Here is a 288358-nt window from a genome sequence, read left to right as displayed (position 1 = left end):
TTTTTACCGCGAGCCATTTTTTCATATTATGGAACAAGAAAAAGTCGCAGGGAGCCAGATCGGGTGAATACGGGGGGTGCGGCAGCGATTCATAATACAATTCATGCAATTTGGCGGCGACAACTCCGGATGAATGTTCTGGTGCGTTATCTTGGTGAAGCAGCACCTTCTTTTTCGCCAAATGCGGTCGTGTCTCCTTCAATTTTTTGTGAAAGCGGTCCAATAACTCACTGTAGTATTGCCCAGTGATCCTTCTTCGAATAGCTGCCAAATCCAATTTAACCTATGAATCAGTCATAAATTGGTTTTACGATGCTAACACCAACTTCCCTCAAGAACGCTCTCTGTCATCAAACATGGGTACTTATTGAATCGCCCTCGTATTGTACTTCTACAAAGTTTTGAGCTAAGAGTGGCATTTGACCTTATTTTCCAACGATCTCAGGAATGGTTAACTTTAGCCACTATAATTTCCCAAACATTTTTATCACCACTTTGATATTCAAGAATTATTTAATAATACATATAAGGACACCCTTTAACTCAAACGCATACACTTTCCTTTCAAAGCATTGAAATCTTAAAAGAGTTTACTACTTCACATTTCCTTTATTAAATTTTTTAATATCCACACAGAATCTGCCTAAAATATTACGTTCAACCCATCACCACGCACGCATACACACACACATTTAAATTCTTTGCAATTTCCGCTCATAACATTCAAGGAAAACTCCTAGCAAATCCATAATAATACCAATTTGAGTGCCATTCGGCGCAATGTGTGAAATCGTCTCACTGTAGCGATCTTCTGCTTTCTACGACCACACTTTGCACTCAAGACGGGTTGGTCGCACTTTAGTTTACTACTTACGACGAGTATCCATTATGTCATTTATGGGTTTTTTATAAATGCTGCACACCTCCCCTAAGCAAGCCAAAACAGTGTTTCCCTATTTCACAGTATCTGTTGGCATTTTAAAATTTCTACACACACTTACATACTAACGAATGCAACGCATGCTTAGATGCACCCATGCATACCGTACATATATGTACTTGTGAATTTCATGCGTCTGTGCTATGCCCTATAATCACGATGGAGGCACTCACGTGTGCGCCAATATCCGAGCTAAATAGCATTAAACTGTTAGTAAAGAGCGGGCAACCTGAGTGCTAATGCTACCAGAAACTACACAGATCGGGTGCTAATAGTGCAAAGAGACACACGTGCAAGCACTTGGATGCAGACAAATATTTACATAAATGTACACGAGTACATGTGGATATATAATATACTTGTATGTATATATGTTTGTATTTTTAGATGGCCACAGTGAGACATAAGAAAAAGATACATTTGAATTATTCGCCGTAATTTCGACATCTATTATTATTATATTTACACACTAACATTATAAAATTGGAAACTTAGCTTATCTACAAAAATTTCCAGCCCTCTCTATTGCAAGCCATATACAGGGTCTGGCACTCGAAGTGTAATCAATACAAAAGGCCATAAATTTAGTTTGGAAAATTACTTTTATTCAGTTCAAAGTAAAAAATGTGTGAAAATAATATAAAATTAAGAATCAATTGTCTTTTGCTCGATATGACCATCTTTTGCCTTGACTATGGCCTTGAGGCGGCCCAGACACGAATCGCAAGCTGTCCGAATGGGACTTGCAGGTATTTTTGCCCACTCACGGACAATGGCTTTTTCAGCGCCCCGAGACTGGTGAATCTATTAGTTCAGACTATGCTCTCCAAAATGGCCTAAAGAGAATAATCCATCGGATTCGCGTCTGGTAAATTTGAGAGCCATTGTGTGGACGTTATGAAGTTCGGAACGTTGTTTTAGTCATTCTCCAACTTTAAGAGCGGGCAGAAAGAAGAAAAGAAGTGTTAGATGAGCGAGTTTTAGCGAGTATCTGATAATTACTATCATGCAAGGATCCTTCACATACCGAGCATATGAACTTACAGTTGTGCTAGTAAATGTTTCCACGCAGCGGAATTTTTTAAATTTTCCCTACCAAGAGCTGCTACCGCAGCGAACTAAGTCGGTCAGTGGCGTTAATGACACGTAGCAGTAGACTCAAGAAATGAGCTGTTGTGACATCGCCTTCAAGTTAAGTTTGCTGATACCTCTCCACACTGTAATGGTTCGGGATTTCCCCGGTATTCGATGTTGTACTGTATGGGTGCGAATCACGTGATGTAGTTCCAAAAATCAGGCTGAGATTAAGTAGAAGAATCGATTATAATTTTTTTCGTTATTATTGAGATTGGTAGTCCACAAAGCCGTGACTACTTTGTATTACTTTAAAGGTTTGGAAAGCCACTAGTAATCCCACCACTTAACACACCATAGGAAAAATAGTTTTTGGAATTCTTTCATGGTATGAGTCCTGATAAGAATTGTAGAGGGCAAACGACTAGTTTACTATTCATTTAATTGAGCAATAGCTATTTCTCGAAGACTCTAGCGACTGTGAAGCTGGAGCTTGCCACGAAGTTATCAAGGAAAGAGCTATGGCTTAATAAGAGTTTGGGTTTAGTCTCATTTGTGCATACATAAGGTTCCACTTCCAATTTCTTTTCATGATCTCTTTGGTGTTACAATAGGGATAACTCTGACAGATATTTAGTGATTACCATGGAACGGCGAATGCCCTCCAGAACTTCCCTAAACATCCTTTGAACTGTTTTATTCAGTAAGACATAACCTACCAGGAAACCCCAAATTCCATAGGATAGGGTTTTACTTCGAAGCAGCTTACAAGCAAGCAGGAAAAGTCATGGAACTTTTATCTAAAACCGGCAAAGGAAAATACCTAGACATCTGCTAAAAAAAGACATCTGCTTGACCCTGAGCCACCTCCTAGGCACGTCCGGAGGTATTTCCTCAATGACGCGGACGAGATCCAAGTGGATCGGACAGTGCATAGACAGACCATAAGCGACATTCATCGGGAGACCATTACCACTTTCCTAAACTCGCGACCCCCGTATGCCGTTATCGGAGTCCAACCACCACCAATCGCAGACGAGGAGCTCCAACTTTCCCGAAAGTCCCGCGTAACCTTGGCACTACTACGTTCTGGATACTGCAGCAGGTTAAACTCCGACTTATCCAGAATCGACCCCGACATACTAAGCATATATCCGGCACGTGAATTCACCACGCAGGACACTAACCACCTTTTCACATGCCCCATCAAACCCACTCATCTAACACCCCTCACCCTCTGGGACCAACCTGTCGATACAGCTAGTTTCCTGGGCCTACCGTGAGACGACCGATGATTACACTACACTGACAAGGCAAAGTTACTGTTGCTGTTACAACAACAACAACAACCTAAAGGCAAAATAGTTCCCAAAACACTCGGTTCCGCGTTACCGGAACGACCCAGATTTATACCCGGCTAAAAACTGGAAATATTCTGTTCCTCTGGTCTATTTTATAGCAAAACCAATTGAAAATTATGTAAATGGCATTTTAAGAATGGAAAGTGAATATTGAAATTGGTTTTTGTTGATTTCATTTTTTAGTTATTTCCTTATATTCAAAGTACATATATTTTTTCATAGTCAATTGATGTGTCCAACCATTTCAACTGAGAGTTTCCAAATGTTGTTGCTGTTGAGACAGTTCATCAAGCCCTGCCATTACGATGTCTAGATGACTAGGTCGTCATCGTCTATCTCATCTAACCGTGCGGACTGGAAGCATGCTGTTTCAATGGTTTGGGTCCAAAGATGGAGAGGTGTCCAGTGCGTGGGTTTAAGAGGGCATGTGAATAGGTGGTTAGTATTGTTCGGGGTACCTTCACATGGCAGCCGGTTCTAAGTACCAGAGTGACTCGGGTTTTTCCCCGACTAAAGGCTGCCGCCCCAGTAAACTAGCTCTTTATAGTGCGCTAAGAGATGGCAAATCGCAAGAGTAAGTTGCATGTTATTGGCACGAACCGAATTTTCATCCGTCCAAGGATTGTCATTTCATTAGCAAACCCCAAGAATATGTAGAGAATTTTTCGCTGTTACAAAATCAACAACAATAATACTCATTACGCTTAGTCGACTCCTTCGACAAGTCCCTCAGATCTTCTCATGCATCACGCGGTTATTGCATGGGTATCGAGACTAGTTTAACGAAGTATTATTTTAATGAAGAGTATTTTTTTATTAGATTTTTTTTTTAAGTATGAACTTCCTCTTGCTAGAATTCATATCCAGTTTCCAGCTTGAACATTTAAAGTGTATCAATTTCGTTCGCTCACACTGTATTTATCGATGAAAACCTACTTACCAATGCCATGACGGCATTGACGATGATTTATTGTATCTCACTTCCGTGAAAGTCTTAGCAACTTTACACGGACATATGTAACTTTAAGTAGTTGTACATCAATATAATTTCGTGCGTAGCCATAATACAACTCATGTCGCTTTAAACAGCATTTCCAATACCTCCATACTTGCGCAAAGGCTGCAAAGACTGAGTGGGCGCATGTGGTTCGCTGGCTGAGTGGTTGTGTGGCTGCCTTGTTAGCAGATTAGTGCCAGCGCATCGCTGTAATCCGATGCCTGTGGAAGTGTTGGTTTTTTCTATATTTATTTATTTTTTCTGTACATACATACATACAGGATGTGTACGGTATTTGAGGGCAACCCGAGAGAAAAACTAATTAGCTTTTATTTTGGACAAAATTTAAAAAACTTTACAAATTTTTTACACAACAATAACTTATTTTACATCTATAAAATCATTCAATAAAATGTCCATCAGCTGGAACAACATCCAGCTGCTCATTAAGGTCTGGGGAGTTAGGCGGCCATAAGTTCGGTGTTATGAAAGAGTGTTTTAGGTCATTGACCGGAAAGTCCTTCAGGATGTCGGTATAAGCCTTTTGGGTGGCCTCTACGGACACAAAACGTTTTCCTTTCATGGCCAAATACAATTTTCCGAATAGGTAGAAGTCACAGGGAGCCATATGAGGTAAATACGGGGAGTAATTGATGGTTAAAATGCGATTTCTAGTCAAAAAATCAGTCACAAGAGTGGATCGATGAGATGGTGCATTATCATGCAATAAGCGCCAGTTTCCTCCTTCGCGGTATTCAGGGCGAATTCGACGAAACAACAAACGCTTGAAAACGCCAAGATAGAAAATTGCATTGACGGTTTGGCCCATCGGCACGAACTCCTTGTGAACAATTACTTTGGAATCGTAAAAATAAATGAGCATCGACTTGATTTTTGACTTCTCCAAACGCGATTTTTTGGATGGTGGCTCGTCTGGGGCCCTGCATTCGGCACTTTGACGCTTACTTTCAGGTTCGTGTTGAAAGTACCATGTTTCATCACCAGTTACAATGTTGTAAAGGAAGTTTTCGTCTTTTCTCGTCCCTTTAATGAGGTCTTTCGAATGTTGAATTCTGAGCAATTTTTGGTCCTCAGTTAACTTGTGCGAAATGAAACGTGCACAGAACTTTCGTAAGGCCAAATGATCAGTTAAAATGCGATAAATCAATGTTTTGGAGATATTCAATTCGGATTCCATGAATTTCAACTATGATTTCGGTTCATTCTTGATAAATTTTCAAACAATTTCGATGGATTTTTCGGTGAATATTTCTTTTTTGAGCGGCCCGATTGTTCATTGCCATTTACCTATGTCCTCACAACCATCTCTGAAACGTGTAAACCACTCATGAACTCTGGCACGAGATAGACAAACACTGTTTTTATCAATTCAAATGTTTCGATAAACATTTTACTGATTTTAATAGAAAAACTGATGTTATCTCTTTGTTCGAAACTCATTTTTGTTTCGATGACACTTTAGATGCAATAACTTCGCTTCCACTGAACCGAATATCACCAAGCTTTCACTGGAAGTCAGCTAGGGGTGTAACCTCACACGCACTAACTCATTAAAAAGATGGCGCCATCAAAAACATTTTTATGACGCCAGTCATGTTTATTCTGGACTTCATCTTGTCTAGCAACGATAATTGCAAGTCTATTCATTTCTTGAGTTAAGTTGTAATCCTCCATGTTTTATTGAAAAAAAGAGCAAAAATAAAAATAATCATTTAATATGGATTTCCTCAATTACTTACTGTATGCACCCTGTATATTTATTGTTCAGCGTCAAGACATGCTTGCAATAGTATACATTTTTTCTTTTGTCATTTAAATGGTTTTGTTTCCTTCCGCTGCCAACTATTCCTCGACGTAAATTTCGTAGATTGATTGAATAGCGCCGCTGAGAAGTGATTGCGCAACTTAATGGTATGGCAAGATGTTGTGGAATTGAATCCTGGCACTCAATTCACACATACATATATGCAATGGAGAAATGTGTGTAAATAATGTCTGGCAGAAGATAGAAAAGAGTAAAATTAGGTGTATCCTTTAATAAAGTGAATGATTCCTTCCATTTCTCACTTGTTTCTGCTTCTCTTCTCACAAATGCTTTGTTGTTGGCTGGCAAACGGCATTGAACTTTTTGTCTGTAATAAGAAAAATTGGAAACTTAAGTGTCGACAAATAAAAGAATGAAAGGTATAGAGAAGAGAAATTCACGTTCACGCATTTATGAACATATATTACACTATGTGCATATGTACGTATGTATTACTCAAGTAGTTTACGAAAAACATAAAAATAATGATACCAATTGAGTAGCCTCGTTTGCTAGCAGTTGAGTAGGGCGGCAAAAGCAGATTTTGTTGATGCACTAATAAGTAATCCGAAGTTGGGGGATTTTGAAATATTTGAATTCAATTGAAAGTAAAAGTACTGTTTAAAATTGGTTATTTTTATAGTTTTCGATTTCTGAAGTAGGAAACACTAAGGAAAAATCGTGAATTCAAAACTTTGCCCAGCATCCATTTTTGTTAAAATTGTACATATTCACTATTTTGAAGTGCTAATCAAGTTGCTACAATAAGAACAACCGCTGAGAACAAAAATAAAAAATTAATATAAAAAATTATTTAAAAAAATTAATTAAAATTTTTTTTTTTAAATAAAATTACAAATTAAAAACTAAAAATTAAAATAAAAAATAAATAAAATAAAGACAAGATAAAAAAGAAAAAAATTAATAAATTAAATTAAATTAATTAATTAAATTAATTAAAATTATATGTTAAAATTAATTAATTTAATAATAAAGTAAAGTAGAAACAAATTAAAAAAAATAAATACAACCGCAGAAAGAATTTTAAGAAATTTAAGAACTAAAATTACAAATTATAAGCTAATAACAAATTAAAAATAAAAAGAAGATAAAAGAATAAAAATTAATTAATTAAATTAAATTAAGTGAAAACAAATTAAAATATTAAATGAAACAGAAGAAGACAAAGTAAAAACTAAATACAAAAAATAAAAATAAATAAAACGACCTTACTAAAAAAATTAATTGAAAGAATTTTAAAAAATTAAATTACAAATTAAAAAGTAGAAAAAATTTAAATAAAAAGAGGAAAAAAATTTGTTTATTTAAAAAATAAAATAACAAATTAAAAACTAAAAATAAAAAATAAAAACAAACATAAAAAAGAAAAAATATAATAATATAATATAATAATATAATAAATAAAATATAAAATTAAATATAATTAAATTAAATAAATAAAGTGAAAACAAATTTAAAAAATAAATGCAACACAAGAAAAACAAGGTAAAACAATATAAAAAACTAAAGAAAAATTTAATGAAAAAATGATTAAATTAAATTTAAAAAAAAAAAAACTAATATAAAATTAGATAAAACAAAAAATAACAAAAAAATGTCTATTCCAGAAAATTCCATAACATAAATATAAAAAAAAATTTAAATAAATAATAAACCTTAAATTTAAATAAAAAAAAATTAAATAAAATAAAACAAAACCAACTAGTATAAACCAAACCAAAAATACAATAAAAGAAATGTAATTACTTAAAATAGCATAACATTGGTTAGGTTAGCCAGGAGCCTTACAGCCCACTGTCACACCTTCATTTGATTTCCATCCACTAACATGAGACATTTTGCAAATTTCCCATGTCAAAATATTTGGCACGACCTCTTTGAAGTGCAGGACATTAACAGAGAAGGTATTGTACCGACACAATTTCTTCTTCATCTCCACAACTCCTGCAGAAGTCATTGTGATGTACACCTATAGGGCGACCTATAACCAGAGTTCGTAAATACTTATCATTGATGAGTAGAATATCCCTCATTCAGCTGATAAAAACTCAACTCAATGCATTTTGTTTGGAGTTTTTCATTTCTGCTTAAAACCAAACAATAGAGCATCAGTTATTTTTTGAAAGAGCGAAAAAATCATTTATTAACATTCCTCTTTCGACATTCTTTTAACATGCGCTCTTTGAAAGCATCAACCGAATTGAGTGTTCACTTGCTTATTCTCTCCTCTCAGATTATTTAAAAATGATAAACTCTCTTCAACAGTAGCAATCATTTAGTATGCTCAGTGAGTTTTCTTTGAAAGCATCATTTTTTATCACTCTTTTATATTGACACATTTGCCTACTTGAATTTCTATGGCCGTTTGTTTTTATTAAATCGTTTTTGTGGCTAGTTTGCGTTTGCAAGTTTTCGCGTGTGTAAAAAGTGTAAAAAATGGGCAGATTTTCTAGCTGTTTATCAAATTGAATGAAAGTTTATTCAAAAGTACAGATTTTCACGAACCGAACGACGATCAGTCTTAAATAATACAATATATTTAATCGACTTACATTAAATTCAATGAACCTCAACTTTAATAAATTTTCTTTTACTTTATTTCTTTGAAATTCTTTGAAATTTTTATTTTCATATAAGTTTTATTTATTATTTATATTTAAAAAAAATAAGTGAAAAAACTTCACTATTCTCGCAAAGTATTACTTTCTTTAAATAAAGCAGAAATTGGTTAGGGTATGCTCGAAATGCATATTTATAATTGAGCAATGCAAAAAGGGACAATATTGAATATCAAATTACTTATCATTGATAAATTCATATAAACTTGAGCTCAAATAAAGAGCGCATCATTTACAAAACTCAGGGGATGAAAACAAAGCGAGTGCTCACAGAACGACCAGCGCTCTTTGTATACAAACAAATGAGTAATAAAAGTGTTTGAGGAGTTTACGCAAAATAGATCCTCTCAATGATTTACTCAGAGAATATTTTGTATGAGTTTTATTGCTTTTGGTGATAGCTTGAAAGAGTAGGAGCGAATTTTGAGCGCTCTACGCACTCTGCCTATAACACCTTCTGGGACGACCTGTTGAATACAAGCACTTTGTCCTTTTAAGGTTCAGTTTTGACCAGAGCGCTTTGAAGACCCTAGAGTTAGTAGTCAGGGACTATCTTCTATTGGTTCCCGCGATTAAGCTCAAGTCAATCGCAGTATACACTTCGTTTAGAGGAATGCTTATGTCCTCTACCAGTCGCTGAAGTTCAAATTCAGAGCCTTTCCTTGCACGCTCATCCGCTCTTTCATTTCCCTCTACTCCAAAATGGGCATGGACCCAACAAAGTGTGGTCTTTACTGTTGGATAAGCGAGAGCGACTCTTAAACACATCTTGAATTGATGTGCGCCGAGGCCAGCGCATTGATCGCTGCTTGATTATCAACAAAAATGATAAGGTTTTCTGGAGGTTAGACCATCAGTCTTATGTTGTTGTTGTTTTAACAGCATAGGTATATGCAGTATACTAGCCCTGTCTAGTGTATCGCATATCACCATCAGTCTTATCGTTTTTGCTGCTTGGTCTATAGCGTAGATCTCAACTTGGAAGACACTACACAGTCCGGGAGTCTAAAGGAGTATTTTAAAGATAATTACGCCGAGTACACTCCCGATCCAGTGCCATTGTCCATCTTTGAGCCGTCAGTATAAATATTGTGACCACTATCAACTTGACTTGACTCTGGTCTGCCAATCCTTTCTGTCGGGTATTTGTATTTTGTAGTCTTTGTTCATATCCATTTTGGGAACCAGATAGTCTGCTTTCGATGCGTCTTGATTGTTCTTTTTATGAGGAGCTTTTCCATGGTAGAAATATACTCGGAGGTTTGCCACTGCCTGCCGAGTGGCGGCCGCTGTTGGAAAAAAAACTTTTTTTAATTTTGGTGTACCAGAGATCCGAACCTAAGTTCTCACGCACCAACGCTTTCGGCTAGTGGCATTAAATTTTTTCAAAATCCTATACGACATCACCGCTACCGCCCCTTATACGCCTCGAAAGCAAAATAGATGTTTTCCACTTCTTTGTATTTTTCCATTCACCAAAACGAGTATTCCCTTAGAAATTTCGTTGAACCCATCAACTGCAGGCTGCAGCCAATATCCATTTATCAAAAGCATCAAAAGCGCAACCTTTCCTGGCATTTAAGCCATACATATATACTCTACAACAATTTTTCGCCATCCACAAGTTCAAGGATCATGCGAATGTAAGTTATCTGCCGCTTACATAGTATATGATGAATTATGGAATTATATGTACGAATGAAGCTTTGTATTGAAATATTTGGGGCCCTACAAGTATTTATCTGCATTTACTGCATATGCCCGCAATGCTGAGGCACCATTAGTACACTTCAATGGTTTAATTCATAAATACAATAATTTTCATATATTTTACTCCCAAAACACTTAAAGGCAGAACATTTTTCGGACATATACTCGTGAGAGAAAAGAACATTAAAATTACCTTTAGTATATAACAAGTATGTGTGTATGTGGACACGTATAAAAAATTAAGTATTGGCTAACAATTGTTACTTAAGTAGATTGATATGCATTTGGGTGTCTGAAAAATACTATCATTTTCAACTTGAACGTAACAAGTAACCTGCCAAACCAGGCTGACGTTATCTGCAACCGACTAGGTGCTACACACTTTACAGTCACGTTTGTTGGACACCTAGAAGAGAAAGTATTATCATCTAATGCATTCATTTGTACACTTACGTGCATACATACGAGGTATAGGTATAGGTACATATGCAGCACGCACCTGCATCATAACCACTTCGAGTAGCGTTGGGTTCAGTGGTGAAATGCACATCTTGCGCTACACACACGAAAGCCCCTTATGTGTATGATTGCATAATGCTTCCAAAACCTCAAATCAGATGAATTTGCATCAAACATGGATTCTAGAGTATCATGACTTATGCGTGCTGTAACCAATGGTTATATGTATGTAGTCCAGCCAGGATACATTGTAATTACTTTGTTCAGTGGCCAGAAGGTTATGCACAGAATCAATACACTGACAAACCATACGCACATTAATCTTCTTATTCCCAGCTACGACTGCTGGCAAACGAGGTTTGTGAGAATTCTATTATTAGGATAACTGGTGCCCAAAACGGATACAGAAACATGTCCACGTTTAAAAAATTGCTATAAGGCATTCATTACTCAGTAAATTAATGTTCATAGTGGCATTTCATGTGTGCATTTATTTTTTAAATTAAATTAAAATTAGAAGATTTCAGTTAATTTACTACAACTAAATAGTAATAACAAAAGGTTTATAAAATCAAATCGAACGCAGTTGTTTATGTTAAATAATTATCTCATATTCACTAACCGCTAGCATGATGAGTATGTACATACATATGTATAAACAAATTATATCTTGAAATATCGTTCATATTCCATATTAACAACATGAAGGTGTTCAGCCTGTCCATAGCAATAGGGGCAGCACGAGAAATCCATCAAGTAAGTAACCTATGAGGATAAAGAAAATGATTTCCTTACAAAATGCCAATTATCTTATCAAGAATTTTGTACACAAATATTGTAGCAGAGACAGATGTTGATGCTGACTTTTATGTATTCTCTATGCAGTATACCAAGTGGCACATTTGGCTTGACTTACATTTGGGTGAATAGGACAAGACTCAGAGATACGCCCGAAACTGAACATTTTGCAACAGATGCACACAAATGTTTTGGCATCTCGTTGACAAATGCATTCTTCGGGAATTGGCTGCATTTCATTTGAAATCGACTTATTGGTACTTTTATCCGCGGCATCATTATCACTAATCGTTCCAGTTATATCAGCTGAAACGTTGTTTTTCCGTATGATGTCTAAACGATCACTAAGTGAACTTTTTTTTCTATTTCTGCGAGGCATTTTGTTTGTCACGAATAAAACAATGCAAATATTAACAAAATTTAAATGAAAAAGCGAAGTCTTAGTATTTTACTTTTTATTCGAATAATGGTGAGCATAACGGTAGTTTGTGGAAAAGGAAGAAATAACAGCCCATCAGGCCGAATTGATAGAATATCGTTTGCAGTTACGGCGAATTGAGTGCCATAGGTGGCGCCTTGCCGAACTGTTATTTTATTTTTCGTGATTTTGACAAAACTGATACAGCTCACTTTCCAATACAAAACAAAAAACAAAAAAAAAGTAAGAGACATTACGTGTTTGTGAAAATTTAGTGAATAGCGTGGTAATATGGTGATTTATGAGGTTTAAACTAAACAAACTAATGAGAACGAAGTGCCGTGTGTTAAACTGTGAAAGTACAATTTAATATAAAGCCTCCAAATCCATTTTTTGCGGTTTTTATGCGCAAGACGCCGTCGTAAGAATGTGAGTGTGTGTGTATATAATTTCTTGTGTTTGGTTGTTTTCATTGTTTACACCTAATCTTCTTCTTCACAAATAAGTAATTCCCCTTCCTTTTGCTTGTTTATCCATGGGATCTTATAATACGTCGAATACGGAAGGCTGTTCTCTATCTTTCTTGTGTCTCCTCGTCCATACTATATGTAAACAATTTTTATAGTTTTTATAATCCGATAATTCAAGACGATTTATTTTTTTTTTTATTTTGCCAGTCAATTGCTTTATTTAACAAAAATAAAAACATAATACATGATGTTTCGACTTGACTTTAGCAAAATTTACAAAAAAAAAAGTTAATAAATGTAAAAGTTATCGCTGTTTGTGCGGATCCCTTGCGGTAATCATCACAAGTCCTTGGAGATTCAACTAAAATCAATCGGACAAGAGAAATTAGTTTTATTAATAGGTAATTTTGTGCCTGATCGAAGCTTTTTTTTCAAAATTAACAATATGGTGGCCGCATATTTTTCAGATTTTCAAGAAAAAAACCGACAATTGTTAAAAAAAATTGAAATTAAAAAAAAAAAATCCTCTAATATGGCACGAGTTTTATTGTGTTTTTCAAAAGCAGTATACATTTAATTGAAATCTACCAAGCGGTTTTTAAGCTATAGTGATCAGCAGTTCAAAAAGCATAATTTTGAGAAAAACGCATTTAAAGTTCCAGCACCCGAGCGCCCTTTGTGAATTGTTAAATAACTCGAAAAGTATTTGTCGGATTCACTTTAAAATCCCACACAATATTTTTAAGACATTATCCTTTAAGAAAATGCAAAACAAAATCCAAATTTTTTGAAAATTCTGAGTACCCCTAACCCCTTAACAGATTTACACTTTACATGGCATCTTTCTTCTTCTATTTGTCAATAATTCACCCATATTTTTCAACGTTTTGCTTTCTTTTTAAACATACTTAAATAACAAACAGCAATCTCATCATCCGGGTTTTTGCTATCCATCTTTATGCTATGAGCACGAAATCACATATGAGCCAGTCGCCGTCTGAGGCAAACGATAGCAGACATGTTTGTCGTCTGTACCCTTCCTTACACCTCACACACTTGAACTAACTTTTTTTTTGTTTCTTGCTGCACCGTCCGTTACTATGTGGCAGAGTTTGAAATATTTTTCATTTTAAAAAGCTTTATTACTCCATAAATAATAAAAATGGAATCGATTTATTAAATATTTGGTCAATATCTACATATAACTTATCTCCATTAGGCAAGCTCTGTATATTTTTTCTTTCAGATTAAGTTGCTCTTTGTGTTTTTTGTTCGTAAACAATTTTTAAAGTAATTACCTAAACACGCAAAATAAGTTGATTTCAAAATGTCCGCATTCATAATGGGACTATTCAAAATGTCCCAATTTACTTTCTTAAAAAGAAATATCAGTTCCAGAAAAAAACGAAATATTAATTCCTTCCAGGAAAAAAGAAATATCAATTCCACTTTAGATGACTATAATAAAGTTGGTAAAATAATTTCAGTTGCAAAAAAAAAATAAAAAATACTACGCCTGAATTTGTTGCCCCTCTCTGTACAAATACAATGAACGGTAAGGTATTCCAACTGAATCATTAAAAACTCTGCTGATAAGGGAACGCTGAAACATGTACACATACTTACTATCGTCCTTGAAATTTATAATAAACAAATATTTAATAACGTTATGTACTTATAACTGCGTTCATGTGCATTTGTAAAATCATTTATTAAAACAATTTACTACAATTCAGTTGATCAAAATGCATTATACATTTTTTGGAACTAATTTTAGTCGTACACAAAAATACAGCACTGCGCATTTGAAAGTCACCATACTCACTACACGATTAACCACCCATCATGGTGAATAGAGAAAAAACAACCACGAACACATTGCACTCTTATTACTTATTAGCGCAAAACGATAACATGGCTCGTTGGTCTAGAGGTATGATTCTCGCTTCGGGTGCGAGAGGTCCCGGGTTCAATTCCCGGACGAGCCCGTGTTAGCTTGTGCGCTGGAATATAAGAATGCGCGCAAGCGTGTTAAATTTTTTTTTTTAATTTCCTTTTTTTCTTTTTGTTTAATTTCATTTGAAGAATTTTATAAATATTTTCTCTTTCACATGGTTGCCTGTTGCTTAGAGGAAAAATAATCATTAATTTCAATTTACACATTTGTGAATGTTACAAATACTACGAATTGTTAATATACATACATATGTATGTACGCATAGATAAACATAAAGGAAAAATAAAGGCAAAACAAAATATAAAACATATTAACAAACAAAAACAAAAGTGAAGTAGAATGTTGGTGACTAAGCTCGGCAGCAATTGGCATCACTAACTGAAACTTATTTGAACTGCACTTTTTTGTTGTTGTATAAATGTGTGCAGCATGACGGCTATTTTTAAGTAGCGATATGAAATTGTTTACTAATGGAAGCACATAATATATACGAACACGTATATGTGGAATTCCGACAAAACAACTTATTTGACTTTATCAGCTTTTGCATTTGGATGAATATATAGAAATATTTTATATTTTGTTACATCCACGTTCCAACAACAGTTCAATTATTGCATTAGAAACGCATAATTTAATGCAGAAGGTGAAGAGCGATCGATTAAATTGTTTTGTTATTAGTCAATACGAATTTAAAACCTGACGATGATTTTTATTAAAAATTTTGCAAATACTTTTTTTCCAATTGCAAAATTAGGATTAACATTAAAAAGTTTCATCATATCCGATGTAGTGCCACTCGCACGCATCTAATGCCAGCGGCCGTTGCCCACTGACGCGTCCAGTCAATTTACCCGAGCGCTGCCAACTATGCGATAAACGTCGGCCGTGAAAGACCGGCGTAGAGTGCGCAGTAATAAAGGGCGAAGATAGCATAATTAGCAGATTGTGCACACCAGACAAAATACGCGAAAAAGAGTGGAAAACGTTGGCCAGCACAACGAAAAAAAGAAGAAAACTAATGGGAAATGAAATAAGAAAACTAAAAGCAATAGAGATTTGTTAATTCAGAAACGCGTTAAGAAAAAATGCTGCATGAAGCTAATATTAAAAGAGAAATAAAACCATCGACAAACAGTTACGGAAGAAAGAAAGTAAATAAAATCGCCATAAAAGCGGCTAACGAGTACTTTTTTGTTTTTCGTTTCTGTTTTCTTTCATTTTTTTTTTTAGAATAAATAAAAATTATTTAGATATATTTTATATACTATTTTTGTTTTCTTTTGTTAAACCATATTTAGCATTAGAGGTGTATTTACTGCTGCTTTCATTACTGCTATTAGCACGGCTGCTACTGCGGGAAATTGTAAGTGCTTTAGGCTGTTAAGCGGTGGCGTTTTCACTTGCGCCACCACCGAGTCATACATCCCACCAACGCTTCACAGTGCGAACACATGATCCGTAATCAGCTAGAGTTGCAAAAATTCTTTTGCTTCTATCTCTTCTCCTCGGACTTTTGTTAGTGGTGTCTGCTTTGCTAGGTATGTATAGATCGCATTGCCTTAGCAATGCTTACTGTTTGCTGCTCTGCTTCTTCGTTGGCCACCTTCAGCTGTTTGTTTACGGCATTTATTAATAATAGCTTAATTATTTGTTTGTATTTGTAAATGTAGTTGTTTGATGTGGTACGCTTTTGTATTTGTATTCTTCTTGTTGTCGTATGTAGTACTAAGAGTAGTAGTTTGTTGTTGTATTTTATAATTAATATTATTATTATGTTTAACCAGTCTATTCATATTCCAAAATGTTCTTGTGGTAAAATAGTAAATAGCTGAAAAAAAATGGAAAAAGAAAAACAGATTAAAAGTTGAAAACGAAAAGAAAGAAAAATTAACATTTGAGGTTGTTTACGATATGAGTTTTAACCAACACAAATATCTGTTGAACATTTGAATATTAAGTTGAAAAAACTGTAGTTACAAATTACAAACACACATCTGCACATTGGCATTTAACACGAATTGTCTTTTATATTATTCATGTAGGTTTCACTTATGTATGTACATACCCTTCACTGTCCAGCACCTGTTTCAACGTCGCCGTGGTGATAATGTGATCATCACACTTAACCCATGTATCCTTGTGGTGTCGCACATAGGCAATATAGTGGCCCGCATCGATGGTGCCCACGTGATTGACTACAGCATACAGTGAATAACGAAAATCTCCATAAGCATTATTTTTCTCAGACATGAATGGTGTCATATCAAATTCAACGGGGAATGAGATGAACGTGGAGACTTTCTTGCCGATCAATGTGGAATGCTCGAAACGCTTCAAATGGAAGCTCGCTACGCTGGGCAGTGTGCGCAGGCTAAATTGTTTCGTTGATTCCTGGTATGATTTGCAGGTGGAACATTTGATTTTCCCCGATTCGCCGAGGTGTTCAGCGCGTGTATAACGCTCCAAACAATCGATTAGCGTCTTTGGCGTGGCGCCACCATGAGCCGTCTCGCCCAAATCTAATGATATATCCCAAAACGGATCAATTGTGGTTGAAACACCTTTACACGCTTGACACACCACATCACTCTGCAGCATACCAGTAAATATTTGATCTATTATGCAGTTACACTGCGTCGGGCAGTTGCTATTCAAGTTTGCATTACTATTCACATGCTGATTTCCGCCACCTGCACCACCCGTACCACTACCACCAGACGATGTGGCATTGTTCTGCTTATTGGCACTTTCACACTCTGTTTTTGCTTTAATGCAGTGGCGATGTAACACGTCCAGCGTGGCAATGAAAAATTCGTGCGCGTCTTGTTGTTCATAGCCGGCCAAATGTTTTGCATGATTCCAGATCAAATGCAATAGGCGATGCAAAGATAATGGTGAGCGAGAGCCACTGTAGAATTCCTGATCAAAAGCAATATGCAAAGTAAAGAATGAAAGACAAAATATTTGTATATAACAAACCTGAAATAACCGAGAAACCTCACAAACGAGACACTTCAATGATGACTTGGCGTTGCACTCGTGTCGCTCCGATAAGAAATAATCAGAGAGTAGTGGTGTGTGTATTAATGCCTATAAAAGAATGCGATAAAAAAATTGCAATCATGAATCATGCACACTCTCATTCCTTACCTGCACTATGCAATTCATGAAACACGTGGAACCGAGATTAATTAAGCCGCGTAATCCAATCGTCTCGTTAGCGCGCACATGTCGACGTCGCGGGTTAGCCAACAGTAAATTTGTCTCCTTTGGCGTCGGTATCCAGGGCTGCCAACTAAGACTCTTACTTAGGTCTTTTGCTTCCAAACGTCGATTGACAATCGCTATCTCTCGGCAACGGCTATCATAGATGAAATCACGACAAGAATTGCAATACAATGTGCCATGTGACAGCTCCAACGCGATTGCATGCTTTTTCGCACGTAAATGTGTAGCGATGTGTGCGCCACGGCATCCAAAGTAGATGCAGTGAAGGCAGGCATAAACTTGCAGCCCATAGCTGCCACACTCGAAGCAACAGCAGGAAAGCGCCTGCAAAAATACACAAATGATGTTTACAACAGGATAAGGTTGGCATGCTTATCATAATAGTAGGTGGCCCATACGATCGTTAACTATTTACTTAATAAACTTACTGCACACAATGAATGAAAAAAATGAAAATTTTCCTTATCATATACATTTCTTTTGTTTGTTTTTTTTCACACCTTTTTCTCTCGGGCATCCTTATTCACACACGCCGAAAAGTATGCATCAATAATGCGAAATGTATCCAAGCTTTGCTCCTTCACGTACGCCTGGAAATGCTTGCAGCCCGTCTCCGCCATGGTTGTCGTCAACTCACAGCCCTGGCCAACAGCGCCCGCTGCTGCTGGAGCAGCTTCCGTGCGTCGAACACCGCTGCTACCTGCGCCACCAGTTCTACCGGTCACCTCGTCCTGCCCTTTCGCGTATTCTTTTTGCAGCTGTTGTTGGCTGCGTGTCCTGCGTAGTGGTGGCGTTGCGGTCAGCTGCTTTTCTTCTAGGTCTGCGCCTGCGCCGGCGCTGGCTCTGATACTACTACTATTACTACTGTTGCCGCTACCACTGCTGCGACCACATATACTACCGGCTCCTGTTTCAGCTGATGCTGTTACCGTTCTACCCGCACCACCTGATTTACACCCAGTGACTGCTCCTCCAGTATGCCTCGTTGTCGAAGCCGCGGCAGCACCTTCTGGTGCACTTTTACTGTCACTACGACTACCCCTTTCTGTCTTTCTACAATATTCGTGTTCGGTGCACTGTACGTCAACGCCAACGACACCAGCACTATTATCACCACTACAAATGCACACACTAACACCAACACCGGCACCTTCAGCTCTCGAATCAACAGCACACCGGCCGTCCCTGCTACTATTTCCACTCTTTACTCTACTGCTGCCACCAGCTCCTTCTCCTGCTCGTGCTCCAACCGCTTCTGTTTCGTTCTTCCTCGATGCGAACGCAGCTTTTTTACTTTTACGCTGTTTTCGCAGAATTTTGTTGCCTTTTCTTCCAGGAGCTATTCCCCTAGTCAATCGATAATTATGCTGATACGACCTTTTGCACAGTGCACAGATTTTTACCGAGTTTATCCAACTTCTCTTTAATGCCCTCTGGCGACGCACCGATTCTTCGTCTTGCCGTTTCACTGCCTTTTGCCTTTCGCCTTTGCGACCGATTCGTTATTCGATTTTTCGCCGTCCCGTCCGTCCGCAACCGCACGGAGCAGCTAGCTTTTCGTTTTCGTTGCCCGTTGGCTGGCTTCTCTGCTACTGCCACTGCTGCTACCTCAACTATTTTGTTGTTGTTTGCAGATTTCGCTTTTGTGGTTGTTTTTTATCGGCCGCTGCCCTATGTATTGCGTCGTTCCAGTGAAGCGTTCGATTCTGACAGCGAACTCAGCTGAGAAAATGCGAGCAAGAAGAAGACAAATCGATTCAGTGTTCGACCAGAAAGAGAAAACTGACTGGTACAAATTGGCAGGTAAGCGAAAAGGAAAGACCGGCAAAATATTTCCGAATTGGGAAGCACTGTTAGGAGGGAATTTTTTAAATGGTGCCTTAATGTGCAAGAAAAGGGAAATATCAGAATTCTCTCATGAAACTTCCAAAATTAATATTTATGGGTTTTGTAAATTTACATATAGGTATGAAATTCTTTATTTTAATTGTCTTTTCTTTTTCTGTTAAATTAACGCATGTACAATTCTTTTTGTTGAGTAAAATAAATGGATAAAGATTTTATAAGTAAATAAACTTGGAACCGATTTTCAAGAGATTTAAGGCTTAAGAGCAGGAGATGAGTGGGATTTAAAGGTGGGATATTATAGAGCAAAGAGCGAATTTAAGAAACAAATTTTGAACACGTTCAATTCTATTGCCGGGATCGGTCGACTTATAAAACAGCATATTTCAGATATAACCTAGCAAAGCGATATAAAGAGCAGCTTAAATGTATGCGGATCAGAGAATTGAATGGCGTTGCGCCTAACAAAACCGGATAAGGAACTTCGATATTATATAATTGTTTTGCTTATTAAAAGAGTTTTCTTTTATACGTCTTGATATTTGCTTAAGTCCACAGAAGGGTTCAAACTCAGAAACCTCACTTCAAAATTGTTTGCATCAATCGGAAGGTTAATACTATCTAATGGACCTTCAATTGCAAAACATACCTTTAAACTATCACCGCAAGTAAGAATTTAGCGAAAGAGAAAAAACACTCATCACTTGGCGGAAGCAGGCTAAAATTTGAGGTTTGACTAGTCAAGTTTCTGGTGTTTATTGGGAAATCAAAGGAAGTAGATTTAACAGGCTGCTTGCGTATAATATTTCTCGTTTAAGTAATGAAATTTGTATACTTCTATTTTCGACAGTATTTATTATTTTGTTTTACTTTACCTACTACCACTTCCTTAATAGGTAATCATTTGAATATTTTTTGAACTAATTAAAAGTCGTGATAAGGGAGAAATCCTTGTAGGGGCAAAAACTGCGCAATAAAATTTGTTTCTAAAATTTTATTTACTTTCGATAATTTAAGCATTATTTGATTTTGCAAACAAAATATTTGCATATTTTATAAATTTGTAAACTTCTTAGCTTGCCACTTTTATTATATTATTAGTCACTTCTATTATCTTTTACTTCCAACACACTTAAAATTTTGTGAACTATGCCTGTGTTTGAGTTGGTATTTTATTAATTTAGTTTTCTAATTTAATAAATATTTTCTCGTAACTTCAAATGCATGTAAATCTATTCTATTATCGGTATCTATTATTATTATTATTACTGAACATTGCAACACTGTGCTAAATATCCCAGCTGCAATCACGGCCAACGGTTGTTAGGGAAATTCTATTTTGTCAGCCAGTTTTTCGAATTTTTGACCGGCGACGAACTCATGTAGTTCCGCGGTAAGATAGATTTTATTAAGTAATAGCACATATAAATATGGAATATGAGAAGACTGGGACACCACTCAAATTGTATTCAACAATGCAGATGAGTGGAAAAGTGGTCCACAAAGTAAACAACGAAATAATGGAAATTATTACAACACCCGGAGGAGGTAGATGCCAGAAAAAGTTGCTGCATCCTCGAACGCCCAGCAAATCGATTAATTGTAGCATGTCAACGACGAATAGCAGTGCCGCGAGCAGTTCTTCAAAATATATATCCTGTTCTACGCCTCCTGCGAAACGGTTGCACCGCATACGAAATCCCTTTGAGCCCGGTTTGGCGGAACGTCTGCACTTGCCATTAATTGGAAGGTTAGTATAATCAGTATTATATTTCTTCACTTGGTTTCAGTTTTTGTATATGCTCTTAGTCCATCATTGTTTCAACGTCCCACGACGCCACAACTATCGTCTACACAATTTGAATGGAACATTGATGAGGTGTCTTCGTTGAAGCCAGCAAATGTCGAACCGCATGAAACTCAATTTCATGACTCTCCCGATCCTGATTATGAAGCCAAAGCACAATCAGCGATAAGCTCATATTTCAAGGAACACCAAATTGTGCCAAGCCCGGTAGATTGCCCTCTTCGTAGTCACCGCATCGTACTTTCCGAACTAAATATTAATACACCAATTACAAAATCAGGACTTTGTATACGTGATTGTGGCACACAAACGGAATTATCGTTACCTATGATATTGCCACCAGAACTAGAAGAAGCTTTAATGCCATATTTTCAACCGCACTTGGCTGTTGCCGATCGCTACACCTGTGACATAGATTCCCATATACGATTTAGTAGCGATTCAAATATGTCAAGTTTGAATGATGCTAAAGATATGTCATTGCGTCGCAAGCTATTCGATATGAATAACATTGTAGTGCTGGACGAGGGTACATCGGAAACAAAATCTAAAACGAACCATTCAAATTCCAGCCCATCTACTTGTGGCAGTTTGCGTGACGGTCAATTTGCCATCGTCGGCAAACTCTCCGACTCTTTGGAAAAGAGCTCATTCGGTTCACTTTCGCCAATTTCAGCTTCGGATGGATTTTCCAACTCGCCGCAATCGCCACACGAACACTCCAGCGCAATGAAGTCAAGTATACATACTTTTATGCAAGAACTTGCAGACGCGGAACAGCTATCGCCAATACATCTGCCAGTGCGGCAAACAAGTAGACGATGCCGCGAGAAGCCGCAACAAAAGAACAAATTGCCGCAATCTGCAAAGGATAGCTATCGATGTAATGCATTGAATCAAAGCGAAGCAACTACCATTGACGACCACTCACTGGCTTACATGGATGGCCATAACGAAAGCGAAAAATTTACGCCCGATCGCAGTTCCTCGCCTTTGCGGCCAATTTATAAGACTGCTGACCTCAAAGCGGCAAACGGTCAGCAATCGATTGACAGTAGTTTCAATATGAAAGTTAGTCGCTTGGCGGTAAATAGTTCCAAATGCATGAAGCATACACAACCACGCAATGTAAAAGCACAGGAGTATGATATGTTTGCGCACGACGATACACAAGATTTAATTGAGGACGATGATATGCAAGTTTCCCAGCTGTCTGCACAAAATTTCAATTGCAGCTCTTCCAGCTCAACGGATACGCCACGCAGTAAGAGACGTTCGGCAAGTCGTAAAAATCTATCACAATCTTTTTCGCTTAATTGGCTAGATGACGAAGACCTAGAAGAAGATGAGAGGCAACAACATGCGAAACCAAGCAAACTAAAATTGCCCATAGATGTGCCACGTATCGATATAACCGTTGTGGATGAGTTGATTGGCAAAGAGCATGAACTTCAGCAGCAACAGCAGCAGCTGCAGGAGCAGTTGCAAAAGGAGACACCGTGTGTGCTTGAGAAGTGTGGCAATGATGACAAGTGTCCAGACACCGCCGGTGAGACTACGCGTGCATTGTTCTATCGTACTGACAGTGGCTTCAATGAAATGCCGACCAGTGGATCTTGTTCCACGTACTCGATGGACGCCAACCAACAATGTGACAGCGCGCTTTCGCCCACTAAGCAACTTGATGTGAGCATGGTTTGCTGTTCCACACCTTCAAAATGCGCTGCCACCGCTAGCGTTGTCTCTTGACGGCGCAGAATTGTAACACAGTCGCTGCCTCCAATATCCACACAAATAGCATTTTATTTTTTACTGCAAATTGCCTTTTTAGTTTAGCTAAAATTGTACGAAAAACCTTCAAACCTTGGTATTTGCCACTATTTGTAAGGTTCGACATTTTATAAACGCGCAATTATTGTTTCAAAATGCAATATTCAAAGCCACTGTCGCTTTTATAGTAGGATGTAAGTAAATTAATCAAGTTCAGACTGCAATTAGAATATACAATTTAAACACGAGACTGCCATGCATCTATATGCACTCACCTGGTGGCGCATCTGCTGCGAAATGGTTTGAAAACCTTGTGAGTTGCCGCCAAACGAGATTAAATTAGCTGCATATGTAGATTTTAATTAGCCCATTTCATTTAAAAATAAACCCATTTGCTGTCTCAACGTTAACGACATACATTTCTATTTTTTTTATACCTATTTGTATAACCACTTTTCCAATTTTCCGTTCAAATGGTCCGTACTCTTCGTGCCTGTCATGTCAAGTGTTGTCATTCATGGTTTTATTTTATAAGTGATTTTTCTGTTAATGCTTACGTTAATTTATGTTTAATTTTTATTAATATAATTTTTTAACTTTTCATTATTTTATATTATTTTATGCCTGATAAACGAGTTTTTCGTGTAATTGTTTCAACCGTTGTTAGGTTTTATCACTCTCGTATGTAATTTCATAATTTTCATTCACAACCTTACATTTTAGCAAATTTTAATGCATTGCATTTGTTACCGAGGCATAATTGATGTTATATTTTATAAATTTAGCTTTAACTCGATAAAGGATATTTTGGATATTGTGACATTCTTGGCGCGTGTAATATTAGTTAATTAATAAATGCCAAAATATTTAGAAAAGTGTTTATTGTAAAGCGATGCTTGAAGAGAAGAAATATTGGAATTGAGTTTGGGCAGGGGATTCCTCAAATTAGATTTACGGAGATGCGCTGCAAATTGCTGAAATTTCGTCTAAAGCAGACAGTAGTTGTTGTTGTTGTAGCAGCGTGAAAATTGCTGCTGAAGTCACAGTCCTTGGCCGGATGTAAGTCTGGATCGTTCCGGTTACGTAGAACCGACTGTCTTGGGAGGGACTGTCTAAAATCTTTTGCTAGATACGCTGCCTTTTGACTACAGGGTGGGCCATATAGCGTTTGCTTTTTGAACCACCTATTTTTTTGAGAATAGTAACTAAAATGACATGTCAAATGTATTTATAATTTACTTAAAGGTTTGACATTTACGAAATGGGACGCTATACGCTTGAACAAAATTGGGAAATATTGAAAACCTATTTCCAAAGTGGTGAGTCTTCTTCTTCTTCTCTGATTTTCACATCGGTGGCTACGTCAATAAGCAAAATTGTCGGATTTGGGGCTCAGAAAATCCACACGCTACTGTAGAGAAGCAAATGCATCCACAACGAGTCACTGTTTGGTGCGGTTTTTGGTCTGGCGGCATCATCGGGCCATTTTTTTCGAAAATGAGCGAGGAGCCGCGGGTACAGTAAATGGCGAGCGTTACCGTGACATGCTCAACGAGTTGTTTCCAAAAATTGAAGAGGATGACATGGACGACATTTGGTTTCAACAGGATGGTGCAACTTGTCACACTGCCAAAGTTACACTCGAACTTTTGGCTACCGTTTTTGAAAACCGAATAATCAGCCGAAATTCCGATATCAATTGGCCGCCTCGGAGCTGTGATTTAAGCCCATTGGACTATTTTTTGTGGGGAGCCGTTAAGGACAAATGCTATGCGAACCATCCAGAGACGATTGATGCTTTAAAACACGAAATCGAAGTTGTCATTCATGAAATTGGAGCCCAAACAATCGAAAATGTGCTTAAAAATTGGGTTGATCGAATGGCCTACTGTAAAGCTAGTCGTGGCAGTCATTTGAACGATATTATTTTTCATTTATAAATGACAATGTTCAATCTTCAAAATAAAAAAAAAGGTTTGAAAAAATATTGATTAGTTTTTTTTTATAGCCGATTCAAAAAGCAAATTTTACATGGCCCACCTTATTACAAGGTTTGTGTCTGCAGCTATTTTTTTGTTGTGTTTTGTGGGTGGTTTACACTCTCCATATGCCGATTATAGGGGAAGCTTTCTCACACTTGTAAAAGGCGTTGACATTTTTTTAAGTTATGTTTTTTCACACGACAACTAAATGAAAGACTCAAACAGCGAACACGGTTTTTCGAAGTTTTGAATGGGATATTTTACTATGCATATTTTATTAAATTAAAACTTTTGGTTTATTATTTTATTTATTAACTCGCTGTACCCGGCGCGTGTTGCTACGCCTACAACTAAAATAAATTTTAGAAAAATAACTTTAAAGAAAAATCAGTGCACAAATATTCAATTCATTCTAAACCATTTTATTGACCGTGTTTATTTCGAAAAAAATGTGACATTACAAAGTTTAGTTTCGATTCGATGTTTATTGAAGTGCTGTGGGATATACAATATTTCTTGTTTTTCCATCTGTTGCGAACGAATAAATCAGAAAGTTTTCCGACACGTGAGCAAGCCACATAGGGCCGTCCATGTGAGAAGCATGGATTCTCCAACTTTAATCTACACACTTGTAACGATTATCCTTGTGCTTTATTAATAATCCGCTTTCGCAATGATGTCTCACCGGAAACTGTAAATGTTTGAATTCGAATGGCATATCTGTTCATCTGTTCGGGATCAATGGGATACGTGGTAACAGTACGTTTTCACCTTTGAATTTTCCAGTCAAAATCGTTACCTCGATAATATTGTTCATCATTTTCTTGACTAAGAGTCTGGTTCCGTTGCAAAGTCGTGGTCGATTTGTTTCGAAGAAGAATGATGAGTACGCCAATTTTCAATGTAAGAACGTGCGGCGGCATACCTGGCAAATCAAGCGAATTTAAGAATTCAATTGGACAGTTGACAACCTCTTCTAGATTCTCCACAGTATCGATGAACTTATGTGTTGTCGTATCACTGGGTATTCCATGCTGAATGGTGAAGATGATGCTATTGACATCGCTGTTTTTGGCTGCTAATATAGCACGCGTACTGAGCCACTGATGGTTTTTGTAGTTTTGTGCAATATTTGGGAAAACTTTTTGCACCAATTCGTCGATGCTTTCTGTGATCTTACAGAAGTTTGCTGGCAGAGTGATACATTGTGTAGATTCATCAATTTCCATTCGCCGATTTCCAATATCCAATAATTGTTTTGCAAAATTTCCAGCCGATGCATCCCGTGGTAGTTGCACAAGCATGCTAGTTTTCAAAGTCAATTTCTGTAAATGACGCCATAGAACTGATGATTTAAGACATGCATTAAGTTCATCAGCGAGTCTTGAACGTGTCATATTCGTTTCCTCTGTGTAAAAATACATGGTCATATTAATTTTTATGACGATCGGTTGAACGGGGCAGAAGTTGCTACTCTGCAGCGCCACTTGGTGGCGAGTGGCAGCAATGAGCATATTCTACAAACCTTCTCCGTGGAAAAATTCATATACATATATATTTTTTTAGGTTTTGAATAGATAAGATGCAAGTAACGCAGATAAGTTTGTCTAGATCTTATATCGGGTGTTTTTTTGAGAGCTTGATAATTTAAAATGATAATAAAAAACAGAAATCGAGTCAAATCTCATCTAATCTTACGTTGGAGAGAGGGGGGTCTCGGCAAATATCACGCAATTTTTTTCTGATTGAAACAAAAAAATTGTACATGCTTAAGATTTAATCTCAAGCGTAATCGTAGTATGATTAAGATCATTCACTAATTCGTTCAAAAGAAAATAATTTCATTCATACTTCGACGTTATACATTACTACTGTCAAACCACTATATTTGTTTTATACCAAATAGCTCAATTTAATCTGAATTTGCGGTACAGTGTAGCCCGTCGGTTGTTTTCGCGCCACTATGAGCCGAACGCCCTATCACTCTGGTTGACGTTTGACAATTCCGGACTTTAAAGAACATGACGGAAAATCATTTGCTTCATTTCTAATACGCGTACCGATTGAACCGCTGAATGCCTTCATCAGCACGTCTATTGATCTCTATTGCCCAAGTATACGTGATGATTTAGAGAAAATATGCTACAGTACATGCGGTATTTACTTCGCATCTATCACAAGAGCTGCAGAGCACAGGCGAGCAGCTCACATTGCACCAGCTAAGCAAGCGCGTATGTTCCGCAAAGTGCGACCCTCACGGATTGTCACAAGACGAGCTAATGAGTTTACTGTGCGCAAGCGTCAACGGCTTAGAGTGGCTAGGTTAGAACGAAGTTGAAGGAGCACATGATTTTACTGAAAATCATATGGACATGTTGGTCCCAATAGTCTCTCTTGAAACCGCGCATGATTCTCCATGGACTGAATTAGAGTAGATATTCTTTTTTTAATCGCAGTAGTTACGATTTAAGTCCTCTATTGTTAAATTTTTATTACACTTATAACTCTCAGCAATATTGATTACTAGTCTTAACTAGTCGTAAATAAAAGCACGAAGCAACTTTTTTCTCTTTTTACAATAACAATCCAACGCGTTTACATAAGAAACCCACATTTTGAAAAATCTCACGTGAGATTGGGGGATGGGGGAGGGGGTTGAATAAAATCTCACGATATCAGAAAATTGAAAAAAACACCTCACGTAATTTATGGGCGCCCTCTAAGTGTCTCCCGATGAATGTAAAATATAGTCTTTAAAGTTTTCCTCATAAAAAGTGCAAGAATTGGGTAGGCTCCTCTGCGGAACATTAAAAGTTATTCGCTCGAGTAACATTGAATAATCAAGGATGCCTTTAATCACAAGAGTGTAAAAGGTCCATTATTCTCTTCTCCAAAGAGTCCAGATTAGTTAGCATAAGTCGAGAATCGTAAGATGGAACAGGCGTTTTAAGCCGTAAGAAGCTTAAAGCATGTCTAAAACATATTTTGAGTACATTTGATTCTGCTTGATCATAAGGTCTCCAAACAATAACTGCATACTCTACATGAGAACAAAAAAGAGCCGTATAAAGCAGTTTATACGTACATACATATGTACATCGATCGGAGAATGCAAATCCATTGCGACTGAAAGAAAACTTATAATATGTTCACATATAAGTAGATGATCTACTTTTTCGTGCTTAACTCCCAGTCCGTAATTAAAAGCGAGATTTCAAATATAAAATTTCCCACCCAAAGTCTGAGATTATAAAATAATCCTAGATAATAAACATATTTTTTGACATACAATGTAAGGACATCAAAATAAAAACTAAATGAAATAGACGCCGGTAAAGAAAACAGGTATGTTCGGTATTATTAATTATGCATTCAAATAACAGAAAAAAATGTGTGCCCATAAACGCTTTGCCCTCTTATTACTTATTAAAAAATGTACATCGATGCCATACTTTTGAAACCTCAATAAACGTCGTTTACGGATTTTCGCCAACTGTTATTAGTAGCCAATTGCGCAATTAAATTAGCTATTCGTTCTCCTTGTCTTTTTTTTCATATCGTTAATAATAATTAAACAAACCAAAAATACCGAAATATTCCACCAAAATAATTTCTATGAAGAAAAACTTTTCAAAACAGTATCAACGGGTTGGCTTTTCATAGCTACGACGATAAATTTGCTTATAATGTCTAAGTGCGTGGATCGAATTTAAAAAGTGTAACACACAAAGGTAGTCACTATATCAGCTTTTTGATTCATATTACTTTTTATAAATTATCATTAAGAATTAATAGCAAAATTTAACGATAAAAATGCTTAATTTTTGCATAAGCTTGAAAAAATGCGTGAGTTTTTATTCAAAATTTTCGCCTATGGCGCTTTTTTGTTTGCACATATATGTACATACATATATACATAATGCAAAAAAAAAAACTAAAACAAATATCTAAAATAAAATTTTCATAAAAAATTTTTAGCCAGGGTCACTTATAAATTTCACAATAATACAACATTTTCATAAAATAGTATGAATAATAAAACCTAAGTTAAATGCTTGCTGGGTTAACAATTGCTTTATACATTTCTCTTCCACGATATTCCAGTACAAGATGCAAATACGGTCGTAAAAAACCGGAATTCTAAGCCTTTCCTGGGGGGACCTTAGGAGGTTGGAACTTTCATGCCCCATTTTGTTCTCAATAATTTGGCTGCCTTTGTAAGAACTTTAATCGGCTAGAATTTAGTATAATGCCGATCGCTTTGGAAAAAACGGTAAAAAGGGGGTGATAGAGGGGTGTATCCCCATCTTAAAACTGAAAACAGAACCTGCCGGAGGCTTATAGTTTTTAAGTAATTTAATGTTAAAGTTCTATAATTTAGCGAAAAGTTGGTGTTGCCATACACCTGAAATGAAAACGAAGTTCGCACGCAGGGATGTTCAGTGGAAGGTTCATTGTAAAACTGCAGTATTTTTTGCTGTAATTTAAAGTTGAGAAATGAATTTGAAAATAAAAACATACAACTCATTTAAACTTAAAAACAATGATATTAAGCGTATCACAAAAAATAATAAAGTAATTAAAATTAAATTAAATTAATTAACACAGTATTTTTGCGTGGAACTCTTTATCGCGTAGGCGGCCTTCGGCCGCGCTTTATAAAAATAACCCTCATCAGTCCTACTCCGGCTACGCAATCCACAGTATTTTTGCGTAGAACTCCTTTTCGCGTGGGCGGCCTTCGGCCGCACTTCAAAAAAATAACCCTCATCAGTCCAACTCCGGCTACGCAATGCACAGTATTTTTGCGTAAAACTCCTTTCCGTGTTAAAACCATTGAACCCAAAATTAAAACGTCATATGCGTGTATGTAGTAAGCAGGCACAATAACCCCCATTCCCATCATTAACACTAAACTCAAGTACTTAATTTTTGTTTTCATTTGCAGGCATCCGGCAACACCATACTGTTGTAATTCCAATCTTCTTCTTGTTCGCGCTTAAAATTGGAATGTGATTGCATAGGCAAATGAATTTGCATTTAATTTTAATAGATATAATTAGAATATTAGCATAAAAATCGGTACAAACACGCGTGTGAGTGTATATTTGGTGATTTATAGTGAAATGTTAAAAAATATAGAGTGTAATGTGGCAAATTATACTGATGTTCCCAAGGGCATTTTGAATGTAAATAATTAAAAAATTATTATTTCCCGATTAATTTAAAGTTATAAAGAGTGTTTCTTAACACCTCACTAACATCTCCACCAAGTTTCATTAAAAAAAACATTATAGTTTGCCAGAAATTCCAAGATCGGCATTGTTCTAAATTCCAGCCCTTTAATCGCAAAGTACTTTATCATAGGGTGAACTTTTTTTATTTGACTTTAAATTAACATACACATTTTTTACTGTATATAGAAAGTATTTTTTGCCGCCATCTACCACACGTTGTGAATACCTCCCGTTTTCAAAAACAACATTCAAATACAACTCTGCTACAACCGGCAAACAGCTGATTCCCATAACGATCATAACGGCGAATTCATCTCACATTCTGCGTCGACGCCGTCGCTGCTGCTGCGAGTATCTTTTTCAACAAATTCACAAATTGTATTTATTCACTTGTCTCGTTCGTTTCGCTTTCGTCACATTGCCCCTTTACATGCTGCATTGTGCCCGTTCGGCGGTGTTATTTGTTAAACTAATTAATAATTTAAAATGCTAATCGAGTTTTTCGTGTGTTAAACAATCTTTAAATTACATTAGGTTTGTTGAAGAATGCACTCAGTTGGAATGATTCGTTTGTGAATAAGTGTAAAGTGAATGCGTTTGCCAAAAAGAAAGTTAATAAAGTGGAAAAGCCAAGTAGCTTCATAGATGAAGAAAGAAAACGGACGCAGCAGCAAAGTTAGTAGTGAGTGAGAAAGCCATGTCGGTCTATTAGTTATTCGCTCGCAGTTCCGTTGCTTTTTCGGCTCGGTTTGAACGAGGCGAAGAAGATCAGTGCATTTGTGGCTAAAATGTGTGTGTGCATTGATTGCATGTGAAAATAAAATTCATCGTAAATAGTAAATGCAAAGTGTAAACAATAAAATTGAATCAAATTAAAATAGAAAAAAAAACTGACAATATTAACGCAAAAGTAAGAGAAGTTGTGTGCGAAACGTACGTGAAACAGTTCTTTAAGTAAACAGGTAATAGAGCTGCGCGCTGCTTTGCAGCCGACAGCGCAACACCACTGCCGAACACCGCAGCGACAAATAATCTACCATAAGCAACTGCGTTTGCAGCAGCAAAAAAGTAACAAAGAGCCCACTTTTTGTTTGCAGCTTCACCGCTGTCACTGTATGCATTTTTTCCGCTTATATTGTTTATTGATTGTTGTTGCCCTACCAATGTTTGCCTTACGTCGCTGCAATCATGAAGTTGGCCAGCGCCGTTGTGCATTGAAGCGCGTAGCAACCAAGCGTCCAGTGGCCACTTAAAAGCAGTAGTTAGTCTGCACACAATCCATATAGCGCGGCGGCCAGCTGTGCAAGCACGAACAACAGCACTAACAACAAGCAACGGCTACTGCCTTTATATTTCTCGCTCATCTTCCTATATGCGCATAGTATGTACATGAAGGCGCAGGCGCAACAGGCGAAAGTTTCATGCCAGTACCAATTGCTAGAGCCACCATCATCGCTATTGACTGTTTCTTCTGACTGGCTGGCTGTTTGATCGGTGCACAGGTGTTTCACACAATTCTTTGTATACATATGTATGTATGTAGATAAGTACGTACAGTGAATTGGAGGGGCGTTCTTTGTTGTTGCTTTGGTGTTCATGTTATTTGTGGTGTTTAATTTGTTGTTTAGATTTCTGATTTTTTTTGTTGATTTGTTTTTGTGTTGATAATGTGCGCTGTTCCATGTTCGCGCTTAGTTGTGTGCGTGCATGTTAATTAAAACAGAAAAAAAAGAATATTTATGTATAATAGTAATAAAAAATATGTATACACTGTGTGCGTCAAAAGAAAGTGCACACCTTATATTGATAAGTTTTGACTATTTATTTACTTATTTTGCAATTTCAATTATTTGTTCTTATAAAATTATAATTCATACTACAATAAAAACCATGTAAAACAAAGTTTCGAGATTTTTATAAAATTTGTAAAAACTCGGCAAATTTTCATCAAGGCGCATTCAGTGAAGGAGGTGACACTAGACCAACAACAATGTTTTGTACGATTTGTATGATTTGTCAAACAAACAGCTGATTTACCGATACCACCTTTAATAGATTCGCCTTGATTTTCACCAAATTTTGAAACTTTTTCAAGTGGTACAAAAACTGCGTTGATTTTTGACAATTCTTTCTGCTGACGGTGTTGGGTATTTTTTCCATACAAAAAAAAATGTGGAGTGGGCGTTAAATGGAGAAAATGCACAAGAGCGTGAACAAAAAAAATCTCAAAAATGGGTGTGATATTTGATTTACTAGAAACTTGCACTTAATTATTTAGTATCTGATATATAAAACTGCATACCCAGTTTTTCTTTTCAATTCGGAGTAAAAAGTTTAAGTTTGAAATTTGATGAAAACTTGCCGAATTTTCACTAATTTTATTCAAAGTTCCCAACTTTGCTTTACATGGTTTTTATTGTAGTATGAGTAGTATGAACTATATTTTTATACACAAACAACGGAAATTACAAAATATATAAATAAATATAACTGTAATTTTAATTTTAATTTTGATTTTATTGTTAATCCTTTTATCTACGATTTAATTATGTAAACTATTCTTAAGGTCAATCACTGTAAAAATGACACATGGTTGCTTGTTTGACTTTAATACTAAAATACTAAATAAAATAAATAAATAAAAAAATAGTCGGGGCTTGTCAATATATGGTGTACACTTACTTTTGACGTTGACTGTAAGTATTTATAACATAAATATCGTTACAACAAGGAAACACATACCACTGGGTGTGTGTGTGAATGGAACCATAAGAATAATAAATTTATTACCTAAAAATGTGTTTTTTTTGCGTATTCACTCAAAATCAGGAAATACCAGTGTAAACAAGTGAACAACAAAGCGAAGCAAACTCGAAATGAAATAATGAAAATTAGTAGGGCTGATTACGAGTATTAACTGTTGGAAAAAAAACAAAAGCTGTGTTGCAAGGGTAAGTTTTTTACATTTTGTTTCACTAAATTTATTGAAATTTATGAATATTGGAAAAGGTTGCACTTTGTAATGGTGAAAAATAACAAGGCAAGCCACAGAGGCAAAACTTTCCATTACTACCGCGATATATTTGGATGGGAGGAGGCGTGGCACCGCCCACTACGCTCAATAGGAAGAGTAAGGTCACACCATTATAACGATGAAAGTCCCAATCTCCTGGGGTCCCTATAGAACCCCTAGAAAAAGCTTAAAAATTACGTTTTTTACCGCCGTATTTGCATCTTGTACTGAAATATCGTTGAAGAGAAGCAATTGTTGACAGAGCAAGCATTTACCTTAGGCTTAATAATTCATAATATTTATGAAAATGTTGTATTATCGAAAAATTTATAAGTGACCCTGATGAGAAATTTATTATTTTAGTTTTTTTTTTAACACGAATATATACATGTATGTATATTTGAAAAAAAGCGCTGCAGGCTAAAATTAGGCAATTTTTTTTTAATATTGTTTCTTTTTTTGTAACAAAAAGCACCGCAGGTAAAAATTTAGACTAAAAAATCGCCCAATTTTTTATTCCAAATTTTCACTTTTTTGGAAATATTATTTTATCGCGATTTTTAGTCCAAATTTTCACTATTTTTTTAAATGAAGATTTATCGAAGGCCAAAGGTAAATTTAACTCTTTTAAAAACTACAAAGTTCTATCGAACCTCATTGTTGGTTGACTGGGTTTTTTTGGTTTCGCTCTATTCTTTTCTCACTATCGCTCCTTTGACAGTTCGTCCCGCACATTTATTTTGCACGGTATTACAAACATTGAGAAGAACATTTGTAATAATAGAATTTTAATAAAATTCGTAGTATTATTGAGTAAAAATAGCTTTAACTCAAATTTTGAACTAATAAAGAGTGTTTATAAGTGAATATTTGTTATTTTACTGTCTGTAATAGGGAATTTTTTCAAGCTTATGCAAAAAATAAGCTTTTTAACGTTAAATATTGCTATTAATTCTTAATGATAATTTATAAAAAGTACTGTGAATCAAAAGGCTGATATAGTGACTACATTTGTGTGTTATACATTTTAAATTCGATCCACGCACTTAGATACTAAAAGCAAATTTTTGGTGGGAGCCATGGAAAGCCAACCCGCCACAGATCCCATGGAGCAATAAAAACCTGTAAGCTTGAAATTTAAAATATGCTTAAAAAAATTGGGCTTACAGCAGCAGCGTAGCAGAGTAGTTTGGAAGAGAGAGGGGAAAGAAATACCAGAAAATATTAAACAAAGGTTTTTCTAATGTCGTTCGCCCTTCGGGAGGCAATGGCAAGCTTCTGCGTGCATTTCTGCCTTCAAAAAGTTTCTTTAATTTAGCGAAAATTTACGAAAATCGCTTCAAACAACTTTACTGGCTGTTCGGCAGACAGTAAGACTATACTAATGCTAATATGGAAGCGCACTATGCATAGGAGTTTGATTGATTGATTATTGAAGATCCTGAGTTATGAGGTTGCTGCTCTTACAGCAAAACCAAAAACAACGAAGCCTGAATCGCAAAGTTCTATCGCAATGAATAAATATTTAGATTTTTTTTTTTTGGTTGCTTTACGACTGAACCTATCTTCGTAATTATATTAAGTTGTTTGATTTGAAATTATTAAAAATTATATATTATTTTCAAAAAAATGAGTTTATCACTTATTTCACATCCGCATTATCTTAAACTATATGTATTTATTGTAATTTTCACGATATCGTCAAAAATGAACTTTTAGAAGGTGGCTGGTATACACAAAAAACAGGCTGCGCATCCTTCAGGCCAAGAGCAAGATTCCTCAAAGCAATCGACAATCTGACGCCAGTTACTTACTTACTTATGTACTTGTGTGGCTTCATAGCTGGCTGTCGCTTTTGGCTGAATCGTAAATAACGCGCCAGTTGTTTATGTCCAGCTCTCGCTGGTGCCCGTTAGAAATCCGGAGCGTCTTTGTTCAGACGGTTGGCATGACCAAACCAGCGTAGCCACTGTATTTTTACACGCTAAGCTATGCGTGTCTATGCCCCTATTTGCATAGCTCATACAGCTCACTGTTCCACCGTACACTATACTCTTCACCAACGCGGAGCGGACCAAAGATCTTACGGAGAATTTTTCTCTCGAAGGCTTCCAAAAGTTTCTCATCTGCTGTTGACATCGTCCATGCTTCTTTGTCATTTAGCGGTACCGGAACTGTGAGCGTTTTGTAGTTTGGTCAGTTTGGTTCTTCGAGAAAGAGCTCTACTTCACAATTGCCTACTGAGTCCAAAGTAATAGCTTGTTATTTTTCGTTTGATCTCCAGGCTGAAGTCATTTTTGTTGTTGTTGCTGGGTCTAACGCCAATATATATGTATGTAATATATATAATTGACGCTTGTAGCCTTTTTGGGTGCTTGGCTAAGCTTCTCCTCCTATTTGTGGTGTGCGTATTGACGCTGTATCACAAAAGGGGGGAACCTACAGTTTTAAGTCGACTCGGAACGGCAGAGAGGATCTTTTTCATGGCAGAAATACACTCGGAGATTTGCCATTACCTGCCGATGGGCGAACGCTATTTCAAAAAACTTTTTCCTCATTTGGTGTTTCACGGAGGTTCGAACCTACGTTCTCCGAATTCCAAATGGTAGTCACGCACCAACCCATTCGGCTACGGCGATCGCAATAGATAATACAAAAGAGCTCAAAACTGCAAACTTCAACTCTGGTGTCGACCATCTATCAGATATCATTTTCGAGAAATGGAAAACTGAAGGCTATGTCTTTAAGAAAATATATTATTTTAGATTTACAGCAAAAGATAACTGAATGCTACTTTGTGCACGCCTTTGTGCCTGATTTGATTTCTACTCTCTAACCAGCGCTACTTGGAAGTAGCCTGATTTCACTTTGCTACAAGAACATAACTAACAACTGGCTAAATCTTCAACTTTCTGAAATTTCCTTTTCTACCTAGCCGAGTTTTGCACACAGTTGCAAGCTGCGAGGCAATGTGAGCTCACAAGTGTCATTCAATGGAAAAAAAAAAAATCGGATTTACTTTAGACAGTGGCAATTCGAGTGTCCGGTTGGCTGGACTGTCGCTGTGTGTTTCTTGGCTGATCGAACAGGATGGTTGCCCGCTTAGTTGCTTGTTTACTCGATGATTAGGGGCAACATATGCTTTTGCTTAACTGGTGCTGCGTTAGTTGGTTTCTCTTTTCCTATGCATGCCACGCAGTTTAACCAGTTTCGCCAGTTAGAGTTGACTATTTGATGCCGTCATTCCAATGAAATTCCTGCTATAATCCGAAGCATTTGGACTGCGATTCAAAAATTCCTGTTCTCTGTTGCTGCATATGTGGATATGCATATTTATGTGTGGTTTGTTGTTTGTATGAGCTTGGCGCAACTGTAATTGCATTTTTGTTTTTTTTTTGCTGCAGTCACTTAAACTGTTAGATTCCTTGACACACTGACATGCATTCAAGGCACCGCTGATTACTGGCCACTGACCACTGGTCAAGTGGAGATGTTCCGTTTGGTCAATAGCCACACACTGCTTGGTCGGTCGCATATTGAGTAAGACACATATGCAAATATATATATGAAAAGTTGCATGCAAACTGTATACAGGGTGTCTTAAAGCGGCCAACTAGGATATGCGTGCTCTTGTGTGTGAGCATTCATCGGGTTTCAACAAGTTGAAGCCGCCTCGCTTACCATCAGTTACTCTCAAGAAACACGAGTTGCTGCCCGAAAAGCCGATTTCGTGAAGAGGAGGTGTGGTGATTCATATTAGTCGATTAGTGCCGACATAAGAATGCTCTTAGATTGTCTTACTGATTATAATCGACAGGATTCACATTTTGACCGGATGAATTCAACTACTGAAGGAGAATGCCGACTTTTAGTCTGTTCGACCAGCTGTTTAAATTTTCAGGTTCTCGCGTGTGCAAGAAACTTGCAACGTAGGGGAAATTGAGAACCCAAAGTGACAGTTAACTTGAAGGGAAAGTTGCTAATTCCGGCTGAACTAATTTTTAATGTCGATAAATTGCAAAACAGCTGATGAAGGACAGTTGTAATTTAGACACTCAAATGTCGTTTTGATTTTAAAATAGCTAATAAAAAATAGGAAATTCAATAGGGAGTACGTTCAGTACGTTGAAATTTGAATAGGTCGAGCCGAGGAGCACAAAGAGATTTGGAGGCTCCTCAAACACTCAGGCTAAAAAGCCCATTGTATTTAGAGCTCTGGAAAGAGGGTAGATAGTCAAGGAAGAAAGGAGAAATGTATCAGAGAAAGAGATAGGAAAGAATAGAGACAGAGACAGAGGTAGTTAGTTCTGTGAAAAATTTCCAGATTCTTTGGCAAATCCGTAAATATCCTCCAATTTTAGAGAACGAGTATTACTCATTCTCACGACATCGGAACCCAAAACTCGTAGCCGTGCTCTAGCAAAAGCACGACAGTCACAGAGAAAGTGCTTAATGCTATTCGTGTCCTCCAAGCACGACAGGCCCATCGGCTCCTCAATGATTCCCATGGTGGTCATATGCTGACCCCATGGATTGTGTCCTGTAATAATACCGACCATCAACCGAACGTTTTTCCTTGCATTCGGTGTACTTTTTTAGATATTTTTCTGCTGAGAAGAGAGAGAGTGAGAGAGAGAATTGTGCGCTACTCTCTTGAAAGTTGCTGCTTGATATTTATCACTGGAGATTTATTCGAGCGAACCATACGTTTTAAAAAATTCTATGTGGATATCTTATTAGGTTGATATAAGTGTTTTTTAAACATGATACAGTAGAACAGGCGGATTCACCTAGCGGAAAAACTTAATTTAATTTAGCTATAAATGAAAGACGCATAAAAATTCAGCACTGAGATTTTTATTGTATTGGAAAGTGTAAAACTTGTCATTAAATATGGCACGAAAACTCATGTAAACAACTTCCGGGGGTGGTTTTATAGTAGCTCACTCTGTCAATCCAAATTTTCAGTGCATTGGCGCCAGTTGTAACACTTGCTCAGCAATGGCAACTGCAAATTCAGGTTTGAACTCATGAATCGCCTTTTGTTAGTTGGTTTAACATCTATTCTTTGTGGCGCTTCACAAAAAATTGTCGATTGAAGTGAAATTGCAGCACCCAGACAGCCTATTGACATCACCGTTTCGGTAGATTACTCGATTTTAATATTTCCCCACTTTTTAGTGGCTTATTTTTTAAATGTATAAACATAAACTAAATTTCTGTCACACTACGAATGTTATTTTAGCTGTAGAAGTCAAATAAATTTTTAATTGAATTTTTAAAATTAATCAACCAACCACCCTGTATGCACCTTGCAAGGACCGCTTTTTTTTTCTCACTAGGAAGTGTGAAGGTGGTTAAGCATATGAAATCGGAATAAGTGGCATATAAAAGCTCTTCCAGGCCACTCTGTTGTTGTAATACCTAAAATAATGTCTTATTGTTTATATAATTTTAGTAAAAATTTTCGAATTGTACATGAAAATTATATGGCAATACATGTTTTCTTATAATTTTACTGTTATCGATAAGCAATATGTGAAATTTTTCAAACCTAGCTAAAGTTGGCTCATTCTGCGGCACCCTGTAATTGTTTGTGTGTCCGAATTTTGTTTATGCATTCACACACTTGGCCAATTTATTTTTACTCCATTCGTTACATTTCACTCTTCAGCCTCGACTTCATCTCCGCCGCCTCTCTCGCTTTATTGCCTTATTATTATTAATGCGTTGTTGTTGGTGTTGTACTCGTATACTGAAATTTTGCATTTGGTCATCGGTTTTGTTTGCAAATTGCAGAGCTTCTCGATTTGCCTTCTACGCACTAGTAATGTTTGCGTCTTTTCTGCTAATGGCAAGTATTATTATTGTTGTTGTTTTTCTTCTATCTCAGCTCAACCAGCTGTTGAGTTTTCCATCAGCGATTTGTTTGTTTTAGATAGGAATTTGTTTTTGAGTTTTGGATTTGGCTTATCTGTGATTTTAATTATAATAAGTTTTCTATGAATTTCTCTGCACTTTATCTTATTTGAGAAAATTTAATATATAATATATATTTGAGTATGTAAATATGTGTGTATGTGTACATCATTGCTAACTACATACATATGTGTAGACTTTCTTATTCATTTTGTGTGGTCTCTCGTGATGTTCTATTATTGATGGAGGGCTCTACCCCCCATTTAAACTTTCTGCTAAAGGTGACTTAAAATCTGTCAAAATTCTGTTCTTTTCCCGTTTCCTCGCGTTTCATTTTCAAAATGGCATCAAGCCAATCGGATCCCTGCCTTCGCGCATGCAAATGGCGCGAAAAATGAAAATTCAATTGTCAAACTACGAAATGGCAACTGATGTTAAAACAGTGACGGCACGAAATTCGGTAATAGCCTAAACAGATTTTGCACCTGAATCGGGCAAAAGGAAGGGGAATTGCTTATTTGTAAAGAAGAAGAGTAGGCGAAAGGCAATAGACCACCCTAATAAACATACCCAGAATACAAAGCAAAGCTGTAAAATAATACATACCATCAATGGAGGTTTAATTCAGTCGTAATTCATTTCAAAAATGTTATTGCTTGCCTATAAATAAGTATAACAGCCACTTTTGTGAGTGAGAGAAAAAAGCATTCGACAGAGAATGTGCGTGCAACAGAACTATTTCCAATCACAGTTGGATGCAAATTTGGGCGAATGCAATCACTTATGTATGTATACGAGTATAACTCAGCGCTACCCCATGAAATACAAGGTGTCGCAAAATTAGTCATTAAATTTTGTTTTTGAAAAATTTTTTAACTAAAAAAAGAATTATTTTTAGTGATGGAAATCTTTACTTTGATGTACGACGTCAGTTGCAAAAAATATAAATCTTCCGTTAGGGTGATTAATTTTGGATACAATTTGCACTATAATTAAGGGGTTGGAGTAGTCAGAGTTTTTAAAAAATTGGATGTTTTTTTGCATTTTCTTAAAGTATAATACTTTAAATATAAGAAATCGATAGCTGGTGCTCTTTTTTTTTTGTTCTTTTTTTTTTGCAGCACTCAGACATGAATTAAGTCCATTGTACTGCACTTGTATTCCCTTTTAATTTTCTCGAAATCTACCCGATCTCCGAAGAAGTCTGAATAGATCTTGTGGTGCCAAGGAGCCAAGATGGTCGCTTCTTAACACATCAGTGCCAAGACCTCACACCTGATTCGAGCGAAGGCGGGGCAGACGCACAGGAAGTGGTCCGCCGTCTCATCCTCCTCTTCACAAGCTGGGCAGAGTACACTGTCTGAGATGCCCAACCTTTCCATGTCCTTCGCCCACAGAAAGTGGCCTGTCATCTGTCCAACCAGCCGTCTGCACTCCCCTCTGCTTAATGGCAGAAGGGTTTGGGACAGTCGATCGGACATGACACGTAACATCAGTTTAGTTCATCGGCAGCCTCTCTCAGCCTGTCAAGCTCGCTTGTGGGTGGTAGTTACCCATTTGCTAAACGTGGCTGTGATGGCCGCAGAAGGGAGTGGCAAAACGGGCTCTGGGCCAAAGAAGTTGGCTTTAGAGCCCATCTTAGCTTTTAATATAAATTAAAAAAAATTGCAGCACAAAGGAAGCCCTGTTTGAAGCGGTTAAAGAAGCCTGGTACAACATTTCTCCGGAAATTATTAGTAACCTAATATCTTCTATGCCAAAAAGATGTTTTGCAGTTATCAAAAATAATGGGTTTAGTACAAAATACTGCAGAATAAAAACAATTATTTTCGCCTTTAATGGGGGGTGCTTTAGTTTTGTAATTTTGCATTAATTTGATTTAAATTATTGTTATTTTAAGTTAATTTAATCAAATTTTTGATTTTGGTTTTTTATTGTTACTTAAAATTATTTAATTTGCAGTTTTGCTTAATATAATTAATTATTTTTTTTTTATTATCATTTGATACTAATCTTTTATCTTGCTTATTTTTTAATTTAATGATACTCATCTGTATTTTTGTTTCATTTTATTTTATTAATTATTTATTTTACTTCACTTTGTTTTTAACATTTTTATTTATTTTATTTTATTTTACATTAATTTATTTTCATTATTTCCATTTTGATTTTATTTTATTTGATTCTATTCTATATTATTTTATTATAGTTTGTATAACTTTACTTACATATTTCTAATTTTTTATAGTTGTTTTATTTAATTGCTCCTAAATTTTTCTCACTTTCGCCTTTCCTTTCATGCCTTGCCAACCTCATGCACAGTTACATACCTACCCACTTGACTCCACCCCACCATAGCCCATCCAGTTGAATTGTGGATCTTCAACACGAGTTATCAGATTTCTACTTCTTCAATTTTATGTTTGTTAATTATTTAGTGCTCTTATTATTATTGCGAATTTAATGTTTCCTTTACGACTAATTTATTTAATAAAAGTTTCGTGTTTGTTGATGGTTGCCGCACTGCCTGTAGCAGTTACTTTCCTTTACCCTCATAAGCAAAAGGTAAATGTATATATGTGTGTGTATGTAGATAGCGTGATTTTTCTACTCATTTAATTTTCTTTTCCTTTTCTATTAATTCAATTAGTTACGTGTGAATTAATATTTGACGCGACTGCATCAACTGGTCTTGATGATGTTTAGTTGTGAATTTCGCTCATGTGTACGGCTGCCGTCCGTGTCTGTCTCTCATATTTAAGGCAGACAAATAACTAATCGCATAACGGTGAAGAAACATTCAATGGAATTCTATGCATTCGCAACGTGTTTTTCTGCGAGAGTGGTTGAGTAGTAAGATAGACGGAGAGAGGGAGAGAAGGAGGTAGGGGAATTGTGTTGCTTGAGTATGCCAGTACATTAATAAAAACATTTAGTGTGATTAATTTGTGTTTTTTTTTGTTTTAATATACTTATTTTGTTTGTGTATGCTTACTAAGCAGAGTAACTACAACTGTTTTGTTTTTATTTTTTGCTTTAAAAAAATCTGTGTTAATTGGCAAATAGCAATCCTTTTTCAAACATTTGCAACCATTTTTGGCATGACTGCCGTCTTCACAGCTGAAAGATAAAAACATGCCAGCAAAGTTTGTTGAATTTTTCCGCTTTGTCATGGAAAAGAAAAATTAGTAGGAGTCACGCATTTTTTCTATGTAGCTTTCTCGTAATTTTCTTTTAGTTTAAAATTTTTCTGTAGAGTTTGTAAATTAATACTTTTTTCACTCATTTGAAAAATGACTATTTATAAGTTGAAACCGAGGCTGCGTAATCCGCTTTAGCTCAAAGTAGGTATTTAATTCAATTACGAAAGCACATATGCGATCTTCAAGTGGTACTTCTAGGAAGTTTTGATGGAACTCTCTTATGCTCTCCCTCCTCTTTGAATGTGGATATTTTGCAATTTTTTGCATTTTTTTGTGTATTCAAAATCAAAATCAAAAATTTTTGTATTCAAAATCAACGCAGAAGCAACTGAGTTCAAGGGAGTTCTTCGTTTTTAAACAGCTGATTTTAACAGTTTTTCTTGTTATGCTCTGTGCTGCTGCCATGCCAGAATGCTGGAGAAAGCGAAAAAAAAATTAATGTGTCTGTTTCGTATCGCCGACATTAATGGGAAGGTAGTAGGACAAACCAAGTTAGGACGTTTCTTGAAAAGGAAAAAAATTATTTAAATTTATTGAAAAATTGAAGGGGTTAAAGGTAGTCAGAGGCCCGAAAAAATTATGATTTTCAATAAATTAATAATTAATTGTTAAAAAAAAATCGAAATTTTTGGGAAAAAAATCCTCGATCAGGCACGCGTTTTTTATGTTTTTCCAAAGCAGTATACATTTTATTGAAATCTATCAAGCAGTTTTTTAGTTACAGTGATCACCAGTTCAAAAAACATAGTTTTGAGAAAAATGCATTTAAAGTTTTACTATCGATTCCGGAGCGCCCGAGCGCCCTTTGTTAATTGTTGAATAACTCGAAAAGTATTTGTCGGATTCACTTCAAATTTTCACACAATATTTTTAAGATATTATAGGTATGATACTTTAAGAAAATAAAAAAAAAATCAAATTTTTTGAAAATTCTGACTATCCCTAACCCCTTAAATTATGTTTTATCAATCTTCGCCATAGAATTTCATGAATTCTGTACAATCGCAAGTCACAATTTCCATTTGTAAGCAACAATTTTTTACATTGCATACATATGTATGTACGAGGGCTGTTATTTATATTACTGGCCTTGGGCATTTCTAGTGTTTTGAGGCCCTGTCTGACATTTCCAGTGAAGAGTTTGACACATTTCACAATAAACGCGCTCGGAAAGTTTTGTTGTGTGAGCCATATTAATGTTGTTTACAGTGGCTTTAAAAATTTATCTCGACAAAAAAAAAATGGAATTAAACCATAAATATTTTCGTGCGTTTATTTTCTAAAATTTTTGTCATAGAAAAACAAGACAAGAATGCTTTGATGAACCCAAATCATTATACGGTGAGCAAGCACCATACTTTAGCACCATAAAATACTGGTACAATGAATTTTCTCAGTTGAATTATCTCAAAATCAGTTGTTATGCCAGAAAATATCGATGCTGTGCGTGAATAGAGGTATCTTTGGGCACTAGTACGACAAGCATCAATGTGACTTTGCATGATCATCTTGTGGGGAAAAATGTGTGCTCGGTTGGACCCGACATAATTTCAAAAACCTAAACCCTTTTTAGGTGCTTGGCCGAGCTCCTCCTCCTATTTGTGGTGTGCGACTTGATGTTGTTCCCCAAATGAAAGGACCCCTACAGTTTTAAGCCTACTCCCAACGGCAGATGTTTGTTATGAGGAGTTTTTTCATGGCAGAAATACACTCGGAGGTTTGCCATTGTCTGTCGAGGAACGACCGCTATTAGACAAAACTTTTTCTTCATTTTGGTGTTTCACCGAAAAACTACGTTTTCTCTGAACTCCGACTGGTAGTCGCACCAATTTCATCATGGAGAATATTTTGAAAATTTTTTAGAATTTTTTATAAAACCGTTTTCGATCACCAATGTTAATTTTTCCATTGTCGGGCCAGAAATATAAATAGCAACCCTTGTATTTACACATTTCGTAATCAGCTGAGCTAACTTTTGGATTTTGGTCCTATGCTTTTTTTTAGTTTTTTTGTTTTTTGATATTTTTCCTTCTTTCGGACGTGCCCAGTTTTATGTGGCCACCGAGCCACAAATGGCATTTTTCAAAACGAAATTCGTCTCGAAAATGTACTCGGAAGTTCGTTATTGCGTCGCATGTGAATAATTCAATTCACTTACAATTTGCTACGCAAAAAATACTCGCCTATGGCTATAGTATCCACGGCATTCCTATTTCATAACTAGAAAGTAAATGTCATAACTCAATATTATTATTTATGAAAACAATTAGCTCATCACCTGGGGATCTGTTGTTTTCAACAAATTGAAATGGTTACCCATAAACACATGATTGTTTATTAACAATAAATACTAATTAATGCAATTTGAATGCCGGCTATAACCTCAAATGGACCGCTGCGCGGACGGCTGAATTCAATTGAGCTTATCCAGGCGAATTGGCAGGGACCTACGCTGCTAATTGATTACATCACGATTGCTTTAATAATTAACGTGTTTGTTTTGTTTTTGTTTAGTTGCACTAGAAAAGCGTGAAAACAATGCAGTTATACTTACTCACTCACATACACACATACATACATACAATAAGTGTGTAGGTAGTTAATATTTTAAAAAGAAAATACAAGAACAAAATCGTATGCCGAGAGAGCACTGATACTGAGACTGAGTGGCTTACTGCAGCTGCGGAAAAGTATTAGTACTTAGCTGGACGGACGGCTGCGGTCCGACAAATTGACTTCTCTACATTTTTGTTTTCCAGTTATTAAGTTGAGAATTTTCTGCGCTTAAGCTTAATGTGCGCGCGCCAGTTGCCAGTAACCTTTGAACAAAAGTGGCCAAGTGGCAAACAAGAAGCAAGAAGCAAAGCAAAGCATAATCAATAAAAATATTAGCCACATACCAAATTGTAAGACCTGTGCGCAATACACTCGCAACAAGTATACGAGGGCGACTAATATGATTGCGTGCGAAGGGAGTAACTGAAACTAAGCTAAAAAAAAATACTACTGTATTTTGTTGATATTTAAAATCGCTGACGCAAATTTAAAAAAAAAAACTGGAATTATTGTAAAAAAATTTAAAATTTGAAAAACTAAATGTTTTATAAAAAAAGTGTAAAAAGTGTAGTACACATAACAGAAGTGAAACTTTCAAGGCAGACAAAGAAAGAGGGAGAGACCCGAGAGAGAATGAGAGAGAGAGAGAGAGAAAATATATATATCTAAATAAATTCACAACATTTGCAGAAAATACAAATAGACAAAATTTACTAAAAACGCCGAAGGGTCGACCGGTGTAGGTAAACACCGGACGCAAACCGTGTCAACAACGCGCATTACTCCGAGCGTTTATCAGCCGCACAAACGCCAAAAGTAGACACCAAAAATATTTTTCCTACAGGTTTGCACCAACAAACAAGCGCCAAAAAGTAGGCAGTGCTATTTCTCACTAGAAATTAGTAACCACAAGGAAAAACTCAGGAAAAATAGCCTAAAGTGTATCTAAGATATATATAGGGTATAGCTCTCTCTCTCCTTTTCCTCTACGATATATCGTTTTTCTCTCTCGCTGAACGAAAATGCCCAAAACATTGCATGACCTTGAAATATTACTCTCTATTCTCGCTCGTCCATCGACGCCGAAGAAGTTTCACTTAAAAAAAAATTTGAAAAACTAAATTTTTTATTTTTTAATAAAAAAATGTATATACATTTATATTTATAATAATAAGCATGACTTTGTACAAATTTTGATGGGTTAAGAGCGATAATCCTGAGATTTAGACAGCAGTCAGCAATCATTTTAGTGCAGCGCCTTTTCTTATAAATAAATCGGGATTTTCGTAACTCTTCTTCTGTTTTTCAAACCAAGAAAAAATTAAATGCGGTGAGAAATCATGATCCTATATGCCCTCTTTGGATAGTAAAAAATCAACAAAAAACGTGCGGAATCCCAAAGACAAATCGGTATAGCTTTCGCAGACAACTTTCTCACATTTCCATTATGATTATTGAATCCATTGCATACACGGTGAAGAAAATATAGAAAATTAGGCATATCATGGTACTGCTCCTCGGCTGCCAGTAGATTTGGCAAAATCAGCTGGTAAGCTGACGTAATTCAAGAGTTTTGTATACATTTTCTAATAACAAAAAATATTTTCCGTTCTATTCTCTTTTCTATTAACTGTTTTGTTTAAATTAAACTAAATTTACATTTCATTTTTATTTAGAAAATTTCGTTCTTTTCCTAGTTCACTCACACACCTTATCTACAATTACCTCTCGGCAAAGCTAGGCTCATTTTTCCACTTTAATATGCGCCAATTATGTATTATATCAGTCTATTGGCGGCCGCTGTAGCCGAATAAGTTGGCGCATCACTACCATACGGAAGCGCATAGGTTCGAATCTCCGTGCATGAATCAGCGAAATTTTTTTCTAATAGCGGTCAGCCCTCAGCCCCAGTAAATGGTAAAGTGTATTTCTGCCATGAAAAAGTTCCTTATAAAAATCGATTTGCTATTCGGAGTCGGCTTCAAGCTGTCCATTTGTGGAATAACATCAAGACGCACGTCACGTACAGGAGGCGGAGCTTGGCCAAAAACACCTAACGGAAGTGTACGCACCAGTTACTTGTTACAGGTCACTAATGTCATAGTTGGCCAGGAAAATGTATTTTTATCTAACCCTTAGCCACCTAACGTGTATTCCAGTAACACATCCACCCAACGTCGGTCATGGTGACCGCTTGGGTTTAAGTACTATTAACAAGGTTAAAAAGTTATAAATTGGCAAAAAATTAAACCACATTAAGTTCTTTAGTTGTTTTTATTTCAAATTGTTTTAATAAATTCTTAAAATTAACATGTTTTTCTTTTTATTATTATTAATCAAAGTTCACTTACAAATATTTCAAGAAATTATAGGTTCTTTATTAAACTGAGAGCTAAGCAATAACAATCAATGAGATCAATATTTTTTTAATTATTTTAGTAACTTAAGTATATAACCTCTTATATAAAACTATCATTGGCACAATCAAATCACAATCATTACAAAATTACAGCCCCCTAACATTTACAATTTGTCGCGGCAGCTTATACACATTTTTTGAGAACATTCAACGCAAATTGGATTTTTGCACTGAAAACACAAATGGAATGTTTTACGTTTTTTTTTTGGGTCACACGTTGAGCAAGTTTTGCGTGTTTCTAATTTATCAGAGCTGCCTGCCGAAAATGATCTTGGTTCTTCATCTATTTTGAGAACCCGGCGAATAGCATTCTGAAGATCCCTCTGCAATCCAAACTGGTTCACTCGACGTCTCAAATGAGGTTCGATAAGTTCTTTAGCCAGTTGTTTCATGAAATTCAGTCTGGGCACCTTTCTCTGAGCTTGGTTCATGTTGCTGATGATGTATGAATTTGCCGCAGATACATCCAGCATTCTGTAGAACACTGCCATTGGCCAGCGCTGTGTGCGTCGAGAAGTTGAATAAATGGCACATTTCTGATCTAATGTATCGACACCTCCTTTGGTGCTATTATAGAAAGTGATCATTTCTGGCTTTTGTTTTTGTGGATCAATGGTTGGCATGTGATGCATGACACCAATGTTGCATCTGACGTAAATCCAAAAATCGAAGAGTCAACGTCTCGGTGACGGCTAGGTAGAAATTGGGGAGGTACTTCCCTTTTATTTTTTTTAAGGGTCCCTACAAGTGTCAGCTGTTTTTGCTTCAGGATTTTCATTAGCTCTACTGAAGTAAACCAGTTATCAGTCGTAACATTTCTGTGGGTTCCTTCAATCGATGCAATCAGTCGCAAAACTGATTGCGTGGGTTTGTTCAGTCGTTGGTATTCATCGGGCAAGCCTTGGCTATCTGAGTCTTTTCCCAAGTATATGTAGCCATCAACAAGATATCCAAGGTTTTTTCGGCATGTACATTTTGAAGCCGCATCTCCCACGGAAAGCCACCAACATCTCGTCAATACAAGCGTCACTGCCAATTGAACAAACTTCTTTGCAGTTTTGTATCAGCTTACCAAACAGCTGAGATATAGGTGCAGCTTTGTCAGTGCTACGGCGTTCATCTCTGGTGCTCGCATCATCAAATCGAAGGCAATTCAGCAGTATTTCAAACCTGTTCTTGCTCATTATACAACGATAAATCTCTCTTCCTGTGCCATCTGTGCTGTACCAACATATGTAATGTGTGTGGTTTTCTTTGAAAATTGCGGTATAGTACAACATACCGATCAAAGCTTTTAGCTCCATTACGTCGAGGTCATGAACACATGTCTGATTTTGATAGTTTGGTCTTATCTTGATAATTTTTTCGTTTGTATACTTAACAATTTCTTCTAACATATCATCAATGAAAAATAACTGCCAAATATCGGATGGTTTTGTATTTCTGTTCAAAACATCTCTGAAGTTCCTTTTCAATCCTGGAGGTTGATGAATGATGTTGTGTTGCAAAGTCCTCGATCGCGAAACTGGAGGTTGGCTCGACCAACGGAACCGATTTTTTCCGAAATAGTTCCGGTATCTTGCCAATGGAACATCGTCATCTGAAGATTGATCATCAACTGGCACATCACCATCATCATTATTTTCACATAACTCGTCAACATCAATTTCAGAGTCTGATTGACACTCACTTTCAATCACGTGGTCTAAAGGTACATCTTCTACGTCACTGCAGTCTTCATTTGGCAATTCCGGCTCGTCCCTTTGATCCTCAGCATCTGAGTCACTCTCTTCTAACCATCTACAGATATTTCGATCACGTTGAGACATGCTGAACCTAAAAAACGATAAGAAAATGTTAACACTAAAAGAAACGTAACAACCTAACGTCGGTCACCAGGACCGCATACGATATATATTTACCTGATTCTTTTCACTGCGCGCACGTGTTGCTTGGCCGAGCGCAGAGCGCAAACTGAAGAGGGAGGAGAAAAGGTACACAGAGTCACAGGCGTGGGGCCCGCGTAGTAACGGAAATATTTGAAAAAATAGATCGCTCAGAGTCACCGTGACCGACGCTAGGTGGTTAAGGGCACCTAGTGCTAGTGATATAATTGTTGTCCCCTTGTTGGAAACGCAATTATATTTATTATGCAATATTATCAGTGGCTCTCCCCAGGCCATTACCTAAAATTCACAAAATTACACTTGACAGGCCGTCATTGCATAGCAAGAGACGACCGTTTTAAAAAAAAACACATAGTTTTGATGTTTTACATACGTCGCGTGGGTCGAACCTGGGACCTTTTGAGCACAAACTATTGGATAATTCTATAAGTGAGATATCTGTGAGTTGATTGCCAAAATTTTTTATAGCTGAGATCACTGAGAGCCGGTTTCAATACTCAACAACATCTTTGAAATACATCTGGTGATAAAAATCCTAAAAAAGCAACAAACGCAAAAAAAAGTAAAAAATTATGTAAAAATTGTTCAGCAACTTAAATTCCGAGAATTCTCTCTCAAAGCGAGAAATATCAAAAAATGTATGTGAACGCAAAACCAGGAACTTGTAAATACTTACAAGTAAAAATTTATCCAGTAAAAACTTGCAACTTCCCCTCAAAATGAATTGTCATATCGCTCTCTCATCTTCCCCTACTTTACAAGTTTTTCGGGTACATGAACAGCAAAACGTGATAATTTGTTACAAACTATTTGATTCATGAACAGACATAATAATAAATTACAAAAGAATTACTTTGAAACAAAAATGCATAATAATTGTTAAATAATTATTTTTTTCAATCTTATGGCCGTTTTTTCGTATTGTTTTGTTCTCTCCACCCGACAAGTGATCCGCCAATATGCTGCTCGTTCGTTGCTATTTTCGAAAATAATTGAGGCGAACAATGTGATAATTCACTTATTTTGTTTATTAATAGCTGATTTGTGACAGGGCACCATATTAGTATGTGTTTGTTTGTTTGCCTAGTAATGTAACAATACAAGTTTAATCAGTAATTACAAAGTTCTTCAGTTCATATACTTTTCAGTTCCCCTCGTATTAACATTTGTTTGTATGAAAGAAAAAATTGAAATGAGTAATAATGGACATAAAAGTATAAAAGTGGTAAAACCATACAAGAAAGATAAAGAAATGTACAAATGAACAACAAAAAACAAATACAATTCTCTGCAAAAAAATAAATGCAACAATCAACGAATACTTCGCAAAAACGAAGATTAGAAATACAAAACAATTTAATAATTAACTGTAGAGGAAACCGGCTGCGTTAGGCATTAGCGCGCATACAAAACAAAAAAAAAAAATAAAAATAAAAAAGAAGAGAAAAACAACAAAACAAAAACACTACAAGTATTATTGGTTGAAATAAAAACCGTGCAAGTCACCTGCTATGCCAGTTAATAACTCAAATACATTAGTTGTTGTGTCACAGTGAACTCCGATGACATGAGCGAAGAGAAGCTTAGATAATTTAGGCAGTACCCGCCACTCATTACAAAAAAAAAGAATAAAATATAATAGTATGTGGGCACCAAAGAATACAGGCAACAACAACTCTTCTATGGTTTAACTACATGCCCACCTGCTTCTCATGACAGCTGCAACACACATACTATAGTCAACACAGGCACTGAGCCATCTAATAGGATTAAATATTACTTATACTTGTACATATACATATATACGAAATGAAGAAACGGAGAACATATTTAAGACGCGTACTACTGTATATACTCGTTAAATGTGTGATTATTTACGAACAAAACTAAATGGGTGAAAAATTGCTTGTATGTGTATGTGTATGTATATAGATGTAACTCTTATACGAGTATAAATAACGTTTACTGGAAGTACTTAAGCAGCAACAATTACTATACACGTATTATACTTAACAAGTAAATAAGTGGCACTGTCAATAGGAGAAAAGAAAAAAAAAAATTTATCAAAACTGATAGCAATGCTGTAAGTTGCAAGTGCGATATACAAAAAAGAAAAAAAGAAAGAAATTATCACCTTTTTCAAGCATCTAAATTAAGTTTTCTGAATAAAATTGCGAGCTGAGATATTTTGATGAAATGCTTGACATCATTTTTGGACTATTGTATGATACGCTTGCGTTTAACTTTCATAGGTAGTTTTTTGTGAAGTACATATATGACACAAAAATCTGTTTTTTGTGCGCATTGGTCCAGAATTGGGTGCTCACAATGGGCTTTTTATGGACGCGTGAATGGGATTTAGTGAGTGCTTTAGTTTTTTTTTTACTAGAAATGGATAAAATGTTTCTTATGTGATTACCCACTTGCTTGTTTTGTAAAGAGTGTAAACTCTATTTAGCCATTGTACAGAGTTTCGCATAGGGTCACTTGGTAGGGAATCAAAGCTTTAAGATTTGGTAATTATGGTAACCTCAATTACTTCATTTCTAATATTAGTAGGCTTTGTTTACGTTTTGTGCTTTTATCAACCATTAAGAAAAGTTGTATTCCTTTATTCGGACGTGTTTTGCGGCTTATGTTTGAACTGGCAGCTGGTCAAATCAAAAGCTGTGTTCCATTGTTCCATCAAGACAATGCCTAGTCTTACAAATCTCCAGCGATGCGTCAGAAGTTCCTAAGAGCTTAAATGGGATGTTCTATCACACCCGCCACATAGTTCAGCTTTGACACCTAGGGATTTTCATCTTATCAAGCACTTGAAAGATTTTTTTTGATGGTACAAAACGGGTTACAAGAAAGGCTTGTGGGACGAGGATTTATGTAATTGTAGACTTATGAGTTCACTTCAAAATACATAAAAGTTTTCGAACCAACCGGCGCATAATTGATATAAATCAGGCAATGCTAACTATTTTCATTTTAACTGTGAAAAATTAGTCAGACATTTTTTTTTCCTAAAATTAAAGAACTACCAAAGAATGCAATTCTCGCGGAAGTGGTAAGAAAAGTTCACAGGTCGTGATAACCCAAGACATCGCAAGTAAATCGTGATGAGGAAGAAGAAATAAAGAATATTTATTGCTTTAATTCATTCGAATTCTGCCCTTCCCGCCCATTGTCCATTGTGATTAGCAAATGAATGCCCTCTACACCGAATGTTAACTAGACTTGTCGAATTTGAGAGACAGTAAATTCATTACGGAAATAAATTGGAAAAAAAAATTCTTAACTAATTTTTCCCCAATAATTTTCTAAAGACTTGTTGAGGACCGTCGCTTGTGTATTTATTTGCCGAATTATTTTTTTTTTTTAATGAAATTCTAAAAACCTTTTGAATGACCCTCGTATATGCATTTATTCGCTGAATAATTTGTTTTCCTATCATTTTCTTTTGCGGCCGCCATAGCCGAATGGTTTGGTGCATGCCTACCATTCGGGAGTGCTTAGGTTGGAATCCCCGTGCATGAAACAGCAAAATGATAGAAAAAGTTTTTTTCTAATAACGGTCGCTCCTCGGCAGGAAATGGCGAACCTCCGAGGGTATTTCTGCCATGAAAAAGCTCCTCCTAAAAATATCTGCCTTTCGGAGTCGGTTTAAAACTGTACGTCCCTTCATTTATGGAACAACATCAAGATGTGCCACAAATAGGAGGATTCGTTCAGCCAAACACCTAACAAAAGTTTACACGCCATTTATTTATTTCTTTTTTATCATTTTCTTCTTCTTCTGAATGATCATCTTATCTACTTTTATTTGATGAGTATTATTTCCCTAACCATACCTGCTGAATAGTGGGTAGAAAATATTTTTGGAAATGTGCTCAATCTCGCAGCACTCTCTCTCTAAATGTGTTTGTTTAGAAGCTAATTTATATTAGGGACATTTTTTCTGTGACAGTTTTCGATTTTATTGAGGCTAGTTTCGCTTGGCAATTTGCCATAAATTAACCCCACCGAAGCTTAACAAAAAGCGCGGTTCACAAGCCATTATTGAAATACTATTATATCCAGAAAAAATTACCGTTTGGTGCACTTTATGGGCTGCTAGAATTACTGGCTACCTCGTTCGTATGTGTCTCCTTTAGATTACTTGCTTTGGCACTTTGACAAAAAATCCGTTGAACACTTGAAAGCCGAATTGCAGCCTGATTTAATGGCCGAAATCATAATCAAACTGAATGCCGTTAAATAGCTACCAAATAAAATCAGTTTCATAGATATGAGAAACATTTTCCTGTGATTTAATTGCATTCAACAATCCCCACGTTAAAAAAAACACCATCTACCATATGTGACTCCATAGCGCACATGAGAGCATGCCAAGTGATCTTGCGGTAAAAAGTCGCCACAAGTAGCTTGCGGGCCTTCTCTTTCCTACTTGTATTCACATGACGGTGGGTTACATGTTCGTAGTTTTTGTTTTTGTGAACAGAATCGGAACAGATTGTACTGAGAACTTTTTTACTGTATTCGCTCACTGCTAATAACAAGACCACACAAACGCACGGCAAAAGAACGTAAAAACTATTGTTCTCTCTTCGTTAAGTGCTTGCTTATATTACATACATGTGTGTGTACTTGTGTGTATGTGTATTGCAATACGTATTTGCAGTGTGCACGAACTAACTGTGTTGGCACTGCTGCGCTTGGAATGGATTGGAGACTATTTGTAAATTCGGTTAATAACGCTAAAAATGTATATATGTATTGTATTTCTTAAAAAAAAGTAAGAATATGTGTAAGATCAAGTTGCGTTTTATTAAAATTAAAGCAAGCTGATTGATTTTATTTTTATAAATAATTTCTGTATTTGATTTCATATTTTTGGCCGAAGTAATCGATTTAAACGTTTTCTTAACAGCTAGTAAAATTATAAATGTGCATACAGACGGATTTGGTCTTTACAAAAAAGAAAGTACTAAGTATCGGGTGTTTTTTAAGAGCTTGGTAGCTTAAATTGATAATACAAAACAGATAATATTGTTGAAATGATTTTTTTAATTATACTCTAGTAAATAATTTCATGGCGTTTACTTTTTGAACATATCCGGGTTACATGGTCCATTCGATTTTGATTACTTTTTCCCATAAATCTGATTAGTAAATCTAAATGAGCACAATCAGCAAAAATACAACACAAACGATGTCCATTTGGCTTCAGTTCTTGCACGCGTTGTATTTTATAGGCACGTTAGCCAAGTTCCTTTTATAAAACTTTCCAGGTAGTCGAAGGACAAAGGCCAACAAGTCCAGAACGACGACGAATCGACATTTCGGCGTCTTCTTCAACACTTTATAGAACAGATTACTTATTTTTGAAGAAAATTTCTACCATTTGGAAGCGTTGTGCTGGCGTTAAGCGATTCATGAGGGTTTGCCAAACCTCACTGGAAAGAAATGTCTGCACAGTTTGCCCTTCTGAGTTGTCAAACCATGGTTATCGGTATCGATAGCTCTCATGCAGCTAAAAAAAAGCATCCAAACATATTTATGGCTCGCAGAATCAGTTGAGGAACATTTTTAGTTTTCATAATTGAACGTACCATTCACTTTAACTCTCAATATATGATCTACATTCGAAGCAGTTAACCTGTTATGCTTTTCAGATAGAATATATTGCAAAGCCGTAGACAAACATTCCATACTAACTTCTGTGCATTGTATTGCTAATATTATGTATGCCATATCCGATAAAGAATTGTGCTGATAATACCAAAAGTCGATTACGCTCGAATTTAGGGGCAACCTTGGCTGCCGTTCATACATTGAGATATCCGTCTCTAAATAAGAAAATGTCGGTGCAGTAGTATCAGTATCTAAATTTTGTAAAAATTCGCAGAATGATTTCGGTGTAGTTGCATCGCTGCTGGTCGTTGGTTGTTCGCCGGTAGTTTTTTCTACAAGTAAACTTTCATTGACTTCGGTGCCAAACGATTCGCTGCCTTTCAGCGAACTAAGACGATTATGCAGTGCGATTATATATTGTTTTGCTCTAGATTTTTGTTCGGCATCCAGACAAACCCGAATACGAGGATCTAAAAATATAGCCGCATTGAAAAGTTCAATGTCAAGTAATTTGAGTTTTTGATTATTTAAAGCATCAATAAGCGACTTCACAATTCTATTGGCGGGCAATTTTTCTAGCTCAAACAATATGTCCATTATAATGATATATAAGTCGCTGTAACATAGCTGCTCCGTTTGCAATCTTTCGGTTGCCTTGTAAACGGGCTTATACACTTCTACGCATTCCTTAACACAATTCCATTCGTCATCGTTTAGGTGTAAATTATTGTTTGTTGCACTCAATGGGATTATCATATCTTTGAGTTCGTACAACCTTTCGAGCATTTCATAAGTAGATACCCAGTTTGGCACACAATCGACTGTCAGACGTTTTTCATACGCGTAAGTGAATAAGGAAGTTTGGCTTCTGAGCTCTTTTAAAATAGCCGTGTATTTTTTTAATTTTAATTTAACTTCGGAGTTTTGAAAAATTTCTTCCATACAAAGTTGTAGGATATGGGTACCGCTTAGGATGCTGTTTATTTTGTATGCTATAAACTCTGTTTCACTGCACTCTAGCCAGCCCTCTAAGCTATTGTTGTAGTCATTTTCGCTTTTTATTGACTTATTTCTAAAAGTAGTTTCTATGCCTAAAGAACTTTTCAGTTCTTCATTTAACTCGTTTACTGCAACCGCAACTTGTTTATCATTACCCGTAGAAACCGCTAAAATTTGGTTCAAGTCAACCGCATATTCGTTTAGAACTTCTGATATTACGGTTTTTATATTATCACCTGTATAATTGGGTTGAAGGTCTTTTATGGCCAACGATTTAGTGTGCAGGCTTCTGTTTTTAATACACTGCAAATTGATGCCCATTAGTGTTATGTCTTGCTTTGTGGCTATATCGATTTTCAATGAAAACAAGTTACCACTCAAGTCATCGATTATTTCTGCTTTCAACTTTTGCGAGCATCCATTTATTAGCTCCAACACACTATTTCTATTGACGCCAATGCCCAACGTCTGGAATGCTGGTTGCACTAGTATTTTGAATGCCCGATCTTCCAGTAGACTCAGCTGTTGTTCACTTTTCGTAAAAAAATCTATAGTTGCAAGCTCAATATTGGGTTTTTTGGGTTCACATTTTTGTATGTTTGCTTTCACGATATTTGATGTGGTGGGGGTGGTGGTAATGTTTTTCTTTTGCGCCGCAATCTTTTTTTCTATGTAAGAAGTGTACAACTCCGGATGCAGCAATTTCAAGTGCCTCTCTATATTGCCCGTATGTGGACTTAATGCTTTTCCGCTACATTTTCCGTTATTACAAATAACTTGATTAAATTCATTTCTTGCCAGTAATGCAAGCAAAATTGTATTCTTCGGGCGCGGCATCTTAGCTACTGTATTTGCCAAGTCTCTCACTCTCTAAAGTCAAAGGAACACTAAATGTACCCTATTCGCGGGATATGTATTGTTGTTACGTTTCAAGTGCATTCTCAAACGAAATTCTTAACGAGCAAGTGTTGTGCACGTACATGTGCGTGTGTGTGTATTACTACGAACGTTATAACATTCCGTTTGTACACGAACAAAACACTTAAATAGGTATAGTCCACGCTCATTTACTCCTGTATGCATAGTTGCCAACTTCGTGCTTTAAGCACTGGACTTAGTGCTTTTTGAACATTAAAACGCCAAAAAAGGCTTAGTGCTTCGTGCCCTTTTATAAGTGATTTTTACCTTAACTAAATTGCAATCGACATGCATTTTTCATAGATAGTTAAAACAAGAAAGAATTTGAAATACACGCAGCCCATAAAAAAAAGGCAATATGCATTTATAGTTGAAAATATATTTTATTATTAATTTATTTTCTAGTTACAAAACAGAAAAGAAAAAACTATATTCTTCACCTCAGTAAATATAAGCAACGAAAAAGCTTGCGTTCAATTTTATATATGTATGTAAGTATATCACTTGCTATGCTCGCTTTTGTTAGACGTCACTCATCGCACTTCACTGACCCATAGTCTTAAGATATTATACTCTGCGTTTGTTCGGTCCAAATTAGATTATGCTACTTTTATTTGGAGACCTTATCATGCAGTCTATATAGATCGAGTGGAGAGGGTCCAAAAAATGTGTGTGCGTTTCGCACTACATTCATTCAATTTCTCAGATCCGAAACCATCATACGAATCTCTCTTCCCATTAAGCGACAGAGGTACTTTTCAGGCAGTATCATTTATCTTTCATCTCGATAATGGTGGCCCGGTCCTTCTAGAAAGAATACAGTTTAATGTTCCTTGCAGAAAATTTCGCCGTTGCAAGATTTTTCGCATTGGCTTTAGTAGGACATTATATAGTTGTATAGGGCGCCGCAAATTGAATCTTGCAAAACTCAAAAATCCAGAAAGTCTTAAAGAATACCGAAGGTATTTGAGCACCAATCTCGAGAACATTGAAGCTGAATATACATGGAATGATGTGGCAACAGCATGTACTTCAGCGGCTAAGTCGTCATTGGGCTTTGTAAAGCAACAAAATAAGCCGTGGTTACGTGAAAACACTTGGCAAATTGTTCAAAAAAACAAAATGCGCCACTCGTTAGAACGTTGTCTGACCATAATTATCTCTCAACTCTTTAGGATTTGGACCTTTCTAGGGTCAAACAATTATTTCAAATGCAATTAAAAATTACTTTCTATGTAAGAAATCCAAATAATACCTAGTATATATTTTTTATTTTAGTTTCATAATTATTAATTTCCTTAAAATTCAATTGTAACTTGTATATATTTTTAGCAATTTAACCATTTCTTCTGTTGATAATCTAATTTTACTACACTTTTTAATATTAAATATTGTAAATTTGTATTTTAGTTCTGAATTTATATCTTAAATGTCTGTTCTGAATTTTGTTAGACATTAATGAATAAATAAATAAAACAATACATACGTACATATATTATATTTATATAATAGACGCCTACACCCTTTTTGGGTTTTTGGCCGAGCTCCTCCTCGAGCGTCTTGATGTTGTTCCACAAATGGAGGGATCTACAGTTTTAAGCCGACTCCGAATGGCAGAAATTTTTTATGAGGAGCTTTTTCATGACAGAAATACCCTCAGAGGCTTGCCATTGCCTGCCCAGAGGCGACCGCTATGAGAAAAAACTTTTATAATTTGGTGTTTTTCATGTAAGGAGATTTAAACCTACGAATGGTAGTCACGCACCCACCTATTCGGCTACGGCGGCCGTCGTTTCATAAATAATATACAAAACCGAAAATTAATATTTTGTTGAATAGCCAAGATGTTTTAGCACCTCACTAAGTTATACGAACTCAACGTTTCAACAGTTGTAATCTTCGTCCATTCAGTTGTAAAAGTTGTAATTTTCGCCGCACAACACTTCGCGAAGCCACTTTACTTGTTAGATGTTGTTAGATGCTCAATAGCATTGAGATCAGGTGACTGTGGGTGCGTTTTGACCTATTTTGGAGCGTTCTACAAGACTCACAGCTTAATGACCGCGGCCAAGAGTTCCAATCCAAGATTTTTACACTCTGTTTTAAATTTCTTTTTAAAATGTTCATATACCTCCATTCCAACTGACCTACACCATTTGCCGCCATTCCACTATACCATCAAGATTTTGTTTCTCAAGACCAGTTTCTGATTTGCGTCAAACAATTTGATGACCCAAAAATATTAAATTTGCTTTCATTTGAAAAAATTTCTTATTTCCAAACTTCTGAAGACGTATTTATATAATTATTAGCAAATTCAATGCGCTTCCGCCTGTTCGCTTTGTGAAATAAACGACTTTCTCCGAGCGACTCTACCATGGTACCCCGCTTGATGTAAAACTTTTCTAGCAGTTTCTGACAAATACTTTTTTTTAAGTGTTTGGTTTACGTTTTCAACAATTTCTGATTAAGAATTTCGAGAGTTAATCTTTACCATATTGATAATACTGCGTGCTTCTCGGACGGGATGTGCAACAAAGTGAGCAAAATGGAGCAAGGTTCCTAATAAAGCAACGGCGACCGCCGTAGCCGAACGGGTTGGTGCGTTCCATTCGGAATTCACAGAGAGAACGTCGAATCTCGGTGAAACACCAAAATTAAGAAAAAGTTTTTTCTAATAGCGGTCGCCCCTCGGCAGGCAATGGCACACCTCCGAGTGTATTTGTGCCATGAAAAAGCTACTCATAAAAAAATATCTGCCGTTCGGAGTCGGCTTGAAACTGTAGGTCCCTCCATTTGTGGAACAACATCAAGACGCACACCACAAATAGGAGGAGGAGTTCGGCCAAACACCCAAAAAGGGTGTACGCATATATGCACATATATATTATTAAAAGAAACAAAGTGAGGGCAATTGTTTTTGGCTCCGATTGCTGCAATTACTTACCCTTATGTTGCCTTAGGTGACTCTTTTTTCAAGTTTTAGTGCTTTTTGATATTCAAAAGTTGGCAACACTGCCGAAATGGATTCGATGCTGCTCCCAATCAAGTACACCGTGGTGTCCAATCGTGTCCAATCCAATATATATATCTCCCTCACGTTTTCACATCGCTCGATTACTCTTTGTGTCTCATTTCCATAGTACTCGGTTTTGTTATTATTATTTCCACGCGCTCTCCAACAAAATACTCCACGAAGGGAGTTGTTGGGTTTGTGTGTCATTTCGAACACTATAGTGTTCGGTTTGTCCCCGAACGATGTGTACAACAATTGTGCACCTATAGTTAGGTATTATATGCATGTCTGTATGTATATCCGTACTCGTATATGGATATTTGCGGCTCACAGCTGTTGTAATGTTTGTTGTTACATTTGATAACAGAGTAGTATGAAACATGAAATACCTACGATGCAGCTCCAGAACGTATCAACACAGTTCATGTACTGTTCAAAGCAGCAGCGCAGATATGGGGAGCAAGTCGTTGTTGGAGTTCAAGAGGCATTTTTAAACTGAGGAAAATGTATACATATGTAAGTACTTTGGAAATTTAAGCGCGTTCACACCTACATATGTACATATATTTTTTAAGTCGGCCGAACTCCTAACTCGAACATTTCTTGACCGATTGACTAGACATTTTTTGCATACATATTTTATTTTGAAAGATACGATCTAATTTCAGTTCTGTTGTTTTTTTTTGTTGGGTTGTCACATCTGTAATTAACAAAACTTTATCGCCATTGCTTGACATTTGTTTTACTCTGCCTTGAGTAAATTTATGTATGTAGCTCCGTACGTGCTTGTGATTTTTTACAGTTTTAAACATGGATTTGCATTTGCAACGAGTTTGTATTAAATTTTACGTTAAAGATGGATTCAATGTTGGGAAACTGTTTCGGTAATGATACTCTAAAGAAAAGCCGTTTTCGAGTTGCACTGAGCTGCCGAAAATATTCTGAATCCGTCGAGCATGACGAACGTAGTGTCAGGCCGTCGACATTGAAAACTGATGAAAACATCAATAAAGGGAAAGAAAAGTTGATCAATAATCGCAAATTAGTAATCAGAAAGCTTGCAGAGGACTGGAATATTGCTTATAGATTCGTTCAGGACATTATAATGAACCCTAATCCCATGTCGATGGGTCGTTCGTGTCCGGTCAATTGGAGAAATAATGATTTCATTTGTTCATGGTAAAATATTACCATATTAAAATAAAAAAATTTGAAAAAAAATTTTCGGATATGTTTAGTTAAAGCTTATTTTTTAAAATTCTCTGTTGGCGTTATATATGTAGTAGAAATAAGCGCCGGACGCGAACGATCCATCGACATGGGATTAAGTAGCCAAATGGAACGACATGGGATTAGGGTTAATGATTTGCGTTTGCGCAGTGTTGCTGCCAAGTCGTTCCCAGAGAGCTTCAATTTCATGCACGTCAAAGATATGCATTCCAAAGCTAAATCCGACCCAACTTTCATCAAACGCATCACTACTGAAGACGAGACGTGGGTTTATGAGTATGCCACCCAATCCAGACATCGGGCGAGTGAGTGGAGAGCTTCGAATAAACCAAGACCAAGAAATCATGTCGTTTTGAGTCAAAAAAGCAAGCGATGCTCACGGTTTTATGGATTACAACGGTATTGTACATCACCAATTTTTGCAAGAAGTTCAGTAAGTTAATAAAGACTATTATTTTGGCATTAAGAGACAAAAAAGAAAGAATTTGTAGAAAAACAACTCGTGGGTTTTGAACCATGGTAACACCGGTATCCGGGAATTTTTGACTAAGAACGAAACAAATACCCTCCCACAGCCGTCGAATTCAGCTGATATGGCTCACTGCATTTTTTTCTGTTTGATCGAGTCAAAAAACCACTATAAGGTACGTTTTTTAACAGCAAAAAAGGAAGTAATGGATAAATTGAAGATGCCCCTGACGGCTGTACGGAAAATAGAATTTCAGAAATGTTTCGAGGACTTAATCAAACGCTGGTGTAAGTGCGTTGCAGTTGAAGTGGAGTTATTCGAAGGCAATACTATCACTTTTGAGGAATAAACTTGTATTTTGAATTTTCTGAATATATTCCGGGAAACTTTTTGATGAAAGACATTTTGTTTTGAAAATTTTGAAAAATCGTTGCATCAAAAAACTTTTATACTTCTAAGTTAACTCGACAAACGAGTTTGTTCACCATAAATAAAAATTGCAGGTGCAGTTTTTGCACATACTACGATAAAGAACTTTGCGCCAGAATTTTAATTCATTTAATTGTGCGGTTGAAGAAGATTCTCTAAATAGGTTTAGTTTTTGCGCTTCTGTAATGTCCAACTCTTTAAGAAAACCATCCTCTTCTATTGCAAATAGTTTGTACGAAGTAAAATAAGTTAAAAAAAAACTCTGCCATGAAATTTTTCTAACAAAATAACAACAACCACTTAGGTATTTCACACACAAGTCGCCATACCCAGCTGATTTACCACAACCGCTAACTAACTTTTTGCTAACTTCATGCTGAGTCTGCCGGTGAAGTGGCTACACAATACAATACATCCAGCGCGCCACGAGGGTCGAATTAGATTTTAAGTTGGTCATAGAGTTTGCTCTCAACTTGTTTACTTCCTGCCAAGTTGTTGGTAGATACATACATACATATGTCGAACAATTTGAAAGCTGCTGTTCGCAGAACTTTTGACTTGGCGTGAATTTAATACTGCATAATAATATTACTAAGTTAGTTGGACACTACTCGTGTTTTCCGCAATGGAGGATAAAATTAAAAGTTGAGTTTAAAAAGAAGATTTTTACAGAGAACAAGCATGAAAAGTGTCATTTTAGTGACATGCATTACAACATATGTGCAGACAGGTGTTGTTGTACATATAAAGGAATCTACAATTTTATTTATGCCGCCTACGATGGTTTTTTTACGATGAGCTTTTTCAAGGCAAAACTAAACTCGGAGGTTTGTCATTGCCTGCCGAGGGCTGATTCATGCTTACACTTGATTTCGAACCCGGGCCCTACCCTACGCATCGACCTACTCGACTAAGGCGGCCGCTATACTTGTCGTAGACGGAGATAAATGAGTTATTGAAATTTTATGGAGGTTACGCGCTTTTATTCCAAAATCGTTCGCGTTAAAAAGCAAGTCACGATGTGCCACAGGTTTTACCCATGTCACCCATGAGGATAGCTTGTGTTAATAGAAGCGATCATTTTGGCTATTCACATATCCTCATGGAAGGAAATGGCCTTTGTCGCTCATAATGATTTTTTGATGAAAAGTTGTCTTCCTCGTAGTCGAGAATCGGGTTGGCTGGAATGTAGGTTTCACGCGTTTGACGGTCAACAGCTATCAGTTAATGCACAGCCTGTACTTATAAGTCTTTTACAAAAATTATCTCAATTGCGAGGCACATCAACTCATCGATACTTCGGGGTTCTCTGCGACATTTTCGGCCTTAGCTGCGATATTCTCAGCTGAACGGCTGCTACGATGACAGTCAGATCTGACAGCATCTCGCGTTGTTCCATACTCTTCAAGCGGGGCAGCAAAACGCTGTAGTGTTTGTTCAGTTTGCATCAGCGAGCGAGAAATCAGCGTCGAAATTCGTGCGTTGCCAACATAACTGACAAATTATTCCGCAAAAAAACCAAACGATTTTTGCGCGTTCCTGAGTAGTGTAGCGAATCCCCTGCATCGACTTTTCATTTTGTTCATAATGGTGGGTAGGTAGGTAAGTGAAATGGTTAAGTACCAGACTGGCACTCCCAAAGCAGCGGTAAAGCACCGTTTTGATACCATTATGAGATATCTAACATGCAGATATCTCCAGTCAACTGGAGCCGTTGATGTAACGGAGAAGGTTGATGGGATTTAGGTTGAAACACTGTTCCAGGCTGTCGAAGAAAGGAACATCGTCTGGCAGCCAAACCCGCATATTTACAAAGAAATACTAATTAGTTTCTTACTCCGAAAAATTCCCACAGCTTCTGCGATGGGGATTAGATAGTAAACCCAGCTTTTCTGTGTGAGTGCCGAACGTCCAACGACCGGTAAGTTCGAGAATTGAATGCGTTGAGTCCCCAGGACTATTAGTATCCTGCGTCTATTGTCCTCGAGCCATACAATTTTCGAAATACCACACGAAGAAATGGAGCTCCATCTGATCTGTGCTTTCCTGAGAAATAAGTTGTGCAATTCCCGGTTAACAACAGTCATCAGGGGGATGCCGATGACCGGGTGAGGAAATCTCTAAAACCAATAGACTTGACCGCTTCCTGGCAAGCTCATCAGCCATTTGATTTCCCTCTATGTTCCTATGTTCAGGAACACGGATCAAGAAGCTGCGAAGAAAGCAAAGGTTCACCAAGGACTGTGACGCTAAGAAGAAGAAGAAAAAGATCAAAGCAATGTTACCTGCACACCCAAGAGAATTGATCTCCTCCTTACAAGAGTTGACTAATTTGGATCTGCACCGTGGCATCGTCCGAGCCTTGATCGCAGCTGGACTATCGGAAAAAATGTTGATAACTCCCGCGCTTTCGCTTCCCTTAAGCATTTTGCTTGCCTGCAGGATCGCAAAGATGTTTGCCTGACAAACCTTAGCAGCTCGGTAGTTTTAAGGAAATAGATAAACTGAATCGTCAGTGGAGACGGAGGTAACAGCCTTCGTTCCAATCCTGCCTACTTGAAAAGATTGCGCTGTAATGGCTCTCAAACTCCATTTTGTGGATAGAGAGATCTGTCCGTAGTTCTGAGAAATACGGTGTTAACTGCCCAAAACTGGAACTATGTCCCTTAAGAGATTACCGTTCGCCTTTTTTTGGCGCTGTAGTTGGGCTAAAAATGCCTTCGCATCATATAGTATGTGTTTGGGGATTCCACTGAAAATATCCCTCCTCTTCTCTTGGATTTTTCCCTCCACGCCGGGACTGCTTCCGCTTACTTATTTACCTTGCGTCCAGTGTCGCCTGTTTTGATAAGCTTATGCTCAATACTCTTCAGCATAAGTTTCCATTTCACGCTTATTTTTTTGGATCCTCCATGAAATTTGCGACGGCATTCCATTTTTCTTCGTCTATCATCATTTTCTCGATTATTTCTTCCGGTGTAAATACTCCAATAGCTCGTTGCAGAGTTATTCTCTCTATGTCCCACCTCTCGCATTTAAAGAAGTTGTTCTCCGCATCATCGAACTCAGTATCTCCATATATGCAGTTTGGTAGTCTCACTTTTCCCATTCGCCATAAATACTTGCGGAAGGATTTATGTCCGGACTGTGTGAGGTAATAGTTAACCTCACCTCTTGCCATTCACAGTTTTAGATCGGGTATTAGTCTCGCTGTCCATCTACCGTACTATTCAGGGATTCCTGTGGTCTTTGCCTCCTATCTCCGTTTGCGCTATTGTGCTACAATATCTGTAGAGATGGTTTCGCTGATAACTAAAACCGTTGCTTCAGATACTGTTCTGTAAGAAAAAGCCACTATGAGAGCGCATGTGCTTTGCACAGATTGCAGAGTTTTTCGCCGTCATTGCACCCTTAGCGAATAAAAAATCGAGTTCGTCGTGTCCATTAAAAATTTCCCTTGTTCTGCGTTGGACTTCCATGTGTGAACTCGGATCATCACCTGATTTACCTTCCTTTTGGCTTCGTCTGTGTTTCGAGCGGTTATTACAGCTGCAATGTCATCTGCGTATCCCACTAAATGCATATCCTCAGCCATCTCTATTCGAAGGATTTCAACGCAGCTTATATTTCAAAGTTCAGGTCCGAGTCAATACTCTTTGGGTCGCGCTTGCTGTTATTTGTTTAGTCTTGCATCCTTCTCGGGTTTCGTGTAAGAGCACGCGATTGCTTATATAGCTACGAATAATCTTCAATAGATTATTCGGGATCTTGAGTTTTAAGGATTCAATTACGTCGCTCCAACTTAAACTGTTTAAAGCATTTCTCAAACCCAGTGTGGCTAGTAATACTAAGCGTTTGGAGTATCGATTATTTGCCTGAGCATGTTATATGCTAGCTATTACATCTTGGATGGCTCCTAAGGGTGCACCCTCGGAGGCAATGCTCCTACCACAGTTCCATGAGGCCTGACCTACGCTTTACCGATTCCGGAAAACAGGTACGGACCAGCGCTCGCCGGGAGCAACGAAAGTTAATACTCTTCCGCCCAATGCTTACTTCCTGACCATTGTCCAAGGCGGCTGGTTACTGATATACACTAGAACTAACACATCGGGAGAGCGAACTCACATCACCCCTTTAAGGCCGCTGGTGGAAAGCCATAGCGACCTATCCAGGGACTCCCAGTGCGCGCCGTTGCATACCGGCCATGCTTTTTACATCAACAGTCGCACTTAACATGGTGAACAGACACTGATTAACACATCGCCCAATATGGGAACAGACGTATGCTAGATACTGTCACCTAACTTTCTAGCTAACTCTTACAATGTCGCTGAAGCGAGGGATATCTTGACTAGGGTCTGCGGGGTCGTCGTATCTGTCAAATCCTTGAGGGAGATCCCCTTTAGGGCATCGTCATGTGGTTAGGAGCCTACGTTGTGTTCATGTGATACTGAAAAATGTAATGAACTAGCATCACCCAGTGGGCTTCGCACCAAAATACATAAAATGTTTTTTTTATATCGCAAGAAATTTTTCATATTAAGTTTTCTTTATAGAACTCGTAAAATGTTTAAATAGTTGAATTAGTTAGATTTTTTTCATTCAACATACTTTCTAAAGATGTCACAATAGCCTTTTCTGTACTTTTTTAAAATTTGATTGTGGTGGTCACCTATATACAGGTAAGGTGAAAGAGCCGATAAAAACTTGTAATTAAACTTTGATTCTTTAATTTCCATTTCAATTTTTTACGCTAAATAAATTATGCTAAAATAAATAAAGTTAAAAATGTTTTTCCAGTTCCTTGAATGCTCCAGTTTTTATTATATTTTCGCCCAAAATTAATATTAACATAATACACTTACAACCACAACAGTACAACAGAAACGCTCATAAGCGGCTGTGTATTTGTTTTTGTTTTTCCCATACAGGCATTTGGTATGAGAGGAAACCATTACTCACATAAAATATCATAACTCAGGAACGGCTGCACCGATTTCAATCAAACTTCACACAAACCACCTCCTTAAAGATAGAAAAGAACTCTAAAATTTTTGTGTCAATCGGTTCGGCGGTTCTTGAGTTATAAGATTACCAAAGAAATGTAATATATAACGACAACTTGAAATAACCCAAGATCAGCAGTGTGGTTAGGAATTTCAGCTGATATAAGGCTATCGATTTGATCCGGAGTTATTTTATGTACCAGCCAAATAAGTATATGTGCGTGCGGCAATCCCCTTTTCTGCCATTCGATGGAGTTCATATGGCAACGCACCTCCCCAAATACATATAATTTCACAATTAAATCCATAATTGCTTTACATTTTTGCCGAAATGGATACTCATGTGGTTCAAACATATCCTAGGGTTACCCGGGTCCACGTTTTGGATTATATCTCGAGACCCTAGTCACGGAACGGTATGAAAAATACTCTATACTATAGAAATCATCAACAGCTCCCATTTGCTACCCATATTGTACAAACACATCCTAGGGTTACCCGGGTTCACGTTTTGGCCTATTTCTCGAGACCCTGGTATCCGATTCTTAAAATTTTAAAACACAAACCATCTACTGAATAGTCCAAACAAAGCCTAAAAATTTGGTTTGGATAGGTGAGCCCGTTCTTGAGTTATAAGATTACCAAGGAAATGTAACTTCTTTTTATATACAGGTATCCCTCGTATAACGCGATAGTTACGTTCCAGAAGAATTGCGCGTTATGTAATTCCGCGTTATCTAAAACATAGTTTTCATATAAATTTGGGGGTTATGTTCCAATAGGTTTTTTTTTTAAATAAAATACATACAAAATAACAGATGCACATCTATTTCAACTCAATACTAAAGTTCAGACTTTATAATACAATTAAAAACACAAAACAAAAAATTTAAAATCAAACTAAAACAAATTAAAGGTTTATTAAAAACTTTATTGTTATTCTTCAAACTTCATATGGTAATTAATCTGTTTCACTGTCTTCAAAGATCTTTGCACGTGGGCGTTTTGGGGGAGCAATAGCTTCATCAGAAGATATTTCTTCAACATAGTTTTCGCTATTGGATAAGAAACTAGTTGTGGGACCTTGTGGTTCTTCTACTGGTTTTATAATTGCAAAATCTGTTATCAGTTTTTGGTGGGTGGTTTTTTTAAGCTCCTTTTCAATTTCGTAATAAGGTGCTAGATTAATATCTATTCTATCTATCTAAGGCAAAAAAGGGTAATTCTCGGTTTACATTAAAAATACATTACATATTATAAATATGTGGTACGCAAATTAGTGTTACCAGATTTTATAATTATGTATTTTCCCCTTCGCATTATATAAGCCTAAATTTCGCGTTGTACTGAAACCTAATTTTCCCAAATCGCGTTATATTCGATATAAGACCGCGTTATACAAGGGATACCTGTATATAGATTTTCCTAGTTTTTTTACTCTTATTTTGTAATATCCCATTGGCTTTACCGAACCTAAAACTATTAAAGAACTTTTTTCGAAGTGTAATATCACCTTTCAACGGCCGCATAGTATGAACCGATGCATGAACTCAACTTTTTACTACACCTAATATTTTTCAATAATAATCTCTATTTTATAGCATTCATTAATGTATGCACTAAATTCGCTATAAGAATATTTGTTACTATTCTTTTCAGATAACACTTCAAAACACGCCGAATAACATTTACAAACTCACCATTCAAGCTAAGATGTGATAATAAATACTCAACACAACCAGCCCCTCCATATCGAACTTCGATACTATTCGCTCACTCACAAGGTATGTTATCACTGCTAAATAAATTATTATGTAAGCTTTTGGGGTTAAATAATGTCGTGGTGTTATCTTAAGTGTAAATAAATGCGATTAATTTTTTTTTGATTCGCTTCAATAGCTTTAAGGCATTTCAACTGTCATAGCTACAAGTGGCGCAACCCTCTACAGCGCAGGCAAACGAAGGCGAAGGCTTAAAAGAGCTAAGCTTTGCCTTTATAAACAACTTTTGCGAACTTTAAATGAATTACTACTACATACATACATATGTACATACATATATTTAAATTTAAATTCTAAGTAAATCATGAGTACAAATAGGATTTCTATGGTCAAAAGTATTGCAAAAAAGTAACTAATCTCCTGCTGCGGTGTTTTGTGTTTGCAGCAGCATCCATTCAGTGACCGTAACAAAAAGGCATAAAAAATAAGCTAAAATAAAATGAAAAAATATATTTGCGACGTGACTTTGTTAGCAAAGGCCACCAGCGACGCTTTAGAATTCCCCTGCACGGCGCTTGCGCTCACTGAATCTGGCTTACAGTCATCCAGTTGCTGCCGCTTCGCAAGCAGTAGGTGAGTTTGTTCAAAAAACAAACAAAAACAAAAAAAAAAAAATGGCGTGAGAAAACCCTCGATTGTATAGAATAAATTATTAAAGTTAGCCTTTGAGCAGCGGCAAAATAGAATCGTTGAAATAGCCATGCCAGTCATGCCCCAGGAAAGGTTACATTAAAGAGCTGACTGCTTATGGTTGAATTATGCAAGGGGAGTTCAAGAAGTAGGCGGCCCATTTTTGTTTGTTTTGTACTGTTAAACTTCAAAATTTGTACAAGTATAACTATGGGTATGTGGTCCATGTGGTTTGCAAAATACATTTTTTTGGGTATCAAATTGCTTGAATGCGTAAAGCCTTCATGCGCTATACTTCACCCTGTATATGAAGTGTTACCAACTTCACACTGCTTGTATCTGTAAAACAGCTAATGACATCAACGTCAAAATTGTTCTAATGACAGTTCAATATATTGTTTATAGGCCATCAAAAGCATTTGCGTCTCAGTTTTGTTGATTTTTTTTTCTGTGATGGAATTCAAACTTAATAGTGTGATTGCGTTATATATATTTGGGTGGAAAATCACAACCAGCCATTGTTCGTCAGCTCACTCACCTCAAAGTGAATAAAATGTTTGTGTATCGCACTATAAAACGTTACAATGATACTGGTAGCATTGCAAAACGCTATGGAGGTGGACCGAAAAAAACCGTAACAACGCCAGAAATGGTTCGGAAAGTGAAGGCTCGACTTGAACGAGTGGAAGAAGTGGAAGAAAAATGGCCAAAGAACTGAAAATATCACAAGATAGCATTCGGCGAATATTGAGAAATGAGCTCAAGGTCAAGGCTTACAAGTTCCAAAAAGCACACGATCTTTCACCCCAGCAAAAAAAAATTCCGTGCGAAACAGCAAAGGAGTTGTTGCGCTTGCACGAACGTGGCGAGTTTCCTAACATTGTGTTTTCTGATGAAAAAAATGTCCCAATTGAGCAGTTCATAAACACACAAAACGATCGTGTTTACTTGGCCGAACGCTCATACGAGAATTTGAGTCTACGCTTTCCAATCGTTTTAATCGAGCCTGGTGTCAAAGTGAATGCGACTTACCTATTATCCGGAAAATGTTTTAGAAGCTGCCTTAGAGCCGTGGTCAGGCAAACATTTCGGTCGTAGACCATGGACGTTCCAACAGGACTCGGCACCATCTCATGAAGCTCGTGTGAACCAAGAATGGTTAAAAAATCATGTTCCACACATCATTTCGTCCACACAATGGCTTTCGAATTCGCCAGACGCAAATCTGATGGACTATTCCATCTGGTCCATTTTGGAGAGCAAGGTGAGGACTAAAAAATATGCCAGTATGGAGGCACTGAAAAAAGCGATTATACGAGAATGGGCCAAAAAACCTCAAGATCACATTCGTGCAGCATGCAACTAATTTTTTAACCGTTTCAAGGCTATAATCAAGGCAAAAGGTGGTCATATTGAGCTAAAGTGAATATATGCTAAAATTGTAATCATTTTTGAACAATTTTGTCTTTGAAATCAATAAAAACTAATTTCACACAAAACAGTTATGGTGTTGTGAATAGGTAACACCCTGTATATGCCATTACTTTTATTTAAGGGGTTGGGGGTAGTCAGAATTTTGGAAAATTTTGATGTTTTTGCATTTTCTTGAAGTATAATATCTTAAAAATATTGTGTGAAAATTTGAAGTGAATCCGACAAATACTTTTTGAGTTATTCAGCAATTAACAGAGGGCGATCGGGCGCTCCGGAATCGATTCCAAAACTTTAAATGTGTTTTCCTAAAAACTATGTTTTTTGAACTGGTGATCACTGTAACTTAAAAACCGCTTAGTAGATTTCAGTAAGTTTTATACTGCTTTTGAAAAACATAACTCGTGTCTGTTCGAAGGATTTTTTTTTTCAAAAATTTCGATTTTTTTAAACAATTAAGGGGGAACGCCACTGTTGGGGGTCAAAAAATAGTCGATTTTTGGGAATTTTTTTTTTGTAAGTAGGAATGATTAATCAATATTTGTGCTGGATTTACCATATTATGTAATATGGAATTTGATCAATACTGCGAAACTTTAAAATACTGTAGAAAAAATTGTTACCCGGTAGACTAAAACCCAGTCGGGGTTTTACTATTCTTTATGCGTACTTTCATTTGCAATTGGTTTGGTTTGGGCATGAGCCGATGAGACCTGAAAATTGTCGCACTGTGTAATTTGTGTGAAATAAAAAAAAAATGTTTAAAGCGTCAATTTCGTTATTTATTAACCACCCTGTTTACACATGTTGTTTGTTTTTTTGTTCCGTTTTTTATATCTCATGTAAAAATAAAGCATTTCTGAGTGGCGAACACAAAACTCGAACTTTCGAGATAAGCACTCATTCATATCGTCTTTTATTTCGAGCATAAGACCCAAATCACGCCACTCACATCAGAATGACTACCAAATAACTGTATTTATTATCTCATACAATATTAATTAATTAATTGTCAATAGCATTCGTCGTCGAGTGCGGTAATAGCACAATGACAAGTGTCGTTATTCTACATATTTGTGTCTGGCAGCAGGAATTCTAGACTGCCTTGAGTATTTTCCTTTTAACTAAAAATTCCAAAAACAAAGCAAACTAATTTCCTATGCTACGTTGCCCTTAAGGTTTTTTGCACACACCTCGTGCCACTCGCCATGACTAGCCAACTGCGCTTGTTGGAAATGTGACTGCAATACAGGGGTTGCGACTTGATGTGCGCCTTTTATTGGCCAACAAATGTTTAACTAACTGACATTTTGACTGTTGCCTTCGCCGCCTAACAGGGCAAATAGACAATATAATTTTATGGCTATTTACGTAATATGTATGTATAGGCATGTAGGCATTAAATATTATGACACATGACTTAATAACTCACATGCCAATTATGGGCTGACAAATTAAATAATGATATGAAATTAATTATTTCAATATGGACAGCAAATAAAAACACTATAATGACCACATCAAACACAAATACCTTCTCGTATTGCAGCATAATTAACACCCAAAGAATAGCGAACACTAACGAAGAAAAAAAAAATAAAAAAACAATAATAAAAGGCAATAACAAAATTTAAAGAGAATATAAAACGATTAAATGTACAAACAAACTCGCACAAACACACATACTTATGTATGCATGTAAATATTGTCAGTAATAATTGACGTCCATTGAACTGAAAGGAATTCAAAAGCGGCAAATGTGCGAATTCTATGAAATTAGCGTGACCATGGGGAAAAAGGCAAAAACAAAAACTGGAACGAAAATATATACCATACATATAGAATATGGCGTATGTACAGATAAAAATTGAAAGGTGAAATACCAATCAAGGTAAACTTGGTTACCCAAAGCAAAAACTGAGTTCAACAAGAAAAAAAGTAACAGTGATAGATATACTCGTGCATACATATTCGTACCTAACTAGCGATACGTAGAAGGTGCAAGAGGCGATGCTTGTCTACACACTTACATATGCAGATAGAATTGAGAGTATGAGTATACAAGTAGTCAGGAGAGTATTTAATACAGTTCCCCAACCACTTGCCGTTGACCTCTTGATTGCTTTTGTTAAATGTAGTAGGACTGAGATAAATGTAGGCATGTAGATCTACACACACATACATATGTACACAGAAACGGATTTGAGATTTTGTTTATTAATCGACACGCGCTTGCGAAAATGCGAAATTTTATAACTGGTTTAAAATACAAAAAATATAATAAAAGAAAAAAACCGAAAAAAATTATAAAAACAAAAAAAAAAAAATAAAAAAAATTGCAATCACTTTATTTTTGCAGCGTTAAATATGCAAATGAGTTGCTCAATGAACTGTTGACTCCGGTAGGTTATAAAAATTATGGAAATTGTAAGAAAAATTCCAAAATACAAAGCAGTCGTATTAAATTTGTGCATTTGAAATTTTTTTATGTGTTTTTTTAGCATCTTTATTTTTTTTTATATATTTTATTATTTTTTTGTTTAAAATTTTAGCTTTTTTTTATATTTTTCAGCATTTTTCCTTTCCTTAAACTTAAATTTTTTTTTTGCATCCCGCTCGCCCCCTGGTTGGTCGAGTTTGAGTTTGAACTCATTTGTTTTTAACTTTTTTTCAAGCTTTCTGAATTTTAAATTGAAAAATCGCTGCTACAGTAAATTATTTATTATACTGATGATAAAAATGAATATGTGTTTACATATACAGGTGCATATTTATATAAATTCTCCTTAAATATCGGTGTTTTTTTTAAGAGCTTAAGGACTTAAAATTATAATTCAGAACAGAAAATTGTTAGAATACATTTTTTTTATAATCTGGTAGCTATTTTTTAAATTCTGATGGATATTTTTTAGAATCTGGTAGATATTTTTTCAATATGATATCCAGCATATGATGCTGCGTCTACGAGTTATTTGGTCTATTCGATCAATCCAAGTTTTGACTGCGTTTTCGAATAGATCTGGTTAATAAATCCGAATGAGCAAAAATGCGACGTAAACGTTACTTATTTGGCTTCAATTCTTGCACGAGCTGCATTTTAGAAGCACTAAGATCTTGGTACTTACATAAAGGTTTCCACGTAGTCGAAGGGCAGAGGCCCTTGAGAAATTCACGAACCCACATTTTGGCGTCTTCTTCAACACTTCGCTCTATGAAATTCGCGAACAGATTTTTTTCTTTTATAAATTTCCACAATTTGGAAGCGTTGTTTTGGCGTTAAATGATTCTTGATGACTTGCCAAACCTCATTGAACAACACAGTTCGCCATTCTCAGCTGTCAAGCCATAGTTATCGATATCGATAGTTGTCATGCAGTTAAAAAAATACCCGATACAAATATACTTAAAGCTGTATCTTCCAAAAGTAATTTAAATTACAATTAAAAAGCACGAAATTTCAAAATCCAGCCTAATTGCATGCGGTTGTTTTGAAAGTTTAATAACCTTTGTCAATTTCACACTGCAACCCTGTCAATGGGTATGTTGAAAGCGGAAAGTTGAGTGGTAGCTGTCAAGTGGTGCAGATGCAGACATTCTGGGCTTGACTTTCATAGTCGAATATATTCCTAATCCTAAATGAATTCAGTTAACTAAAGGTATTAACTTCAGGCGGTTCAAAATTCGAGGGAAAGGTTTTGATTATGTTTTGCGTAAGCTAATGCGCTTTGGTGGGTTAGACTTGAAGAGGGCCATATGCTGAGCTGTATAGTCGATTAGATATTTGATGCCCTGCTTGCTGGTGGAGGACGGTGAAAGAAGATCGTTTTGAATTAGAAAAATCAAGTGACGTAGTCCGGGCTTCGCCAAATTCAAGCGCAAGCTTTAGTTAGTCAGAAGTAAAATTCTTCTTTCAACCAAAATGTCTTTAAACATGAACTTGTTAGTGAAAAGTTATTATATTACCAAAAACGTTCATTTGTACAGAACACAAAACATTTATAATCGGAAAATTAGCGCACAATGTGTCATGGCATATCATTTCTAATTAAATGCAAATAACTCGAGTAACTTTAGTAAAAGTTTGTGCTCAACTTTTATTTTCACAGCTCACTAAATGTGTTTCTAACACGTTCCAAGCATAATAAATTCGCCTGCGGTGACTCTGCAATATGTTTAACCTTCGGCGACTAGCTTTATTTAACTATACGTCTTTATTAACCAAGAGTTAAGTGACTCACTTGCGCTTCTCTTTTTAATAAAATAATAATTTCTCATGTCTGAATATAAATTTTATTGCAATCAAATGAAAAGATGGTTTTTCGGGGAGAGAAGTTCAATAATCTAATATAAAAAATAAGTAATAATGGGCGTCTTCGATTCGTCACTTCTCTGGTCGCTATTTCTGGACTCTGCTCGTGTGACGGAAAATTTTCATGTGAAAGCAATAACAAAGTTATCGAGTGAAATTCGCCGCTAGTGAGCATAATTGCACCTCGCAAAATTGGTATAACTGACTGTTTTCAATGCTGCCAACTCGCGATTATACGGGAGATTTTTGTTGCTTCAACATTACGAATTCTCTTTTGCTGCTGCCCGTCTTTCCCACACACCTTGCAATTGTTAGTTTTTAGCATAAAGTCAATCTTTTGTTTTTAAAGCTTGCATCAAACGACAGCGAAACATTTTCTGAGTATTTTTTTTTTTAATTCAGTCCAATCGGTTCATTTTTTCTTGAGCTATTTGGGAGATCGCATTCAAATATGCTCATATTTCGTTTAGAGAGTGAGGATCTCGGACAACCATACTAATACGTATTCCGTTTGAATTTGAAAGAATCAACTGATTGGCTGACGTTGCAGGGGTTATGAATTGGTTTGTTTACGAGAAAACTAAGATGGCTTAGTAATATATGAAAAAATTAACACAGTCACACTTCGTTGCCGTCTCAAAAACGACTGATTGTACGAGTGTGTGAACGAATGTTTGGATGAGTGTGGAGTGGAGTGTTCAGATGATTGTCTGACGTAGCAAGGGTTATGAATTGGAAGAGTGTGCGAAATTATCGTGTAGATTTCGGCTGGCGTTATTGGGTTATGAAAAACATCAACATAACCGTTGTTTTTTTTGCCGCCTGGACAACAACTGATTGGACGAGTGTGTGAATACGTGTAAAATGAGCGTGCAGAATGCTGCTGCAGAGTTCCCGATGGCGTGGCAGCCGAAGTTTCGCGCTCGATTTCGTTTTTCACCATAGCTGAAGGTCAGATTTGTTATCAAGGATGATAGATATTAGGTTTGCTCGTTAGGTATGGTGAAAAAAAATGTTGAGGGGAATTCTGGATTCTAAGTAATTCGTTTTGAATTTCACACTCTAAAACTCGGGTTTTTTCAGTTTTTTAATAAAAAAAAAAACGAAATAATTGAAATAATATTGTAATATAATTTTAGTACGGGCGATAGCCATTGATGTTGTGAACAACATATTAAAATTTCAGACGTTTCGGTAGAATAGTTTTTTTATTTGGCAATACCAGGCCGAAAAAGTAGTTTTGAGATGTTAATGGTTGTATGGGTTAGGCCAAGGCTTTTATGCACTGCGAGCAAATTAATCTATTGTGCGCCCCTAATTCCTTAATTATAATTATTTAGTATACCGAGGAATCGAACCAGCTCCTTAGGAGGGAGCATTTGTAGATCTTCCTTTTCTAGTAGGTACGAGCCCCTGATTCTGTGTCTCCTCTGGCCTAATGCCTCACATTTGATGATTAAGTGTGCCATAGACTCCTCTTCATCACAGCAAAACCTGCATAATCTTGTACTAGGTAATCCTATTGTGTTAAAGTGTTTATTATGGGCAAAGTGATCTGTAAGTGCTCCCCAGAGTAATCTGAAGCCCTTTTTGTCTAGAGTTAGTGCAGATTTTGCTCTTTTGGCATTGAAGTTCAAATTTTTTTTGGATGATTAATGCCGCTTGTGCCGTTCCAGTGTTCCCTGATTTTAGTTTGGATCCATTTTTTGGTTTCCTGTTTTATATTATTTTTGAGTCGAAAAATTGGCGACCATTGATGCCATTGATATTACCATATTAAAATAAAAAAATTTGAAAAAAAATTTTCGGATATGTTTAGTTAAAGCTTATTTTTTAAAATTCTCTGTTGGCGTTATATATGTAGTAGAAATAAGCGCCGGACGCGAACGATCCATCGACATGGGATTAAGTAGCCAAATGGAACGACATGGGATTAGGGTTAATGATTTGCGTTTGCGCAGTGTTGCTGCCAAGTCGTTCCCAGAGAGCTTCAATTTCATGCACGTCAAAGATATGCATTCCAAAGCTAAATCCGACCCAACTTTCATCAAACGCATCACTACTGAAGACGAGACGTGGGTTTATGAGTATGCCACCCAATCCAGACATCGGGCGAGTGAGTGGAGAGCTTCGAATAAACCAAGACCAAGAAATCATGTCGTTTTGAGTCAAAAAAGCAAGCGATGCTCACGGTTTTATGGATTACAACGGTATTGTACATCACCAATTTTTGCAAGAAGTTCAGTAAGTTAATAAAGACTATTATTTTGGCATTAAGAGACAAAAAAGAAAGAATTTGTAGAAAAACAACTCGTGGGTTTTGAACCATGGTAACACCGGTATCCGGGAATTTTTGACTAAGAACGAAACAAATACCCTCCCACAGCCGTCGAATTCAGCTGATATGGCTCACTGCATTTTTTTCTGTTTGATCGAGTCAAAAAACCACTATAAGGTACGTTTTTTAACAGCAAAAAAGGAAGTAATGGATAAATTGAAGATGCCCCTGACGGCTGTACGGAAAATAGAATTTCAGAAATGTTTCGAGGACTTAATCAAACGCTGGTGTAAGTGCGTTGCAGTTGAAGTGGAGTTATTCGAAGGCAATACTATCACTTTTGAGGAATAAACTTGTATTTTGAATTTTCTGAATATATTCCGGGAAACTTTTTGATGAAAGACATTTTGTTTTGAAAATTTTGAAAAATCGTTGCATCAAAAAACTTTTATACTTCTAAGTTAACTCGACAAACGAGTTTGTTCACCATAAATAAAAATTGCAGGTGCAGTTTTTGCACATACTACGATAAAGAACTTTGCGCCAGAATTTTAATTCATTTAATTGTGCGGTTGAAGAAGATTCTCTAAATAGGTTTAGTTTTTGCGCTTCTGTAATGTCCAACTCTTTAAGAAAACCATCCTCTTCTATTGCAAATAGTTTGTACGAAGTAAAATAAGTTAAAAAAAAACTCTGCCATGAAATTTTTCTAACAAAATAACAACAACCACTTAGGTATTTCACACACAAGTCGCCATACCCAGCTGATTTACCACAACCGCTAACTAACTTTTTGCTAACTTCATGCTGAGTCTGCCGGTGAAGTGGCTACACAATACAATACATCCAGCGCGCCACGAGGGTCGAATTAGATTTTAAGTTGGTCATAGAGTTTGCTCTCAACTTGTTTACTTCCTGCCAAGTTGTTGGTAGATACATACATACATATGTCGAACAATTTGAAAGCTGCTGTTCGCAGAACTTTTGACTTGGCGTGAATTTAATACTGCATAATAATATTACTAAGTTAGTTGGACACTACTCGTGTTTTCCGCAATGGAGGATAAAATTAAAAGTTGAGTTTAAAAAGAAGATTTTTACAGAGAACAAGCATGAAAAGTGTCATTTTAGTGACATGCATTACAACATATGTGCAGACAGGTGTTGTTGTACATATAAAGGAATCTACAATTTTATTTATGCCGCCTACGATGGTTTTTTTACGATGAGCTTTTTCAAGGCAAAACTAAACTCGGAGGTTTGTCATTGCCTGCCGAGGGCTGATTCATGCTTACACTTGATTTCGAACCCGGGCCCTACCCTACGCATCGACCTACTCGACTAAGGCGGCCGCTATACTTGTCGTAGACGGAGATAAATGAGTTATTGAAATTTTATGGAGGTTACGCGCTTTTATTCCAAAATCGTTCGCGTTAAAAAGCAAGTCACGATGTGCCACAGGTTTTACCCATGTCACCCATGAGGATAGCTTGTGTTAATAGAAGCGATCATTTTGGCTATTCACATATCCTCATGGAAGGAAATGGCCTTTGTCGCTCATAATGATTTTTTGATGAAAAGTTGTCTTCCTCGTAGTCGAGAATCGGGTTGGCTGGAATGTAGGTTTCACGCGTTTGACGGTCAACAGCTATCAGTTAATGCACAGCCTGTACTTATAAGTCTTTTACAAAAATTATCTCAATTGCGAGGCACATCAACTCATCGATACTTCGGGGTTCTCTGCGACATTTTCGGCCTTAGCTGCGATATTCTCAGCTGAACGGCTGCTACGATGACAGTCAGATCTGACAGCATCTCGCGTTGTTCCATACTCTTCAAGCGGGGCAGCAAAACGCTGTAGTGTTTGTTCAGTTTGCATCAGCGAGCGAGAAATCAGCGTCGAAATTCGTGCGTTGCCAACATAACTGACAAATTATTCCGCAAAAAAACCAAACGATTTTTGCGCGTTCCTGAGTAGTGTAGCGAATCCCCTGCATCGACTTTTCATTTTGTTCATAATGGTGGGTAGGTAGGTAAGTGAAATGGTTAAGTACCAGACTGGCACTCCCAAAGCAGCGGTAAAGCACCGTTTTGATACCATTATGAGATATCTAACATGCAGATATCTCCAGTCAACTGGAGCCGTTGATGTAACGGAGAAGGTTGATGGGATTTAGGTTGAAACACTGTTCCAGGCTGTCGAAGAAAGGAACATCGTCTGGCAGCCAAACCCGCATATTTACAAAGAAATACTAATTAGTTTCTTACTCCGAAAAATTCCCACAGCTTCTGCGATGGGGATTAGATAGTAAACCCAGCTTTTCTGTGTGAGTGCCGAACGTCCAACGACCGGTAAGTTCGAGAATTGAATGCGTTGAGTCCCCAGGACTATTAGTATCCTGCGTCTATTGTCCTCGAGCCATACAATTTTCGAAATACCACACGAAGAAATGGAGCTCCATCTGATCTGTGCTTTCCTGAGAAATAAGTTGTGCAATTCCCGGTTAACAACAGTCATCAGGGGGATGCCGATGACCGGGTGAGGAAATCTCTAAAACCAATAGACTTGACCGCTTCCTGGCAAGCTCATCAGCCATTTGATTTCCCTCTATGTTCCTATGTTCAGGAACACGGATCAAGAAGCTGCGAAGAAAGCAAAGGTTCACCAAGGACTGTGACGCTAAGAAGAAGAAGAAAAAGATCAAAGCAATGTTACCTGCACACCCAAGAGAATTGATCTCCTCCTTACAAGAGTTGACTAATTTGGATCTGCACCGTGGCATCGTCCGAGCCTTGATCGCAGCTGGACTATCGGAAAAAATGTTGATAACTCCCGCGCTTTCGCTTCCCTTAAGCATTTTGCTTGCCTGCAGGATCGCAAAGATGTTTGCCTGACAAACCTTAGCAGCTCGGTAGTTTTAAGGAAATAGATAAACTGAATCGTCAGTGGAGACGGAGGTAACAGCCTTCGTTCCAATCCTGCCTACTTGAAAAGATTGCGCTGTAATGGCTCTCAAACTCCATTTTGTGGATAGAGAGATCTGTCCGTAGTTCTGAGAAATACGGTGTTAACTGCCCAAAACTGGAACTATGTCCCTTAAGAGATTACCGTTCGCCTTTTTTTGGCGCTGTAGTTGGGCTAAAAATGCCTTCGCATCATATAGTATGTGTTTGGGGATTCCACTGAAAATATCCCTCCTCTTCTCTTGGATTTTTCCCTCCACGCCGGGACTGCTTCCGCTTACTTATTTACCTTGCGTCCAGTGTCGCCTGTTTTGATAAGCTTATGCTCAATACTCTTCAGCATAAGTTTCCATTTCACGCTTATTTTTTTGGATCCTCCATGAAATTTGCGACGGCATTCCATTTTTCTTCGTCTATCATCATTTTCTCGATTATTTCTTCCGGTGTAAATACTCCAATAGCTCGTTGCAGAGTTATTCTCTCTATGTCCCACCTCTCGCATTTAAAGAAGTTGTTCTCCGCATCATCGAACTCAGTATCTCCATATATGCAGTTTGGTAGTCTCACTTTTCCCATTCGCCATAAATACTTGCGGAAGGATTTATGTCCGGACTGTGTGAGGTAATAGTTAACCTCACCTCTTGCCATTCACAGTTTTAGATCGGGTATTAGTCTCGCTGTCCATCTACCGTACTATTCAGGGATTCCTGTGGTCTTTGCCTCCTATCTCCGTTTGCGCTATTGTGCTACAATATCTGTAGAGATGGTTTCGCTGATAACTAAAACCGTTGCTTCAGATACTGTTCTGTAAGAAAAAGCCACTATGAGAGCGCATGTGCTTTGCACAGATTGCAGAGTTTTTCGCCGTCATTGCACCCTTAGCGAATAAAAAATCGAGTTCGTCGTGTCCATTAAAAATTTCCCTTGTTCTGCGTTGGACTTCCATGTGTGAACTCGGATCATCACCTGATTTACCTTCCTTTTGGCTTCGTCTGTGTTTCGAGCGGTTATTACAGCTGCAATGTCATCTGCGTATCCCACTAAATGCATATCCTCAGCCATCTCTATTCGAAGGATTTCAACGCAGCTTATATTTCAAAGTTCAGGTCCGAGTCAATACTCTTTGGGTCGCGCTTGCTGTTATTTGTTTAGTCTTGCATCCTTCTCGGGTTTCGTGTAAGAGCACGCGATTGCTTATATAGCTACGAATAATCTTCAATAGATTATTCGGGATCTTGAGTTTTAAGGATTCAATTACGTCGCTCCAACTTAAACTGTTTAAAGCATTTCTCAAACCCAGTGTGGCTAGTAATACTAAGCGTTTGGAGTATCGATTATTTGCCTGAGCATGTTATATGCTAGCTATTACATCTTGGATGGCTCCTAAGGGTGCACCCTCGGAGGCAATGCTCCTACCACAGTTCCATGAGGCCTGACCTACGCTTTACCGATTCCGGAAAACAGGTACGGACCAGCGCTCGCCGGGAGCAACGAAAGTTAATACTCTTCCGCCCAATGCTTACTTCCTGACCATTGTCCAAGGCGGCTGGTTACTGATATACACTAGAACTAACACATCGGGAGAGCGAACTCACATCACCCCTTTAAGGCCGCTGGTGGAAAGCCATAGCGACCTATCCAGGGACTCCCAGTGCGCGCCGTTGCATACCGGCCATGCTTTTTACATCAACAGTCGCACTTAACATGGTGAACAGACACTGATTAACACATCGCCCAATATGGGAACAGACGTATGCTAGATACTGTCACCTAACTTTCTAGCTAACTCTTACAATGTCGCTGAAGCGAGGGATATCTTGACTAGGGTCTGCGGGGTCGTCGTATCTGTCAAATCCTTGAGGGAGATCCCCTTTAGGGCATCGTCATGTGGTTAGGAGCCTACGTTGTGTTCATGTGATACTGAAAAATGTAATGAACTAGCATCACCCAGTGGGCTTCGCACCAAAATACATAAAATGTTTTTTTTATATCGCAAGAAATTTTTCATATTAAGTTTTCTTTATAGAACTCGTAAAATGTTTAAATAGTTGAATTAGTTAGATTTTTTTCATTCAACATACTTTCTAAAGATGTCACAATAGCCTTTTCTGTACTTTTTTAAAATTTGATTGTGGTGGTCACCTATATACAGGTAAGGTGAAAGAGCCGATAAAAACTTGTAATTAAACTTTGATTCTTTAATTTCCATTTCAATTTTTTACGCTAAATAAATTATGCTAAAATAAATAAAGTTAAAAATGTTTTTCCAGTTCCTTGAATGCTCCAGTTTTTATTATATTTTCGCCCAAAATTAATATTAACATAATACACTTACAACCACAACAGTACAACAGAAACGCTCATAAGCGGCTGTGTATTTGTTTTTGTTTTTCCCATACAGGCATTTGGTATGAGAGGAAACCATTACTCACATAAAATATCATAACTCAGGAACGGCTGCACCGATTTCAATCAAACTTCACACAAACCACCTCCTTAAAGATAGAAAAGAACTCTAAAATTTTTGTGTCAATCGGTTCGGCGGTTCTTGAGTTATAAGATTACCAAAGAAATGTAATATATAACGACAACTTGAAATAACCCAAGATCAGCAGTGTGGTTAGGAATTTCAGCTGATATAAGGCTATCGATTTGATCCGGAGTTATTTTATGTACCAGCCAAATAAGTATATGTGCGTGCGGCAATCCCCTTTTCTGCCATTCGATGGAGTTCATATGGCAACGCACCTCCCCAAATACATATAATTTCACAATTAAATCCATAATTGCTTTACATTTTTGCCGAAATGGATACTCATGTGGTTCAAACATATCCTAGGGTTACCCGGGTCCACGTTTTGGATTATATCTCGAGACCCTAGTCACGGAACGGTATGAAAAATACTCTATACTATAGAAATCATCAACAGCTCCCATTTGCTACCCATATTGTACAAACACATCCTAGGGTTACCCGGGTTCACGTTTTGGCCTATTTCTCGAGACCCTGGTATCCGATTCTTAAAATTTTAAAACACAAACCATCTACTGAATAGTCCAAACAAAGCCTAAAAATTTGGTTTGGATAGGTGAGCCCGTTCTTGAGTTATAAGATTACCAAGGAAATGTAACTTCTTTTTATATACAGGTATCCCTCGTATAACGCGATAGTTACGTTCCAGAAGAATTGCGCGTTATGTAATTCCGCGTTATCTAAAACATAGTTTTCATATAAATTTGGGGGTTATGTTCCAATAGGTTTTTTTTTTAAATAAAATACATACAAAATAACAGATGCACATCTATTTCAACTCAATACTAAAGTTCAGACTTTATAATACAATTAAAAACACAAAACAAAAAATTTAAAATCAAACTAAAACAAATTAAAGGTTTATTAAAAACTTTATTGTTATTCTTCAAACTTCATATGGTAATTAATCTGTTTCACTGTCTTCAAAGATCTTTGCACGTGGGCGTTTTGGGGGAGCAATAGCTTCATCAGAAGATATTTCTTCAACATAGTTTTCGCTATTGGATAAGAAACTAGTTGTGGGACCTTGTGGTTCTTCTACTGGTTTTATAATTGCAAAATCTGTTATCAGTTTTTGGTGGGTGGTTTTTTTAAGCTCCTTTTCAATTTCGTAATAAGGTGCTAGATTAATATCTATTCTATCTATCTAAGGCAAAAAAGGGTAATTCTCGGTTTACATTAAAAATACATTACATATTATAAATATGTGGTACGCAAATTAGTGTTACCAGATTTTATAATTATGTATTTTCCCCTTCGCATTATATAAGCCTAAATTTCGCGTTGTACTGAAACCTAATTTTCCCAAATCGCGTTATATTCGATATAAGACCGCGTTATACAAGGGATACCTGTATATAGATTTTCCTAGTTTTTTTACTCTTATTTTGTAATATCCCATTGGCTTTACCGAACCTAAAACTATTAAAGAACTTTTTTCGAAGTGTAATATCACCTTTCAACGGCCGCATAGTATGAACCGATGCATGAACTCAACTTTTTACTACACCTAATATTTTTCAATAATAATCTCTATTTTATAGCATTCATTAATGTATGCACTAAATTCGCTATAAGAATATTTGTTACTATTCTTTTCAGATAACACTTCAAAACACGCCGAATAACATTTACAAACTCACCATTCAAGCTAAGATGTGATAATAAATACTCAACACAACCAGCCCCTCCATATCGAACTTCGATACTATTCGCTCACTCACAAGGTATGTTATCACTGCTAAATAAATTATTATGTAAGCTTTTGGGGTTAAATAATGTCGTGGTGTTATCTTAAGTGTAAATAAATGCGATTAATTTTTTTTTGATTCGCTTCAATAGCTTTAAGGCATTTCAACTGTCATAGCTACAAGTGGCGCAACCCTCTACAGCGCAGGCAAACGAAGGCGAAGGCTTAAAAGAGCTAAGCTTTGCCTTTATAAACAACTTTTGCGAACTTTAAATGAATTACTACTACATACATACATATGTACATACATATATTTAAATTTAAATTCTAAGTAAATCATGAGTACAAATAGGATTTCTATGGTCAAAAGTATTGCAAAAAAGTAACTAATCTCCTGCTGCGGTGTTTTGTGTTTGCAGCAGCATCCATTCAGTGACCGTAACAAAAAGGCATAAAAAATAAGCTAAAATAAAATGAAAAAATATATTTGCGACGTGACTTTGTTAGCAAAGGCCACCAGCGACGCTTTAGAATTCCCCTGCACGGCGCTTGCGCTCACTGAATCTGGCTTACAGTCATCCAGTTGCTGCCGCTTCGCAAGCAGTAGGTGAGTTTGTTCAAAAAACAAACAAAAACAAAAAAAAAAAAATGGCGTGAGAAAACCCTCGATTGTATAGAATAAATTATTAAAGTTAGCCTTTGAGCAGCGGCAAAATAGAATCGTTGAAATAGCCATGCCAGTCATGCCCCAGGAAAGGTTACATTAAAGAGCTGACTGCTTATGGTTGAATTATGCAAGGGGAGTTCAAGAAGTAGGCGGCCCATTTTTGTTTGTTTTGTACTGTTAAACTTCAAAATTTGTACAAGTATAACTATGGGTATGTGGTCCATGTGGTTTGCAAAATACATTTTTTTGGGTATCAAATTGCTTGAATGCGTAAAGCCTTCATGCGCTATACTTCACCCTGTATATGAAGTGTTACCAACTTCACACTGCTTGTATCTGTAAAACAGCTAATGACATCAACGTCAAAATTGTTCTAATGACAGTTCAATATATTGTTTATAGGCCATCAAAAGCATTTGCGTCTCAGTTTTGTTGATTTTTTTTTCTGTGATGGAATTCAAACTTAATAGTGTGATTGCGTTATATATATTTGGGTGGAAAATCACAACCAGCCATTGTTCGTCAGCTCACTCACCTCAAAGTGAATAAAATGTTTGTGTATCGCACTATAAAACGTTACAATGATACTGGTAGCATTGCAAAACGCTATGGAGGTGGACCGAAAAAAACCGTAACAACGCCAGAAATGGTTCGGAAAGTGAAGGCTCGACTTGAACGAGTGGAAGAAGTGGAAGAAAAATGGCCAAAGAACTGAAAATATCACAAGATAGCATTCGGCGAATATTGAGAAATGAGCTCAAGGTCAAGGCTTACAAGTTCCAAAAAGCACACGATCTTTCACCCCAGCAAAAAAAAATTCCGTGCGAAACAGCAAAGGAGTTGTTGCGCTTGCACGAACGTGGCGAGTTTCCTAACATTGTGTTTTCTGATGAAAAAAATGTCCCAATTGAGCAGTTCATAAACACACAAAACGATCGTGTTTACTTGGCCGAACGCTCATACGAGAATTTGAGTCTACGCTTTCCAATCGTTTTAATCGAGCCTGGTGTCAAAGTGAATGCGACTTACCTATTATCCGGAAAATGTTTTAGAAGCTGCCTTAGAGCCGTGGTCAGGCAAACATTTCGGTCGTAGACCATGGACGTTCCAACAGGACTCGGCACCATCTCATGAAGCTCGTGTGAACCAAGAATGGTTAAAAAATCATGTTCCACACATCATTTCGTCCACACAATGGCTTTCGAATTCGCCAGACGCAAATCTGATGGACTATTCCATCTGGTCCATTTTGGAGAGCAAGGTGAGGACTAAAAAATATGCCAGTATGGAGGCACTGAAAAAAGCGATTATACGAGAATGGGCCAAAAAACCTCAAGATCACATTCGTGCAGCATGCAACTAATTTTTTAACCGTTTCAAGGCTATAATCAAGGCAAAAGGTGGTCATATTGAGCTAAAGTGAATATATGCTAAAATTGTAATCATTTTTGAACAATTTTGTCTTTGAAATCAATAAAAACTAATTTCACACAAAACAGTTATGGTGTTGTGAATAGGTAACACCCTGTATATGCCATTACTTTTATTTAAGGGGTTGGGGGTAGTCAGAATTTTGGAAAATTTTGATGTTTTTGCATTTTCTTGAAGTATAATATCTTAAAAATATTGTGTGAAAATTTGAAGTGAATCCGACAAATACTTTTTGAGTTATTCAGCAATTAACAGAGGGCGATCGGGCGCTCCGGAATCGATTCCAAAACTTTAAATGTGTTTTCCTAAAAACTATGTTTTTTGAACTGGTGATCACTGTAACTTAAAAACCGCTTAGTAGATTTCAGTAAGTTTTATACTGCTTTTGAAAAACATAACTCGTGTCTGTTCGAAGGATTTTTTTTTTCAAAAATTTCGATTTTTTTAAACAATTAAGGGGGAACGCCACTGTTGGGGGTCAAAAAATAGTCGATTTTTGGGAATTTTTTTTTTGTAAGTAGGAATGATTAATCAATATTTGTGCTGGATTTACCATATTATGTAATATGGAATTTGATCAATACTGCGAAACTTTAAAATACTGTAGAAAAAATTGTTACCCGGTAGACTAAAACCCAGTCGGGGTTTTACTATTCTTTATGCGTACTTTCATTTGCAATTGGTTTGGTTTGGGCATGAGCCGATGAGACCTGAAAATTGTCGCACTGTGTAATTTGTGTGAAATAAAAAAAAAATGTTTAAAGCGTCAATTTCGTTATTTATTAACCACCCTGTTTACACATGTTGTTTGTTTTTTTGTTCCGTTTTTTATATCTCATGTAAAAATAAAGCATTTCTGAGTGGCGAACACAAAACTCGAACTTTCGAGATAAGCACTCATTCATATCGTCTTTTATTTCGAGCATAAGACCCAAATCACGCCACTCACATCAGAATGACTACCAAATAACTGTATTTATTATCTCATACAATATTAATTAATTAATTGTCAATAGCATTCGTCGTCGAGTGCGGTAATAGCACAATGACAAGTGTCGTTATTCTACATATTTGTGTCTGGCAGCAGGAATTCTAGACTGCCTTGAGTATTTTCCTTTTAACTAAAAATTCCAAAAACAAAGCAAACTAATTTCCTATGCTACGTTGCCCTTAAGGTTTTTTGCACACACCTCGTGCCACTCGCCATGACTAGCCAACTGCGCTTGTTGGAAATGTGACTGCAATACAGGGGTTGCGACTTGATGTGCGCCTTTTATTGGCCAACAAATGTTTAACTAACTGACATTTTGACTGTTGCCTTCGCCGCCTAACAGGGCAAATAGACAATATAATTTTATGGCTATTTACGTAATATGTATGTATAGGCATGTAGGCATTAAATATTATGACACATGACTTAATAACTCACATGCCAATTATGGGCTGACAAATTAAATAATGATATGAAATTAATTATTTCAATATGGACAGCAAATAAAAACACTATAATGACCACATCAAACACAAATACCTTCTCGTATTGCAGCATAATTAACACCCAAAGAATAGCGAACACTAACGAAGAAAAAAAAAATAAAAAAACAATAATAAAAGGCAATAACAAAATTTAAAGAGAATATAAAACGATTAAATGTACAAACAAACTCGCACAAACACACATACTTATGTATGCATGTAAATATTGTCAGTAATAATTGACGTCCATTGAACTGAAAGGAATTCAAAAGCGGCAAATGTGCGAATTCTATGAAATTAGCGTGACCATGGGGAAAAAGGCAAAAACAAAAACTGGAACGAAAATATATACCATACATATAGAATATGGCGTATGTACAGATAAAAATTGAAAGGTGAAATACCAATCAAGGTAAACTTGGTTACCCAAAGCAAAAACTGAGTTCAACAAGAAAAAAAGTAACAGTGATAGATATACTCGTGCATACATATTCGTACCTAACTAGCGATACGTAGAAGGTGCAAGAGGCGATGCTTGTCTACACACTTACATATGCAGATAGAATTGAGAGTATGAGTATACAAGTAGTCAGGAGAGTATTTAATACAGTTCCCCAACCACTTGCCGTTGACCTCTTGATTGCTTTTGTTAAATGTAGTAGGACTGAGATAAATGTAGGCATGTAGATCTACACACACATACATATGTACACAGAAACGGATTTGAGATTTTGTTTATTAATCGACACGCGCTTGCGAAAATGCGAAATTTTATAACTGGTTTAAAATACAAAAAATATAATAAAAGAAAAAAACCGAAAAAAATTATAAAAACAAAAAAAAAAAAATAAAAAAAATTGCAATCACTTTATTTTTGCAGCGTTAAATATGCAAATGAGTTGCTCAATGAACTGTTGACTCCGGTAGGTTATAAAAATTATGGAAATTGTAAGAAAAATTCCAAAATACAAAGCAGTCGTATTAAATTTGTGCATTTGAAATTTTTTTATGTGTTTTTTTAGCATCTTTATTTTTTTTTATATATTTTATTATTTTTTTGTTTAAAATTTTAGCTTTTTTTTATATTTTTCAGCATTTTTCCTTTCCTTAAACTTAAATTTTTTTTTTGCATCCCGCTCGCCCCCTGGTTGGTCGAGTTTGAGTTTGAACTCATTTGTTTTTAACTTTTTTTCAAGCTTTCTGAATTTTAAATTGAAAAATCGCTGCTACAGTAAATTATTTATTATACTGATGATAAAAATGAATATGTGTTTACATATACAGGTGCATATTTATATAAATTCTCCTTAAATATCGGTGTTTTTTTTAAGAGCTTAAGGACTTAAAATTATAATTCAGAACAGAAAATTGTTAGAATACATTTTTTTTATAATCTGGTAGCTATTTTTTAAATTCTGATGGATATTTTTTAGAATCTGGTAGATATTTTTTCAATATGATATCCAGCATATGATGCTGCGTCTACGAGTTATTTGGTCTATTCGATCAATCCAAGTTTTGACTGCGTTTTCGAATAGATCTGGTTAATAAATCCGAATGAGCAAAAATGCGACGTAAACGTTACTTATTTGGCTTCAATTCTTGCACGAGCTGCATTTTAGAAGCACTAAGATCTTGGTACTTACATAAAGGTTTCCACGTAGTCGAAGGGCAGAGGCCCTTGAGAAATTCACGAACCCACATTTTGGCGTCTTCTTCAACACTTCGCTCTATGAAATTCGCGAACAGATTTTTTTCTTTTATAAATTTCCACAATTTGGAAGCGTTGTTTTGGCGTTAAATGATTCTTGATGACTTGCCAAACCTCATTGAACAACACAGTTCGCCATTCTCAGCTGTCAAGCCATAGTTATCGATATCGATAGTTGTCATGCAGTTAAAAAAATACCCGATACAAATATACTTAAAGCTGTATCTTCCAAAAGTAATTTAAATTACAATTAAAAAGCACGAAATTTCAAAATCCAGCCTAATTGCATGCGGTTGTTTTGAAAGTTTAATAACCTTTGTCAATTTCACACTGCAACCCTGTCAATGGGTATGTTGAAAGCGGAAAGTTGAGTGGTAGCTGTCAAGTGGTGCAGATGCAGACATTCTGGGCTTGACTTTCATAGTCGAATATATTCCTAATCCTAAATGAATTCAGTTAACTAAAGGTATTAACTTCAGGCGGTTCAAAATTCGAGGGAAAGGTTTTGATTATGTTTTGCGTAAGCTAATGCGCTTTGGTGGGTTAGACTTGAAGAGGGCCATATGCTGAGCTGTATAGTCGATTAGATATTTGATGCCCTGCTTGCTGGTGGAGGACGGTGAAAGAAGATCGTTTTGAATTAGAAAAATCAAGTGACGTAGTCCGGGCTTCGCCAAATTCAAGCGCAAGCTTTAGTTAGTCAGAAGTAAAATTCTTCTTTCAACCAAAATGTCTTTAAACATGAACTTGTTAGTGAAAAGTTATTATATTACCAAAAACGTTCATTTGTACAGAACACAAAACATTTATAATCGGAAAATTAGCGCACAATGTGTCATGGCATATCATTTCTAATTAAATGCAAATAACTCGAGTAACTTTAGTAAAAGTTTGTGCTCAACTTTTATTTTCACAGCTCACTAAATGTGTTTCTAACACGTTCCAAGCATAATAAATTCGCCTGCGGTGACTCTGCAATATGTTTAACCTTCGGCGACTAGCTTTATTTAACTATACGTCTTTATTAACCAAGAGTTAAGTGACTCACTTGCGCTTCTCTTTTTAATAAAATAATAATTTCTCATGTCTGAATATAAATTTTATTGCAATCAAATGAAAAGATGGTTTTTCGGGGAGAGAAGTTCAATAATCTAATATAAAAAATAAGTAATAATGGGCGTCTTCGATTCGTCACTTCTCTGGTCGCTATTTCTGGACTCTGCTCGTGTGACGGAAAATTTTCATGTGAAAGCAATAACAAAGTTATCGAGTGAAATTCGCCGCTAGTGAGCATAATTGCACCTCGCAAAATTGGTATAACTGACTGTTTTCAATGCTGCCAACTCGCGATTATACGGGAGATTTTTGTTGCTTCAACATTACGAATTCTCTTTTGCTGCTGCCCGTCTTTCCCACACACCTTGCAATTGTTAGTTTTTAGCATAAAGTCAATCTTTTGTTTTTAAAGCTTGCATCAAACGACAGCGAAACATTTTCTGAGTATTTTTTTTTTTAATTCAGTCCAATCGGTTCATTTTTTCTTGAGCTATTTGGGAGATCGCATTCAAATATGCTCATATTTCGTTTAGAGAGTGAGGATCTCGGACAACCATACTAATACGTATTCCGTTTGAATTTGAAAGAATCAACTGATTGGCTGACGTTGCAGGGGTTATGAATTGGTTTGTTTACGAGAAAACTAAGATGGCTTAGTAATATATGAAAAAATTAACACAGTCACACTTCGTTGCCGTCTCAAAAACGACTGATTGTACGAGTGTGTGAACGAATGTTTGGATGAGTGTGGAGTGGAGTGTTCAGATGATTGTCTGACGTAGCAAGGGTTATGAATTGGAAGAGTGTGCGAAATTATCGTGTAGATTTCGGCTGGCGTTATTGGGTTATGAAAAACATCAACATAACCGTTGTTTTTTTTGCCGCCTGGACAACAACTGATTGGACGAGTGTGTGAATACGTGTAAAATGAGCGTGCAGAATGCTGCTGCAGAGTTCCCGATGGCGTGGCAGCCGAAGTTTCGCGCTCGATTTCGTTTTTCACCATAGCTGAAGGTCAGATTTGTTATCAAGGATGATAGATATTAGGTTTGCTCGTTAGGTATGGTGAAAAAAAATGTTGAGGGGAATTCTGGATTCTAAGTAATTCGTTTTGAATTTCACACTCTAAAACTCGGGTTTTTTCAGTTTTTTAATAAAAAAAAAAACGAAATAATTGAAATAATATTGTAATATAATTTTAGTACGGGCGATAGCCATTGATGTTGTGAACAACATATTAAAATTTCAGACGTTTCGGTAGAATAGTTTTTTTATTTGGCAATACCAGGCCGAAAAAGTAGTTTTGAGATGTTAATGGTTGTATGGGTTAGGCCAAGGCTTTTATGCACTGCGAGCAAATTAATCTATTGTGCGCCCCTAATTCCTTAATTATAATTATTTAGTATACCGAGGAATCGAACCAGCTCCTTAGGAGGGAGCATTTGTAGATCTTCCTTTTCTAGTAGGTACGAGCCCCTGATTCTGTGTCTCCTCTGGCCTAATGCCTCACATTTGATGATTAAGTGTGCCATAGACTCCTCTTCATCACAGCAAAACCTGCATAATCTTGTACTAGGTAATCCTATTGTGTTAAAGTGTTTATTATGGGCAAAGTGATCTGTAAGTGCTCCCCAGAGTAATCTGAAGCCCTTTTTGTCTAGAGTTAGTGCAGATTTTGCTCTTTTGGCATTGAAGTTCAAATTTTTTTTGGATGATTAATGCCGCTTGTGCCGTTCCAGTGTTCCCTGATTTTAGTTTGGATCCATTTTTTGGTTTCCTGTTTTATATTATTTTTGAGTCGAAAAATTGGCGACCATTGATGCCGCCGTGTGACGAATCTGGCTCTACTTGCTAAAACGGCTGTAGAATCAAAAATACTGGGAATATCCTTGCAAAAAGTTGCTAGTATAAGAATATATAAAAAAGCCCTTACATTCGAAATATCAAAAACAAAAATCGATTTTTTGAAAATTCTAAACCATCTTCTTCTTCTTCTTAATTGACGTGATAACCACTTAAGCGATTTTCGCTGAATTTAACGTAACGCGCCAGTCACCAATCTATGCAATCCTTTAGAACAGCGTCGAAAAAAATGTTGTTTAGTAGTCAGAAGCCCGAAATGATGATTTTCAATAATTTTTTTTGCTTGTTAACACGTTCCCTGTCCCAATACAAAAATGCAAAATTGACCGACAAGTCCAAGTTTTTTGAATAATTTGTTTTTTTGTAGTCATAGGATAGCTTTAGTATTAATAATAATAAAAAAAACGGATGTAGGGTATTTCTACCTGAAACACATATGGTCCATGAGCGTAGTGGGACATTTTTGCTTCTGCACGTTCACGAAACACATGTGGTTCATATACCCCTGACGCACATATGGCTCAGGAACGTATCAGTGCTTATCAGGCGCACATTTACTGAACCATATGTGGCTCAGCGGACAGGGAACGTGTTAATTACTTTGTTTTACAAAAATAAAAACATAGCATTAATACATCATCTTTCGACTTGACTTCAGCAAAAACTAAAAAAAAAAAATTATTAATTGTAAAAGTTATCGCTGTTTGTGTGGAGCCCGTTTCTTCAGAAGTCCCTTGCGGTGATCATCACAAGTCCTCCATCTAAAATCAATCGGCCAAGAGAAATTAGTTTTATTAATAGATAATCTTGTGCCTTATCCAAGCTTTTTTTTCAAAATTAACAATATGGTGACCTCAGGAAATATTTTTCAGATTTTCGAGAAAAAAATCGACAATTAATTGTTAAAAAAAAATCGAAATTTTCGAAAAAAAAAAATCCTTTTATCAGGCACGAGTTTTTTATGATTTTCAAAAGCAGTATAAATTTTATTAAAATCTACCAAGCGGTTTTTAAGTTACAGTGATCACCAGTTCGAAAAACATAGTTTTGAGAAAAACGCATTTCAAGTTTTGCTATCTGCTCCGGAGCGCCCGAGCGCCCTTTGTTAATTGTTGAGTAACTCGAAAAGTATTTGTCGGTTTCATTTCAAATTTTCACACATATTTTTAAGATATTATACTTTAAGAAAATGCAAAAAAAAAAATCAAATTTTTCGAAAATTCTGACTACTTAGGGGTAGCCTTAAGCTTTTGTGTGGTTGAGTTATTTCAAAATCTTAACTTTATCATCTGTTATGTTTGCTATTGACGCTTGCGTTGCTTAACTTGATTCGAGGGCACGCCAATTTGCTATTTATATACAACACCCGCTTTATGAAGACTTTATTGCGGTCATTAGTCAAAAGTTTCTAATTTTGTTTTCCATCAATTGAATCCTGGTATTTTAATTAGTTTTTTCTAAACTTTATGCATACTTCTATATTTAGTTCGTACTGCAGTTTACTCCTTTCACTACGAGTGACAGATTTTCATGTGTGTTCGCATTCGAGGGTTAAAGTTACTAATTACGCACTGCGTATTAACCAAAAGTTAGTCGTGGACTGCCTTATTACCCGCAATCGGTCGCACGAGTGTGTGTGTGTGTGTATGTGCGTTAGTTAGTCAGGCAGGTGGTGCCAATTAGTATTTAATGCACGTAATTTTCATTTGTAAAGTTGTTGCAATAAATTACATACACAAGCACATATTTATTGATTGCAGTTGTAAATAAAACAACAAATATTATTATATTTTAAAACAAAATAACCGGTTATTTTAACAAAATGTAATAATCAACGGCAAATATGCTCCTCATGCGCTTGCTTTTTTGGTTGGATTCTTCTTCTGCTTCCTCGTTTTGAAATTTATTACTTGAAAGAGCGTAATTGAAATTTAACTGACAACGGCAAAGTAAACAAAATGCGCAGGTTGTATATTAGCCCATAGAAAAATATGCGCAAATAACTAGTATTGTTGTACAAATTGTTGTTGTACTTATTTTCTTATTGTTCCTTATTCGCCAAATAGATAAAATGCTTACAATTTAAATTTATTAGACCTGTGTGTTAATGACAATGAAGCAGCGGCAGCAAAAACCCCACCCCTCATAGGGCCACACCATCGCATCGCAATTCATTCAGCAGTAAACCTTTGCTTTGTTTATTTTTCTTTAATTTACTATCGCTTTTTTATTGTTGCTGTATTTTCCTTCAATTTCACTTGTTTTCGCATAAAAGTGACTGCAATAAAATTGCTGTGCTGCCAATTGTGCCCAGTGGTTGGTGAATATTTAATCAAATTGTATATCTAAATATGCGTTAGGCAAATAAAGGGTGGCCGTTAAAGGTTGTCTCTATGGAATTTAAAAAAAAAAAAGAAAAAAAAACCAAAAATTAAAAAATACGCAGTGCTTATTTGATGGGTATCAAAACGGCGCTTTAGTGCTACTTGAGGAGTGCCAGACCGGCACTTCAACCATTTCAGCTACCTACCTATTTGATATGTATATTTATATGACAGTTATGTTTAGAGCAAATATTAAGGTTAAGGGGTTATATACAGTTAAGATTTTCAAAAAATTTATTTTTTTGTTCTTAATGTACATGCATTTAAGAATACACACAGAAAATTTAATATCGTTCCGGTGAATATTTTAGAAGTTACACCAAATTTGATAAAGCGTTTCAGAGTGCTTGAAAGTAGAAGGCCGGAGCGAGCGGCAGCGCGTTTTTATCAAAATGGTGTTTTCAGAGTCGGTGACCAACATTACTCGAAAACGGTTAAACCGAGCTTCTTAAATATATTTTTTAGTAATTAATCGAAGATTTTTTCTCACCGTTAAATATATTTTTTTATAAACAATTTAAGGCCGAAAGTTTGGTCAAAAATCGATTTTTTTTTTTTTTTTGAAAACGCTATTTTGTCAATTTATTTTGCTTATTCCTTCGATTAATTACTAGATTTAACATTCAGCCCTATCATGCAATTCATCGTAGACTGTTTTTCGTAGAAACTAAGAAATTGTAAACATACAATTCGAATAGCTCCGAACGTACATTCGAAATTCGGAGAGTAGCATTCACCGAATACACTCTTAACGTCAAATTTTAGAGTTTCGTACAAATTTTCTACGACGAGGTTAGATTAACGGACACAAATTAGAACGAGTAATAAAAAGAGGATTTGAAAGGAAGCAAATAAAAAAGCCGTAAAATGTAAGTCCTATATTAACTAAACTATAAATAAAAAGAAATTTTTGAAGTACATGTACTTTTATGTGACTCCCAAAGTTGTAACAACACGGCAGCAGTATGCCACTTTGTTCGAGCTAATAAAGGAGAAATCAATCATGGCATTGATACTGTAATAGCCTTTCCCGTTGTAGTGGAGGAATGATGCCAGGAAATCTATATTTTTTTATAGAATTCCATCTTACTTTGCTGTTTTTCATTGGCACTCAAGTCGAGATTTACCCACTGAGGACACAATCGTGTTTGTAGTGACGCTAATGCGTCTTTTAGTGCACAGCTAAATGTCGACTGCCCCATAATCACGTCGAAATCTTAACCAACTCCGTGCTGATAGCCCCCTCCGCAAGAAGCCGTAAAATAGAGGATAGTCGGAGAACTGGAGTTATGGACCTCCCTGAACTTGCACCGTGCCCAATAAAACTCAAAACGTATGTAAATGCCGCTTTATTTAACCGGCAATTTTTTATAAATCTGTTTTAAACCGTATTTAAATAAACTTTTTCTTTAACAAAAAGCCAAGCACTTACATTGGTTTGTCCATATCGAGAGGGTTGCTTGCATCACTCAATATTTTTCGCTCAATTCTGAGACTTCGTTTGCTTCTCTCATTTTCCTTTTCCATTAATACGCCTTAATTTGAAAATTCAGCTTACTTGACGAAAAACTTAAAGATTATTTGCTAAATTGTCTTGTTTACATTGAGGTGAGCTGTTGTCGAAATACCAAAATTTGATATTTGAGTTTGGCAGACTTTTTGCCTTGTTCACATGGAACCCACGATTACAATTTTTTCGTATTCGTTGTAAACATTCGTATTCGAAGGTTTTCTACGACGGATTCTATGATAGTGCTGATTACTTTAACGAAATCTGTTTGGATTTTTAATTCCAGAAGATCCAGTTCAGAGATATAGTGGTCACCGCAAAACGTCTTTTCTGAGAGGAGCTCACGAAGAAGATCAGCTGTAGCTCCTTTCCAAATAAATATTTTTACTAACACTTTTTACTAAGTCTTAAAATACAGTTAAAAGATGACATAATATGTGATCAATAAATCAATAAATTTAAAAGTTTTCTTAGAAAAAATTCTGGAAAATTCGCTTTTTTCGGCCTTCTAACTGTATATAACTTCTAAAGTTTTGGCGATCGCCCCTCTTCACGGGTCCAAATTACCCAATGTGACCCACGACAGTCGGTTGTACGTTACCATAACAGCCGGATTTACAATATATCCGGTCAAGGGCTCTCAACTCTGTACCTTCAGTTTCCCATGTCAAGGGATATTTGGAATTTTGCTCTGCTTTCATCGAACTGCCACATTGCGCGAGGGTATCCTGGTCCATATGCTATTCATATACCTATGTATATAACCCTTTAAGGGGGTTTGGCCGAGCTCCTTCTCGTATTTGTGGTGGCCTCTTGATGTGTTCCACAAATAGAGGGACCTACAGTTTTAAGCCGACTCCGAATGGCAGATATTTTTTATGAGGAGCTTTTTCATGGCAAAATACTCAGAGGTTTGCCATTGACTGCCGAGTGACGTTCGCTATTAGAATACTTTCTATCAATTGGCATTACACGCCCGGGGTTTCGAGCCTTTCTACTTCCGAATGGTAGTAGCACACCAACCCATGCGGCTACGGTGACTCCCGTATTTGCCTGTTCAATAAAAACCGATGTAAGCTGAAGTTTACACAAAGATAGAAGATAAAGGAACACCTACGTTACGATTTTAGATTACTAAGGGTCGGTTGGCTCCCTCCCTTGTCAGCACGCATTTCATTGAACATTCTGATGAAATTTTCGATGCTATTTTGGCTTAGTATCTCCATCAACAAATGCCTCCGCAACATCTGCAGAAAGTGACGATTGATTGAGAAAACCACCAGGTAGCATCACGAGAATGGCATTGGACTGAAACCCGCAAGGGAGCAGAGGTCGCGGTCGGCCAAAAAACACTTGGTTGCTGCGCGAACTAGCAGATGCTGACATCTCATGAGACGGTGCAAAAACAACAGCACAGAACCGTGTACAATGGAAGAGTCTTGTCGAGGCCCTATGCTCCCGAGAGGAGTGAACAAGGAATAAAAAACCTTCACTTGTGGGCTCTTTTGAGGAAGCTTCCGATGCAACCCATCCCAGAGGCGATTTATGTATTTTCAGCAATAGTACGTCTCGCCTTTTCCCCTTCAGAAAACCCAAAAGGAATATATCTTCTTCTTGATTGGCGGGATAACCGGTTACGCGATTTCAGCAAGTTATTTAGCGTCTTAAAATTGTAAAGATACGTTAAGTCTTGCCTTTTCCTTTTCAGAGACCCTAAAAGGAAGATATCTAGCGTCTTAAAATCGTATGATTTTGGCGTCTAATTTGCTCCGTCAAGAAGCAAGACAGGAACTTTGAAGAGTCTTCTGTAGTTGCTTTCCACCGTTTCTATGCAATGTACCGCCGCTGTTAACGTCTTCATCAACTCCACTCAACTTCGAAGTACTAGCAAGCCAACTGTCGTACAACAGACTAAAAAAAAAAAAACAACAACAAAATTGGAAAAAGTACAACCCTAGTGAGCCATCCAATTGTTTTGAAAACTTTGGTGCTCAGTTCCTTTGACCTATTCCTGCATGGGCCGCATAAGCGCAGGCTAATTTTTGTAGTGCTCAAATCATGAAAATTTAGTGCTCGGGCTTTCTGTTGGTGACTCTTTGTCATTTTCACAAATTCCATTTGAGCTACTACGTAGCTACTATACAGGACGTATATATGTAACCATGCACATGTATGCACACAACTATGCTCATACCTGCATTTACTGCATAGCTGAACTTTCAATTTTGCAATAAACTTTATAAAAGCGAATGCTACGCAACCGAACTAAACTATGTACAGAGTGTAACCTCCAAAAAGCGATTTGAAACAAACATAAACAAGTGACTGCAATAATAACAACAACATAAACATTTAGTCAGTGCCTAGTGTTTATAGTGCAGAAAATTTTGTGCGCCTGAAAAAAGAAAACGAAAGCATTACCGTACCGGTCAGAAGTGAAACAAGAAATGTGGGGAAAATTAAAATGAAATACAAAAATAATGCCGAGACGTATAGTTTGTTTAACAAAGTGTTTTTCAACACTCCATAAAATTCGCAAACAACAACAAAAACAATTGCAAAACAGCTGCTATAGTGAGAACAGCCGCAGCTTGGCATACAAAAACAACTCTTCAATCGTATGTACAAAAGCAGAACACAGATTTCCGCTGGTCAGTATTTTGTTGTTATTTAATTCATTTCCTTTTATTGTCTGGTCTGTTTGTGTGTCTTTTTTTTTTTGCATACTTGTGCACCTACTTAAGTTGGCGCAAAATATTCTGAGTGTTATTTGTTTTTGCCCTGACCGTCACTGCCCCAACAAGCCGAAAAGAAAAAAACACCAAAACTTCAAGAGAGCAAATTTGGCTATTGGACTTTGTTGTTTACTTTTAGTTGGCTGCAGCCGCAGATGCCGACACAGTGTGTGCGTTGTTTTTGTAATGCTATGAGTATGCTCCGAAGCACAAATTGAGTGAGAGTAGTGTTGTAAGTGAGAGTCAACATTTTATTCATTGTTGGATAACAGTGGGAGAGAGAGTTTTGTGTGCTGTAATTGTGTTTGCAAAAACATCTGACGTCGGGTATAGGGTTACCTGTATAAATGGCATACACAAAAGCGTGGATGCAGAATATTTTAAACTTTCTGCACAAATCCAAAAACCAACCCGATATGAAAAAATTGTGGGTAAAAATAACCCAATAGAAAAATGTATGTAGTTAAAGGCAAAAATATGTATTTTATGAATATAAATATTTGTCAAAAAAAAAAAGACAACTGAATGTATTTATTTTTTTTATTTTGTTAAATCTTGTTATTTTGTAAATTGTTGTTTTTTCTCTTATATTTATATATGTACATATGTACAAATGTGAGTAGTAGAGATATGCAATAGATACTAGGAAACTCGCGGATCCTGCAGTAATAGGTTGAAAAAGCCTCTTGCGCATATAAAAAGATAACATAAGATTTGGTTAAGCTAAAAGTTGGTAGAGTAGAGTAAAACTATCTCAGAATCGATCATTCCTATGAATACTTCCTACTGGTTAAAGGGTTACGTGATCATTACCATCTAGTAAAAAACTTGGCAAAGAATTAAAGTCGGCTTTGCTTCGATAAGACTCGTCAACTGGTAGAGAGCTCAGGTGTTTGACACTCAGCACTTCTTTTACATAATTTTGGGTTTCAGGAACTCCATGCTTAATTTCGGTGAAATGACCTGCTTCCATATGGTAGCAAAGTGGTAAGCTTCTGGACGAGTTCATTTCATTTCTCGTAAGAGATTACAATTCAGCTCTATGCATTTTAAATGCAACTTAACTACCGAGACTACATCAGCTCTGTTTTAGTGTAAGTCATACTGACTTCACAGCTCCTGGAATAATATCTAATAAGTTGTTGCGACTATTTACAATTGCACATTCATTTATTAACCATGAACAAATCAAAAAATTTATTTTAATCAAGTACAAACTTACATGGACTCAAACGGTCTCTGTGTTGCTTGTATTTATGTTAAGAAAGTAAATATTTAATGTCGATCGATCGAAAATTCATGCATATACACTTGCGCATTCCATTCAGCTAGAAACGAGCTAAAAATTACTCGACGTAAATATGAGGATATGGAAGGAAAAATAAATAGTGAGAAACATATTCAGTTTTTGAATCCACATTTCGAGTTATCTGGCAGGCCAATATGAGACCGGCTGACAATGTGCATACTTCGTATCGATTGACAAAATTTTCTTATTTTGGGTATGGATACTCGATACTGAGTGACGAAATTAAAGAAAAAAAAAGTAAACAGTTTTATCTGATCACGAATACTGCCCATATTAGCATATCAGGTTACCACACAATAGCTGGCTCCTCAAATTCATACAATAGGTTTATGTAGTTTTCTGAGTTCATACGCTCGAGAGTTTTGAGTATAGGTGTCCTGTTAATATACAATAGCTGAAAACTGCGTAAATTGTCGACGACCCTTCTCTAAATGTTCACTTGGCACTCGGGAGGCTTAATATAGCGTCAGTAGTAATTAAAAGGGTCAGCGCGCCATCGATATTACTTTTGTTCATACAAAATGTCGTATTTTTCACTGGTACCTGTCAATGTTGCGCAATTTCGTCAAAACTGAGTTAATTTTTTTTTTTTTTATACAGCGCGTCTACTGAGCGGCTAGTAAAGCGTTTTTCAGTAAGAGCGCTTCAACTTTTGAACTTTTTTGAATAAAACACAAACGGTTTGACTTTTTTAACTACAATAATTTTTTTTTTATTATCGAGTTTGAACATATACATTTAAGTATGAAATTCGATTTCTTTTGCATGACCAACGCGTGCACGTTTTACGAAGTCCAATCGTTGAACCCAATTTTCGACCACTCTTTTGCATAAATCGGCCGAAATTCCAGCAATTTCGCGTTCAATATTGGCTCTGAGGTCACAAATCGTCGCCGGCTTGTTACTGTAGACCAATGACTTCACATAACCCCAAAGAAAATAGTCTAGAGGCGTCAAATCACACGAGAGCGGCGGCCATTCGACCGGTCCATTTCTGGAAATAATGCGCTCATCGAACTTACTCTTGAACAAATCAATTGTAGCGTGTGCTGTGTGGCTTGTGGCCCCGTCCTGTTAAAACCACATGCCGTCTAAGTCCCTACCATTCAATTGCGGCCAAAAATAATCGTTTATCATGTCGCGGTATCGATTTCCATTCACAGTAACGTGGCGATCGTTCTCGTCAACGAAAAAATATGGGCCAATTACGCCGCCGGCATGTAAACCGTACCAAACAGTGATTTTTTCGGGATGCATCGGTGCCTCATGAATCACGTGTGGATTGCTTTCTGCCCAGTAACGCATATTTTGCTTGTTGACAAAGCCATTGAGCCAAAAGTGAGCTTCATCACTGAAGATGATTTTTTGGAAAAAATCTGGATCAAGTAGCAGCCACAGAACGATTATTTTCATAAAAAATGTGCACGATTTGCAATCGTTGCTCAAGTGTGTAGCGTTCCATGATGAAATGTATACTAATGAAGTTTACAAATAACAAGCGAAAAATAAAAAATATTGCATCGTTCGCCCTCCCTATCGGAAAAAAGTTGAAGCGCACCTATTGAAAAACGCCTTATAAATCGGACACATATTTCGATGCCGTTGCATTTTTTGTTGAATAATAGCGGCTGAGGGTTTCTAGGTTGTATTTGTTTTACTGATTTGTGCTAAAATTATCCTCCTTTCATATTAAATCTAAATTAAACTACTAAGTGCGAACGGCAGATATTTTTTATGAGGAACTTATTCATGGTAGAAATACACTCGGAGGCTTGCCATTGCCTGCCGAAGGGCGACCGCTATTAGAAAAAACTTTTTATTCATTTTTATCTTTCAATGAGGTTTGAACCTACGTTCTGTCTGATCTCCGAATGGTAGTCACGAATCAAATAGGTAGTTAAATAATACCCAAGCCTTAATCTAAGGGCAAAATAAACCCAAATTATGCTATACTAAATGCTTTGAAAGCCAAAGACTCTTTTTAATTGAATATCGGAACAAAACTATTTTCTAAATGATAAAAATAAAAACATATGCAAACCGCTGAAAATCTACATTTATGAAAACCTACCATTGAAACAAGCAACGAAAACTGCTAAAATGAAAATCCTTGCTTTAAATTGAATTTCGTGCTGTAATGTAACAATCGTTTCAATAAACAATGTATGTATGCAGAATTAAAAAAAAAAAAAATATTGGCAGCTCTAAAAAGACGCTTACAAAATGGTTTGTGCGTTTGTACGTGTATATTTGTTGCTCCCCAAAAAAGGTGTGCTTAGGTGAGCAAAAATTTCAGCAGTTAAACATAGTTTACCTCGAATGGGAACAAACGGAAGCACCAAAGGAAGCAAAGGATAATGCAAAATGAAAGCCGAAACCGATTAAGTACGGTTGGTTGGCTGAGTATAAAATCGGTTCACCGAAGACGAGCCTTATTTGTCGTTGCCTTCATTCGCCAACTGAGACTGCATGCTTAAGACGTGTGAGTGTAGGAAGTAAACTGCTAAACTGCATCATAACAACAAAACAATGACAAAACCAACAAAATTCACGTGCCTGAGCATAATTACTTGCTGGTACATACTCGTACATACTTATTTGTGAATTTGTAAGTAACCGATGGACGTGCAAACAATAAAATGAGTTACGTGCAGATTGCAGTTGTATAGCGGATACTTTGTTATTGTAACAAACAGATAACACTACGTTTACAGATTAGCGGAAAGAGGGGCGGAAGAGAACTAAAAAGTAGCAAAAGCTAATGCGGAGATTGATGCGCGCACTTACATATATATTTACATATACGAGTACATATGTATATAGGGAATCAAAGGCAAGAGGGAGGGGCAAGTGAGTAGCGGTGAATTAAGAGTGTGGTGTGTTTAGTTGCTGCTGTTGCTCTGCCATAGTTAGTTAATTATACAGCGTAATCAAAGCGGACAGTTGATGTCTTCAACGGCATACTTCATACTCTGGCTTTTCCATTAACTGGAATTGGTGTTGATCTGCACAGTGGCGTGGTGGAAAAGAGAGAGCGAGGGATTTGTGGTTATGAACGTTTATCTAATTCTCTCTGTGTGTTTTTTTTTAAATCATATTCATGATTGTTAGTGTTAGGTTCTCAATAACGTGTTGCTTTTACCATTAGCTCTTACTACCACCACCCACTTGTTGACTGCTCTGGTGTTGTTCATTTAATTCTCCACTTTTTTTCTATTCAGTTATTTAGTTGTCAGTTTAGATAATTGGCCGTGGTCAGGTGTCATCGATACTGTGTAGAACATTTCACTAAGCTATGAAATTAGTGATTGCCTCCTTAATTCCAATGTGAATCCTGTGCGAAAAATTGGTTTTTGGTATGATGAAATAAGCTCTGAGCCATTAGGGATCAGAACGAGCAGCAAATGCATTTTCTCTGCTGTTGATATGCTTGCTCTGGCCGCTCGATGGATCCTGAGAGCAGCTTATCTTCTGGCTTATTTTTCAACTGAAACCCGCGAAAGACATTCACGGGTGTTAAAAATTCTCTGATTTGACGTTCGTACTCGAAACAGTTGCTCTGTTAGGTGATGGATGTCCTTGGCGATATTGACATTAGATCGGTAAATCTGTTTCTTTTTAATTTCTTTAGGTGTTCTTAGCTTTGGTTCGAAAAAGTCAACATAAATTAATTGTGATAGAGCTCAAATTCGCAATCTGTGAAGACCAAATTTCTCCAATTTGATGTGAAAGAACTTAAGTTAAAATTGGGGAGTGTTGTCCTCTCTACTGTTTCGTCTTTGAAAAAATCTTTGTTTTGATTTAGAAAATGTCTTAATCCTAATATTCTTTGAAAATATACATTTTTCTCCCTTTTTCAGAGCTCTGTCTACTTGATACACAAGTATTCAGGATATTTCAAGTATACTTCGTTTATTGCAATATTACGAGATTTATCCTTCTACAAATCTTCTTAAAGCGGTATTTGTGGATCTTCTTCGCGTTTACATGAATGCGTTGGATATCTATGACTTAGACGAGTTACTTTCGTTCTGGCGTAAAACTACCTTGGAGATGTGATGAAAATCGACCGAATCGACCAACAGCTTCGGGTGTTTTTAACGTGTGTATCTGCCGGTGACGGTGTGACTTCACGATGCTCAAAAGCACAACGGATTAAATCAATGCGTTGATCAGCGCCCTCAAAACGCTAAAAGCATTTACGGTACCAATAGGCAGTAGGGAACGGACACACTGACCACCTTGGTGGGGCTCGAGGCCTATCTAATCCTCTGCCGTACTGTGGGTCCGGCATCCGGCTGCGAAAAGACAAAGAGGCTCTGCCCGCATTTGGGTGGGAAACGACAACCATAACGATGCTCCCCAAGGGGCCGTCCTCAAGAACAGGTACCCCTGTTCCCCGTACCAGATTTCAGTTTCCGGTCAGACTGCGTAACCAAGACTACTACCAGTTGAGCTTCCATACAACTCTGGACTGGTTAAGGTGAGAAATGGGGGAATATATTCCCGCCTTGTAGTATTTGTGACGCTTTCAACGTGCTCCAAAGATCATTAGTTATTTAAGGATTTTTTTTTCTCAATTGGGGCAAAATTTATCCACAATTTTAATGTTGATTTAGTAATTAGTAATTACTTTGTGGGATGAGTTCAAATATCATCTATCAAACTTTTCATGACTAAATATAGCCTTAATTCTCAAAGTCTTGAAAGAACGCATTTTATTTTTTAATGCAGATCTCCTTATTGTGATACCAGAGTTTGGGAAGTGGGGCAAACCTGGCACCCTCTTTCAAGTTTTTTTGTGGTGAGTTTATGTTTCTTATGAGTGTTTGGCAATATGCCTGTTGGTCCTACATACTTTACATATTTACATTCATTGCACCCGACCTGCTGTTGGGAAGCATTCACCGATACAAGTTGATTCTTTGTCGGTTTTAGTGTCTACTTTGTTGCCATTATTGTCAAACTATGTATGTACCTCGCGGTGTGCATGCATGTACATATGTATGTACATACATCTATGCGGAGCCCATATTTTGCATATAGCATTAACGCTTTACGACTACCACCTATTATTGTTGTAACTGACACTTTTTATTGCTTTTTCTGTTCTTTCCGTTTGTTGTATGATTTCCTTTAGCTTGCTTGCTGCTATGACCTAACTCAAATGCATGCAACTCTCAACCAAAGCCGCAAAGCCGGCTACAGTCAATGCAATCTGCACTCTAAATACGTTCGTGCATATAAATATATACAAACATTAATATGTGCATACATATTAGCCATTCACATTGCTTACCAGCAGCAGTCTACCAACAATTGTCTACTCATTCCCCACCGACCGCCCAGTCAGCCTTGCACATTTGTAGCACAAATCATTACGCCACGCAGTATAAAAAAGTGATGCATTGAGTTTTAATTTGTTTATTCAGTGGAAGTCAACGATATTTTTTTCAAGTTAAATTATAATTTTTTAAATAGGTTTTTGCAAATAAATATTTGTAATTCAATTCTTGCAAATGCCAAAAAAAAAAAAAAAAAAAAATAGTTATAAAAAAAAAATTAAATGGAATTCCATCTGAATCTCTTTTTTTTTTATTTATTTATTTATTTATATCAATAGTACAGAGTAAGACTAAGGTATTTTAATAGTACTTCAACATTAGTATATTCCCGTACAACTAGAATGATTTTAACATGAAAGTTTCTTAATCTAATTTTTTACACCAGTTCAGCAAATATTAGGTCCTGGCAGCCAGTGCTCCTTTTTTTACGTGTAAGAATAATTGTATTATTATTTCACGTCTGTAAATAAATAAATAAATAAATAAATATATAATTATAATACAATTATTTTTTTTTTCTAAAATTTTCTTGAATTTCTACATATACATATGTATATGCATTGTAATTATTTTGTTCCTTCTTCGAAAGTATCTTAATTCTTGCCTTTAGTAAAAAAGTAAAAGTTCTCCCTTTTTTCTTTAAGGGGCTCAACCAGTGTGACTGACAAAAAAACAGGTGGTTTTTGAAAATTTATTTTTAAAAAAGTTTTACATTGATTGTTTTAAAACTTTGTAAGTATATTAATATATAATTAAACTTCAAGTACAAATTTTTTCAAAGGAAAATCTGGACTTTTCTTCTAATAATAGGGCATCTCTCGAAGGTCCAAAAAAAAAAGTTTCCCCACTGCTGCCTTTGTTACGGTCTTCAGAGTGCCTGAAATAAAAAAAAACAAAAAAATCATTAAAGATGATGGTATCACGCGTTGATTAACGCAGGATTGTGGTGAAAAAACGAAATCCAAAAAAATCCCGCAGTTTTGAAAAAAGTATAAAAATTTAGCTTGAAAATGTGATAGTATTTCACATCGCAAATTTACAATTTTTATTAGATTGAAATATCGGAGGGTCATTCAATGTAAAAATGAATACTTAAAATGAGGAAACAAGATTCAAGTCGATCGTAAAATTAGTTTTTAAGTTACAGTGGCAGCAAATTAAGAAAACGCTATTTTGAGAAAAACGTTTTTAAAGAAAAAAATACTGATCTCACATTTATAAAACGATAAATATCATACCTAATCCTAATCTGCTATTCCAGGCCCATATAATTCACCTTCTTCAAAAAGTTGCTGCTTGCTTGCTGAAAAATATGCAAACATTTTTTTTGAATTTTTCAAAGTTTCACACTGGTTGAGCCCCTTAACATTTCGTTTGAAAACCTTGAAAATGCAAATTCCTTAAGTAAGCGTGCAATCATTGCTTTATTTATTATACTTAGAAACAATCAAAAGCAGGACATATTTTTGCAATATTTCTCACAATTATCGAGAAATACTTGAGTTTTCTTCATAAATCAACAAAAAGTAGATTTCAAATCTTGCAAAAATACATGGCAGATCTACCAATTCAGTGTTAAAAGTCCGAGCACACTGGCCCTCTACCTGCACGTACCCACATACATATTTACTTTGCCGACACATTTGCTTGCACTTGTTCGCCGATTTTGTTTTTGCCAACAATCGAGTATTGCTTTTGCTACATTTTCTCATTTTGTTCATAGTTGGTTCACTCTCACTTTACCGGCTCTCTGATTTTACCGGTTGTTCGCTTCTCTTTCAATTTCTGCGCCAACACAAGCACTGCCGCTGCGCTTCAACGCTGCGGTTGACGATTATGGTAGTAATACATATATATATGTGTGTGCGTGTGTATGCTGCCATGGGCCCACTTTTTGCTGACATCCGCTGATGTTGTTCATTGGCAAAGTAACTGGTGCGCTGCTGCTGCTGACTGTTAACTGCTGGCTGCTGTCTGCAGTCTGCAGTCTGCCGTCTGCTGCTTTCGCCACTCATATAATTTTCGTATTTTTGCTGTTTTTAGTCATGTGAACGCATTTGAGTTACCGCAGTCGTGTGTGAGAGCAGCGTCTAAGCGTAGCGTGAAAAAGTTTGCTCGTAAAAAGATTTGCAATTATTTATCTATAGAAATGATATATTGCTGGCGACGCGTAATATAACAATAACACAGCATATAAATAAAGTGTGCAAAGAAAACAAGAGAAAAAAAGGAAAAATATAACAGCGAGCAAGAAATATTTGTGAATTATTATTTGATTTTTGGTTTTTTCTGTTTTGAGAAATATATAATAATGCTATATATTTTAAGCAAAATACCAAAGTGTCATTGAGTGATCAGACGGTGGTAGCGGTCAGTGATTGTTGCAAAAATTGTTTCCATCACAATAACAAATGGGGGAAACAACAAAAGAACCATGTCAAGCGCAGAAATAAATTGGCATAGAAACTCGCAATATTAAACTTTATCAATTGAACAATAAAATTTACATCGCTATCAATAATCAATGCTGTTTGTTTTTACTTTTATTTCTCAAACGATGTGACATTTTCACGTGATTGTCATTAAATCGCGCGCTCGCCTTCTCTTCGAGAACCTGTCCACACCACATCCCACACATTTGACCGCAAGTAATTTATTTCCAATGGAGAAAATAAAAAACAACAAAAAAGTGCACACAATCAACGGTAGATAAGGCAGGCAGGCAGCAATAAAAATAAACAACAAATTTCAAGTGTTAAATATTCTCTTCTTTTTTGCGCGTATGTGTAGAGTAAAAGTAATTAAAAACGGAAAACGGCAATTTGTTGCTGGTAATAACTGTAGTGTGCGTCTGTGCGTTTGTTTGGTGTTTTAATTTTTTTTGTTCTTACTTCTTTTGTGCTTTTGCCCGCACTCTTCACATTTTAACTATCAATTGGCAGATCTGTGCGTTGACTACTCGATGGAGCTGCCTATGAAGCAGCAACTCAATTCCGTCAGTCAGTCAGTCAATCACCTGCGTGCAGCAATCAATTCTGTGTCGCAGCACCGGGCTGGGTTTCATTGTTCCATGCTGCTGCTGCTGCTGTTGTTGACCTGCGTTTGCAAGTGAAGCCGTTGAAGTTGTGGTACTGTGCAATTTGTAGGCATAGCCGGCGAAGTGTATTCAACAGAAAAAATAAATATAAAAAAAAAAACAACAAGAACAAATGAAAAATACAACAAAAGTTAAAGTTGGTAAGTTACGCAAAATTTATCGATATCTTAGTAAGCCGCAAGCTGCTTAGTCAGCCTACAAAATTTATAATTTACTGTATGAAATGCGTAAACTACAGACGCACACACATACATACATATATTTATATATACATATATACTTACATACAATCATAGTAAACTATAAAGTTGCTGGCAGTGGAACTGAGGAGCTGAGGAAATGACAGCAGAAATGCTATAAATAATACAAAATAAGGTTAGGCAATATTTGAAGTTATTAATAAAAAATTGCAGTGAAAATGTGTTACGTATAACAACAACGTAAAATAAGCATACATAGCATAGCACATACATACATAAACACACACGGGTTAACAGCTTAAAAGCCTTGAGTACAACGACAAAAATAGCAATATTTGGGTGGTGCGCCATATCAGCAAAAAATTTTCTACATACTTAACCAACCCATTTGCTTATCAATGAATATATAATAGGTGTATGTATGTTTATATGTGAGTACACGTCCACGCATACAAACATGGGAAATAAATATACACACTTCGCAATTGAGAGTAGTGAATGATAGTACCGTTATTGTATGGGCGCTTTGTAAAACACAGGAATTTTGTATACTGGCAGAGACGATAAATTTAAAATCATTTTAAAACTCTAGCCATAATTTTTGCAGCTTAGTCACTCACTCGCATGCTCGTTTTCTGCTGTGGACATGAATGGATTTTTTTCTAATAAGTGGTGCAGGTAGTTGCGAATTGCATGGTCTCTCGGTGAATCCTACAAAAAGTACCTTAGTGCTTTTCACTAGGAAACGCAAAATGGAAGGTCTGTTACTACCCATATCGAAAGGGGTAACACTGCAATTGTTTTCTGAGGTTAAATACTTAGGAGTAATCCTAGATAGTAAGCTTACCTGGAAGTAGCACGTCGAGCAGAAGGTGTCTCAAACACTAAAAGTCTTCTGGCAGTGTAAGAGACCCTTTGGCAAAATATGGGGTATAAGACCGGCGATAGTACATTGGCTGTACGTCACCCTGATTAGACCCATTTTTACATACGCCTCTGTGGTATGGTGGAAGGCTACAATGGTCATTTCCAGGGTAAAATCCCTAAACGGGCTACAGAGCACTGTGTGCTTGGGTATCACAGGTGCTATGAGTTCGACAGCTGGTGATGCTCTTAATGCCATTCTGAACTTGCAACCTCTAGATTTTCCGAAAGGAAGTGATGAAGGCGACGTACAGGCACAAGTTAAACAGAGTCTGGGGAAATAGGGAAAGCACTGGCCACTGTCAGATATACCATCAGTTGTCGGAGCGGTGCACACTGTTCGCGATGCCAGTGGACAATCGGGTGCCTTTCGTTAGCTTCGGTAGAAAGTATGATGTTTTGATCTCAGATAGAGATCAATGATTAAGTCCAGAGAACCTATTAACGAGAAGTCAGCACACTTTCTACAACGACGGATCCAAAACCAGGTGATGGTAGCGGATCTGGAGGGTTCTTAGGCTAAGATACTAAGTACTTCCATGCCACAGGACAGATGGTCACGGTATTCTTTACGGAAGTCTATGCCATCTTGAACGTGGCATACTGGATAATTGAGAAAAAGTGGCGGGGTAGCAGTATTGGAATTTGTAGTGCCAAACAAGCTGCATTGAAAGCCCTTGCTAATCCACGCTGCTTTTCGAAATTAGTCGGTGAATGTAAGACAAAACAGAGTTGCAAAACACAACAAAGTTAGTCTTATTTGGGTGCCTGGACATTGTGGTATTAAAGTTACAGGGAACGAGTTAGCTGATAAACTGGCCAATGAAGGCTCTACAAGTATGCCACTAGGCCCTGAACCCTTTTTAGGTCTCAATTCTGCATCGATTCAACTGTGGATTGACGACTTCATGAGGTCTACCCATAGAAGACGGTCGTGTGGGTTAAACTCGCGCAGAGTTGCCAAGTGCTTTGTGAAAGAACCAAAGAGGAAAATAGCGTACTTTCTCCTAAAACTCAGCAGAAAGGATCTAAGAGTACTGGTGGGTGTAATCACAGGGCACAACGCCTGTGGTCAGCATATGGCTGCCTTGGCGGTCGTCGACAGCCCGATGTGACTATCCTGTCTTGAGGATGCGGACACTGCAGAGCATTTTGTCTGTAGCTGTCCTGAATTAGACTTAGAATAATGGGTTGTGATATACTGAGTATGGATAAAGTTCATACTCTTCCTCTTCTGGATCTCTTAAGATTCATCAATGAATCCAAGAGATTTGTGGAAGAGTGACCTCAAACTAATTTTTTTGTCTTGCCGCCCACATTTTATCTTTCCTTGCCATTTAATTTGTCAGTAAATCTACGAGTTCTTCTTCATCTTCACAATTTTGTCTTACCTGCGACGTTCCTTGTCTGTAGCACCAAACCACCATTTGTTTTTGTTTTTAATATTTGGAATCTATCAATTGGAATATAGTCAGCATAAGTTTCCACAAGTGTTTCGATCACACAAAGCCATATTTCTTTTTTTAAATAAAATATACTGACAAAGGCTCCTTTGTGGGCACTTAAGTCAACATATCAAGAGGCGTAAAAATATACGAGACAAATATTTTTAATCAAAAAGTAACGCTAAAAAATAATGACGCTATGTTGCAATATATGAAGCACGCGTAGATGGCTTTCATTTACATTTGTACAAGGTGGCACAAAATTAATCATCCAGTAGTTTTTTTTAACAACTTTTTTACTACATAAAAAAACAAAATGATTTTGACTAATGGAAATCTTTATTTTGACTGCAGTTGATATGATTGATGTGCGACGCCGTTTTGCGAAAATTATAATATCCATACGTTGCATTTAAGCACAACTGTGTTTTAAAAAAATTGCACTTTTTAAAAAATCGACTCGTTAGTAATTTCGTTGCCCTGCCAAGTATCTACCTACTCATATGTGAGTATACCTATGTGTGTAGTGGTGTACATAAATATTTATGTGGCTGTGCTTTAGCATTTCTTTTAAATTTTCAACTGCGGTTTTGCATATATTGCTGCATATATTAATGGCCGCTTTTAAGTTTTTACTCAGCACTGGCAGTATAAGAAAAAAATGTACTTAATCAGCATAAGTACCGTTAACTGATAATCGCTGCATTAATGCAGTCTGTCAAATGGAGCCTACACCCACATATGGAAATATGTTAATTTTTTTTTAACAAACTACTTTTTTCCTTAATTACTCTAGTCTACGGCCAAAAACAATCCAAGAACCAACCCCAACTAAGTAAGTCTAAGTCTATGTAAAATCGGTCACTGAGTCTCTGAATTTACATGCCTGCATTCTGGTTGCTTTTGAAAAAATTTTGTAGGGGTTGGGCTGTTGGGTAAAAAAAAAATTTTTTTGTAATAGAATTTAAAATTTAAATTTTTTTCACTTTGTAAATATCTCGAAATCGTTGAAATCGTAGCAAATTTAATTTTCTTCAGTTTCACTTGTTTTGAGCGGTAAATTTTGCAAAGAGGGTTTTTTATGGTATTTAACTTGTAGGTTAATACTTTGTTGAGTATCCTTTATTTGCAATTACGGCCGCACAGCGCCATGGCATAGAATCCACTAAATTCTGGCATCTAGTAATCGAAAATACTCTCCCAACTTTTTTGCAACCATCCAAAGGGCCACATTATTAGTTGGATTGCAAGTGTGAACTGCCTTTTTAACATCAGTCCACAAATTCTCAATTGGGGTGAGATCTGGAGACTGTGGGAGCCATTCCATGCCGTTGATGGTGTTGCCCCCAAATCATTTTTTAGCCTTTTTGCTCGTGTGCTAGGGGTCACGGTCCTATTGAAAGACCCATATAAATGGCATTTCTTCCTCTGCATATGGAAGCATTACATTTTGCAGGATATCGACGTAGACGTGCCGATCCATGATCGTTCGAATCCAATAAATGTGACCTACTTCAATAGGAAAAGCACGCCCATATCGTAATGCTGGAACCCCCCGTGTTTAGTGTTTTTTCGTGTATATCGGTCTATATACTTCACTTGGTGGTCAACCTAACGTGACCAACGAGAACCAGTCCTTCCATACAACACGATTTTGCTCTCATCTGTCCACAATATGTTTCTCCACTTTTCCGCTGGCCAGTTAGAGGTTTAGCTGCGTGTTTAATGGACAAAAGCGGAACTTGTCTCGGACTATAAGCGTTCAAATTATTTTCTCTCAGTCGAGTGCGAATGGTTTCAGCAGATGCAGCAATATTTAGGTCCTTTTGAAGCGCCATTTCTAGCTGGAATGGCTCCTTCTTGCTCTGTCTAACTAATCGCTTGACGAGTAATGGCGACATAATAGGTTTTCGTCCACGAGATTCTACTTTTTGGACAAATTTCTTGGCATTACTAATAATTTTGCTTGAGCAGCCCAGTAACCGACTTGTTTCGGCGAAGGTTTTGCCCTCCTTAAGCATTTTTTTAATAATTGTTCTTTTTTTCACTGCATTGCTTTCCGCGTCCCATATTTGAAAAATATATATTAATTAGATGCTTTATTTGTTTTGCCTTTTAAAACATCACTTCTTCTAACAAAAACGTGTGTTTCCCAATGATAATTTTCGCGCAAATCCTTTTTTTCGACAAAAAGATGTGCTTTCAATGGAAATGAATAAATGGTGCATTGTTGTTGTTCTCCATATCAGTAAAACTCACGCTTATTATATAAAGATAGTATCAAAAATAAATTAAATCGGTAGGAAATTCATGTTGCTCAGTGTAACCAGCGTTGGCGTATTGCAGTTTTTGCAAGGAAACGAATAATTAAAAAAAAAAATCTTGGAAGCAAATTTCCATTTCCGCGCTTATGTTCCGACTGCGATATGATATGTATTATGATGGTTTTCTGAAATAGTTTTTTATTTTCACGGACTGAAATGACAAGAAAAAAAATTATAGAAATAATAGTTGATAAGAATTTTTGCTAATTAATCGGATCGAATATTATGGATCATAGGAGAAGTTAGTGGTATCTTGAGAAACTCTAAATGGAACTCTGAAACTATTGAACATTTTTTGTTTTTCCTTGTTCACTCGACCTTCTCCAAGTGTTTTTGGTTGACCGCGACCTCTGCTCCCTTGCGAGTTCCAGTCGAGTTTCATTCTCGTGATACTATCTGGTGGTTTTCTCAATCCATCGCCACTTTCTGCGTTTGATTTGCCTAAGGATGGGTTCCTTGTTCGTTTATCTCCGCAGTGTGTCGTTACTAATGGTGTTTGGCCAGAATATTCTGCCGAATATTAAATTATTGAACTGCCATTACTATTTGTTTTTGTTTTTTTTGTACGACTCTTCTTCGAGGAAGTTGTTTGTAACCCTTTTCCTGTTTACTTTCCTCTTGAACGTAACAAAATTCAACTATAAATTTAAAGAGTACCTAAAAAATAAACAAAATTTGCTTACAAATCATAAATTTAAGGCATTCCCCTCACATAGATATGTATGTGCGTTCGTTATGCCAACATGTTTATGTGTGTGTGTGCATAAATATTACCAACTGACAACTTTAATAATCTATCTGCTACTATTTTACATTTCTACTTTATCAGCAATTCACACGTCATTCCAGATGCTATTCAATTTTAACAAAATCTTGATAAAGTTTGAATTGTGTCAGCTGTATTTTCATTTCCACTTAAGAAAACTACTAAATCAGCAAAATTTGCCAACCGAACGAACGACATGTCTTCCAACAGACACCAGTACAAGTCGAGGCATCGAACAAGAATTTTATGTCTTTTTGCTTTAGCATCAAACGAAATTGTCTCTGATAGCGGCAGTTCGGAAGAGTTTGTATGCTTGTGCGTGTGCAGATAATTTTATATTTGTATAACCACAATCACATTCTGCAGGGAAATACGAATATATTAAAGTTTTCTTTCGTTTTTCGGGGTTTTTTTTGTTTTTTAGAATTTTTTTTTTTTGCGGGACATTTTTGGTCTTTTTTTATGTTTTTCGAAAATTTTAAATTTGGATTGCACAACAATCGATAGAGCAAATGAATCAAATAAGGTATTTACATTTTCAATCGTTGCCGTTCAGCGTTCAGTTCATTGCCGTTTAAAAATTGCAGGTTCAGTTGAGCCTTTCCAAAAAGTGATTTGTCGCAGAGAAGGCATGCAACTGCCATTTCCTTTTGTATTACTAAAATTTACATGAAAGTTAGTTTTATTATTCTACAACTAAAAATATATACTTTTTTAAGAGGTTAGGGGTAGTCGAGGTCCGAAAAAATAATGATTTTCAATATTTTGTGTTTTGCTAGGTAATTGCTTTATTTTACAAAAATAAAAACATAGCATTAATACATCAAGTTTCGACTTGACTTTAGCAAAAATTTCGACAAAAAAAAAAGAAAATTATAATTGTAAAAGTTATCGAGCACAAACTGTAGAGTCCGTTTCTCCAGAAGTCCCTTGCAGTGATCATCACAACTCCTTGGAGATTCATCTAATAAATTCAGTCGGACAAGATAAATTAGTTTTATTAATAGATAATCTTGGGCCTGATCAACGCATTTTTTTTCAAAATCAACAATATTGCGGCCCCAAGAAATATTTTTCAGATTTTCGAGAAAAAACCGACAATGAATTGTTAAAAAAAAAATCGAAATATAATAAATATTTAATAAAAAACATAACATCCTTCGATCAAGCACGAGTTTTTTATGTTTTTCAAAAGCAGTATAAATGTTATTAAAATTTACCAATCGGTTTTTAAGTTACAGTGATCACCAGTTCAAACACATAGTTTTGAGAAAAATGCATTTAAAGTTTTGCTATCGGCTCTGGAGCGCCCGAGGCCCCTTTATTAATTGTTGAATAACTCGAAAAGTATTTGTCGGATTTTCACACAATACTCTTAAGATATTATACTTTAAGAAAATGCAAAAACGAAAACACATGTTTTTGAAAATTCTGTCTACTCCTAACCCCTTAAATAATTTTGAATTCGAATATCTCGTAAAGGGTTAAGTTTTGGGTGTCATGCTTTATGGCCGAATTAATCAGAAAGTGCATAAAAAATAATGTGCTTGTTCCTTGTTTGTTTTTTCTCTTATAAGTGGGAAAATTATTTATAATTATTACTTCTTTCTTTTCTAATTTTATATTACTTAAAAAAAATAGTTTTATATTACTTAAAAAAAATTATTTTATATAACAAAAAAAAAATAATTTTATATAACTTAAAAAAAAATTTATATTACTTAAAAGAATAAAACTAATAATTTTATATTACTTAAAAAAAATAAAAATAATAATTTTACATTACTTAAAAAAAATCATAATAATTGGATATTACTTACAAAAAAAATATTTTATATTACTTAAAAAAATCATAATAATTTTATATTACGTAAAAAAAATCATAATAATTTTATATTACTTAAAAAAAAAATAATTTTATGCTACTTAAAAAAAAAAATGTATATTACTTAAAAAAAATTATAATAATTTTGTATTACTTAAGGGGTAACACCACTGTACACGCGTAAAATAAACACGATTTTTAAAGAATTTTTTTGTACAGAAGGAAAGGGAAAGGAATCACTCTGATTTGGGAAGTTATTACTTATATACTAAAATACAAAACTACAAAGTTTGATCGAAAAATTTTACAAAATGGCGTCATTGGAGACATTTTTGTAATGTGGTTTCTCTTGAAGGAGCTCCGCGGCACGCAGCACCGAACATCTGGAACAAAGAAACATTTTTTTTCTTAATCTAGATAAAAACAGCTAGAGAAACACGTAGAGGATTTAAAAAATATTTATTTTTGTGGAATTAGCAAGCATTTGAAGGAAAAAACTCTATATTGGACTAAAAAAACGGCATTTAAATAATTACATATAACAATCGTTTAAATTAATCTATCGAAAAACCCCTACGCTCTTCTCTTAAGGGGGGGGGGGGTAGGGTCACAAAATCGAAATTTTTTTTCTTCACTCATCTTATAGTAAATCATTTCAAGAATGTTGTGTCAAAATTTTAAGTGGATCGGAGCAGAACTCTCAAAGTTATAGCCTTTGTAGGCACTCTACCTCGAATGCGGAGCATCGATAATTTCTCAGAGTCATTTTTTCAAACGCGTTTTTCCCGAAACGACTTCTTAAAAGTCGGTGCCAATCACAACTCCGAAACTATTCAACCGATTCTTTTCAAATTTGGCACACGTTTTCTAAATCAAAAATACCTCCCCCCTACACTGTTTTTCTTTTTATTTTTTTTTTTTAAGATTGTTTTTCACTTACAAATATGGCGAAATTTTTCTCCAAAAATGCTCGTTTTACGTTTTTTTGCCACCAAAACTACAAAAATGAAAAAAATAAAATTTTATTAATGTAGGGGGGAGCATTACGTCATACTTTAACTGAAAAATTCGACTTTTTTAGTTTCAGATGATTCTACGACGAATGCCGATTGGCACCGCAGAGCACCTCTCGAAAAACATATCTCCAAAAAAACTCTGTCATGGGCTTTATTTGTCAATATTTTATTATTAATATTTTTTAAAAACTTATTGAAAAGATGTACAATAACAAGCAACTGATTTTATTAAAGTATCTTAAGCCATATTTCTGTAAAAAATTGAAAAAAAAGTGTTTTTTTTTAGCGCTAAACCCTACCCCCCCCTTAAGAAGGTTATTATACAGACTTAGTGAAAAACCTGATTAAAAATATTAAAAATGGTTTGAGTTATGCTGCGTGCCAATTTCAGAAAACGTGTTTTGAGAAAAACGCATTTGAAGTATGGAAATTTGGAGAAGTCGTTAGGTAGCAGCCACTAACGCTGGGTTAAAAGCTTAAAATATTTATGAAATAAACTTCGGTTACGTATAAAACTTTTTGTTCTGTATTTTAAAAGGTTCAAAGAATTTTTTAAGCTTATAAAAATAAAATCAAGTTTTTGAAATTTTTACAGTGGTGTTACCCCTTAAAAATAAATATAAAAATTTTATATTACTTAAAAAAACCATAATGATTTTATATTACTTGAAAAAAAAAAAAACACATAATAATTTTACATTACTTAAAAAAATAATAATAATTTCTTACAGTTTATGACATCTACAATAAAGGCTACTTCTGTAGAATATAATTTGTTTCATTGTACCTCCGCAAAAAAAAAAAATCCCAAATATGTTTTTTCTCCATCGCTACAGTCACTTAACTCCATAAATGCTGGAAAAAAAATTCTTCTTAACACATGAAAGAAATAATTTCTTTATTCAAAGCTCATTTAAATATTATCGCCTTTAAGTCTTCTATTTCTCTGTGTGCCAGTAAAGCTATCATTAGCTTTTAAGTGGAGCAAATGCAGAATACATTTCATTAGCATAATCATATTTTCTTCATTAAAATTTTTTGATCTCTCAAAATCTCATTCCAGCCATTTTTAAGTGTTTCTCTCTTCCCTCTTTCTTCATTAATAATTCAAACGACAGTTGCAAAATTTCCCCCACTTTCAATTACCAACACCATTTGTTGTACGCTAATAAAGGAATTTAAAATCACTTATGCTCGCTCTCACTTTAAATTCCACAGTTTATCAAGAGCAATTCAAGCCATCAAGTGTCGCCAGCAGCAAGTGCTGCCTATACGTTTCAATCTCACCACATCCTTTCATTCAATCATATTTCTGCCGTTATCGAAGAGAACCACCACGAAACACAACCACCTCTTTGCTTGCTTTCGCTTCCCTAAAAGGCAAAAACAAATTTACATTCCCACGATACCAACTTTAATAATCCTGTGTTAGTATTATTAACGGTAATTCATGTCATTTATAAGCTTAGCATTATTGCTGCATAGAGAGTCATGGCTCGAGGCAACCTTGTGTTGCTATTCATCTGAGATTATCAATGATTCTAAATGAGTGTACCGAAATCTAATGTCTCTCGGGAGAAATTGAAGAATTCTGAGAAGAGATGATGGATATTTACGTGTTAATGTATGTATGTATTTAGAAGTGAAAGGCATTTAATGCAAATGAAAATCAAAGGAAGATTTTAGCTAGTCTCTCTAACGAAGGTAATTTATGCTTGACTGCGATTTATTTACACCTCATCGAATAAACTGCAAAGGCAATGATGACAAGGGCAAACAAATGGACACACATTGGCAAAACCACAGCAGCTATTATGCGTGTGAATATGCAAATTGCTTCCTCCAACCAGAACATGAATGGACTATAATAAAAACAAACAAACGCAATGAACACAAATCTATGTGCATACGTCATAGTCGATAAATTCAATCAATCAGTGAGAAATTGCAAACAAATCGCAATGGGATGAACGAATGAATTGTACGAAGCGGAAATTTACAGACACCAGCCGCAAGCTCACATGCAAATGTATCGAGTGTTTTTTTAAGCGCTTTAACGCTTAAAATGATAATAAAGAATAGAAATATTGGTGGAATAAATAATTTTTTATGACATTTATTCCTTGATCAGTCTAATTTTGGACTACTTTTTCGAATAAATCGGGCCGTCAATTGAGTCAAAGGTGGCTTGAATATTGCAATAAAGTGACTGTTAAGTGCGCTGTGTATGGCAAGTTGCGCTGTCTTCGTGGCGCAAAATTTTTTAGATGTTTAACTGATTAGTGTTTGAAAACAAAAGTTCAGTCAGCACGGTTTGATAGCGCGCGCCATTCATCGTATCGGCAGCTCCTTCTTCATTTCGAAAGAAATAAGGACCGACCGAAATAAGGACGCCGTCAGTACTATGGTGCTATGAACTTCCTGAACAGTTTTTTTTTCTCAAAATAAATTTCCGCAATTTGGAAGCCTTGTGCTGGCATTCAACGATTCATGCTGATGTGCCAAAGCTTACTGAATGTCGACACAGTTTGCCCTACTCAGCTGCCAAACCATAGTAATCGATATCAATAGTTCTCATGCAGCAAAAAAAAAAAAAACACCCGATACACGTATCTATGCCCCATATATGTGCATACATACGTACACATGAAGTTGAATTAAAGAAATAGTTGATTGAAATCGCAGACACCTACACTTGGTTCATATTTACGTTAATACTTACGTACTTATGTATGTTTATATGGATGTATGTGTGTATGTTTAATCGTAAAAAGTAAGAAGGTATTGCTGGCCGATGATAACATTCACGTCATTCTTCCAACCAGCAATTTGTGTGGGGTGAGGAGCTATGATAATGTTTGTAACCGCCCACAACCTTCTCCCTCCGCAATGCCGGTTCAGTGCTGCTTTCGCAAAGTGATTATTTTCCTTTTAATTTGATGAAGGGTCCTTCAGATGTTGTAATACATTTTTTTTTCAGTGGAGACTGCTAATACTAAAGTATCGTTTAAAGGGTTAAATACCAGGCATTTTCTCCCTCTCTTTATTTTGTCACTCAGCTAATATTCCATGTGAGTCTATCGTTATTCTATTATATTTCACAAAAATGAGTTGGGTTAAGCCATGCACATGTATCATCCATGTATCATCGGTATGATTCGAATTATTAGGTTGGGGAATAAGTTCGTAGCGTTTTTACCAAAGATTTTTATTGAAACAAAAAAAAAAAACAATAATTATATCAATAAGTTAATCAATTCTACATTCGCCGTTGGTGTTTACAACCTCTTCCCACCACTCGACCAATTTGTTGATGCTGTTCCGCCAAAAATCGCCTTGTCTGGTGTCAAACAAGTTGTGAAGTCAGTTTTTAAGGGCCTCTTTGTTATCCAAGGAGACGCCCTTCATATGGTTTGACAGTTTGACAGGGAGCGAAAAAGATGGTAATCGGTCGACGCAAGGGCCATAGAATACGGCGGAAGCTGCAGGACCTCCCACTCGAGCTCTTGGAGTGCGGCTTTGACGATTTTTGCAGCATGGGGGCCTGGCGTTGTCGTGAAGTAGTATGGTTTGACCATGTCGATCAGGCCTTTTCAGTGGAATAGCTTCATACACGTGGTGTAGCTGGGCAATGTAGAGCTCCTTGTTGACCGTGGCATTCTTTTCGAGCATTTCGTGATGCACCATGCCCTCCTAGTCCCACCAAACACATATCTTGATTTTCTGTGGATGAAGATCCGACTTGACTCTCGGCACCAGGAGGGCCACCCACTCCTTTCTTTGCTTCATATTGATGTGTAGCCACCATTTCTTATCTCCCGTAACGATTCGGTACAAAAAGCGCTGTTTATGACCGCGTATTGCTCCATGGCGGGCGAGATGCTGAGAAACAATTTGAAGGCGACTTTCTTTGTTTTTTTTTCGTTGAGCTCGTGAGGCACTCAGGCTGCCAGTTATTCGGTAAAACCCATTGAATGAAGCTGATTGAGAATCGTTTTATGTTCGCAGTTCATTTGTTCCGTCAATTCACGACTGGTTTGGCAACCTCCTCCTTTCTTCTTCAAAAGTGATTTGAGACGTTCTTCATGGAATTCAGAAGGCCTTCCGCTGCGCGACGTATCGTCGACGTCAAAGTCGCCATTTTTGAACTTCGCAAACCATTTCCGTGCTGTAGACTCACCTATGACTCCTTCTCCATACACGTCCAAAAAGGTTCTGGGCTGCTTCGGCAGCTTTTTGACCTCGTTGAAAAGCAAGGTAGAACAGGTGCCGAAAATGTTGAGTTTTGCTTGCTGAGATCTCCATTTCTAAGCCTCAAAGCTAATGAAAAATTAAATAACTAAAAAATACAATCAACATAGTTTTTTAGAGCAGAAAAAGTTCTATGTAATGAAAACTTACCCCTTGCCAAACAGCAAACAAATCGTTGTAAAATGAAAGAAAATATAAAAGCGCTCATGAAGTTATTCCCCATTCAATGGATGAATGGTTCAAAAATAGAAATACTTCTATTAGTTTAAGTGCACTTTATTTAAGACGGAATATTAAGAAAGACGATTTGTTTGCTTGCACAAAAATTTTCTTGACACACTGTATTTTAATTTTTTGTTTCCGGGGTTAGTGCAAGTGCACAATACTACTATATGGTACAAATAATTATTAAAATTTTTTAAAATTTGTTAAAAAATTAACTACTCAATACAAAAACTTAAAAAAAAAACTTTCCTGCTACTAAATTCGCAAAACCTAGCAATAGCTGACCGTTGAGTGCTTAGTGAGTGAGTGAGTTTTAACTCCAAAAAAAATCCACGTTTCAGTTCAAACTCTACTTTTGAGATCCAACTTTTATCATGAGCAAAAGCGCAAGCAAGTGGGTTGAAGTGGGTTGAAAAATATACCAGCTACCAGATGCGCCTTTTATTTTAAAATTCCACACAGCACAAAAACTAACTATTTATGCAAAATACCCGTTGTTACTGTCGGTGCTTTCGGATTTTAGCAATTTTCCTTTTAGTAATATAGCTAAACGTATTTTAGAGTTTATTGTAACCTAATAGCAGGAAGTTATAGACAGACGGTGTGAGCATGTAGAGCGTAAACATAGGTATTTGTATGCAGGAATGATTTTTTACTTTCCACAATACCTTCATTATTTACATAAGTGCCACGCGCATGTTAAAAATGTCTAACATATGGCCAGGCGTACCCCCGAGTGCAGTACCCAAGAGGTGTACATACGGTAAAACTATGCTTGGGTATCTAAGAGCGCATAACTTGGTGCGGCAAACACAAAGTTTGCGAGTGTATGTGTGTGCACAATGTACGTTTAGCACATTTGCCTTTGTCATATCCTTGCATGCTTACCCCAACATGGTTGTTGTTGCTGAGACAGTCAGCAATAATGGATGAGAATTCTTTGAATTCTATTTTGCCACTGATATATACACCAATGCGCTGCTTAAACAGCAGCACATAATAGAAAGTACGTACATAAATATAAAATACGCTGATATGTCGCAGATTTTCACTCGCTGCTTAACATACAAAAGGGTACTGGTGTATCCGACATACCAGTTTCAGTATGCTCGCTCTTCTACTACTCGCAGCCAACTATTAAAACACAACATTTGATATTTGAAAAAAAAAAAAAATAATAATGTTAAATGCATGCAGCGCCCGTCAATTGCTTTGCGCTCCATTTTCCTGTAATACACCTCAAGCGTTTATCTATTTTATATAATACCCACATTGAGCGGTACACATAATCGTATCGCATCGCATCGCATTGCTTGAGCTGCGCTGCGCTGCTCGTTATTTTTACTGCCACTTTGCCACTAACTATCCGACATCTTCTGCCTTGTTTGAGTGTATTCAAAAAGCCATCGCTTCATATATACATATATGAGCAAGTAAGTATTTGCTATCTACTGACACTGTTTGTTTCGCGCATCCTCTTAGGCTACACGTCTCATCGGTCGCCACCCTCCGCCGCTGCTTCAATCGCAGCACCGAAATTGCGCTCCACTTTATTCCTGTTATCTGCCAGTGCTTGGCTTTTTACGCTTCGTTGAAAGTTTGCTAGCACACATTGGATGCCACTTTTTCGTTGGTTTGGCATTGTCTGCCTTCTGCTCGCCCATCACCTATTCCATTGTACCCATACTACCCATTATGCCCATACTTTACACTTTTTCTTTTCTCATATTTGTTTCCTTTTTTGTTGTTGTTTATTTGCTTTAATTCTTTTTCCGGTGTTTTTTCTTGTTTTTGTTAGAAATTTTTCTCTTTTTTCGCTTTTCCCCAATCACTGTTTCCCGGGCGCGCTCATAAAAATTTTCATATGTGTTAAGTTATTTCCGTTCCATCCGCACTTGAGTTAGGGCTGCACTCGGTCTGCCTATGCCGCTTGTCCATATGTTGCCGTTGACGCGCTTTTACCGTTACCGTTACCATTGCTGTTGCTCTTCCTGTAGCGGAAGGCTGGTTCGGTTGGTATGCTCAGTCGAATGCTGGCACATTATATGCGCAATATTCATGCGATTCGCCATTAAAATGAATATTTATTTAAAGATGAAATACTTTTTCGAAAGACGTGCAGTGCTTGCGTAATGGATATTTCGCAGTAAATATAGCCAGTTATTAAAATAAAATTGAAAGCAGAAAATTGTGTGCGTTTGCACAATAAATTTCTTTTTTGGGTTTTAAAATTGAGTTTGCCATAACAGCAGGGAGCTGGAAGTTCAAGGTTTGAAGCATAGTTTGTTTTTGGTTGGTGGTGCTGGAAATAGATATCCAATTAAATTAGCTTTCTTGCTATTCTTCGTGTTTTTTCGGAGTATGTTGAGTTACTTATGAAGAAGTTTTTGTGTGTTACTTTGTTGGTTTTTGTGTTTTTGGCTATTTACGTAAAATAGCAAATTTGTGTGCTTATTGTAGCGTAGTCCAATTTTCTTTGATAGTCACGTACACACATAAAGGTGTATATGTACACTGACTATACACTTCTGAATTATCCAGGCAAGTTAGCGTCAGCTGTGCACTAGTAGCCTTTCTAATGCCTTGCATGAGGCTATTCATATACAAGATAATCATCTGCTTTGGGGTGTCTGTTGCAATAGGCTTTGCAAGGTCATTATTCTTATATTGATTTTTGCCTCCATTTGATTTTTCTAAAAGCTTTCCCTCAGGGACTGAAATATGAGTAAGTGGACCAGCATGGCGTATGAGCAACATATGCGGAAATACAATTCACTGTACGAATGTATGAGAATTGATGGCATGGCGTATAAGCAACTTTCAGAAAAGAATCATCGCACTGCATTTACTTATATAATATTTGAGAGTAAGTCCGAATCAAATTTTCTTGAATTAATTAAAACTCTTCGTTTTGTTTACGATTTTTTTCAAACCTAAATTTCTTTTTATTTAAAAAATGTAACTTAACGACTAATCTTTAAGCCAAAATTTGTGTTTAACTCATAAAATTCACCACAGAAGCGGTAAAAGTGCTTACTAAGTGTACTTTTATAAATATTTTTTTCTGTATTTTTATTTAGTTATGAAGTTTTTTCTCAAAATTTTTTCCATGCGAAGTCTGCGTAAGTATATACATTTGCCATTGAAACTTCATAGCACTAATCTGCTTATGATAATATACGACTAGAGCACTAAGACAAACAAATTTCGATAGTGTCAAAAGCAAAATGGCTTCTCAGAGCTCATTCAAAGAAAGTTCTCTATACATAAGTCTTGCAGCAATATTTTTATCTCCATATTTTTTCACTTGTATGTATGCTAACAACTATGTGCAGAACACTCCAATTTGCGCGGTGTTCTTTGTATTCTGAAGCTGGTCTCTCCTGGAAGGCTCTTTACGGCATAAGTTTTACGAAATTCGAGAACAAGCGTGTCTATAACCCAGAATGTGTTAAAAAGTTATAAAAGTAGTTTGCCAACTGCAATAAATTAAAAATTAATCGATTGCTATTAAACTTTGAAATATTCACATATTTTTGAAACCAAAGGGAGAGTTTTCCTAAAAATTGCTGTTTGCTTGTATGCTCGCTGTGTGTTAATCTGCACTAAGCGGAAATAAGCAGGCAAAGCTGTGTTGAAAAATGTATGCTCGCTGATTTCTACTTCGTCTGATTCCTAAAAATTTAACTTCGTGTGTAGAAACCTTTTTGTAGATGTCGAAGATTATTTATATTCATTCATTATTTATATTCCACGTCTAAATTCAAGATATTTATTATTGTTTTTTGGACATTTCTGGTCAAACTATTAACATCTTCGCCTTCAACTGGAGTTCCGTGAAATAGTAGAAAAAAACTTCTCAAATTGTGGAGGCACAAGCGGTCGCTGATTTCGTTCTGCGCTGATTCGTTCTGCATTATTATTCGCGGGTTCTTAGAGCGTGAGTCTTCTTTCTCTTTCCTGAGGTGAAATCTCTATTAAAAAGAATCAGAGTTGAGTCCTATGAAGCTGTGAAAGAGAAAGTGGTGAGCGAGTGCGCTGACCGAAAATTACTTTCAACAATGTTTCGGTTAGTGAAAGATTTGTTTGCAGCGACTAGAGAAGAGGTGTATACTGAAAATGATATGTAATAAATGAAATAAATTGTTGAGTCTCATTATTTAGCTCTATCTCATATGAATAGCTTAGAATGAGCCTATATAGAATGTCCTGGCTAGTAGAGTCTATCGATCTATCTATACAGGGCTACCGGGAAAGCCAAAAGGAAATACTAGTTTTCACAAAAATTTACAGAAAAACTTCCATACATTTTTTTTTTTTTTGGTTGCTTTAATGGTGTGAGGTAGGAAACACTTAGTGGAAAATCGCAAATTCAAAACTTTATCAATTATCGATTTTTAATTTACAGGGCTTGTACGGTGCTAAAAGAGCACAGATAATAAAAGTGAGAGATGATAAAGATAGTATAATAAAATGAGAGATAATAAGTGGGCTTGAAAGGAGATTAGTACAAGAAACGCATTTCAAAGCTGTGCCCAAAAGAGAGTACTCCAGTACTAGTCTGGTGGCCCGCAACAGAAAAGAAATATGTACAACCAAACCAAGCTGAACAAGATACAACGAACAGCGTGTATCTGTAGGAGCACTTAGCACCAGTCCTACTGAAGCGCTCAATGTACTAATTCATCTATTACCATTAGACTTACTTATAAAAACAATCGCTACTTGCAGCGCGGTGAGGCTCAGGCCTTAGACTCCAACTCCATTTCATACAAACTAGCTTAACAGTGTAGAGAGGAACTATCATAGAATTACTTAGTCATTGGCTTGAAATAACTCTGAACCCATATCATCCGCTGATCGGGCCCGATCATACAACATACGGGGTATTAAGATAGCAGATGAGCTAGCCAGAAAAGGTTCGATACTAGACCTAGCAGAGGCGATCGCAATCTCCACCCCACTCAACACAACAAAAGCATTCATTGCTTCACACTATCATGTTTTAGCCGAAATAAGGTGGAAGCAATTAACTACTGCACCACAACAAGAAAAATACGGACGTCGTACAGAGGTCCAGAGGTCGAATTACCTATGAGGAAGCTCTCGCTCAAGCATCTCACGTATCACTACTACCCGTACAGGTCATTTGAAGGTAGGGGATTATGCAGCCAGACTCAACCTCCCCTTCAATCCCATCTGCAGAAGCTGTCAAGCGGAAGGGGTGAAGAAAAATCTTTTCCAGTACTTATGTGAATGTCCAGGCCTAGCTAGGGCACGACTTCGCTCTTTCGGCAAGCCTTTCTTACAGCAAATTAATGAGATCTCAGACATCGAAATGAAGATTAACGAAACAAAAAAATCAATGTGAGACAATGACAGGCACCCCAATTAACTACGGGCTTTTTCAAATTTTATTCGTAATTTTAATTAACTGACATACGCTTTAACTAAAAACACAAAAAGAACTGGATCTTTAAGCTAAAATTAAAGAAAGTAGACAAGTAAAGAAAAACAAAATCTTTTTTTTTTTTCAAATAATTTTAAAATCGAATATCTTGAAAACGTTGAAGTTTTCGACAACATGTCAAATAACAGTGACGTGGGTGGTGATACGCGAGTGCGCCGACTGTTTGTTTGATGACGAAAGATTCTTCGTTTTGTTCTCGTTCACCATCAGACCCATGCGCTTTGCTTCTTTATCCAGTTGGGGAAAAGGCAGAACTAAGCAGCTAGAAAAGTGAATATATAAAATGTATGTGTGTGTATGAGTGTAGATATGTTCCCTACAGACATCGATTTTGATGACTGATGAAGACAAGTGTGTATCGGCCCAAAGTAAAAGCGTTGCCACCTATACAAAAAACTAAGCGTGAATTAAATATGAAAGTTAAGGGGTTAGGGGTAGTCAGAGGGCCGAAAAAATGATGGTTTTCAATAATTTTTTTTTGCTGGTCAATTGCTTTAGTTTACAAAAATAAAAACATAGCATTAATACTTCATGTTTCGACTTGACTTTAGCAAAATTTCAAAAAACAAAAAATTAATAATTGTAAAAGCTATCGCTGTTTGTGTGGAGCTCGTTTCTTCAGAAGTCTCTTCTGGTCATCATCACAACTCCTGGGAGATTCAACTAAAATCAATCGGGCAAGAGAAACTAGTTTTATTAATAGATAATCTTGTAATCGATCGAATCTTTTTTTTGTTTTCAAAATTAACAATATGGCGGGCTCAGGAAATATTTTTCAGATTTTCGAGAAAAAAAACCTACAATTAATTGTTTCAAAAAATACAAATCTAAAAAAAAAATCCTTCGATCAGGCGCGATTTTTTTTGTTTTTCAAAAGCAGTATACATTTTATTGAAATCTACTAAACAGTTTTACAGTGATCAGCAGTTCAAAAAACATGGTTTTGAAGATAACGCATTTAAGGATTTGCTATCGATTCCGGAGCGCCCGAGCGCCCTTTGTTAATTTTTGAATAACTCGAAAACTATTTGTTGGATTCACTTCAAATCTACATACAATTTTTTTAGGATATTATACTTCGAGAAAATGCAAAAAAAAAAATCAATTTCTTAAATTTCTGACTACCCCTAACCCCTTAAGTAAAATATTTCAATGTGGATATCAAACGAAAAGTAGCCTAAGTAAAAAAAAAATAGTATGAGATAGGTATGAAGCGATAAGCGCTGGATCAAGTCTTAATCCAAACGTCTTTAAAGTTAAGTAAAATGTTACAATACACATATTTTTCAATAGGGTTGCCACCCACGGTCAGCAAAAATAAAATTTAATCTATCTACATACGAATATATTATATAATGAATAAAATAAATATTCCAATTAATATCAAGTCTCTGGTCGTCTCCGGCTGTCGCTAGGTCTCCAGAAATCATTTGAAGGAACTTCAAGAGCTGCCTGTACAACGGCTTAAGGGGGAACGCCACTGTGGGGGGGTAAAAAATAGTCGATTTTTGAGAATTTTTGTTTGTAAGTAGGAATGATTATCGGACAAAAGGTAATATATTATATATGTATTAAACTATGTTGATGTAAATTTTTATTAAAATATATTGAAAATTGCCAAATTTATGTAAATAAACGTAACGAGTTAAAAAAATGACGTCATCTGGTGGCAGCGTTACAACAATGAATAATCATCTAAAATCCAAAAACCAAAAAATTTTATTAATCTACACAATAGTGGCTATCGTTGTACGTAACCGTTTTTTTTTTGTTTTTTGACATTTTTTTGATGATTTGAATTTCGATGTGTGTTTTTCACCATTTTTTTTTTTATTTTCAGGCGGTCCAAAAAATTTGTTTGTTTGTATTTTTGAAAATAGCCAATGCGATAACAAAAAAAGAAAATTAAAATCGGTTCATTAGTCTTCGAGAAAGCGTATCAAAGAAAGTCGTTTCGAGAAAAACGCGTTTGAAATAAAGCATCGTATCGTAAGCGCTACGGGACCGAACGGACGAGCGCTCACTTAAGTGCACATAGAATCTGGAATAAAGCGAATTTCGCTCTAAAATTTTTACCACATTTTCTTGAGTAGTTATACTAACAATTTATGTATATAAAAAAAAATCGATTTTTTGGAATTTTCACAGTGGCGTTCCCCTTTAATATACAATAATAAACCATCGAATTGGCATTATGTGAAAAAATATATGATTTTATGTGATTGATTATATTTGATTGTTTGTTAAAAGAGTACTTGACTACTGAGTTACTCCATTAAAATAGTCGTTGCCTCAAAAAAAAAAAAATGCTATGTTGATTTTATTTTAATTTTTCTTTGTTTTGTTATTTAATTCCTTAATTTTTATTACGCTTCTTTTACACAATTTTCCTTAACTTACACCTTCGCATGCACATAACAACAAATTTTCACTATCAATAAGCGCTGAGTGCCAAAAATTGTATGGTCCGTTGAACCTGACTTCAATTTAATTGGCCACTGAACCAAATAATTGAATATAACGCATCAACAATCAAATTCAATATATCCACCACGACAACAACAACAACAAATGTCTTATGCCACCTAAATTACTAGTATATTGGCGGGTATTTATTAATTGGCCTGCTCAATCGAAATGTCAACGCGCCAAGTGACTTTTCAACCACAAAACGTGGTGTACGACACGTCTACACTTGACCTACCACAACTTTCGCTCAACTCACTCACTGGCACAAAAATAACACCAATAGGCCATTCATTCATAAATCAAATCAATTCGGTGCCATTAAACTTTTGTACGCATGGGCTTACATAATTATCGTGCAGTGAGTAAATCCAACAAAAAGGAAAAAAAAGAAAAAATATTGAAAATAAAAATTGGATTAAAAATACTATTTTCTATAACAGTTGTATGTAAAAATAGTTAGTTACTCAGCATTAAGATCAATTTGCATACATCACGTACACATTTTCGATTATTTAATACAATTTCACACTTCCATGCCAAGTATTGCCTGCCTACAAGTACGCTCACTGACTCCACAAGTATGTACGCGCAAATACTTGCTGGCACACACACTGCACGAACGTGTGCAAATATTTGCATATACATACAGACACATGTATGCATGTCACACATGGCATGTACGCGCCACCGGCGTGCAGCAGCTTTGCCTGCCAAAGCGCCAAAAATAAAAATTATACTTTCGTACTCTGGGCGGGAATACTAAATTACTACTCAGAAAATAGAATTTGCATATTTTGGCCTGCATCAACGCATCAGTGCCACAAACGGCCACACATGATTTTATACGTATAAATTTATACATTAGGGTGGTGCATTTTTTTTACCTCAAAGCTATGTTATTAACAATAACTCTTTGGTAATCACCTCGCAAAGTAATCACCCATGCATGAATATCCGTGCATGAGACACCAAAAGGGAGAAAAAGTTTGTAATAGCAGTCGCACCTTGGCAAGCAATGGCAAGCCTCCGAGTGTATTTCTGCCATGAAAAAGCTCCTCATAAAAAAATACCGTTCGGAGTCGGTTTGAAACTCTAGGTCCCTCCATTTGTGGAATAGTATCAAGACGTACGCCACAAATAGGTGGCGGAGCTCGGCCAAACATGCAAAAAAAGGTGAACGCGCCAATTATATATATACATATATATATATATACATGAGCTCTGTCAACGATGCAGTAAATCTCTGATTTCTTGTCTTTTTTATTTTCTTCATTTCTTTATTATTTAAGTCAGCCTATCAAAGTGGCTGCGAGTCGGCACTGCAAAACCTTGTTGGTAGGGTAGAGTTAGCCAACGACAGGATGGACTACGATGAACATAGAGGGGGCGTTTGGTAATGCCACGTTTGACAGTATGTGCAGCTGTGTTAGTAGGCATGGCGTGGACCCGGCGCTAGTGAATTGGATACGTTCGATGCTACCCCAAAGAATCGTCACGGTGCGATTAGAGGAAGATCTGCTGGTGTCATCCGCGGTTAATAGAGGCTGCCTCCAAGGCGGTGAGCTGTCTCCAGTGCTTTGGTGCATGGTGATCGTTTCTATTCGCCACCTTAAGTGATGTCTACGCAAAAGGATATGTGGAGTCTACGCAAAAGTGGAGTCTACGCTCAAGCATATGTGGAAGACCGTAACCTGTTTATTAACAGTGTGAAAAACTGTGTATGATTGACACCTGGTGCTGTGCGAATGGGCTATCGGCAAACTCTACAAATACTGGTATTGTCCTCTTTACCAGAAGGAGGAAACTTGATGGACTCGTTCTGCCTAAGCTAAAAGGAGTCACAATCTAGCTATCCAAAAAAGTGAAATATCTTGGATTAATTCTCGATAGTCAACTCCTTTGGAAGTCACACGTTGAAACAAAGACATCCAAAGTACTTACAGCCTTCTGGCAGTGCAAAGGTGTCTTTGGGAAAACGTGAGGTCTTTCTCCTAGCAAGATCCTATGGATCTACACGGCTATGATAAAACCTATTATCACCTATGCATCAGTGGTCTGGATGCCTTCTGCAGCCATCAAAGGCACGGTTAGCAAACGGGTTACTTTAACTCACAAGCGAGCTTGGCAAGTTGAGAGAGGCTGCAGATGGACAAAACTGGTGTTACCTGTCATGTCCGACTGTTGCAGTTCCTTCTGTCATTAAGCACTTCCTTCTGCCTATAGCTGATTGGCTTGATGACGGGCCACTTTCTGTGGGCAAAGCACATGGAAATGGTGGGCATCTGAGACAGCGCACTCTGCCAGCTTGTGGAGAGGAAGATGGGATGGTGGACCTCTTTCTGTGCGTCTGCCCGGCCTTCGCTCGAATCAGGCTTGAGGCCTTTGGTACTGATGTGTTAAGAATCGATCACCTTGGCTCCCAGGCACCACTAGATCTACTCAGATTTCTTCGGAGGTCGAGTACATTTAAAGAAAATCAATAAAAATTAAAACGGGAAATCGAGTGCAGTAAAATGGGCTAAATGTTGTCTGAGTGCTGTACTTGCTAGTCTGTCCCGACAAAAAAAAAAGAAAAACATCAATGAAACATTAAATTCTTACTGAATGGCTACAGTATATTAAACAATAATTTAAAAAAAACATGCAGAAAAATGTAATAAGTAAAATTAATTATAACTTAAAATAAGACAACACGGCCTCGGTAGTCTAACGTAAGTGCGCTAGCCTGCCATCCCAGAGGTTGTGGGTTCGAATTCCACGTAAAGCACGGTCCTCGCACTTTTCCAAATGTACCTACTTTCCCTCTTTCTAAAAACAAACAAACAAAAATCTCATTCCGCAACGCCAAAAACTTACCCTCTCGCACAATGGTCAGTGCATTATTTGCATTGTGGCTGCTAAAACAAGTAAAAACAAAGAAAAACACACAGTTACACAATGCATCAGTGGCGCCAGCAAGAAAAAGCGGGAATCTGCGGTAATAGCGCAGACACGCCAAATTTAGCGAAGTCCTCAACCATCTGTGCGATCCTTCTGCCAGAAAAATGTGAAACACAGATGGCGCTCCAAGCAGTAAGAAGGCATTGCTCCTAAGCAGATGGGCATTTCCACTACTTAGGACTGTTGGCGGCAGGCTAATCACCTACCCTGTCAGAAATCAAATAGATTAACGAAACCAACGCGAGGCAAGAAAACATTTTTTTTTAAACACAAGTGGCTTAAAGAAAAATCAATGTATCTATTTTCTTTTTATAAGTCTTTTCTGTTTTGGAAATAGAGTAAAGGCGCAGCGGGCCAAATCCTGACCCCGTATTTTTGATAACCAAAAATCGTCAAGCACGCCCTAAGTCTACATATAACCGCATCACATAGCCGTATCAAGCTTCTGCAACATGGTTTTTGATTTTCAAAGTTTTCTATAATCAGACTGATAGAAATGAACTTAAAAACAAGTTTGATATTTTTCTCACAGAAATTATGGAGGTGAAAAAATCAAAAAAGTCTCTAATAAGTGGTACTACAATAAAATCTTATATAGATATATATAATTGGTGCGTACACTCTTTTTGGGTGTTTGGCCGAGCTCCTCCTCCTATTTGTGGTGTGCGTCTTGATGTTGTTCCACAAATGGAGGGACCTACAAGCCGACTCCGAACGGCAGATATTTTTATGAAGAGCTTTTTCATGGCAGAAATACATTCGGAGGTTTGCCATTGCCTGCCGAGTGGCGACCGCTATTAGAAAAATGTTTTTCTTAATTTTGGTGTTTTCACCGAGATTCGAACCGACGTTTTCCTGTGAATTCCGAATGGTAGTCACGCACCAACTCATTCGGCTACGGCGGCCGCCTTATAAATCTATCTATCCTAAAATCTCATAAAGATTAAAATTTTCTGATCCATAAATGAGGTATCGTTGGACAGTTTTTGAGTCAGTTAGAATTTTAATTTGAGTATTACCATAATTTTTCCTGTGAATTTTCTTAGAAAAGCTCTATTTTATTCTTCAAAATTTCGTACCATATTTTCAAAATTTTTTCGACTAAACTCAACATCATTGAAGGGATTGTAAAGCTATCTTTTAATTTTTTTAATTTTTATTTTTTATTAATTTATTATTTCTATTTTTTTTTGTCTTATATTTTATTTAAAAAATATCTTAACATTCTATAGTATTACACCTAGCAAAGCTAACAAGTAATTTTTCTTCTTCTTAATTGGCGCGATAACCGCTTAAGCGATTTTGGCCGAGTTTAACAAAGCTCGGAAGTTATTTCTTTCTCGGGCTAACGCGCGCCAGTTGGACACACCAAGTGAAGCCAAATCCTTCTCCCCCTGATCTTTCCAACGCAGAGAAGGCCTTCCTCTTCCCTTACTACCACCAACTACCAGCATCGAACACTTTCAGAGCCGGAGCGTTTGTATCCATTCGGACGACGTAGCCGCTGGATCTTTATTCGCTGCGCTATGTCTATGTCGTCGTAAAGCTCACACTGCTCATCGTTCCATCGTCTGCGATATTCGCCGTTGCCAACGTGCAAAGGTCCAAAAATCTTACGCAGAATATTTCTCTCAAACACTCCAAGCGTCGCTTCATCGGATGTTGTCATCGTCCACGCTTCTGCGCCATACGTTAGGACGGGCATGATGAGAGTCTTGTAGAGTGTTAGTTTTGTTCGTCGAGAGAGGACTTTACTACTCAATTGACTACTTAGTCCAAAGTAGCACTTGTTGGCAAGAGAGATTCTACGTTGGATTTCAAGGCTGACATTGTTATCGGTGTTAATGCTGGTTCCTAAGTATACGAAGTCCTTTACAACCTCGAAATCATAACTGTAGTAATATTTAGTATAAATAATTTCTAACAAAAATACATTTAAAATTTTATAAAATAACTGTGACGCATTGGCCACTAAGTCACTAAAAACCATTATCTGTTAAGATATTTTTCGGGATGTAGTCTCAAGCGCTTCAGATGTTATGACTACTAAAAAATACACTACCAAACCCCCCAAAAAATATATAAAATTAATAAAAAATAAAAACAATTGTTTAAGAAATTTAAACTCCATCTAAATTTGATAAGGGGATTTGCAATATTTTTTTTGGCGCTAAAAAATGTACCATCAGTTAGTAGTTTTTGTGTGATGACTCAGTCTTCTTCTCTCGAAAAATTGTATACCACCTTAATGCAAGCACACATACAATATTTATGCTTGTGTACGAGTACATCTTATTTTCGCTTTCTGCCATGCCGCTTCATCAACACTCTCCTTGGCTGGTGCTGTTTTCTGTTTTTTTTTCTTTATTTTGTTTTTATTTCTCCTTCTAGTTATTTGACTATTTTCGACGGACTATGCTAAAAGTGGGTCACACAGTTTGCCTTCGCCGGCGTCGTCGTCGCCAACAATCATGTCGGTTGTCATCGCAACAATCCAGTGTGTGAATGAGCCAGCGACCTGTGCCGCCGCCGCCAGCGACACAGTTCGCAACGCCAAGCCACGCCTCGACACCAGCCAGCAAAAGTTGCTAAAAGTGCTACCGCATTGTGGGCAATCACGACACCGGCTTCTAGCAACGAAATGTCCGGCGCACACCCATACATACACACACATTCACACTTCTAAGTGTCGTCTATGTACATGTATGTATGTGTGCGAGCAGTCACGTGTTTATGTCACAGCAAAGCAATGCAAATCCCCTTTGGCACGCGTTCGAAAACACTTCACCACTGCTCAAGCTTTTGAGTTGTTGTTAGTGTAATGCTTTTTGTTTCAATTGGGTTGTTTTTTTCACTTTTCCTTTATCCTTGCATTGCGCTGCCGGTGAATGACTTTCGCAAAGGAACGACGCCCCCGCCAATTTGTCTATGCAGTGGATTTGTGCAAATATTTATGCAAATGTGTTGGTGTGTGTGCGAGTAAATGATTTTGTGTGTGCGTGTGTGTGCCACAAATACGTACCGCTTATACCGTTAATTTATCCTTGCCATTATTTTTTGTAGCCTTTATCCATTAATGGCTTTACCATACGTTTGCATGCGCCCGCATACATTACACACACACACACACACACACACACTTACACGCATCCATAGAAATATCCATTTACAAGTAAATGCATGGCGAGGTTTATGTGTTGCCACAAATGCATTGCCATTTATTTGTTGTATGTGTGTGCATTGGCATTAGTATGCATGCATGCATGCATGTGTGTGTGTGTTTGTACGTAAGTAAATAGGTTATGCATTTAAGTCCTTTTGCGTGCTGCAATTTCCATATAAATATAGTTAGGCATTTATTTTGTGTATGTATGGGTGTCCGTTGCGCCCACTCACTTACGCCCACTCGACAATACACTTGCAAATTAGTTCTTTACACGCACACACAGACACACATGCAAGCGCGCTTAGTTTCAGTGGCACACAAATTAAGCGCCATACCAGCGTTCCACCATACACCGGCACCTCGCACACCAGCTCCTACACTTATCAGCATAGCCTTGCAGCGCCACCACTCACCAAACTATTCACTCACCGATTCACCCATCCCTGCACCACTCAACCGATTTATGTATGTGTCTACCCTCCTCCGCCATTCGGGTTTTCATTCACTTATGCTGGCTTGTCTGCTATTATTGCTGCTTCAAAAACTCGTCTATACACACTTGTAACCCTTTGTGCATGGTTGCCAGATTGTTTGCTATTGTAAATACTTGTTGCGGTTTGACTTTATTCCACTTTTTGCTTTATTTTGTACATACAATGGCTATAAGTAAACATTGAGCTCAGCTCTTAAATTTTGTAGTAATTTTGTGGTTTTTACTGGTTGTTGCTGTTTATTTATCTTCATGTGGTAACCATATTAACATTGCGGTATTGCGTATGTTAGTAAATTTGATTGTAATTTGCAGCAAAATGCACTTTAATTAAAATGCTATAATTAATGATTAGAAATGCCAACACGATTTTGTGATAAGCAAATGCAAACTGATAACTCGAATAAAATGTCCTAATTTCTTCCCCCTTTTTGTGTTTACTGCACTACTTTTAAGAGTTGAGAATCAAATAAAAAGCCTTCTGGAAAACATAAAATGTAGAGAGACTAATGCCAGTGTCCTCGCTGGTATCTTTTTTGATAATAGCGAAGCGTGAAGCTCAAGTAAAGCGGCAAATATCATATAAAGGGTTTTCGAATAAGAGATGTTATTTTGATATTCAAAGAAAAATGTTATTTTTTAATATAAATGATCGGATGTTTATTTCATTACGAAGATGATGGTATGACGTTAATAGTGGAAAATAACATCAGGCAAATGTATGAAAATTTCCATAACCGAATTACAAAGTGGCTGGCCTATGTCCTCGATAGCCTCACGAATTCCATCTTTGAGGTCTTGAAACGACCCTGGGCTGTTGGCGTAGACCTTCTCTTTCACGTGTCCCCAAAGAAAAAAGTTCCAAAGTGTTAAATCACAAATCTCGGTGGTCAATTGTGATCACCTCTTCGAGAGATAACACGGTCCGCAAACTTTTCCCATTAAAAGATCAATGGTTTCGCTGCTTGTGTGGCACGTAGCGCCGTCTTGTTGAAAGATAAACGTTGTCCAGTTCAATATCATCCGATTCCGGCCAAAAAAAATCATTAATCATCTCCCGATAGCGCAAGCCATTCACCTGCAACACCTGTTATTGGAAAACCCTTTATTTGCTGAGTTTTTTAAATAAACAAGGTTGGCCTCATGAAAATGTTTTTGATTGCGCCATCTTTTTGATGAGTAAAAGTTTGGTGAGATTCGGTTCAGTGGAAGCGAAGTTATTGCGTCTAAAGTGTCAGTATGTTTGTGTCATCGATAAAAAAATGAATTTCGAGCAAAGAGCTAATATCAAATTTTGTTTTAAAATCGGCAAAACATTTACCGAAACATTTGAATTGATGAAAAAAGTTTATGGCGATTGTCTATCTCGTGCCCGAGTTCATGAGTGGTTTACACGTTTCAGAGATGGTGTGACAAGGAACATACGGTCCACCCAAAATCAGTATTCACCGAAAATTCCATCGAAGTTGTTTGTAAATTTATCAAAAATGAATCAAAATCACCATTGAAATTCTTGGAATCCGAGTTGAATATTTCCAAAACATCGATTTATCGCTTTTTAACTGATCGTTTGGGCTAACGAAAGGTCTTTGCACGTTTCATTCTGCACAGGTTAAGTGAGGACCAAAAAATGCTCAGAATTCAAAATTCGAAAGACCTCATTAAAGAGGCGAGAAAAGACGAGAACTTGTGAACATTGCAACTGGTGACGAAACGTGGTGTTTCCGACATGAACTTGAAACTAAGCGTCAAGGTGCCGTATGGAAGGCACCAGACGAACCACCCAAAAAATCCCGTCATTTGTTTTTACAACTCCAAGGGAATTGTCCAAAAGGAATTCGTGTCAATGGACCAATTCATTGATGCAATTTTCTCTCTTGGCGTTTTGAAGCGTTTGTTTCATCGCATTCGTCGAATTCGCCCTGAATACCGTGAGGGAGGAAGCTGGCGGTTATTGTTGCATGCTAATGCACGATCTCATCGATCCCCTCTTGTGACTGATTTTTTGATTTAGAAATCGCATTTTAACCATCAATCACTCACCGTATTCGCCTGATATGGCTCTCTGTGACTTCTACCTATTCGGAAAATTGAAGTTATCACAACAAAGCTCCTGTCGTTTCTATTTTAGATTGGATTATGTCTTGTCTATTTGTCTTTCGCCTGAGAATATTAGTTATGACTTACTCAAACTTTAATCTTCCCCTCAAACTGATGCCGATGGACTTTCAGCAGTTTTGATAAAACACTATCCGGCCTTGGTCTATGCCCTGAAAGTTATATTCAACAAATCTTTATCAACGCGGAGTTTCATTGGTGCATGCTCTCTTCTATTACGCCCTTCTTTAAGAGTGGCAATAAAAAAAAATTACAAAGTTATTTCCAAAATTTTCAAGCACTTGGCTGCAAAACTGAGCTTTGCGGTTAAGATTTTAAATTAAAAATAAATAAATAGGGGCGTGCTCCGCCTCATCTTTGTGGTTTGCGTATTGATGTTGTTTCACAAAGGCAGTTACCTACATTTTTAAACCGACTCCGAACGGCAAATGGTTTTTATGAGGTGCTTTTTCATGGCAGAAATATGTTCGGAGGTTTGTCATTGCGTGCCGAGGGGCGACCGCTATCAGAAAAAACTTGTTCTATTATTTGATTTTCATGCACCATTCAGCTACCGTGAATTTGTCCAAATCAGCATGGGTTTGTTGCCCACAGATCTACAGACTCTAATCTGGTTGTTTTTAGTGAATACTCCGTCGATTATTTCTCGGCTGGCTTCCAGTTCGATATTATTTACACAGGCTTTTCGCAAACCTTCGACAAAGTTTCTCATAGAATTTCAATTAAAAAAATTAGCTCGTTTCGGCTTTCATTCATCAATTGATGGTTTTTAATCTACTCCCTTTGCTGCCACTTCTGTTGTTCCGCAAGGAAGTATTTTGGACCGCTTTTATTTGTGTTATTTATTAATGACATCAAAAGTTGTTTCTCATTTGCTAAATTTTTGCTTTATGCTGATGACCTTAAGTTCTTCTCAGCGGAACCAAAGCTTGTTTAAGACTCTCAAAATTTCCGAGAGGTCTTTGACAGGCCATGTTCTTCAATGCTGACCACAAACTGTAGTTTAACAGACTTAGATCTGGACTGCCAGACAGGCAATCTTCAGCGGCTAAGAACTCAAGAATACACGAATTGTTTTTTTTAGCTTTTTCTTTTATGGGCTGTAGCGGAATCTTGCTGAATGATCCAACGCTCTCCCTTGAAGAGAGTACTGCTCAACTGCTTCACCATGCCTTCTTAATGATCCTCCTGGTACACTTTTACCACGGTCTTAACGCCTTTTTCGCAGAAATGAAGAGATGTAACAAGAAACTCCGCACCAAACAATTACGGAGGCTGGATGGTGGCCACGCTGCACCCTTGCGAACAACAGTTTTTGCGTCTTTAGAAGTTTTAACATACATTTAGTCATTTTGCGTACTAAAAACTTCTTCAACAGTGAAAGTTTACTCATCGGTGTAAAGAATATTTTCATGGCCGTTGACCGCGTGGCGCCGAAGAAGCTGCTTGCATTTGTCGAGTCTAATTTTCTTCAAGCGTCAGGTCAAAAGATGACCAGTTGAGCGACGTAAGGCTTTCATGTGGAGATCAACTCTAATTAGTTTTCACATGAATCTGGTTGATATATGCATTTCCCTGGACATGATTCTCTGCTTTCCCAGGGGATTTCTGCCAGTTTTTTCTCGAACGGTTCTTATGGCTGTACTGGTTCGAACCACGCGAGAACGACCACTTCTGTTTCTCTCTGTCACTTCAGACGTTTGGGAAAAACATTCTCGATGGTTAACAAACGAATTTTGCCACGAAACCGAGTATAATTTATGAGTAAACAATGCGGACGAGGAAAAGCAAAAATAACAGAATACATTTTTTGTTGTTGTGTTGGTACACTCAAGTACCGTGCAGTGAATGGATTTTTTGTTTTGTTAGGTTCAAAAGTAATGGAAATTTATCAACGAATGTTGAAAGTGTACGAATATACGGACTTTTTGGCATCAATTAGTACAGTAGAAAGATGAGTTGCTGAATTTAAACCTGGTCGTACCACCAGAAATCGTAGGAAAAATACAGGATATCGTATTGGAAAATTGCGAAGTGACTGAAAGAGATTTAGTAGACGCAACATTTTGACTGAAGTATTGGATTTCAGAAAGATGTGTGCCGATTAAATGGCTGCCGCATTCGCTAACAATGGAACAAAATACATTCGAATACGACTTTCTCAGCAACATTTAGAGCATTTTCGAAAGGATAATGTGGATTTTTGAGCATCAATTCATCATCACTATAGATGAGACTTGGCTCTACCACTATGATCCTAAATCAAGAAAAGGCACCACTAAAGAGTGGTGCGACCCGGTTTTTCGGTTCTCAGACGAGTTCGTTTCCAGAAATCGCTGTCAAGAAGGTTTTGGCATCAGTTTTTTGGGAGGCGAAAGAAATTTTGTTTATGGATTAATTGCAAACTGATAAACGAATATATTTTGAATATTATTAATATATAATATTTTAAACCAGCTGAAGGAAAAAATTTCACGAAAAGGAAGGGAAAAAATGGTGTCAGAAGATCATTTTGGCAATGACTAAACTCCATGAATTAAAGTTCGAATTGTTGGCGTATCCACTGTATTCACCAAATTTGGCCCCTAGCGATTTCCATCTATTTCCAGAGCTAAAAAAAATTCATGCGTGGAAAGCGTTTTTCGTCAAATGATGAGGTCATAACAGCTGTGGAAGCGTATTTTGCAGCCCTTCCAGTTTCTAATATCAGAAAAGGATTTCATAAATCGAAGGCTGACAACTTTTTGAACGAACCTCGTATGGCCAAAACAAAATTTCTATTTTTTAACAATAGATTCAACAATAGAATCACGAAAACGAAAATAAAAAATCTCTTTTCGTTTCCGTTTTACACGCTTTTAAAAAAACTCCCAAAAACCACCGTTTCAAATGAGGCTCCACTTCTGTGGAGCGAAATATTATTTTCTAGCGATGATTAAAAGTATTTATTTTTTAATTTATTTTCGACATTCTTCTATGGCAAGTCAAGTCCGTATTATTCTCGCTTTTAAGAAGTATTTGTTTGAGGGATTTTCTTATCTTTCATAAAGTACTCTGGTGTATTTACTTTAGAATGTTGATTGGCTTATACCAGAAGACATTGAATCACCTTCAATTAAGTCATCGCCTTCCTTAATTCAAGTTAAGTTCAAGTTGTTACTGTTTTTGTAACAGTTTTGATGATAAGATAAAATATTAAAGGTTATCAGCTAAGTACAAATGTATAACTTATGCGAGTATTAAGTACTGGGAATTAAGTAATACACTGCTGCTAAGGCAGAGAGGTTTGTACATATATTTGCACAAAATTAATTTTATTTCTGGGTTCTTACCTTTTTTTAATGAAATGGTGAAATATAATTATTAAATTAATACTTATGACGTATACTAGACGAATATTTATTTATTTTTGGAAAGGCGAATGGTAAACAAAATTCAAATTGAGAGCTCAATTTATATTACACTAAGAGCAATAATATCTTAATTCTAAAAAAAGACAAAGGTGGCTTGCCGTTATTCGATATCGAGCAAAAACGTGTACCGAAGTGTAGTTTTTGCTTTCCGTAACAACAAATGTCGTCGTGTTGTTACAAACGTTCGCTAGAAACTGTTCGACAGCACTTTTGCGCTCGTTTTTCCGCAGATGAACACATTTATCGATAGCATCAAAAGCTACATAGAAGGAGTAAAAAGCAAGTTATTTATGCAGTAGTGGAAAATTTCTAGACGGTACCTTAGTTTTGTGACATTTGTTTGACATTTGTCAAATATACAGATGTAAACTTTTACACGATAGAACAACGCATTCAAATTATTGAAACTTATTATGAAAATTGTCGATCTTTAAGAACAACAAAATTCGCGCTTTTTTTGTTGGCAATAATCGTTCGAATGAGTCGACAATTCAAGGGTTGGTGAAAAATTAAAAAAAAATTGGTTCTGTTAAGGATAGCAAAAGCCTGATAGGATAGGATAGATCAGATAGGAACTGGATGTTCTGTTGAAAATACAAGGTGAAGTCCAAAATAAACAAGACTGAGCTAAAATAGTAGAAACGACAGGAGCTTTGTTCTGATAATTTCGAGTTTATTTATTCAAAATGGTCCCCTCTGGCCTCGATACACGGTTTTGCGCGATCTAAAAGCTTTTCGAAAGAGTTTTTCAGGTCATTGACCGGTATGTCCTTCAGGATGTCGGTACAAGCCTTTTAGATGGCCTCTACGGCGCAAAACGTTTTCCTTTCATGGCGAAATGCAATTTTCCGAATAGATAGAAGTCACAGCGATCCAAATCAGACGAATACGGTTAGTGATTCATGGTTAGAATGCAATTTCTAGTCGAAAAATCTGTCACAAGAGTGGATCGATGAAATGGTGCATTATCATGCAATAAGCGTCAGCTTTCTCCTTTGCGGTATTCAGGGCGAAATCGACGAATGCGATGCAACAAACGCTTAAACACGCCAAGATAGAAAATTGCATTGACGGTTTGTTTCATTGGCAACGAACTCCTTGTGGACAATTCCCTTGGAATCGTAAAAATAAATGAGCATCGACTTGATTTTTAACGTGCACAAACCTTTCGAAAGCATAAATGCTGAGTTAAAATGCGATCAATCGATGTTTTGGAGATACTCAACTCCGATTCCATGGATTTTAACGATGATTTAGACTCATTTTTGATAAATTTACGAAAAAATTTCCCTCGAGCCCAGGAACCCAAACCAGTAATAATGTGTTGAAGTTCCCTAGCGTATTAAGAAGATTCAGGCATGTACCATTTTTGAGGTGATTTTAGTTAATAGAAGGGCTTCCAAACCCGTCTGATTTTGGAAAGTGTGTAGATGTGAGTTCCTCTCATTTTTCTACAGAGACATTCACTCACATATATCTCAATGGCATGTACTTCTCTCTGTAAAATAGTGCAACATTAGTGCTGTAATGCGATATTTTTGTCGAAAAGTTTGGTATGTTTTAGCATTAACATACATTCAATATTGTCCATGACATTTGGTCGTCAAGTGGATTTGTTCTCGTTGGTTATCGCATAATTGATAATTGCCCAAAAAAGGACTCGTGTCAGTTGGTGTAAGGAAATTTTGTTGAAAAATTCAGTCGCGGTGGTTCAAAGCACGTCTATGACATCGTAACAGGTGATGAATCTGACATCTATCAGGTGGAAGCAAAGCAGCAATGGGCAGTATGGGTGTTCCAAGACGAGCTTAATCCAAGAGCAAGCAAATGGTCGGCTGGTTTTTCAGAAAGTCTGGTCATGTCACAACTGTAAGAGAGAGAGAGAAACTTAAATCAGTCAATTCTGAGTGGAAAACAACCATTTGTTTGTCAAAAGTTTTCGGTTATTTGGCGTACTGTTTTTTGCAAAATATATCTGATACTTGTGAACTTAAACAACTGGAGTATAGTATACACACAGACAAGCAATGAAAAGCGTATAGGTAAAAAAAGAAAAATACGGATTTCCTTCACTCAAAATCATTTTATTTTTTAGTTAGTAAAAAATTATTCAAAAACTTGTATGGTTGATTTTGCGCTTAAGGTAAAAAAAAATTGTAAAAAATCGGCAAATTTTCATCAATATTTCCAACTTTTTACTCAGAATTTGGGGTTTGCAATTTTAAGGATCATCGAATTTTGTCATAATAAAGAGCAAGTTTCTTTTGTTCCATATAAAAAAATGTATAGCAGGCGTTAAACGGACAAAAAATGCACAAGACCGCGTATGTATATGGGACTTCCACTATGAAACTTTCATCCGATATAATCCGAAAGGAAAGCTTGAACAAAAAATATTGTAAGAAAATGCTGAACAAAAAATTAAACAACTTTTGAATAAAAAATTAAATAAAAAGCTTTTAAACCAAATCTAAAAAAAAATTTTTAATTTTATTTTTTTTATTTTAAACTGAACTTTATTCTATTCTATTCAAATAAAAATTTATAAGGATATGAAAAAACACATTTTTTAACAGAAAAAAAAAATTCCAACAAATTAAAAAAAAAACTTTTAATTAAAAAAAATTCCATTATTCAAAAAAAAAAAAAAATTCTACAAATGAGAAAATTTATAAAGATATCAAAAAATATTATAAAGATATTAAAATTAAAATAAATAAAAACATTTTAACACGAAAGTAAAAACAATTGCATAATTTAAAAAAAGACTTAATTTCTAAAAACGAGAAAATAAAAATTTATGAAGATATCAAAAAATATTAAAATATTTTTTTTTTAATAAAAAATTAAGTTTTACAAAGATATAAAATAAATGTAACTGAAAAAAATAAAAAGAAATATTTTTAAGTGAACTTTACTCTAATAAAATAAAAAAAATAAACATTTATAAATATGTATATCAAAAACAAAAAAATTATATTAGTTTGAACTAAATTTAAATTTATTTAAATTTTGTTTTTTCGAATTTTAATTAATTTATAATAATACTAAAAAAAGAAAATTTTTAACAGAAAAATCAAAAATTGCAATTTTGCAATATTTTTTTTTTTTTGTAAAAAAAAATTTTTTTAAGTAAACATTACTCTAAAAAATAACAATATAATTTATTCTGAAGAAATAAAAAATTAAAATTTATATAAATGGAAATAAAAATATTTTTTTTTTTTAAGAAAAATTTATATAATTTTTTTTTTTTGTTTCCAAGACAGAACGAATTAGAAAATTGCAATTTGTTGTTTTTCTGTTAAAAATTTTTTTTAAGTAAACTTTTGGAAAAAATTGGAAAATTATATTACATTTTTTTTATTTCTCTGTTAAAAATTTGTTTTAAGTAAATTTTATTCTAAATACATAAAAAACAAAAATTTATAAATAAACAATTTTTTAAGTTTACTTTATTCTAAAATAGTGAAAATTAAACATTTATAAATTAAAGAGAAAAATTTATAAAAATATCAAAAAAAAAATTTTACAGAAAAAAAAACAATTCCGTCAAGTGCCGTAACAAGCTTGCTTTGGAATCTCTATAAAACATTTCAAGTTCACTTTTTATTTTTCCTCCAAATTGCTTTTGTGAGAGGACTCTCAAGTCCAAACTCTCAAGCATAATTTCGCATGCAATTTTGCTTTGGTTCATTTAAGCTCCTATAGATAATTGGATACCCAATGGCTAAAAAAAGTAGCAATATTTTAATTTTCTTACATTTTTTTGCTACATGTTTTAATACTATAGTATGACCCCAAATTCTAAGCTAAATTTAAAATGAAAAAAGAATATTATATCACACGCTTGCCACCAAATGCACCACGCCTCTATTGAATCCTTCGCTGAGTAAATTAACTGCCCGTATCACCGGGAGGAAAAGTCATCATACTTTAACGCTCGACGCAATCATATCTAAAAGTGTTTATTATTCCATTTCAATTACCCACAGCACACACACGCAGGCACATAACCGACAGAACCGTTTTAATTTAACCATGCAAACACTCAATTTAAGTACAGCAAATATATCAAACTCAACTTTTTTCCGAAACACAAGCAATGCAAAACAAAAAAAAGTCGACATCCCAATGTAAATCCATGTCCGTCATTTATCATTTCCATTAGTGTGGCAACACATGAGTGCACAGCAACGGCTTGCAAAAGCGAATTTACGTGTACGTGTGTGTGTGTGGGCGTGTACGTTTAGTGTGCGAAGCATTTGAACAACATCAGCAAACATCCGGCGCTTCCTGCGTCATACGCCATCATCGTTACTGCCATAGTCAACACTGCACTGCATTTGGGACCTCCTCTCTATGCTCGCAATCTCGAACATTTAGTCAGTCATGGTCCTTTGGTGCAAATATGTGAACGCTATTGTAAAAAAAAGCAATACTTGCGCTGTGATATGCTTCATGGGTAGATTTGAACTACTCAGGACGGGACACCACTCTCCGTGCCACCCTTCAATCACTATCAACAACGCAGCCACACACACACACACTTATCCAGGTTGACTTCGTCCACCAACTAACTAACTAACTAAGCAGCTGACTGCGGTGGACTGTCTTAAATGCCATACAAATAGTTATGGGTTATGTACTTACAAGTTTACATGCAGGCAGGCAGTGCTCGCACAGATGCGGTCAAGAAAATAGTAGTGGAATTCTGAACCAAACAAAGCACATCGCATTTTCTAGGCAAATCTAGGCTGTCGAATATTTTGAATGCTAGAAGTACTAAAAAATGCCGTTACATTAAGTAAGTAAACACAGCAAATTTCGTCAAATTTCTGACACCTCTTATTTCATATCTACCACGTCCCTGTCACGTGTAAGCGAACTTAAAAACTTGGGGTGTAATATTTGATTGAAAGCGTTTTTTTTTTGTCGGGACAGCTTAGCAAGTACAGCTCTTAGACAACATTTAGTCCATTTTACAGCACTCGATTTCCCTATTTAATTTTCTTCTACCTAATCGCAGAGAAAAAATCTGAGCAGATCTTCTTAATAAAACAGTGCCAAATACCTCAAGCCCGATTCGAGCGAATGCCGGACAAATGCTCAGAAAGTGGTCCGTCCGTCTCATCCTCCTCTCAACATGCTAGGCAGGGTGTACGGTGTGAGATGCTTATCTGTTTTGAATATTTATTATAAATAGTTTAATTGTACTTCCTTGTTTTTATACCTATTAACCATAAATTGCTAGGTAAACATGGCCAAGACCAAATCTACTTCAAATTAGGACCTTAGTAGGAGTCCTCACAGGGCATTATCTCATAGGAAATCACGCAAGGAGATTAGACGTTTAGATGCATGATTTTTGTCGTAGCTGTAGGAATGAGGAGGAGTTAGATACAATTCAACACCTTCTTTGCACACGCCCGGCTCTAGCCAGAGACAGAAACCGATATTTAGGATCTTACTTCTTAATGAATTTAGTCAATTTAGGTATCTATAACCTTTTATGCTTTGCCCAAAGCTCAGGATGGTTCAATTTGGAAGGGGAAATGTAGCACAGCCCAGCCCCTGTGGCTCACAACGAACCCATTTCGTGGTCTAAGTAGCATCGCTGCCCCTATGGGCGAAACATAATCTAACCTAACCATAAATTGAAATAATAAACTACTCGAAACGCAGTAAGTGCGTAGAGGCAAAGGAAAAAAAACCTAACCTAAAATATGTCTACTTAACCTATAAGAATTTATTATATCCATTCCCTTTATAAATAAATAACGCTCGTAGGTAATCAAAAGCAAAATACAAAATTCAAAATTTACAATTTAAATAAAATTAGAAAAATATGTTTTCAATATTTCTATGAATTTTAATAATTTTTTGTCAAGATCCTTTTTTTTAGTTTTTTTTTATAATAATTCCTCCTTCTAAACAAAATATAAAAAAAAAATCTTAGAAGGAGTTCTTATAAAAAAAAATTATCTCTGTAAGAAAGTGAATATTATTGTCCAAAATATTATTGGCTCTTCAGCAATGCAGCTACGCAATACTCTCAAATACCAACCACATCATGAATTACCTGGATGGTATCGCGAATTGCGACATAAAACAGTGCACGGCGTAGTTGGATATGCAAAAAGAAATCCATTTACGGCTGGCACTGGCATAAAACATGAGCCAAATGTGAAAGTTAGCTTTGAAACAGTTTGGAATCGTGATGTGAATGCCAGCAGCATCAGCAAAGTCATATTTGCCCACCAGAAAGCATTCAACAAAAAGGTTAGGCATCTAGATTGGCCTGTTAAGAAATGGATAAATATTGATTTGGGGTAAAAAATGCATTACTTTTGCATAAAATTTTTGCGCAAATGGCTTAAAACTGGTTTATGGACGATCTTTAGCTACTGGGCGATCCGACGGCTACTAAGATGCCGGTCAACTTCGATTATTTCTGTGATTTTATCGACATTTTCAACGACGCGCTTGCCTGTGTGAGGTGCATTTTCAACATCAAAAATGCCTCAACAAAATCGAAGAAACAAAATTGCATGTAATTTGGTGTTACAGTAACGGCACCATAAACACTATTTGCACAACACAAATCAAAGAAAAACTGTAAAATTTACCGAACTTTCTCTTTCTCGACTTCCATTGCTAACACCCTGTAGCTTACAACTGAATGAAAAAAGAAACAGCAATCTAATTTTTTTGTGTGAAATGTCATTTTGACAACGAACATATACTTTTTTGATAGATACTTTATGAGACATCAATCACCAAAGCCATCTACTGAGAAAATAATGGATTTATTTTTCCCTAAACTAATATTTCACTGTCAGATGGACCCAAGGTTGTCTTATATGGCGGTAACGGATAGCGATAATTTGTAAGGCGACTGGAAAACCCTGAATGAACCCAAAGTTTAAAGTTAAAATCCTAAAATAAACAGGGTCCTTTATTACGATTTGAGTATGCTTTTATTTTTATGGAAATTATGCTCGCTTTTGCGGGTCACAAGCAGGCAACATCTCATAAGAATTGGTTGAAATTCGTTTAGCATAGACTGTAAGTTGGTTGACAATTTTAAATTTCCGTCATTCGGCGCCAAGTTAACCTGGATCGTGGCAAGGCGAATCTATTCAAGGCGGTGTTGGTAAATCAGCTTATGTTTTTTTTTGCGCCGTTTCCATGTGGGTGTCAGCACAGAATAAAACAAGGCGAATTAATTTTTTGTTTTCTACTTTTCCAATACTTTGTCGTGACAATCAAACGTACAAAACATAGTTGTTGTTGTAGTGCCATCACCTTTGAGATAAATGCGCCTTGGAACGTGGAAAGAAAATATTTTCCACCTTGTTGACTTTCTTCCGTTCATGCGTACACTTCGATATCTGAAAATAAATGTCAAAAATCATCACGTTCGGTACACACAACAGATTGCAAGAAAAATAAAAAATCTCAATCAATCAACTTTCAATCTGTTGGAAACTACATCAAACACAAACCGACTTACTGAAATTTTACTGATTTTTATGACTTTTTGTCTGTTTCTGGCCCGCATTAGCCCGTGAAGAAATGAAATTTTGCTTGATTTTTCCAGCAACATAATGATTCAAAGTACACAAGTAAATCAGCACAAGACTGACTTAACATCAACATGATTAGGGTCATGGAGTGGGTCTCGCAGTCGCCTGCTCTTAATCATATTTAAAATTTGTGAAGAGACTTTTCAGCAAAGCACATAATAAATAAATGACAAATATTTTGTGAAATTTACAATTAAAAAATTATGAAAATTCAGTCATTATGATTTCATTTCTTGGGAGCCTCAGAATAAGGTTATTTTCAAGGCGAATTTATTAAAGGTGGTAGCGGTAAATCAGCTGATTTAGTTTTTGTTTCGCCGTGTCCATGCGACAGTCAGCCCAGCATCAAACAAGGCGAATTCATTATTTGTTTTCTACTTTGACAATCAAACGTACAAAACATTGTTTTTGGGCTAGTGCCATCACCTTTAATGAATGCGCCTTGCATCTTTTGAAGTTTTCAGAATAATTCGTGATAGATTTCTGAGATCTGGTATTAAAAAAATATTTCTGTTGCTAGCTGTATAGGTATATGTACATATATAGCTCATGATTGGGCGAAGAAAAAAGGAAAAAAAAATTAATTTTAGCTCAGGTAAGTAGGCAAAAGTTTTCATGCAATTGACGCTAACTTCAAATATCGAAATTCATGCACAATTTTTCAAAATTTCATTACACATTAGGTAAAAAGTAAAGTACATAAATACATGCTAAACTACCAGCATCGTTAATAAATAAAATTCTCAAAATTCAACGGTATTTTGTAGTCACTTGAAACTTTCACTTTGTTATACTTGAATTCAATGGGTTACAAAGCTATGAGTACCAAAATTTATTTTATTTAGATCTTCTTAATACAACGAAAAGTAAAACTCTACCTCAATCTATTTGAATTCTTTAAAAATGAGATGAAGGCTTAGCCTATTCTTTTACACACTTTTTTTTAATTAATAATTAAAAACAAAAAATCGAAAAAAATAATAATATATTGTGTTTCTCTGCGCGCTACTATTAATATTACACGCAGCTGTATGTACGTGTGCATACTTCCCTGAAACCATACACATCTACTAAACAAACTTGTATCCTTTTTGTTTTTGTTTTTGTTTTTTGTGTGCATTCTCCTTGTGCAATTCATTCATCGCGTGCGACTTGAGACTGCACTTTCGCACACCTCAGCTTTCCCCCTCCTCCTCTCACACACACACTCTCTCTCTCTCTCTGTCACTGAACACTGCCCAGCGTAACCCAATACCAACGTTGACAATTTGACAATGACAATAGTTATCGCAATCTGTATATGCCATGAGTACGTGTTTCTCGAGCATACGCGTCCTTCTGTACTTTTGCGGTGCCCTTTGGCCTTTATTACACCCCTTTTGGTGCTTCGTTGTTGCACTTCATGTGCATAATATGTTTAATCAAGTTTTCTGGCGTAGGTGTCTGCTGGTTCAGCTGCTGTGCTTGGAGTGCTTATGGGTACGTGTGTGCTGGAATAAGATTCTTGTTACTTTGAAGTGCTGTCATCGCCTGGTCTGCACACATAGAAATTACAGCAGATGCTTTTGTCGGCAACAACAATAACATGGAAGCTATGTAAGGTGACCAGACAAGAGTAGATAAATGTAATCAACTGTAATAAGGCAACGAAAACTCATTACTCGTTCTTAGAGGTATAAATAGGAAATTTGATTTTAATGAAATTTGAAAATAACATAAAATTTTGAAGGGTATGAAGTTGATGTTTTAACTATGCAGTAAACTAAGCTTGTTGGTCAATGTAATGGTAGAGTGTTACTGTTTGAAATAGTCTGCTATGAAATACCATTTCTACCTGAGTAAAGCTAAAATTTTAAAAGGCTATTGCGTTCATTTAAAAAAATTTGCATGATGAGACCTTCTCCAATAATATTTCGTAAACCATAAATTGTGCTTCAGAATAGTCAAGTATATTTCAGAAAGCATAAAATATATTTCCGAAAGCATGAAATATATTTGAGAATAAACAAAAATTTTCCAGAAAGCTTTAAATATACTGCGATTCGGAATTCACAGAGAGAAGGTTGGTTCGAATCTCGGTGAAACCAAAATTAATATAAAAAAACAAAAACATTTTTCTAATAGCGGTCGCCCCTCGGCAGGCAATGGCAAACCTCCGAGTGTATTTCTGCCATGAAAAAGCTCCTCATAAAAATATCTGCCGTTCGGAGTCGGCTTGAAACTGTAGGTCCCTCCATTAGTGGAACAACATCAAGACGCACACCACAAATAGGAGGAGGAGCTTGGCCAAACACCCAAAAAGGGTGTACGCGCCAATTATATATATATATACAACTCTTCTTTTTCTCATTTTTCTGAAAGCTTCTAGAGGTGGTTTTCACAGATTCTAGGCGTATTTGGTTGGTGCATTGGTGTCTAATGCTTCAGTGAATTGCACCAAGTGAAGATTTGATTCGTTTATGGGTGCGAAGGTACCGGGCAACAAGCTCGGTGGCAAAAAACCCACGGCCGGGGCCCAGCCGGACATCGAGAACTAAATTAAAATATTGAGCTCGCCGCTACAAGTTTTCACGATAATCAGTGTGAGTCCGTGCATAAGAAGGCGGCTGCCCTGGGGCTTCCAAAAACTATTGTGCGGATGGAACTATATTGAGGATGGATCTTAGAGTTCACCATTTGAAAATTGAAAAGCAAACGCTTAAGCCTGACGATTACAATTTGGGTAACAATTTTTGCGAGACAATGTTGAACGATTTCGTACGGCAAAGACTATTTGGAGTGATGAAGCGCATTTTCATTTATATGGAATGGTAAATAAGCAAAATTTGCTGTTATTGGTCACCTAAAGGGCAGAACCAACAATTAAAACATCACCAGCCACTTTACACTCCGGAAATGACGGATGCATCGATGATGATGATGCATTGTTAATCAGTGAAACGCTTAGTTGAACCATATTTTTTTGAAAATCGTCAAGGGCAAGCAATTTTTGTGGACGATGCCTCTTATCGGCGTATGCTGAAGGATTCTTTTCTCTCAAAAATTTGAGAGAGAGAGAGAATATCCGGCGTTCACACATATGGTTTCAGCAAGATGACACCGCGCTGCACACGGCTAGAGGGACCATGACGATACTGCATGATTTCTTCCCTAACAAACTGATAAAGCGTTTCGGTGACATATCCTGGTCACCCAGGTCGCCCTACCTTATTTACGGCTATGCATTTTTTTCTGTATGGCTACCGAAAAAGTAAAGTCTATTCAGACCAGCGACGATCTCAACACTAAAAGAAAATATCGTTCGTGTGGTTGATGGCATACCAACATAAAACCATATTTCAAGGAAATAATAAAAATAAAAATCCGTACTTGTCTCCTTTGTACTAGTTATTGAAATACAATTTAATCATTAGTAACTCTTGCTAACCCACGCTGCTCTTCGAAGTTAGTCGGTGAATGTAAGACAAAACTGAACAGTGTTGTAAAACACAACAAAGTTTGTATTATTTGGGTGCGTGGACATTGTGATAATACAGGGAACGAGTTGGCCGATAATGAAGGCTCTGCATCCTTTCTAGGTGTCAATTCTGCACCGATTCAACTATGTATTGACGACTTCATGAGGTTTATCCATAGAAGACGTTGGCCTGAGTTGGGCTCGTACAGAGTATTTAAGTGGTTCGTGAATGAACCAAACAAGAAACTAGCGACCTTTCTCCTAAAACTCAGCAGAAAGAACCTGAGAGTACTGGTGGATGTAATCACAAGGCACAACGCCTGTGGTCAGCATATGACTGCCTTGGGGATCGTCAACAGCCCGATGTGACTATCCTGTCTTGAGGATGATGACACTGCAGAGCATTTTGTCTGTAGCTGTCCGGCGTTTTCCAGAATCAGACTTAGGATATTGGGTTGTGATATACTGAGTATGGATAAAGTTCATACTCTTCCTCTTCCGCATCTCTTAAGATTCATCAATGAATCCAAGAGATTTATGGAAGAGTGACCTCGAACTAATTTATCTGTTTTTACCATCCACGTTTTATATTTCCCATCTCTATTCTTTCTACTGAAATCTATCCGCGTGTAGCACAATGGTCTCCTGACTGAGTGCTTGTACTTGTCCAACCCCCCACAAATCTATATAATCTAATCTAACTCTTGTTTAGCTTTTAATTCCCAATTCTGCGGCCGGACACCCTGTACTCGATTGCGTAACCGCAGTATTGCTAGATTAATAATCATCTGGTCGCCCTTAAAATGTAAAATACCGTTAACTTTTTCCCACCCACATTTCAATGACGTTTGTTGTTTACTTTTGCACATTTTCAATTTTTCAATTTTTCAACATGTCAACAAGAGTATTTATAAAAAAGAAAATTGTTGTTGTGCTCTGCACTCCACTCGTTGTTATTGTGCTTTTCGCTTTTTTATATTCAACACTTCCGTTAGTTCATATACATACATACATACGTACATACACACCTACATGTTTACATAGTTCGGTCGCCTGTTTGCCACACTTCCTTTTATTTGTTGCTGGTCGCTGAATTGTCCTTTTTGCACATTTCCGCTGGCTTTGTTTTCATATTGACTTTATTGTTGTAATTGTTTTGCTGCGCATCCAAAGGACGGCGAGTAAATTTGTTTTCAATTACGTAAAGGAATTGCAAACAAAACAATGATAAAAAAGGAGCAAGAAAGAGCAGAAAGAAAATAAAAAAGTCGTTGGAAAATGACAAAACCAAAACCAAACAATAACAAAGCATAATAAAAAAAAATAATAGCAAATATGAAACACAAATATACAAATATTTTTTTACCGAAGTGATAAGAAAGAAGAAAAAAGCAACAACAACACACACAAAGTAATAACTGAATTGATGATGGCATGGCGTTTGCCTCGAGCAAAAGAAGCTTGCACTTGTATTGAAAGCAAAGTAAATCCTTAAATCCCCAACCACAACAACCACCAAACAACCATTACCGCACTCAACACCAAGAGGCACCGCTACACCTATACGTTTAGTACTTTTAGTACTCATGAAACGCCTACGCGCCTATTGCTTTGCTTGCCATATAAAACAAGTCCCAACGTATAAGTGAACTGAAGGGCTTTCACACAGCCACACTCAAGTACTTCTATATGTATCTGCATACATAAATACGTAAGGTTAAGATGCGCATTCTGAGCGAGTAACTAGAAATCCGAGTGACTGTACAGTAGGTGTAGTGTGTACTGTAAGTGGGTGGCTTAAATAGATTGCTTCAAGTTGTTAATCGCAAGGTAATCGTTAAACGTTTTTTAATTTAGCTGCGTCGGCAAAATTTCAAAAAAGAAAAAAGTTAATTTCTACCCCATACTACATCATTATTTATTGAACGACTTCTTGCAGCAATGCCGCAAAAGGTCCTTCATCAAGCGGCTTATGACACTCGCTTCTGCCCTCACTAACTGTATACCTTCCATATATACATATATTTTCCCCCACTCAAATGACAGCTGCTATTCCCCCATTCAGTGGTTGTAGACTTTGCAATAAATACGTTTAGAAATGAATTTATATGGACTTACATGGGCTTGAGTTAAATTTATGGCAAATACGATTTCCTCTGTCGTTACAATGACACTTTTTTTAACCATTTGGCAATTTGATATTTATTTACTTGTTCTCTTTTGCTAATTAATTAATTTCATTTTACGGCTTTCGTCTGTTGTTAAACAATTATTGCGAATTCGCACGCACATATTTATGCCTATGCGCACATACTCGTATATGTATGTACATTAGGGTGCAACACTCTCCATGCGAAGAAAAAAATTCCGTACGATTTTTCCTTGGAGTTGTAGACTTTGATTTGATTTAAAACTTGCGCAAAAATATTCAATAAAATATTAAAATTTACTAAAAATTGATTTTCAAAAAAAAATTAAAAATTAATAAATAATAATAAAAAAAAATTAATTTAAAAAAATGTATCCCATAAATTCACCTCGTTTGGTAGAAGAGTTTAACCTCTTGCGCAGAAAATTAATTTCCAAAAGCCGATGACGGTATCGTGTAACCCAATTTATAACGAGCTTTTGCTAGGAATAATTTCTAATCTCTGACACCACTTGGGGAATCATTTAGCGCAGAAACGAACTTAAAAGGCAACTTATCAGCGATGGCTTCCTTCGGCCAGTCTACAGAGAAGTGGCGAAGCAAGTAAAAAAATCGGCCAGAAATGATAGGTGAAAGTTCGTTGAGGACCTTTCTAGCGATGCCAAAGCGGCAGCAGGAGTAAACAACATGAGACAGCTGTACCGCATAGTTGGCCACCTAACCAACCAACGGAGTAATAGCAACCAGCCGGTCACAAATCTGAATGGAGCTTTGCTGACTTCCAATGATGAGCGGATCCGCAGATGGAAGGAACCCTTTGAAGCAACTAGCAACATTGCTCTTAGCAATACACCTAGCTTTGAAGTGGGCAGCACAACAACAACCAACAATAAAATAACAACATCCTGCCCCAGCCTAGTGAAGATCAAGGATGGAATTAAGAAGCTGAAGCGCTGCGTGACTGCGGAAACTGGCGAGAAATAACCCTACTTAACACCATCTACAAAATTGTAGCCGTAATCATACAAAGCAGGCTAAAAGATATCGAACGCTCCTTAAGAGATGAGCAAGCTGGTTTTCGCCCTCACCGAAGCTGTGTTGACCAAGCCAACACACTTCGGATTATAGTAGAACAATCAGTTGAGTTGCGCTCCCCGCTCTACATGCTGTTCGTAGACTTTAAGAAGGCGTTCGTCACTATTAAACGAGACGCAATATGGCGGACACTGGGTAGAAAGGGAGTTCCCGCCAAGATAATACGCCTCATCAAAGCCCCCACGAGAACTCCGAACTGGCAGTGCTTCACAAAGGCGATATCAGCGATCCATTCACTACCAACGCAGGCGTAAGGCAAATTGTCCCCTGTCGCCCTTTCTCTTCGCCATCGTCATGATGGCGTCATGAGCCAACTGACCCTGCACAAAAAAGGCATCATATGGAGTTTCACCAGGCATCTTGAGGACCTGGACTTCGCCGGTAACATCTGCCTCCTCTCTCACAAACTCTCTGACATGCAAGCGAAGGCGGGCAAAAGAGTAGCGCTGGCACGCACTGTCGGACTGGAGGTCATCATCGCCAAGTCCAAGGCCATGAGAGTTAACCATAATAACGCAAGGCAGATATTGGTTGACGGATGCCCGGTGGAATTCGTTGAAAGCTTCTGCTACCTCGGCTGCATCATCACGGCAGATGGTGGAGCAGATGAAGATGTCAACTGCAGGTTAAACAAAGCAAGGGCGGCATTCGGGCGAATGCATACAGTATGGGGGAGTTCGCAAATCTCCAGGCGCACTAAACTACGAATATTCGGCTCATACGTGAAGTCTGTATTGTGGTACGGAAGAGAAACATGGCTGGTCTCTAACACCGTCACACAGACGCTACAATCCTTTATCAACAAATGCCTCCGCAAACATCATCAGGTAACGACGCGCTGTGGGATTTACGAACGAGGAACCCATCCTTAGGCAAATTAAATGCAGAAAGGGGCGATGGCTAGGTCACACATTGAGAAAACCACCAGATAGCATCACAAGAATGGCACTGGACTGGAACCCGCTTATAGTCACAATATTATTATTATAGTCACAATAATATATTTCTTAGAATTTGGAATTTGTTTTGCATGCTTTTTACAGTTAATTCAGCAGGCGTACAATGCAGGTCATTGTCAGTCTAGAGCAGATAATAAGTCGACGTGCATTACACGGTTATCCAACGCAAGAGGTTAAGCGTAAAAGTTTTATGTAGGGAGTCAAAATAATGATATTTTTGATCTTTACTTTTTTTGGGTGAAAACTTGAAAAACACTCAGCCAAATCTTGACCGATTTAGACATCTAAGATATCATTGAAAAAGTATTTTCTCACCCTTTTAATTCTTGGAACCTATTTTTGTTCCAATTTTTTTTTGTCGCAAACATCAGCACACCTCCTTTGATTCAGTTTAGTTTTTTTTTTTTTAATTTTAAACATTTTCATGCTCCATATTTTAAACTTCCACTCTAACTCTTCTATCATCGGAGTTGGTTTTGTGGAAAATATAATAAATTTAAAAATTCTGCCGGAAAAACCAACAATGTTTTTTTGGCAAGGCACCCTAATGTACACATATATACATACATACCTTTTTAACGGCCGCTAAATTTTACCTTATCTAATTTTATTCTGCACTGATTTCAATTCTTCTCTTAAGCTTTTAAATTGCCTACAAAAAATAAAACTAATATAAAATAATTGTATAACTGTGAGAAGACTTAGACAGTGTGACGAAATTACAGTAATGCTCCTAAAAATGGCGTAAATTTTAAAAGGAAATTAGGTGAAAAAAATCGTTGAGTATCTATAGATATCTGATGTGTTTGGCTGTTGGTCGGATATATGTATGTAAATCAGGGTCGTTCAGGTTACATAGAACCGATCGACGTGGGAGGGAGAGATAGAGAGGCTCTGATTTTTAATTGTTTACCGAGTCCCAAGTATCACTTGCTTCCCAGAGTTTGATGCTTTGTTTGATGGTCGTATATATGTGACGCTAGCTGCTGAATATTTACGAGAGGGTTCAATAAGTACCCGTGTTAAAAATGAAGACACCATTTTTTCAAAAAAACATTGAAAGACACACTTCTCCCAACGCTCCGGCCATTTTTCAACCCCTGCAAAAAATAGGATTTGTCGAATTCTCCAAAATATGCCATTGTCTTGACGATGACTTCTTCGTTTGAAGTAAATTTTTTTCGTGAGCCATTTTTGCAATTTAAGAAACAAGAAAAAGTCGCAGGGAACCAGATCGAGTAAATGCGGAGGGTGCGACACCAATTAATTTTTAATTTTTCCATAAAATCCACGAAGATGACGCTGTTCGCATCCCAAAAAAATCGTCGCCATAACCTTTCCGGCCGATGGGACTGTCTTCGCCTTCTTTGGAGCAGATTCGCCGGCAGAAATCCTTTGTTTTGATTGTTCCTTAGTTTCTGGTGTCTAATGATGAATCCAGGTTTCATCAACGGTGGCAACTCGATGCAAAAATTCCTTCGGATCTGGTTTAAATTAATCCAAATACTGTTTCAAAGTTAACAGCTGCATTCGCTTGTTGTTCACCCTGAGCAATCGCGGCACCCATCGCGCCGACAATTTTTTCATCGCCAACTTATCATGTAAAATATTAATTGACGTTCCGGTCGACACACTTATGGCATCTGTTACTTCGTGCACTTTTGTTCGTCGATCAGCGAAAGTCATGTCGTGGACTTTTTGAATGATTTCCTTTGTAACTATGTCTGCCGGGCGTCTTGGTCGCTCCTCTCCAAAAACGGATGTTCCCCCAAGATGGCGAAGCGTCGTCATAGACAGCATCCAACTTTGCTTTATCTCCTCACTTTTTTCCCATCCAAAAACAGAAAGCGAATTGCCGAACGATGTCTCTCTTTTTCCATCTTAGCTAAAATCACGAGACACGTCTTACCAATAGCTGCCAAATCCAAACTAACCTATCAATCAGTCTGAAATTTGTTTTGCCGTCGTTTGATAGATGGCAGCTCTCAATGATAACACCAACTTCCCGCAGGAACGCCCTCTGTCATCAAACACGGGTACTTATTAAACCGCCCTCGTATCTCATTTACCTAACATACTTCTGTAATTTTGTTATATGCCAACTCCGAGCTGGAGATGACTTTTAAAAGAACTTGGGAAACTTCTTTTAAATTAACGTGAATTTTTTTTTATTTCATTTGATACGCCATGACCTTCGAGCGCGGGACTTCCTGGATGGTAGTCATGTATAAATCATTCCGCTAAAGCTGCCGCCATAGGCAAACGTAAGATAAGCATCCCAATACCAAGTTCCTCCGTTTTGATTAGGCACGCTCTACATCACAATATACCATCTTGATCGAGAACAAATAGGGCTACCAATTGGAGGAAAGGCGATAGGTGCTGATATAAAATCAAATTGTAAGAACTAAAGCTACTTATCTATAGCTAAACATACGTATAATAAATGAAAAACGAATCCATAAAACTAAAAATATGTAAATTTGCATTTCTTTTGTCCACGAACTCAGCAAATAATACCGCATGTGCGTGCTTTCCTCCGGAAAAGTTCCACCTAATTACCTCACTTTGCAGGATATTTTAGTATGAAAGTTTTGTCTTACTTCGCAAACAACACGTTGAATAATACATGTATAAGTAATAAATAACAACAACAACAAATATGACTATGAAATTCCAACATTAATAACAAACAGCTGTGACGGTAGGCAACACAATGACAAGAGAAAAGTTTGTCGTCGTTGGTGAAAATGTGGTTCGTGCTGTCAACTGCTGCCCGCATGCCAGCGACTGCCGCAATCACATTGTCAAACGATATAATGCAAGCTATACAATGTGTTTGCCCTGCTACGTATTATATTTTATTACATATTTTTTCGTCCCACATAACTTTTTTAGGGCAGAGGTGTTAAGAGCTTGGTATCTCATTTAATTTTGTCTTCAAAGTTACTCTCAAGTTTATTTAACATTGTTTTTGGTTCCCCATAATGCGTTTAAAGGGCGATATGACTCCGAATGTTTGCCATTGCAAAAACAACCGAATTCCGTGCTGTTATGGCTACCAATTGCCCTTACTACCACCTTAAATATATACTCATTATATTTATTGTAGTTGCTCGACAACTTGGCTGCGTGTAGCTTTACTAGCATCTGGGTGGCCATTACCGCGCTGTGACATCTAGTTACTGTTTATTCTGCTTTACTATCACAACAATGCTGCGCTAAGCTTTCATCCATACATACATATAACTACAGCTTTAAATTTTCCCCCTTTTTTGGGAGTACCTTACACACTTACATTTCTCTTGCCATCTCAACCAACGCTACAATTCATTCAACTGAAATTGATCACACCTACGCGTCCTACGCGTTGCTCTGCGTGTTGAGTACGTTTTTGTTTTTGTTTCGATGGCCTTGCGCTCTTTATTAACGGCAAAACGGTCGATTGTCCAAAAAATGTAATCGAGAGTTGCAGAGTTTAAATGCTAAAGTTGACTTATTGACTCTTTTCAAGATAATGAGGGTCGACGTGCCGTACGGCGACTCAAAATTTGTACTCATTATTTTACTTACTGGTGTAATGCAGTCATTCCATGACCTAATCTAGTTGTCGCAGTTGAGTAGTAAAATAGGGGCGCAAACTTTGTAGCTGCTTTAAATTGGATATTTAATTTAAGTGGCTTGAATTTTGGGTGGCTCAAAAGTGTGACAAAAGTTTAGAGGCGAAGGCATTAATTTGTGAAAAATTTTTAATTAAAAATAGGCTGAGATTTTGTAGCTGTGAGTTGGGTTTTGTTTTTGTCGAGTAAATGAGTTTGTGGGTGAATGCAAGGGAATGATTTGAGAAAAGAAGATAAATAAAAAAAATATTTCGCTATTATTTGTGGTAGTACATTAAATTATTTCACAAATATAACAACTTTTTCACACGCCAAATTAATAACTTGGATTAAAAGCAGTATTTAGAATATATTTCAGCGTTAAAGGGCTCAATGCATGGCAGTGTTCTTCTAATGGATGGATTTGTTTTAGCGTCTTAGGCTGTGTTTATGTTAGAGCTGTGAAAAGGTAGAGAAAATTTCTAAGGTGGCGCAAAATTAATCACCCTATAGGAAGATTGATAATTTTGCAAACAGCGTTGTACGTCGATCATATTTAAAGCTTGTGAACTAAACAGCTGTAGTCTACAAGCCGACAAGTAATGGGGTGCGCAAAGTTCAAAATAAAGATTTCCATCACTCATCCATTATTTTTTTTATTTAGTAAAAAAGTTATTCCAAAACAAGCAGTACATTTTACGTAAGAGTTTATTTATTTCTAAAATATTAAAATATTACAGTTATTAGTGATTAGTGCAATGTTAAATATTGTCCAAACTCAAATGACATCTTAGACACGTCATTCGTTCGTAGGGAAATTAAGTGCTTTAGATATCTTAGGCTTCAGGCGACTTTTCTAAGAGAGCTCAAGAATGTTACTGCACATTACATCCATAGCAAGACTTGTTATTGTTTTTAAATTGATAGCCATAAAATACGAGGTGTGACTGGTAAATAATAAATCTGCCATTTCTTTCCACTTGTTATGACCTCAATATACTTATAATTAATATACTTCTACGAGGGTGGTTCAATAGGTACTAGTGTTAGAAATGAAGAGACAAATTTTTTAAATATTTTTATTTTTTATTTTTCAACATAGTTCCCTTTTAGAACGATACACTGTTCCCAACACTCCGGCCATTATTTTAACACCTCCAATAAAGAGGATTTGTCTAACTTTCCAAAATACGCCTCTGTTAGGGAATAAGAAAAAGTCGCAGAGAGGAGCCAGATCAGTTGAATACGGGGCATGCGGCAGCTATTCATAACGCAATTCAAGCAGTTTGACGTTATAGTGATTAAACAGCACTTTCTTTTTCCCCAAATGCGGCGAAGTCTTCTTCAATTTTTTGTGAAAGCGGTCCAATAACAGTATTGTCCAGTGATCGTTTTTCCTTTTTTTCCATGCGGATGACGCCGTTCGCGTCCCAAAAAATCGTTGCCATGACCTTTCGGCCGATGGGACTGTCTTCGCCTTCTTTGGAGCAGATTCACCGGGAGAAATCCTTTGTTTTAATTGTTGCTTCGTTTCTGCTGTCCGTTTGCCGGGCGTCCTGGTTGCTCCTCATCAAAACCGGATGTGCCCCACGTTTAAATTCGTTGAACCAATATCTAACTGTGGTCATAGATGGCGAAGCGTCCTCATAGACAGCATCCAACTTTGCTTTATCTTCTCGCATTTTTCCCCATCCAAAAACAGAAAGTGAATTACCGTACAATACTCCTATTTTTCCATCTTAACGAAAATCAAGAAACACGTCTTACTCGAATAGCTGCCAAATACAACCAACCTATCAATCAGTCTGAAATTTATTTTGCCGTCGTTTGATAGATGGCAGCACTCGATGCTAACACCAACTTCCCTCAGGAATGCCCCTTATCATCAAACACGGTTACTTACACAGTGCAACACATAAAATGTGCACTCCATTTTGACTTCAGTTTCTGAAAGTACTTATCGAAACTATATTAGCAAAATCTCATTTGGGTTTTTCTAGATTAGCTCGGATTCTAATTTTATTGCGTCATGAATATTTCCTCTGAAACTTGATTTTGAGCAGTCTTTCTTTTAAAGAAAACGTAATTCTTCTCACATCTATATATCGTAAAATGATTGGAAGTTATTTTCTTGTCTTCAGCATAAATGTGCGTAAAAAATAAAAGAAATACTAGTGGATAATTATTTGAGAATCAAATTTTAAATGTCAAAAATAATAAAAAATTGTAGTTTACTCTATCAGTTCTTGGTAAAATATACCCTTTATATAAGTCAATCGATTCGTTTCTATTCAAGGAATTTAATTTTTTGACTTACTAATTAAAATTTCTTTTAGAATAAATAAAGAATTTATAGAAAACTTATTTTTAAGACAAAAATTATTTTTGAGACAAAAATCTGCTCACAATTTGTTGATTTAGTATTTCTTAAAATTCCTGTTTTCGTTTCTAGATTTTTTTGAGGGCAATAACTCTGACAAAATTTCATTGAAATCGTTTTCTAAATATTTGGTTTAGTAAAAAGTGTCACACATAAACACACACACACACACACAAATTTGCTTAAAACTTCGTACACATCATTTTTAGATAAGAAGGATTTGATTCAAACTATTTTTGGAAAATCAAAAATTGACACCATCACAATGTTTTCTCTTTGAGGAGGCAAAGTGTCGAACAAGTTGTTTGCTGAAGCTGTATCTAATGCTTTAAAATTGAACAAATATCGAGAAATTAGCAATTTTCGAACCTTTTGTCATTAATGTTTCCCGTGCTTTTGTTACCAAGCAGTTGAGTTCGTTATTATAAGTAGTTGCTACATAAAGTACAGTACGTACAGTGTTCATCACGTACGAAAAGAGCTTTTCGGAACGGTTTGTTTACTGCTCTAAAAAATATTCTTTTCTGTGATCTATTCACATTTCAATAATTTCTTTATAAATGAATTTTAATATTTTTATCAGGTGTACTCAATGGTCCAGATATCAGAAAACTAATGAAAAGCGAAGAATTTAGTAACGTGCTGACAGACAATTTCCGAAAAGCTTGGAATGCACTGAAAACTGTAATCGAGGAAGTTTTAGGAAAAAATCGTGTACAGCAAGACAAGGCACAGGAATTGGTGAAAACAATGCTCCATTATTTTCATGAAATCAAAGCATCCATGACATTGAAATTACATTTTCTGCATCATCACCTCAATGAGTTCTTAAAACAGTTGCCTACTGAATCAGACGAACAAGGAGAACGTTTTCATCAAGTTACCATGCCAATGGAAAAACGCTACAAAGGAAAAAGACTGGATGCATTACTTGCTGAAGTGTGTTGGTGGAGTCATAAGGTATCTCAATATGAAGATAAAGGTACCGAAGACACTAGATTTGAAGGACATGATGAAAGAAATATGCCCTTAAATGTTTTATCAACTTTAGATGAAGAAGCAGATTCAGACCATCAATGTGAACGACCAGTGAAAAAATCGAGAAGGTCCACTTCGCTTTCAATGGACGCTGACTAACATTGTGTTTTTCACAAAGTAACATCTTAAATTTTAAATATAAAATAGTAGTAAAATAAATGGAAACTTTTTATTATAAGATGAAATAATAAACTTTAAAATTAAAGAGTAAATATTTGTTGATGATTAAAGAGCGTTGAGTAGTATATTAATAGTAATAGTAATAGTAAAACCGAATGAAAAATTTGATAACATCTATCGTCAAAAATGTTTAATTTGACTAAATTCCTTAAATATTGTTTTTAATTCGAAATTCTTTAAAAGTATTCACACTAAAATAGTAGTCTGGATACACATTAACACTGTTTAAATACACTAATTTTTGTTGATACAAATCATTTTTACAATATTTAAAAGAAAAAAGAAAATTTTGATTGCTTAGACTATTATATAGACATTAACTTCTCTCTACTTTTTCATTTTTAAGGCATTTGATGTAGTTTTTTTAACAGATTTTTTTGTAGTCTCTACCTACATTTATGTTGAAGAAAGGAAAATAAAATTGCAATCGGTTTAAGCGATATAGAAGTGAGAAAAATTACATTTTCATTGAAGAAAGTGCTCAAAATAAAGTTTTAGATAAAATATATTCAAAACACTATAAAATTGGAATCCGAGCTAATACAAAAAAACCCAAGTGCAATTTTGTTAGTTGTGACAAGTACTCTCAGAAACTGAAGTCAAAACGGAGTGCACATTCGATGACTTCAAAAATGTTGTACAGTGTTATTGAACCGCCCTCCTTCAACCATCCTCTATCCCTTCAATGCTGCATGCGTATCTTCCATTCTTCAGTGCTAGAAGCGTGCCCCCTTCTCTTTAACAGCTCCTTTTAATGCAAATTTTGTCTTAAGAAGCAAAACTTTAGAAGCCGCACAGCGCAAGATCCGGCAAATAAGGCTGGTGGTCGAAAAATGGTATGCTGTTTTTCGCTAGAAATCTATAGAGCGAAATGAAGCAATGGTGGATAATCATTAAATTATAAGTTTCAAAAGCAATTTCTCCAGATTCATGTTAAGTTTCAAACAATTTTAATAACATGAAATGAATATATGTAAATCGAATCGGATCACAAATATAATTTTTTGAGATATGTCAAAGCTAGCAACAATACGGTACACTTGACACTTTTCTGACGAAACTATAAAGATTCGTTTACAGAAGGGGAAAGTATGTTAGGTAGTATGATAAATAACAGTCTTAGGTACCATAGTGAAAAAATTGTATCTATCATTCTTGGTTAGGTATTGAAGGGGAAGTTTTTATTCGAAGAGGAAGGTTTCACGCTAAACAACTGGTGGTTGCTGACCTTTGGCATAATCTTCCCTATGAGCGGCAGTATTATTTTTTTAATAATTTACTAATTTATTCAACTGAAGCTCGATGCTCGTGAATGCCAAACTATCTTTTCAATGCACCACCATCCAAGTAGTGAAGTAGACTAAATCCAAAGTGATTAATCAGACACTTTTTGTACTCCTTTCGGCAGCCCAGATTTCATTTTTTGTTGATTATCTTCCAATAATACCGAAAGGTTAATTAATGATTGCCACAAGCCAGGAAGGAAATGTTGCGATTGACAGTGAAAAGGCATTTAGTAGTTATGAAGGAAATGTCAGTAGATTCATATAAACGTGAAATTTAAATAAAACGGTTGTGCGTTATTGTTGATTTATTTTAATTAAAATTGGTATGGAAAAATAATAATTTCCAGTGGCCTGTTGTCGAACTTCAAATGTTCATTTCGATGAAATTTATCGTACATAATATCTCTAGTTGTTGTTGTTGCGCTGTGAGACAGTTAACGCTGCCTTGCTGAAATCGTATTTTCTTGAGATTCATATCTTGAAAATTTGGCAGCAAAAAGTTGTTTATCGCCTATTTGTATCTCTCACTGTTGATAAGTGATACGAGTATGTGCATATATGGTATATGTAGATTATATTTCGGAATAAATATATACTATAGGGTGATTTTTTAAGAGCTATAGGAAAGTTTTTTCAAAAAAACACACGTAAAATTTAGAAAAATGCATGTAATTTTTTAATGTTTGAAGATTACTTCATGCAAATGTTGACCGCGACTGCGTTTCGCATCCGCTTAGTGCAATTTTGGCATACTCTTTCCAATGTTTCGGCCGTTATCTCACATATAAATGCTTTAATGTTGTCTTCCAATGCGTCCAATTGAAGCAGGCTTGTCTGAATGACACGAGCTTTAACATAGCCCCAAAAAAAATTATCTAAAGGCGTTATATCGCACGATCTGGGTGGCCAATTGACAGGTCCCGAACGTGAAATAAAATGTTCACCGAACTCGCCTCTCAACAAGTCCATTGTTACGCGTGCTGTGTGGCATGTGGCACCGTCTTGCTGAAACGACATGTCATGCAAGTCAAGCTCTTGCATTTTGGGCATAAAAAAGTTCGATATCATTTCACGGTAGCGCTCACCATTTACAGTTACGTTATGATTCGCAGCATCTTTGAAGAAGTACGGCCCAATGATACCTCCAGCCCATAAATTGCACCAAACTGTGACCTTTTCTGGACACATTGGTAGCTCTTGCAATTCTTCTGGCTGATCTTCACTCCAAAATCGACAATTCTGCTTATTTACGTACCCATTGATCCAAAAATGAACTTCGTCGCTGAACACAATTTTTCGATAAAAAAGTGGATCTTCGGCCAACTTTCCAAGAACCCATTCACCAAAAATTCCGTGTTGCGGTAGGTCGTTCGGCTTCAATTCTTGCACCAGCTGTATTTTGAAAGGCAAAATTTTCCACGTTGTTGAGTAACAGAGGCCCAATTGCTGCGAACGGCGACGAATCGATAATTGATGGTCATCATTAACACTGGCCGATACAGCTGCGATATTGTGGTTTGACGTCCAATAATGAAAATTTTGTTCTAAATTTAGTCACAATAGCTCGAATAGCCGCTTCAGTGGGTCGATTAAACAGACCGTAAAATGGAAGAAGCGCGCGATAAACTTTCTTAACAGAATACGCATTTTTATAATAAAATTCAATGATTTGCAAGCGTTGTTCGTTTGTAAGACGATTCATGGTTAAATTATAGACACCAAACTGAAGATGTGAAACAAAACACGAAACGTGCGTCAGCTGTTTAATCGAACTGTTTAAAAAGATAATAGCTAAAAAATCACCCTTTATAACACTGCCAGACTGTGAATCTTTAGTAATATTTAATTTTATTTACTTTTTTTATATGTTTTATATATTTTATTTTCTTTATAATATTTTAGATTTTCTTTTATTTCAGTTCCTTTTATTTTATGGTACCTATTTTATTTTATTTTATCTTATATTATTTTTTTTATGGTGTGTATTTTATTTTTATTTGGTGCTGTTGATTTTCTTTTACCATGATTTTGTTTTATAATATCTTATTTTATTATCTTTTATTTAATTAAATTTAATTGATTTTTTTATTTTACATTTACTTTTTAATTTTTTAATTTAATTTTACTGTACTCGGTATTGCTTTATTTCATTTTACTCTATTTTTTATTAGTTTTATTTTATTTTATTTTATTTATTTTTTGTTTAGTATTTTACTTTATTTTGTTTTATTTTATAATAATATTTTATATTAATTTATTTTCCTGTATTTTGTTCTATCTTTTTAATTTGTTTTATTATACATCATTTTGTTTCGATTTAATTTCAGTTTAAATTGTTTTCTTTTACCGTATTTTGTGTAATTTTTTTTACGTCTTTTATTTTTCATTTTTATTTATTTTTTATTAGGTTTTTCTATTTTATCGTATAAGTATCAAATATTATTTCTTTGCAGTTTATTTTATTCTATTCTTATTATGTTTTTTTACCTGAATTTTATTTTGTATCATACATTTCATTTCATTTATTTAATATTATTATGTTTTATATTATTTTTTTTATTGTGTTTAGTGGCATTTTTGTATACTGTATTACTTTATTGTAATTATTTAATTGTACAATATATTTTTTTATCTGATTTGTTTTATATTTTTTGTATTGTAATTTTTTGTTATTTATTACTTTTTTATTTTATTTATTTTATATTATTATTTTTTATTTTACGCCATTTTGTTTAGCTCAATTTTTTTAAATATTACAATATATAAAAATTTTATATTTTTTCGTTTTAATTTAATTTTATTAATCTAACTTTATTTATTTATTTTGTTTATTTATATAATTTGACTTTATTTAACTTTATTTTGGTTTATTTTATTATTTTATTGTATTTATTTTATTTTGTTCCATTACCGCTTTTGATCTCATTCCATTCCTATACAAATTTCATTAACTTTGATATTTCTTGCCTGTAAACGCCTTTCGATTTCCACTTTACAGTTCTTATCAACAATTTCGCCCTTGACCCACTGTGCACCTTGCGCGCAATTACAATTTGCGTTCTGCATTTTTGCTCCACCCGCTTTTTCTTTTTCTGCATACCTTCGTCTGCTGGTGTCGTTGGTGTGGCTGCTGTCTTGAAATGCTACAAATATGTATGCATGTATGTATGTATGTATGTATGTGTGCGCATGTATATAAATTTCTTTCAAGGGTGTGAAAATGCTATTTCGCAGTCGTAATTTTTATTATGGCTGCTATTTTACAGCCATGCGTTGATCAAGTTGTTATTCTTATTGTTATTGTTATTGTTGTTTGTCGCATTTGTTACTTATAAACGTTTATGGTTGTACACACATACAAATCGATGTATGTAAGAATGTGCGTGGGTGCTATCGCCGTACGTAAACATTCGTTAATTGCAGCACAATACCGTTAACTTTAATTAATTCTTCGGCGTAGTTGGTGGTAGGAACGGACGGAAGGATAGGCTTACTCACTCGGTTTGTTTTTGCCCAATTGTGCAGCTTTTTTTGGTATAAACATTACATAAATTAAATTTGTGTTGTTGTTAGTTTTTTTGTTAGTTTTCTTTGTTTACTTAATTCTCTAATTTTTCGCCGGTTTTCCGCATTCCTCGCTTGTTACATTATTTGACTTGTGCCGTCGTATTTTATTTTTGGTTTTTGTTTTCTTCTTTCAATGCTTTACTGGAAATTCCGTAGTCCATTCCTCAATCTAAACTTTTCATCTAAGTAGGCGAGTGAACATTTTGGCGCGTGTGCTGCATAGCCAGTTCAGCGAAATTCGTAATAATAACAGCAAACAATTTACACAAAAAAAAGTATAGAATTGTTCTTATTAAATTCTTTGTAAACTCATTAAAAGTCCAAACACATTCATTATGTCAAATTTGTAGACACATCAACTTGCTTTTAGTCACCAATGTCCACAGCTCCAACACTGTTTTAGCTTACCTTACGCACAACTGCTGTAGTGCCGTTCGCTTTCAGGAGCAAAACTAACCCAGCCAAAAATTGGTGAGCTTCTCACAGTGAAAGTGTTCTTAGATTCCTTTTCAAGCAAAGGCTCCAATGTTGTTGAGTTCTGTATTTATAATTTTCGTCTTCGAAAGCTTGATTAATTCAATGCCTTAACAATTTTGATAAATATTATTGTCAATACAAGGAAATCCAGAATCCACAACAATCCACAACTAAAGCCCTTAATCGGATCAAATTTGGATATACAATGGGGCTAAGATGGAAAGACTGAGCTTTGCTTTTATTCTGAAGGGTGATCAATTTAGAGGTATCGGACTTTAAACTGAAATAAAATAACGAAAATTCCAGTTGATTGGGCAATCTGTATTATTTTTGTGTCGAACTATTCATGACAATTATTTCTTAAAGATAATCCCTTTCAAATATTGGCCACAACTGCGTCATAATACGGCCATCAGTAAACACCAATTTTGAATGACTCGCTGGAAGGCTTCGGTCGGTTGGTCGGTATCTCGTAAATAACTTTAGTAATGTTGGCTTCCAATGCCTCAATCGAAGGTGGCTGATCCACAAAGCATTTAGATTTTACAAATCCCCACAAATAAAAGTTCAAAGGTGGGATATCGCACGACCTTGGTGGCCCATCCACTCGTGCGAGACGAGAGATAAATTGCTCACCGAAACGACGTCGTAGTAAATCCATTGTTTCGTGGGCTGAATGGCAAGTAGCGCCACCTTGTTGCAACCAACAAATGTTGTGGCGATGACGGGCTTCAATTTTTGGTACCAAAAAGTGGTTTATCATGGCGAGATAGGTTTCGTCATGCACTGTTACTTTGGCGCCAGCCTCGTTTTCGAAGAAGGCCGGATATAAATCCGGGACGATCCGGTAACGTAGAACCGACTGTCGTGCGAACGACTCATTTATCTGTCTTCGGTCTTACTTAAACCATAATCAATCGAATAGGTTGCAGATGAGCCCGAAACCTTTCCTGGTCTTCTTTAGTCTGGCATGCTAGATCTTGTACCCGTCGACGGACGGTTGCCCTCCAACAACACTCAAAATTCCAAGTCTTCTACGAAAGAAGATGCATCGTGAATTGAGACTAAAGCTTACGCCTTCTTACACTCTCCCTCTTGGCAATACTAGGGACTAGTTCTGATGCGTTTCCACGACAGTCGGTTATACGTTACCGAAACGACCCGGATTTATATCCGACCAAGGACTGTCATTCCAGCCGCATTCTCCGTATGTAAGTATAGGGAATATTTATGCGGCTACAACAACAACAACAACTAGTTCTGATGTATATGTAAGATCATTGTTGGCCAGTCAAGTTAACCTAGGTAGAGCCTTCAGTGCAGCTTGGCTATCGCCGTGCAGGTAAACGAGAAAATTTCGAATTTGATTTTTTTGCCAAAAACATATTTTTTTTTAATTACTAAACTCAAACTTATTTTAGTATTTTCTCTAAAATGTTTTAAGGTTAGGGTCTTAGTTAATAAGAAAATTATAGCTTTTCTAAAAAACATAAAAAAAGGAAAAAAAAACTGTGCTCCCTGATATAGCTCATGGCTAGGTATTCCAGCGAATAGTAAGGTTTGACATTGTCCTTCTCAACCTCAACGAATATTCTTCCACTAAGGCCAAGCTCTGATTTAGTTCCACCCCTTAATATTCTAGAGCATCCAAGACCCCAGACCTCGTTCTAAGTAACCTAACTCTCGGTACGCGAGATGGTTCTTTAATTTTATGCCACCTCTGAATGACAACTGATTTTATGAGAAGCTCTTTCAAGACAAAAATACACACAGAGGTTTACAACGAATTTCTTCTCCTTCATTTGTATATCGAAACTGAGAGCCGCCGAATCGTAGTCAAGCACGAATCCACACAACTACGGCGCACAGTGTACTTTTTTGCGGCTCTGGGTGCTTGTTCGTCTAAAACTTTTGTACAGCTGTGGTTTTTTGGATGCAGTTTTTTGTAGTTTATTTGCTGAATATCATAGGCCCTAGAATATGTACAACCTATTGTTTCTTAATTCAAAGTATTTTTACAGGGTGGGACTAAAACTTGAACATTTTGAAAATAGTTTAAATTAAGTGTTTTGTGTATTAAAAATTTGTTAAACTATTTGTTTGCAATAATATTCAAAGTAGTTCACAGGCTTTTATTTGCCTGTCTTTCCAACATGTGAGCTAGTAAGAGAATCAAAGGAAACCACGAGCATTCTCATAAGATGACCTCGGCTCAATGATGATGCATTCGAAACTGATCAGGAAATGCCTGGCTTCATTTTCGATTGCATCCGTATTCTTTGACATAAGGATTTACTGGGTTCTTGCTCACAGCGGCATTGCGGGAAACTGTGAGCTGGATGAGCTGGCCAAACGACCTGTGAGGTGAATTCCCCGCGAAAGGAGAGGATTGATTGGGATCGGGATCTCCTTGACCACCTGCGGTTTGCTCCTGAACAGATGAGCTTCGCGCCAACGCACGAGCACTTGGCAAGTACGCAAACTTGTGAGGTCGCGAAATCCTTCAGGCCAAGTGTGGTTCGGAGGTGTTCAAGGGATCTTCTGAGATTGACAAAATCAGTTGACAACAGTCCGTTCTACGTAACCGGAACGAGCCGGATTTATATTGGGTCAAGGACTATCACTCCAGCAGCATTCCTTGTACATGCATGGAGGATGTTTATACTGCTACAACAACAACAACTTGAAATTACCTCAGTAGCCCCTTTTTATGTCAGCTGTATGCAGGATGAGGGGGAACATCTCACCACCTTCTCCTTAGCTGCCTTGCAGTCCTGGGGCTTGGCTCTCACTTCGGTGCTACGCCCGCTGATATAGCAGGCCTTGATATTAAAAATCTGATTAACTTCATCAGCAGCATAAAGCGACTCCGAACGGCAAATGTTTTTATGAGGAGCCTTTTCGTGGCAACAATACACTCGGAGGTTTGCCATTGCTTGCCGAGGGGCGACCACTATTAGAAAAAACTTTTCCTATCATTTTGGTGATTCGAATCTACGCACTTCCGAATGGTGATCAACCCATTTGGCTATGGCGGCCACCGATTGGGTGATTAATTTTGTGCCACCTTACATCTCCGAAACTATGAACGATATAAAGAAAATAAGACCAGATTCAAAAAATGCAGAAAATTTCAATAGAAACCGATATTAAAAATAAAAAATCGAAGATTACGCTTTTACTCCTAAAAAAGCGCTCGAAGGCTAAAGAGAGTGCACAGTGTGGCAGTCGTATTCCTGATTACTAAAAAAAAAAAAAAAACACACATAAAATCACTTAAAAGGAGCTTGTGCAGAGCGCTGCTCAACTGCATGATTACATTTTAAAAATTTGTTTTTGGTTTTTGTACAGGATCGGACACTCGAAGTGTAACCAATTAAAAAGGCTATAAATTTAGTTTGGAAAATTACTTTTATTCAATTCAAGTAAAAAATGTGTGAAAATAATACAAAACTAAGAGTCAATTAACTTTTGCTCGATATGACCACCTTTTGACTGGACTATGGCCTTGAGACGGTCCAGAAACGAATCGGAAACTGCCCGAATGTGGCTTGCAGATATTTTGGCCCAGCTCCTCGAGGCCGGTCAATCATTTAGTTCGTACTTTCTTCTCCAAAATGGCCTAAAGAGATTAAATAATCCATTTGATTCCCGTCTGGTGAATTTGAGAGCCATGACGTTTGTGTGAGCGTCCTTAAGTTTGGAACGTTGTTTTTTAGCCATTCTTGATTCACTTGAGCTTTGTGAGACGTTGCCGAGTCCTTTTGAAACGTCCATAGTCTGCCATCGAAATGTTTGTCTGCCCACGACTTCAAAACCACCTCCAGAATACTTTCCCGATAATATTTCCCATTTACCTTGACGCCCGTGCATCAGCTGCGCGAGCGGTCTGAAGTTGGTTATACTTCGAATGCCGGACCCTGTATATAGCAGCACGCTGGAGTGCTGCTTATTTGTTCACCTAGTTTTCTGCTGGGGATGCACACTTCATTACTAGCAACACCACTACCACAACGGAAGAAGGAAGGCATTTTAATTTTGTTCTTCCTGACAGCATTTCGCTTTCCATGTTCAGTAATGTTAGGCGTTTTTTTTTTAGTTTTTATTTTTCGGTTTGGTTGCAAGCGTGCTATTTGCAAGTACTATACATTGTTGCAAGGTCGTCAGTTTTATAAATCAACGCTTTTATGTACTGCTAACGGCATGTGTTTACCTTAGGTGTATGCAAACACTTCGCTTCGTTGCCCTTTACTTGCTCGCTATGCACAAACGAGCCAAGCGTAATTACGAACTGCCTTCATTCGTATGTGGGTTTTGTTTTTTTTTAGTTTTTCTGACTTTATTTTTTAGTTTTTTCCGCTTTTGTTGCCGTTGTTGTTTTGTGCTGCAACTCCTCATTACTAATTTAATTGCCATTTTCCTGCTGCAAATTTTTATTTTGCGTATATGCAACATGCCTCAAATCATGAATACGTAAGAGTGCACTCATTTCTGCCACAGCTTATAAATTATTTCTTGAGTTGTAGTTTTTTCTTCTTCTTCTTTTCTTCCAACTCGTCACCCTTTCGTTGGCAGTAATGGTAGTAAATGGAAATAATTTCAAGCGAAAAGTCATTTAGAGTTTATTTTACACTCCACCTCAGCGCTCCACAACACCCACAATTTTTACATCGCCTCACTCTCGTTATTGCCTTTCAACTTTTTATTGTCACCCAGTGACATTATTTCGTTTCGTCGAACTACGCCATAAATTTGTCGTCCTTAATGTCATCCATTAGTTGACAAATTTTAGTGAATTTTTGCGTTGCTTTGTTTCTTTTTTGTGCGCTGATTCTTGACAATTTTTCATCAGTGGTTTTGCCGTCTCCCTACGCTGGGTGTACATCCACACAGCCTCCTGTGCGTAGGTCCTCGTCGCTGGTGCTGTTATTCTGATAGAGAAAAATGATTGTTTGACAGTTGTATGTGTGTGTGTGTGTGTGCTTGCTTCTTCCATCACTGTAAGCCAATTTAATGCTGCAATAATTGCAGCAACGAAGACTGAACCTTATTCGCAAGCAATGTCAAAATTTAATTGGAAATTAATTAAAATGTGTGTGTGTGTGCATGTTTATGGATGGACGGGTGTATGAACATGTAACGTACATATATACATCATTCACATACATATACCATTTAAATGTATGCGCGTATGTATGTGTGTATATAGTGGCATGACATGCTGAGCTGGTTTACGGCATTCTCTCAAAAAGGACCAGTAAATTGACTTATTAGAGCAGATTTTAAGCTGTCATGCGAGTGAATGCACACATTTACATACATCTATGAATACATACAGTGCGGCGATTAATTATAAACTCAAAGCAGTGGTTTTCTGTCGGTCACCGCAGCCCAATGGATTGGTGCGTGACTATCATTCGGAAGTGCAAAGGTTCGAAACCCCGGGCACGAAATATCTGTTGACAGACAGAGTTATTTATAATAGCAGTCGATCCGCGGTAATGGCAAACCTTCGAGCATATTTTCGCCATGAAAAAGCTCCTTATTAAAAAACATCTGCCGTTCGGAGTCGGCTTAAAACTATAGGTCCCTCCATTTGTGGAAAAACATCAAGAGGCACACCACTAATGGGAGGAGGAACTCGACCAAACACCAAAAAAGAGTGTTTTTCTGTATTTTTCTTAAACCAACAAATGTTGATAAATTCTTTTTTTAAGAGTTATTATTAAATAATATAAAATAATTAGCGAAAAAAAATCCAATGTGTTCATTTATTTTTCAGTTAAGTTAATAAATATTTACGTTTTACGCCTGCAAACTTGCAAATAATTACTTACTATATAAAGAAAGACTCCAAAAATCTCAATGCTGAGCTTTTTTAAACAACTTTTTTCAAAGCCTTTTTTTGACAGAATTTTTTTGAAACTTTGGTTTTGAAACCCCGACATCGGATTTGTAATCAGCGTTCCGAAAACCCTCAGAATCGTATTCGGGCACGAAAAAAAAAATCCATGCAAACCCGTGTACTTTTTACTTATTATTATTATTTCCATACTCCTTTAGGAGCTTAAGGATTCAACAAAAGTTGTCCAAACATTTCTATTTGTAGACATAAATCTCAGTTCATTAAACGATTTTCCAGTTTGCTTATTATTTGGTATAATTTTGTTTTTGACGGCCTTTGTTTCTCCCAGGAACCACGGTAAATATACATATACTTGTATATACCCTATGATCAGAAAATACCGGGAATGTTTAAATAAAACAAAATGGAGTTCAATTTCAGGCAAATTCATTTTATTTCCTTCAAAATATGATCCGCCTGAAGCAACACACCAACGCACATGTGCCAACATGTAGCCCAGTCCTCCGTGCACCAGCTCCACCGTCGCAGTTCCCTTGATCTCCTCTATCGACTGAAATCTCCTTCTACGAAGTGGTAACATCAACTTGGGACACAAAACGAAGTCGCACGGGGCCATATCAGGTGAATAAGGTTCTTGCACGACGGTATTTACTTGGTGTTTGGTCAAATAATCCAGCGCAATTTGGGCTCGGTGCGATGGCGGGTTATCATCATGCAAAATCCAAGAATTGTGTGTCCACATTTCCGGCCATTTGCGACGTACAGCATCTCTCAAACGCTTCAAAACGGATAAATAATATTCTTTATTGACTGTCTGGCCCGATGGAAGGTACTCATGGTGCACTATGCCTTGGCAATCGATGCGAAAACAGTCAACATCCTCTTCACTTTTGAGCGACTTTGGCGGAATTGTTTAGGTTTTGGCTCGTCTTCGAAGCATCACTCAGATGATTGTTGCTTGGTTTCCATGTCGAATTCACAGACCCATGTCAGGTCGCCAATAATCATCCGTTTCATGAAGTTTGGATCACTTTGAGCTTCAGAAATCATCTCCTCAGCAACTGTCTTTCGGTGGTGTTTTTGCATGAAATTCAGGTCCTTCGGAACGAGCCTGGCTGTAACGTATCTCATACCCAAAACATCAACCACAATGTGTTGTGCCGTTCCATATGAAATGCCAAGTTCACTATAAATCTCTCTTAAGCTGGTATGACGATTTTCAAGCACGATTTCTTTCACTTTCTTCACATTTTCATCGGTGTTCGGGGTCGATGGGCGTCCGGAACGAGGCAAATCTTCCACCTGTGTACGACCACTTTTAAAGTCTTTATACCACTCGTATACTCTTGTTCTTAATAAAGCAGATTCGCCAAATGCTTTTTGCAACATTTTCAGAGCATCGGAACACGAAATTTCGTTCGCAACACAAAATTTCAAACAAACTCTTTGTTCAACAAAATTATCCATGCTAAAATACGCCAGGCAGACACTTATGATCCGATTGCGCTAAAAAGTGACAGATGTGCGTCTTACAAACCTATCAGCATAAGAAACAAATATGGTCCGCTTCTCACGTGCGGTATATTTGGTATATTTTAATCACTGCCAGTAATCTAAAGGGTGATTTTTTAGCTATTATCTTTTTAAACAGTTGGTTTAAACAGCTGACGCATGTTTCGTGTTTTGTTTCACTGACAAACATCTTCAGTTTGGTCTATAATTTCGCCATGAATCGTCTTACAAACGAACAACGCTTGCAAATCATTGAATTTTATTATAAAAATGCGTGTTCTGTTAAGAAAGTTTAAAGTCGAAAAATTGTGTTTAGCGACGAAGTTCATTTTTGGATCAATGGGTACGTAAATAAGCAGAATTGCCGATTTGGAGTGAAGTCAGAAGAATTGCAAGAGCTACAAATGTATCCAGAAAGGTTACACTTTGGTGCGGTTTATGGGCTGGAGGTATCATTGGACCGTACTTCTTCAAAGATGCTGGGAATCGTAACGTAACTGTGAATGGTGAGCGCTACCGTGAAATGATATCCAACTTTTTTTTGCCCAAAATGCAAGAGCTTGACTTGCATGACATGTCGCTTCAGCAAGACGGTGCTACATGCCACACAGCACGCGTAACAATGGACTTGTTGAGAGGCGAGTTCGGTTAATATTTTATTTCACGTTCGGGACCTGTCAATTGGCCACCCAGATTGTGCGATATAACGCCTTTAGATTATTTTTTGTGGGGCTATGTTATGGAAAGAGTATGCCAAAATTGGACTAAGCGGATGGACCATTTGAAGCGCAGTCGCGTCAACATTTGCATGAAATAATCTTCAAACATTAAATTATATGGACTGTACTATCGATTTAAATAAAAATTGCATGGATTTTTTCTGAATTTTACGCTTACAATGCACTGTGATTTATTAATTTTTTGTGTTTTTCCACAGTTTTTAAGGTATAAGGTGCCCTGGTTTTTCTATTTAATTAAATTCCTTTCCATACGCATCTCAGTCAACCGTCTCCAATGAGAGTAATATCAAAAAACTTGAGCTCTGAGCGGAAATCTGACGCAAAAAAAATTGAGATTAGTTACTGATGGGATTTATAATTCTTCGCACTGCTTTGTTCAAAAAAGAAACAATTTTTCAGTTTTTGAAAACTTGTAATTATATCACTAAAAATTTCATAAGCCATTTCACTTTTTTTGCTCTTGTTCACTCCTCCCGGGAGTGTTTCGCACCGTCCCATCTGGTACTTCGCGCAGCATCGACCTTCGCGGGTTCCAGTCTGGTGCCATTCTCGTGATGCTATCTGGTGGTTTTCTTACACATTGAGAAGTCATTTCACTGCATACCCGATAATTCCCTTTAAATTCCCTCCCTAAGTTCAAATTTTAGATGAAAATTTGTGGATTTTATTTTTGTTTCTGTATAAAGTTTGAAAGTCTGATTTATTTTGGTTAATGCGTGCCAAATATTTTTTAAATAAAAAAAACTTAAAAAAATGTTAAAAACATTGTAAATAAATATTTAAAAAAATCGCTATGCACTCAGTTATGCTCGCTACTATAGTATATTGTATATAGTTACGAGGGTCGTTTGAAAAGTGCGTGCAAAGCCTAAGAAGTGGTACTACTGGCGCGTATCGAGGTTATATTTAGTTAGTAGCATATTTTGGAAGAACAAACATCAAGTTTCAGCCAGATCGCTCTATTTTTTGTGTTTGGCATTCGCTTGCTCCGAGGGAGTCGAGTGATTTTCCTTTTCCATTACAACAATTCACCAGCTCCTCAGTAGAGGATGTTTTTTTCTTTGTTTTGATTTTTTTTTTGTCGGGACAGACTAGCAAACACAGCAGTCGGACAACATTAAGTCCATTATACTGCACTCGGGTTCCCTTTTTAATTTTCCTTAAATCTACCCGACCTCCGAAGAAATCTACCAAGGAGGCAAGGTGGTCACTTCCTAACACAACAGTGCCAAAGGCCTCAAGCCTGATTCGATCGAAGGCCGGGCAAACGGGCCGCGCCGTCTCATCCTCCTCTCAACATACTGGACAGAGTGCACTGAGTATAGATGTGGTCGCAAAATTAATTGAAATAGTATTCCAACTCGTTTCATATTCGTCTCTTCTCTAGACTTGGCTCCCTTAGACTACTATTTGTTCCGCACTTTGAAAAAATTGCTGACGGAAAAAGTTTTATTCAAACTAGGAGGTGAAATGAATGGCTATTTTTCACACTTGGACAAGTCCTATTATGCGGAAGGGATCAACAAACTACAACAGCGTTGGATAAAATGTGTAAACCTAAAAAGAGACTATGTAGAAAAATGAAAAAAAGTTGACCCTAAAAAATTAAGTAGTTTTCATTTTTGCACAGACTTTTCGAACAAACCTGTTGCAAGGTGGCGCAAAATTAATCATCCAGTTCTGTCTTTGAATAACTTTTTTACTAAAAAAAAAAATTTTAGTGACGGTGATCTCTATTTTGAACTTTATGCGCTCCATTGCTTGTCTGTTTGTATACTGCAGCTCTCTGACGCCATTTGCAAAAATTACAGGGTAGTCGATAGGGTGACTAATTTTGCGTCACCTGCTCATACACGTGCAAACATGTAAACATGCTATGTACCCTCATATTTTGACGGCCACTTTTCCTCAAATACATTTCCTGACAGCGTTCCACCCAAAACTATTTCTGCCATGCAAAAGCTTCTCATAAAAACCACCTGGGGCGAAATCGAATTGCAGCAGCCATTATTTGCGGAATCGAGGCAAATCAAGATGCACAACACAAATTGGTGGAAAAGCTTGGCCCAAACCACTTTATGAAGAATGCATGCGTCTGTCATTACTATACTTTAAGAATATACTCACACACACACACACCTACAACTGCATGCACTTCCACATCCTTCATACGGTTTATTGGTCTATTTAGACACGATTTCATGCTTCAAATGGCTTTTTGCCGTAAATTCAAAGAATTCAATTTGAATGAATGAATTGATACAATTATTTTGCAAGGCATACATAAATAAATTTGCGAGTAATGGAAGACGATTGTAAATTAAAGCTAAATGCATCAGAAGTATGTAGGCTGTAATGCAAGGGCATCCTAGGACGGAACAATACAACAAAACTTCCTAATTTTAGCACTTCCAGGAACTTAAACGAGTTGCGTATTTATGTGAATTAGCTTACTGGCATACTTATAATATCTACGCATGGATTCCCTTCTATACGTAAATATGCAGTGCAAGCCTCTTTGACGGGAATATTTTTGATTGCAAAAAAGTAAATCAAGCAGGTTGCTTTCGAATTGAAATACAAACCATTTTCGTATAATAAATTAAACGAAAAATGCACACTCGAGGAAGGAAATGCACACTACTTGGTATCACTATGGATCAATTTCTGGTCTATGTGCGATCTAGAGAATCAACCAAGTCTAACCTAACCTACTTTAAGAATGGCGGCGACGTTGAGCTCGAGGAGTGCAAAATTATTTAATAGATCAGCAGCTTATTCAAATATAGGTATAACGCCAATCGGTATTGTGCTTCATGCCTAAATGCATTTGTGGGGTGCCGAGGAAGCAGACGAATGTGATAGGACGAAGTTTGAAATAAAGCTTGATAGATGGATTTAGATATTCACGTCCCATTGGGTTTCCTATATTCACGAATCAAGAATGCGAAACTAGTATCATTTGAACTAATATTGGTTACTTTACTAGCAGACAGAGGTTTAGAAAAACAGTCAAAAAAGAATAGAAATACACCGTATGAAAGCTGTCCAAATGAATGCTTTGCTTCACTCGCTTGAAGTGCTTCAAAGTCTCGAATAGCGCAATGTTCTGTTGGCGTTTTGCATTTGAGCTTACCAGGCGGTGGTAGTTTTTCAAAGCAAAATCTAATTGAAACCTACAGGTCTGCTTATCTAATATAAGTTGAATGGATCTACTTCAAGTCCAAATAATTCGCAGATAACATTGAATAGCGAAAACAGACGATATTAAAGGGTCAAGGAGAAAGCGGAAGCGAATATTCCGAATATCAGAGAATCTCTTTTTTAAGCTTTCGGCTCCGCTACTAATAATTAAGGCCTTGGCACTTAGCTGTCGAAAAGTAGTAGTCATCAAATACCGCTCGTCGTTTCACACAAATGGTACATGACTTCCTGGCCACTGTCGAACGGGCACATATGCGCTGATTTTTAGGAATACAAGGTGAAGTCCAAAATAAACAAGACTGAGCTAAAATAGAAACGACAGGAGCTTTGTCCTCTCTGGCTTCGATGCACTGTTTTACTCGATCTACAAGCTTTTTGAAAGAGTTTTCAGATCATTGACCGGAATGTCCTTCAGGATAGCGGTACAAGCCTTTGAATGATCTCTATGGACGCAAAACATTTTCCTTTCATGACCAAATCCAATTTACTGAATAGGTAGAAGTCACAGAGAGCCATATGAAGCGAATATGGTGAGTTATTGATGGTTAGAAAGCGATTTCTAATCATCAAATCAGTTACAGGAGTGGATCGATGAGGTGGTGCATTATCATGCAATAAGCGCCACCTTCCTCCTTCGCGGTATTCAAAACGCCATGTTTCATCACCAGTTACAATGTTGAAACGGAAGTTCTCGTCTTTTCTCGCCTCTTTTATAAGGTCTTTCGAATGTTGAATTCTGAGCAGTTTTTGGTTCTCAGTTAATTTGTGCGGAATGAAACGTGCACAGACCTTTCTTAAGCCCAAATGATCAGTTAAAATGCCATAAATCGATGCTTTGGAGATATTCACTCTGATTCCATGAATTTCAGCGGTGATTTCGGTTTATTTTTGATAAATTTACGAAGAATTTCAATGGATTTTTCTGTCATTTATGCCCTCACAACCATCTCTGAAATGTGTACACCACTCATGAACTCTGGTACGAGATAGGCAATCATCGCCAGGAAGTTTTTTGGGCTATGAGCCTGAGTGAATCCCTTAGTGGACAACTGATGCATCTTAACGTAACATAACTTCCTCTACTACTTACAACCAACCACTTTAACGGAGCACTGAATCATTCGTCATACCATCGCGAGGTTCATAGCCCCACACCAAAAAGTGGAAAAACAGGGTTCGCTAAACACTTCTTCTGCGCAAGTCCAGTATTGCGAAGCGCAAGTTTACGTTTTCTTCTTTAAGATATTTTCAAAAAGTCCTCTCTGACTCTGCCACTGATAGCTTTTCATATAAAATTTGATCACCTACTTGTAACCATATTTATTACTATAATAATTTTATTACGGTTATCTTCTTAACAATTTTCCATTATGTCATTTATTTAATAAATTTTATTTGCTCTCTTTAATTGTAGATCACCATAACGCAACTTGTGGAGCACAAAAGCGAAACGAAATGACAATATAAGACTGAACTTAACAAAACAAATACAAAAACGACATCGCAAGCAAAGCGTAAGGAACGTGTGACCAAACAAAATAATTAAGTCACAGAGACGACGAATGTATGAATTCTACAAACGATTAGACTACGAGTAGATTGACAAGTTGGTGATTGCGCATGCACACCGCTAGTATGTGAGTAACCCGCCGCATAGTGGGTAGCACTAGGCCAGGAACGGCGCTGCAAATAAGCGGTCAAACCAGCAAAACTTGCCACTGAAACAAACACACAAAAAAGCAACAAAAGTAGAACAAATTATTTTAATTAATTCCAAATTCTATGCAATACCGCCACAAAAATAAAAAATCTAACAAAAGCTTTCAGCAACATAAAAGCCAACCGCGCGCTGAAAGCGAAATCAGTATGAAGCGATTTGCATTTGTTTTTTAACGTCTCCTCAACACGCACTCACACATACATTAACGTACACGTACACAAGTATATACAGTAAACCAAAATTTACATATCAACGCGTCAGCGTGCGCTTCAAAGGCGAAGATAAGCAATAAATATTCAACAGCAACTCCCAATTAGCCAGCAAAGATGGTCAAGGGCATTCTAGTGAATCGCAAGGCGGATGACTCGCACAAGGCGCAACTGAAAATGGAGCATGCCGACCTAGTCGCCGAGATGCAGACGGTGGAAAATCTGCCAACGCATGAACGACTGCAGTTGGCGCGTCTGTAAGTGCAACCACAATAACCCCATCATCCAACCGCCTTTACCATCCCTTATTTATTTATTTACAACTACTTATTTATGTATGCACATAATCATTTCTTTCCACTTTAGCCGCCGCGCACAACAGCTAAAGGTCGCGCGTCAAAAGGAGAAGGAATGGCTAAAATTACAACGCGCCAAAGGTAATGCGACCTCGGCGCTCAACAACAGCCATACGACACACCATTTCCGTTCCAGCTCTAGCAGCGGCAGTCGGCATATATCCTTTGAAAGCAGCGTGGTACTGCTGGAGGCGGCCAGTCGTAATGATATGCATGAAGTGGCCGAGCTGTTGGAGCGTGGCATTACGCCAGATGCGGCGAATGAGGATGGCTTGACGGCGTTGCATCAATGTTGCATCGATAATAATGTGGAGATGTTGCAGCTGTTGTTGGAGTACGGTGCGAATGTGGATGCGCAGGATAGTGACAAGTGGACACCGTTGCATGCGGCAGCGACCTGCGGCCACTTGGAGTTGGTGCGCATACTAATCGATCATGGTGCGAATTTGCTGGCGGTGAATACGGATGGCAATATGCCGTATGATCTGTGCGACGATGAGAATACATTGGACTACATTGAGGCTGAGATGTCAAAGCGTGGCGTGACGCAAGAGCTGATTGATGAGACGCGTTCGTCGACGGAACGTCAAATGTTGAAGGATTTAATGGAGGTGGCGCGAACCGGTGGCGATTTGGAGGAGCCGGATAACCAGGGCGCGACACCAGTGAGTTGGCCAGCGATTTTTCTTTAGAGCATAAATAATTGTGTACATTTTATTATTCATTTAAAGCTGCACATAGCCGCGGCGAATGGTTATGTGCGCGTGGTCGAGTTCCTGCTGGAGATGCATGTCAATGTAGATGCTGTGGATAAGGATATGTGGTCGCCGGTGCATGCGGCAGCGTGTTGGGGGCATGTAAGGAAATTTAATTAAATTCAATTAAGTTTGGTTATTAAAATATGTATTTAATAAAATAAAATTATATGGAATAAAATAACATAAAAAACAAATAAAAATATATTAAATTAAATGACAGAAAATTAAATAAAAAAAATTAAATAAAAAATTTTAACACATCAAATTAAAAGAAATAAAACAAAAATATAATAGAAAAATTAAATTAAATAAAATGTAATTGAAGTTAAAAAAATAAGTTAAATTAAATTAAATAGAAATAAAAAATAGAATGAAATAAAGCAAAATAACTTAAAGTTAAATAAAATAAAATGGAATGAAAAATAAAATTTAACTAAATACATGAAAATAAAGTAAAGAAAAAAAATAAAACTACAAATAAAACAAACCTAAATTAAATTAAACTTATTTAAATTAATAAAAGATAAATAAGATAAAAAACTTAAATAGAATAAAATTAAATAACAAAAATGCGTCACATTAAATTCAACAAAATAAGAAATGTATAAAAAAAATTAAATAAAATAAAAGGAAACTGATGCTAAAAAATAAGTTAAATTAAATAAATAACTAAAAAAAAATAAAAAACAATGAAATGAAAAATAAAAAAAATTAAAGTTAAAATAAAAAAACTAAATAAAACAAAATAGATAGTCAAAATAAATGAAATGACTGAAAATATAATAAAATACAATTTAAAAAATGAAGTTAAATGGAATGGAATTGAATGAAATTAATTAAAATAAAATAAAGTAAAACTAATCTTTTTAAATTGATATGATAAAAAAATTAAATGGAATAAAATAACATAATATAAAGTAAAATCAGGCAAGTCTTACTTAATTTCAAAGAAAATACAATAAAATAAAATGATAAAAGTACAGTGAAATGGAATGGCATTGAATGAAATTATAAACCAAAATTAAATCAAGGGAAATAAAATGCAATAAGAAACTAATATAAAATAAAATATAACAAAATAATTTTGCATTAAAAAAATTTAACTAAATTAAATTTAAACAAATCAAATGCGCTAAAAAATAAATTAAATTAAATGAAAGAAAAAAAAATTAAATAAAAATTCATTTTATTTAAATAAAAAAATTAAATTTAAAAAATTAATTAGAAGGAAATAAATGAAAATAAAATAAAATAATTTTAAAAAATAAATTAAATAAAAGTAAATAAAAAAAATAAATATATGAAAAAAACTAAATTAAATTAAATTCATTTTATTTAAATAAAAATATAATTAAAAAAGTTAAATAGAAGAGGGAAATGAAGTTAAAATAAAATAATACTAAAAAATAAATTAAATTAAATTGAATGAAAAAAAAAAATAAAAAGAAAAAAATGAAAAAAATATATTAAATAAAATTCATTTTATTTAAATAAAAATACAAAATTTAAAAAAGTTAATTAGAAGGAAATAAATGAAAATAAAATAAAATAATTAAAAAAATTAAATAAAAATAAATAAAATAAAATAAAAAGAAAATAAGGAAAAAAAAACTAAATTTAATTAAATTCATTTTATTTAAATAAATAAAAACAAAGTAAAATAAAATAAAAAAAAATGAAATAGAAGGAAATAAATAAATTGAAATAAAATAATATTAAAGTACATTAAACTGAGTTATTGCAAATTAGCAGAATTTGTAAATATAAATAACTGAAAATAAAATAATACAAATGAAACTTATTGGAAAGGAATTGAAAGAAATTTAATTAAATGCCAAGTCTTGCCAAATAGGTCACCTTAAGTAAACTTTTTTTTGTCATTGGCCGATATTTGGTTTGGTATAAATAAGATAAACGGTTGAAGTGCGACATAACTAACATTTTAGAGTTTTTTTCTAAGTATATGCGAAGTATATGGTGAAAGGTTAGGCTAGGTTAGCCAAGTTGGCATTAAGCCACGCATAGACCTTTTGGTCCCTCGCGATACCAGATGCAGACCGACCTCTATGAATACTGAAGGTAGACATCATGTAGATTGTCAGCGCTTTTGGCGAATCTAAGCAGCGCTGGGAGATCCGCTTTTGAGACGTCTTTCAGACTCGCAAACAGTGGGCCTCCCAGGCATTTTAAACGCGTTTTTGATAATGCCGGACAAACGCACAGAAGGTGTTCTAAAGTTTCCTCAACATCCTCTCTGCATTTCCTGCATTTGTCCGTGTTAGCAATCCCTATCTTGTACGCATGTGCAGCCAATAGATTATGACGTGTTAGCATACCTATGATAGTTCTGCAGTCCTTTCGCGAGAGCGTAAGTACGTATTGAGTCAGTTTTTTGTCGTTAGTTTTACACATAACTTTTGCTGTTTTGTATGTGGTTAGATTAGTCCATCTAGTTTCCACTCGCTTTTTCGTATAGTCGTACAGTTCGTTGTATATTGTATTTAGCGGTTTTGGTATGTCGTTCTCTTGTTCAAATGGTAGTCTAACACCACTTTTTGCTATCTCATCTACTATTTCGTTTCCCATAATGCCTTTGTGACCAGGTACCCAATAGATATGCAGCCTACTGTTTTCGGCTAGCCTTTCTATGGCCTTCCTGCTCCGTCGAACATTTTTGGACTTAATGAAATGTGAGCTTATTGCCTTTATTGCTGCTTGACTGTCCACGTATATATTAATTATTGAGTTCTTTCTTGTTTTTGTGTAGGCTAGCTGCGCGGCTTTCCTCACAGCAAAAACTTCCGCTTGGAAAATACTGCTCTGGTCTGGCAGCTTAATAGGCTGCCTTATCCCTAGTTTAGAGCAGTAAATGCCCGCTCTCACTCCGTCTAAAGTTTGAGAGTCGTCTGTGTATAGATGTGAAAAGTCCTATGGCCAGGCTTCATGCCTTTGTGCCATCCCGCCATTGTAAAAAAACACTTTTTTTATAAAAAATTTGTTTCGATGTTTTAAAAACTAGCCGCTACTTTCTTTGTTGCCTAATCTGTTTAATAGCTGTCAAAAAATCATGAGATTCGAATAAATTGTTGCTCAAATACTGCAAAAAGTATAAAAACTTGCATACAAATGTGTTCGTTTTACTCGTCGAAAAATTAAAATTTGCGCAAATTAATTTCAAAATCGGCCTCTGGCATATAAAAAATTTAAAAGACAACTATGGTTGACCTTCTTGGGGAAACTTGACTCTTAGATAAACTAAAAGTAAGTCAAGTTGAACAAAATAAACCGAAATTAAGCAAAGTGATGCAGAAAATGTTTACATACAAAAAAAAAAAACAATAAGTTAAATTAAATCAAGTACCGTTAACTTATAAGTATAAGTTGGCTAAACTCAAACGAATATAACGCACGAACTTTTACCAATTCTTTAAACAGTTGGAGGTGCTGGAGATGCTTGCGCAATGCGGTGCTGATCTGAATGCTAAAAACAAAGACGATGAAACGCCTTCAGGTAAGCTATAATCTTGTAAATTGATGCTAACGAGGTTTTCATTAACCTTTTAAAATCTTGTATCTACTCTTATTCAATTTGTGTCAGTAGTCTGTAGGAATTTATTGTTCCTAGACTTTATATTTAAATAAATCAATAAAATATTTAAAATAAAAATATTTACAAGCAAATTTGTATACCAAAAACCTATGCAAAACTTATCTGGCAATTTTAATACGAACCCCTTACATACTCACAGACATTTGCGAGGATCCCGAGATACGAGAACGCATTGAACAGTTGAAGACAGAGCAGGAGAGCAAACGTCTGGCAGAGGCGCAACGTCGCCGTGTGCGCCGTTCACAAAGCAACAATACGCGGTGGGTGTAAATAAGATGACCTACATAAATATACAAATTTTCTTTTTTAATTTTTAATAATGCTTTTGTATGTGAAATATGTTTTTCTTCTTCATTTCCTCATATTTTATTCCCCTTTTCCTTTTCATCGTCCACAGCGCGCAATCGGTGCGTCGCACTTCGCTGCGCGACAAAACGCTAACAACCAAAAAAGACGCCGTCGAAGAGGCACGTCTACGTTTGCAAGCACAAGAAGTGTTCATTGCACCGGATAGTGTGACGCTCTCCGATGCGAATGGACTTAGCAACAACACTACCAATCATCATTCCACGTTGGCGCTACTGGATGGCGTCAACGACACAACAGCCACAACAACAACATCCGCCTCGACAAACGACTACAATTGGCTAACGAAAGTGCCAACAAATAATAACAACAACCCCAACAATAATAATAACAATACGATTAGTACTAATAACAACAACGATAAGAAAATTGCAGCCTACACTGCTGCGACGGCGACAGCGAGCACGACAACGACAAATGGCAGTGCCAACGCGTATTTGCCACACTCACTGTCCGCCATCGATGTTATGGACGCTTCATCGCATACGTATAATTCTCGTCGACCACCAGAAGGTCGCGAGAATGATGAATTGCAATTGAACGCCTATAAAGCGAGTGGTGAACATCATCGTTCCACATCGGCGACCGCGATGATTGTCAGCGATCGTAATATGGCGGCGGCAGCTACATCGACCGCTGGGCCGGATGCAGTGCACATACAGTCCAGCAAGGAGGCGGCGAATGGCAAGATAAATGTGCAAGTGACGGTGCTAGTGGGTGAGTAGACGGGAAAGGGGTAGGAGGTGGTGGGGATAGGAGAAAGCGTGTTGGAAAAATAAATAGCTTATGTACGAGTACTTACGTAGTTGATGGTGGTAAATGTCAAGATTATGATTAATTTAAAGCATTTTTTACATTTGATTTTCATCTTGACAGCATTCAAGCGCCTGAAATAAAGCTTTTGTATGCATTTTCACATTTGTTATGTTTGCGAAGGATGTAGCTATGTCCTTGTACGTGCAGCAATAACTTTCAAGCTTGTAAACCCACAAAGAGAGCAGTATAAGTATTTCTATTAATCGTGTTACTAAAGGATTTTCCAATAAGAGGTGTTATTTTGATATTCAAAGAAAAATACAATTTTTTTAATATAAATGATCGGGTGTTTATTTCATTATAAAGGGAGCGGTATGCCGTTAATAGTGGCAAATAACCACCAGGACCACGCGTACAGGACAATATCCTTTTCACGAAATTTTCCATAACTGAATTGCAAAGTGGCTGCCCTATGTCCTCGATAACCTCACGAATTCCATCTTTGAGGTCTTGAATCGATCCGGAGCTCTTGGCGTAGACCTTCTCTTTCACGTAGTCCCAGGGAAAAAAGTCACAAGGTGTTAAATCACAAGATCTCGGTGGCCAATTGTGAGCACCTCTTCGAGAGATAACACGGTCCGGAAATTTTTCCCGTGAACGATCAATGGTTTCGTTGCTTGTGTGGCACGTAGCGTCGTCTTGTTGAAAATAAACTTTGTCCAGTTCAATACCATCCAATTCCGGCAAAAAAAAATCGTTAATCATCTCTCGATAGCGCAAGCCATTCACCTGTAACACCTGTTATTGGAAAACCCTTTATTAGGTTGGGGAATAAGTTCGTAGCGTTTTGGCCGAAGATTTTTATTTAAACAAAAAACAATAATTATATCAATAAGTTAATCAATTATATACTCGCCGTTGCTGCTTACAACCTCTTACCACCCCTCGACCAATTTGTTGATGTTATTCCGCCAAAAATCGCCTGGTCTGGTGTTAAAGAATTTGTTGAGCCAATTTTTAAGGGCCTTTTTGTTATCGAAAGTATCACCCTTCATATGGCTTGACAGGGAGCGGAAAATATAATAATCGGTCGGTGCAAAGTCCAGAGAATACGGCGGATGCTGAAGGACCTACTCTTGGAGTGCAGCTTTGACGTGTTGCTCGATGGTGGGCGAGATGCTGAGAAGCAATTTGAAGGCGACTTTCTTTGTTCTTTTCGTTGAGCTCGTGAGGCACCTATTTTTCGGTAAACTCCATTGAGTGAAGGTTATTGAGAATCGTTTTATGATCGCAGCTCATTTTTTCCGCCAATTCACGATTGGTTTGGAGACCTCCTCCTTTCCCCTTCAAAAGTGATTTGAGACGTTCTTCATCGAGTTCAGAAGGCCTTCCGCTGCGGGACGTGTCATCGATGTCAAAGTCGCCATTTTTGAACTTTGCAAACCATTTTCGTGCTGTAGACTCGCCTACAGCACCTTCTCCATGCACGTCGCAAATGTCCCGGACTACTTCGCCCACTTTTGGACCTCGATGAAAAGCAAAGAAGAGAAGGTATCGAAAATGTTGATTTTTGCCTTCTAGGAACTCCATTTCTAAGCCTCAAAGAATCCAAAATGGAGCGCCAGCTGTTTCTGTTCTGCACCCGTTGCTGCCAGATGGAAATCTCGAGTGAAGACAGGTCCTGCATAACTTGATCTTTCCAACAAAGATGTGATCCTCTTCCACGCCTTCCTTTTTGGGATACCGTGTCGTAAATTCGCCTTGCTAGCGCATCTTCTTTCATAGCCAGCGTAGCCGCGGTATTTTACACGCTTAACTATGTCCATGTCCCCGTATAGCTCATACAACTCGCTGTTTTACCGTACGCGGTGGGGTAAGAGTTATTCTCCGTTTGATCTCCAGGCTGACGTCATTTCTGTTATTAATACTGGTCCCAAGGTAGACCAAGTTCTTTACAACTTCGAATGGTTGGTAGTCAACACTAACATTTTGACCAAGGCGCGAAGACTCTCTGTGTATTGACAGCAGGTACTTTGTTTTACCCTCATTCACCGCAAGACCCACATTGCTCGCCTCTCTCTTTATATGCTCTTATGAAAAAAAGTACCAGTGCGGTTTAGCTCGGCAGCGCGAAAGATTTTTTCCCGCAAGAGGTTGAAAAAATCTCAAGATAGAGAATCGCCTTGTCTGAAACCTCGTTTGATATCGAACGGCTCGGAGAGGTTACTTCCAATTGTGACGACGCTTGTGGTAGCGCGCAACGTCATCTTACACAGCCGTATTAGATTTGCGGGGATACCAAACTTTGACATAGCGGCATAGAGGTGATTTCTATCCGTGCTATCAAAGGAGGCTTTGAAATCCACGAAGAGGTGGTGCGTGTTGAGTTGTTTTTCATGGGGTTTCTCCAGGATTTGGCGTATTGTAAAATAAAAGAAAATATAAAAACGCTATGAACTTATTCCCCAGCCCAATATTTCCCAAAGTTATACCAAATTTATATTTTTTGCGTCTTTCTCAAGCGGAATCAAGACAAACAAAATGTTATTGTTGGTCTAGTGCTACCACTTTGTTTGGAACGTTTTTTTATTTTATTTAATTTTTTTCTTTAAATCTTGTTTAAAATTTCCACGATGGAAAGAATTCGTGAGGAAATTCCGTATAGCAAATGCTGCAGAAAAGTATCAAAACCTAGTACCAAACTCGAAAAATGCAACGGGTAAACAAATATGGGGTATTTACTGGCAAGTACAGTTATCGAGAAAACACTAGCGGCAGTATAGTTTTTATCCCAGCGTAACTACCTACCGCAGCGCATATAGTAAATTTTTCTACCACATCCGCTTGAGGCCGCCTTAATTTTTTTTTTTCACACGCAAACTCGAAATTGCGCTCGTTTTGTTACTTATCAGCTGTGGAATGCTTAAAAAAAATAAATCTAATCAAAATTAAAAGAAAAACTTTTTTTATTAATATTTTCCTTAAATGGCGTGCGAATTTTTTTTTACTTGATTGTCATTTAATATCCTGTTTTCGTTCCCAAAATCTGTTTTTATAAAAAATCGCACACAAAAATATAATATTTATGCATTTGCACTGCTCCTCATGCCATGATTCTAATAAGGGCTCATATAAAACATACATTTTATGTATCTATTCTTATTAGTATTAGTATATAAAGGGTGTTTTTTTAACTGCATGAGAACTATCGATATCGATTACTATGATTTGACAGCTGAGAATGGCAAACTGTGTTGATATTTCTGTTCAGTGAGGGTTGGCAACTTATCATGAATCGTTAAAAATCAAAAATATGTGCGCGAAGTGCATAGAGCAAAGTTTTGAAGAGGACGCCGAAGCGTCGAGTCATCGTCTACATACATTTTGTCAAAAAAGTACCGGGAATTGTTCAATAAAACGCTAAATAATTGTTTAATCATCAAAATTTATTTTGTAGCCTTCAAAATAGGATCCATTCGAAGAAATACACATACAAGTATGCCAATGATAAGTCCAGTCATCAAATCACCTTTTAAACGCGTTTGAAGAGATCTTCTTCGGCTCCTTCAGCGAATTCTTCGCAGCGAATGGCCGCTATCGACTCAAAGCGGCGTCCGCGAAGTGGAAATTTAAGTTGTGGGAAAAGAAAAAAGTCACAGCGGGCTAAATCCGGTGAATAGGGGGTTGTTTGATGATATTTGTCGAGGTTTTAGTAAAAAAAGTGTTCACAATATGAGCCTTGTGAGACGGTGCGATGTCATGGTGCAAGAGCCATGAGTTTTCTTTCCACAAATTGGGCCCCCACCTACGCACATTCTCTCTCAAACGTCGCATAACTTCCAAATAATGCTCCTTAATTACCGTAGTACCATTTGGAACGCATTTCGAGTGCACAACACCGAGATAATCAAAGAAAACGAGTAGCCTGACTTTTACTTTTGACCGACTTTGGCGTGGTTCTTTGGGTTTCGGCTCATGTGGATGGATGCCGCCTGTTGACTGGCTGTTGCAAGTCAAGCTCATATACCCACGTCTCATCACCTGCAATGATGCGCTGGATAAACGTTTGGTCCGTATTCACGTGCGCAAGCATGTCTTCAGCCACCTTCTTCCGATGAATTTTTTGAAAGAAATTCTACTTCCTTGGAATGAGTCGAGCAGTCACGTGTCTCATGACACATTGATGGCGTAAAATGTTGCGATTTGGTTCGTGACTTCCAAATAATACTCCTTAATTACCGTAGTACCATTTGGAACGAATTTCGAGTGCACAACACCGTGATAATCAAAGAAAACGAGTAGCCCGACTTTTACTTTTGACCGACTTTGGCGTGGTTCTTTGGGTTTCGGCTCATGTGGATGTACGCCATTCAGCCGCCTGTTGACTGGCTGTTGCAAGTCAAGCTCATATACCCACGTCTCATCACCTGCTGTGATGCGCTGGATAAACGTTGGATCCGAATTCACTTTTTCAAGCATGTCTTCAGCCACCTTCTTTCGATGAATTTTTTGAAAGCAATTCAACTTTCTTGGAACGAGTCGAGCAGCCACGTGTCTCATGACACATTGATGGCGTAAAATGTTGCGATTTGGTTCGTGAGACACGCTAAAGTCACGAGCTACCTACCTCAAATTTAAATGATGGTTTGAACGTTTCCCAGCACCATTTCCTTGACTTTGTCGCCGTTTTCATCCGTTCATCTGCAAAAGCTTTGTGCCACTCATAGACCCTTGTATTTGATAATACACCCTCGCCATAGGCTTTCTGCAACATTTTCAAGAATTCGGCACACGAAGTCCCGTTCAAAACACAAAATTTAAGACAAATTCTTTGTTCGATTTTTTTATCCATAGAGAAAACCGCAAAGCACACCGGCGGTTGACTGATACAATTAAATGCCAAAAACAAACTAATTGACGGATTCCACTCAAACTCTGCGATACTATAGAGTACAGTGGTACCAACATTCCTGCAAAAAGATTTAATGAATGAACAATTCCTGATATTTTTTAACAGAATGTAGAAAATTTTACGTAAAGATCTTGGCCTGCGTGCCTATAAAATACAGCTCGTGCAAGAATTGGAGCCGAATGACCATCGTTTGCATCGAATTTTTGCTGATTGGGCTCATTTAAATTTATTATTCAGACTGATCGAATGGAGGATATAACCGGGATATGTTTAAAAAATAAATGCCATTAAATTATCTAACAGATTACCATAAAAAACAATTCATTTCAACAATATTTTGTGTTTTGTATTAGAATTTAAAGTTCTCAAGCTCTTAAAAAACACCCTATATCAGATAACCGTTAGAGAATATAATCCTATACTGATTTAACTCATCCCATACGTTTGTTGCTTGCATTCATTAATATATTTTTTTCCATTTGTTTTTTTCTTTTTATTTATTTTTTTCCACATAATTGTTTATGTCCCGCATGTCGTTGTTGTTGTGCCAAAATCGTAAATCAACTTGCATCGATGATTCCAATTTCGCCGTACCAAATACGAATGTCTGCCAACGCGTGCTAATCATCAATCCATTATAATTTGAAATTATCGTTGTTATTTTTGTGCTTCAATCACATCAAATTCGCACTTAATCACATTTGCATTCACGCACACAACATAAATGCACGCATTCACGCACGCACGCACCTGTTCACGCACTCTCACACTCTCAGACACCACAAATACCCATCAGCATCAACAACAACAGCAACAGCAACAACAACTAAGTCAACTGCAAATGCCTAATACGGCTATGTCGGCCACGCTTATCCAACCACATACACTCTCTTTGGAGAGCCTCAATTCTGCCTCCGCTTCTTATGCCGCAGCCACATTGGCAAATTTGAAGAAGCAACGTTCACTTTCGCGCACAAACAATGTATTGATTAGTGAAAATGGTTCTGTTTTAGGAGCCGCCAACAACACCAGCAACACGATCAACAACCATCTGCATGCTGGCAGCACCAACAACAACAATTTAATACTTGCTGGCGAAACTACAGGCGGTGGTGCAGTGCATCAACAACCCCTCAGCGGTGGTCTACATCCTAGTCTTTTGGAGTTCAATGGCGCCGGCAGTGGTGGCGGTGGTGGTGGTGGCGGCAGCATAACAAGTGGTGGAGAGCAGTCGACAGCTTACTCGAACGCTGCAGCGATGAATAAGTTCAGCGGCATAACGGGCGATGTTGTTAGTGATAGTACGCGTTCCAAGAAATGTTGTACGCTAATGTGAATGCAAATGCGCACGAGTGGGTGGAGGAGCAGAGGGAGCAGTACGGTGATGAGAGCAGCATTTGTAATGGTTTTATGTTGCATGTGAAATACGAATGTATGTATGTAGGTATGTATGTACAAGTAACTTGCAGCTCGAGTGTAGCAGCGTGGCACAATGCAGTATTTGCTGTCAAATCAATTTGAACTAACAGGGTATTAACTAATCAGTGCGTATTTAAAGTTTGTTGCACTGCAAACACACACACACACACACACAAAATTAAGCAGAAATTACACTTTTTAAATGTAAGCACAATTCATCGCTCACCAACCAATTCGATTGAATGCTGCTGCGCTGCGCGCGCACGCACAATGGAATATGGCAACGACAAGGTTTGGTTGTAGCAACCGGTGTTGGAGTGGGGCGAAAAATGCAAATGTTTAAAATATGAGAATAATTATATGTAGATATATGTATGAATTTGGTAAGTATTTAGGTTACCTGAATTGCAAAGTAAAACCCAACAAAATTATTTTATAGAAGATTATAAAAATGTCATAAAATAAAGATTTATTTCGGAAAGGAAATTCCTATTTGGTAATTTTTCATTAAACTCCAAAGCCGAATTACCGCTTAATAATACCTACATAAAATGTGGCCGAATGAGTTGGTGCGTGGTTACCATTCGGAAGTTCACAGGCTCGAAACCCTGAACACGAAACACCAAATCATAGAAAAATATTTTACTAATGGCAAACCGCCGAATGTATTTATGCCATGAAAAAGCACCTCACAAAAAAAAACATTATCTGCCATTCGGAGGTGGCATAAAACAGTAGGTTCTTCCATTTGTAGAAAAATATCAAGACGCACGCCACAAATAGGAGGAGGAACTCGGCCAAACATCCAGCCAACTATATATAATATATACAGTCTGTGTCAAAAAAAAGGAACCGCGACTATTCATGAAGTATAAAAGATATCTATTTTAATTTTTTTTTACATGAAAGTATCTACAAAACTACGAGTCGCAATTACTCATTAAGCCGTGTAGGCTCCATCGTTGCCGAGAATAGCCTGACATCTTTTCGGCATGCTTTGAAGCTTTTCTGCGTAGCTCGTCGACAAAGGGGTCCAGATTTTGCGAGCTTGGCGCACGAGTTGGCTTACATCATCGACTGGCTTTCCGGCAAGATGCGTTTTCATAGTTCTCCACACATTTTCAATGGGGTTGGCGTCTGGAGACTGGGAAAGGCAGTCCATTACTGTGACTCCATTTTCTTGTTTTGTTGCTTCTAATGCGTTTTTCTTAGAGCAGTGGTTTTGATGATGGAGTGATTGGATGGATGGACGGTAGGATATGTTCGCCTCCTTCAGTCGACATTCGATGGTGTTGATACTCACATCTATTCCATTTTTAGCAAGAACTGATCGTGCTTGGCGTAGTCACAAAGTATGGTCTCGCTTAAAAATTTGGACGATCACTTTATCCTGCTTTTTTGTCGTCACTCGCTTCAAGTCGCGCTCGGAAAAGTCATCAACATTTTTGTACTTCTTATACCGCTGATTCCACATCCCAACAAACTTTTTTGTATTCACTTTTGCAGCCGCAGTGTAAGATAATTTCGGCCCTTTCGAATGCGTACATAAAAATACCGCCTCAAAACGCTTCGCGTACTTCTCACTCATTTTTGTTTGGTTGCGTTTACGGGATATTTTCGAACGACACTAACCTAAGTTAGCACTGACGACATAGCCCTTGAGTGGAACTATTGCGCAGAAAAAGCAGAACGAAATATATCTTGAAATTACAAGAAAAAAAACCGGTTCTTTTCTTCTGGCACAGGCTGTATATATATATATATATTATTTATATATATATATATAAAGCATATTATGATATGGGGACTTGCAATTCGATGAAATTATTCATAAGCAATCAAAAAGTGAATTTTTGACTTGTTTTGTTAGTCACCCCTTTTGCATTTCGGGTGACAATACGTAATTGTATAGAGATATTTAGACAAGTATTACAGTTTAGGTAAGTTATTGATATTTTCTTTGATGCGTTGTTAAAGCATTTAGAGCGCGCCTAATGGTATGCTCCTTATTTATAATTTACCTTCGTTTACTTTGGCTTTAGGGCTTTATTAGGTTTGCACTGCTAGTTTAACTATGCTTGCCAGCTAAACTAAGTGCAAACGCTCAATTTTATAGGGTTAAATTCAGTTTTAAAATTAGCTACAGTTAAACGAGCACTAACAGGCAGGACTTGAATGGCCAGGCAATGTTTTAATGCCTTCTTAGAACTTATGGCCAGCGATTGGTTTTAGCCACATTTTTCTAATCATCATCACCATCAGCATCAATTTCAGAGTTCCAAGTTGGAGCATAAGGCTAAATATTTTTCTAATGAGTTGATTAAAAAAAATGCATTCGTTTTTTAATTATGAAACCAAGTAATTTTACTTACATTTTGCCTCTTGGCACAACCCATTTTTCCTATGCTTTTACGGTGCTTAGAAATCAGTTGCTCAATTAATTTTTTGTAACTGTTATCTGAAATCTATAAAAATATAAAAAAGGTAGTTTTTTTCTGTAAATAATGTTAATCAACCTCAGTCATTTATTTATTGGTTAATTATTTTTGACTTTTATTCAAAAAAAAATTAGGACCACTTACAATTGATGAGTTTCCACCCTATGTGCTATGAATCTTATTGCTGCTGCAATAAGAAAAAATACCCAAATTCATCTGAAATGTCATAAATACGAGCCGCTCTGGCAATAGACCTCACCACTGTAGAAATTGGCGGATTTCACTCTGATGGCTACGAATGATGACATTTAAGAATGAGGCGCATTTGTATCGCCCTGTAAAATGTTTAAGTTGCAAAAAGAGTAGTGAAGTAAATCTCAAATTCTCCTTATAAAAAAAAAAATCTCCTTAAAACAAAAATCTCTTTAAAAAAACTTCAATTGAAATCAAATTTGATTAATTTTTGTTCAAGAATGAGTGAATAATAAGAAAGACAAAGTGACAATTTTCGGTTCAGTATGATTTCAGATGATTCAGTAATTCTAATATGATAATAAAAAAATTTATTTCAAAATTTCTGCTACAAAACAAAGATACTGAAATAAGCACTGCTAAGATTTATGATCTTCCCAAGACGAATCTATTAAAGGTGGTTCGGTAATGATGCTCACACTCCCCGTACGTCCGTACGCCCGTATCAACTGACACGATGAACCAACGATCTACAATACTACGGAACGTATCGGTGCTGCAAATTTATTTACATGGGGCTCTCATTGGTTTCATCGTGTCAGCTGAGTGTGGGCACCATAAATCAGGCTGTCAGTCCAGAATGACACAAGGTGAATTCATTCTATGTTTTCTACTTTGACAATCAAACGTACAAAACATTGCTGTTGGTATCGTGCCATCACCTTTAATGAATGTGCCTTGAATTCATTCCCCCCTTTCAAAAATTGTGATACAAATAAATTTAAGGTCATCTAAAAGCTGTAAAAAAATTTTTAAAATTTGTTTAAATTTAATTTAATTTAAAGATTTTACCATCAATACATATCGACATTTGAATTCATTAAAAAAAATGTAATAATGGTGAAATTTGTTTCCGTCCTTTGTCATAAATAAATATTTTTTGTACATATTGTACTATAATTTTCTTTGCAAAACGGCCAGTATTTTGTGATAAAATGTATGTACATAAAGATGTACAAACATACATAAGTAATATACGTATATTTAGTTCATGCATTAATTTCAAAAATTCAACAAAATTATTAAAATCCCAGAAAGTAAAAATAATATTTTAAATATAACAAATCTAATTCGAATTTTTTTCTATTGCCATTTAAGCCATAGTATTCGATTCTGCTACGAAAATTGCGTAATACAATTAAAATCATGTCTTTCGTAACCAAAAAAATTTATATTTTAATTTTTTTTTATATATAGGTATGTAGTATTACCAGGAACTTAGGTGAAAGTAGAGGAGTTGAAATTTTTTTTTTCCTTGTTCACTCTTCCATCGTACACTGGTCTGTGCTGTTTGCATCGTCCCATGAGATGTCGGCATCTGCTAGTTCGCGCAGCGTCGACCTTCTCCAAGTGTTTTTTGGTCGACCTCAACCTCTGCTCTCTTACGGCTTCCAGTCCAGAGTTTTGTTATTTTTGTCGAGTTTTGGGTGGTGTTTAAAAAAAATAAAAGATACAAATAATTTATTTGTATTTCTTCATTTAGCACGTTGGTAGTGATGATTTTTTTTCCTTTGGACTTTCTCTTTCTATGGCCTTTTGACAAAACAACTTTTGTGACTTTAAGAGGTTTTGCTTTGAGCTTAATAAATTTTGATTTATCATACAAAAATTTTGTATTTTATTGAGATTCTTACTTAAGCAGCGGCTACAAATGATTAATTGATTAACTGTTTCGAGGAAAGCAAGCAATTCACTGTCTGACAGAAAAAAAGTGCTAAGGCGAGTTAAGTTGTTTGATCAAAAGTGCGCTGTTAGATATGCTGAGCACTCAAGAATAATAATTATTTTAATATTGTAATATTTTTTTTTTCAGCAGCTTTTATTATTATTATCTTAGATATGTAATATAAAAAATTTAAATTTTGTGTTTATAGATAATTGAGTTTTCTCGCGTGTTCATTAAAACTTAAACAGATATTCAAGCAGCCATTAATACTAGTACAGGATGGGCCATATAGCGTTTGCTTTTTGAACCACCTATTTTTTTGAGAATGGTAACATAAATGACATGTCAAATGTGTTCATAATTTACTTAAAGGTTTGACATTTACGAAATGGGACGCTAATATTGAAAACCTATTTCCAAAGTGGTGAGTCTTCTTTTTCTTCCGCGGTTACAGTAAATGGCGAGCGTTACCGTGACATGCTCAACGAGTTTTTGTTTCCAAAAATTGAAGAGGATGACATGGACGACATTTGGTTTCAACAGGACGGTGCAACTTGTCACACTACCAAAGTTATACTCGAACTTTTGGCAACCGTTTTTCAAAACCGATTAATCAGCCGAAATTCCGATATCAGTTGGCCACCTCGGAGCTGTGATTTAACCCCGTTGGACTATTTTTTGTGGGGACCCGTTAAGGACAAATGCTATGCGAACCATCCAGAGACGATTGATGCTTTAAAACACGAAATCGAAGTTGCCATTCATGAAATTGGAGCCCAAACAATCGAAAATGTGCTTTAAAATTGGTTTGATCGAATGGTCTGCTGTAAAGCCAGTCGTGGCAGTCATTTGAACGATATTATTTTTCATTCATAAATGACAATGTTCAATCTTCAAAATAAAAAAAAAAAGTTTGGAAAAATATTGATTAGTTTTTTTTTATAGCCGATTCAAAAAGCAAATTTTACATGGCCCACCCTATATCTTAATGTAATCTTATTGTATTACTGATACAACAACAACAACAATTAGTATCTTAATTTATTATTTAAAAAGAAATTAGTTTTGTATTTATAGATATTTCAGTTTTCGCGTTGTTTATTAAAACAGAAGTGCGAGAGACATAAAGCACAAAAAAAAAAAAAAAAACGGAAACTCATCACTTTAAAATTTGTTTAATAAATAATAGTGAAAAATTAATATTATTTTTTTTGTGATTTACATTTTTTTTTTTTTTTTTTTTAATTAAAAAAATTGTTTTAAATTTTACATTTTTTTTAATAAATAAAAGAGAAAAATTATTATTATTCTTTTGTGATTTAAACAAAAATTAATAAATTACTTGTAACAGCTCATTGATATTTTTGAAAGTAATAACTTTTCTTCTTTTTTTATTTTATGTGCTTTATGTCTCTCGCACCTCTATATTAATAAATGAAATTACAAAATAAATAAATAGTCTAAACGTATCAATATATGGTGTGCACTTGGTTTTGACGCTGACAGTATGTGCATTAGGGTTGATAACATTTTTTTTCGCTACTTTGATTCGGCGACCGAATTATTCTACTGACGATTCTGAACAAAAAAGTGCATGAAAGCATATCTGTAAAATGGATAGCTGTAAATGGAGCTTCCTTATTTTTAATTTTAGTTATTAATCCTTGGTTTTCAACCCTTGGTCTCTGGACCTTTGAGGATTAATTAAAAATTCCTAGTATGCAGTTTTTTTGTCTACTCGATTAAGCCTGGGAAAAATTATATTAAAAAGAAAATTCAAAACGACAAAGTGTCGTGTTGCAGTGTATTATAGTGCATAAGATTCTATCTAAAATTCTATTTAGAATTATTTTGCCTTCAAATAATCTTGTGGTCTTATAAATCTTTTTTTTTTAATTATTCGAAATCAAATAATTGCAATACATAGATTTTTTTGTTATTATTTATTAAGGCAATTATTTATTAATAATTTAAAAACTAAAAAATATTAATTTAAACAATTATTTAAAAATAACTAATTGAATTGTTAAGACAATTACTTTGTCTTCAAATAATCTTGTAAAATAAAAAGTTGCAATTAATAGTTTTTTTTTATTTTATTTTTTTTGTTTTTCAAATTTCGACAAATTGAATAAACTTTGCCAACTTACACTTACTAGTGGAGAGCTGTGAGTAAAATAAATGTCAAAAATTAGTTTCTCATATCCAAAAACTACATACATATATTTTCTGCCAAAAAAAAACGAACAAAAACAAAACATTGAGAATTATCAACTAAAACTAAAAATACGGAAATTTGCAGTACATTTTAGAGCTATGCTTTCATGGACTTTTGTATGCAAAATTGCAAGTAGAGTACTTAAGTCGTCAAAGCAAAGTTGGCTATATTTTTTAAGAACAAATTGACCCACCTTAATGTTCATATATATACATACCTTCTGCTCAAATATGAACGAGACGTTATCAATAAAACGGTCCGCGGATGACATATGGCAAAAATAAATTTTTTGTTTTTTGGTAGGATTGTTATAAGCTTACATGGTAAATTTCAGCGTGATATGTCAACTAGTTTGTTTTCTGTGCTACTGTAAACAAGTCAAGCTCGAGTGTGTTCCTCGAATTTAACGATGGAAATTCAAGTTGAACAAAGAATTTGTTTGAAATTTTGTTATTCCAACAAAATTTCGGCTTCAGACGTCTTAAAAATGTTGCAGACAACCTATGGGGACTCTGCTCTATCGCGTGCACGTGTTTTCCAGTGGTACCAATCGTTCAAAGAGGGCCGTACATCGGTTGAAAACTTGCCTCATGAACGTCGTCCAGCAACATCAGTAAACGACGAAAACATCGGAAAAGTAAAGGAAATTGTGCTTGAAAATCGCACAAATCGCAAAATCGGTTAACGCTGAATATTATTTAGACGTTTTAAAGCGTTTGCGCGAGAACATTCGTCTTAAAAGGAAGGAATTGTGGGACAACAAGTCATGGTTCTTGCATCACGATAATGCACCAGCTCACACATCACGTCTTGTTCGCGATTATTTGAACAAAAATAATGTTAATATCGTTCCGCAAGCACCGTACTCGCCTGATATGGCTCCATGTGACTTTTTCCTGTTTCCCAAGCTCAAGTTGCCGCTCCGTGGAAAACATTTTGAGACAATTGAAGTCATAAAAGAGAATTCGAAGAACACACTCGAGCTTGACTTGTTTACAGTAGCACAGAAAACAAACTATGTTACATATCACGCTGAAATTTGCCATGTAAGCTTATAACAATCCTACCAAAAAACAAAAAATTTATTTTTGCCATATGTCATCCGCGGACCGTTTTATTGATAACGTCTCATTCATATTTGAGCAGAAGGTATAATTGGCACGTACACCCTTTTGTTTTTGGGTGTTTGGCCGAGCCCCTCCTCCTATTTTGTGGCTGGCGTGCGACTTGACGTTGTTCCACAAATGGAGGGACCTACAGTTTCAAGCCGACTCCGAACGGCAGGTATTTTTTATGAGACATTTTTTCAGGGCAGAAATACACTCGTGGGCTTGCCATTGCCTGCCAAAGATTCATACAATAATATTTATTTAGTACGCTGCTAATTTCCGCACTCAAACGCTCAATAGCTCGAAAAAATGCTACAGCCAAACCTCGTACTCGTATACACAATGTACCGTTAGGTGCAGCGCCAGTGTGCAGCAAAAAGAAAACAGACATAAAAACCTATGCCACTAATCTTACCAATGCATCACAAAAGCTAGTTAAAAATAACTATACATTTAGTATACAAAAAATGTAATAAAAAAATATAATCTATTTATTATATTGTAAAAAAATTACATAATAATTATTTATTGTAATGAAAAGAAATAAATAAACTACAAACAAAGTAAATATCAAAAAAATTCAACTGAACCTAAACTGCATATAAATTAAGTAAAGAGGAAATCAAAAAAAAGTTGTTAGAAAAAATTATAAACTACTACAAATGTATTTACTAAATGTGTATATACACACACACACACACACACAATTATATAGAAGCCGGTTGAAAAGCTGTCTTTTATTTTAAAAATAAGTTACAAACGAGACAACAGTTGTATTTTCTAGGTCAGTAAAATTAAAAAATTAAATTAAAAAATAATTAAAATAATAATAAAAACAAATAATAAAAATTGAGAATCAAAAAAATTCTGCGCATACATACATAATCACATAAGCAAACAAAGGAAATGCAAAGCAAAGCAAGCAAGTGTCTTTTAGTAAGTTAGGCATTTATTGTTGTTGTTTTTTTGTTATTTTTTTAATATTTAACTGTAACGCAGTAGTGAAAAAGTGAAGTTAAGAAAGATAAAATGAAAATATTAGCTGCTGCAGAGAGTGAAAACATTGTTTTCTAAAAAGTCATTAATTTATATTTATGGGGTTAGGGTCAGAGGCCCGAAAAAATGATTATTTTCAATAATTTTTTTTGCCAGTCAATTGCTTTATTTTACAAAAATAAAAACATGCATTAACACATCAGGTTTCGACTTGACTTGAGCAAAATTTCAGCAAAAAAAAAAAAATTAATAAATGTGAAAGTTATCGCTGTTTGTGTGAAGCCCGTTTCTCCAGAAGTCCCTTGCGGTCAGCATCACAAGTCCTTGGAGATTCATTTAAAATCAATAGGACAAGAGAAATTAGTTTTATTCATAGATAATCTTGTGCTCGATCGAAGCTTTTTTTTCAAAATTAACAATATGGCGGCCTCAGGAAATATTTTTCAGATTTTCGAGAAAAAAACCGACAATTTTGAAAACAAAAGCAGTATAAATTTTATTGAAATCTACTAAGCGGTTTTTAAGTTACAGTGATCGCCAGTTCAAAATCATAATTTTGAGAAAAATGCATTTAAAGTTTTGCAATCGATTACCGGAGCGCCCGAGCGTCCTTTGTTAATTGTTGAATAACTCGGAAAGTATTTGTCGGATTCTCTTAAAATTTTCACACAATATTTTTAAGATATTATACTTTAAGAAAATGCAAAAAAAAAACATTTTTTGGAAAATTCCGACTACCCCTCACCCCTTATGTATGCATTAAATTGAGAAAGCATTGAATGCGCTAGAAATTGAGCCAAAAATATGTACACATCGCAGACAGCAGAAGAATGCGACAACGTCAGCCAGCAAGCCTGTTACACAACTACACAGATTTGCAGATGCCTACAGAATGCAGGTACAGAAAATACATTCTGTCAGGAAAGTATCGGGAATTGTTCAATAAAACGCTAAATAAGTGATTAATCATCAAAATTTAATTTGTCGCCTTCAAAATAGGATCCATTAGAAGCAGTACACATACAAGTATGCCAATGATTAGTCCAGTCATCAAAGCAACTTTTAAACGCGTTTGAAGAGATCTTCTTCAGCTCCTTCAGCGAATTCTTCGCAGCGAATGGCCTCTATCGACTCAAAGCGGCGCCCGCGAAGTCGCAAATTAAGTAGTGGGGAAAAGCAAAAAATCACAGGGGGCTAAGTCCGGTGAATACGGTGTTTGCTCGATGAGATTTGTGGAGTTTTTGGTCGAAGAAGTGTTCACAATATGAGCCTTGTGAGACGGTGCGTTGCCATGGTGCAAGATCCATGAGTTTTCTTTCCACAAATTGGGCCCTCACCTACTCACTTTCTCTCTCAAACGTCGCATAACTTCTAATTATATTCCTTATTTACCGTAGAACCATTTGGAACGAATTCCTAGTGCACAGCACCGTGATAATCAAGGAAAACGAGTAGCATGACCGACCTTCTCTTTTGACCGACTTTGACGTGGTTTTCTGAGTTTCGCCTCATGTGGATGCACGCCATTTAGCCGCCTGTTGACTGACTGTTGCATGCCAAGCTCATATACACACGTCTCATCATCTGCTATGATGCGCTGGATAAACGTTGGGTTTGTACTCACTTGCTCAAGCATGTCTTCAGCCACCTTCTTCCGATGAATTTTTTGAAAGAAATTCAACTTTCTTGGAACGAGTCGAGCAGTCACGCGTCTTGGCGTCTCATGCCCAATTGATGTTGTAAAATATTGCGAATTAATTCGTGAGACACGCTAAAGTCACGAGTTACCTAACTCAAACTTAAATGATGGTTTTTCAGCACCATTTCCTTGACTTTGTCGACGTTTTGATCCGTTGAAGACTTTGATGGGCAAATCTTCCACGACTTCTCGGCCCTCTGCAAAAGCCTTGTGCCACTCGTATACCCATGTTTTTGATAAAGCACACTCGCCGTAGGCTTTCTGCAAAATTTTCAACGATTCGGCACACGAAGTTCCGTTCAAAACACAAAATTTAAGACAAATTCTTTATTGGATATTTTTATCCACGGAGAAAACCGCAAAGCACACCGACGGTTGACCAACAATTAAATGCCAAAAACAAGCTAATTGACAGATCGCGGTCAAACTCTGCGATACTATAGAGTACAGTGGTACCAACATTCCAGCAAAATAAATTTATACTACACATGCGCGCTTTTTAAATGAACAATTCCCGATATTTTTTTGACAGAAAATATTTACAGTTGCAGATACAGGCAAGTACTCGCATTGCTGGCCTGATGGGCTGTTGGTGTTTTGGAGCACGCCTACCCGCAACTTCTGATTAAGTCCTGTACAAATTTGCTGATTTGTTGTCAGTTGTAGCACAATTTTATCGTATACTCATTTACGAAGCGCGTAAAGGAAAAAAAGCAAGCATAAGCTACTCACTTGTTGTTTTTGTAACAGCCTAAAATATTCCCTCTAAAATTGTGGGTATTGCTCAAAGATGATATATAGTATAGATACCAAGCTTGCTCGTTAGGTATGGTGAAAAGAAAACTTTTTTGAGGGGAACTTTGGATCTCTCTCAAATTCGCTCAGAGCCGAATAACGGTCTGCTAGGTAGTACCCCTCTTTGCGCGTGAGCGCGCGTACACGTTTCGCTCATAATTTCTGCTTTCTTCATGAATTCAGCTGAATTACTTTAGCCTTATTTTGTAAAATGTAACTGGTCGCATTTACATCTACACACAAATGTAAATTAAAAATGAAACAACTTGAAAGCAATAGTTTGCAACGGAAAAAATGCCAAGCATAAAGAAAGAATGATCGTTTTTTTGTTTAGCTTAGCTTTATTGGTATGACATTGTAAAAAGAAAAATAGTAATAGTTAATTTTTAGCAGTAGTTTTGTTATTAATTATGGTGCGTTAGAGCTGTGCGATATGAGAAAATCACTAAATATCCCAAAGTATATCGAAATGCGAGTATTTAACGCTTTCGATTTTATATTTACACATTTTTTATTGTTCATACATGCGTATATGTAATGTATATGTATGTATGTGTGTATCGTCAATTAGTCGCTCAATCGCATAGCTTTGTTGCTGCTACTTCCAGCGAACCAGCAAAGCAAAAACAAAAAGTGAATTGAAAGTTATGGCCTTATTTCGCAACTAATAAACTTTAATTATGTGTGTAATTTGCAATTTAACAGCTATTAAACTATTCATAAATATATCGTAAACTGTATTATATTGCGTATTTTTAGTTGTGCATATTTAGAGTGATAATGCAAAAACAAAAACAATAATTATTTCAACTGTCTTTATGAAAAATTTAAGTAGGTACGAAAAGTATGTATTTAACTATTTAAAAAAAAAGTATAAGAACTTAAAAAAAATATATAAAATTGTAAACTTTAGTTAGTTAAAAAAAAAACACAAACATAAAAAATATAAAAGAAAAAAATAAATAAATAGAAATAAAATATTATTATGCAAACTATATACTTCCATTAAATAAATTCTATTTTTATTTCTCAATTTAGCAGCTTCAATTGAATTATAAATTAACCCTTTGGGAATGAGTGTCGGCATATAGCCCTCCAAATTAGTTCGTAGCTGCAAGGCTTGCGACGTCTGAGCGATAAGATACGCATAGGTATTGAAATGAAATTGAAATTTGAATTGGTCGAGCCAAGGAGCACCAAGAGATTTGGTGGCTCCTAAAACACTCAGGCTAAAAAGCCCATTGTAAAGGTGTTAATTTAAATAGCCCGCTATTTTGGTAGATGTCACTTTTGAAGCTGTCATTTTTTTAAATTTGACAAGTAGAAACTACGCTAAATGATTTAACAACGCATAAAAATTATTAAAATTCACTATCAAAATGGTGCAAATCTGGCAGAGACGGTTCGTAAAACTCGAACATTTTTGAGTCATCGTGAAGCACCTTGTCGGACCGCAATATAGAAATTGGTGAAAAATTGGGAAAATTTAGTGATGTGGAGATGAAAACCCCTGCACGTCGCTCACGTATAGCCGAAAATATTGTTGTTGCAGCCGAAAGTGTTGAAGAAAACCCAGGTTTGTTCATTCCTCGTCGTTCTTTGGACTTAGGCATTCCACAAACGTCATTACACCGTATTTCGCATAAAGATTTGGGTCTTAAGGCTTATAAAGTCCAGTTAACACAAGAACCCAAGCCGGCCGATCATCCACAACGTCGTGTCTTTGCTGATTGGGTCATTGAAATGCATGAAAATGATCCGGAATTCCATCGAAAAATCATCTTGAGTGATGAGGCCCATTTCCACCTCGGTGGCTTCGTCGACAAGCAAAATTGCCATATCTGTGGCTCAGAAAATCCAAGAGTTATTGTTGAAAATCCTCTCTATCCTCAACGTGTGACTGTTTGGTGCGGTTTATGGTCCATCGTTTGAGTCATTGAACCTTACTTTTTCGAAAATAAAGCTGGAGCAACATTTACGGTGATTGGATTGCGCTATCGAGAGATGATTAACGATTTTTTATGGCCCGAATTGGATGGTATTGATCTGGGCAACGTTTATTTTCAAGAAGACGGCGCTACGTGCCACACAAGCAACGAAACCATTGATGTTTTACGGGAATAACATCTCTTATTGGAAAACCCTTTATTTAGAGCTCTGGAAAGAGGTTAGATAGTTAAGGGGGAAAGGAGAAAAGTATCAGAGAAAGAGATAGGAAAGAATAGAGACAGAGACAGAGGTAGTTAGTGCTGTGCGAATTTTCCAGATTCTTTGGTAAATCTGTAAATATCCTCCAGTTTTAGGTAACAAATATTACTCATTCTCACGACATCGGATCCCAAAACTCGTAGCCGTGCTCTAGCAAAGGTAGGACACTCAAACAGAGAAAGTGCTCAGTGCTATCCGCCTCCTCCAAACAAGACAGACACACTGGGTCCTCAATGATTCCAATGGTGGTCATATGCTCACCCCATGGGTTGTGTCCTGTTATAATGCCGGCCATCAACCGAACGTCCTCCCTTTCAAGTTTGAGTAAAAAGTTTGACAGTTTTCTGTTCGGACTTGTCACAAAACACTTTGTAGTTCTGCAGCGTTCTAGACCGGACATAATCGCTGATCCAACTCATGATTCCTGAGGAACTGATTCCGATTATTGGCTCTGGCCCTTTTGGGGGAACCGCTGATCCACGATTGGCCAATTCATCGGTAATTTCATGGCCTTGAACAGCGGAGTGTCCTGGAGCCCATATAAGTACAAGCCTGCTTTGTCTTGCGACAGAATTAAGCGTCTTCTTACATTCTTGAACAATCTTTGAGGTTTGCTTCGCGTTCTCCAAGGTTTTCAGTGCAGCCTGACTGTCATCTTTCCAGGAGCAGACCACAGATTCTTAAGGGAACCCCATCCTCTCATTTTGTGACGAAACCGTCTCCAAATTTCCCTGTCTAGCCAGCTCATCAGCCCAGCAGTTTCCCTCTATGCCGATGTGACCGGGAACCCAAATAAGCCTGGCATTGAAGTATTCGGATGCAATCGAGAGAGAAGCCAAACATTGCCGGCCAACCTCGACTATCCGTCGACTTCGAACTATCCGTAAACATGTTTGCCATGCCTTGCCGCCAAATGTTACACCCCCCCCCCCCCCGCCCATTCATCCCTTGAGGGAATATGAGTGGAAAAAGGTCCGCTCTGATTTAGCGTGGGTGTACAATGATCCAGCACCAGGGGGATGAACTCAAAGAGTTTAAGAATGTTAGAGTGTCAGTAGCTTAAGTCTAGCTTATAGCCCGAATACCTTAGTTAAGCGCTAGAGTAGGGGTGGTATGGAGCGCCCCACTGATTCCAATGAGGGCAGACCTTTGTACCCTCCCCAGCTTTTTAACTGATGACATCCTTTCTAGCGAGATCCACCAGACAAGAACTCGGTACAGCAAGGTTTGAAAGCAACGGAAATGTATGGACGAATGTTAAAAGTGTATCAGGACTTTTCGCCATCAATTAGTATAATAGAAAGATGGGTTGCTGAACTTAAATGTTGTCGTACAAGTCTTGAAAAGCTGTGTGCCGAATGAATGGTTGGCGCATTCGTCAACAATGGAACTAAAATACATTCGAATGCGCTTTTTCAGCAACATTTAGAGCGTTTCGAAAGGATAAAATGGATTGTGTGCATCGGTTCATTTCTATGGATGAGACTTGGGTCTATCACCATGATCTTAAATCAAAACAGAAGGCTAAAGTGTGGTTAAAATAAATAAGGAAAAAAACTATAAAAACTACTTGAAAAGCGGTTAGAATAAATCAATTCATATTTAAACAAATCAAAATTCATTTTTTAATGTATAGAAGGCAGTAAAAATACCAGGTAAGCTTATTTAAGGAATAATTTTTAGCATTTTTACGATCTGGCGATTCAAGGAAATTCTTCACGAGAATAGGTAAGATTATACATATTTAATGTCTCAAAGGACCGATTAAGGGATATGGTAGCAAGAAACGAGCTGACTACTGAAGTGAGCTACTCTAATCTCAACATTCTTTAGCATCACCTAGCAGATTTGGAATCGGCAGCCATCCACAGTATTTTATCGCTTTTCCGATAGACAAAGTGGTTTCGCTACATAATGAATTAGGGGAGGGGACTTGAGTCCAAACTAATGGTATCACAATGGACCTCAGTAATAAATAGGCCCCCTCTATACACTTATAAAGAGTGGCAAACCGACGTCACATACATATCTTGTTACTATGTTTACTGTTACCTACATCTTATTACAACTTTCGAACCTATTTGCTACCTTTTTAAGCTTAGCATGCGGCAAATTATTTAGAAAATGATTGTCATTAATCATTGAATCATCATGAGGAAAATTAGTTTAGCATAAAGTGTTTATATTATATTTATGATTTTCATATCATAATAACTGCATACACCCATCACCTTACCCAAAGTCTCCGCAATCGCAATACAACTCTACGCGAATCTGAGTGTGTTCGTGCTGTGATAACTGCGGCAGTGGTACTTTTTTTGAGACGGCATCACGTTCTGTCTCATAATTGCTGCAATAAATACAAGCGTTCTGCCAGCAAATAAATGGAAAGGGGGAAATGTAAATTTGAATTAAATAAATACTACTCTGGAGTTTAATATTGTTTTATTTTAATGAAATCAAATTTGATCGAATTTTTTAAACACTTGTTCGGCGCGAAATAACTTCTGCAATGTTGCGGCAGCTAATCAGCTGAGTATTATTGAGTATCAGGGTCGTAATATTGCTGTATTTATTGTGTGCGGTGAACACACCCTATGCTTCCGCCAGGCACTATTTATAAAAATAAACGTTTGAAATAACTAGTGATGGACCTTTATGTTTTTATTAAATACGTAAATGCACTTCGATTTTGGAAAGACGTGAGTAGATAGATCGCAAAATAGTGAATAGCTACGAATAGCGTGAATTGTCAAAATTGAAGTTAAATCGCGACGACTTTTCACCTTATAATGCGTTCAAGGTGGGCCATATAAGACCTACTAATGTTAAGCACAAATAACTTTTTTATTTTTTGACATACTTATTTTTCTCTTTTTGTAGGTTATAATTGAATTGTTGGAAATTTATTATGGAACCCTACCGCAAGACCACCAACAACGACTACAATACGCTATTCGTTTAACACAATTAGCCACACAAATTGATTTTTTAAATAATGTTTTGATGTCGTATGAAGCGCATTTCCATTTAAATGGTTATGTCAGCAAACAAAACTGTAGATTGTGGGGCTCTGAAAATCCAAGGGCAACATACCAACATCAGTTGCACCCATCTAAATGTACTGTTTGGTGCGGTGTTATGGCCACTAGAGTTATCGGTCCATATTTCTTCGAAAATGAGGATGAAACGCAGGAATCGATTTCAGGAGCTTTTTACAGAACATTGATTGAAAACTTTTTGCGGCCAATGGCGGAGCAGTATCCTAATTTGTGGTTTCAACAAGATGGAGCAACTGCGCATACTGCTAGGCAAACTATGGACCAGCTGCGTGCTGTTAGTAGGCCTTATTTGGCCCACCCTGTATAAGTAGATTATCTACTTTTTCGTTATTATTTAACCAGTTTGCATTCTTCATTGAAATATTTAAGAAACTGTTGACGAACGTTCTCAACTTTACATGTTAGCGGGTTGTCCGAACCAGAAGATGCTAAAGTATTAAACGTCAAAATGTTGTTTTGCCCGTGTGACCGCGAATGAAACATAAAAAGAGAACTTTCAGTGTTTCTCTTCCAGATGTCTCCGTGTGTAAATCGGCACTAAGGAGAAATGCCAAAGTAAAAACTAAATAAAATGACCGCTGGTAAAGAACACATAATTCTAATAATTTTTTCTTAAATATTATTAATTATGCAGTAATTTTACAGAAAACAACCTGTGTCCATAAACGCTTTGGCCTGTTATTACTGGTTCTAAAATGTAATATCGAACTTCGCATGTTTATTGCTACCATAATTTGTTGGCCTTGTTTTTTGTCATTTCTTTATATCGTTAATAATAATTAAACGTATCAAAATCTCCAAAATATTCCACTAAAGCAATTTCATTGAAGAAATACCTTACAAAACAGTATTGGCAGCTGATTGACAATTTTGCACTTAGCCCATTAAGGACCAGATATTTTTTTCAAAATTGTTTACCGAAATAACTTTATTTGGTCATTAAAATGAAGTAAAAATTGCCATAAAATTTTTCCTTTATTTTCTTGTGAAGTCGTCATTTGACAATCATGGTCGCTAATGGATTAATCTGCCATATGTGAACGGGTAGGTTAATTTTGCGGATTTATTGTTAATTACTGCATATGTGAACGTACTTTACTCTGCTCTACAGCGGGGAAATTCTTAACAGAGCTGATTGCAATGAATTCTCTCTAAGTATATTGGCTCTGCGCAGTTTTTGGCTTCTATAGGAATTCAAATCGATTAATGACCGACGGCATTTTGCAAGGCACTTGAATATGCTGTCCAAATGCAAAATGTGCTGTCAAAAAATAAAAAATTAACATCACACCTTTGTCAAAGGCGCATTGATGAAATGCACTCACAGCGAACGCTAATATCCATTCGATGCATTTGTTCTATTATGATTGTAGTTTCCTTGATAAAGCTGCACTAGAAAACACATTTCAACGTGAATTTAATAATTTCCGTCTTCATCATGCAACTCTGTTAATATCCGCTGCAATATGTAAACAAACAACAGCTGTTTAATATTGCAATGGCCTGGAATTTGAGTAATATCAAAGCAAGGAATGTAAAATTAAACTATCGTTTGATACTGTATTTACTAAGAAATTAGCAGAAATAGAAATACATAAATAACTGGCAGTATACTATTTGCATTTCCACGTAGTGACGTCTAGCCTTTGATGAACATTCTTACCGGTGTTCAGCAGCCAAACGCAAAACATTGCTTCTATTGTTGAATACTTCCAATACAATTTTTGAAATCAATGGCAAATGCATTGCAACAGTACCGTCACAGTTTTACTGCCGGCGCATTTGCTGCTGGTGGTAGTTTCTTTGGGCATGCACCAAGCCAACTGACAAAGGTGCCTTTATTAGCAAATCTGCTTGCGCCAACAGCGGAGGCAACCTACTATTTCGGTACTAATTAATAACTAAATGAATTTGTTCATATGTATATTAGATATCCTATTAATTTGTAATTACATAGAATTCATTTTACTACGTGCGCTGCCCATCGTATTGATGGTGATTTGCAACGTGTTGAATTGGCGCTATTTCCTTAAAGCGCTGCAGCGTGCCGAACAAACGCTGACCGCAACAGTGCTTACTGCTGCCACCAATTATATTTTATCGGTAAGAATTTTATTGGAAAATCTCTCATCTTATGTTCTATTAATAATTTGTATTCGACGAATAGTTTATATTAGGTGCGCTGGTGTACCGAGAAGAAATTACGGTTTTGTCAACTGTGGGTGCCGCATTCATAATAGCCGGTCTTTGGTTTCTGTGTAAAGCGCAAGAGGAACAAAAAGCTAAAGAAAAACTAATTTGAAAACTAAAATACCTGTAGTTCTGTCTAGATTTAATGCCTAAAAGTATTTATATTTTAATGAAAAAAAAAAACAAAAAACAAATTTGTAATACAAAGAAAAGTATGTAAAACTAAAGTAATGGCAAAATGTACCTATGCACTGCACATATATATAAGAGTATGATGATAAGAAGTAAACACATGCATGCCATTTGGTTAGTCCATGGCAAAAAGAGCCGTGTGCGCCAATGTGGCCGGAAGGAACTAGCATTTTTTGGTGATGAAATATACGGACTACAACTACGAAGTACAACTATAGCTTATGAAAATAGGAAAATGAAAATTAGGTCTTTCCTTAATAAAGGAAGAGTTGAGAAAAATGAAGAAGATGTAATCCCAACACATCACACAGCTCGAAGCATATAAAAATCAGGAAAATACAAATCTTCACAGTAGAAATCAGATATTTTTGGTGAAGGAACATAACACCGTGCTGTCGAAACAATTCGTGTTGAACGTCATATAACCAGCAATGCTGTTCTTCTGAGCGAACCGTCAATCCCCGGTTTGAGGGAGCACTTACACGACTAGAACGACTGCGCTAGTCATGCGTATTTGTGCTGCAAGGTTTTTATATTAGAATGATAGTGCCACCCTATCGATATAGACGATATAGAACCCATACAGGAAACCTAGCTTCATTCCGAATAGACAACCAACGACGTGGAAAACACTTTCTCCTCATCCGGATGCATTCGATACTGAACATTTTTTTACATACACGCTGACCCTCACCAGAGAAGCCGCTTAAACTGTGGCTACGTGTGTACGTTCATGGTGTCGATACAATATAAAGTAGTTAAAGATAATTGTAAAAAAGCCGAGATTATGGACGGGCAGTCCCTACGTTCGCACGACAGTCGGTTCAACGTAACCGGACGACCCGGATTTATATCCGGCAAAGGACTGTCACTTCAGTTATTCTCAAAACTATTTTGTTTGAATTGGTGTTCACTGTAACTTAAAAACCGCTTAGATTTCAATAAAATGTACATATACTGCTTCTGAAAAACATAAAAAACTTCTCCTTGATCGGAGGTTTTTTTTCAAAAATTTCGATTTTTTTAATCAATTTTTGTCGGTTTTCTTCTCGAAAATTTTAAAAATATTTCCTGAGACCGCCACATTATTAATTTTGAAAAAAAAACTTCCATCAGGCACAAGATTATCTATTAATAAAACTAATTTCTCTTGTCCGATTAATTTTAGCTGAATCTCCAAGGACTTGTGATGATCACCGCAAGGGACTTCTGGAGAAACGGGCTCCACACAAACAGCGATAACTTCTACAATTAATTTTTTTTTAAATTTTGCTAAAGTCAAGTCGAAATATGATGTATTAAAGCTATGTTTTTATTTTTGTAAAATAAAGCAATTGACTAGCAAAAAAACATTATTGAAAAACATTATTTTTTCGGGATTCTGACTACCCCAAACCCCTCCAAGGAAATGAACAAATAACTTGAAAACAGTTTACGGAGCTGCTTAATTTAAAACTCCAAGGAAAATGTTCGAACAAATCTCAACTTATAACTCATTAATTTACATACTTCATTCTAATTGTTTCTGCTAGTGCTTCTTGAGCAGCACTTCAACCATTTCACCTACCTACCTTTCACATTCTATGCAAAAATAAGAAAAAAGCACGTTCCCAATATTGCAGCAGACTATCAAACTTGTATACTCCATCATTCCAACTTCTAGGATATCCATAAAGAATCCTCCAAATATGTTTTTATTTGCATGCTTTGCTACATTGCACAAAACTTCACATCAAAAACGAATTCATTTCTATTTTTTCCAACAGCAACTAACAACTCTCACAACCTCGGTATTCACTGAAATATGTGATTTTTTGGTAAAGCGTTTTGTTATTGTTGTAGCGGCATAAACATTCGCCATACATACCTGTATACGGGGAATGTTGCTGAAGTAACAGTCCTTGCCCGGATATAAAGCCGGGTCGTTCCAGTTACGTATAACCAATTGTCGTAGAATCACCTTTATGCACTGCGGCCAGATTAATCTATTGTGCGCCCCTAATTTCTTAATTATAATTATTTAGTATACCGAGGAATCAAACCAACTCCTTACGAGGGAGTATTTGTAGATCTTCCTTTTCTAGTAGGTACGAGCCCAGGATTCTGTATCTCCTGTGGCCTAATGCCTCACAGTTGGTGATTAAATGTCTTATAGACTTCTCTTCACCACAGCAGAACCTGCTTGATCTTGTACCAGATAACCCTATTGTGTTAAAGTGTTTATTACAAGCAAAGTGACCTGTAAATGCTCCACAGAGTAATCTGAGGCCCTTTTTTATATAGGTTTAGATCAGATTTTGCTCTTTTGGCATTGAAGTTCGAACACTTTTTGGAGTGACTAATGCCGCTTGCCCTCCAGTGTTCCCTGATTTTAGTTTGGATCCATTTTTTGGTTTGCTGTTTTATATTATTTTTGTTAAAGCCGAAAAATGGTGTTGGTCCAACAAATAGCCCTTCTGTCCCTTTTTTGGCATAAAAGTCTGCCTTCTCGTTTCCTTCGTGTCGCTCATGTCCTGGTACCCAAATCAGTGAGACCTGATTATGGGTGGCCAGTTTGTTGACTGCATTGTTACACTCTATTAGAACTTTTGACTTGAATGTGAAGCTATTCAAGGCTTTTAGAACCGATTAGATGTCCGAAAGTATTTTAAGTTTTACTTTCTCGAACCCTCTTTCGGATATGATTTCCACTGTTTCCATTATGGTGAAGAGCTCCGCATGGAAAATTGTGGTATCTGTACTTTGTGTACATTTTCAACAGCATTTCTTCGACCATCCGTTCGTAGAACTTTGTGAAATAATAAACTCTAGATTTTTTTGTTGTAATTTTTATGTTTGATGTTTCTTTCTCTTTTTCTTTTAAATATAAGTAATATTTTTGTATGATTTATTTGTTATTGGTTTTTATCAATTAATTTTAATAATAATAATAATAATAGTAATAATAATTATTATAATAGGTAGGCGTATAATTACTTTCTGTTTTGCTCTTCACTTCAAGTTTCGCTTGTTGCAATACTAAACAGAATATGTTAATTAGTTGTAGATAGCAAACGACACAAAAGATTTTAGCTATACAGCCCGCTTATAGCTGCTATACTGTTATTTTTATTTCAACTGATTTTATCTTCATTTTACCATCGTTGTAAATTTCTATTCGACACTCCATCACAACTGAGCGCTTAATATAATTTTGAAACTTTTTCCAGGGTTTTTGTTGTTTGCTTTGTACAGAAGAAGCTGTCAATTCAATCAATGGCTGCCAAGCATGTAACTGTTGTGAGTTATCATGCATTTTCATTACATATACGTTTATTCTTGGTGTTGTGTCGTTTCTTCCGCTTCATTCTTCGTTCTCCTGGCTTACATGATCAAAGAGCAGTTTCATACATTTATAATATTTATTTATTAAAAAAAAAAATTTAACATAAATAAGTATTTCTGTAATTGAAATTAGCATAGATTTGTTTTTGCATTTCGTTAAATATAATATTCTGTTTTCTTTTTTATTGGTTTCTGTACTCTTCTGTTTCTTTTCCCATTGTTTTTTGTTTTTGTTTTTTTTCTTTTGCTTTGTAGTTTTGTTTACGAAACTAAATTTTAACACCCACGCGCATATGTTTACATTTCATTGTTGCAGTTTCGGTTGCTTTAGTGCTTGTCGCCGCTGCTGCTATTATGGGATGAATCGCAGCTTTGACTATCGTCACACTACTAATTAAAAGTTAAATGTATTTTCTGTTTTTCAGTTTCTATATGTATGTGTAAGTGTTTATGTTTGCGTGTTTGTGAATTCCTCTTCATATATCATATATATTTACGATTCTTAAGAGGTTTATATCATTCTGCCTTCTGCTTCAATTCTGCTTCTTCGATTTCAATATATATACTTGCTTTTGCTTTGCTTCTGACCTGTATTAATGTGTTTCATTCTCTTCTGCGTTTCAGTTTTTATTTTCCAAGCCCATCGGCATGCGCTGCGATGACCGGTTCATGTATGAGCTGGATGATGCACTTGACTGGCCGCCACTATTATTACGCCCACCAAGCGTACGTGATGGTGGCGCATTGCCGCGTCCATTACCGCCACCACTGTTGCCGCCTGCGCGCGATCCACGATAATTGCCCGAATCGTAGCGCGAACCATTGTCTTTGTTGGAGTAAATATTACCGCCACCGTTCTGGTAGTACGAGCCACTTGACGAGTTATCGTTGTTGCGGAAATAGATGCCACTACCACCTCGTCCACCACCGTTTTGCTGCGAATTGCCGTAGTTACCGCGACCACGTCGCCGTTGGAATTGACGGCCGTTGTTGTAGTGTGCTACAAATAGTGTTTGTTATGATAATTCAAATAAATAGAAAATGCAGAAAATGATTACTCACCTCCATCCTGCTGCTGATTCGAGTTCCAATGATTGGAGTCATGCGTGCTGGTCGTTGACTGCGTACCGCCACCATCACCATAACCCCCACCAGCCGCACTGGTGCCACCGCTACTGTTGCTCGATGTCCATTCAATTTTACGTACAATCGGTGGCGTATTGTCGCTATTGCCGCTTGGCGTTGATGGGTTGCTAAGCGCATTCATCTCCGCGCTCCATTTTGTGGCCGGCTCCAAAATGCTGCCGGTACCACCCACGCTGCTGTTACTGCTACTGCCGCCGCCGACGCCGACGTTTACAACGGCACTACCAGACTTCAATGCATTGGCAAGCGCGGCAGATGCCGCGGCATTGACAGCGGTGGTGCTGTTTATGCTAGTTGAACGTACAACGGCATTTGCTTTTGACATGGCATCCCATTCGTTGACGACCACCGACTCGCTAGCATTGAACTTGTGATGTGCGCTAATATCTTCGGCTGCTTTATCGGCAGCTACAGCTGCAGCAGCGGCGGCTGCAGCGGCGCTCGCTTTTGCTACTACGGCTAACTGCTGTTGCATCTGTTGCTCGTAGGTCAAGCTGACCACGGCATTGTCGAAGCCTAGAAAGCCAACAGCAGTGGCTGCCGACACATCCGATGCACGCACCTCACCAGGTTGCATACCCAATGTTGGTTGTGGCGGTTGTGGTTGTTGTTGTTGTTGTACTTGGGGTTGTTGAGTTATGTTTTGTGGTGGTAGACGCGCCTGCGGCGCTGCCAAACGTGCCATTATCATCATTGGCGGCTGCTGCTGTTGTTGTTGCTGCTGCTGCTGCTGTTGTTGTTCACTTAACAACAAATGTTGCTGATGATGTGCTGCAACGTCTTGCGGCTGCATACCAGCACCACCAACTGGTGAGAATAACTGTGGATGTTTATGTTGATGTTGTTGTTGTTGGAACATGGGGCTAGGTGTGCTACTTGCAAGAGTTGGTGTGTTACTACTGTTACCGCTTGTTGATGCTGCTACACTTGCGGGCGGTTGCATGGGTGGGAATGACTGATTTGTGAATGTTTGTGTCGGAATCGCTTGTTGTGGCTGCGATGGTTGTGCATGCTGTTGTTGTTGCTGCTGCTGCTGTAAGATTTGCTGTTGATGCTGCAAGTGCTGTTGTTGGGTTTTGTGCAACTCAACTGCTTGCAACTCACTCCCATGATGCAACAAATTTGGTTGTTGCAACTGTTGATGTGTCTGTGAGGGATTAGTCTCCTGTGGGAGAGGTAGCTGTTGCGCTTGTTGCTGCTGTGACGGTTGTTGTAGTTGTTGTTCGAAAACAACACTACCAATAGGCGCATTGCCGACTATTTCAGGTGAATCCAGTTCGCTTTCCTGCAAAAAGTAGAAGCTACCATTGCCGATTATCTCAGCTACTGGCCGCATTTGCTGCTGCATAAATTGTTGTCGGTTATGCGGGAATAAACCCTGTTCTACAGCGCGTACCGTTGTGGGTGTGAAATGTCCTGGTGGAGGTTGGGGTGCGCCATGGATGGGAATCGCACCTTGGGGTATTTGTGCACTGCCAGCTTGCGTTCCAGGGCTAGTCATCATTTGCCGCTGCTGTGGGGGTGGCGCTTGTGCCACTGGCACCATTTGTGGTGGTACCTGAGGCACACCTATAATGCTACCTGGCGGTACCTGCTGCATCTGAGGTGCTGCCGCTTGCATTTGCTGTGCTGCGAACATGGCTACATGCACGGGCGCAGCCCCAACGGCTTGTAGTGGTGCCTGAAACGTAGGCACTGATCCAGCGACAGCGTTTGGAGCTTGCATAACAGCGGCGTTGGGTTGTTGCTGAGGCTGTGGGGGCGGTATACCAGCCTGAACTTGCTGTTGTACGTCCAGGTGCTCTTTAACTGCTTGCTGCGGCATCATTTGCTGTGGTAGAGATGGCGGTTGTTGTTGCTGCTGTTGCTGCAAGTCGTTATTGACAGCAACATGCGGTGGTAGCAAACATACCTCGTCACCTACACCAGACGACACATTTTGCGCATCGGACTCCTCTTCTGCTTCACCAGATGCCACGTTCAATTTTTCCATTTCCTCCTTCAGGGTTGCTTCTTCCACATTACCCGTTTCTTCACCTTCAACAACGTTGTTAATTTCCTCCTCTTCTTCCTTAGTTTCAACTTCGGGCTCTGGGACAGCCAGATACACTTTATCCAAATAACCACATTCCTGAATTACATTAAAAATGCGACGCATTTGATCGTAGGTAACATTATCGGCATACGTCTTAGGGCGACCATCAATTGTCATAGAGAAGAGCTCGGCCACTTTTTGCGCGGCCGTCAAAAACGGTATATCTTCGGCAGACTCCGGCCGAGCTGTTTGCACATCCCTGCAACTACAAAGTAAAATATATTTTATATATTTCCTTTTAAAAAAATCATATTTGTGATTAAACTAACTATTTCTCCAAGATATTAATGTCGACAGTTTCCAATTTGATAGCGCCATTGTCGCCGTTGATGAAGTCAGCACGAATAGACTCATCGGTGAAACAGGTTAGAATATTTTGAATAACTAAGACTTCACGAATTTTGGCAGTCTCAGCAAGTGCACGTGCAATCATATCCTAATATTATGAGAATAAATTATATTAATTTGAATATTAACGCATGAAATATATAATAAATACCTTGCGTGCTTGTTTTCTTTGCTCCTTTTCAGCTTCTTTCACAAATTGCCACATCTGCTTGGAGAGCTCTCGAGCGAATTCCAGCGTGGCTATAACAGCATCATACTTAGCTACTGCAGCCTTTTGATCGGCGCTTAGCTCCTTGCCGGAAGCTTGAATGGTACGATATGATTCCAATTTAGTCTAACAAAAAAAAAACATTATATTATATTTGGAACCATTGATGAGGATTTTTTGGCTTTATTCAGTATGGCGTAATGGTTAAGTAAATTTTTACTTCTGTATTATATAGCATAACTATAAAAAAATGCAAATGAAGAACTGCGGAGACTAGAATGGCAACAACGTACTAGTTGAAACGAAAAATTACAAATATTATATACAAAGCCTAAAGACGCCAACAGCGACGGCAAAGTCCTTCAGCAGAACATATGTGGCTTATGTAGGGCATGCTAAAAAGTAAGCGGTTTGTATGCGTCGCACCTTTTATATCTAAGTTGCACTAGGCGATACCTAATAACGGTAAAATTGTTCATTCTTTTCCACTAATTTTATGACCAGTGTTGAAAGTGGATGAAACAGTCTCTTTTTGGAAATAACATACGTACATATTACTAACTCCCTATCATGAATGGGTAGCAATTCAGCGGGCTTTGGAGGCGTTATTACAATAACATGAAACATGTAATGAACGTGGCCAATGCGACGTATATGCAAAATTGTGCCCGAGCGTTGCAAACAAATGTGCATAGTACATCATCTTCTGCCAATTTCAGGAGGTAGACGAATTGAAATGTACGAACATACACTCGGTTATAGATACGATATTCGGTGGATTACTGTTGGATCAGCAAATAAATATTCCAGTTGTTTGATATTTATAATAATTACTATTTACATCCTATATCCTATCTATATTTTCACTTAGAATTTTAAGTTTTATGTATAATAGAAATCTATATATTTTTAGATTAAAAAAATTTATATGATATGCCCTTCGTTGTACTTGTTGCCACACCTTGATATGTATATGCATATAATTTAATCAGGAATAGTTTAAGTTAGGTTTTCGTGACTGTCGCTAACCATGGAGAGCAAGGGGTGCACTCTGGCTAAATGGCTTTTTGCGATGTTATGTGAATGGGCTTTCAAACTCTGTTCTTTTACACATTTCCCCGCTGAAGATTCAGAATGTCCTTTAATACAAAGTTCAGACATTTAAAGAAAAATTTGCTGAGACAGAAGTTGTTCAAATAGAAGTATATTCACTTTAGATCCGTCTCCATTAAACATTGGCCACTGATGGTCTCTAATACTGGACGAATGGCGGTATGCCTTATCATCCAACACGTTTTTGCATTTCTTTGTTAGCTTCTCGGCGGTGCACTTCTCAGATAGGAGCTACATTGTGTAGTTTCTATTGCAGAGCAGATTTAATTCCAGCCTGCTTATCCGAATATATTGTAATGAATTGTGTCTAGATGTGAGAATGAACATTCGATTCCCTTATTGCTGTTAATTCAGCCAGACACATGTTAAAATGGTCAGGAAGGTTTTAAAAAATATCTTCATATGTGCATAATAGTGGGTGTATCGTAGCAAACATATTTTCGGTTTGCTTACTCATTGTGTATTTCAACAGAAATTAGTATTGGGCGCAATGCGAAACCCATGTCACAATTTTGTTTATTGCTTATCGACAAGCGATGGATTTATTTGTTGACGACATTAAAACGTGTAGTAACAATGAAATACATAAACATTTAAAATGAATTACTAATTCTAGGCGAAGAGAGTAAATCATCATCGATAACGAAAGTTTTGTTTCTTATTACGAATATTATGCGATACGAAAGCGTTACGATCTAGGGGAAAACAACAAAATAAGAAAGAAGCAAAAGCGAAATGCAAAACTCAACGGCAGAAAGAGGACAAGCTGAATTAAAGAAATAAATAAGGCCATAAAATACTAAAATAGAAAGAAAGACTAAGCGAATAAACATAAAAATAGCGAAAGAGCGAATTATTGAAATTCGAACAGTAGCACATCAAGGTGGATTTATTATTCGCCTTGTAGCACATGGAGTTCCCGTATTTTGTTCCGGTGCTGCCACATTCGAAACCCCCCGAATATATGGCGTCCATGTCAATTGACATAGGTCATTGAAACGCTTACTCAGCTCACCCTTATATATGTGTATAAGCTGTACGATTCTCAGATTTGCATATTGCGTAAAGAACTGATTTATCAGCATTGAATTCCAAACAGGTCGTCTTATAATCATTTAATTTTATAAACCCTGCCACTTTTTTTAAAGTTACTTGTGTTGTCAAAGTTTTGCTCCCCCGCACAGATTGCAACCGTGCTAAGTGGTGTTGTAAATTGTTGCTGTTACTTCTGCTTTAATAGTCGTAACAAAGATGGCGTCGCGCGAAAAAAACTGCGAAACACACCGAACATAAACGAAATAACACGAATACAAACATTTTGTTCAGTGGAAAGAAAATGGAGGAGATGCGGGAAAAATGTGTTTTTACTATATTTTAATGTTACAAACTGTAGTAGGGTAGAAATATGACCTTAAAATGAATAAACGTTTATTATTTTCAATGCCCATTTTACACATTTTTCAGACAATACTCCCGAACACTTTGTCTGCTCAATGCTTCAGCCGGTCCGATAATTGTGGAGACATTCCAGACATGTACCTTCAATACCTACCTTAACAAAGGCTTCTTTGTAAATCCACTGACTAACGCCATTAGTAATGGAATTTTGATAACACACGATTTGGATTATAGACTATTTTATAATCAAAAGCACATTTAGCCCCTTACCTTGCGTTTCTCCAAATTGCGTATTTTATGGTCAATCGTGGTGATAGTTTGTTTCATTGGATTATTCGCTTCCAACACAGGATTGACAGTAGCTCCCTTTGTATTGTTGCTGTTGGAGGTAACCGAGCCATCATTAGTGGTACTACCTAGGCTGGTGTTATTATTGGTGGCACTATTCTCGGTAACAGCGTTGGCGGTGCTATTAATTACATCTTGCGACTTTTTTGTGGTTCCACCACCGCCTGTACCATGCACAGAACCTATGGAGGCTTGTTTCTCCAATTTATTTGAAGCAGAAGGCATACTTCACTGATATTATCAGTCCGATAAAAACTGAATCCGGGTATGAAGCGCAGCGCGTTTTAAGCGTATATATGAGAACAAGAATTATATATTCCCTGTCAAAATAAACCACACCGAAGACAAATAAGAGATAGAGCCGCAGCTAGCAAGAACTAAAACCACACATCCACAAAAACGATGACCACGGCTAGGAAAAATCACGAAAATCGCTCGAGCGCCCTTTGTAGGCGATTTGCACGCACTTTCCGAAATTCGAGAACAAAGGGAAACTCAGTAATAAATACAGCGGCATACAACAATGCCTTTGCGCGAAAGAATAAGCAATATTATGCTGTGATTTAGTTTTTTTTCCTTTTAACATCTGCCAATTCGCCGGATACTTACTTCGAAAAATCCCCCATAGTGTTGCCACTTAGCTTTAGTTACGAAAATATGGTATTCAATGGATCTTTACTTATTCGATTGCAATGACTTTAATTTATTTCTTTGAATATTAATCCGTCAAGGGAAACACTTCACGTCGTAGTTAGCGCCTGTCCATTATATAATATTGTCATCTAGGTTTTGGTGACAGTCAATTGAATAGTTTTATCATGAACAAATTTTTTACTGTGACAAAATTTTTAATTTCTGGTGTGCCAATGCAAAATGCAAAAATAGGTTAAAGAAAAACAAGGAAGGAACAAAGTAAATTTTAAATTTTACTCATTCGATTGCAATGACTTTAATTTATTTCTTTGAATATTAATCCGTCAAGGGAAACACTTCACGTCGTAGTAAGCGCCTGTCCATTATATAATATTGTCATCTAGGTTCTGGTGACAGTCAATTGAATAGTTTTATCATGAACAAATTTTTTACTGTGACAAAATTTTTAATTTCTGGTGTGCCAATGCAAAATGCAAAAATAGGTTAAAGAAAAACAAGGAAGGAACAAAGTAAATTTTGGAAAACCCACCATTTGAGAATAAATAAAACTCACATAAACCAAGTAGTGAAAAGCAATATGTTCCAAATTGCAGCTTTGGGCTAATTTTAAAGGGGTTGCCACAATGAACTTTTTGTCGAAATAAACCTAACTGATAGTTCATGTCAGGTATTGCTTATTTGGTTATTTAGCAAACTTTTCATGAGCAATGAACGTTGTCTATTAGCAATATATTGTTTGTTGGAAGTATGAAGTTAGAAACTTCTACCCGAGTATGTGGGGAACCATTTGTCATTTCCAGTAGTGGTATTCACAGTACAAGCGTCAGAAAATCACTCTGTTCAACTTTTCATCGTTCAACTTGAATTGGTCTAGGTTTATGTAAGTATTGATATCAAGCTCTTTCGGTTGTCAAGCATGGCCGTTTATACTGCTGATCAAATAATTTCTAGTCACGAGTAAACTGTGTGCTTTAATAAAAGACTACGATTTGCATTTTATGGTTCACCTTCGAATGTGCACATTTTGACCATTCTGCTAAATGTATTACTTTCTCTACGAAGCTACAATTTTAATGTCATTTTCAATCCAGTATACTAAATGTTATAGTTTGGGGGGATTTTTTTTTGTCAAATAGATACTTGCCGAAGAAAACCAAGAAAGGAAGATTAGTCAAACCAAGGCGAATCTATTAAAGGTGGTATCAGTAAATCAGCTGATATGTTTTTTTTCTTTCGCCGTGTCCATGTGGCTGCCAGCCCAAAGTGAAACTAGGCGAATTCATTCTTTGTGTTCTACTTTGTCGATACTTTGCTTTGACAATCAAGCGTGTAAAACATTGTTGTTGGTCTAGTGCCACAACCTTTAATGAATGTGCCTTGAGTCAAACGAATAATATTAATAACAAAAATTCACTCAAAAGTCTTGTTTTCGCTACAATGTAGAGTGAGAGTTGATTTCTTCTATGGTAAAAATACATTTTGAATATTCCATTGGAAAAGGCTACTTTATATAAAACACAGTATTTAACAATTCCTCGAACTTGTATACTTTATTGATATTTCTTATTGATTCCGTAGATTATAATATTTTTGTTTAAATGCGCCATGTAAAGTGCAATAGATATTGTACCTTTTATTAATTCAAAATATAATCTCAGTTATGTCGTTATATTGACTACCAGGTATGTTAAAAGGTAACAAAAAATATTTAATAAAATACCTTAGAAAACTAGTGACATGATAAGTACATAAAATAAAATAAACTAAACTAGACTAGTCTATACTAAAGTACTTATACAATAAAATAAATTAAATAAAAAAGTATATAAACATATATGTAAATAAAATTAAATTCCTAAAATTATGTTACATCAAAATATAATACTATTATTCAGATAAACTGAAATGAAAGAAAACGAAATGAAGAAAAAATTGTATTATGGAACATTCGTTATAAGTTTTTCATGAATAATACGTTTTATTTTTAAAACTATAAATTTTGTTTTTATTTTTCACTTAAATAGTTTAAGTAGTTTTGTCCACCAGTGGCTTAAGTCTGTTACAGAAGGAGGTGCGTGTTACCATGCGCACATATTTGAAGGAAGATAGAATGAAAGGTGTTGGATACAGCTCTGCAGATAAAATCAAAATTAACTAAAATGTGCTTGTAAAATACGTGTTTGGAAAAAGGAGATATGGGTAGAAAAAAAAAAATAAATCATCACTTTTTTAAATAATATTAGAATAATATTGGAAGATTTCTGTAAACGGGAAGCGTCAAATGGAAGTACGCAAGTTCGTTCTGGAAGTTTTTAATTAATAACTGTTTGTTATGCAAGATTGATTAAACCAAAAAACTAAAAAAATAAAACATAAAAAAACCATAAAAGTAATTTTATTTCACCAATTGTATCGAACTATATGCATTCATATTTGTTCATATAAAAATTAAAAATGATTTAAGTAAGATTTAAGTTAAATATACGGAAATGGTTGGCTTTAAAATAATTTAAATTGCTTTTTTTATGAATAAGGCTTTCAATTTAGTAATTGTACCGTTCATGAACTAAAAATTTTCTCACTTTGAATGTCACTAAGTGCACACTTGTAACAACACTAACGTCTGTCAACATCAGCTGTGGTAGTAGTTCACAAACAGATGGCGCCTAAATAAAACGGAAGCGGCAATTCCACAGAATTTCAGTTGCTTTCTACATTTCGTTGTCCGATTAACCTAATTAGAATTATTAATTATTATATTTTAAATTTTTTGTTTGTAATATCTAAATTTCGTTGACAATTTTCACACATTTTCATGAATGTTTTAACAAAAGGATTAAATTTCGTTGATATGCATGCAAACTTTTGTTAAAGGCGAAGTGAGCTGTGTCCACAGCAAAAGGCACTCAGTTCAACACCAACGATAGCAAGGGCGAGTTGATGAAAATGACAACAACAACATGGACGGCGATGGTAAATGAGTATTTTTTCAAATTACATATTTCTATGCTTGCAGAACTCCACCATCATCAACATTTTTTTTTACTGGTATTCAACCGAATCGCTGTCTAATATTGTCAAAGACTTGTTCGACGATCGCCGTCGCGTCCAATAGTGAGTGTATCCGCGTGCTTCATCATATTGCTGGACAGTCGTACGCCACGGTGGCCATTGCAGCTATTCCTCCACCAGGTCCCACACCATCAGTGAGGCGTCTGTGCCGCCCACTGTCACCACAGTTTGATCGCCGTACAGAAAACGCGCACATGCTAACATGCCCGAATAGACTTTCGCTTCATGAAACTCGGAGCGCGGATTGATGCAGGGGTATCTATAGAAATGAGTCGGGCATTATAATTATTCAATAAAATCGAAGTATTGACTTGCAGCATTACCTGAAAATACGCAAGTAACCATCGGCATCGCCGGAAACAAGCATATCTTGCGCCGCCGAACGGCTGCATGTTGCAATAATTGTGTTATTGTTGCTGTAGTAGCGATTGCTCCACATACCCGCCACCAGAAAGCCAACTGTGCAATTGCTAGTCAACCATTTGACATCTTTCATGGCGATCGGGCTGCGTTCCGGTGACAGTGATTTAGCATCCCAGAAGAGTAGATCGAAATCGATGGTGACAGTTTGCACGAAATTGCCATCCATGCTCCAGTCCAAATGTGTGAGTGGCTGCGAGCCGCGTATCTTGTTCACTTTTTTGTATGAGAAACCATCGCGCGATACACGGAATAAGTAGATGCTGCCATTTTGAGAACCCATAGCAATCATATCACCCACTAGGTAATATAAACAAAAAAATGTATACCTAATTTGAATTAATACTATACAATATAAGGAGACGCACTCACCTTGATTATAGGCCACACAGTTCAGCGGCGAACCACAGACCCGCAACGTTAACATAACCGAACCGTTTTCACAATTGATGACAAGTAAATGGCCCTCAGTGCTGCCAGCAGCCAGGGCAGTGCCAAATGGATGAAAAGCTAATGAAACACACTCGTAACCTGTTTGTATGGTCCAAATCAACTTGTTCTTGCGCCACAGCGCAATGTGCTTATCATGACCGGCAGTAGCAAATACCTCATCCTCTGGATGAGCAGCTAGACCCCACAATTGACGGCCGTGACCGAATACAACTTGGGTAAAGCGACGCTGCAGTGAACCCTCTAAAATGTTATTGCGTGTAGTGCCAACATAAATATTACCATCATTGCGTCCGGGACGTTGTGGATAAATGGTGCGTACGCCGCCAGCGGCCTCTGGAAGCTACAAATAAAATACATTAAAAGAAAAACCAATTAGCTTGCGAGTAAGCGCGCTTACTTTAGTATCAGCGATTTTTTTGTAGTTTTGCAACGAGTCCCAGGCAGCAATTTTACGATCTTTCTCACCACCTGACAGTAGCGTTCCTTCGCCCAGCATAATTAGGCAACCAATACCTTTGTTATGTGCCTCGAATTCGGTGCGCACAAAGTATGCACCATCCGAGTCGACCGAGTAAATGGTGATAAAACCATCGGAATCGGCAGTGATAACGTCGCCGTCTGGCTCGAATTGCACGCTGGTCACATGCGAGCGCGACGGTTGTTTAACAATATCGGTGCGTTCGAAAAAGCCATCTTTGCGGCGATGCCAGAACGCCAAATGACCACGCCCATGTGTAATAATAAGATTATCATCCAGTGGATGAAAAGCGGCACCAGACAGACCTTCTTGTAGTGTCTAAGATTAATACAATATATTCAAAACTTTTAGATGCGTAATATACGAACAAGAACCTACTGCCACTTTTCCCAGCAGATGACCCCATTGCCACTGCCACACAGAGAGTATGCTTTCACGCCCGCTATCAACTGCTAAAATGTAGCTGCCCCCGTTCTGCGGTAGTATAGAAGGAAGAAGAAACAATAGAACATGAGTTAATAAGAATGGCGTTTTGGGTATGGCATCATTTTGTACCAATTGTGAAAAGGCTACCGCCGTAACGCCACTATCCAATTCGCCCATACCGAACACATAAAGCGTCTGTAGTGACTCTGTGCTCCAAATGCGTACATGCGCTTGAGATTTACGATCACGCCCAGCTTTTTGCCCAGAAGCGACTAATTCGCGTGAAGGATGTACGTCCATGCTGTAGGCGAAGTAAGAATATCAATATATGCACTCGACGTAACTAACAAAAAAACAAACATACTAACCACATAATATCTTCTGTGTGTCCTGTATAGTGTCGCTGTGCGTCCTCTTCTCGATCCAACAGTACTGCCACAGCGGCTACATAATACAACAGCTCACCTGATGGTAACACCCAGAGATTGCGGCGCGCATCGATACCGCGATAGCCGTGACTGGCAGTGAAAAAGATAGAAAATATAAGGAAGTAATAAAAGTATTGAAATAGGCTGTTTGCATTCAATATTTACACCCATTGCAGCTGTAATTTTTTGTCTGGCGGTGTATTATCCGCGGGTGCATGATGTAATGGCGGATAGAAAGTACGCCGCAATCCACGTATAGTCACTTTGGTGGGCTCTTCTTTCATAATATCCAACATACTATATTCACCGTTCGCACGTAATATTTCACTCTCAGGGGCATACAGAATGCGTGGACGGCTTTTACTGCGTGGACGTGCTCCGCGCAAAGGAACCTTAGGCAGTTCTTCTGTGGGTAGAATGGGCGCTGCAGCAACAACCGAAGGGCGCGAACGAGAACGCCTAATAGGCGAACCGGCAATTAAGGCAGTGCCAGTTGCTAGATAAAATGTGTCAACGTCCGCAAATTCATTGCGCAGCTGTGAAAAACTGCGAACCTGTAAAGGAGATGACAAATGAGCAAGTGATTAGTGTGGCGACAGACATTAAGCGGTACAAAGCTATAATATACCCCAGCTAGAGGTATATGAAATAGAAGAAATAAAAAGAAAAAAAAATCGGAACTACTATTCAAGCAACAAATTAGTATATATTCGGTCAGTGTTTAATGCCCATTCGACCGTGCATACATTCGGAAATAAATACATCACTGACTTAGCATATTTGTGAACTTACCTCTTGTCCCGTGCCGGTGTACATTTTCTTTGCACCATTTATTTTCAACACTTGACCCAAATCCTCTAAAACTTCTTCGAATGGCTGTGATGTGCGCAAATTCAACAGTACGCGACACTACAAAAGAAATTGAAAGCAATGACGTTAGGAATAATGGCGTATTGTAATAATTAAAGTAATTATTTTGTGCATAATGCAATTTAGTCACAATTTTCGCTGGCGTGTATTTTACACTTTATGAATGTTATGGCTTTGGTAAAAATCACGTGCTAAATAATAAAACGTTCAACGGTGATTAGGCCATATGGAACATAATCGACGGCGGCACCATAACGAATTAAGGTCAAGGGCTGTTTGCCGTTAGAGTGCTACAACAAAGTCAATTAGAGTTCCATGGTGCAAAACCATTGGGTTGAGGAATAAGTTCATAGTGTTTTCATATTTTCTTTCATGCAACGATTTGTTTGCTCTTTGGTAAAGTGTAAGAGTAGTATTCGTTCGATAAAACTCTTTCTGCTTTACAAATCTATGCTAACTGTATTTTGGAGCTATTTAATTTCTTATTAGTTTTGAGGCTTAGAAATGGAGTACCCAGGAAGCAAAAAACAACATTTTCTATACCTGCTCTTCTTTGCTTTTCATCGAGGTCAAAAAGTTGCCGAAGCAGCTCAAGATTTTTGCGACGTGTATGGAGAAAGTGTCATTTCTGTAGCATGGAAATGGTTTGCAAAGTTCAAAAATGGCGACTTTAACGTCGATAACACGTCCGCGCAGCGGAAGACCTTCTGAATTCGAATACTTCATCCAAAGAAGATCATGATATGTGGTTGGTGGGACTGGGAGGGCATGGCGCATTGAGAATAGCTTGAAAATAATGCCACGGTAAACAGGAAGCTCTACATTGCCCAGCTACACCGCGTGAATTGGGCTATTCGACTGAAAATACCTGTTTGACATGGTCAAACCATATTTCTTCACGACAACGTCAGACGCCATGTAGCAGAAGTCGTCAAAGCTGCACTCCAAGAACTCGAATGGGGGGTCCTTCAGTATACGCCGTATTCTTCGGACCTTGTATCGTCCGGTTACCAACTTTACTGCTCCCTATCAAACCATATGAAAGACGTTACCTTCGATAACAAAGAGGTCCTTAAATACTGGCTCAACAACTTCTTTGATACCAGACCAGGCGAACGGCATCAACAAATTGCGGAGAGGTGGGACGAGGTTGTAAACAGCAACGGCGAATATATAATTGATTAACTTATTGATATAATTATTGGTTTTTGTTTAAATAAGTCTTCCATAAAAACGCTACGAACTTATACCTCAACCTAATACATATAATTTTTGGCTTAAATCTTTCCATAAGTCTATGGAAGTGGACTTTTGTCTTTTAATACAATTTGACTGAGCCCAACTTTTGAAAAGAGTTCTCCACTGTGCTGCATATTTCAAAGCATTTGTTAACTGTGCCATGCACATTGTAATGCTCTTATTTTTGACGTTATTAATAACTGAAAATCATTTCGTGCTTTTGCTATTAAACAATTAAAATTGTTCCGCAGTAACTTCGTATGCTTACATCCGTTTTGGCCATACTTTCGCTTCTATGTATACGACATCAAACAGCTCTTACTACTTCGTTTTATGCATTCCCCCATAACTAACGGTACCATTAGCTGCAATTATAATTTTGGTTAGCTTTGCTTCGATTATAGCTAAATTACATTACATTTTAAGGTTGAAAATTATGAAGTCTGTGACCCAGATGGCTTTCTTTAATTGCGGCATCCTGCAGTTTGGAAAGCATGCGAACGTGAAAATTTTTATGGTACATTTATGGTCACAATATAAACCAAATCGGGCCATAAGTGGGAATATCTAAAATATATTGACCTCAACGCTAAACAACGCTTCCAAATAGCTCAAATAACAATCTGAAAGGTTCTCTATTTAAATTTAAAAGCAAATGAAAGTTCCACATTTGTAAAGGGTCTTTCAAAGTGACGAATAGATGCCAGTGGTGAATAATTCCTAGACAGCACCTTTTTTATGTCATTTTTGACATAGTATTTCAAGAAGACAGATGCGCAATTTTACATGAGAGAGCAACGCCTTAGATTTTTTGAAACTTATTATGAAAATGGTTGATCTTTAAGAACAACAAAATTCATGATCTTCAAGGTGGGCGAAATCATCGTCCGGATGAGTCGACAATTCAAAGGTTGGTGAAAAAATTGCAAGAAACTGGTTCTGACGCAGATAGAAAAAGGGCTTTCGGATCAAAAACTGACCTCAAAATAAATTATCTGATACACTTGAATTCAAAGACCGAATAATCAGAATGGTCACCATACATGAAATACTGGCAAAAAAATCTCAAGCCTGCGACATTATTAATAAACAAATTATACAGGAGCTACCCGATGATGGAATAAAGTATCTAGGAATATATTTACTTCGTCAATAAGGCTCAACTATTTCGATTTACCTTGGAAAGTTTCTGAAATAATTGCTCTGCACAAATGCAGGATAAATTTCTTGAAGACGTCATTCGAGAATGCAACACAAATCATATACATAGACTACTAACACACACAAAAGTTATCTTTGAATTGCTAATTTAGACTCACTGACTGGTGCAGTGTCTTCTGAGCTGAGATCTGCGCTATAGACCAAGCAGCAAAAATCGCTAAGACTGATGGACTTACCTCCAGCAAACCTTACCATTTTTGTTGATAGTCAAGCAGAGCTCAAGGCACTGGCCTCAATTCAAGATGTGCTCTCGCTTATCCAACAGCACAACACCACCGTTTGTTGGGTTCCCGGCCACTCTGGAGTGGAGGGGAATGAAAGTGCAGATGAGCGTGCAAGGAAAGGCTCTGAGCTTGACTTGCAGCGAGTGGTAAAGGACATAAGTATTCCTCTAAACGAACTGAAAACTATGATTGAATTAAGCGCAATCACGCAAACCAACAGAAAGTGGTCTCTGATTACTAACTGCAACGTCTCCAAAGCGCTCCGGCCAAAACTGAATCTTAAAAGTATAAAATGTCTGCTCGGACTCAACAGATCAAGTGCTTAACGCGTCACTGCACTATTGGCCCCCTAGTCAGTGGAATGGGTGTACCTCACAATGCTTCTGCAGGTGTTGTGGAGATTGAGAAGAAATTGAGTCGGTACAACACCTCCTCTGTGAATGTCCAGCTAACTATGGCGGTCAGCAACTCAATTCTCCTGTACGGCAGAGAAGTATGGGGAATTGTGCTAAACTGCAAAGCCAAGCGTAAAGCACTGGAGGCTGTGCAACGAACAGCGGCACTCAGAGTTGCCTCAGCCTACCGCACTGTCTCAGGCGCAGCAATTTTCATGATCAGCGGGCAGAAACCCGTCGACCTCATGGTCCGGGAACGAATGGATGAGTGAGACTCCAAGATGAAACACGCCATCACTAGCATCTTAGATGTCGGAGATGTCAAACCATGCTGCGATGGCAAAGCCGATGTATGTGCGGTGGACGCTCAACCGAGTTGCAGATACACGGCGAAACTTATTCCATCAATTGACAAATGGGTTGAAAGCAGCTTCGGAGAAGTGAACTTAACTCAGTTTCTCTCGGGCCACGGATACTTTCGGAGATACCTACACCGCAAGGGCAAGGTAACCGATTCCAAGTGCATATACTGCGAAGCACTGAGCGATGACGCTGAACATACCTTGTCTAGCTGTGACAGATGGCTCACGGAAAGAAATGCTCTGAGGGAGCAACATAATCAGCAAAATGTTTGAACGCGAGGACAGGTGGAACGCGGTAAAAAAACAAATCGGGAACGTATTACGAAAAAAAAATTTACCTCGACACAGTGCCACAAAGAGAAGCCTCGCAGATAGAGACACAAGAAGACGAGCCTATAGCATGAAAGTTGGCTACAGATATGGTGAACCCAGACGTGGCTGAATAGAACTGGTCCATTCCATAGACGTCATTCTGAGCTTCTCCCTCAGTAACGTGGGAAACAGTTCCGGGAAGGGTGTCTCCACAGACGGAGAGGAGGGATTTTTTTAGTGGCTACACTACACGACGCAGTAGACGACGACCGCATTTCGAACCCTACCTCACCCACCAAAAAAAAAAAAATGTTCTGCACTTCAAAGAAGCTGTGCCAAATATCTAGTCCATTATTTCTTTGATGACCTGGGAAATTTACAAAATGTCTGACTGGAGGGACTAGTTAGCTTCTTAAAAATATCTAAGTGGTTTAATGAATTTATGTAGGGGAAGAAAATCAAATGCAGGTATCACAATTGGCCTTAGGGCTACCGAGTGACTTGTCTTGAAGGAGCAACCTCACTAAGCTAATCTAACACACACCAACGAAGAAATGCTGAAAACTTAAAATTTAGAGCTGCAATATGAAGAGTACAACAAATAACTCCGATAGCCCTAGGAGATACTAGAAGTATACCCGTAAAATAGCTGGCTTTGGCATGTTGAAGATTTTCCACACCAACGTGAAGTCTGTAGTACTATATGGTTGTGGACCATGGCACCTGACTGCGTGTGTCCTGCAAGCGTTGCAAACCTTCTTCAGTCCTTGTCTTCGTAAGATCATGCGGATATTTTGGCCCATCATCGTAAGCAACACTGACTTTTGGGCTGGTGAGTAAACAAACATCTAATTATCCACGTTAAAGTACGGCATCGCAAATGGAATTGCATCGGTAATACGTCGCTTAAACCACAGAAGGATATAACAAGAGCTGCAATGGACTGGAATCCCCAAAGTAGTCGTGGCCGCGGGAGACCAGCCAACGCTTGGAGAGGTCAGGTTGAAGCAGAAGCGCAGAAGGCAGACTATTCTTTGAGACAAATTAAAGTTCTAGCTTTACAAAAATTTTATTTGTTGAGTCTTAATGTTACATCTCAGAAGAACCACGGGAAAATGCTATTGTGTATTCGAAACTTTAAGTAATATAACATTAAACATGTTGCAACGTTTAAACACACACTGTGACAAGCAAATTATTTCCATCACCGGTGACATTTCCACAAACATACCTACACACGAGTGGCAGTTACCTGCAATCACACACACACATTAAAGGCACGACTGACTGCATGAGTACATTAAACTTCAATGCAAACGCACGCATACTCATTAATTTCAATCCTCGCGCGAACGAATTAACATAGTAAACTCATACCCGAAGGCAGACGCACACGTCACCTCTCCTTACCTACACACATATAAAGGCACTAACGTGTACAAATGGTAGTTGCGCATTTTAATCTGCTTGAAGCGCTTAAATTTCCAATGGCTTTTAGCTGCGCTATGCCAACTTTAAAAAAGTTGATGGCGCTTTAAGCGCGTTGACGTTGCATATTTAAAGGCGCCACAAAGCATAAAAAGTGATTACGCCGCGTGCGATAATTGCGTGTTGAAGTGGCAAATGGTAGACAGATACAGATACAGACACAGATACATATGTATGTAAGTGAAGAGGTGAAGTGAGTGGTGGGAGGTGGGAGGTGGGAGGTGGCAGGGGGAAAAGCAACAGCGTGCGGGGAGACCGACGCCAGGTAGACAAACGCGCTGGTAGGCAAAATAATTCTGTTAAAGCCAGTTAAAACACAGTTAAGACCATTTTGCGGTTGTGCGCTACAGTTAGGTAGCTTTATTGGTGCATGAGTGAGCTGTGGGATATGACTACGGATATTGTGAGCGGCTATGTATGGATGTGTATGTGAGTTTGCGTGCCTTTGTCATTCAACCGGTTTAGCTGTTTGGTAATAAATATGTCATTCGCTGCACAGTTCTACACACACACACACACATATACACACATACATACAACTCGCCGAGCAGAAAACGGAGTCCGTTCTCATATCGAGCCGGAAAAAAGTAGAGGTGGCAACGATACAAGTTGGCAACCACAGCATCACGACAGCACCAGAAGTTAAATATCTGGGAATAGTTATAGACAGGAGGTTGTCTTTTAAAACTCACCTGGAGTATGCGGCCAAAAAAGCATCAGCAACTGTAGCAGCCTTATCGCGAATAATGCTAAACGCCCGCGGGCCAAAACAACGGCGGCGCCAACTCCTAGCAGGCGTGGTGAAGAACCAAATACTATACGGTGCCCCTGTTTGGTACATGGCTACGCAACATCCTTCGTACTTACGCGGTATAAAGGCGGCGTATCGTTTATGTGCGCTTCGAGTCTGTTCCGCCTTTAAAACGGTTTCAGAAGATGCAGCGCTGGTTATAGCAGGAATGTATCCAATAGATATATTGGCAAACGAAGCTGCAGTATTGGCCGACAGCGAAACGCAACGCATCGCAGCACGGGAAACTAGCACCCAAACTTGGCAGCAAAAATGGAATACCACAACGAAGGGCCGGTGGACACATCGCTGCATTCCAGACTTGCGAAGCTGGATTGAAAGAAAACATGGAGAAGTAGATTTTTATCTGACGCAATTTTTAACCGGGCATGGATGCTTCAAAGCATACCTCCATCGGTTCAGACATGAATCGGATCCCACTTGCGACTACTGTGGGGTAAACGCGATAGAAGACGTTCACCACGTATTCTTCGAATGTGAGCGTTTTTATGGCTCTAGATCGAAGCTTCGGCGCATATTTGATGGAAACTACGATCCAGATACATTCGTACAATCCATGCTACAAAGCAGGGAGAAATGGACGGCAGCATGCGATGTCATAGCAGAGACCATGAAAAAACTAAGGACCCTCGAAAGAGTACGACGAATGACCGGCGACTAATTCGCCTTTCCCCCCCCCCACGATGTAATGCTTGGCGGTTGTCCCGTGGGGTGTGGAGTTTCGACGAAACAACAGGCTTGTCCTGGTTTCAAAGGGCCACTTGAGGGTAGCGCGCTACCACAACGCCCATGAAAAAAAAAAAAAAAAAAAAAAAACATACATACTTGCATTTGTGTTTAAGTAGAATTACTATTTGTCTGTCGCTGTTGCGCCACAAAGTATGCAATGATAATTTATGCCATCCACCGTAATTATTGCGCCCTACGGACACATTAAAATTCCACACAGTGGCTGCATGATGCATGCAAAGAGCAACGAAATGCGTTGTGGTTGTGATCAGTTGTACGTGTGAAGTACAAATTAAGTAATGGGGAGCGAAATTGAAGCGCACAATTCATAAAAAATGTGTCAAAAAGCTTAATAAAAGTACTCCTCACACACATTTATCGAAGGTTCAAAATAAATATCCATACATTGATATATAATATAAATAAATTTATAAATCTCATGTTCGGACATCGATTCCGGAACTCGATTGCTCCCGGCTACCTCGTCTTCAGAGTCCGCCCCAGCCATGTATTGTCGCGCTTCTCCCAACCCCACGCGGCACAATTTCCCTTACTACCATTTGTTGCATTCTGAGTGCCTAAAAATATACCTCACTGCAGACAAATTCCGACAAATTTGTTATCACGATCGCTTGGTTGACGTCAAACGACGCTAAGGCTACCGTAATTCTGTTTATGTGTATTTTTTTATTTGTTCTACAGCCTGAAGGGAGGTGTGGGTATCTGCTTGTATCGTGTTCGTGTAGTTGTAAAATCCATTTTTTTAACGTAAATTTTGCAGACATTAAAAAGCTTAGGGGGAAATTTTAAAAATTATATACAAAGGTATTGGGAGGTTGAGGTCAGAAATTTAACTGCAAATTTTCGGTCACATAAAATGTCTTTCGGTGCGTAAAATATTGCTGTTTTTGGGATGTAAAAGTTTCTTTATAAAGGGTGGTTAAGCTTCAAGGGCCGGTGTTGATTTTGAATAAAATACAATTTTTTTAGGAAATTATTATCATTTCTCTTTATTATGATAATATTGGTACGGCTCAATTACGTATGAAAGAAAATATCGGCCAAATGGCCGCCGGGGCCTCGGCAGCACACCTCCAAGAAAGAAGTCCAACGGTGTTGTTGACGTTTAGGTGTGGTTCACATTCAACATCGGCCCTTCAAATTTAACCACCCTTTGTATTGGGTTTGGGGAATAAGTTCATATCATTTTTATATTTTCTTTTATTTTATAACAATTTTTTTTGCTGTTTGGCAAAGGGCAAGTATTCATTCGATAGAACTCTTTCTGCTTTCTGCAAAACTATGTTAACTAATATATATTTTGGAGTTATTTAGTTTTTTATTAGTTTTGAGGCTTAGAAATGGAGTATCCAGGAGGCAAAAATCAACATTTTCTATACCTGCTCTTCTTCGCTTTTCATCGAAGTCAAAAAGCTGACGAAGAAACCCGGGATATTTGCGATGTGTATGGAGGAGGTGCCGTAGGCGAGGCTATAGCACGGAACTGGTTTGCAAAGTTCAAAAATGGTAATGGTGACTTTGTCGTCGATGACACGTCCCGCAGCGGAGGCGTTCTGAATTCGATGAAGAACGTCTCAAATAACTTTTGAACAGATCGGTCGCCAAACCAGTCGTGAATTGGCGGAGAAAATGTGCTGCGATAATAAAACGATTCCCAATTAATCTTCATTCAATGGGAGCCTGAGTGCCTTACGAGCTCAACGAAAAAACAAAGAAAGTGTCTTTCAAATTGCTTCTCACCATCTCACCCACCATCGAGCAAAATGCGGTCATAAACAGCGCGTTTTGCACCGAATCGGCTCGGGGGATGAGAAATGGTGCCTACAACTCAATATGAAGTGAAGAAAGGAGTGGGTGGCTTCAGGAGATATGTCGCCAAAGTCGAGAGTCAACTTCATCCGGAACTTCATCCAAAGAAGATCAAGATATGTGCTTGGTGGAATTGGGAGGGCATGGCGACAAGAATGCCACGGTCAACAAGGAGCTCTACATTGCCCAGCTACACTGCGTGAATGAGGCTATTCGACTAAAAAGACCAGGTCGACATGGTCAAACCATAATCCTTCACAAGAACTCCAGGCCCTATGTTGCACAAGTCGTCAAAGCCGCACTCCAAGAGCTCGAATGGGAGGTCCTTCAGCATCCGCCATATTTGCCGGGCCTTACATAGACCGATTAGCAACTTTTCTGCTCCCTGTCAAACCATATGAAAGACGTTACCTTCGATAACAAAGATATATGTGCTTAGTCTTGCCATAAATTCTGTGAGAAATTTTACAATTCGGCGAAAGCAAATTCCAAAAAAAAAGTTCCGTTATTTGTGCTTTTGTTCGTGTGCATTCTTTACTCATAAATTATACTCAGTTTCGTGGCAAATTTCGCTTGTTAACCATCGAGTGGGAGCTAAGGAAAATCGCATTGCAGTGGTGATATTTCAAAAGTATGGGAAAATTCAAGGGAGATTTATGAATTGCTGGATAAACTTCATATTTCGTGAATGTTTTTCCCAAACAGCTGAACGGACGGACAGAAAAAGAAGTGGTCGTGCATGCGTGGTTCGTACCAGTGCGGCCATAAAAGCCGTTCGAGCAAGGATGGCCAGAAATCCTCTTAGAAAGCAGAAAATTATGCCCAACGAAGCGAATGTATCGACCAGATCCATATCAAGACTAATTAAAGATAACCTCCATATGAAAAGCTTCCGTCGCTCAACTAGTCTTCTTTTGACAAGAAGAAAATTAGACTCAATAGATGTAAGCAGCTTCTTCGGCGCCACGCGGTCAACGGCCATGAAAATATTCTTTTTACAGATAAGAAAATTTTCATTGTTGAATAAGTTTTTAATAAGCAAAACGACAAAATCTATAGTAAAACTTGTAAAGACGCAAAAAATGTTGTTCCAAGTGGCCAGCGTGGTCACCATACAGCCTTCATAATGGTTTGGTGCGGAGTTTCTTGTAACGGCGTTACATTTCCTCATTTCTGCGAAAAAGGGGTTGAGACCATGGCAAAAGTGTACCAGGACGATGCCTTAAAAGGCGTGGTGAAGTAGTTGAGCAGTACTCTCTTTAAGGGAGAGCGTTGGATCTTTCAGCAAGATTCCGCTCCAGCCTTTGAGGTAAGACGCATCCAGCAGTGGCTAAAAACAATATTCCTGGGTTCTTAGCCGCTGAAGATTGGCCGTCTGGCAGTCCAGATTCGAATTCATAGGACTACAGTATGTGGTCGGCATTGGAGAACATGGCCCGACGAAGACCTCACAGAAATTTGGAGAGTCTTAAACAAACTTTGGTTCGACGTCAATATCCATGGAAACCGTGCGTTCTGCAATAGCTGAATGGCCTAATCGTTTGAAGACTTGTGTAAAAGCAAATGGGGACCATTTCGAATGAAAGTTAAAATTTTTTCATTTTTTCTATAATATTTCAATGATTAAATAAAACTGACTTCATCAAAAAAAGTATTATAATTTCATATCTATAATGGACTTAACTTGTAACAAAACTTATGGTAGGACTAACTATATATACTTATATAAGGTGCGTTTTATAATCATAGACACCCCTAATTTTTCAAAATATTTAAATTAAAAAAATATTTAAATAAAAGTTATAAACATCGATTAAAGTAACAAAAGTTATGTGTTTCATTGCAGAATTTAGAACGTTTGTAATACATAAAGAAAATTTTTAGCAAAACCGTATTTCCAGGCGTTTCAAAACGAAAAGACACTGTTTAATTGAAGTGATCGTTTAACAAAAGTATACTTTTTCGATTTTTTTTCTGTCGTCTAGAAAATTTTAGTATTTCATGGAAGCAGCATTTGCTTTAGCGACATAAAATTACCTTTTTTTCATCGATTCTGCTAGCTCTTTAAGTAAATTTACATCTAGAGAAGCTCGTTCTACCTTAATCGGTCTTGCGGAAAATCGAAGGGCACTTCCCGATTATCCTGAATAAAAGGATGGAGACTATTTTTTAAAACGTTTTTGAAGTCCTCACTATGCATTCGTGATGATGTTAATTGTATATTAAGAGTTGCTTTCGCGTAAATGCACCCCAAACCATAACAGAACCTCCACCGAAGCTGCGCTTGGAAAATAAGAGGGTACTCTTGCGCAAATCTCTACAATAATTTGAAAAACCATTGGGTTCATAAAGATGCCATTTTTTTCGTCCGAAAATATATCCTTTTCAAAAAATAATATTGTATAAAATTGGGTAACATTAAAAATGTTCCAAAAGTCTTACTGTCCTCCAGTTGTTGTCTAAGTTTTTTTCTGCAAACTGAAGACGCGCCAGCTTGTGCCGTGGCCAAAGATTGGGTCCTTTTCTTAATTTTGATAATTTTAAATGATTGCACCTCTGTAATGTGCGCCAAACTGTTGTTTTTGAAACCTTTTTTTGAACAGCAGCGGCCAAGTTGGCGCAAGACTTAGTCGAGTTAGAAGCTTTCCTTATGATTGTGCACTGTTCTCGAGTTGATAGTGATATTTTTCTTCCAACGGGCTTCAAAATATTGTAATTCTTAGGATTCCGTAAAAAATTTCGGATGACACAATAACTTCTGCCTGTTTTTTTTTGCGATTAATTTGATTGACAAGCCCGAATCCTTATAGGCCAAATTTTATCGACGCTTCCCTTGCGATAATATTGAACCTCTCGGCATTTTAGATTAAATTGAATAAAATTATAATTAAAATCACCCAAAACAATCAGCAACTTCTATCTCTTCAGAAGCTTATTTTCGACTAGTGTCTTATCATTATGAAACGCTGAAAAGACTAGCAAAAGTGCAGCTTCTTGAAAAAAAATAATGGTTCTACAAAAAAAAGAGTGAGCTTTTGCACCGATTGATGGAAGTCTTAAGTCTTAACTGTTAAAATTGAGCCAAACAAAAGCTACTTCAGAAAGTAGAAGCGAGCTTATGGTAGATAAGATTAGATTAGATTTGTGGGGGGCTGGACAAGTCCAAGCACTCAGTCAAGAGACCATTGTACTACACCCGGATAGATATCAGTAGAAAGAATAGAGATAGGAAAGATAAAAGGTGGATAGTAAAAACGGATAAATTAGTTTGAGGTCACTCTTCCACAAATCTCTTGGATTCATTGATGAATTTTAAGATATCCGGAAGAGGAAGAGTATGAACTTTGTCCATACTCAGTGTATCGCAACCCAATATCCTAAGTCTGATTCTGGCAAATGCAGGACAGCTACAGAGAAAATGCTCTGCAGTGTCGTCGTTCTCAAGACAGGATAGACATATCGGGCTGTCCACGACCCCCATGGTAGCTGACCATATGCTGACCACAGACGTTGTACGCTGTGATTACACCCACCAGTACTCTCAGGTCCTTTCGGCTGAGTTTTAGGAGAAAGGTCGCTGTTTTCCTGTTTGGTTCTTTCACAAAGCACTTGGCTACTCTGCACGAGTTCAACTCAGACCAACGACCTTTGTGGGTAGACCTCATGAAGTCCTCAATCCATAGTTGAATCGATGCGGAATTGACACCTAGGAAGAGTTCAGAGCCTAGTGGCATACTTGTAGAGCCTACATTTGCCATTTTATCAGCTAACTCGTTCCATGTAATACCACAATGTCCAGGCATCCAAATAAAACTAACTTTGTTTTGTTTTGCAACACTGTTCAGTTTTGTCTTACATTCACCGACTAACTAACTTCGAAGAGCAGCGTGGGTTAGCAAGGGCTTTCAGTGCAGCTTGACTTTCACTACAAATTCCAATACTGTCACCCCGCCATTTTTTCTCAATTATCCAGTATGCCACGTTCAAGATGGCATAGACTTCCGTAAGGAATACTGTGGCCATCTGTCCTGTGGCATGGGAGTACTCACCATAGGGTCTTCGTCTAAGTACCATCCAGATCCACTTCTGTCACTGGTTTTGGATCCGTCGGTGTAGCTAGTGTGCTCATATCCCGTTAATAGGTTCTCTGGACTTAACCATTGATCTCTATCTGGGATTAAAACGTCATACTTCCTACCGAAGCTAACGACAAGCACCCGATTGTCCAACGGCATCGAGAACAGTGTGCATCGCTCCGTCAACTGGTGGTATATCTGACTCCGTTTAACTTGAGCCTGTGCGCCGCCTTCATTGCTTCCTTTTGAATTTGAAGATTTCAGAATGGCATTGAGAGCATTTCCAGATGTCGAACTCATAGCACCTGTGATACCCAAGCACACACTTCTCTGTAGTCTGTTTAGGGGTTCTACTCTGGAATTAACCATTGTGGCTTTTCACCATACTACAGAGTCGTATGTAATAATGGGCCTAATCAGAGTGATGTACAACAAGTGCACTATCGCAGGTCCTAGACTCCATGTTTTGCCAAAGGTTCTCTTACACTGCCAGAAAGCTTTTAGTGTTCGAGAGACCTTCTGCTCGACGTGCTTCTTTCAGGTAAGCTTACTATCTAGGATTACTGCTAAATATTTAACCTCAGAAGAAAGTTGCAGTGTTACCCCTTTCAATGTGGGTAGTAGAAGGCCTTCCATATTGCGTTTCCTAGTGACTTCCTAAGGTATATTACTTTTTGTAGGATTCACCGAAAGACCATGAAATTTGCACCAATACTCAATCTTATTTAGAGCTACCTTAATTTTAATGCATATACCTTCAAGTGATCGTACTCAGATTAATACGCACACATCAACAGCGTAGGCTGGGATGTGTCCAATTTCCTGCAGATCATTAAGAAGAGAGTCCACCACGAAGCACCAAAGTAGGGGAGAGAGTGCACCGCCTTGTGGGCTTATTGTAGTTCAAAAACTCCATACCAAAGGTGTCTTATGATTATGAAACACACCTTATGATTGGCGCTTTCACCAATAACTTTTTCTTACAATTGATATTTCGTGCCCGGAGTTTCGAACCAGCGCACTTACGAATGCTACACACGCATCAACCAATTTGACTAGGGTGGCCTCATTTCATTGGTAGAGTTATAATCTGGATTGGTAAGGCAAACCAGCACAGAGTTTGGGAGGCAGTCTGGTGTGAATCCATACATCAAACGAAATAATTAAAAAATAAGAATTTTATAATGACAGCTTTTTAATGAAAATCTACGTGCGATATTGCGTGCGATAGTTATGAAGCGAGATATCTTTTTATTTGCTGACTTGCCAATGAAAACGAAGAAATTGCATTTATTACATGTTAACATACACACTCTCACATGTACACGCTTAAATTTGTGCATATAGACACACCTAGCACATCCACACCAGACCCGCCATGACAACGACAAAACGTTCACACCGCCCATCGAAATGTCTTGCCAACGGCATGGAAAACTTTCAGCCAGCTCGAAGCGACGGAAAAACGGAAAATTTCCAGGGGTGTCGATTTGGGTAAGAAACTCTTTGTATGGAAATGCTTGGGAAATTGTCAAAATTACGTCACGTCGAAAAGTAGACAGTGGTGCGGTCAGCACTCACATGCGGACATGCACATACACATTTACATGCAACCACCACTCCATCATGACATTGTTTGCATATCAATGAACGAAGTAGGCTACTCAAACCACCACCAACAGTTCTTCAGACTCCTTTATTACAGCCATGGCATTTCGCCATCGACGTCTGGCCGGCGGCTAGATTGGCGCTGAAAGGCCATCAAACAAATACGAAAAATACGAGTGAAAAATGGTAAATTGCAAAATTGTATGCACATAGACAAGTAAAAAAGTAGAAAAAGTGAAGACGAATATACTGAATGGGCGACAAATGTACAAAACACAAATACAAATACAAAAGCAAACTCAAACTGAACAAAGTTTTGCCATTTCGTACAGCTAATGGTTGCACTTACGTACATACATAGATATCTTTGAGTTGACATGCAAATTTTTGTAGATGTAACAGACACTGCCCTTGACGGGCTCTTGGCCTTGGCAGATTCGTTGTTCCAATGACTGACTGTTTGTTGGCCAGTTGTATAAGAAATCATTGATTGCCAATTTTCACCATGGGCGTATTAGAAAATAATAAGAAAATAATAAAATAATTGCTGTTGAATTTTGAGGTGCTTTTTAATCTTCCTACGGTCTTCGGGTCATTTTTGACCCATTTCAGGAAAAAATTAAGTTTTTTCAAGAACCAAATTTTTTCAGAACTTGAAGTTTCGTGACTTTTTCTAATTTATTATATTTTACAATATATAATAAGCGTAAAATTAAAAAAAAAAAATAATTTAGGCTCTGTCGCGTAGAAATTTTTATACATCTACGACCCTCGGGTCAAATTTGACCCAACGTATAAATCAGACGTTATTTGAATTAAATTTATTTGCTAATTGCAAATTTTCGGCTCAGCGGTTGCATTGTATTATTTAATCTGCTTTTATTGAGTTCACAGTAAACATAAATTTAAAAGCACGTGCTTTGTTTGGTTATTCGACTATTTATTTCGTAACGATGAGTGATAGTGAAAGTGAATTCTCTTTGGCCGCGTTTTCGGATGATGAGGAATCGTGTTCTGAATTCGAAGATCATGTTGAGGTTGCAGATTCTTCCGACAGTGATTTCAGTGATGACGAAAATTCTCTTGTGCCTTCTGAAATGATGTCGACAAAAAATGGCCAAATAACCTTTTCAAAAACCACTCTTATAACAAGTGCCGGAAGAGCTTCAAGATAATATATTATCAGCTTGATTCCTGGACTAACGCGTTACTCGTGCTCACGAATTACCGAAAAAGAAATTTCTAGCTTTGAACTATTTTTTCCACCTCCTTTGATACGTACGATATTGACCTACACAAACATTGAGGGAAAACGAATATACGGTGAAGAATGGCTGGATATTGAAAACATCGAACTATTTGCATTTATTGGATTGCTAATATTAGCTGGTGTTTTTCGATCAAATAACGAAAGCTGTGAAAGTCTTTGGAACCCTGAAACCGGAAAACCAATATTCGCTGCAACTATGCCTTTGAAGGCTTTCAAAAAAATATCAAGAGTGATTAGGTTCGACAACAGGGAAACTCGAAGTGAACGAAGATCGTTGGATAAATTTGCTCCTATACGTGATTTGTGGGATCAATGGGTTGAGATATTATCTAAGCTTTACAATCCAACGGAAAACGTGACCATCGATGAACAATTAGTAGCTTTCAGAGGAAGATGTCCATTCCGCCAGTACATGCCAGCAAAGCCTGCAAAGTATGGAATCAAATTTTGGGTACTTTGTGATTCAACAACGAGCTATATTTGGAACATGCAACCTTACACTGGCAAGGCAATCGGAAGAACCCCCGAAAAAAATCAAGGCATGCGTGTTGTTCTTGATTTGATTGAAGGGCTAAAAGGACATAACCTCACAAACGACAATTTTTTCACGTCTTATCAATTGGCACAAAAATTATTGGAGAAACGTATTACAATAGTAGGAACAATACGCAAAAACAAGCCCGAACTACCACCAGACTTAGTGAACATAAAAAGAAGACCACTAAATGCATAAATCTTCGCTTTTACCGAACAAACAACTCTCGTTTCGTACATACCTAAGAAGAATAGAGCTGTGATTCTACTTAGCACTCTACACCATGATTCAAAAATTAGTAATCGTCGTGATAAAAAGCCAGAAATAATCCTGGACTACAATAAATTTAAAGGTGGTGTAGACACATTGGACAAAGCTTTAAGTGGTTACACTTGCAAACGAATGACGAAACGGTGGCCTCAAGTAGTGTTTAGTAACATAATCGACATTTCAGCTTATAACGCTTATAACCATCATCATCAGGTCAATTTGGAAACACGTCGGAAAAGAATATAACTAAAAGAAGTCGATGTCAACTATGCCCAAAAACTGATAACAAAACAGGATTAGTTTGCGACATTTGTAATAAATATATATGTAAACAACATTCTAAAACTATTACTTTGTGTACAAACTGTCTGAAATAATTTATTTCTTTTTTCTTTCATTATTAAATACACTTTTTATTTAAAGTTTTCGTTATTCATGAATATCTTTTTGTTATTGAATAAACGTTTTTGTTAAAGTTTGTATTATTCACATAAAAATAAAATAAAAATTTTCATAAATATATTAATAAAAAAATATGATAATGGAATAAATGTATTTGGATTTTCATTTTTATTTAAGATACCTATTTAATGGAAAAAAACCCAACAGTAAAAATAATCAAAAACCAAGTATATAAGTAAATATAGTATTGGGTCAAATTTGACCGGAAGTCCGTCCGCGTCAGTTAATTTGAAGACCGTAGGAAGGTTAAACAAAAGTGTGGAATTAAAAAAAGTGGTTGAAATGTCAGTGCGCCAACATTTTTTTTTAAGTAATCGGATTGAATTGTATATGACTGTTCGTGATTTTTATGACGCTCTTAAATATGCATACATGGGTAATTACTAAACGAGAGAGAGAGAGTAGTTTTTATATTACAAATTAATACTGACCATTAAATCAATATAGAAGGCAGTACATAGAAAACAATTCCTCTGACCAGCAACATTTATGGAATCGAAAAGCGAACATATAACCGCCATACGTCATAAGTAGAGCACTTACATTGAACAAAGCTATAGTCCAGCCAGCCTCAGTTTTTTTATATGGTTGATCATAACTTGGGTCATAGAGATCTTTGCATTACATATATAAAGTGTTATAAGGCCCTCGCCTCATTTGAAATAGTGACCTTTAAAAATTAAAGCTAAGGGGTTTAAATATTCTACAAAAATAATCATCGTGAAATTCTACTATAGGAGATTGTCAAATAGCTTTTCTCGCAAAAATCAACTTATTGCCCTCGCCTAATTGGAAATGGTGTTTTTTGGGTGTTTCTTTAAAAGCGTGTAAATCGGAAACGAAAAACGATTTTTTATTTTTTTGAATATCTTATCTTTTGAATATTTTATTTTTTGATCCATAGATAAAAAATAAAAAAAAATGTTTGGCCATACAAGGACCGTTCAAAAAATCGTTAGCCGAAAAAATAAATTGGTATGACGAGGATTGTCATGCTGCCCCAGAAAGAAAAGATGCTGTCTATAGAGCCACGCTGCGATCGGGCGCAACGAGAGCCAACTGGAATCGCTGCTGGAAGCTAAGAAAGGATGAGAGACGTATTAACAGAAATAAAATACGAGAAGGTTTCAAGGCCGGGACGTTTTCTTGTAAGAACAAAGACGGCGCTCTGGTGACTGACATTCAGTGCGTACTCAAATTATGGAGGGAGCACTTTTCAAACTTATTAAATAGTGACAACTGCATATGTCACAGAGTATGTGAAGATCCCCATTACCCAATCGTTGATGATCGAACTGGTGTTCCGCTATCCGACCATGACGAGGTGAGAATAGCAATAGCGCGGCTAAAGAACAACAAAATTTCGGACGCTGACGGATTGCCGGCTGAGCTATTCAAACATGGCGGCGAAGAGCTGGTTAGGTGCATGCATCAGCTTCTATGCAAAATATGACTGGATGAAAGCATGCCTGCCGGTTGGACTTTAAGAAAGTCCTTTTCCAATTGCTTCTCAGCGCCTCAGCCGGCATCGAGTAACACGCGGTCATACTCAGCGATTTTTGTATGAGTATGAAGCAAAGAAAGGAGTGGGTGGCTCCAGGAGATACGCTAAAGTCGAGAGTCAAACCGGATCTTTATTCAAAGAAGATCATCATATGTGTTTGGCGGACTGGGAGGGCATAGTGCATCGGGAAATGTTCAACAGGAATGCCACGGTCAACAATGAGCTCTTCATTAACCGTCTAAGCCGCATGAATGAGGCTATTCGACTGAAAAAGCCTGATTAACTAAGTCAAGCCATACTCCTTCACAAGAACGCCGGGCTCCATGTTGCACTAGTCGTCAAATCTGCCCCCCAAGAGCTTGAATCGGAGGTCCTTCAGTATACGCCGTATTCTCTGGACCTTGCCATCGACCGAGTACCATCTTTTCCGCTCTCTGTCAAACCAAGTGAAGGGCGTTGCTTTCTATCACAAAGAGGTTCAACAACTTCTTTGACACCAGACCAGGCGATTTTTGGCAGAATGGCATCAAGAAATTGGTCGAGAGGTGGGAGGAGGTTGCAAACAGCACCGGCGAATATATAATTGATATAAATATTGTTTTGTTTTAAATAAAAGTCTGCGATAAGAGCGCTACGAACTTTTTCCCCAGCTCAATATTTAGCATGAATTGATTTTTAATTTTTCAGTGTGGAAAACCTTTGCTTGATTCTATAGAAATGTGCTCAGAAAAGGCTGCTGAAAATAACTGAGTCAAGTTTTTTACTAATAGCGAGCAGAATTTCTACAGTCGCCGAAATACGAAACTGTCTTCAAAGTGTATAAAAAATATCAAACAAAATGGGACATACGAACATACATATGAAATGAAGGCTCCTAATTAAGTTAATTTCATCATTGAAATAAAGCGGAAAAATGCCTACAGCTTTTCCCCAGTTGAGCTATTACATAAAGTTTTGTCCTTATAGTTTTTGCTGCGCTTTATAGTTGCACTTCGCTTGGCTATCAAATTAACTCATATCCCTATAATTCATACGTTCTAGATGGTTTATATTAGCTTCCTTATGTATTTATGTGCTAGTTGGTGAATTGATTTTTAAGTGGATGAAAGTGCAAAAGTTTTTAGGTGAAAAATTGTGAGAAAAACTAACTCTAAAGAAGAAAAAAAAAAAATCCATGAAGAGGTGGTTATAAACTTGTTAAATAGCCTCAGCTTTAGACTTCAGCTAGCTTATACGAGGCTGCACCTACGTATGCGAGTACATGCGCTCCATCGTAGCTCCATTATAGCCAGAATAGTCCAACATATAAGCATTGTGACGGTAACCCCTTTAATATCTTCACGCTTTTTTACCCAATTTTACACTTTATTACACAGTTTCATATTATCCTTTCTTCATACTTTTCACATACTTGCCTCTACTATTTTCCAACTATTTTACAAATTTTCACACTTGTTAGCCAGTTAGTCAGCCAGCCACATACTTAAATCTACATTGTTATGCAACATATCTCTTTATCCTCTTAGTACTCGCACATCCATACAGATACATATAGATCTCAGACAGGTGACTAATAAAAATATGTGAAAATATTTCAAGTCATCCACTATGGTTGCAGACACACACACATATACACATACCTACGTAGGAGAGCGTCTGCCGGTGAACCTTGGTTAGTTGAATTTTTGCAATATTCGCACGCCATAAAAATGAAATTCGACAGCTTGCAGGAGTACGAAAAAGCATGTGTAATATACTATGTACTCATATAACTACGAATATGTGATATTGTAGTAAAAGGTAGCAGCAGCTAAGGATGAGTGCGGGATCCATAATCAATCCCGATTTCGATCACACCACAGACGATTTTTGTGAATGTGGTTTTTTAACAATTTCTGTTTTTATTTATTTTTTACTATTCTCTTAAATATGAGTTTAAAACCGCTTGGTTTGGAAAAAAGCTTATTTAGTCACTGGTCATTAAAAATGTGGCAAATAGCCTCCTAAGTAGGGCTACATAGGCATTTAAGAAGAGAATTTCAACCTGGATAAATAAAAATATTAATCATGGGAATAAGTTTGCGCCCTCGTAAAAGAGGTGTCGCTGCTGATACTATTTTTAAGTTCGCTCTAGTAATATACTGGTGATTTGAAGGTGTATATGTGAGGTCTCGACAGCAGTAGTTGACATTCATTTGCAGCGTAAATATCCTCTTTTTTCTGATATAAAAAATGCCTACGTTTGTCCCGAAAAAACGGCATTTGAAAGAAGTCATGCTTCATTATTACCTTCTAAAGTAAAACCACACCTAAACGTCAAGATTTTTTCTGCATTGCATTTCACATTTTTCAATTTCATACTACCTCAATTTGAACCATGGAAAGATACACAATCAAGCAACGCGTTAAAGTTATTCAGGCTTATTATGAAAACGGGCGCTCAAATCAAAATGCATATCGCGCACTTTGTGATGTTTTCGGTAAATTTAATCTTCCAAATGTGCGTACAATAGGAAAAATTGTGCAAAAGTTTGAGCATACCGGGTCTGTAGGAGATATGAAAACACCAGTACGCTTACAAGGTGCAATTGACTCAAGAACTAAAGCCTCATGACCATTTCAAGCGTCGTCAATGGTCAGAATGGTGGGAGGAAATGGCAACAGTGAATGACCAATTTTCGAAAAAAGTCATCTTCAGTCTGGAGGCACATTTTCACCTCAGTGGATTCGTCAATAAGCAGAGTTGCCAAGAGTGATTGCCGAAAAACCAATGCACCCACTGTTTATTGCGGTTTATGGGCCGGCGGCCTCATTGGGCCGTATTTTTTCCAAAATGAGGCCGGTCAGGCAGTTACTGTGAGGTGATAACGAACTTTTTATGGCCCGAATTGGAAGATATGGATGTGGAAGACATGTGGTTTCAACAGGACGGTGCCACTTGTCACACAGCTAACGAAACAATGGCTCTTTTGCGCGAAAAATTGTATGGCCGAATAATCTCACGTCGTGGCGATGTCAATTGACCGCCAAGATCATGTGATTTGACACCGTTGGACTTCTTTCTTTGGAGTAATTTGAAAGAAAAGGTGTACGTCGATAAGCCAGCAACAATTCAAGAGCTAAGGGATGAGATAATACGGCACATTAACGGCAAAGATCCTCAATTATGCCTCAGCGTCATCGAAAATTTAGATCATCGGGTGGAGGTGTATCATACGTAATTGAGCCATACTAATATTATCATAATAAATAAAAATGACAATAATTTCCTAAAAAAATTGTATCTATTCAAAATCAACACCGGCCCTTAAAACTTAACCACTCTTTATATTGATCAATATTTACGGTAATCACGAGCCATCAAATACAACTTGTAGAGAGTGGCTTGGACGCTCCCAAAGTGGCAATTTCGATGTGAGTGCGTGAGTGATAAAGATCACGAAGGGCACCGAAAAAATTCTGAGTACCTTCGAACAACAATTACTGGATGAAGACGTATGTCGAACCCTTGATAACATGTCTAAAGAGTTGGATGTTGACAGATCAATCGTTGCTAACCGTTTGCACGCGATGGGGGTGGTCCAGAAAGCAGGTAATAGGTAACTGGGTGACACAGCAATTGAAGACGAGGGAAATCGAGAGACTTTTCGTGACGTATGAGATGCTTCTTGAACGACAGAAAAGAAACGATTTTCTGCATCGCATCGTTACTGGCGATGAAAAATGGATCTATTATGATAACTCTAAGAGTCGAAAATGTTGGAGTCTGTCAGGCGAACCAGGTCCATTGACAGCGTAAAAAAATATCCATGCTTCAAAGGTTATGTTGTGTATCTGGTGGGCACAGAAGGGTGTCATCTATTATGAACTCCTTAAACCATCTGAAACCATCACTGGCGAGCGTTACCGACTACAGCTAATGCGTGAATCGGGCTCTCAAACAAAAGCGGCCGGAATGGGACGGCCGACTTGACAAACTGATTTTACTGCTTGACAATGTTAGTCCACACGTTGCTAAATCGGTCCAAAAATATTTAGAGTGACTGAATTGGAAAATCTTGCACCACCCGCCGTATTCCACAGGCATTGCACCTTCAGACTACCATCTGTTCCGATCAATGCAGTTAGCCCTTATTGGCCAGCAGTTCATTTCTTACGAGAGCATCGCAAACTGTTGAGCCAGTGTGGATCAAGTCAAAAGAACTCGAATTTTTCGCCAGAGGAGTCCGTATGCTGCCTGAAAGATGACACAAACTTCACATAATATCCATCATAACATCATCAGAATTATTTAATTGGTTAAATAATTCGTAACTTTGGCTAAGAAATAACGGAAACTTATTCCCATACTCAATAGCTATAGCTCTGGAACAGTTCTAGGAATTTTCCAGAAATTTTGAAAGACAGCTGAGGTGGCCGTTCGAGTGTTCGAGGAAAGACTTTTATGGGACTTGTTCGATTTATTTAAACTTCACAAATGCGTTGGCTTAGTGTAGTTAATTATAACCTAGCATCTTAATTGGCTAAGCCCTGCTAAAAGGTAACTTTAAAACAACCTGATGCATTGAAGTTCTTTTGAAAATACCAAGTGAAGCCAGATTTTTCCTAAAATTTGTTTCTAATTCAAGTCAGACTTCTCGTGAAAAACAAGAAAGGGTGGGATTTGGTTGAAAATGCTCTAACCGACTATACCCCCATCACCCGCAGCGCAATCGACTGGAATCCGCAAGGCAGCCTTCGTAGAGGCAGACCAGCACTGACCCGGAGGAGGAATCTCGAAGCTGACGCAATCAAAACCAACAAAATCTGGAGTGAAATCAAGAGGTTCGTGCAAGGCAGAGAAAAATGGAGGAAGCAAGTCGCGGCCCTTTGCTCCCGCGCAGACCAATGACTTGTTGGATACCTGGGTTCGAGACCACGGTCACAAAACTCCAAATGAAGGAAAAAGTTTTTGTTCTAATAACAAACGCACAACTCTAAGATATTTTTTGAGATTTTGTAAAGGTTTTTTAATAAGAGGTGTTATTTTGATATTCAAAGAAAAATGTTATTTTTTAATATAAATTATCGGATGTTTTTTTCATTATAAAGAGGAAGGTATTCCGTTAATAGTGGATAATAACATCAAGCAAATGACCGAGCAAAGGACAATATCCTTTTCATGAAATTTTCCATAACCGAATTGCAAAGTGGCTGCTCTATGTCTGCGATAGCCTCACGAATTCCATCTTTGGGGTCTTGAATCGACCCTGGGCTGTTGGCGTAGACCTTCTCTTTCACGTGGGTCTAAAGGAAAAAGTCCCAAGGTGTTAAATCACCAGATCTCGGTGGCCAATTGTGATCACCTCTTCGAGAGATAACACGGTCCCCAAACTTTTCCCGTAAAAGATCAATGGTTTCGTTGCTTGTGTGGCACGTAGCGCCGTCTTGTTGAAAATAAACGTTGTCCAGATCAATACCATCAAATTCCAGCCATAAAAAATCGTTAATCATCCCTCGATAGCGCAATCCATTCACCTGTAACACCTGTTATTGGAAAACTCTTTATTAGTTTGGGGGAAAAAATCCATTACTTTTGCGTAGACCTTTTGCGTAAGCGCTTAAAACAGTGTTATGGTTGATAGTTAGCTCCTGAATAATGCTACGACTACTAACATCCCGGTCAACTTCGACTATTTCTGTGATTTTATTGACATTTTCAACGACGGGCCAGCCTTTGCGAGGTGCATCTTGAACACCAAATATGCCTGCAAGGAATCGTCGAAACCAAAATAGCACGTAATTAGCTGTTGCAGTATCGGCACCTCCAAACTGGATAAAGAGGCAAAGCGAATGGGTTTGGTGGTGAACGAAGACAAAACGAAGTACCTCCTGTCTTCAAACAAACAGTCAGCGCACTCGCGTATCGGCACTCACGTCACTGTAGACAGTTATACATTCGAGGTTGTAAAAGACTTCGTCTATTTAGGAACCAGCATTAACACCGATAACAATGTCAGCCTTGAAATCCAGCGTAGAATCTCTCTTGCCAACAAGTGCTACTTTGGACTAAGTAGGCAACTGAGCAGTAAAGTCCTCTCTCGACGAACAAAACTAACACTCTAGAAGTCTCTCATCATGCCCGTCCTAACGTATGGCGCAGAAGCGTGGACGATGACAGCATCCGATGAAGCGACGCTTGGAGTGTTCGAGAGAAAGACTCTGCGTAAGATTTTTGGTCCTTTGCACGTTGGCAACGGCGAATATCGCAGACGATGGAACGATGAGCTGTATGAGCTTTACGACGACATAGACATAGCGCAGCAAATAAAGATCCAGCGGCTTCGTTGGCTGGGTCATGTCGTCCGAATGGATACAAACGCTCCGGCTTTGAAAGTATTCGATGCGGTACCAGCTGGTGGTAGTAGAGGAAGAGGAAGGCCTCCTCTGCGTTCGAAAAATGAGGTGGAGAAGGACTTGGTTTCACTTGGTGTGTCCAATTGGCGCCGGTTAGCACGAGAAAGAAACGACTGACGCGCTTTGTTAATCTCGGCCAAAATCGCGTAAGCGGTTATCGCGCCAATTAAGAAGAAGAAGAAGAAGTATCGGCACCATAAACACCATTCACAATTTTGCAAGCAGCCTGGCTTGCATTTTCGCATTTATCAAAGAAAAACTGTAGAATGTTCCGAATTGTAGAATGTACGCATTTACTCACAACTGAATGGAGCAAACAAAAAGTAGCAATATAGTTTTTTTTTTTAGTTCGAAATGTCACCTTGACAACGAGCATACACTTTAAATTGTTTGATCGCTACTTTACGAGATATCGATCACTACTGCCATCTACCGAAACAATAATGGATTTCTTTTTCCCAAACTCTTTTATTGAGCACTTTGGCATAACTGAGCTGTTTTTTGTATATATATAAAGCTAGCTATTCTAATTCCGCCGAATTTGTACTTTTTCAAAATTATGTTGGTTGTCCCGCCAGTCCCGAACTGAGGAGCTCATTTTTAATAGCTGCACTACTTTTTGTTGCAGTGTCAGCAAAGTAGCTTCCTACATTGCCGAGAGGTGTAAAATATTGGGGCATTTTCGACATCCGGCTGCAGGCGTGCCAGCTGCACATATATATAAGTACAACGCAGCACAGCAGCGGCGGCACAGCGTGCGCAGGTACTACATGACGTATGAGCGACATAAGAATTACAGAGATTGTGCAGAGGTAGTGGAGCTAAGCGATAGTGAGTTTATTGTTTTAGTTGTTGGCATAGAGGTAGTTGAATTTTGGTTTTTATTACTCTTTTTTTTTTGGTCACTTTTTGTTTTGTCTTTTTTTATTGCAGGCACTTGCTTTTTAAAGTCTGACATACGTGCACATATACGAGACTGTGTGTGAGTGGCTGGCGTTTGCTCGACGGTTTTCGTAACAATATATTATATATTTGCCGAATTTTTGTTTTATTACCTGCACTTTGTGCTACGGCTAGCGTATGGAAATTGCCAAATTGACCGTGACTTCAATCTGTTTTGCATAAAGTGCAGACAATTGATTTTCATAACGAGCAAAAACGATGGTGCAATACGTGTAATAGGTGAAAGCAGTGGTTGGCGCATATGTATGTGTGACATAGTCAAAATTTTACTCATAAAGCGTGGAAATAATGTATGCATGCATGCATACGCGTGTGGGTGCAAATCAAGTGCTAAGGCAAAGGTTAATTGCCTTTTTTGGGGAATAAATTTAAAGGCGCGAAATAGAGTTTTAAGGCAGCAAAAAACTAGGCCAAGCGTAAAGCCAAACACATTTTTTGTATCGTACAACGCAAATTAGTATTTGCATAGTTTGCACTGCCATTCAGCCCATGCGCAATTTCGGCGTATCCTCCGCCGACGCTTTTTGGAGTTAAATGCCAGTTAGGCCGCACTTGTAAATTTTTGGGCAATTGCTGGGTGTGTTTTGCACTTGAACTTCGCTGTAAGCTAAACTCTTAAAGCTATACACACATACATGCACGTTTGTGTGTGTAATACGTATGTATGGCATAAGCGTCCCATTAGCCGTCAGTTGTTGGCCTTGTTGCCTGGCCTTAAATATGCAATTTGACGGAAATTATAGACATTTGGTGTGAAATTTCCGCATATTGAACTTTTGAAATGTTGCTGGCAAATATCACGTCAGCTAATATCGAATCCACTGCCTGAAAGTATACCTCATTCAAGCAGAATTTATGTATGTATTGCGGAAATCAGTAATACTAAGGCTTCTTTGGACGCTAACGTTGCAGTGCCAACAAAGGTATACATATTTTGCTCTATCAAAAGTGATGAATTTTTGCTGTTACATTCCCTCATTTTGTTGCTACATTTTGCATTCACGTCCACCCGTTTATGACGTGCCCATTTGTTTTCACTTTAATTCTAACTGATTTGCACTTTGCGAAGGCCAGTAGTGGTTGTGACGTTGCGACGTTGCTTGACTGTGAAATTTCTTGCTCAATTCATTAGAATGTGTGTATGTGCGTACGTGCAGCAATTATAATTTACATAGACATATTTGTGGTTGGCGCAATTATCAGCAATTTTGCAGTTAACTCAAAACAAATTACAATTTGCACTTAGTCAACACGTTTTGATATGACAAAAGTCCATAAGTAATTGGTTGGTGAAATATAAATGAATTTCCATTAAAATGTCAAAAGTATGGAAATTGTATGGAAATTGTATGGACAATTAATTACATTTGAGATTTCAGTAAATTGGTACAGTAATTAAGTGTATTGTTTAAAATGTATGAAATGAAAGTCTCGATTGCTGACTCACGCAATCCATCGGAAAAAGGCGTAAACTACGTGACGAACATAGTGAGTTTTTAAGGCGTTTCTTTAGTAAAACGCGGGTGAGATATGAGATTACAGATGATATATCAATATATATAAAAACACATCCAAAACGCTCATGGGGTAGGAGCAGGAATAGTGGGGCATAGAGCACACAAATTCTTAAAAACGAGTACAGATTTTTTTTTGTCGGGACAACAAGTACAGCACTCAGACACATATAAGTAAATTGTACTGAACTCGGATTCCTTTTTAATTTTCTTTAAATCTACCCGACCTCCTAAGAAATCTGAGTAGATTTTGTGGTGCCAAGGAGCCAAGGTGGTCGCTTCTCAGCACCTCAGTGCCAAAGACCTCAAACCTCATATTCCTCTTCACAAACTGGGCAGACGACACTGTTTGATGTGCCTACCTTTTCCATGTGCTTCGCCCACATGTGTGGTCCGTCATCAGCCCAACCAGCTATCTGCAGTCCCTTCTGCTTGATGTCGGCATGATCTGCGTCAGTCGGTCGGACAGGATAGGTAACATCAGTTTTGTGCATCTGCAGTCTCTCTCAGCCTGCCAAGTTCGCTTGTGGGTTAAAGTAATCCGTTTGCTAACCGTGGCTTTGATGACTGCAGAAGGGAGAAGCTGAATGGGCTGCGGGCCAAAGAAGTTGGCATCAAAACCCATCATAGCTAAACAGTCAGAGATCTCGTTACCCGCGATACCCACGTGCTCCGGGACCCATGTTAGCATTATTATTATGTCTACCGACATATCTCAGCCTCGATTTACAGAACTTAACCACTATTGAAGTGGTTGGAGGGCTGTCTAAGGCCATGGGCGCTGATTTGCTGTCACTGCAGACCCATACAGATCTGTCTTTCCATCTGTTTTCCACAACAAAGTTCTTTGCTTCTTGAATAGTATACACCTCCGGTTGATACACAGATGCGTGCATTCCAAGAGCAAAGCGTAGTTTTGTCCCACTGGACTCCACGTAGACCTCAAAGCCGGAGCCGTATTCAGTCCTGGAGCCATCCGTGAAAATGCGAAAACAGTGTGTACAGATACTACAAATTTCCATGCGGAGCTCTTCACCATAATGGAAGCTGCGGAAATCGTATCCAAAAGAGGGTTCGAAAAGGAAAAAGTAAGGGCTTTCGAACAGTCAATCGGTCCTCAAATTCTTAAATAGCTTGACGTTCAATTTAAAAGTCTTTACAGAGTGTTACAATGCACTTCACAAACAGGTGACTCTTAATCGGGTTTAGGTACCAGGGCATGAGGTACACAAAGAAACCGAGAAGGCAGGTTTTTATGCTAAAAAAATAGTTGGAGAAGGGCCAGTTATTGCACCAATCCAATTTTTCGACTTTAACAAAAAACAACCTAAAACAGGAAACTAAAAAATGGATCAAAATAAAAACCAAGGATTACTGGAACAGCAGAAACGGTCTTTTATTTCCTTGTTCATTCCTCTCTGGAGCATAGGGCTTCAACAAGACTCAGTCTTGCGTTGGTTTCCTTAATATATTTTGCTTTCTGTGAGGGTATGTGATTAGCCTGCCGCTACCAGTCCTAAGTAGTGGAAATGCCCACCTGTCGTTGCTTAGGCACAACACCTTCTTACTGCTTGGAGCGCCATCTGTGTTTCACATTTTTCTGGCAGAAGGATCGCACAGATGGTTGAGGACTTCGCTAAATTTGTTGTATCAGCGCTATTACCGCAATCGCCCGCTTCCTCTTGCTAGCGCCACTGATGTAATGTGTAACTGTGTCGTTTCTTTGTTTTTTGCTAGTTTCAGCAGCCACAATGCAAATAATGCCCTGACTGTTGTGCGGGACTAAGGATGGAAGGATAAGGTTTTGGGGTTGAGGAATGAGTTTTTTTTTGTTTTTTGTTTTTTTTTTAAACAGGAAAAGTAGGTTAATTTGGAAAAGAGCGAGGACGTGGGATTACGTGGGATTCGAACCCACAACTTCTGGTATAGGAGGCTAGTGCACTAGACTATTGGCCTTATGACTGCAAAAAGTTCCTGCACGTTAATACCAACAGAGCAAATTCTACTCTAACTCTTGACAAAAAGAGCCTTAGATTACTCTGTGGAGCACTTACAGGCCACTATGCCTGCAAATAAACATTTCAATGCAAAACGACTATCTAACATAGGCTTAAGCAGGTTCTGCGTTAATGAAGAGGAGTCGGTGGAACACTTAATCCCCAATTGCGAAGCATTAGGTCACAGGAGACACAGAATCCTGGGCTCGTACCTACTAGAGGATGAAGACATACAAATGCTCCGTCCTAAGGAGCTGTTTCGATTCCTCGCAATACTAAATAATAAAATGAAGTCCTTAGCGGCGCACAATAGATCAATTTCCATCATAACCAAGCCATTTCTGTACCTGTTTCGCTTAGCCAATTATTAATGGCTATCTACACAATTAACCTATCTGAGTTAATGCTCAGAATTAGCAGTTCATATTTTGGATTTGAGTCCCCTCTTACGACTGGCATCTCTTACTGGCGGACAAGTTCTAACCACTTGACCCGTAGGTGAAATTTTAAATTAGCCAAAAGACTTAAGACTTTTTGGTTACTTTGGTATTTTAGTTGACTCTTAACAAACAAATTTATAAAATTAAAAATCAATAAACAATAATCACATAAATCCGGTAAGTTCGACTAAAGTTTACTTGGCAGAAAGTTATAAACAAAAAGTCAGGCTAAAAAAGATACACAAGGTAATTCACGCCTGTTAATTCTTCAGCACATTGCAATAAATCGGGTTTGAAAATGTAGCGTTTGAGTAAGAAGAATATTAAAAACAAAATTGTTTTTACAAGTCGACAATCAAACAATTGCAGCTTCATCTATCCATGAGCAAAAAACTGGTGGTTATTTTTCGCTACTGAGCACCTTTTTTCGCTATATATTTCGTGAAAATTAATTTTCCAAGCTTTCAGCGGGGGAAAAAAATTAATAAACGCAAAAATTAATTGCAGCTTTTTAATTCGCCTTTATGTGAATTTTCTGTTTTCCATTTTTTATCAGCAACAAATTTGTGGTACGAAAATATGGCCTACTTTTGCGGGTAGAATGATTCTGGCATGTATATATGTGTGTGAGTAGATGTATGCATGAGTATATGCTCAAATTATGTTATGTAGATGCATTTTTTCGTAATTTTCTGGTATCGAGGTGAAATAGAAGCTCATATAAAACGGATACTCAATATATTCAACCAGCCCCACTGCGCCATTTCTGTTTCATAAACAATCTGCAATGTTTTTTTTCCATTACTACACTCATATTACGTTTTTTCATATTTCCAGGTAAGAACTTTGCCCAATAGAAAAAAAAAGATTAAGCTAGTCGAGTAAATCAAGGGCTGTCTCATCTTCAGTAAATTAGGTGTGAGACATTTGCTATCCCATATAACCAATATTCATTTCCTGAATCACATCGGGATAGAACAGAGGTACCTACATTACTGGCACTGGTAGCAGCTTTGTTAATTCGCAGCGTAAAAATATTTATAAAATAAAGAGTAAAAAGCTGTGCTATTTATTTGCTATTTGCTATTCGCTATTTTAGTATCTGTAGTCTTTCACATTTTTCCATGCAAATTTCGTCTGAGAATACATTTAGTGATATTTTGCGAGGAATAGGTTTCTTGTTCTAGAAGTTCTGATAAGGCTAAATAAGGGTGGGGTTAAGGAAGTAGCATACGCCGATGACTTGGTCCTAATGGTATCGGGACCGTTCTCCTCTGTCATGGCTGAGAGTTTGGAAAGATTACTTACTGGCTGTACTCAGTCGCTGGGCTGTCCCTGATAGCCTCCGAGTCAACTCTGACTAATCAGAGCTGGTGCTATTTACCAGAAAGTATAAACCTCCACCCTTTCGACTTCCCAAATTAAACAACCATGTTTTTCCGCTTTCATCAGAAGGTAGATATCTTGGAGTGATACTTGACTCCAAACTCCATTGGATGCTACATATTAAAAATCCGATAAAGAAGGCCAGTACAGCCAGTCTTCTACTCCAGCAAATCTATGTTCGGTAAAAAATGAAGACTCAAGCCTCAGGTCATGCTGCGGATGTACAACGCAGTGGTGTTGTCAATTTTAACGTTTGCCTGGTTTAGTGGGAGGTTCTTCGGAAGGGCTATAATATCATTAAACTGGGGAGAGGGCAAAGGACTGCATGCATTTTCATCACCGGATCATGTAAAACTTACCCCAGTTCTTCCCATCGACTTTTACGTTATTTAAATCGCAGGTCAAACTGCAACCAGGTTAAAGGAGATTGGCATCTGAAGGCAATCTCTCAAGGGTCATGGTAGCATTTATGGGCAGTATATACCGTATTTCTCCTAACTTCGAACAGATCTCTTTATCCGCAAACTAGAGTTTGAGGGTCGCACTCTTTCTTAGATTTTAGAAGGCAGGATTGCATCGAGGGGAAAAGCTTGTGCCTCTGTCTTTACTAACGGTTCCACAATTGGCACACACTCCGAAAATCTAGGTTTACCACAGAAGCTGTGGGGACCTTTCAGAGAAGGAGACTATTGAGCACTTTCTCTGTAAATGTCTGGGTTTGGCAGCGCTAACCTAAATCCCATAGATCTTCTCAATTACATAAACAGCTCTGGCTGGCTGCAAATGTCCGCCTGCTGGAGGTCTCATAATGACCTCAAAAGGCGCTTTAGTGCTACTTGGGATAGTCAAAGTGGTACTTCAACCATTTCACCTCCCTACCTACAAAAAGCATTTGGGGTTTTACTATACTAGTACTTTCATCTTGAGCGGAAATCATTCCTAATCCTAAAAGCACTATGGATTAGGAAATCTACTGACTACTGCAGGTGAAGGAGCTCACCCTTCCTTCAGCCTCTGCATTGGACGAAATGAGTCTGCTAAGTGCTGCTTGAAATTATAAAATAATATACTTGGCATTGAAAGCCATCGAAAGTTGTATGCTTTCTAAAGAAATCAAGTTTCATCTGGCTTATGGATTAAGATAACCCACGCACTGTGGACACTGTAACCTTAGTACATATTTGTTAGCTGCCTCAGTTTGAAAAAAGTTCCCGCACTATAATTTTTAAGCTCCGATGATTTTAAAAGCTGTAAAATTTTGATATCCAGCCCGATAAATTTGCAGCCCGAAAGATTTCCATGAAATAGGTCGGGTTTTGTTAATAGTTTTACATTTGCCTTGCCATACTTCTTACAACTTTTCTTTCGAACTGAATATCTAAGGAGTGTGGAACTTTCAGCCAGCTAATTTTAGAAGTGGTGGCACCCAACATCAATAATTTAATATAATTTAAAGAGATTTAAAGCATCAATGGCTCACATTGGACGATTAATATAAGCAAACTCAATGTTCGGGGATTTGTATGTACTAAAGATCTTATAGAGTCACAGCGCCATCTAGAGAACCTTTTCTTCAATGTAATACTTTCTATAGGCCTCTTCTTTTTCGCCAAACGTTAGCAAGTGGCAACTGGTAAAAATGAACATAGGTACACCGGCAACGCTAGAATATATAATATATGTATACAATTGGCGCATACACCCTTTTTGGGTGCTTGGCCGAGCTCCTCCTTCTATTTGTGGCAGCCGTCTTGATGCTGTTGCACAAATGGAGGGCTCTACAGTTTTAAGCCGACTCCGAACGGCAGATTTTTTTCCATACCAGAAAGACACTCGGAGGTTTCCCATTGCCTCCCGAGGGGCGACAGATCACAATACTTTCTATTAATTAACAAGAGTTTTAAATTTAAGACTCATTGATAAGTTACAGCTCATCAGTACACTTTTTGGAATATCTCGACCCAGGAGCCACCTATCTGATCATATTTTCGAAATAAAAAGCCTGTTTTAAGCTACGCAAGGATCTTCACCTTTCAGTGAAAGTACCATCAAAGTCGATTCAGTTGCTTCGGGAATCAGCTCGAACAAATCGAAGTAATCTTTTATATATATTTTTTTGTTACAGACAGACTTTAATTTTAGTGAGTTAAAAGTAGTGAATTAAATAACTAAGCACAATTTTGACAAGTTTTGACAATTTATTTGCTTCTTATTTAACTTTAATTATTTTTTAATGAAAATATGGTTCGAACTCCTACAAAAATCATATAAATCGAAGTTACGAATTTGCTGCAAATTAAAAAGAGATTCAATAAATTTTCATCAAAATTTTTAATCAGAATTTTTAGGCCTAACACTTAGATGGCATTCGGTTTATTGCATTCACCTCCTTTTCAATTAGTACTAACCTTAAAAGGGCAGATGTTAAAATTTCATGATATTCTATTCATTAGTTCGTGAGTTATTGTGCCAAGAGTGACGCTATTCTTTATTTTCACAAAAATGGGCCAAAAAGAATGTCATGTTTTAATTTTACACTGCTTCTTGATGGGGAAAAATACCATTCAAGCGAAGCAATGGCTTAAAACGGGTTAGGGGGGTATTCCGCCCTATCAGAAATAAAAATAAAATAATGGTTTGCTGCCTTCAAATGTGGTCGTAGGTCGTAGAGTCACCGATGATGCACAACGCAATGGACGTCTAAATGAGGCAGAAACTCCAGAGAACATCGAAAAAATTCACAAAATCATTTTGAATGATCGAAAAGTGAAGTTAGCTGACATCGTAAAAATATCAAGAGAAGATATTGGCTTTACATTGCACGAGTATTTGACTATGAGAAAGCTCCGATCAAAATGGGTGCCACGTTTGCTCATCGTTTTGTTTCAAGCAAAACAATGGCAAAATTACATGAATTGAACTTCGAGCTGCTCCCACATCACCTGTATTCACCAGATTTATGCCCAGCGACTACTGTGTGTTCGCAGACTCAAACTGAAATGCTGGCCGATAAGAAATTTCGCCCAGGTTATCGTTGAAACTGCGGTCTATTTTGAGATAAAAGATAAGTCGCTCTACAAAAGTGGTACTAAAATGTTAGAGCGGCGTTGGAATGATTGCGTTGTTCTTGATGGAAATTTCGTTGATGAATGAAGCTAATTTTCAGTACCAAAAAAACGTGTTTTCTTTGTTAGGTCCAGTACTTTTCAGCACCGGTCGGACATTTTTTGGATTTTTTATTATCATTCCCCTTTCCTCTACACCAATATACCTATAAACACCCTGTGCCCCATGAAATCATTCGCTCTTGTACTTTTTTCACTCACCTGCACCGAATGATCCAAATTATTGATGATGCGTATAACACGTCCAGCGCTGCGTTTGATCGAACCCGATGTGGTTGATAATGTGCCCAAGTCTGCTTCCATAATTGATGGCTTACGACTGGCTGGTTTTGAGCCCCAACCCTGGTTACCGGGCGAGGCGTACCACATGCCGTTCTTTTTTCCGTAACTAGCCGGCTGTGCAGTATAATGGGTGGTGGTGGTGGGTTGGTAGTTGAAATTTGGACAAACGAAATATTTTCGTCGGTTGTGGCGGCAATTGGCAGTATTGTAGTGAGAGTTGTTGATATTGACGCAGTTAAAATTGTAGTTGTGCGAGAAACGGAGAAACGGAAAAAGGGAGAAAGAGAAGAAGAAGAGCATGTAAATAAAATGAGATTAAAGTTGTAAAGCCGTTGCCGCTGGCAATAATATAACTTGTTTTTTTCCGATATTTTATTTGTTCAGCTGCCTACCGCATGCACGTGCATGTGTATGTGTGTAAATAATGCATGGCTTTAGTGTGTATGTATGTATGTATTTGTAAATCGTAAAAAGTACCTCGTACAAATCTGGAATTAATTAAATTGTTTGGTGGCACGCACGCACAAACCAAGCACTCAGGCACACATACCAACTGTAGATACACACACATAAGAGAAAGAACAAAAAAACAAAAAAACGTTTCCACGAGTACGATGACCATGAGCAAGGCTGCCACGCACAATCGCATACATTTCGGGCGCACTTTCCACTGCTTACTACCCCCCATTTCCATTTCATTTGTTGGCTGTGGCTTTTCCCTTGCCTTTGTTTCTGAATTTTTCGCCGATTTTCACTTTTTTTCCCTTGTTGCTTTCACTACAATTTCGCAATTATTTTAATTGTAAGCGTTGGAAATATTTTTTACTATTACTTTGGGGCTTTTGTTGCCATGTGCTGCACAACCGCATGGGGTGGGCACTTAAGCGCCAGCCAACATGCACACACATGCAAATACTTGTAAATAAATTTAAATATGTAAGTAAGTAGATTTGGGTGCGTATATTTACTTGTAGCCAAATGCAGTTAATACCGTATGCCCATAATTTTTTCGCTTCGATTTTATTGTGCCCATATTTTATTTTCCAAATATGCAGATTTCTGCAATTTCTTGTATACCTTAAGGTGTTAAAGTTGGGTGTGGGAGCTTATGGCTTACACTTAAGCGCAGCGTGTAAATATATGCTCAACGTGACGTCCATACGCAAATTCACATTCGAGAATCACGCGCATTGGTAGTTTCTGTATGTAAATTTCACGCCTCTTCCAACACTTTAGTCATGGTGCATAACTGGCCAGATTGAATAAAATATAAAATAGTATGACGTAACTTAACGTTCATGCTTCGCTTTAAATACCTTTCAAGGGCTGAATATGTTTTTTGCCAATCTTGTTTGCTCCTCAATTGGCGCATTTGCGACCAGTTGAAGAACTAGTTTAAGGCAAATGCAAAATGCAAGTTCCAATGGTTGTCGGTTCTACATTACCGACCCGAATTTATATCCGGCCAAGGACTGTCACTCCAGCAGCATTCTCCGTACATATATGGAGAATGTTTACGCTGCTACAACAACAACAATTAAATACTTTCAGCTTGGGGAGCACATATTCGCCCTAACCATTATAAATTTGCACCCATACGATTTTTTCTCCTATACATTCACTACTTTTTTATAAAAAATAGTTCATACTACTACAAAGCATATAAAGTAAAGTTTAAAATTTTGAAAAAAAAAATCTAAATTTATTTTAGGAAAATGTTTTGACTACTCCAAACCACAATCAACTAATTATTTATTTGTGTCAAAATTTTTAACGGGACCATACAAGTCCCGTGCGTACCGTTAGCCGTTAAAAGTTTACGACATATATCAATATATTTATTATATTTTTAGTCGCTTAAATCTTACGACATTCAACAATACGACACTTACGGCACAGTCTGTTAGATAAGAGCGTGGTCTCTGTTAAATAATAACAACAATTGATTTTTTGAAAATTCGCAAATTTATTGATAATTTGGTCGTCAATACTCAATGCAAATACGTCAGTAGCAAGTCCAATCTCCTGCATTGTCAGTTATGGCCTGGCACCGTCGGGGCATACTTTCCACTTGTTCTTCTGGGTTCTTTTTCATGCAAACATAGAAAAATTGCCCCAAAGCGAGAGACGTAAACAGCACTCATTTCGAAAAACCACTCAATTGAAGACTAAATTTGACAGACAGCTGACTTTTTACAAAAAGCATGAAGGACTGAGGTGTCCTCTAATTCATAGAAAAAGAAACAGGACGCTCTGATTTTTTATCTACGTGTAACAGTGACCACGCTCTTATGTAACAGACTGTATATTTGTGAATAACCAAATTACGAAATTGCGCTTTAAACTAGTTTTAAGGTACCTAGTGGCAAAGTAACTAGTTTCAAAGTAACTAGTATCAAAGTAACTAGTTGTGCAGTAGTATATAACTAACTAGTTCAATATATATCAACTTATTATGTGTTTAGTCGTTTAAAGCTTACGTCATTCAACAATACGACACTTATGAAATTTTGGAGATAAATTGCTTCAATTTGTAGTTTAAACTATAATAGTTTTAAGGTAACTACTTTCAAAGTAACTAGTTGTGCACTAGTATATAGTTAACTCGCTCAATATATAAAGGGTTTTTCAATTGGCGCGGGTCGATTTTGGCGCCCTGTGGCAGCCATTTCGTTTTGGTGACATCTGTAAAATCTTTTGTTTAATATTCAGTTGTTTTTGCCAAATCATCATGGCAAGTTACATGATTGAACAGCACGTTCAAATAATAAAACTTTATTATCAAAACGAGTGTTCATTAACGCATTGCGCCCATTTTTCGGTAGACGTGGTGGCCCTTCCAATTTCTTATGGCCCATATAGAACCATATGGACCTAGACGATATGTGGTTCCAGCAGGACGGCGCTACGTGCCACATAGTAAACGCCATTTTATTCCATTTCAACATCTACCCGCCCTTATTGAAAAACCCTTTATAAATATATTATATTTTTAGTCGTTTTAAGCTTACGACATTCAACAATTTTAGAGGTAAATTGTTTCAAATTATGCTTTGAACTAGTTTTAAGCTAAATACACTTAAAGTAACTAGTGTCAAAGTAGCTAGTTTCAAAGTAGCTAGTCCCACACTAGATAGAACTAATTAGTTCAAAGGTTTTTTTTAGGTAACTTGTTGTGCACTAGTATATAACTAACCAGTTCAATTTTTTTTTCAAAGTAACTAGTTGAGCATTAGTATATAACTAACTTATTCAAGGGTTTTCTTTTTGCAAACAATATTTAATGTAACGCAATGTACATTCAATTGGCTCTGGAAAGGTGTTTGGAGAATCGTCTTGCCCACTTTCAGTTTATCTTGCAAACACTAAAGTTTTAAGCTGTTTCCCAATGCTTTGCTGATAGTTCCTTTCGATAAGGTTTTCCATGGCAGTTAAGCATTCCTAGGCACACCATTGCCTACCGTGAGGCAATCACTTTTAATTGGTTTTTCTTGTTTATCATTTGATTTCTCATATACACAAATAGACATCGATAGTCATGCGCAAATTTACTCGGCTATAGCGGCCGTGAGTCATAAATATTATATGAATATTAATAATATCCCAATTTTTTAGGTTCTTGTAAAATTTTCCACTGCCAAAGGAAAGAAAGGCTCCCGAAGCGAAGGTAAATATATAATATTATTACAGTTTTCAATATTTGCGCACATGAGCAGGTACGAAAAAAAACAAAAAACCAGCCATGCATTTTTTTCTTTTTGGTGTCCATTTAATTTCAACATTTAAACCTTATTGGCTCAGCCATTTGCACCGAGCGCGATCAGCTATTAATGTTCATCATTTCTGCAGCTTTTAATTTGTTAGTATTTAAGATTAATATAATATTACATGCATATGCACTTTTATGACACATATTCCATTATAATACTGAATACGCTCTACGCTGAAGTATAATCATTTATATTCACAGAAAGATATATGGAGGCATGCGTGTATAGGTTCATTTGTAAATTCCCTTATATCCAGTTCATTTTCCCTTTTTCTTCTTTTCGTACCAATGCATTTACCAATTAAGCTGCGTAAAGCTTAAAGGAATCATCAGCAGGTGTATGTAAGTCTGCTCATGTGTAAACATAAATTTATATACAATAATAAAAATATATATCACATTACGGTTAAATACATTATTGACGACGAAAAGGAGCAATTCGAGTTTGCGAGCGCGAGTGTAGGCAAATTTTTTTTCGCCAAAAGAATAAGTATCTGCAGATATAAAATCTGTTATTATTGATTTTTTATTTGCTGAAGCGAAGTGTCTCGTTAAGAAGAGCAATAAAGACATAAATTTTTACTCTCGTTATGTTGTAGGTATGAATGCGAGTGCAGGGAAAGTTTGTATGTAAAAGCGAAATTGAAGTGCAGTACTTTTAGACATTGCAACAATTCTTACTCAATTTAAGACTATTAAAACCTACTAAAGATCAAAAATAAATTACTGAACATTTTGAGTTCACAATTAAACCAAATCCTGTGGATGGGTCGTTCTTGTCCGGCCAATTCGTTGAAAACTCATGATTTTTTTATTGGATTGTTCGGTAATTTAGTTATTTTATGGTGAAAATGAAAGACGATCTTCGTATAATGAATAAATATTTAATTAAATTATGTATTGGCCATTCTGATCCAACACCTTTTGCCATCTTTCTGGTAGTAGCATGCTTCCACGCTCATAAAATGTTTGGTATTTGCTGGCATAAAACTGATCCAGGTGATTCCAGAAATAGTTGAATTCGATAAATTTAACCTCTCTCCGATCTCACGTGCTTCAGCAGACCTTCCAGAACGTGGCGCATCTTCGACATCAAAATTACCGGGCCGAAATTTTGCAAATCAGTTCTGGCACTGGCGTATTGTCAAAACATCTTCTCCATACGCAATGGTTAATTTCTTTCTGGCTTGAACAGCATTTTTACCTTTCCAATAGTAAAAAAGTAAAATATGACCAAAATGCTGCTTATTCCTCTCCATATTTAAATGGGCACCGACCAAAAACTACTGCATAAAATCAATTGAAGTTATTCACACACAAGCCTTGCTATATCAGCTGTCAAAACATATAATGAGGAAGCGACTTAAGTGTGAAGTTAACTGTGAAAATACGCAATTAAATCCTCTGTCGGGAAAAAACGAAATTACTTTCCGAACAAGCCAATATAAAACTACTGCCCGGTGAATTTTTCTTGCCAGTTGTTTATAATATAATATTATTGTATTAAAATAAAAAAAATTGAAAAAATCTCTTCGGATATGTTTAGTTAAAGCTTAGAAAGTACTTTATGATTTTTTCTATATTCTACAAAAATTTAATCGGAGACGGTGACTCCAAAACGTACTCGGGAATTTTAAATGCTGCACCTTACGGTGATCAAGAAGCTGTGAAAAAAGAATTTATTGGACACGCACAGAAACGAATAGGCACCCGACTCCGAGACTGTACCAAAAAGAAAATGTTGAAACAGTTGAAAACAAAAAAGGAAAAAAAATGCAAAAAAAAAAACTCTCGGTGGAAAAGGCAAACTTGCTGGAAAGATAATGGATAAGTTGACAGTTTATTAATGCTTAGCAACAAGGAGAATTGTGATTCCGTTGAAGAAGAGGATAATACTATCTGGGCCACATATTATCATTATTGTTCAACTGGCGAAAAACCTCAACACGATAAGTGCCCGGACGGACTAGACTCACGGTGCAGCTGCCAATCAATTATCCACTTTCGAATATGATTATGAGCGATTACCAGAAGAAGTTGCTGAATCTATACTTCCGATTTATACAGATCTCAGCAGTGAGAATTTATTAAAAATATGTGTAGATGGGTTTAACCAAAACAAAAACGAGAGCTACAATCAACTGAAAATCTCTTGGAAAATCTCTCCCAGAATTGTTCCGGCCGGTTCGAAAACTATGGAAATCGCTGCATACATAGCTGCCGGCATATTTAATGAAGGAATGGCATCTTTATTGCAATATATGAAGGCAATTGGAATTACACATGCGCACAATGCCCATTCATATGCCGAAAAAGAAGGTGAGCAGCGCGTGAGAGTACCTGAGATGGAAGAATAGCCCGCAGACAACATCAGCTCGAGTTATTAGAAGCTGTCGAAGCGCTAGATAGCAGTAGTGCCAGATTCTTGCAACGGTAATTTGATGCTCTATAATTTGCAGTAAATTATCAAACTAAGTTGGTAGTAGGAAGTGGCTCTTCAAAACCGAGCTTTCCGCATGGTTGAGAGAATAATTACATAAATTTGTGAATACCGCTGCATCGCTTCTGGGCTCTCAGTAATTTTTTAGCATCCCATTGAAGTCCCAAAACAATGTGGGCAATATCTTACAAAATGAGTGAATGAGGGAAATATTTGAAAAAGGATCGAGAAAGATGAAAGGCAGATAGCACAAGGAGTGAGGAAATTCGTATTTCCTGGTTACCAAAGTGGGTTCCTGTGGCTTTCGAATGATTTTTACTATAAAAAAGAACCTCCCATAAACAGCAGCGAACATTGCAAAGAATGTGATGGAGAAGTTTTTTTACTAGTTATCAAAATTAGCCTTCGTGACCTCACATATCACTTTTATGACCTAATCTTTTATTATAAATTAGCAATCAAGCAACTGTTTTTAATGTTTCGCCTGACCGCATCCATAGATAACGCCGGATAACTATCCACAAGATAGCACGGATTTAGAAGGAAAGTCTACAATAGGGGCAACCAAAACTGTTATAAACAACGTAGAAGCAGCGTAGTCCTCCTTGCCACCTTAGATGTAAGGAACGCTTTCAATAGCGTAAGATGGGTGGACATACTGGCGATAGAATAAAGGTTCAAAATTCCGGCATACCTACAGCACATAATGAGGAATTTTTTTCGAGACCGCAAACTCGTTTATCAAATTCCATGGGGTTCTCGATGTATAGACATCACATCCGGAGCGGCACAAGGATCAATTCATGGTACCGACTTGTGGAACATCAGCCACGACGCAAGCGATATTGCAGCAGTCATCACGTCACGAAACCTTGAAGAAGCTCGTAGAAAACTTAAGTTATGATACGAACACAAATGTGGCTAGATTCACGTGGCCTCAAATTAGCCACAGAGTAAATGAAGCTAATACTCTTAATCAAGAAGAACATCCAGTTAGCATGCTTGCTCAAATACGGTAACCACACAAAAGGTTCTAAATTATCCAGACATAAGACTGGACCCTAGACTAACCTTCTGGGCGCAAATAAAACACGAGCAGAGAAAGGCGCTAAGATGGCATCCCTACTCAGTAGGCTGGTGGCAAAAATAGCGGAACCAACCCAAAAGAAATGGGAAACAATGGTGGCTATGATGCTCTCCGTTCTCTTATGCGGCGCCAAGCCGTGAGCAAATGCGCTAAAGGCAAACCAGTGGTGAAAGCTCTAATCATCGCTACAATGAACGGCAACCGAGAGAGTGGTGCCCGCCAATTGCACAGTATAAGCGCCAGCTGTTGAAGTAATAAGCGGTTCAATACCGATTGGCATACTAGCCTTCGAAAGGAAAAAGTTGTGTAAATAACGAGGGAGAATGGAAGAAAGAGAGGGCAAACCTGCAGCGCGCGGAATAAGCGACGAAACGCTAAGGCTATGGTAAGAAAGCTAGAGAAATGAAAGACGCGGAAAATTGGACGGCTAGGCTGTATGGTAAAGCAGGAACTTCGTTGAAGTCAATTTTCATACAACTCAAATGCTTTCGAGGCACGGGTACCTATTTCTAAAAACTCTTGTTGAAAGTAGGGAAATGCGAATACCCCACGTGCATACGTCAAAGATGACGCTGAAGACACCTTTTTCCAACGCACGCGTTGGGAACAACAACATCGAACGTTGGAGAATGCAATCGGTCATATAACCACTGAAAATGTAATCGACAAGATACTAAGCAGCGAGGAAGCGTGGGAAGTCATCATTGGGTTCGCGGAAAATATATTCAAGATGAAAAGGCGGGACCTGTACGCAAGCACACAAGCATAGATCTTGTAATGCGAAAGATGGAACGCCACTCTGAAGTAGTCCGAAAGCGGTTCTAGGATGGGCGTATTTTCGGTTCCAAAGGGGAGGGAGTTTTTTGAAAAGAAAAATATACTGCGTTGTATATCTAAAACTCTCATGTCGGACATCAAACCAACTAAGTTGGTGACAAAGCTGAACAACACCAAGCACGAGCAGACAAGTGAGCTAACTAGGCGGTTTGCTGAAAGTAGACGTGAAAAGTATGGTGCCAAGCAACCAAATAAAAAAATTTAATTTCAGTTATTTAGTAGTTGTAGTCAAAAACACGTAAAAAGATTAACCAAAGTATTTAAAAATAAAAGAGATATGTAGAGAAATAAATGGCTTTAAATTGGAGATAATGTGTTAAAAAGGAAAACAAAACAAATTAATTGTTTGCTAAATGGAGAAAATTATTACGGCTGCCGCTGAAACGACTTGGTATGCTGGCCAATTGGCTGTCTACATATTTGCTCACCACTAATTCAAATACAAACCAAACTGCCCGTGGCTGATGGTTTCGAAGTTGGGAGAAACAAAAATAGTGAATAAAAAAATGGGGAATTGAGAAAAAGACGGAAAAGGCGCTTTTATGCAAACGAAAATCAGTAGTTGAAAAAGAAAAACGTTTGTCGAAAAATTAATTAAAGCATAGAAAAAAAATAAGGGAAGATAGGAGCAGAAAAAATTTAAATAGTAGACAAAGTGAAGGAAGAAGTGAAGAGGTGAGGGCATAGAAAAATTAAGAATTCTAATGATAGAAAAACTTTAGTTGGTAATCAAGTAGTGGTATGAAAATATTAGGGGGAAAGTAAAAGGAGAAGAATCTAAATAAGTAGTAGAAAAACAAAAGCAAGAATTAGCAGTAAATGTTGTAAAACCAAAGGCGAAAAAATACTAAGAAATGATAAGCAAAATAAGCTGAATTTCAAAAAATTAAGAAGGAGTAGGGAATATGAGAGAAGTGCTAATACCAAATTTTTAGTTCAAAAGCAGCGGAAACAAGCATATGACAAAAAAAGTAGTAAGAAATAATAGTAGCAAATTAGTAGTAATTAAATTTTGTAAAATAGAAGTAGTAAAACTAGTAGCAATTTCTGAGCAAAACAAGCAGAAGTTTAAAATGTTGAAAGAGGGGAAAAGTAGCAGATGACTAATTTGAAATATAAGAGGAGTACTGCGGAATAATTTGAGTTTAAAATGAGTGGCACTAAAGCAAAAGACTAACTATGTATTAGAAAAATGGTAGTAAAAAATAAGTAGCAGAAAAATGGTAGTAGAAAAATAAGTAGTAGAAAAAATTATACAAAATAAAAGGAATAAAATATTTGAATGTGATAATTGAAAGTAATAGAAAGTTTATAGTAAAAAAGTTAAAAAGCAGCAGGAGGAGATGGGCAAATATTTTAAATGTATAATTGTGTGGTGAAAAGTAGGAGAATGAAAAAAGTAGTAGAAAAATTTTACTAAGCAATTAGCAGTAGAAAGAATGGCGCAAAATAATAGTTGAATATGAAATTAAAACAAATTAAAGTTTTAAAAGATAAAAAAATGAAAAAGTATGAAATGAGGTAAGAATTATATGTGAAACAAGCTGAATTTAAAAAAAGTAGTAGAAAGTTTAAAGTAAAAACATAAAAAGTAGCAGGAAGAAATCGGGAAATATTAGAATTAAGAAGCAGTGGTATAAACCGAAGTATAAAAATAGTAGTAAGAAAATAATAGTAGTACAAAAATTAGTATACACATAGTACTAAACAATTAGTAGCAGAAATAATGGTACAGAATAAATGAATTAAAAATAGTTTAATATGATAATTAAAATAAGTTAAAGTTTAATAAGTTGAAAAAATTAAAAATTTTTAAATGTAGTGCAGTTTACTCTCTGCAGTTAATGAAAAGCTAAACAATTTAAAGTTGAGACATGTAAAGAGTAGTAAAATAAAAAGTATTAAATGAGTAGAGTTAAAAAATAGTAAAGAAGTGGTGGGGAAACGAGCAGTTAAATGAAAAGCAGTGAGACATGTAATAAGGTAGTAGAAAAATAGTACTAAGAAATAGTCGTAAAAAGAATGATACAAAATAAAAGGAGTACAAATCATTAAATTTGATATTTAAAACCAGCTGAAGCTTAAAAAGTTAAAAAAATTAAAAAGTTAAAAAATGAGTAGTAGAGAAATTGAAAAGGTACCTAAATGTTAAGCTAAGCAAACGAGATAGTTAAAAAGTACAATAGTAAAAAATTAATTGGGAAATGAGCGCAAATTACAGTTGAAAGGCAGTTGCATAAAAGCAGAAGGATAATTAATTAGAAAAAAACAGTAGTAAAAAATTAGTATTAAAAATAGTAGTAAAAATTAGTAGTAGAAAAAACTATACAAAATGAAATTATCATAAACCTAAAATTGCATATAAATTAGTTAAAACATGTTAAAGTATAAAACGGTGAAAAGAGCATGAAATGAGGAGTAAAGTACTTGAAATGGTAAAAGATAAGTTAAACAATTAAAGTTGAAATAGTTAAAAGTAGTAGTAACATAGTGGCAAAATGAGTGGATATTTCAGTTAAAAAAAGATGACACAAAATCAGAAGTAAAATTAGGTAGCAGAAATAGTAGTAGAAAAATAGTAGTAGAAAAAGCTAAAGAAAATTAAAAAAAGCGTCATCAGTCGATATTTCGCGGTAAAACCAATTAAATGAAAAAAAAACTAACAATAGCAACAATAGTCTGCCTGCAAAAAGAGTTTGAGGAAGTATTGCGTTCAGTTTTTAATAAGGAGTTAGGGGTAGACAGAATTTTCAGAAAATTGATTTTTTTTGCATTTTCTCAAAGTACATTATCTTAAAAATATTGCGTAAAAATTTGAAGCGATTCTGACAAATATTTTTGAGTTATTCAACAATTGACAAAGGGTGCTCGGGCGCTCCACAGCAGATAGCAAAACTTTGAATGCGTTTTTTCCCGCAACTATATTTTTTCAACTGGTGATCACTTCAACTTAAAAACCGCTTGGTAGATTTCACTAAAATTTATACTGCTTTTGAAAAACATAAAAAACTCGTGTCTGCTGGAAGAATTTTTTTTTTTTAAATTTCGATTTTTTTTAAACAATTAATTGTAGGTTGTTTAATCGAAAATCTGAAAAATATTTCCTGAGGTTATTGTTAATTTTGAAAAAAAGCTTCGATCGGGCACAAGATTTTCTAGTAATGAAACAAATTTCTCTTGTCCGATTGATTTGATTGATGAATTTCCAAGAACTTGTTATGATCACCGCAAGGGACTTCTGGGGAAACGGGCTCCACAAAAACAGCGATGACTTTTACAATTATTGATTTGTTTTGTTGAAATTTTGCTAAAGTGGAAATATGATGTATTAATGCTATGTTTTTATTTTTGTAAAATAATGCAATTAACTAGCAAAAAAAAAAATATTAAAAATCATCAAGTTTTCGGGCCTCTGACTACTCCTAACTCTATGACGTAAACTCCAACATTTTCACATCAAAAGTATACTCATTTTTCTTGGAAATACAAATAATTTTTTAAAATAGGTATTTTTCATATATGTATGACATGTGTGCACACGCGTATGCACATATACATGACCGCATACAAATCTATGTAATTAAAATTTTAAAATGGCTCTTGTATGGTAGCCACTCAAAGGTAGCTTACATCAATGAATTTCACATTTGCCTACTGACTCGCATATGAGAACGTGTAATCTGCACGCACATACACTTATGTACATATATATGTATCAATGTATGTCAATGTATGTATGCCACACAATCACCTTACTAACCCAAGATTTGGTGGGCGATGAGAGCATCACAAACGGCGAACTTTCGTCGCTGTCCTCGTACATTTAAGCTGCGCGTTTTTTTTAACTATTTAACCCCGATTTGTGTGCGTGTCGGTTTATATTTTATTTTTGTTTATTTATAATTCTTGAAATTAAGTCTCTATGTGCAAATGTATTCTGTTCCATTCATTTTCAGTTCAATTTTTTTTTTTTTAATTTTTTTTATATGCCCGTGCTTTGGTTGCACATTTAGTTCGCTGTCGAGCTCTGCGCCACACAAAGGGAAAATGAAACAATTAAAGTTAAATAAAATTAAAAAAAAAAAATTAATTGAATTTAAGTTATCTGGAGAACAAAAACGATTTAAAACAGGAAAAAATGTTGATGACAAATAATAGAAAAAAATATTGATTGCTAATTGGAAATTGTCTAAATCCAATTAAATGTTTTAATTTCAATAAGATAAACCGGGGATTAACCTCATTTTGCTAAAAAAAGTTAGAAAAGCTTTTAATATCCCTGCTACTTGTTCGACTCATCCAACGTTGAGTACAGTTGTGAGCAAAATACAGTTCTGGGTAAAGGAAATAGTAGAGGAAAAGTGAAAAATACTGTATCAGATAGTACATCTGAGCTGATTGGACTTTTAATGAATAGTGATTCAACATCTCTAGTTGAGATGAAGGTACTTAGTTAGTTGCTGGCACACAAGTACCTCCTCCTCGCTCTCCAACTCTGTAATGTTTTAGAGAAGTAAAGTTTTTCTTTGGGATTTTTTTTGAAAATGCTTGGTTATGTAGGAAACAGACCCTTCTTCATAGCTTTCAGAAATTCAAATAGACTCGGCATGATTGTAAACACAAGCGGCCTATGCCTACTTAGAGTCTTAGAGTTTTATGCCACTTCCAAATGCCAGTGGGCTTTTATGAAAAAACTTTTCATTTCGGATATTCATTTGGAAGTTTGCCATTGCCTGCCTACTTAGAGTCTCAGAGTCTTATGCCACTTCCAAATGCCAGTTGGTTTTTATGAGAAACCTTTTCATTTCAGATATTCATTCGGAGGTAGGTTTGCCATTGTCTGCCAAAGGCTGAATGCTGCCATAAAAATATTTCCTCCAATTTCCTCCAGACCAACAGGAAAAGGGTGCCGTACACGCACCATAAAACTTCACAAAACCTTTTAAGCCTCAAATATTCTTAATTACTCTAAACCAATTATTTACTTCAAAACTGAAAATTGCATATTGAATTAAGTTGCCTTCTAGCCTTCTCCGTTTTGGGCAAGTTTGTATTGGCGCGTTTCTCTGATGTACTTTTTACAACCTTCAGATTTAATGATCTTAAGCCAAGCAAGCCAGGAAGTAATGAAAGTAAAGGGTGGATTTAACTTTAGGAAAGAGAAAATGCAGTAACGCAGTAACTTATACGAACACTCAGAACGTTCTGATGTGTGAGCCATATTAGTGTTGATTAGAGTGATTTTAAAAATTGAAAGGGGGGAAAAAATAGAATGGGAATTAAGCGATTATTTCTCACAATTTTCGACGTGGTGCGACAAGACTAGAATGGAGAACAATGAGAAAAATAATGGAACTGTTTACTTCTTTTTAGGTCAAAAATATTATAAATAGAAGCCCCTGTATAGGAGTTTCTAAGAGGTATTAATGGATATTGATAGGTTATGGCGGCCATATTAATTTATCAGTGTCTGTCAACTCTGTTTTTATTATTCAATCACTGATGCTAAATCGGCATGGCAATTTATCGCATAGAGTACAGGGGGCACGGCTTATAAAAATAGCTGAAAATCATAAAATTTTATCATGCACGATTTGAGGGTATGGTTAAGTCTTACACTGGTAGCTTGAATGAGCTACCAATATCATGTGACTTGACGCTGCTGGACTTTTCTTCTTATAGGCGCTCTCAACCCAGTTTAGAGAAAATAAGTTGTGATCGACTGATGCCCTTAAAGTGGACACAACTCAGGCCACTGCTCAAAGGCGAAATTAGAAATTTGAAAAATGAAATATTTTAAAATATTGCAAATGATTGGAAAAGGTTTTTCTAATAACGGCCACCACTCGACAGGCAATGGAAGACCTCTGAGTGGATTCTTGCCTTAAAAAATGTTCCTCATAAAAAACTATTTGGAGTTCGGAGGCGGCACAAATACTGTAAATTGTTTGTAAAACAACATGAAAAATTACATCGCAAATTGAACCAGGAACTGAATAAAGTGTGCAAGCGCCAATTAAATATACGACGCGTGTTTTTACAGTAAGTACCGTTTTTAAATTACACCGCCACAGCGCTGCGGTCGCCGTTTAGCGCATGCGCGTCGTGTAGCTACATCAGTTGGGAAGCCACAGACGCCATTACGGAAGCATCCGATGAAGTCTTCATCTATTGGCGTTATTTTAAAATGCCTCCACTTATTGAGAATCCCACCGACTGTAAAGTGCAACCTCTAATACGGTTTCTCTGTGATCAAGGCTTCAAATCAGTTGACATTCATCACCAAATGAGTGAAGTGCGAAGTGGTGAAAACTTTATGAATGATGGAATGGTGCGGAAATGGGTTAGGGCCTTTAAAGATGACCGCACAAACATTCATGATGGGGAACGAAGTGGGATACCTTCAGTCATCACCGATGAACTGATTCAAAAAGTGGACTGTAAAGTGAAAGAGAATAGACGATTCACGATTTCGTCCTTAGCTGAAATGTTTCCTGCTTTCTTAACAAGTGTTCTTTACGAAATTGTGTCCGAACGTTTAAATTATTGGAAATTGTGTTCACGCAGGGTGCCAAAAAAGTTGACTGATGAGCACAAAACCAAAGGATTTGGCAGTGCATTGAGTTTTCTCGAACGATACAGTAACGTGAAGGATGATTTTCTAAGCCGTATTGTTACAGGCGATGAAACATGGGTAGCCTACGTTACACCAGAATGGAAGCAGCAATCAATGGAATGGCGGCATTTATCATCCCCTAGGAAAATGAAATTGATACAAACAATTTCGCTTGGGCGTTTTATTATAACTAAAACTTTCATTTGCCCAAGTTCAACAATGTCGTACGCAGTACTTCTACGCAGTAGTGATTCCATGGACCGTAGAACTTGGACTTAAAATTCTCTTGTAGAAAAATCTACGCTGTAGTTTTGTTTACAGATACAAAATAGAAATACCTAGAAAAGTTAGCATATGCCAGCCTTTTTTCAAGTTCTTCACTAAAAGAAGTTCGCCGTAGCAGAAAAGTTATTGTAATGGATAATGAAGCGAAGGTGGTCGGCTCTATGCCATCGTAATATGTACAGATTTATATCCAACCAGATTTATATGCAGCCAAATTCATGTCCATCCATATTTATATGCGGACTCATACCCAGCCAAGGGCTTCCCCTTCAACAGCTCTCTTCAATGATTTATGGAGTATGTTTTATGCTGCTATAGCAACAAAAAATCTACTAGACTAGAGTCGGTGGTTAGTCATAGTTGAGATTTATTAAAGGTTTAAAATCTTATCTATAAGTTGGGTAAAACACTAGGAGTTGTTATGCTGTACTCAACGAGTTCTTTGCATTTTAAGCAGTAGACATTTTTTCCAAATTCTACTAAAAAACAGTAACTGAGTTAAGCAATCTCTTCTCTTTACTTCTCTTAGACCTTAAATATACGTACGCTAGGCTTGGACTCTTGAAAAATCGACTAAAAGTATTTCTAAACGCCTCTTGAGCATTAAAAAAGTAAAAATATAACTCGCAGATGCAGTTTGGCAATTTTTAAAACCTGAAATAATTTCGAGATCGACATAATTTTAAATTAACTTCTAGAAGCATACAAATATGTGGACTTAAAAAAACCATCTAAATGTATAGTTTATCAAGGAATAAAAAAAAAATTATAAAAAAAATTAAAAAAAACAAAACAAAAAAAAATTTAAATTTCATGTTTTCACGCAAACATATTTACGCACTTAGTTACTTGTAAGCAAAACCAAAAAACTTGTAAAAAAACAAATATTGTAATTAAAATTTTTCGAATAACTTAAATTTGAAAAACTAAACTGGTTCAGCTAAAAAAGATAATTAAAACGAATAAAATAAAAATTACGCAGAATTTCAATTCAACATTCAATCACATCCCAGAGCATTAAAGTAACTTGAAAACAACAAAAAAAAAAAAACAACCGAAAACCCTGGTTAAACTCTGAACTGGAAAAGTGTGTTCTGCTTGCCTGCCGCTCATTTAAAGTGAGTTAATTGAAAGCATTTTAATTTAATTGCACTTTAAATGAGTTAATTTCACTTTGTGCGCACAAAACAAAAACAAAAAATACAAAAAACAGAACAACAAAAAAACTGCACTGTAACACAACAACATCCGTAGTAATATAATAAAAAACAAAAAAAAAAAAAGCACGCGCCTGCGGTGAACTACTGACCGCACCGGGTAGTGCAAACGGCCAACGGAGCGTATGAGTGACCGTTGACTGGCAAGTAAATAAACGAGCGCCAGCAAATAAACTGAGTTGTGTTTGTGCCTACAAAAACCCGCACACGTGGCGCTGAGCTGCATGGGAAATTAGTACGAGTAGATGCTGCTGCACATAGGCGAATGTAAACCAATGTACGCCCAAAAGTATGCAACAAAATTGTATGCAATATTTCCGTATAGCCGCTATGATGAAACGCACAAAGAAATTTTAAGTTTTTTTTACAAAAAAAAAAAACAATTTTTGAGTTGGCTTTAATATAATTATAAGTTTTTTTTCAGTAAGTCAGACTTTGTTTTTAACTTAAACAACATACGAAAAATTTTTACTTTTTTTAAATTCACAAACACATACAAAAATTTTCGAAATATGCCAGTTAAAATGTTTTTTGGTTTTTGTCGTTTTTTTTTTTTTGGCTTTCAATTATTATAAAATAACTTCCATCACTGCGTACAAACAAATATGGCGCGGCGTTACGCTTGGGCTGCCGCGTGATGACTGCCGCAACAATGGCGATTTAATGTATTCTTAAGCCTGCTAAGCTACCAAAGCGTTAAGAAAGTAAGAGGAATAAGGGAGAGAGAGCAGAATTTTTCAGAATAAAGTGGAATGGCAAGTAGGCGAATTGGTTGTTGATTGAATGCCGAGTTGTTGGTCATGTCGCCAGTCCAATAGGGTGAGCAGCTAACACTTTGTAGACTTACATACGTAGACTCTTTGATGGGCTCGCAAGTAGTTGGCAACGAAGCAAGCAGCCGGGCAGAAAACATTACACAGTAAACGAAACACACAACCACTCATTTATGAGTGCGCATACATGGTACCTCTACCACTGCCGCTCTGCAGATGTGCAAGTGTATGTGCCTAGTCAACGGCTAGGCAAGCAGCCAAAAGTGCCTCATACAAACGATTTATCATGTAAGCGTATGCTGCTGCTCTGCAAAACTGATTGCTGCACACTCATACAGTAACTCCAATGTGTAGCGGCACACTTGATGTGCACACCAAAAACCCCAACTCCTACCGCGTACTTTCGCGCCTATACAACTTTTTGGTCGCGCCAATGACGATGTCCGTGCAAATTGGCATTCGACATGAAAATATGGTAATATTACGTACTGTAACTTGTATTTATTGCCACGCGTGCGATTTTGTTGTTGTCGTTCCTTTATTATATTATTATTGCCTGTTTATTTGTTGTGAGTATAGTGGCTACGTGCTTGCCGCTTCCTTCAGTCATTCAACAAAGTATTTTGTTGTGGGCAGCTCGAAATGATGCATTTTCACACAAAAACGTATGTTGTTTTTGTTCTTATTTGACTCGAAACATTTGTACATAGTTATGTTTTGATATCGTATGGCTCAAATGGTTGTTTCTGTAGTGATTATTGTTGTTTTGCTATCTTCAACACACTATTACCTTACTTTCGCGCTGCTTTTGATTTCACTTTCATTGACTTGCCTTCGTTTGTGTTTGCGGCGCGAATAAGCAGCCAAACGAAGGCACGACTTTCGGTGGGCTTTCTGCACAGTCTTTGCCCGCCGTTCTTTAGCTTTTGTGTGTTACTTCGTTCTTTTTGCAAATACCAACCCCTTCACGACAGTATCGAATAAATGGGTGTAGGAGTGTGTGAATGTATGTGCTCACATGCATACGAATACTTATGTCTGCATATGCATGTGTATAGTTTTCGCTAACCGTTTAAGCGTACCACATCTTGACTCACGTAACGCTTATTGGTAACACTTAGAAAGAGGCGCGTCAGTCATAGATACTCGTATATGCATCGATATATTTTAAGTAGATATGTAGGTATAGAAGTAAGATAGTAAGTCAGTATAAGAAGTAAATGTATTTGATCGGAGTAAGTAAATAATTCTGATGATTCCACTATTGCCGCTCGATATATCAGCGCCTTCATTCGAAGTGGAATCAAATTTAAAGAAAGTTAAATAAAAAAAAATCACCAATTACTGCAGGAATTATTGTAAATTGTTTCGGACGAGTAGTGAAATTTCTAAGATAACAAAAGAAAAAAGACTTGTAAAGGGTGACTAGATAGCAATATTAGTGTTTCCAATTGTTATGGAACATGGGTCTTTTCGCAAGTATTTGTGACGAATGGGAAAAGTGAGCCTACCAAACTGCATACATGGAGATACTGAGTATGATGATGCGGAGCACACCTTCTTTAAATGCGAGAGGTAGAACATAGAGAAAACAGCTTTGCAACGAGTTATTGGTGTACTCACACCTGAAGAAATTATTGTGAAAATGATAGACAAAGAATAATGGAAAGCCATCACAAATTTCGGGGAGGATATAATCTGAAAAAAGGAGCGTGAAATGGAAAGTTATGCTGAAGAGCATTGAGCACAGGATTCTCAAAACACGCGACCCTGGGCGCAGGGTGAGTAAGTAAGTGTCCTGCTTTGGACGCCGTCTTGGACCTCTACCTGGAAGCAATGCGCAAGCAATCCCGCGGTGGAGGGAAAAGTCCAAAAGAAGAGGGGGGATATAGTGGAATCCCCACTCACGTACTAGTGTCGGTTACTAGTATATGGTACGATGGCATTTTTAACCCAACCTCACCGCCAAAAAAAAAAAAAATTGGTAGGTTTCAGTAGCTGTCAAGAAGTATACCAATGATGTCCAACTGGCAAACTAATCAGTAAAGATTTCCGTGTCAAGGTGCATTATTTCACCTATAGGGGAAAATATTTAAACAATTTTATTACAATTTCCATCCACAAGCATTCGACCAAGCAGGAATTACATCCACAAAGATTGATTGTTTATGGCATCGGACTCTGCTGCAGTGCAAAGGACTGCACGTTTTGCGTGCTGCGGTGATGCCAATACATGCAGTTTTTTGCACTCTGCCCTGTTTAGTGACATTATAGCCCTTATGAAGAGCTTCCCACCAAACCAAGGCATCCATACGTTAAAATTGACAAAACCATTACGTTGCATATCCGCAGCACGACTTGAGGCTTGAGCCTCCATTTTTTACCGAACATAGATTTGCCGGGTTCTGGCAAGGCTACACTGGCCTTCGTTACCCGATTTCCAATGTGTAGCTTCCAATGGAGTTTGGAGTCAAGTATCACCTGTAGTATTAAGGGACCTACACATGATAAATTTTCATCTTCTATATTTTCTAAACGGCCCATATGACCATCTCCAAGAATAAATATTGTACTTATTATTAGGTTATCATAAACTCAAAACTATACAAGATAGCCACATTTGCCTGTCAGAGCTTGGTTCAAATTATATAGATTCCTATAACTAAAAACAGAAAAAATCTGACCCTTGAACTAACGTTTAAAAAAAGTGGACGTACAAAGAGAAAAATTTGTGTGTTTTTCTTTAATTCCTTTAAATTGAATATCTTGAAAACGGTACATTTTGAACATCACATCATTTACCAAAATTCGTCAGAAATGATCTAAATAATAACTTCCTTAAGTTTATAAAAATTGCCTTTAATTTATGGCTTCTCGACTGCTGCAGTGTCTTTCAGACTGAACTGATGGCAATAATAATAGGAGCCGTGACACCTGGAAATGATATGTACACTTCCACTAATAGCCAGACGGCGATAAAATCCCTCTCAGAGCAGTCGACAACCTCCAAGGTAGCCATGAAATGCCGCACACCTCTTAATGAGATTGCTGAAACATTTCGTCTAAAGGTAACATGGGCTTCTGGTCATTGCAACATTGAGGGTAACTTTAGGGCCGATGAACTAGCGAGACTCGGCATCAAGTTGACTCTCATGAGTATACAGACAACAACATAGGCATACCTTTACGGACTTGTAAGCTACTTATTTTGAACGAAATTGTAAGAGCAGCGAATGAAAGATGGTGTAAAGAAATCACTTACAGTATCGCCTGACAATTGTGGCCGACTTTCAGTGCTAAACGCACAGAATCTCTGCTAGGCCAAAATAAGTATAATATTAGCACGCTGATTTCCGTTATAACGGGACACTGCCTAATAGACAGACACGAGGACGCATAGGATGGGAGTGCGAAAACATGACTTACAGATTAGGAAGAGGAAGATAGGATCTCTCACCTCCTGTGCCATTGTCCTACTCTACCCAGATGTATCTAGATTCACTATTTTATAGAAACAATTTTTTAAAGAATTGGTAGGCCTATGTACTGAAAAATACACACTTGTTTTAGGGGAGCTAAGAAGAAGTTCCCCACGCGGCATCACAATGGGCTATGAGCCTGAGTGAGCCCCATAGTGGACAACCGCTTCAACCTAATCTAACCCAAGCAAATCTACACTTCTGTTAGGTGTTTGGCCGCGCTCCTCCTCCTATTTGTGGTGAGCGTCTTGATGTTGTTCCACAAATGGAGGGACCTACAGTTTCAAGCCGACTCCGAACGGCAGATGTTTTTATGAGGAGCTTTTTCATGGCAGAAATACACTTGGAGGTTTACCATTGCCTGCCGAGAGGCGACCGCTATTAGAAAAATATTTTTCTTAATTTTGGGGTTTCACCGAGATTCGAACCAACGATCTCTCTATGAGTTCCGAATGGTAATCACCCCCCAACCCATTCGGCTACGGCGGCCGCCAAATATATTGGGTTGGGGAAAAAGAAATGTCGTATTTGTGATCGAAATTTGACGCTTTATTTAACGTACTTAGAATTATCCGATTCAAGTCAAATATGCCCCGTTTTGTTCGCACACTTGTTGCCATTTAGAAGGCAACTTCATTATCCCCCCTTTATAAACCCCCCTTTCTTATTTGCAAAAAACTCAGACAACCAGTTTTCGCAAGCCTCTTTTGAGGCCAACTTGGTATCACCAAGGGCGTTTTGCATGGACCGGAAGAGATGATAGTCACTTGGTGCCAATTCCGGACTATTAGGTGGGTGCGATAGGATATCCCATCCGAGCTCCCGTAGCTTCTGGCGGGTCATCAAAGATGTGTGAGGACGAGCGTTGTCCTGGTGGAACCCAACACCATTCCTATTGACCAATTCCGGCTGCTTCTGGTCAATCGCCTGCTTTAAACGGTCAAGTTGCTCACAGTAGAGAACCGAATTAAGGGTCTGGCCATAGTTGAGCAGCTCATAGTGGATAATTCTCTTCCAATCCCTCCAAACACACAGCAAAACCTGCCTGGCGGTCAATCCGGGCTTGGCGATGGACCACGATCTTTTTCGCCAGTCACCATCCGCTTCAAAAATGAATGAAGTTCGTTACGTTTTAGCAGAGAATCGCAAGCGTTGATTCGGTCCAAGAGATTTTTTTGCGTCAACACGTGTAGCACCCAAATATCGAGCTTTGTTTTTTGGAATCCAATCTTCTGCAAATGGTTCCAAACGGGTTTTTGGTCTACACCTAGTTCCTGACTAATCGAGCGAATGCTCACATGCCGGTCTCTTGGGATAATTTCAACGATTTTATCAGTCTCTACGACGATTGGCCTACCACTACGGGGTGTATCTTCGAGTACGGGGTGCTACTACTCGAACCAACGCTGTGCTGTGCGAATCGTTACAGTATCAGGCCCATAAACTTCACAAATTTTTGCCGCCGCCTTCGTTGCGTTTTTACCTCTAAGGTAGTAAAAACGTAAAATATGACGAATTTCTTGCTTGGTGGACTAAATCTTTGACGCGCTATAACTATAAGACTGAAACATACGATCGAAACACTGTCAAAGAGACACTTGTAGTACATATTGTCGTCTTCAAATCGCCGCTTAGTGTGACTCGATGCAATAAGTACAACGCAAGATATGTTTAAATGTCGCGCACAATTGACAAAATACGATATTACTTTTTCCCCAACCCAATATACAAGATATTATTTGGATTTCTTACGTAGACAGTAATTTTTTAATTGCATTTGAAATTCTAACGAGTGGCGCATTGGCACTATAAATGCTCTACTAAAGCCTACGCGAAAAATCTTGCAACGGAGAAAATTTCTGCAAGGACCATTAAACAGTATTCTTTCTAAAGGGTGGTTAAGTTTCAAGGGCCGGTGTTGATTTTAAATAAAATGTAATTTTTTTAAGAAATTGTTGTAATTTCTCTTTATTATTATAATACTAGTATAGCTAAATTACGTATGGAACAAAATATTGGCCAAATGACCGCCGCACACCTCCATCCGATGGTCCAAATTTTCGATTACGCTGAGACATAAGTTCTATGCCGTTAATGTGCCCAATTATCTCACCCTTTAGCTTTTGAATTGT

General features: G+C 37.0%; 8 protein-coding genes, 2 long non-coding RNA genes and 1 other non-coding gene across 17 annotated transcripts; 5 read left to right on the top strand and 6 right to left on the bottom strand.

The window, feature by feature from the left end:
- Positions 1-11463: 11463 nt before the first annotated feature.
- LOC128862098 (uncharacterized protein CG13380) lies at positions 11464-12308 on the bottom strand. Its single transcript, XM_054100526.1, has 2 exons — positions 11922-12308; positions 11464-11770 (listed from the first exon to the last, which is right to left on the bottom strand). The coding sequence occupies exons 1-2, from the start codon at positions 12180-12182 to the stop codon at positions 11669-11671; spliced, it is 363 nt and encodes a 120-aa protein (XP_053956501.1). The 5' UTR covers positions 12183-12308; the 3' UTR covers positions 11464-11668.
- Positions 12309-14607: 2299 nt separating this feature from the next.
- On the top strand, positions 14608-14679 carry Trnap-cgg (transfer RNA proline (anticodon CGG)). The gene has a single exon. It is a non-coding gene; the product is annotated as a tRNA-Pro (tRNA).
- Positions 14680-14821: 142 nt separating this feature from the next.
- Positions 14822-19650, bottom strand: LOC128860252 (ubiquitin carboxyl-terminal hydrolase nonstop). The gene is made up of 5 exons (XM_054097644.1): positions 18380-19650; positions 17802-18203; positions 17631-17741; positions 16717-17570; positions 14822-16479 (listed from the first exon to the last, which is right to left on the bottom strand). The coding sequence occupies exons 1-5, from the start codon at positions 18497-18499 to the stop codon at positions 16437-16439; spliced, it is 1530 nt and encodes a 509-aa protein (XP_053953619.1). The 5' UTR covers positions 18500-19650; the 3' UTR covers positions 14822-16436.
- Positions 19651-21068: 1418 nt separating this feature from the next.
- Positions 21069-24176, top strand: LOC128860251 (protein aurora borealis). Of its 2 annotated transcripts, XM_054097643.1 has the most exons (3): positions 21069-21474; positions 21534-22795; positions 22856-24176. In XM_054097643.1, exons 1-3 carry the CDS (start codon positions 21155-21157, stop codon positions 23278-23280), a joined length of 2007 nt encoding a protein of 668 aa, XP_053953618.1. In that variant the 5' UTR covers positions 21069-21154; the 3' UTR covers positions 23281-24176. The 2 variants fall into 2 exon arrangements, with proteins under 2 accessions (XP_053953618.1, XP_053953617.1); XM_054097642.1 differs by having other exon boundaries at positions 21534-24176.
- A 6655-nt stretch (positions 24177-30831) lies between these two features.
- LOC128860249 (uncharacterized) lies at positions 30832-69602 on the top strand. Of its 2 annotated transcripts, none has more exons than XR_008454232.1 (3): positions 30832-32067; positions 33350-33471; positions 68892-69602. It is a non-coding gene; the product is annotated as an uncharacterized LOC128860249 (long non-coding RNA). The 2 variants fall into 2 exon arrangements; XR_008454231.1 differs by having other exon boundaries at positions 30835-32022.
- On the bottom strand, positions 38407-42812 carry LOC128860250 (uncharacterized). 2 transcript variants are annotated; one of them, XR_008454234.1, is made up of 4 exons: positions 41681-42812; positions 39088-39507; positions 38845-38957; positions 38407-38778 (listed from the first exon to the last, which is right to left on the bottom strand). It is a non-coding gene; the product is annotated as an uncharacterized LOC128860250 (long non-coding RNA). The 2 variants fall into 2 exon arrangements; XR_008454233.1 differs by having other exon boundaries at positions 38407-38957.
- LOC128860248 (uncharacterized) lies at positions 54429-57027 on the bottom strand. Its single transcript, XM_054097640.1, has one exon. The coding sequence runs from the start codon at positions 56996-56998 to the stop codon at positions 55118-55120; it is 1881 nt and encodes a 626-aa protein (XP_053953615.1). The 5' UTR covers positions 56999-57027; the 3' UTR covers positions 54429-55117.
- A 15139-nt stretch (positions 69603-84741) lies between the features above and the next one.
- LOC128860246 (protein phosphatase 1 regulatory subunit 16A) lies at positions 84742-201165 on the top strand. Of its 4 annotated transcripts, XM_054097636.1 has the most exons (9): positions 98704-99597; positions 109278-109572; positions 182987-183758; positions 183868-184522; positions 184589-184714; positions 188051-188126; positions 188365-188485; positions 188623-189308; positions 195036-201164. In XM_054097636.1, the coding sequence occupies exons 3-9, from the start codon at positions 183619-183621 to the stop codon at positions 195593-195595; spliced, it is 2364 nt and encodes a 787-aa protein (XP_053953611.1). In that variant the 5' UTR covers positions 98704-99597; positions 109278-109572; positions 182987-183618; the 3' UTR covers positions 195596-201164. The 4 variants fall into 4 exon arrangements, with proteins under 4 accessions (XP_053953612.1, XP_053953611.1, XP_053953613.1 ...); XM_054097637.1 differs by lacking the exons at positions 98704-99597; positions 109278-109572 and adding an exon at positions 84742-84885; XM_054097638.1 differs by lacking the exons at positions 98704-99597; positions 109278-109572 and adding an exon at positions 103233-103598.
- Positions 201166-213600: 12435 nt separating this feature from the next.
- Positions 213601-214622, top strand: LOC128862097 (uncharacterized). Its single transcript, XM_054100525.1, has 3 exons — positions 213601-214008; positions 214079-214224; positions 214289-214622. Exons 1-3 carry the CDS (start codon positions 213855-213857, stop codon positions 214421-214423), a joined length of 435 nt encoding a protein of 144 aa, XP_053956500.1. The 5' UTR covers positions 213601-213854; the 3' UTR covers positions 214424-214622.
- A 3128-nt stretch (positions 214623-217750) lies between these two features.
- Positions 217751-224992, bottom strand: LOC128860245 (caprin homolog). The gene is made up of 5 exons (XM_054097635.1): positions 224406-224992; positions 221568-221750; positions 221338-221504; positions 218890-221273; positions 217751-218827 (listed from the first exon to the last, which is right to left on the bottom strand). The coding sequence occupies exons 1-5, from the start codon at positions 224706-224708 to the stop codon at positions 218448-218450; spliced, it is 3417 nt and encodes a 1138-aa protein (XP_053953610.1). The 5' UTR covers positions 224709-224992; the 3' UTR covers positions 217751-218447.
- Positions 224993-228270: 3278 nt separating this feature from the next.
- Positions 228271-277871, bottom strand: LOC128860244 (echinoderm microtubule-associated protein-like CG42247). The gene is made up of 11 exons (XM_054097634.1): positions 277617-277871; positions 265643-265837; positions 231207-231323; positions 230580-230968; positions 230355-230504; positions 230116-230287; positions 229939-230034; positions 229480-229878; positions 229002-229422; positions 228533-228929; positions 228271-228468 (listed from the first exon to the last, which is right to left on the bottom strand). Exons 1-11 carry the CDS (start codon positions 277677-277679, stop codon positions 228315-228317), a joined length of 2553 nt encoding a protein of 850 aa, XP_053953609.1. The 5' UTR covers positions 277680-277871; the 3' UTR covers positions 228271-228314.
- Positions 277872-288358: the final 10487 nt, after the last annotated feature.

Source organism: Anastrepha ludens, chromosome 4 (assembly GCF_028408465.1).
Source record: "Anastrepha ludens isolate Willacy chromosome 4, idAnaLude1.1, whole genome shotgun sequence".
Taxonomy (NCBI): domain Eukaryota; kingdom Metazoa; phylum Arthropoda; class Insecta; order Diptera; family Tephritidae; genus Anastrepha; species Anastrepha ludens.
This window is presented reverse-complemented; position numbering and strand designations above follow the sequence as displayed.

Bases quoted from the DNA above. Each gene is read 5' to 3' on its own strand.
- LOC128862098 (XM_054100526.1), bottom strand. From the start codon at position 12,182: ATGCCTCGCAGAAATAGAAAAAAAAGTTCACTTAGTGATCGTTTAGAC. The intron at 11,771-11,921 runs GTAAGTCAAGCC...TTATCCTCATAG, and splicing joins CTTGTCCTATTCACCCAAAT to GTTACTTACTTGATGGATTT.
- LOC128860248 (XM_054097640.1), bottom strand. From the start codon at position 56,998: ATGCCGCGCCCGAAGAATACAATTTTGCTTGCATTACTGGCAAGAAAT.
- LOC128860245 (XM_054097635.1), bottom strand. From the start codon at position 224,708: ATGCCTTCTGCTTCAAATAAATTGGAGAAACAAGCCTCCATAGGTTCT. The intron at 221,751-224,405 runs GTAAGGGGCTAA...TTTTTTTGTTAG, and splicing joins GCAATTTGGAGAAACGCAAG to ACTAAATTGGAATCATATCG. The intron at 221,274-221,337 runs GTTAGTTTAATC...TTTACTTTGTAG, and splicing joins ATTAATATCTTGGAGAAATA to TTGCAGGGATGTGCAAACAG.
- LOC128860252 (XM_054097644.1), bottom strand. From the start codon at position 18,499: ATGGCGGAGACGGGCTGCAAGCATTTCCAGGCGTACGTGAAGGAGCAA. The intron at 17,571-17,630 runs GTTTGTTATATA...GCTTTTGATCAG, and splicing joins AGGTTTCTCGGTTATTTCAG to GAATTCTACAGTGGCTCTCG. The intron at 16,480-16,716 runs GTATGTACATAC...ATTTTTTTTCAG, and splicing joins CAGGTGCTGGACAGTGAAGG to CTATTTACTATTTTACCACA.
- LOC128860244 (XM_054097634.1), bottom strand. From the start codon at position 277,679: ATGTACGAGGACAGCGACGAAAGTTCGCCGTTTGTGATGCTCTCATCG. The intron at 231,324-265,642 runs GTGAGTGAAAAA...TTTCTTTTGTAG, and splicing joins ATTTGGATCATTCGGTGCAG to TGTCGCGTACTGTTGAATTT. The intron at 230,288-230,354 runs GTTAGTATGTTT...CTTCGCCTACAG, and splicing joins CACACAGAAGATATTATGTG to CATGGACGTACATCCTTCAC.
- LOC128860246 (XM_054097637.1), top strand. From the start codon at position 183,619: ATGGTCAAGGGCATTCTAGTGAATCGCAAGGCGGATGACTCGCACAAG. The intron at 184,715-188,050 runs GTAAGGAAATTT...TTCTTTAAACAG, and splicing joins CGGCAGCGTGTTGGGGGCAT to TTGGAGGTGCTGGAGATGCT. The intron at 189,309-195,035 runs GTGAGTAGACGG...TCACACTCTCAG, and splicing joins GCAAGTGACGGTGCTAGTGG to ACACCACAAATACCCATCAG.
- LOC128860251 (XM_054097642.1), top strand. From the start codon at position 21,155: ATGGAATATGAGAAGACTGGGACACCACTCAAATTGTATTCAACAATG. The intron at 21,475-21,533 runs GTTAGTATAATC...ATATGCTCTTAG, and splicing joins CACTTGCCATTAATTGGAAG to TCCATCATTGTTTCAACGTC.
- LOC128862097 (XM_054100525.1), top strand. From the start codon at position 213,855: ATGGCAAATGCATTGCAACAGTACCGTCACAGTTTTACTGCCGGCGCA. The intron at 214,009-214,078 runs GTACTAATTAAT...GTAATTACATAG, and splicing joins GGAGGCAACCTACTATTTCG to AATTCATTTTACTACGTGCG. The intron at 214,225-214,288 runs GTAAGAATTTTA...TTCGACGAATAG, and splicing joins CCACCAATTATATTTTATCG to TTTATATTAGGTGCGCTGGT.